Below are 288,358 nucleotides of genomic sequence, written 5' to 3'. Positions count from 1 at the left end.
GCAGTACCTTCTTTAAAAGATCTTATAGTTAAAATTTTATCCAGACATTGCTGATGTCAACGACAATTCTATGGAATGCGAGAGAGCAATTCAAACACCAAAAAATGATACGGCTGCCGAGATCGATGCCATTTTATTGAATTATTTCAAAAGAGAATGAATGGAGTACGCATCCGTGCAATTGGATAATGCGGTGCAATATTCAGTAGAATATCTCAACGCACTCAAAAGTCGGGATACCGATTATACGGCCGCAAACGTTTTGTTCTCCTATGTTGTACAATGGTACACGATTACGTGTAAAAGCTCTGAAGAAAAATGTAGACGAAAAAACATAATGACTGGCTGTGCCCGAATAAAGTAGGTTGTCGTTCCTCGCACACCACATATTCCTTCTGACAACCAGTTTGAGTTCAAACGGATGTAATTTCCAATTAAAGTCTGCTTTGCGATGACCATTAATAAGTCCCAAGGGCAGTCACTGAAAGTTACAGAAATCGATTAAGGACATCACTGTTTTTGTGACGGCAGATTATATGCGGCTTGCTAAGTAAGGTCTCCATCGAGTTTACTGATTTTAGTACCGAATGGAAGGATTACTAAAGCTATCGATAGAAAGGTTCTGACATAATTTACTGTGACAATTATGTAAAAAATGATGTACAAAATTATGTAAAAATTCACAGAAAATATGTATCATACGTATTTTTTTTATAAAAAGCTTTTTTCATAATTTAAATGTACTTCGAGTGAATAATAATAGATTTGTGCGATATGTGAATACCGAATTTCTTTCTTTTAAGGAAACCCACCCGTAAAACTTAGTGCTATGAAATTGGTTGTTTAATCCAGTTAATCTATGTAATTTCTCATTTAAATTTTCTTAGCCGAAGCCGCGATGGGTAAATACTAAATACTAGGGTGTGTGTGTGTGTGTGTGTGTGTGTGTGTGTGTGTGTGTATACAGAGTGTCCCATCAATCACTCATCCATGAAATTTTACTCCCCTACTCGTTACTGAAATGGACTCGTCCAACATCTGAACATCGCGGCGACGCAGTAGAACACTACCGATAGTAACAACAATGCAATCATAACGTTCAGTGTTTACTAGAGAAAAGATGGTGTTTTCCCTAGATGAACGTGTTTTCATTGTTGAGTCGTACTTCAGTACGAAATCAGCGGTTGCAGTGCAAGATTTGTTTCGCCATAAGTACCCAGATAAACCGGCTCCTAACAAAACATCAGCATTAAGGTTAGTCGCAAAATTTAGAGAGACCGGTTCTGTTAATAACAAGGAACACAAAAGTTCTGCGTTAGTGTTGAATACAGATACAGTCACTGAAATCAAAGACCGATTACTCGCCTCACCAAATAAATCGATCAGACGTTTGTCTGCTGAAATTAATTTGTCTAAATTAACCGTTCATCGGGCGACCAAACAATTATAATTACGACCAAACGGTTCATCGACTTCTTGAGCCCGACAAAGAAAAACGGCTACAATATTGTCAACGGTTCCGTCGATTTCTGCGTGAGGGAATTAATGTTACGGATTCCTTATTTTTCACAGATGAAGCGCGGTTTCATTTGGATGGCTACGTAAACAGCCAAAACAGTAGAATTTGGAATGCTGAAAATCCCCACGTTTATCACGAAAAACAATTACACCCGCAGAGTTCGGGCGTGTGGTGCGCGATATTGTTGAATAAAATAATCGGTCCTATTTTTTTCTAGTACACCATTAATGCAGAACGATATGAGGATATTTTATTTCGGTTCATCGCACTCTTGGAAGAGGAACACAGACACTACTGGCTACAACATGACGGTGCGACATCGCACTACGCAGGTTCAAGTTCTGATTTCGTCGAGGAATTCCTTGGTAATCGTGTTATCGGTCGAGGCTTGTGGCCCCACCAAGATCTCCAGATTTGACAGCGGCGGATTTTTTTCTACGGGGTTACCTCAAATAAAAAGCCTACAGCAACAAACCACGAACACTTGAACGATTGAAAGTCAATATTGAACAAGCTGTATTAAATATCCAGCCACAAACTTTGAAAAAAGTTGCAAGAAACGCTGTAAAAAGAATTGAAGCTTGTATTCAAGAAGATGGCGGCCACTTCCAACATTTACTCTAAATGTACGGTAATGGATGGTAATAATAAAATTTACATTTACATTTACACATGCCTTTTTATTATTTCAATACCTACCAATATAAGGTTGGGTTGCGTTTTATATGGGACACTCTGTATATATATATATATATATATATATATACATATATATATGCATTAATTTTATATATATAAGACTGGAATTTTGTACTTTGTAATCAATATAAAGAAGTAGTGCTGATTTATGGGAAAAAAAATTAAATTAAATAAACACACAACTGAAAATAGCTTAACAGTTAAATAAAAACTATTTATAATTTTGTTGTAAAAAAAAAATTTTAATATAATACAAAAATATAACCGTCACAAAGAATAGCTAGTCTAGTAAAAAAAGTAACAAAAAACTGTATATAAATTGGAATAAATTAATGTTAAAAGTATAAGTTTATTAAAGTACATTATAGTGTATAATTATCATTAACAAAAAAGAAATCTACTGGTAGATCAATTAAAAAGCAATATCATAATCATTACGTCATCAGAATCGTTAAAAAGACATGATATGAATACATAATATATAAAATACTAGCCTAACATAGTATATTGTAGCAGTAATAGTAATAATACGTAAAGAATATACCGTAATTAAATGGAAACGAAACTTCTTAACTGTTAAGGCCTACATTTTACCGATCGAGCTAATTTTCTAAATAAGTTTTGTTTTTATTTTTATTATTTTTAAACCGGATCTTATGAAAAAAAAGTTATTTTCAAAACTACAAAATAAAAAAAGTACATCGGACTCTCTTATAAACGTACTGTTTTTGTCTTCGTAGATTAAAAATGTACTCGCCAAAGTTATTACGATACGATGATTATACACAAATCAAATAAGAAGTATCGGTTAACGGTAACTTTTCACATCGGTAGTTACACTCGACGGAGAAATAACAAATGAAGTACGAACTAGCGATTTATATTTCACAGAAAAAAGTATACGACGGGATAATGCGGGCGACAAATACGTGCATATATACGACGCAAATTATTTTTTTTTTTAATTTTTGCTTACCGAAGATGACTATTCGTTACATCCGAGTAGGCTGAGGATTTATCAATTAAGTTAAAAATTATAACCGGTTTAAACCGGATTCTAAAACCGGCAAACATCGGATTAGAAACTAGTTACCTTCTATCTTTATCCTGAACCCCCTCCCTTATTAATAACTAAAGAGACAGCAAAATTACAAAAATTCCTTTATTAATTTCTTTTTTTTACTTTTCCCCAAAGAGATTTATTAATGCGACGTAAAATAAAGGGTTAAGAAGCACGAGGTTAAACCGCGCTACAATTCTAGGTCGGGTTTTAAGGAAATAAAAATTCCAGTATTGAACCCGCTTCATTAAAGTATACAAATACGGATATCTGTAACTAAAACAGAATTTTATACGTTAAGAAACGGTACTGATTGGCATCTACGCGGAACAATTGAACGGAAAAGAGCGGATGGTAAAACCGACGATCCACCGACAGAGCGACAGAAGAAATATATTAAGACTATTCCAGTTAACAAGAGCGAGCAACTCTGTGAGGCTAAATCACGTCGAGGTACGCCCATCGCGTCGACATATTCTGAACGTTGGTTTCGTCGATCGGGTCAAGTAAAGTATACTATAAGCTTTAAGAAACTGATCTTTCTCCCGATATAAACAACCTTCCCGCGCTGAGTGTGGATAACGATACAAAGCGAAACGTTAAATTAATCTCCTGTTTGATTTATGCGATTTCTTTTAGTATATTTTAAGAGTTAAAACGTTTTTTACGAAAATGATTTTTCTAAAAATAACGTCAAGTCCAAAATAAAGTCGTTCTCTGAGATGTACTGAATAAAGGTTTTTCTTTTAGCGCTGAATATTTTTATTACCTGCATTTAGACGAGTTTGACATACGGATACGCGATAAGTGTATTACAACACAGTTTACAGTTATTAATAAGAATTTTTTTTTATCGTTAACACGATTAATAAATATCGAGGAAACCTTCAAAGTATCGTACTTCTGCCCTTACGCTTTGATGGCGACGTTTAGACACCGAATTACAATTTTTTTCTAATACTTTTGACCGATTTATACGATCGGTCGATAGCTTGAAGCGATGCGTGACGAATGGATCTCAAGTAAATACCACGTCTTTGATTATTTTATATAACAAAAAAAAACCAACGCATCAAACTCGTGAACCGATCAGAAAAAGTTTGATGGAAGCAGTCTACAGCATAAAGAGCATAATGAGGGAGTACTACCTCGTCTTGCTGATTAACACAAGGGGACAGCCGATGTGAAACAAAGGATTGTTTAAAAGCTCCGGAATAACAGCATCTCAAGATACGAATCGCCCGTTACATTTCCGTTGAAAAAATAAATCCCCCGCCAAAGATTTTTTGTAACTCCAGGAATATTAAGTACCTTCTCCGGAATTAGACGACCGTATTTCATAGACTCGATAAACACAATTACGACGATCAGTAGGCCATTCTATTTGATAAGCTCGCTTCATTAGACCGTACCGCTGAACTGAGGATCTGCTGAGCCGTCTTTCTGATGTATAAATCTGAAATTTAACGATCTGGGTGTTTCTTAACAAAGAAATTTTTTTTAAATTTAGAAAAATTTAAAAACAAAAAAAAATTATAGAGATACAAATAAAGTACATAAAATCGAATATCATTCGTTCATTTTTCGAAAAATGAAAGAATTATACAATTTTAAAAATTATCGGTTTGTGAAAAATTTAAATTTCTTCGTTTCGCTAGTAATACTGTATCGTATTCGATAAATCTTTTTTATTTTCTTATAGAAAACACTTCTTTTTTATAGGCTAAATTGTCACAAGTAGGCGTGTGTACCCGCGAACTTTCAGTCAAAACCGTTTTCACGGAGTGTACGAAGTAACCTTGACCGATGGCATTTTAACTTTAATTTCTTCGGAATATTTTGTAAAACTCCTCGAGTATTTCCAGGCTAACGGAAACGTTTCCGGTTGACATCGACGAGGAAGGGAAATCAAACTAATAACGTATTTTAAAAACGTTGAACCGATTCTAGGTCTAATTCGTAGCGGAGTATTTCCAACGCCATCGGTATTTTCAAATTTTACGTTCGATTTGTTCGAACTGTTGAAGGAAATCTCGCCTAGAATTGTTTACGGATCATCATTATTTTTCAACCGATACCGAGGCGTAAATGTCGTTCTTAAAGACGAACCGAAGAAAAATCGGATAATAGACTACCGACTCCAAAATCAAAATTTCCCGCCTCTTGGAGGATATAAATCTTCGAGGAAGGAAACTAGAAAAATAAAGATCTAAAAAAATAAAAATTATTCCATTCAAACTTTTCCCGGACGAATAAGAAGCTAAAGAATGAGCAAACGACTCCGTGTGATTTTCACTCGACTCGCTATTTTTCGTTCGGTGAAATCGTCAAAAATAAGTTACGTTCTTCTAATCCAAATTATCTTAACCGCCTTAAGCTCTTCATCGAAAACTTAGTCGATTTTATGAACAAGAAAAACCACTAAAAAATGTTTAATTCAGCGCTTAAACGTTGCTGCGAATGAATAAGTGCAAAAGTAAGTTAATTCCTCTGATGCGAATGATATATGCAGTAATAACAGTTAAAGTTTTTTTAGTAACCGGGGAGACTGAATTTTGTTACACTCTATACGTTAAAAAATATATTTATTTAGACTGAAAGCGTAATAATTCCTACGTTCTAATATACACCTAGTGATATTAAAGTACGGAAACGGTTTAATATTTCAAAACCCACGGAGGTAAAAACAGGTTTATTATAGCGCGATACCCGTAAAAATTAAGATACGTCCGATAAACCTTTTTAATTTTTTAACTATCCGAATTTATGATTATCCAGATTCTGCCTCGCTAAGGTCAATCCAGACAATCGAGTTCGATTGTACTTTTTCCGCCTATACAGGAATAAAAGAATCGAGAAGCGGATTACGATAAACAAGTTCATACACTAAATAACTTATGAAAGCAAAAATTACACTTCGATAATTTTATTAATAATACAATTTGAAACGGATCAAAACGAACAAAGCGGCAGAATAAAAAGAAGGTGTAGTCGATAGACAATAAAAGATATACGTTAAGAAACAGAACAGTCCAGGGCTATAACGAAGCTATTACATGAATTTACAAGTTAGAACCGTTTTCTTAGTCGGTGTTTTGTACGCCTACAATACGCTAAGCTTTTCAAATCGGTACGCTACTAAACACCGATATATTACGGGATATCATAGTAATATTAATCGAATGGAAATGGATGTTTTCATTTGAAAGCCGCCATTCTTTTTCTAAAATCCTAGACGATTGAAATTTTCACAGAATATTTCTGGATCCTTGATTAAAAGGTACGTAAAGTTTGAATAGATTCGGTCGGGGAATGGGCGAGTGATACTTCGCAGCACACACTGAAACCTAGTTACTGGACGAGTAGTTAAAAGTTTATTATTTATAGCGAGAAAATGGGAGAAACAATACTGAGATCTGAATTTAAGAGAGCATTAAAAGATTTAAATGGCAGAAAGGCTCCTGGAATAGACGGAATACCTGTAGAATTACTGCGTAGTGCAGGTGAGGAAGCGATTGATAGATTATACAAACTGGTGTGTAATATTTATGAAAATGGGGAATTTCCATCAGACTTCAAAAAAAGTGTTATAGTTATGATACCAAAGAAAGCAGGGGCAGATAAATGTGAAGAATACAGAACAATTAGTTTAACTAGTCATGCATCAAAAATCTTAACTAGAATTTTATACAGAAGAATTGAGAGGAGAGTGGAAGAAGTGTTAGGAGAAGACCGATTTGGTTTCAGGAAAAGTATAGGGACAAGGGAAGCAATTTTAGGCCTCAGATTAATAGTAGAAGGAAGATTAAAGAAAAACAAACCGACATACTTGGCGTTTATAGACCTAGAAAAGGCTTTCGATAACGTAGACTGGAATAAAATGTTCAGCATTTTAAAAAAATTAGGGTTCAAATACAGAGATAGAAGAACAATTGCTAACATGTACAGGAACCAAAAAGCAACAATAACAATTGAAGAACATAAGAAAGAAGCCCTAATAAGAAAGGGAGTCCGACAAGGATGTTCCCTATCTCCGTTACTTTTTAATCTTTACATGGAACTAGCAGTTAATGATGTTAAAGAACAATTTAGATTCGGAGTAACAGTACAAGGTGAAAAGATAAAGATGCTACGATTTGCCGATGATATAGTGATTCTAGCCGAGAGTAAAAAGGATTTAGAAGAAACAATGAACGGCACAGATGAAGTCCTACGCAAGAACTATCGCGTGAAAATAAGCAAGAACAAAACAAAAGTAACGAAATGTAGTAGAAATAACAAAGATGGACCGCTGAATGTGAAAATAGGAGGAGAAAAGATTATGGAGGTAGAAGAATTTTGTTATTTGGGAAGTAAAATTACTAAAGATGGACGAAGCAGGAGCGATATAAAATGCCGAATAGCACAAGCTAAACGAGCCTTCAGTAAGAAATATAATTTGTTTACATCAAAAATGAATTTAAATGTCAGGAAAAGATTTTTGAAAGTGTATGTTTGGAGTGTCGCTTTATATGGAAGTGAAACTTGGACGATCGGAGTATCTGAGAAGAAAAGATTAGAAGCTTTTGAAATGCGGTGCTATAGGAGAATGTTAAAAATCAGACGGGTGGTTAAAGGGACAAATGAAGAGGTATCGCGGCAAATAGATGAAGAAAGAAGCGTTTGGAAAAATATAGTTAAAAGAAGAGACAGACTTATAGGCCACATACTAAGGCATCCTGGAATAGTCGCTTTAATATTGGAAGGACAGGTAGAAGGGAAAAATTGTGTAGGCAGGCCACGTTTGGAGTATGTAAAGCAAATTGTTGGGGATGTAGGATGTAGAGGGTATACTGAAATGAAACGACTAGCACTAGATAGGGAATCTTGGAGAGCTGCATCAAACCAGTCAAATGACTGAAGACAAAAAAAAAAGCGAGAAAAAAAAATCAAAACGTACACTACATTAACAAGTGAAATAATAAATATCTGTCTCACAGCGATACAAATATCGATAAAAGTATTATGTATATTAAAATATTATATCTGTAAAATATTAACGATTAAAAACGTACGTAACCTTCTTTTGTAATGTACGTAACGCAGCAACTCGCGTTAGGATTGCAGATTAATCTATCCGTAAGTAACAGTTATGTACGTAATAAAGAAATTAAACCTATACAGCTATGAAAAAATGTTACCTTCGTGTCCTTCCAGTTTTCATCGTAAACAACAAAACGTAACCGGCGATTAAACGCTACGAAATATTATGAAAACAAACCGCATTAAGAGACAGCGCATCGACACAACGCAGCCGTGTTACAGTGCGTGTGATGAAAATAAAAGCTTGCTCGCACGAGGCAAACGGTCGCTGTGCAAGGCATTACAATTACTCTTGTAATGTCATTTTGTTTAATTTCAGACAATAATTTCTTTAGACGATATTTCTTACCGTTTACGGAACAAAAACGAATATTTTATACTTGTATTAGTAGATTATTATTACAATCCCTCTATCGAGTGAGTCTATAATAAATGACCGCTTTATACAAATTAAGGTTATCGAAATATTTCATTTCAGTTAAATTTACTCGTATATACAATAGATTTTAGTATCGTCGATGATGTTCAAGCGTACAAACGATTGAATTGTTCCTTCTGTTGTGTAAGGCGTGTTAATAAATTCGTATGTTTTTTTGCATTTTTTGTCGGTGAATTTTTTTTGATGTTAGAATTTAAATCTACCTAAATATTATTTTAAAATATTTGGATATTTTTAAAATTCGTTTACAAAACGTAAAATGATTTAGGAATTCTTTTAGGAAACGATACAAAAAATTATATTTATTTCACGACATCGCGTATTAAATTGATACGCGATAAAAAATATTAACAAATGTTAACGTTTTTTATTTTCCAACCTTGAATTTTTACTCTGCTACCAAAAACATTATTCAATTCCAATATTTCTTCAATAAACAAGACAATGGGAAGTGTTGGGAAGAGTCAAAATACTTGCAGATAGATCTTACTCGTTTCTGAATCGCAGATTTGCGCTCTACTCTCGTTAGAATTATCGCATTGATAAGATGAAAACAAATTTTCATTCTCTGTATAACAACTGATGTTCCGTAAAACTTGTATATTACAATAATAATTATAAATATAAAAACATATGTAATTTCTTGAACTATAATATCGGTGGTATTTTTTTTTAATTCGATTCGATTTGATTGTTTATTAAAATATTTTCCTGTAACAACTTTGTTGAGCGCACCTACTTTTATTATTATTATGTTTTTTTGTAACTTCAACTGAGAACCAGATTTCAATAAGAATACTCGTACAGGTATCAATTCAACATCAAGGTTTAGTATATGTTGTAAAGACGTTCAACGGTTTATTAATCGGTCACGTATCATATCAGCTTCGTATAGAAAATACGTTAAAACGTGTTCAAAGTTAATATAATGTAGTTTTGAACAAGTATTAAAAAAAATAAAATATAATAAAAATTTTAAACGAAAACGCTAAACCTCAATTAAATATTTTAAAATTTCATAAATATATTGCCTTTAAAAAGTAATAAAAATACGTTTAAGGTTTAAAGAAAAAAAACTATCGTATACGTTCTCCCGATACAAGATATATCTACAAAAGAAATCGTAGTTGCAATTATCAGTTCGAGTTCAGTTTAATTAGAATATAAAAAATCTAAAAAAAAAATAAAAATAAATTATAAGGACAAAGTACACTGTAACTATATTTCGTAAATTTATTTGAACGAATAAACAACTTTTCTTCTTCAGTTCTATAGTTATTTAATAAAATACTTTTAAAATTTTATTTACTCTTTTTTATTGATTTCAACGGGATCACTCGGTACTCTGTATTTATAAATTCAAATAAAATTTGAATAACAGCGAATAAAATTTATTAACAGCAAACATTTCTTCCTACTGCGTAAAAGAAAAAAGAGATTTAACCGTTTATATCACTTTTTTACACGCTTTTCTTTTACAGCGGTTCAATCAGTGTCCTCAAATCTTACGACTTTAAACTCATTTCCCGACGTCATCGACGGTGATATCTTACACGGCGAAGTAAGTCATGCGACAATACAATCTTCCTTCGTTTATTTCATATATTTCTATATTTTATAACAAATAACAAAAAGGGAACGTATCGAAGAAGGGAGCTGAACCGATACGATGTAGCTATCGATCCGATTGATTTTGACTGTCGATTCGATTTCGAGTAGATGAAGAGGCGACTGTTGAATCGCGTTTTTAATGTAACTGCAGTATAAATTTACCTTCTAATCGTCCGATTTAGTTTTAAATAACTTGTATCGTTTATAATAATGAAAACTAATCATCTAGGTTATAAAATAGAATAAAATTGCAGGTAGATATTTATTTTTGTTTTCTAGAGAATTAAAACGACTAAAAGTAACGGCTTAGTTGTCGGTTTAAATAACGCATATACAATTAAAAAATAAAAATTTTGGAAAAATTAACACTAAACGAGGAGATTTTACGAGTTAACAGAATTTAATTTGTATCGACCGAGTAAATAAATATAGCATTACACGTATAATACGAATATATGTATGTATATGTATACGAATATAAAGCACATCATTCATTAGAAATAAATATATGTATTTTACTGAAATTAATCTTTTTAAGATTTATATTAACCCCACGACTCAGGAGTAGTCTACCTGAGTTTGTTCAAGACTACAAATTTATCAGTACAGTTACATTACACTGATAAGTCGCTAACGATTTTAATCGTTGATGCGACTACAAATAAAATTATTTTAAAAAAATTATATTATTCCTCTGTACTGTTAAATTAAATTTTAATTCTTTTAAATAAACCTCATAATTCTCGTAACTTTAACGAAAAATTAACGAATAATACGTTTTATCTTAATATTTTGTCCTAGGTGGTTAATTTAATAGAATTTAGATATAATTTAACAGTACAAAGGAATAATCTATATACATATATATATATTTATATATTAAAAAAAATTATAAAACGAAAATTTATAAAATAAAAATTTTATAATTTTATAACGAAAAATAAGTAAAAATTTATATTTTTGTAACGAATCCATTCCATTTACTTAATACTACATATGTAGAAAATAAAAAAAAACATTTTTAATTTTTAAAAATATGCTTTTCTTCAAAAAATAAAAATAAATAAATAACAAAACAAAATAATTCGTACTAAAGAGTAAAAAACCATTTTATTTTCAATAAAATTACTTTAAAAGAAAATTTCTTACGTATGACTAAAAACAAGCGAGAGGCGCGCTCTAATTTTAAAGTGGTTTTATATGAGAGCTTGGTCATCGCTTTCTTTTTAGTCGTGCATAAATAAAACATTTTTTAAAAGTATTTTTTTTAAAGTAACTCTCTTGAAAACAAAATTATATTTTACTTTTTAGTACTGATTGTTTTGCTTTATTTTATATCTATACGGTGTAACGAGCGTAAAGCGTTTGATGCACAAAGGTTAAGTTACAATTACTTTTTAAAAAAGTAATGATGCTCTCTAATTTGCAATTCCTAATGGGGATCGGGAAGAAGAAGGTTTCAATCGAAGAGCTGAATGTAACGCAAAATGAAGTTGGTGTTCTGACCTAAAAACGTTTCACTTTTTTATAGTAAGAGATGTTTGCTTTTTTTGGCGATGGCTTTGCAGTTTCCTTAACTAACAAGCAACACGTCAGGTCGCTACGAAGGTTTTAAAAATAGCACCGAGTAAATAAAGACTTAATCGAAAAAATAAGTACGTATACTTGTTTGTATTTGGATTTATTTAAACTACGACCTTTTTACAAACTTTTAATATCATTATTTTTTTTAATCTCATAAATTACTGCGATCATCAGAAACTACATCGGAGTCGGCATGTTAATAAGTTTCTAGATCCTACTGTTAATAGTACTTGAGAACTGCACTACAACCGGCAATCACGTCGGTTAACGCCTGTGCCACCGAAAATAACCTTCATTTTTTTTTAAACATAAAAACCCGCTCGATTCTAAAAATCAATTTTTTTATAATTTAAAAAAATATACCCGTAGATATTAAAAAAATAAAAATGTTTCCTTATTAAATAAAGCTGTTTACCACAAAAATAAACGTATAGGCATCGGTATCTACGTTAAAAGTAAGAAAGGAGGTGCAGGAAACAACGTAACAAAATTACTACCGACAAATATAATATTAGAAAATTTATATTGCATTTTCATAATAATCAAAAATATTTTAACCCGCGGCCCGGTCTATCGGTAAACTCGTCGTCGTAAATCGGCTGATTTCGAAGTCGAGAATTCTACGGTTCAACTCTTAATAAAGGTAGTCGCTTTTATTTGGATTTGAATACTAAATCGTGGATACCGGTGTTCTTTGGCGGTCGGGTTTCAGTTAATCAGTAACGGTCGATCTGAGTCCGTTCAAGACTCCTCGTTTACCGTACGTTCACGCAGATCTTCATGAATCGCTGATGAGTTTACCGGTCGATGCGACTAAAAATAAAAATATTTTACCTAAAAAAGGTTTAATTGATTTTTGCTAATTTTCGTGCGAAATTACTATACGGGTGAATTACTATACGGTAAATTATTATACGGGTGAATTCAGGCTATAATATCCTTAACTCGCAACATTCTAATAAGCGATAATAAGGAAAACGTATACGATTACATTCAAATCGCCTATAACGTAATTTTATTTAAATATTTTCCGCTAGATTACGTACGACACGTAATTAATTATAGCGAGAAAATCAGAAGGATTTTTAATTTTAAAAAAACGATTCGCCGAAAAAATATGCATTTGAAGAAAATTAAGGCAAGAACATAAAATACTGGCTGAAAGGATTACTTTTAATCGCTTTATATGTTTTCTAGCGCACATATTTTCATTTAGAATTTTGCGACACTGCTTGTACGAAAATATACGAACGGTCTTCACAATTCAAGAGGAATTTCTGACCTCTTAATCTGACATTGGGCTTGTTTTCACCGCCTTATTTATAATACGAATAGCACGTACTTATGTACTTCCGGGGTTTGACTTCAGGTAATTGGAATTATAGTACGTAGTTAACTCTAAATGTATCTGATATAATTAATTTTTCTTCTACATCTATTTTTTTTAACGTTTTTTTTTCTCCGAGCACCAAACTGAAACAGAACCTGAGAAAACACATATAAAGTTAATCACCAAATACTTCAACATCCGCGGCTTGGTAATCGCTACGTCTTCGGCGCGTTAGGATAAATGAACATTAGAGTTTTACGACGACTGAGAATAATAAATATGTGAGGATTTTTAATTTATAATATATTATATAATAAATATATGTAAGCTATTTATTTCACCTCGGTTATTCGTACATTCTATTTTATACATATATATAAATATATGTGTAATTAATAACTTCTTATCTAAATTACATAATTTAAAAGTAATTTTCATTTAACAAAGAAACTAAAAATACGATTAATTACTATCGAATTAATGAAGTTTACAAAAATATTTTTTCCTTTATAGGTTATATGTACATATTATTTCCAAGATAAACTATAATGAAAAACAAGGTTAAAAGAACAAAGAATAGATTAATAACGTAATTTTTTTTTCTCACCCGATTAAAATAAATACGTATAATTCCCTATAGACAGACATCTTATGATGATATGTTTATGGATGTATACGATATATATATATATATATATATATATATACATGCACACATATAAAATTGAAAGTAAAGCGCACGGTTGAGTATATATTCTCACAATTGTTGTTTTTTCATTAATTTTACAGCGTTTACATCCGGTCACATATGGTTATTAATCCGGCATGTGAATTAATTTAGAAATTCATTTCACGCGTTAAAATTATTAAAATATGGATTATTATATTTACATTAAGTAAATAGAAAAGATGGTATGTCATTTAACGTTTAAAAAGGCATAACATAACGATTTCGGGGGGGGGGGTTAAAAATGTATAATATAAAATTAAAAATAAAATGTACGACGTATAGTTGTTTTTTAAATTTCTCATTTCTTTATTAATAATTTACAATAAGAGTACAAACTCTTATTTTAGAAGGAAATTAAACACGGAAGGGTACTCATTTTTGAATGAATATTACACGATTAATTTAACGTCAAAGGTTATTTATTTTGTTGTAAAATATGTGTGAACTAATGTCATTTATTTCAACCCGTGTGACAGTACGGTGTGCGATATGTAAGTGTAATTTTAACGGACTTTATTTATTTTTTTTCAAGAGGAGTAAAAGCGATAACAGTGAACGATAAACACCGTTTTTTTCAGCCAGAACTACAGATAAGATGCGCGGCTCCAACAAGATCGGGTCGCAACTCACACCGCCAGACGACCCGTGAACACTCTATGAGGATTGTTTCCTGGACGTTTGATTTTCAGGTTCGGAATTGAGCCTTCACCTCCTTGATCTCCCGACCTCAGTATGTGCGACTTCTTAGTTCGGGTGTATTTAAAGGAGCAAGTTTAGATCGATAAATCCCGTTCGTAAGATAAACTGAAGACAGCTATTCGCAGTGAACCCACCGGGTCGGTCTAGCGGTGAACGCGTCTTCCCAAATCAGCTGATTTGGAAGTCTAGAGTTCCAGCGTTCACGTCCTAGTAAAAGGCCAGTTTTTTTTACACGGATTTGAATACTAGATCGTGGATACCGGTGTTCTTTGGCGGTCGGGTTTCAATTAACCGCACATCTCAGGAACGGTCGAACTGAGACTGTACAAGACTACATTTCATTTAGACTCATACATATAATCCTCTGAAGAATTATCTAAACGGTAGTTACCGGAGGAAAAACAGGAAAAAGAAAGAAAAAGCTATTCGCAGTGGCGGAGCAGATCGCTCATGAGACAATGGAACGCGTGTAGGGCAGCTTCAGCTCTCGACTTAAAAGCGCATTAACATGGACATCACCTTCCAGATGTGATATTTTCTAGCTAACACAAATGGCATTCCTTTCCGCACCTATTAAAACCAACGTAATAAAGTTTGGCGTGTAATATTCATTAAAAAATGAATGTACTCCCCTATGTTACTATACGTAAAACAGAATATTCCATTCTTGAAGGATCTTTGATTTTATACAAAGCGTATTACTAATTTATAATAAATATATGTAACGTTAAAAAATAAATAGAAATTTAATTTTTTCTAGTTTCGTGTCCTGAGATGTAATGAATAATTTTTTTTCACAAAATAAAAATATATTAAGGAAAGGAAATGCAATTAAGAATATACTTACATTTGCTTTTTAGTTAGCGTTTACTTAAATGAGATTAAAAATCAGCGTAATTAAAGGACGGAAAGTAAAAACAAAATACCTTGAAGCTCTTTAAAAAATTTACGTGTAAAAGAAACAATGGTGTTAATACAAAAATATTAACCGCTATTTGTTCATCGGAATTAATTTTACAGAATAACGTTTATAAATTAAAAAAGAGCAATTAAAATACTTTTTCTTTTTCATTTAATTTTACAAATTTTAACTTATCACAAATACGTATAAAAGATAGGAAAATTTGCTTGCGACCTGTAAATTGTTCGAACGAAATCCATCGTATCAACAAATAAACCAATTTCTATCGGCTACAAAAGTATCTGATCCTAGATTTTTATTTTAAATCTAACGTCTAACTATTTAAATTCAACCGTTCATTAAACAGAGAATTTTTATTTAAGCAGGAAATAACTTTACACGATCAAAAAATGATCCGGTTAAAACGAACAAAAAATTTTAGGATTTTTTCTTCTTCTACCTTCACGAGTTTGTCGGTACTGCTTGTTCCGGCACCGATCTCTTCTTTGATCTTCCAATATGTCTCCTTCCCCTCGTATGTACTGTCTGCTAGAACAGATGAATGTCTTCTACCGTCTTATTAAGATGTTCAATCCGCTCAAGCCTACATTCCTTAATCGTTTCATTTGGAGGAAATATCTACAACTGTATCTGAATATGCAAGTTTTTTAATCGATCAAATCGAATGCGCACCTTCTTCCGATCGGAGGAATTTCATTTCCGCTCGTCTTTATAGCTCGTTCATTTTTTCTATCTGTTCACCCGAGCCTCGCTACCCCGCATCAAAGCAGAAACAGCCGCTATTTTACAGAACTTCAGTGCGGTGTCTTGTTTCACGCTACGAATCGTTCGAAAAATTAAATTAAAAATTTCTTATTATCCAGATCATCTTCGTAGGAAACATGTCATCCCGAGTAATTAGAGAAACTAAATTGTTCGATTAAAAAATTATTTATCATAATTTTTTTCCTTATTTCCATTAAAAGCCGTGATTTTAGTTTAGCACCAGACATCGGCAAATTATAGTCGTTCATCTTCGTCGCAAGTCTAAATATTGATCTCTGTAAATTATCTTTACTATCTTGAAATAAAACAATATCGTGCACAAATAGTATTACGCTTATGCGTTCCCCTTTTCCTCTTCGATCGGCGTAATTTCTAAATTATAATTTTCTTCCCGTTTTCGAAACCTTTCATCTTACAAATGTTAAATAATGTAAGTAACAAGGAACATCCCGGTCGCACAAGCTTATCGGTCTTAATACGGATAAGCAATTTACCTTAATCCATAATTCTTACAGCGGTGTAAGCAATGTAAAAGCATATAAAAATTTATTTTCATAACTTACAGATTCGTTTGCGGCCTCGTTTCATAACAAAATACATCAGGTTTTCACTTTCTTAGTTCATTAATACCAAATTCGGCCACCAGCGCTGTCGCTAGCGTTGTTAAAAACGGATACATTTACTAGCGCGGAACGTGTTCGCTGTGTGGGTTTCACGACATGCAGTCGGCGTCTGCAGTTCGACGTAATTTTCGTAGAGAGTACGGTAGTGAGTCTCCAAGTAGGCGTACCGTTTATTCTCGGCACCAAACCTTTGTCGAGACAGGTCGTTCTGTTAAACATAAAAAAACCAACAGGACGCCCACGCTGCTGTGGAACGACTCGCAGAAAGCTTTGCACGTGCTCCGAAGAAATCAGCTCGGCGTGCGTCACGTGAGACTGGCGTTCCACAAACAAACGTTTGGCGCGTATTACGCGCAACGATTGCACTTGAAGCTGTACAAACTAACCGCAGTTCGACGCATTACAGATAAACATAGTCGCTCGGTTGCAGTTTTGTGTGGAAATGATGTATTGAATTGCAGACGACGTTACGTTTTTAGACGATGTAATTTTTAGTGACGAGTCAACATTTTACGTCAGCGGCAAAGTGAACAGCCACAATCGCCAAATACGGGGTAGCGAAAACCCTCATCAAACTTTACAGAGCGTTCGTGATAGCCCTGACATCGATCTTTTCGGGCTCTAAGCGAACAAAAACTGTACGGCCCGTTCTTCTTCCAGGAGGCGACGTAAACGGTACCGTTTATTTGGACACCCTTCAAAATTTTCTAATTCCTCAGTTAAACGACGATGACCAATACTATCTGCAAGACGGGGCATCATCTCACTGCCGCCTAAAAGTCCGAGATTTCCTTGATACTCGATTACCAGGTCGGCGGATCGGTCGTGAAGGTCCAATCGCAACTCGCTCTCCGGATTTGATCCGATAGATTTTTTCTTGTGCGGATTTCATTAAAGATCGGATTTATGTACCTCCTTTGCCTGCCGATCTCGTCGAGCTAAGACTTTCTTCGAATAACCGCCGCAGCTGCAGAGGTAACGCCCGAATTTCCGGTCGCAGTATGTAAACAAATAGACTTCAGGCGGGATGTACGTCGAATTTCAAACGTAAGCAATATATAAGCCAAGTGAATATCGGGTGACGAAATCGATTTGTTTTTCTACGAAATGTGACCTCGACCGAATCTACAATTTATCTCAATAAATGTTCACACGCTTTTAAAATTACGAAGTTCTTTTTGAATAGCTCTTTTAATCCTTATATTAATCAAATGAAATAGATAACCTTAAACCTTAAAATCTCCCGTGAACTTTAATTTTTTTTCTGAAGGTTAAAAAAAGAACGCTAACGCATTATTTTCTTTTTGTAATATAACATTAACGTTTTTCTTAAACCGCTTCAATTTTTTTTTTCTTTTACTTTCTATTCTATAGTTATACTAATTATAATTTAATCTCTTTTCATTGAAAACAAAAGATATTCTTAATTACATATTTTTTTCTTAATATATTTTTATTCTGTAAAAAAGATAATTCATAATAAGATTTAAGGACACGAAACTGGACGGAAGAATATATATTAAACATTTTTATTTTATATATACGTATATGTAATATATACGTACAAGCTGTTTAAAAATCTCTTCTACATAATACAGTTGAGCGATTCATTAAAATAATGTAGAAATTAACACGTAGTCGATGAATATATATATTTGTGTAATATACATATATCTGTCGGTATTTTTAACGAAATAGCATCGACAGACAAATACGAGTATTTTAGGTTTAGGCCACGCTTTAGGATTTCACGAGTCCTTTATTTAAAAAACTTTCCTTTATTTAAGTTATTTCTGTGACAAAACAACCTAATCCTTTCACTATAAACAACACAAACGGAACAATCGGTGATAACAATGATCGTGTACTAAATAAAATTCAGAAAGTAAAAAATAAAAAAAATAGAAATCAAATGATAAACATATATATGTGCGTGTGTGTTTTTATTTAATCTCTTTTACACGGTTGAGAGTATGATAGTTTCTAAATAGATGTAAAATACCTTCGTCTTTAGCCAGTGTCAACCACCTAAAAGAAATTTTAAAGACGTAATTAACAACTATATTAGTAGGATTGTATCTTTTCTAATGAGTTTTAAGCTTAACGATTCGTTTCCTTAGAGCGATAGATACAAAAGATTACACGAGTAAAATTTCTCTTAACGAAAGAATTCTACGGAACTTACTAGAATATTGTACTGAATAATACAATAATAAAAATTAAGATTTTTACAATTTATTTTTTTAATTATATAACCTTTTTATACATAAAACAGATCTATTGTAACTTAAATAATAATTATTTTTAACGTTATTTCTGATAATATACCGCGTAAATAAAGTATCAAGATATGAGTCTGCTCTTCTAATCTAAATTGACAGATAGGCTTTCGATTGTAATCTGAACTATTCTTTCGTGAAATTACAAAAATTGAATCTAAATTTTTTTCTTCTAATTTATATCGAAATAAAAACTGCCGCTTAAAATTATCAAAATATCTTACGATACAACCGCTTTCTTACAACTTTTAAAGTTTCTACAATCTTCCTTGTATAAGTCATCAAAATCTAAATAAAAAAAGTCTTATTTATTTACGAGGTTCAGTCAGTCGCCTTCGATTGTTTTTATAGTATCATTACCGACCCACCTGGTCGGTCTAGCGGTTAATTCGTCATCGCAATTCAACTGATTTCGAAGTCGAGAGTTCTAAGAGATTGAAATCCTAGTAAAGGCTACTTTTATACGAATTTCACCGTGGATACTTCTTTGGCAGTCGGATTTCAATTAACCAAATATCTTAGGAAGGTCGATCTGAGACTGCTGTACTAGACATCAATTTATTTACATTCATACACATATAATCCTCTGAAGTAATTCCTTACGGTGGCTCCGGCTAAACAGAAAAAGAGAACTTTATATTATCGTTATACGGTAGCTGATTTTTTTTTTCTTTCAGTAGCTGATTTGTAATCAGAGGTATCGTAAAGAGAATTTTTTTAAATGTTTAATAATAAAAAAAAGAAAGTATCATCGTACCGACAACCAACGGTTTTATTAACGAAATTCGAATCCAAATTAAACATAAGTGTCAAATATACATGAGCAAAGGAAAAAATATTAAATATTGAAAAATAGCCAGTTATTTTTACATGGATTTGAATGCTAGATCGTGGATACCGGTGTTCTTTGGTGGTTGGGTTTCAATTAACCACACATCTCAGAATTGGTCGAACTGAGAATGTACAAGACTACACTTCATTTACACTCATACATATCATCCTCTGAAGTATTATCTAAAAGGTAATTACCGGAGGCTAAACAGGAAAAAAAAAGAAAGAAAGGAAAAAATATAAAACTCAACCGATATTTAGCGTTGTATTACACGGTCTAGTCAGATTTTTTTTTAATAGCACTTAAAAATCACTTATAAAAAAGTACATAACAGCTAATAACAAATACACGAAATTTTTTATTCGTCTATTATCATTTTTGAAATTTTTTTTCGAAAAGAATGCATTATTAACACGAGCGTTTTTCCATTTGAAACTCAAATTCTGCATGCGACGGCGAAATGACATTTACTTCCACTAAACTTAGGTCTATAACGACCTAATTGTAAACAGAATTTTCAGTAGGTTTTGTCTTTTCGGTTACGTGACGGTTATTAATAATCTGTCTAACGGCATTTGGATCAAATCACCGACTTGTTTATCTTCTTCGGTGTGGAAAGTGACGACCGACATATTGTTTCAGATTCACGATAAATCCTCTAAACGGTGCTTGTATTAACCCCGGTTGCAGTCGCTGTTTCTTCGACGACATTATTCAGAGAAATACCTGCTCGTTATCCTTAAAATAATTAAATACGAGTACATCGAATATTACACCTCTAGTTTGGTTCTTAATGATTTTACTTCCGCCTGACTTGCTTTAAATTGCGAAATATTAAAATCGTATAAGACAACGTTCGACAATATTCCGAAGCGGTAGGAAAAAATAAAAAAGTAACGAAAAGGGAAATTTTATTTCTCCTTCACAGACTTTAAATGAAAAATTCCGTATGCGCTTAGTACATTTACTATCAAGCTAATCGAAAACAACTGTAAAACTTTCTACCTGCTAGGAGTTCTATAACATACAGTTGTACAACAGCGTGGAAATTAATTTTTTTTTTTTTTTTTTTTTGTCTTCAGTCATTTGACTGGTTTGATGCAGCTCTCCAAGATTCCCTATCTAGTGCTAGTCGTTTCATATCAGTATACCCTCTACATCCTACATCCCTAACAATTTGTTTTACATACTCCAAACGTGGCCTGCCTACACAATTTTTCCCTTCTACCTGTCCTTCCAATATTAAAGCGACTATTCCAGGATGCCTTAGTATGTGGCCAATAAGTCTGTCTCTTCTTTTAACTATATTTTTCCAAATGCTTCTTTCTTCATCTATTTGCCGCAATACCTCTTCATTTGTCACTTTATCCACCCGTCTGATTTTTAACATTCTCCTATAGCACCACATTTCAAAAGCTTCTAATCTTTTCTTCTCAGATACTCCGATTGTCCAAGTTATTAATTAATACGGAAATTAATACGAGTAAAGAATCTATATAGTAAAGAATCTATAGTAAAATGGATATTATCTCTAGGAAAAGAAGTAAATTAGTAGTTCTTGCTGAACATTTTCCACGACAGAAAGAGATATTCCCGAGGTTTAAAATGTTTAGTCGCTGCCAATAATATCTTTAAGCGTTATAAAGAAATCGGCAGGGTTTTCCCCTCGACGGAATCGGGATTGTAAAAGGAAAAAGAAAGTCGGTAACAGAGATGATTATATTTTAATAAGAAAATCTAAATAAAATTTTAGGCTCGCTAGTTTTAATCTTCAAAATATCGTGGCCCAGTCTGGAGTAAATATTCGTAACTCGACTGTTGGCCGAGCCCTGTTGAGGCCGGCCTGTAAAGCAAACATCTGCAAAAGAGGCGGTTACTAACAGAAATTATCAAGAAAATGAGGAAATAAACGAGTAAAAAAATATTAAAACCGGACGGAAAGCGATCGACCAGAAGTCCTTTTTTCAGATGAAACTCCACCGTAATAAATTGCGACAGCTTTTTCGGTACGCAGTATCTTCCTCAAGTGTTACGAACAGAAAAACCGCGGAAAGTATCGCGTATTTTTTTGAAAAGTTATTACCGATCATTAATGCGCTGTTTTGACGCTCGTTAATCGGTTAACGCAAGCGGAAATCAATCGCGGTCGATTCCAACAAGGTGGCGCCACAGCACGATCGCCCCTGACTCCCACAGATTGCTTTCTATAGATCGCATCGAAACAAGCGGTGCGCGGCAAAAGACCACGCACGATTGACGAACTAAACACCGCAATAAAGGCACACGTACGAGACGTTGAAGCGTTTGAAAACACTATTGAAACGTGTTCGCTGTCGAATAAATGTTAGAGCAGGTAATTTTCAACTTCATTTATAAACTATTCCGGTTATCGTAATATCAGTTTCTACAAAATATCGAAATGAAAGCTTCGTCGTTACGCTTCCATTATTCCAGTGCACAGCAACTTTCCGAACGTACTGTATAATTCACGGTCGCATATAATTATACATACGATAATTTAAAAAGCGGCTAATAATAATTTTAACGTTCAAAAAACGCCTAACAAATATTTTATTTTATTTTCACAAAATTATTTAAAAACTCACAACAGCTATTTCACTACAGAAAGTGAATACACAGAATAATGTGGGTTAACAGAATAAGAATGTATAATTCTCAAACGTAATTTTTAAATAATTTTGGGAAAATCAAATAAGAAATTTGTTTATTTATTTATTTTTTTGTTTTGTTATGACAGATTTTCATCAAGTAACAACTTCATTTATCGATTATTAAAAACACCTAAAAACGTAACGAAAAGAGTAATTTTTCTTCAATCTGTTTAAGAAAGAGATTATAAATAAAATAAACTTTCTCCAATTTTTTTTCGGTTTATTGTTACGAAAATTATTTGCAAACCTCTAAACTCTTCGCCAAAAATAGAAGCACACTATGTCGACTAGTATAATGCACGCACTAATTTTTTGTACATTTTTGACCACGGAGACCTTGGTTCGCAAAAAAAAAAAACAGAAAAATACACAACTATTTAGGTTTATGACACATCCGAAAGAATTTACAACGTTTCAGTTCAAAGTACGAACTGCGACTAAACAACCGTATGAATCGTATACAATCGCTTATGAATTTATTTGAATCGCGTGTTAATCGCTAGACAACGGAGATGTCCCTAGAAGATTAAAACTGCTACACGTTCTGCACCTTAAGTCTTAAGTGTAATTTCAATCGCGAATGCTGCCCATTATCTTTTCAAGTTTTATTTTCAAATTTATCGCGTATTCTTTTCTTTTTCTTCTCATCGTTACATCGTGTATTACTGCGGTTAAGAAAAAGTTCAAAATCCAATTTTTTTGGATTTTGAACTTTTTTTGAACATTTTTGGACCACCGACTGCAATCGAATGGAGAGGTGCAAAACTAGATGTAACAACAATTCTAAATCAAAATTTCAACATTCTACGGTTAATCGTTTTTTAGTAATGCGTAATATCTGTAATACGTGCGTATCTATAATATCTGTAATACGTACGTACGTACATACGTAGGTACAGATATCATGCTGAAAATAGTAAAAATGGATTCAGGGATGGTCAAAATGGATATTTCCAATGAAATCGAAAAACCGAAATATTTCGCGATCACAATACTTCGTACAAAGTAGCAAAAATGAGGTAACCTTGTTTACATTATTTATTTTTTTTTTACTTATTGGAAAATCATAAAGGATCAACTAAACAGTCTTTTTTCGGTAGTCGTGCAATCGGCAAGGAAATATTTTCATTAAGCGTTTCAAAAAAGCAGAAATTAAGCGATTTTTATTATTTTTCTTCAAAGCGCTCTTCATTTATCAACTTTGGGTGCTGCTAAATTTATACATCGCATACGAGTACATCTATAGTACGTGTTTATTAAATTACGAAACACATTTTCTAGACGAAGTATAGAATCTAACGGATGTTTTACACAGCAAACTATTAAAAATAAACAACGGCATCTTGAACGGATTACAACAGAACTTATTTTAGAGACACTGTAAATTTCAAAATATTGAATTATTTAAATATAATGTATTCCATAAAGATATTTATTTCTTTGAAAGGTTACAGTTATTCACTAACCAATAAAAAAAAAAAAAAAAAAAAAAAAAAAAAAAATGCTAAGAATACGTCAAAATAAAATTTTAACATTTTTACTTTTTAGTTCATTTATAATTAAATTTTTACTTAATTACAAAAATAAAACGTATACTCTGACTTATCATCTAAGAATAAGTATATATTTGACCAGCCTGTACCTAACACCTGTACAATGAAAATAAAAAAACCGATAATTTCGTTATGCCGAATGAAATTATTTTTACGACATATTTATCTACTAGTGGTTGGCTACCCGCGGCTTCGCACGTGTATTTCTAATAATGCAACCGATAAAAAATATTTTTTTCTATAAAAGAAAAGATTTATCGAGATCGGTGTAGTAGTACTTGCTGGATGAAGAAATTTATACGTTTCATAAACTCATAATTTTTATCAAAATTGTATAATTTCTTCATTTTTTTTTTTAATTTATCTATAATATCGAATTTTATTTCTACCCTATATCTTTCTACATAAAAAAAGAAAAAGATTCATGGAAATCGGTGCAGTAGTTTTTGGGCGATTAAAAAACAAACTTTCAGATTTATATATTAGGATGATTATTTTTTTTAAACGTTAAGTACCGAATTTGATAGTAGAATTTGAGAATTTATCAAAAAAATAAGAAATTTTATAACTGTTTGACCGATTGATCTTCATCGGAAAAAATATACCGAAAATATAACGAAATAGCTGAATTTTCTACTGGAAATACTAAAGAATAAATTTTGTTTAATAACAGCCGGGCTTTATATTAGGAAAAAGAATTTCCTAATCGGCCTTTACTCGGTCTGTAGGTAAATAAATTCATTAAGGAAAGTGACCTTTTAAAATCATTTTATCTAAAAGAAATAACAATTTATTTCTTTACCGATCACAAAGCCGTAGTCTCGTTAAATAAAGATACGACCCGAATAGTCGATATTTTACACAATTTATCCGGAGGTTGAGGAAAGTAACCCTAATCGGGATATCCGCATTTTTGGACGAATCTATTTTTTACCGTAACGGAAGTTTTAAGAAGTTTTAGTTTTAAGAAAAAAAGCCGGATTACAGTTTGGGATGTTCTTAACTGCTGACGATGTTTTATCTTATAAAATAACCTACAAATAATATAACCTACAAAAAATATTTAAACGAGTTAAAGCATCACATCGTTCCGCTTTTTAAAATTCTAAAAATGAATTGTATTATTTTTCACGGATATATTATTCCGTATGCAAATATTTTAAAACTATTTTTAAACGGTGAATTGCCTGGTCGTTGAACCAACCGGATAAGGATTTTTTTATATGCCCGGCCGCTGATAACGATACTTCGTTGTGCGCCCAGGGAAAAAGAATTCATATGGAGCAATTTTACCAAAATTCAAGTTCCCGTAATTTCTTTGAAACTCTTATTGAAGAAAGGCTTACTCCAAACGTTAAACAGAACTCTATTACAACTCGTATAGTAGGATTTTATACCATATTGAAGAGTTATACGGAGGAAATGAATTAGAAAATGGTGTTATAGAGGAAGAAGAGGAAGTTGAGGAGGATGAAATGGGAGAAACAATACTGAGATCTGAATTTAAGAGAGCATTAAAAGATTTAAATGGCAGAAAGGCTCCTGGAATAGACGGAATACCTGTAGAATTACTGCGCAGTGCAGGGGAGGAGGCGATTGATAGATTATACAAACTGGTGTGTAATACTTATGAAAAAGGGGAATTTCCGTCAGACTTCAAAAAAAGTGTTATAGTAATGATACCAAAGAAATCAGGGGCAGATAAATGTGAAGAATACAGAACAATTAGTTTAACTAGTCATGCATCAAAAATCTTAACTAGAATTCTATACAGAAGAATTGAGAGGAGAGTGGAGGAAGTGTTAGGAGAAGACCAATTTGGTTTCAGGAAAAGTATAGGGACAAGGGGAGCAGTTTTAGGCCTCAGAATAATAGTAGAAGGAAGATTTAAGAAAAACAAACCGACATACTTGGCGTTTATAGACCTAGAAAAGGCATTCGATAACGTAGACTGGAATAAAATGTTCAGCATTTAAAAAAAATTAGGGTTCAAATACAGAGATAGAAGAACAATTGCTAACATGTACAGGAACCAAACAGCAACAGTAGCAATTGAAGAACATAAGAAAGAAGCCCTAATAAGAAAGGAAGTCCGACAAGGATGTTCTCTATCTCCGTTACTTTTTAATCTTTACATGGAACTAGCGGTTAATGATGTTAAAGAACAATTTAGATTCGGAGTAACAGTACAAGGTGAAAAGATAAAGATGCTACGATTTGCTGATGATATAGTAATTCTAGCCGAGAATAAAAAGGATTTAGAAGAAACAATGAACGGCATAGATGAAGTCCTACGCAAGAACTATCGCGTGAAAATAAACAAGAACAAAACAAAAGTAATGAAATGTAGTAGAAATAACAAAGATGGACCGCTGAATGTGAAAATAGGAGGAGAAAAGATTATGGAGGTAGAAGAATTTTGTTATTTGGGAAGTAGAATTACTAAAGATGGACGAAGCAGGAGCGATATAAAATGCCGAATAGCACAAGCTAAACGAGCCTTCAGTAAGAAATATAAGTTGTTTACATCAAAAATTAATTTAAATGTCAGGAAAAGATTTTTGAAAGTGCATGTTTGGAGTGTCGCTTTATATGGAAGTGAAACTTGGACGATCGGAGTATCTGAGAAGAAAAGGTTAGAAGCTTTTGAAATGCGGTGCTATAGGAGAATGTTAAAAATCAGATGGGTGGATAAAGTGACAAATGAGGAGGTATTGCGGCAAATAGATGAAGAAAGAAGCGTTTGGAAAAATATAGTTAAAAGAAGAGACAGACTTATAGGCCACATACTAAGGCATCCTGGAATAGTCGCTTTAATTTTGGAAGGACAGGTAGAAGGGAAAAATTGTGTAGGCAGGCCACGTTTGGAATATGTAAAACAAATTGTTAGGGATGTAGGATGTAGAGGGTATACTGAAATGAAACGACTAGCACTAGATAGGGAATCTTGGAGAGCTGCATCAAACCAGTCAAATGACTGAAGACAAAAAAAAAAAAAAGAAAAGGATTTTATTAGCGGATTATTTGTGAAAACAATTTTTAAATCTGAAGAAGTTTTTTCTGGCGTGTTTAGCCGTAATTTATTAATAATTTTTACCTACGTGTTGCCGTGAATGAAATGCAATCGTCAGACAGTACGATTTATTTTCGATTCGCAATCGTACTACAAGAATGTAAAATTATTAACGATTTAGTTCCGCCGTAAAATAATTTGATTTTACTAAAAATTGGAATTTTATTTTGAAAGATCTTAACATCTGTTCGTATACAAATAAATTACAAGTATTTTTTCTTGTATACTTTTTACGATATACTAGCTGACCCGCTGACCCGGCAACGCTTCGCTATCGCTAGATTTGAGTATATATATAGATTAAACGAACGCAAATGAAAGTTTGATAAAACATTAAAAAACTCGCGTTACAAAATTTAACCTTTTCTTTTTTCACTCTTTCCCCTCTTTCCTTTTTCGCAAAAATATTTCTTTTCGCGTAAGTAATATATATTCTGAATACGAGCCAAATCGGACTATAAATACAATTTTCCGAAATATCTCGATCCCTTTGCCACCTTCCGAGTCCAAACTAATTCAAAAACCTTCACGGGCGTGCAGACAACTCACGAAAGTTTCATCGCAATCGGATGAATGATAATATAGGAACGCATACGGAACAAACAAACATTCAATTATATGTATATCTATAAGATATACTAGCGGACCCTGCAATGCTTTGCTATTGCCAGAATGTTTACCGCAGTTCAAACCTCACTGCTATATAAATCATAAAAAACACTTTTAAATAAATAACCTAAAATTTATTTTCTAAATTTAACGTCGCATGTATGGAGAGATATCGTCTATATCGATTGTCATTATCTATATCGTTTTTTATGTCGATATCGACTTCGTCAGACAGTTATTATGCGATTAAATATTATGAAACAAATAAAAAGTAAACACTCCCGGGATAAATAATAATACGATTTGAAATTTTCACCGAAATCGGTTAAGTACAAAACGAAAATTGTCTTTTATTTATATAGATTTTTTTTTCGCGACCGTACAAAATTTCATCTATATCAGCTGGAAAATAAATGAATTCGGTAATACCCGGAGGCTAACCACCAAAAAGAAGGAAAAGGCAGTCTCTTTAAGCGACACTTAGTATTAATTTAAATTGGAATTTTTATGAACAAAATGATTTTTATCGTTGTTTATTAAAGAATTTATTATTAAATTATATTATTTAATTAATTTATTTACAAACTATATTTTTACCGATACAAACAAGGAACTACATCTAAAACAAATATGTTAAAGGGATAAACAGCTAAAAAACATATTTATTTAAAAAGACAAACAAAAATGTATTTTTCGGTTACTTTTTTCTTTATCTGTAATTAGTAATTTTATATTCACAAAATCGCACAGAATTACACGTTAAAAATAAAGTTGATTTTATAATAAAAATAAATCGGTTTTAATACGAGTGTTATTACCGTTCCTTTGTATTTTACATTTTAGTTACGTTTTTATTAATTATATTTTTGTTTATTTGTTTATTTATTTATATTCTTTAACATCTTTTTTTCAACAGGTTACGTTAAGAAAGAGGCACGAACGTTATCAAATATTTTCCAAAATTCAGAGATATTCATATTAAAAAATTCCAAATCATTTCCACTAATAGAATATTAATCGACACGGTCGAACAAACGTGTTGATTTTTTGTCGTTGGTTTTTTTTTTCTTTAGCAAAACATTTCAACATCTTCACTCCATTTTACACTTTTTTTCTTAACTTATAACTACATATCATTCTACACACGCTCTTAAAAATTCCATCTCTTTTCATTTGTTCGCCCGTTCATGAGGAGGTGCGTGATCGCGATTGTGCGTACGTACGCTAGTTAAACTATGTTTTTTTTTTTTCAAAGTTTGTATGTGCGTCCTTGTTTTAAAATATTTTTTTAGATAGTATACGTGTTAACTAGAAAGACACAATTTCAAATATATATATATTTTCCCTGCGTTTATAAATTCCTCTTTCAGATAACAAAACTCTATACTTAAATATAGGCTAGCCTTGAGTAATATTAGTAAATTAGAATTTCGATTCTAATAAATTGCGAAGACTTAGATTAATAGAGACCAAATCGGTCGGTATTCCTGGATAGAATTATTATTAAATTAAATATTTCGTAAACCGAAATAAATAACGGATTTTATTTACAAAAGAACAACAAAAGTATTAGTATAAATTTTAACGCGATTTAAAAGCAGCTTGCAAAACTTTTTTTCCTGCTCTCGCACAATGTTTTCAAACGAGGTTCATTATTTTGTTAATAAAATTAAACTAAATTTGATAATTTATAAAACAAAATAAGTTTACTATATAAACATAACAAAATTTTTTACCGGCAAATATTACACAACCGTGGTGGAGCGGTAGCGTCTCAGCCTTTCATCCCGAGGTCCCGGGTACGAATCCCGGTAAGGCTTGGCATTTTTCATACGCTATAAAATTCCCACGCACAAGCTTCAAGCTTATACGATTATAATCATCCGGAAAAAATGGATATTACAATAATCGTCCTAAATTATTAATATCCATTTACTTAACGATTTCGCAACGAGGAGAAGTGACTGTCCACCCGCGTCTCCATCTTGATCGTTGTCTAACGCGTAAGGTTCAAGTGAAAACAAGCGAATGTTAAGTTTAAGGAAAGATCAGAACCTTCACGACGTAACAAGCAGTCGTACACGAATATTTAGAAACCGATTTGGAAGTACGAGATCCACGTACAGGGTAGTACAAGAGGCAACACCGTAGAGATAATACAGCGATTCTAAAACAAATTACCGAGAAGCATAACAGAGGCGCTTTGATTTGTAACAAACAATAAAATTTACGAATATCTGAGTTTACCGTACGTCCGAGAAGAGATACATCGATTAGGTACAAAATATAAAATGCGGCTAAACAACCGCGTGAATTATTTAGCTATTAACTTTCTAGACAATAGTGAAAACCACTCCACGTGTTGGACGTCGATGACTTTATGCGATTTGAGTTTGAGTGTTACCCATCGATTCTTCGTATAATTTTACTTTTCTCTCTCTCTCTCTCTCTCTCTCTCTCTCTCTCAGGGTTTAATCGTTTCTTTTGTTTATTAATCCTTACGATCGATTTTGTTTTGCTTTTAGCCACCGACGGTACTGTTATCCGACCTAATGTTACGTGTAGACTTACAATGAATATTCTATAAAGGAATATTAGTAAGTAATTTTTGAGTAGCTTCGATGGAATCCCCTCTGCATGCGATTTTATATGTTTATATACCGTTTCTTTAATATTTTAACCGATTGTAAATTTTATTTTGAAACGAAAAAAAAGATTTACTTAACACGATAGTTCATTATTCTTTCAACGATCGGTAAGAAAAATTACCGTTAACCGAATTTTAAATGGAATTCTGTCTCGTCTCAAGAAGATAATGCAAAAATTTTAAAACTAAATAACTAATTTCCCAGCGCGGATCATAACTATTTCAGAGTCGATGACCTTCAAAAAGTTATTTTAAAACGCCTTCTTTAAATCTAACGACAAAAAATAAGTGCGGGTTAGGTTTTACGATGTATGTATTATCAGGCGTTTTGTATAGGATGACTATAAATAGAAATATAATTTAATCCTTAAGTTAGACTCGAAAGTAAAGTTACAATTAGTTATTTTTATACCTTTGCCGACGAGATGAGGATAACAGCTCGTTGTTTAATAACAATATTTTATTAAAAACAAAGACAGCCTGTTTTATTCTCCGATCGTAATTTTGTCAAATTAAACAATTCTATTTCTTAAGTGAAATTTATTTAAAAAAACATTTGTAATCGCTTTACTTGAATCCTATATGAAATACGTATTCCTTATTTTTTTCCTGTTTAGTCTCCGAAAATTACTTTCAGATAATACTTCAGAGGACGAACGAAGATGCGAAGTGTACTCTTGTAAAGTCTCAATTCGACCGTTCCTGAGACGTGTGGTTAATTGAAACCCGACCGCCAAAGAACACCGGTATCCACGACCTAGTATTCAAATCCGTGTAAAAATAACCTTTCTTTCTTTCCTGTTTAGCCTCCGGTAACTACCGTTTAGATAATTCTTCAGAGGATGAATGAGGATGGTATGTATGAGTGTAAGTGATGTGTAAGTCTTGTACATTCTCAGTTCGACCTTTCCTAAGATGTGTGGTTAATTGAAACCCAACCACCAAAGAACACCGGTATCCACGATCTAGTATTCAAATCCGTGTAAAAATAACTGGCTTTACTAGGATTTGAACGCTGGAACTCTCGACTTCCAAATCAGCTGATTTGAGAAGACGCGTTCACCACTAGACCAACCCGGTGGGTTGTGTAAAAAATAACCGACTACTAGAACTTGAACGCTGGAACTCTCGACTTCCAAATCAGCTGATTTGGAAAGACGCGTTAACCGCTAGACCGTCCCGGCGGGTTACGTATCCCTTATTAGCTAACTAAAAACTTAACTTCTCTCGTCGTTCTAAATTCTAAATAGTAATTTCAAAAAACGATCGTTTGACCGTCGAGTTAACGACGATTACGATTAAAATAGGTTTGACGACTTTATAAAAAAACCTAAAGCTTACTTTTATTTTTAATCGTCATTCATTCGAGCGGTTTAAGGCAAAACAGCCTTACGTATACGTTATTTCGGCCGTGGCCGATCGATCGCTTTCGTAATCTATTCGCTTTCTGTTCTGTCTTTCATCAGGACAAGTAGAAAGAGATCCAAATCAGACCGTACAAGAAAGTTGAACTTTTATACGATAATGAAGACTTCCGATTAATTAACCTGTCAAATGTAAAAATTAGAAAGAGATTCTTATATATTTGTACGGGCTGAAGCTTTTATTTTAGTCGTGAAAGATAAAGCGAACGAAAATTTGGTGTTTATCGAAAGATGTTAAACGTTAGCTAGTCGATAAAATTTGAAATAATGACATCTTAAGAGAAACGGAAGAGGAGAGAAATTTACAATAGTCTTGTCGAAATCGAAATATATATGAACCCGTGTAAATGTATTTATTAATAAACATTAAGTTTAGTTAATTTAATAACAGAGATATTTAAAAAGTAAAACTAGAAAAAGCTGGAATAAATAAAAAAAAAAAAAACAAGCGACTGAGAAAGTAGGCCGTAATAATCGCGTAAATAAATTATATAACATATAACATAAAGCATAGGAGAACGGCATCAAAACAGTCAAATTATAACTAAAGAATAAAATTAATTATAATTTATTGTTAGGTCGTCAAATTTAATTTAATCGTAATCGTCGATATTAACGTTATAAACAAAATATCTTCAGAACGCGTTCTACAATTGAAAATAAATAAGTTCTAGAAACTTTTCTAATTCTGAAACGGTTCTTGTTTTTGTTGAAAATTACAACACAATATTTCCCCGGCACGTTTTGACCCCCTTTTATTTTTAATAGTCGGTCTGTTTAGAACAGGTTATATTAGTTAAAATTCTTTTCCACGTTCAACTGACATTACGTACAGAGATTTTTACAGAATTAAATCCTCCATAAATTTTGTTGAAATTCGATAAAGTTATGTACGTTAAATCTAAAAACTTGTGTTTTGCGATACCGATTTTTATGTTTGCTAAACAATTATTACATACGGTTTTGGAACCTGTTTTATTTCATTTTTCAGATAAAAATTATCAAATTTTTTCAGTTAATTTAAGTTGTAAGAAATTCAGTATAGTTCCATTTTACTCCGGGCCCGTAAATCAGGCCGAAATTGTTCGTAATCTACAACTCGACAACTAAATGTTTCCGGAAAAATGTTTATAGAAAACCTTTTTCTTTATTTTCACTTTTAGAACGCCTTCGAAAAGTGAAATTCTTTCGTTTCTGCGTGGATACTCTTAATGAATAATTTAAAATAAAAATTAATTTGCATCCCGCCGGTTATCCCAGAAAAGATAACTTTTTAATTCTAAACAACACGATAAAAAATTGAAATCGATAAATTATATTAATAAAGAAGTAATGTTAATCGATTAGATAGGATTTTTATCGCCGGTACTTGTGATATTTATAACGAACTAAAGTTTTAATTATAACATTCTTACATTACATTACTTTATATGAGAAGTGACGTCCGTATGCTGTTTTTCAGATTTTAAAAATAAATACTCCGCCGCAGTGTATTTCATAATTTGAAATTTCTCAGCATTTTAATTTAAAAAGCGCATACCCAAATAAAAAATTACATATATATTTACAGAACCGAAAGTTTGCTTGTCTGTCTCTTTGTTCTCGAAGCACCCGAGAACCAAAAGACCGATCGCTTTCAAATTTGCAGGTTACATTAGATAATCCCAGGAAAGGTTTTCGACCGAGGCTCTAGACCCCTTGCGGGTGATGTTACGATTACAGGAATTCATTAAAAAAGAAAAAAATGAATAATTAATTATGTCACCGTAGCGACAGAAATAAGCTGTGAATCTTTCGTCGTGAAAGGTTCGTGTGCTTGTACTTTAGTTAATCTACTCGCTAATATTCTGTCTTGTGTAATCTACTTTCTTTTCGGGTATTTAGAAAGCCCGAATACTTAAATCGTTATTTATCAGTATCATTCTCACAACCGTGAGGGTACAAACGTTGCGAGAGAGCTGGCTAGACGGAAATAGCGAGCAAAGCGTGTTCTGAGGCCCTGCAGCCGCAGGATCGACGTTCTGTCGGCCCTGTGGCCTCGGGTGGCAAAAAATATTTTGCTATAGGAATCGCAAAAAACTAATCGTAAAACTAAATATAAATAGTAAAATTAATATTTAAAAAATATATATGTTATAACTAAAAAAAAAACCTCGATTAAGCGACCTCACTTTATCTTGTATCTCGCTACATAATTTTCGAACGATTGTAGTTTTTCCGACTCAAGATCTGTTTGATAAATATTATATTAAAATCGTTTCAGTCGTTCTATTATTTCAAGCGTACAAACAAATAATCTTCCTCCAGGGGTAGTTGAGTTCAAACTCAGAAAATTATATTTGAAAATCTCTTATTTATGAAAAAACAAATTTCAAGCACCCGATAATAACGATGAAGAATGAGGATCAAGTTAATCAGGTGTGCCAGTAACGATCAGGTTAGTTCGAAAATTCATTTTTATAACGCTCTTAAAATACGTTAATATATTTGAAATTAATAAAAATTAAATATCCGTAACCTGATTACCGCTAATTTACGGTAAAACAAATGACGACGATTTTTATTTTGAGTAATAAAGTTATTTTTGTTACGTTAAACAAAGCGTCAAAAACATATTACTAAGAAATTTAAGTTTTATATTTTTTACGTTAAAGGGTATTTTAAAATAGAGGAAGAAAAAAATTTACTTCTCTTCTTTATGTGCATTTTATAAACGTACTCGTATAATATAGAAAGAAAGAAGTCTGCCGCTAAAATCAAATGGAAACGACAAATTATACGACACCGGTTAAAAGGAATTAAAAAACATTACAAGTTTTAAAGCGATTTTATTAAGTAAAAATGAAGCCTTTATGCTAAGCCTGCCTGTTGGATCGTAGCTAACATTTCTCCAGAAATCTACAATTTTTTTTTGTAGTATTTTTAGGGTTCGATAAGGGAACCAGCGTTCTCGCAGCTAATGGCCAGGCCTGATAAGCGTCCTGTCAAATATATTTCCTTTCTTATGTTCCTGCCTAACTTGATTGCTTCTTTCTAAATTCTCTATTTCTCTCACACCATAGCACACACACACACACACACACACACACACACACACACACCTTCCCCCGCCAACACCTTCTTTTGTCTTTTTTTTACTACGAGGCTCGAATTCCCTTCGTCAATCTATCCATCTCTCTTTAATTTCACCTCCCCTACCGATACAATTCTCATTGCTTCATCAGTCTATTACCCGGCTTTAATTCTCTTTCCTTCTCAGGCTCAAAACAGCCTCTTCCCACTTAAGATCGAATTTCAATCACCGGTAACTACAAAAAAAAACCAAACCAAGAACCAAAACCATTTCGTTCGTGGGATTAATATATCTATATATTTTTTAAAAAAAAACCGAAAAAAAACATTCACAATATAATAATAAGTGTACTGAAATAATTTATAATGAATTATTATTACAAAATTAATATCTTTTATGTAGTTAGAACGATTTAAAATATAACGACCAAAAAATCATCACCGTAAAATAAAAACATTTTATGTTTTTTTAAGTTTTCCAAAGCAATAAGATTTTATTAATTTTTTTTTTATTACCGATCGAAGAAGAAATTATTTTTAAACTTTTCTTCTATAAGGGAGGGTTCCAATCGACCACCCCTTCACTTATAATTTAGTTAATTTTATTTAATTACATTTTCTCATAATCTAAACTTTTCTATCAAACATATTTTACTGGCAGTATTGAAATAAAATAAAAACGCATGTATTTTTACCGGGTATTATGTTAAATTTTAATCACAGGTTTTATAACGACCAAAATTTTTGTATTTCTTATATTTTTATTTTTTAAGCGTTATTAACAAATAAGATCGATCGGATAACGGTTGGACTGGAACTCATCTCAAGCAAAAATAGCAATAACAATATAAAATAAATAATCGAAGAGAAATATCAAGAAGCGACCGTAAACGCCGTTGTTGCACGTTTAGTGGAGAAGAACCCACGAAAAAGACTAAGCACGTCGGCAAAATACTTCAGTATTGTTATTCATATAAGCGTGTAAGCAAGAAGCGGGCAGACTGTTCTACGTTTAGTTCGTGCAATTATTATAATACAAAGAAATCGAAGAAGTCGCTTAAAAAAGTACTTTGAAATTAATTTCGGTAATTAATCTTAAACGCATTTACGATTTACTTCTAAGCGGAAAGATTTTATTTTCCGAATTAACAAAACAGTCGTAAAAAGGAACATATTAATTTTTTCGTACGGGCTCTAGGAACTCCCTTCGGTATACTAGGGTCGTTCGATGATCAAAGAGGTAAACGACAACGGAAAGACTATTTATTTAATAGAATAAACTGAAGAGTCTGCACCGCCGAAATAGAAAGAGTAGCTGTTCGAAAAGAATTTCCACTGTTATAACAGTTATCGTTTCTTTCAAATGTCGGCTCCGTTTGAAACCTGTATCGCGGAAGAACAACAGCGTGCTACGACAAAATTTTAACTTTCTCCTTTGATCCGGAGATTCCGGGTACGAATTCCGGTCGTGGGATTTATCGTACGTTCAAATTTCCATTTTAACCTCCCTTACGCAAGTCTCCAGCTTATGCGGTGAATTTATCGTTAAAAAACAAAAACGCAAAAAAAAAAAACAGTACGGAAAAAATGTATAAACCGTGTAAATCTTTATACGTGAATCGAACAGTTTTAATCCGGAAGAACAATCGACGCCGATTTTCATCGCAGAAGACCGGTGGAAGTTTCGATTGCCGTTTTACAGAATCGTATTAATGATTTTATTTTCCGGGAAGGAAGCGTATAAATTTGAGAAATTGCTAAAATTTGTATCGCGATACTGTAGCGCTGCTAGTTTCCCTATCCGTGATAAGCTAAATTACCGCAAAACGTGTTTGAGGTGGCAGCCGACTAATAATTACAAAGACACTCGAATTTAAATTTTTACGGATCTTAAACGACGGTTGTAAACGGAACGCTTTTTTTGGTACGCATATTTACTGATGATGAAATAAATTTTTTTTGCTTCGAGCCGGAATCCAAACGTCAGATACGGGATGGAAACGTCCGAGTTCACTCGTCAGGAAAAACGAAAAATCTACTCTTCAGCCGATAAAGTGGTACCGGTGTTCTGGGACTATACAGGGTCTATTGCGTTTATTTGAAAGAACTACGTGCGGTGCTGCATCAAGAACTATCGCAACACGCTAAAAAATAAAGTAAAATATGCAATAATGAGGTTTCGCCCTGGTTCTCTCTCAAAAGATACAGGAAGCTACCAGGTCGGGAGGCGTTGCCGTAACCGCCTTACAGTCCAAATTACTCGCTATCAGATTTTTTGTTTGACTGGTCCTTTCAAAGAATTTAATGAAATTCAATCGATTTATTTAAATAAATAAATTGCGAATTTTTCAAGGAATCTCATTTTTATTTAAAATGGATTTAAGAAAAAAAACAATTATATTTCCATATCGCGCTTGATTCCTTTAAAAAGTTTTTTTCGTTTTATTATACTTTGATTTTATTAAAACAGAATAAAAACAAAAAAAAAAATCGACGGCAAGATGGTTAAATTTTTCCGGAAAAATGAAATTTTTAATTTATTCAGAAATGCTACAACCTCTATTTCATACGATTTAACAATATTGTTTGTTTTTTTTACCGGCTTTCCATTTACTGCCAGAAATGTGCGTGTTGTAAATGCAATTACGGTACCGCCATGCCAGGCCTGACGTAACTGCAGTGTATTGTAAGTAAATTTACCTGTAAACATGTAGTCTGGAATAGACTCAGGTCGACCGCTCCTGAGACGTGTGGTTAATTGAAAACCGACCGCCAAAGATCACCGGTATCCGTAATGAAGCATTCAAATCTATACAGAAGCAACTGCCTGCCTTTACAAGGACTCGAAACTAGAATAATAATTTAACGATTATCATTCTTAAATTTTTATGATTTTGGGTTCGTTACGGTAAAACCCTAAATCGTTTTACCGTAATGGCCTCGAATACGAAAAAACAGAAAATTTTTATCTTAAAACATATACACGTGCGTATATGCGTAAGTTTAAACGAAAAAATTCAACCTTTTAATTTTCCTATTCAGAAGTCGTTTTAGGAAAAATGTAAGATATCTTCTTTTTTAAATAAATAGCTTAATACTTTCGTACTAGTAAAATTTATTAAGTTCAACGCCGACCGAGATATTATCTACGTCTCCACTTTCCCCACCCTTTTGAGATCTTAACGTAAAACTTGAATTCCATCAGCGCTTCATATACCGAGTCATCATAAAAAATTATAGATTTTAAATCCTCAATTAAATAATAACATAAATACTTACAATTTTTTTTTTTATATGTCAAATTTTCCACCGCAAATAGTTTTGTTGCGTAATCGATGTCACTCTGCATCGCATCTTATACAGAAGAACATTTCCGGCTCGCGGTCAAAATGAATAAAAAGAATAATCCGATTTGAAAATCATACGCTTGTGCGACCTGAAATTTGCATCGTTTGAAAGCGCGCGTCCTATAGTTTCAAATACCGGACGCCAAATCGCAATACTAGCGTTCCAACGTACGCTAACCTAAATAACATACATGCAACGGAAGGCGTTTCGTGTTCTAAAATTTACACGGACGGAATCCGTAATAACATGTGTGCGTTTCGAAGGCGTTTCAGGATCGACTCATCAGGGACTCAGAATATTCATCGCCGGTATAAAAAATTTGAATAATTAGGGCGATGAAGTACGGGAAAGAGTCCAGGCTGACCTTCCGCTTCAGAGGAAAATTACACCGAATTTGAGAGGCTTTTCAGCGAAGCCCCAAAAAATCCACATGCCATCTCTCATACGGCTGTTTGGCGTGCGTTAAGAGACGCTTGCGTTTCAGGCCGTACCAATTACAACCGGTACAAGCACTTCGTGTAAGCGACGAAAGAAAACGTAAAAATTTCTACGATATGGTCGTAGTCGGTACGAAATACGATACGTTCTTACCGCGATTATTTTTTAGTGCTGAACCAACGTTTCATTTAACCGGTAAAGTTTCACGTCACGATGTTCGCAATCGGCGACTTCAAGAATCCGCACAATATCGTACAGCAGAGTGAAATTCACAAATAGTTAATGGTTTTTTGTGCGGCTTCGTTTACAAAAATTTAAATCCCTTTCTTTTTTTTAAGAAACACAGAAACAGGGCATTTTTATCTCGAGATGCTGCAGGACTGGCTTTTTCCAAACCGAAGAAAGACGCTGAAGAATTCCTTTTTCAGCAAGATACAGCCGCGTCGACACGACCGAGTTCGTCGGTTTCTATATGAAATATCACCTCGACGCTGAATAGAGCAAAGGAGAGCCCAAGACTAGGCGCTATACTCTCGGCCCCCAAAATCCATAGACGTTAAAAGCTAGTGATTTTTTCTCGCGGGGGTAAGTGAAACTAAGCGGTTATGTGCTTACTGTTCGTTATTCGTCGGTTTGGATGAGCAGACTGCAACGCGTTGCGGAAGGATTCAGCTATCGTCTTGATGTCATTATGCACCGAATGGAGAGCGTACAGAACATTTATCGCTCGGTAAGTGACATTTAAAACGTTTTTGAATAGTATATATTTTGTCTTGCAATCGTAACGCATTTTTATTGTGAAATATATCTGTTTGAAATCTGTTCGTCCTTTTGATACGTACTGTACCGACAAAACTTCACGGTGAAGAACTAAACAACAGTATTAATAATTGTGAGTGCAATCTTAGAAAAAAAATTAGAATTTAAAAATATTTAAGCGTATAGTTTTCGGGTAATCGTTTCCGCTGAAAACGACAGATAAATCAAATTGAAGTTAGCGTAATATCGGTCTGCGGAATATTTTAATATGTAAAGAAATTATCTTCGCGTTATATCTTGATATTTTTATTGTCGATGTCTTTTTTTAAGTGAATTTTTTTTAACCTGAAACACATCGATAAATTTGAAAGAAATTTAAAACGACAATTTTATTAAATTAACTGAAGAAAGACGATTATACTCGTCCTTCAAAAGGATGAAACATTTGCCGTTAAATGTGAACATTTATAACGTTCTGAAGATTTTCTATAATAAAAGTTATGAACTAACCCGCAAGACGGATAGAATAACTAGAAAAACAGTAAGAGTCCCGTTCGCAAAAAAAAAAAATAAACAATAAATCTAACAAACAACGTCTATCGACTGTAAATATAAGGAAGTAATAAAAACAAAACAAAAAATTCTTTCGCTATAAATAAGTAACTTTAGAAATAATTAAATTTTATACTATTATTGAACAAGAAATTGCTAAATAAATAATTAAAAACGATCGATAATATTGTAAAATAGTAATCGGAAATAATAATTATTATCATCAGGGTGGACCGGTTTTCAAAGGAATAAACCCCAAATGTTAAAGATAAGAGCTCTCGACTTTGTTTTTATATACATACTTAGATGGAAATATTTTAATCTTAATTTCATAAGTAGACGGTCAGTTATATATTTTTCTTATTAAATTAAAAAAAAACACAATTGAACCCATAGCATAGGGAACTGCATCGGCTTCTACGCAGGTACTCACCCGAATAAAGTTCTGATTTACAAAGTTATCCTACGACCGATCTGGATTTACGGCTTGGAGTTGTGGAAGACGGCAAGTAATAGTAACGTACATATTACACGACGCTTTCAAAACAAGGTAACGAGAACAATTACAGAGACGCCACGGTTCACATGGAACGATGCGATTCACGAATTTCTGGAGCTTTCGACGGTTAACAGTGTTAATACAAACAACTTTTAGAAAATCACTTCAATCACTTAGCGATCAATCTGCTTGATAGCAACAGGGACGACCGAATGTTGAAACGTTTCCGCGCTCTTGACTTACGGACTACTGAATGACAGTTTGCAGTTACCGTCGCTAAATCTAGTGATAATCGTTTACTTTATTTATTTTTTTTTTGTTTACATCTACAAATTGTTTTGTTCTTCGTTCGACCAGCTATCCTTTGATTATTTGTTTCTTTCTTTTATCAGCTATTTATTTGTTTATCGTTTGTTTTTATGGACTACGAAGTGTCGGCAGAAATATTCTTTTACTATTGAAGTTACTATTATTACGGATCGACTTATTACGGTAGAATTCCTTATCGTGCGCTTAGTTACGGGTTCACTTAAGGAGCCGATTGTTAATAAACTCGTTGCGGAACAAAAATATGAACAAAATATTAGAAAAATATTTTGTTCATATTTTTGGAGGTCTTCTCCTAACACTTGGAGGAAGTGTTAGGAGAAGACCAATTTGGTTTCAGGAAAAGTATAGGGACAAGGGAAGCAATCTTATGCCTCAGATTAATAGTAGAAGGAAGATTAAAGAAAAACAAACCAACATACTTGGCGTTTATAGACCTAGAAAAGGCATTCGATAACGTAGACTGGAATAAAATGTTCAGCATTTTAAAAAAATTAGGGTTCAAATACAGAGATAGAAGAACAATTGCTAACATGTACAGGAACCAAACAGCAACAGTAGCAATTGAAGAACATAAGAAAGAAGCCCTAATAAGAAAGGAAGTCCGACAAGGATGTTCTCTATCTCCGTTACTTTTTAATCTTTACATGGAAGTAGCAGTTAATGATGTTAAAGAACAATTTAGATTCGGAGTAACAGTACAAGGTGAAAAGATAAAGATGCTACGATTTGCTGATGATATAGTAATTCTAGCCGAGAATAAAAAGGATTTAGAAGAAACAATGAACGGCATAGATGAAGTCCTACGCAAGAACTATCGCGTGAAAATAAACAAGAACAAAACAAAAGTAATGAAATGTAGTAGAAATAACAAAGATGGACCGCCGAATGTGAAAATAGGAGGAGAAAAGATTATGGAGGTAGAAGAATTTTGTTATTTGGGAAGTAGAATTACTAAAGATGGACGAAGCAGGAGCGATATAAAATGCCGAATAGCACAAGCTAAACGAGCCTTCAGTAAGAAATATAAGTTGTTTACATCAAAAATTAATTTAAATGTCAGGAAAAGATTTTTGAAAGTGTATGTTTGGAGCGTCGCTTTATATGGAAGTGAAACTTGGACAATCGGAGTATCTGAGAAGAAAAGGTTAGAAGCTTTTGAAATGTGGTGCTATAGGAGAATGTTAAAAATCAGATGGGTGGATAAAGTGACAAATGAGGAGGTATTGCGGCAAATAGATGAAGAAAGAAGCATTTGGAAAAATATAGTTAAAAGAAGAGACAGACTTATAGGCCACATACTAAGGCATCCTGGAATAGTCGCTTTAATTTTGGAAGGACAGGTAGAAGGGAAAAATTGTGTAGGCAGGCCACGTTTGGAATATGTAAAACAAATTGTTAGGGATGTAGGATGTAGAGGGTATACTGAAATGAAACGACTAGCACTAGATAGGGAATCTTGGAGAGCTGCATCAAACCAGTCAAATGACTGAAGACAAAAAAAAAAAAATTAGAAAAATTTAATTTGAAGGGTTTCAAACTACGTTTTATGATACCTTACAAAAAAGTATTTGAGTTTAGAGGAAATTTTTTACGACGGTTTTCTAGATTAAAAAGAAAGTTATAGATTTTTCTTTTAATGTTTAATTTAATTAAAAAATAATGAAATAAAAAAAAAATAATAAAATTTGAAACAAAGAAAAAAAAAAGTAATTTTAACCTTGGAAAAAGGATTAAACGACAATCTGTATACAAACGTTGCGATAATTCTGTAACGACGTTTTCGTTGTTATTTACTTACATAAGGCTTAATCATCGCAATTATTTTACTTTGAATTCCTTTACTATCGTTTTGAGTATATTCGATTTATCTTAATTTCATTCGGAATTTATATTTACGTAATTAATTTTTGTTATATATCAGAGTCGATTTTCCGATATCGGGAAGTAGTAAAAAATAATTTCATTTTATATAAACGCATGACCGCTATTACGAATATAATATATTCTTTCGAACGTATAAAACAACGAATGTCTAGTACATATACTGTTAGTTATACGTACACCGCAGCGACTTACCGCAGCGTCTGTCTTCTTCTCTCGACCGTAACGGATAATGTCTCCGGTACAACTCCATTTGTAACAAATAAAAACCTTTTTTTTCCTTCTGAAACACCATTTTTCATAACAGTCATCGCTATTCTTGAATACAACAATTTTAAATTTGATACGAGATTAACTCCTCTTATATTCAACATGATGATTAACGATGAGCAAAACTATTTCCATATTTTCTTCTTTTTTTTTACAGAGATATTTTATGTAACGGTAGCAGTCGAATTCTAGCTACGCGTTAACAATTTCGTATCGATATTTGCTTCACGATGTAGTCCCGCTAAAAAAAATTATTTGCGCTTTCTCCGGGCACGACGATAGTTAATATCGAATGAGAACCGGATTTTAGAAACGAATAAAAGGTTAAACGAAAAAAACACGTTAAATAAATTATCAAAAACCTTATCCGTCGATTAAATGAACGTTTAGGCTTTGCGTTTTTTTTAATTTTTATTAAATCGATCTATAAATTTGAAGTTAATTTGTACTTTGTTTAAAAATAAAAAAAGTTATGAAAGGTCAACGAAAACTTGTGATTCCTTACCGAAAAAATAAGAAAAATTAACCGGTGAAAAACAAGAACGAATATAATAAAATGTATTACCAAATTGACCGATCGAAAGAAAGAGCTGACAAAATAGGCTTGTAGGTCTCCCTTTTCGAGAGAGAGATGTTGACAAGCGCTAGTAAACATCCAAAAAAGATAATAGAAACAAAGAACGGAAAAATTAAGATTACGGGCCGTTTTAAATATCTTGAAGAAATAGTTTATAGAAACGGAACGGTTAAACTAGCGACCGAGACCGAAAAATACAAATTAGAACGACTAAAACTATACGCAAAAAATATTTACAATAAAAAGAAGCTTCTGTTCGTGCAAAGTTAAGCCGTTATAAAGCAGCGGTAAGACCGGAAATCTTGTACGGCATGGAAACTACAAATGTAACCGGAATAGAAAATCTACTAGAGGTAGATAGAAGAATTTTAAAAAGAAACCGAGAAAACACAAGGACACAGACTGAGATCAAATAAAGAGATAAACAATAAAATTGAACGCGAAAGTAACGATAAGAAAACGACGACTAAAACGGACGCATCGGCGCGAATGAACCGATCGAGGCTAAACAAACAGATTTTCAATAAACTCTGGAATTATAAAGGTCAATGCGGCTACGTTAAAGCAGATTAAATATGAGCTCAGAAAGTTCAACGTTACAGAAAACGATTGTCTAGATAAAAAAGAATCAGAAATAACTTGTTTTTTAATAAAAACTTTCCTGTAGATGGAACAGAAGAGCTAAACGGTCCGAAAGAACGAAACGTTTTTGGAAGTAAAAGCGATAAACTATAAATGAAGTTTGAATGGTCCTTGAAGGCCTATCCGCGGGAAAAAATATTATAATTTGTTTGAAATATGTCCAGAACACACAAGCGCGCAGTAAGGAAGTATAATTATAAAATAAACTCGGTGTAGGCTATACGATCAACAGGATATAAACTTACAAGATCTGTTGGAGATATCCAAACCGTAAACGATGTCGATTGGTGGACGTTGTTCCTCCCCTCCATATTTCGCCGAAAATTGTAATGGCTACTAAAATATATCGATTACAGCAGAATTAAAATGTTACCGTTACGTTAACAAATTTCTTTTTCATCATCCTGTCATGTAAACCGCAAATGAAATATCGGAGAAGAGAAATATATCATAAAATTAACCGTAGTTCGAATACGACAGACAATACGATATTTTTCTACATATATTTATATATTTTACATAATTCGAAGATTATAAAACTTAACCGCGGGTAGATAGCGTCTCGGCATTTCGTGCGGAGGTTCCGAGTTCGAATTCCGATCAGGCACGGCATCTTTTCAAACGCTATCAATTTCCACCGGGTTAATAATCGTCGATTTGATGCCGGCTCTTTAACGACAAATAAAAAAATTATAGTTAAAAGTTAAAAATAAATCTATTATTCCGATATGCTAAACTCGATTAAACTACAGACTAGAATTATTAATAAAAAGCTTCAGTAATTTTAGAACCGACAAAACAATAGCGGTAAATTTTCTAAACCGATTAAATTCCGAAAAAGTATAACGTTTAAAAATCGTCCAAATATATTACGAATGTACAGTTCACTGATATAGTCAGATTACCGACTGACCGTATCCGACGTGCTCGTTACCTTTAATTTTATAACGTCATCTATAACAGTCGACTGCCAAGCCGATTTTTCGAGCCCTTTTTAAGATCGAATATCGACATGAAGCCGTGAGATTCCACTCGTAATCTCACGTACAGTTAATTTGTAGGACGAGGAGACTCCGTACGGCATCTTGAGATTTTTCTATATAAACTCGTTCGTCATATTCTAACTAGAAATCTATATACTTAGGGTCCTGTTACGTTAACTTTTGATAGAGTTAACAATTTCGTAATTTTTAAGAACTAAATATCAGATTTTAACGTTTAAAATTGAGTTTAGCCCGCAGGACCGGTCTAGTAGTAAACTCGTCGTCGCAAATCGTTTGTTTAACGGCTGATTTTCCAAGGTTTGAGGTCGAAATCCTAGTAAACGTTAATCGCTTTTATACGGATTTGAATACTATATAGCGGTCCCGGTGTACTTGGTGGTTGATATTCGATTAACCGCACGTCTCAGGAACGGTCGGCTTGAGTACGCATAACAGTACAGCCGTTTACTTGCCGTACGCATCTCGTCGGACTCAAGGGAGGGGGATCGCTTATTGTTCACCGACTGAACAGATCTCAAATGTACACATTAGGAAATAGAGTTTTTTTTTATTTATTAGTAAAAACTAAAAGACCGATGAGCTATAAAGAGTCGTTGTTTCGCATATTATAAACAATGTTACACCTAATTTAGTAAAAGTCTGCTCGATGACGTTCCGAGAGTTCATACTAACTGGTCGGTACGCTCGGCTTCTGTTGTCGAATTCTTTTATTTTACGGAACGTAAATTAAAAAATATACATTTTTCTTTCGGTTTTATCTATTAGTTCGTAGTAATTATTATTTAACAGCCTATCTTAAATATATTTATACTTTTCACGCGTCATAATTTTCTTTTTATTTTTAATGTACAGTAGTTTTTAATTTTATAAAAAATTATATTTTTTTTAACATATTTTTTTCTAATAACTATTAATCGAAAAAGCTTACTGACTTTTTACGCGAGTACTTTATTTATAAAAATCGAACGGTTACATGTTAGAATCGGAGCAAACATAAAGCGCAATACCGTAGAAACCAGCCGCTAAAAATCTCATGCGACGAGTAAATTGTAACAGACTTTAAGTAACAAACCGTACGATTAAGTTTAATTAATCAAAAACGATATTAACATTTGAATCTTATATCTTATTTTGTACGATATATTATACTCCTATCGTATGAAAATAAATACGCTAAGAAAAATTATGCGCCGCTGGGAGGCCGTGAGATCTCACATCCTAGGGCCATCAAAATCTTAAAGTAGTAAAATATTCACTTAGTATTTGCCGAAAACGTATAGCGGCCTGTTATAAATATTAGGCGAGTCTCTGTACGGGAACTCTGGGCAGTCAAATTGTTAAGAAAAATATCATTAATCGTCTCCACGATTAATTAATTACATTTTTACTACTTTTAATTGAACAAGTCTCATCTTCACCGATCGACAAAAATAATAATAATAAAATTCCATAATATACATTTACCTCGATAGATCTAACTTAAGATACGATTAATTAAATAATTTTTTTAAAAATCACGTAAATCTCCGTTATAGTTGTTATTTAAATAATTTTTATTAATCCTCACTTACAGCCTGATTTCGTCTAACCTATCCTGTAAATATTGACCAAAAAAAATCTCGCATAGCGGTCGGTCTTCAAAACAAATTCACTGGGAAAATACCCGATAAGGTTTATAAATATATAAAAAAGAACGTAATTATCAAAACAAAACAAATAAATATATCCATCCGAACGGGCGTAGGCAAAATCTAGATCAAGGCCTAATAATTTTAAGTTTTATTTTCATTTTAATCGCCGTTTATAAAAATTTATGTGCAAAACTATAAAATTCATAATTAATCAACAGTCCCTGACGATGGAGGAATAATCCGAAAGCGCTTGGACAGTCAATACTCACAATTGTTGGTAAATGGATACTCTATTTTTTAATATAAATTGTATAATACCAACGGTGCCAGATGATAAGAAAATTGAACCTAAAATATCAGTATTTTGATTAAAAACAAGCGGCCCCGTCCGGCCGACTCGTGTATCGCCGGTTCCTACTTAAGATTTATCTTCAAAGTTAATCGTAAAAAAGTCAACTTATAAGCGTATAGAAAAAAAAGAATGGCAATTTAATACACTATTTTTACTAAATTTAAATACGGAAAAAACAAATGTTAATTAAATCTATTTTTTAAGTTTTCGATAAAAAACGAAAATTAAATCTTTTAAATAGCCGACTCAAGGTTTTACATTAACTTACCAAAACCGATTTTCTAAATAAACTTAAACTTACTTTTAGTTTTCGTGACCTATTCAAAAAAAAAATGTACTGATTATAACATAAGCGATCTGCGTTTCTGATAAATAAATCGGAGAAAAAAATCGTTAATTACTTTCTGAGATCGCAGATTTACCTACTCAAAAATGATCAGAATATATGTAATTAAGAAAATACCTATGAAATAGCCCGATGTGTTATTAAACTGAACGTAAAAACTAATCGCCGTCGATAAATATTTTTGCGTACAGAGGAACATGAAAAATTGATCTCATTAAGTATCTTAATAAATGAACGGCTGAGCTTAGTTTTAAACGATTTTACAAACGATAACTTTTATTAAACGGACGTTTCGATATAAAATTGAATTAGAATCGGTGAATTCAGCGTACACTATTATTATTATTATAGATTTAATTTTTATTTTTACCGTCACAAAGTTTGAAAAACAAAACGGATCTACGGGCGAATAAATGACCTAAGTTCCTATGATCATATTTCCGAGCTATACGAATACCTTGAAAAATTTAATTTCACTTAATCAAACTACAAAACCAAGATTAATTGAAAAAAAATTCTTCGAGAAGGAAGTGAATAATAGATAAAAAGTTTTTGTAATTTGCGATCTTGATAAAAAAAAAAATTAATTGTTGTAACGAAAAAAGCATCCCGGTAAAGATTTGAAATTTTATTTCGGTCAAAACAGTTTCCAACTTTTGCAAACATTTAATACATTCTTTTCCCCAGAACATAGTATCCGTCTACCGAATTTGAAGAAAATCGGTCGACGGGATCCACAGTATAGGTCAAAATATATACATACGTTACACACGTCCTTGTCACAAAAATAAATTTTTTGAAGTCGGGAGCTTCGGAATAAAAAATAATGTTTTGCGGATTATTTGCGATTACATTCAACTCCCGATTGTCTGCTAGCGGTTTAACCGCTAGCAGACCGTTAAATGTCTCTTGGGAAAAATCGTTTTCATTATGCTGCGCTAACTACGAAGTTCAAATAAAAGAACGTATTTTCAATCGTTAAAACAACGATCGACTGCGTCTTATTTTAAAAAAAATCTGAAAGAGTAAAATACACAATTTATTAATTTTTTTTTTAATGTCTGCAATTTTCCTCTCGTTAGCTACTGTAGTTTTACTGCCGCATGTAGTTTAGTTACTATTGCGCGTACAGTCTATTTACGTACAGTATTAGCGATAGTGAAAATTTTTTATATATTAATGACCTAGGGTTAGGATGACCTAACCCTAGCACTTTAACACGTATTCCTTTTGGATCGACAACAATTTTTCTATGATTTTGAGGTTCTGCGACCTCTTCCCGGGTATTATCCCGGATATTTGTTTTTTTAAGCGTCTCCTTAAGGAACATAACTTTGGAAAATAACAATTATTTAAACTGATTTTACCTATCTATATATTGATACTTTCCCGTTACAGCTATAGCAGCAGCATATATCGCTGTAGCCAGGAAAATTTTCCCGGTTAGCACCAATAATACTTTATATATTTTTTAGTGAATCTACAGAATTACAAAAATTAGCAGTTAACATAGTTAAAAATGGTTTTCGAGAAAAAAAATAGTGATCAGTAGTTAATTTCCAACATTTCAATTCAACTTAACAAATTAAAATCGTTTTGAGGACCGATATTAAAATAAATAAACTATACTAAACAAATCTGACTCTGAAAATAAAAATAAAAAAATTAAAAAGAAATACAAAACTACAAATACCTTCCAATAATTATTGTTTTCTCCAACCGGTTTTCCATCTACTGCCGAGTCTGGGTGTGTATGTATGCAGGCAAATGCGATTACCAAGGTCTATGTAGCTGCAGACGTAGAGCAACGCAAGTCTAAATTACCGGTAAACATGTTGTCTGGAATAGACTCGGGTTGACCGTTCCTGAGACGTTTAGATAAACCGAAAGCCAACAACCAAAATACGCCGGTATCCACAGTTAAGGCAACTGCCTGTAGATACTCAAACCTTAGAACACTCGACTTCGAAAACCATCTGATTTTACGATGACGAGTTTAACCGCTAGACTAACCCGGCGGGTTACCTTCCAACGATTTACTAACTCTCTTAATTTGCGCCGACTTCAAACGGTTGAAATTAAAAGAAAATTAATTAATAAACGAAACATGTTTAATTTTATTCTTTTTAAAATACGAATACGCCTTAAAAAAGCACTGCCCGGATGCAAAAAAAAATGACAGAAAGTCGTAAAGGCTGGAATTTTTAATAAAATCAAAAATGCCGATCTTCGTGTGGCGGAGTATTAATTACTCGGTCTTTCGTCCTTGATACCGAGTTCAAATCCTAGTCGCGCATGGCATTTTTCATTCGCTATAAAATTTCCATTTTCAGATTCCCGCGTACAAGCTTTTGGGGTGAATTAATTCATCAAGCGAAAAAAAGGGGAAGGGAAAGAAACGAAGGAAAGATATGGTTTTCGAGCACGCGTTCTCGTGCTCGAAAGTAGTCTCCGATTTTGTTATCAATTTTCGCGCGGAAACGGTTCAAATATAAATATATATCTGGTTGTACACCATTATTACGTTATAAAAATCCAATACTGAACAGAAACAAAAATAGTAGTGTTTCCAAATCGTTTATACGTAATGTATTTTTTTGTTTAAAATTTCTTACGGTTGTTACTTAGAAAAAAAAATTACTACGAAATTACTACAGAAACTTTCTTAACAAAATATAAAAAGAATCGTGAAAATCGTTCGTTTGAAAAAAGTAATCCTTGAACATAAATAAAAAAAAAAATGCGGATCTAATCGACAATTTTTTTTTGTAAAATATTAAAAAACGATTACGTTTGAGTTGTTCCAAAAATTAAAGATGTCGAGGTTTATTTTTTGTTTAAATTAATTAAAAAAATCTATGTTACAAATGAAGTTCGAAAGAAAAATCTTTTATCGAATACCGCCTTCACCGGTTGTTCCCTTTAAATCGGAGGCTTTTTTGAACTAATAACTTTACTCATCGGTAATTTATTTGCCCCACCCGCGTCGTCGCTAATCGGTTGTTGAACAGCTGAGTTTTAAAATCTGAGGTTAAAATCCTAGTAAAGGTTAATCGTTTTATACGGATTTGAATAGCGACAGCGGTTACCGGCGTACTTTAACGGTCGAGATTCAATAAAGGACGGTCGGCCTGAGCTGCACAAGACTACTACATCTCATTTACACGTCATTTATATCATCCAAATCACATCGGGCCGCGGGCGGACATCGCTTATTGTTCACTAGTCGAAGAGATCGCAACGCAAACATTATGAAATGAAAAAATAAAAATTTACCCGCTACTGTTATCATTTCGGCTTAAAAATCACGGAAAATTTACTTAACGGCTGCTCCACGGTGACTTCCGGCGGCCGGGTATATCTTATTTTCTCGAGTATTTCCTGGAACCGGTTCTCGTCCCTTACCGTGGAACGCCACATGAATTCAAAAAAGTAGAATTCCACGTACCGCCTGGCAGTTACCGTACGCTTTTTATTTCGCCATTTCAACGACCTCCACGAGTGTTGAGCTGTTTAAGTACGAGCACCGCTGTGAGGATCGACGAAATGATACCGATGATTCGCTTTATAACGACGGATCTTACGTTTCCGATGCATTTTTTGTACGCGTTCAAGGTATCCTAGTACAATATGCACCCGTCATTAACGAAGTCTACGTTAGCTTTCGATCCCGACAACTTTCACAAGGAAATACTTTCCGTTTTAACGGAAACGTCGGCGAAACGTCATCGTTTTCGGTATCTGCGACCTACGTGATTTTTGCGCCTCGAGAATAGCGTCTCATCGATCTCGACGATCGCATCGTTTCCCCTAATTTTTTACCTCGCCTGTACTGTTTGATGTAATCGAGACGCACTTCTTTAACGACATTATTCCGTTCGTCTACCGTATTCGAACCCGTACCCGATCGAGGTGACACAGTGCAATACTTGATAGTTGAACGCCCGATTATATAGAAAACGTATGACGGTCACGAAATGACGTTTGAATTAATTTTTCAGCCGCTTACCGACACGCGTATTGAATTTCGACCGGCAAGGACATTTACTGTTATCTTATCCTTTCGATCGGAGGCGTTTAACCAAACGGCACTCCTTTATCGTTAAAACAAATAAATCTCGAACTTAAACAAATAATCAGCGGCGCCGGTATTCGATAATAGTATACGAGTAATGTTTTTCTTTATCCGCACAGATACAGAAACGTCAAATAATTTAGTCGGGTAGTGGATCTAATAAATTATACCTAATAGAATAAAGTTTGAAAATTCATTTAGCCTCGATGAGAACAGCTCCAAACGTTATTCGTTCAGATAGAATTTGATACTTTCGACGTTTACTTTTCCCACGATCAGAAGAAAATTATAAAAACTAAAATAATGACGTCGATATAAGATCAAAACAGGAATTTCAACGGTTTCAATACTTTTTCGATTATACAATTCGCTATAAACAGAACTAATGTATACTTATTACTCTGTTACGTCGTCCGATCATTGTTTCGTACGCTTCCGTCCGATTTTTCAACATAAGAAAAATCGTTGTCGATGGTTTAACGATAAATATATTTAAATTCACATATCAAATTCTTAAAAGTATTTTTTATTCGATTTTCAAATAACTAATCGTCAGCCGTATTCGTGTTACCCTTCAGTACAGGTCGGGCTCAAGAACGAATCGGCCACCTTAACGCGTCACACAATTCTCGGTTTCGGCGAGGATTTTTCTCAGGAAATCTGATACAGTAATCGGGTGTCACGGCCGTATTTTTACGCCTTAATTTGTCGATTACGGTAAATCATCGAATCGTTGCGACGATCTCCTTTCGCGTCGGGCAAAGATGCCTCAAAGATCATCCGAAGGATTACGGAGATACCCGTTGTCAGAAGAAGACTATGAATACTTCTTCGACCGAAATACTTTATCTCTTTTTGCGATTCCTCAGCGAGTAAATCGTCTTTCGACCCTTAGTCATTTCCTTCCGGTGAAATTCCGTGTAGTTTTCACTAAACGCAGATAGAATCGTCCTAAAGACATGAAGATATCGACCAGGCTTCGATCTTCATTCTGGTAAATCGTATTTAAAGGTCGAATCAAGTTTTAAACGGTACGGTAAACCTGTTGTATTTGCGGTTGCGATTCGTTCGAATCAACACCCTTGTTTACGCTTTAAAATAATCAAATCGTAATGAATTTTTTTTCGAATATGTATATTACGAGGAAAAAAGACAAATAACTTGTGCTAATTTGTTCCTCCCTGCTACTCTAGAGACGGCTACTAAATTATAAAAACGAACAGGAAACGGTAACAAAAGTAGAGTATAATTAATATTTTAAGGAATCCAAGATTATAAACAAACATAAGTGTACGTAAAACTACCCGGTCGTGAAAATTTTATTTTATTATAAATATACGATAAAAAGTTTCATTTGAAGATAATATTAGTATAAGCTGCGTTAAGCGCTATCTATTGATCGACTAATGGAACTAATTTCTCACGAAACCTGACATCAAGTCCGCCTTAAACGAACGAACGATCTTCGAACGTATTTAGAAAAAATCTCTCGAACTAAAAAATGTTACCGAAGAATACTTCAAGGTTTTTTCTATTCGAATTATTTTATCTCCACTGGAGCGATCGTAATAAAAACCTCATCTAATTTAGGCGAGTACATTCGACAAATTTGAAAGATAGTGAACTAGCCGATTTACGCATAGCCGATAAACTATTAACGCATTAACATCATGTCGAAGACAAAATTAGCCGTTTTTAATGGTAATTACAGAAAAAAATATCATTAAAAACATCAGTTTCTAATTGAAAATCAAACCCAAGATTTCATAATTAAGAAGCTAATCGACAGGCCGTGATCGCTAAATCAAATTATCGATAAATTATTACTTAATATTTTTACATCGCATAAATGCACCTTGAATGTTTCTAAACCTTAAACTATTTCATATTTTATAGATTTAATATAATATTTTAATATATATATATATATAATTTTAACTTTATTTACATCGAGAAGAATACGATAGTATAAAAATAAATAGAAAGTCTATTAGAGTTGAAGATAATTAATATAACATGTGTGGCATAAAACCCGAGAAAATTTAATAATAATTTACAGTGAAATTATAGTTCGACTTAAAATTAATCGATTCATTAAGGAAATGTTCGGGAATTCGATTAGCCGACACCAACAACCCGAATAAAAAAATAACGTTGACTATTGATTAATTGTTTATCGTATGTGCTTTAGACCGCACCACAAATTTTTCTAACTAGAAAATACTCTATTAGGAGATAATAATTTGTATATTTATATCTTAATAATACTGTACGTGTAATAATTATTACTCGCGTAATTTATGAAAAGATTTTAAAATAAATTTATGAACCTTTAAAAACAAAAATCTATATTAAACGCTTAAGAACCGTTTACAAAAATTAAAAATCAAGAGCGATTACGCATTTCGATTACTAACAAACTATCTTCAGAAATTAAAGAAATAGTAAAAAATACCAAATATGAAAAAGAAAAAACTTAAATTACTTATAAACAACACGCTAATAAATCTGTAAAATAAATTATATATTAATAAAAGTAAAAGAAAAGCCGATAACATACGCAGCTATAAATATACATCGATCTTAAATATAAGAGATAAGCGACCGTCGGTTAAGTTTGTTACATTATATTTATCATTTTTACCTATAACACAAGCCTGTCTCTCTTTTTCTGTTTAGCCTCCGTAAGGTATTAATTCAGAGGTTGATACGTACGAATATAAATGAAGTGTAGCCCTGTGCAGTGTCAGGTCGACCGTTCCTGAGGTGTGTGGTTAACTGAACCCGACCGCCAAAGAATACCGGCGGTATACACGACCTAGTATTTAAATCCGTATAAAAGCAACCGCCTTTACTAGGATTTGAACCTTTGAACTCTCGATTTCGAAATCGGCTGATTTGCGATGACGAGTTAACCGCTAGATCAGGTGGGCTATAACACAAATTTGCGACGAGTAGATTTTGATAATTGAATTTTATCTATTTTTAACGCTGAATCCGAAATAACCTTAATTTTTTTTGGAAATTTAATAAAGTTATTTTACGTCTAACCTAAAAAATTGTGCTTCGTGGACACCAACTTGGATCTGATTATATCAGATTTTCGCAAGCTATATCTCGAAAAAAGCATTTCCGGACCCGCGTTTATATGATTTTTTGTTTAATCTTTATTTGTAAAACTTGCCCTGAAAGTCTTTCCCTTTCTTTGTTAATCCTCACGTAATTTTCGTCGTTAATTATTTATTATTAATTCGGTTTATAACTATTGACGATGATCGTTTAACAATGAAAACCCGCAGTTAATTTTAGACTGTGACTTTTTGTAAATGATTTTCGTGCGTTTTCTTTGTTATTTTATTGTAGCCAAACCGTTTTAGCTTAAGCTCTTTCTTTCAAGTACTGCATGCACTATATTTTAATGCGATTAATCACGCTGTGGATTTTGATCTAACTTGCATTTAATATTTAATATCCTCCACAATCTGCCGACACACACTGTCGCACGAAGAAACGGAAAAATATTGCTCTACAAGTGAATGAATAAAGAAAGAAAAAGAAGATTCATATAAACACGGTCCGGTAACTCTTTGGTTTTGAATACTTAGACGTTACTTTACGTTTGTATTCTAAATAATCAATACGGACGTTAACCATATTTATTTATTTCATTCTGTAATTAACTGCATATTTTCTGTCTGTTTTGATTAAGGTTTTAAGGCTTTCCCTCTATGTATCCAAGAAAATACACGGTTGGAGTTCCTTTTTTATTTTTCTGGCGTGATCTGTATAATTTATTATTTTGTACGGAACAATAAAATATTTATTAATTTATTTACCACATAAGAATCGTTATAATATTATCTTATAATTAAGCGGCTTATCGTTATGTCGGTCACATCATTACTCCTTCGGATAACAGAATCAAAGAATCGCTCACGATTGAAACGCATATTACAGTTGCATCACGTAAATATGAATATATAAGTAAAATTATTTAAAGTTAGTTATTTATTGAAAAAAAATTTCGAACAACTTGAAATGAATTAATTCCATTAATTGACTTTTTTCTCTAAAAATTAAAAAAAAAAGAAAAATTTGGTAAATATTTAAACTTTTATTTAAATTAAACTTTTTAATCATAAAAGGATACTCTACATATATTTTTTTTTTTTTTTAAATTATAAACTAACAATAGTTTATACTTACATATTATATTAATTAGTTTTTAAATTCAACAATTTATTTACGTCATATTTTATTCCAACAATGAAAAGAGAATTAACCGAGGAACATGATTATTATTATTTATTATTAATACATTGAAATAATTTTCTTCTTCCTAAAAAAAAAAAAAAAAAAAAAAAATATTAAAAAATTTACGGCTATCAAAGCCAGTTTGTTTCTTTGTTGGTCGGCCTTCTACAGTTTTTTTTTTCTAAATAGGCCTTTAAAAACTTGTAGTTAAATTAACGAAGATTATTTGATAATGTTACGGAAAAATCCATTAAGATTTAATCGAAAGGCAATCTACGAGTCGAAAAAGAAATTTGTAATTACTGGAAGGAGATATTCTTACGTATTATTTGACAGATAAAATCAATGAGAGTATATTTTAAGTGCTTGACTTATTATTAGGCCTATGATCATCTACAGCGTATTTTAGGGGATGCCCGCATTCATTCATTTATGTTATTCTTTCACCGATGTGGAAGAATGTATTATTACTATTATTTATTTTCTTTATTATTATTATTATTATTGTAATATCTGCTAACCTACACTCTTACACTATAACCAGACGATCGTTTGAGAAATACGAATAAAAGAAAGTAAATACGTAATATATTAATACGATTTATTTATTTAAGAATACTTCCTGACACGTAGAATAAAATAAAAAAAACGATGTGCGTTGTGTGACGTGTTTTATCAGATTTTTTTGGAAACTTTAAAACTTCAAATAGTTTTTACAAATAGATCGATGATAACCGTACCTAACAGTAACTTTAGTAAATACTTCGATAACCTAAATCTTTTTTTTCACCTTCGGGACCGCCATTACGTATTACTTCATAGGATAAAATGAATGTCAATTTTTGTAAACCTAAATCTTTAAACGCGATAAATCTTACCGAATTAATTTCAAGTATATTATACACCAGAACTGTTTGCAGGACATCCGACTGGAGACAAAGTCACTACCGAAAAATGACATAACCGTTCTTCGAAATATTAAGATAATGATTTTCCCGTTCCCTTTTTAACAGAGCCAAATATACTTCCGCATACAAGTACATGAGATTAATCCTTTCGAAGGCACCTTCAGTCTGTTGAACCCAACAGACCGAAAACCTAATCCGATTAGTAAAATCTCAGATGCTTTACAAGCATCATAATTTACAAGAAAAACTGCGAAATACGATGAAAAATAATAAATTAACCCGTAACCCGTTCTGTGAATTATTTTATCGGTTACAGCCACCGTTTAATTTTGATTTAAAAAGAAAAAAATAATTTAAAAAACCAGCGATTAAATATCGTCGTAAATCAGCCGATTTCGAAGTCGAGAATTCTCAGATTCTAATCCTGAAAAAGTCAGTCGCTTTTATTCGGATTTGAATACTAGATCGTGATATCGATGTTCTTTGGTCGTCGGGTTTCGATTAAGAGACGTCGGTACGAACAAGAGACGCAGCCGCTTACGAACCCCGAATCCAGAAACCTGTAGGATATATCTATAAGAAAACAACCGTTACATAGCTCAGTAATGTTTTTATTTCGACGACTCCACACTGTCCAAATCAAACATTTCTTTCGGTTAGGTTAATTTAAACGCGATTATGCAAATGTCAAGAGACGAATCTTAACGCGAAGTCCAAAACAGATAATATCAGAAATATTTTTTAAAACGTTATATCGCTCAGAAACATCGTCGAATAAAGGTGCACGAGACTGCTGACATGTAGAAGTGTAGACATCTTACATATACATTTGTATACGAAAGAGAGGGCTGCGTTTGTCACAATCTTTGAATAATCACCGACAAAATAAGCATTTAACATAACACAACAGAAACGAAAGATCAATCTAAGCAGTCGGTAAAGCCTGGAAGGCTCTTTCCAAAGAAGTTTAGGACAAAATAAAAAAAAGGGAAGGAAAGTTTTCAGAATTTTAGAGAAAACTGAGCTTTACTGTGATGAAAGTACTTATTAAGTTATTTAAAATGCCAAGGTCGATCGGATTTATGGTTGTGGGATATTCAACATTATTTTAAACACTTTTTGCCTCGTATCTCGAAAACCTATTGAACAAAAGCGTTTTAATTTTGTAATATTGTTTAGCTATATATATATATATATATATATATCCTATTCCATTTTTGGTTCGATATTCGACCTCATCGAACTAAGCAGTGCATATCCATTTTTTTTTCAATATACTATATTTTGTTAACTTTTTGAATAATATTGCACCAAATCAGGCTGACTTATTTAAGCGTATAACTTTAATAAATAAAATTTTAAGCCCGAACAAAATAAGGGATAAAATGACCCGTTCTTAAAATATCTATTTCTTTTAAACTTTAATCTTCACGATCGAAGATCAAACTGTATCTGGTTAGGATTAATGTAGACGACAAGGGAACTTTTGAAAAACGTGCGTCCCATGGGACCTAACTTAAAAATTTAAACAATTTTTATAATTTCTGATGTTTTATTCTCAAGTTGTATTTTTTTATTAAAAATCCTGTTTGAGGTAGCAAGGTGGTCAAATGAAACCCAAATTTTTTTAGTAATTATACAGTAAATATATTAAAATTTTGATGATAACAGTTCATTTGATCAAGACAGTCAACAGGTCCAAAACTTTTTTACTACGAATTTTTATCTCTTTCTCAACAATTATATTTTTACCCTTTGTAATATCGAATAATTTTTAAGGTAAAAACGAAATTTGATCAAGGGGGTCATCGAACTAAGATTTTTCCTCTGAAAATTTTGATGTTTTCACAATTGTATTCTACATATTATATAATTAATCTATTGATATTTCAAAACGTTAGGGCGTATTTGAATTAAGAATTTGTCAGTAGAAAAACCGGGTTTAAGTAATGCAATCCTTTGCTGGAATTTTTACGAGGCCATAACGTTTAATTACAACGGATTATTTTCAGATTGATGGTTACGGCAGATTTATTTTATTTCGCCAAATTACTTACGCAGTGGAAAGTCAAAATAATTCGTACAAATGTAAAAATTACTGAGACTACAATTCGAATGTCATTTTTTAAAAATTTATTCGATTTATGACACGCCTGAAACTGACCTGGACCTATGAAATCCAGCTTTGAGATTCAGCAAGCAGCGGCAACGTTGAGATTATACAACGATTACAAAACAAATTACTGAGGAGTATCATACAGGTGCATCGATTTGTAAGAAAGAGTGAAATTCACGACTATCTGGGTTTACCGTTTGTTGAAGATATACAGCGATTCGTTACAAAATATAAATTGCGGCTAAACAACCGTAGACAGTTTTAATTATTCTTTCATTAATAATTATAGTTTTATTTTCATTTTTCCCGTTTATTAATCCTTTGATCACTTCTGTTTTACGTTGAGCCGCCGACGGTACTATTCTCTGACTTAACTTCATGCGTGTAAGACAGCGCTTCCGCTCAACAGCGTGGATGGATCCTCTCGAAATCTATATCGACAAACGATGAAGAATATGAAATTTTTTATACTGATGTCATTCACCGCGTGTGGATTGAAGTAATTTGCGACAAAAAGGCGACGGTGGGCGCCTAGCTATACATAAATTGCTTCCAAATTCATTGCATTACCTTCATTTAGCGCCGAGTTAATTAAACTTCCTTGTACGAAGTAAAGGAATTATTGTGATCGCGAAAAATTTCGGTTTTCAGATTTCAACTGAAATATCTATTTTGATCATACCTGAATCCATTTTGACTAGTTTCGGCGTGACGTCTGTATCTCGCATAACTCAAAAACGAATAGCCGTAAAATGTTGAAATTTTGGATTTAGGGCTTTTGTAACATCTAGTTGTGCATCTCCCCTTTTGACTGCAATCGACCGAACCGAAAGTTTCCAAAAACACCCGAAATCCAAAAACATTTGGATTTTGGACTTTTTTTAAACTGCAGTAATAAGCTCTCATCGAGAGTTTTTCAACCATATATCATAAGTGGTACTTATTTTCATCGGTTCCAGAGTTATAGCCAAATAGAATTGGCTTTTAATTTAATATATTGGGTTATCAATTATTAACCTCTGGTTGTAAAAAACTTTTACGATAATTAATTCAATAATAACAATAAAAAAAAATTAAAAAATATCTGGAGTTATTAAAGAAATAAAATTTGATGTACTTTTAAAAATGCGTATACGTAATTTAATTGGCGTACAAGGAAGTCATGTGGTGTCCATATCAGACTTTTTTTTCCTAACGCGAAAAAATCAAATAATAACCGATCGATAAAGAAAAGTTTATCTCGAAAAATCGTGTCTTTCTAATAGTATTTACAGCTGAAATATTTCGGTAATAAGCTTAACCAAAAAAATTAAGAAATTTCAAAAAAATATTATGTTTTCATTGTTATTCAGAAAAATTACCAAACGCCCGTCGTATAATAAACGTATAGAATATTATACTAAGTATATTTGATTGTTCAGAATTTTTCATTTCATCAATAAATTGAATTTTATATAAAATTTAATTATTAATAACCGTTAAATAAAAGTATACCTTTGGTCAGCGCAGAATGAGCACTCGGTTATGACTAATGAATAAGCCAGGCGTTATGATCACAGCAAAAGGCTATCATTAGTTTAAAATTTTAATTTAAAAATAATAATAATAATGCGTATAAAAACCATTACTTCAAGGTTATACCTACGTTATATAAACAATTTGAAGGCTAAAAATTGCTAAATCCCTATAAAAAATTAACTCTTTAAATTTAATTACAATTTAATAAAGTAACACATCGCTAGAAAAATTAATAACACACGTTAAACAAAATCGAATGACACAATTAATTACACCTATCAGAAAATAGATATTCAATTATCGATGTCTGAAGGTAAACAACTTACGAATCGGGGATAGAATTCTATAAAAAATGATAATTAATAAAATGAACTACTATAAAAGTTAATAAAATATTTTCTGTGCCGAGCCGATATCGTGTTATATAGGGGCTGTAATACCGGGTTAAATATTCAAGAATCGCGTTATTTCAGATTTATTATTATCTTATTATCATCGTAACAGTAATACGAACTACCCGGCCGGCTAATTAATAATGTAGGGTCTTCCAGTTCGCATAATGAATGGTCGGTATTATCGATTTGTATTACTTAAAAAAATTATATAATGAAGGAAAGAGAATGCCGGATTGTAAACTATTCACGGCTAGTAAATAAGAAGAACTTCACACTATGTACATCGCACGGAGATGATTGAAATAAAATTACTTTTTTAAACGCTTACAAAATGAAAATATCAATCTAGTGTATAATGCGGTTAGACTGGATAAGAACAAAAACAAATAGTATCGCAAAACAATTTTCTTTTGCCGCAGCGTTTATTTAAAATCGGTACCAAATTATATATTTTATTTAACAAAAAATGACGTGCACGAATGAAATTCGATTAAACTGTAGCCGTTCCAAAGAACTGTTTATCTTAAACGGTATACGTAAATATATAATACGCGTAAATAAATACATACAAAGATGAATCTAAGGAACGCTGTTAAATTTCTGATCGTAAAAACAAAGAAGTCATATCGATCGCATAAAGAATAACTAATCCGAACATAGAGAAAGTAAAACAAATCAAAGAACCGACAAAAGTCAGTGACAAAACGAGATGAAGAATTTTCACGTTGCACAACACCCTAGAGTAGTCGATTCACCTCAAATCTCGGAGAATTTACAGATCTAATACGTGCAGTTATAGGCGCCTAACGTCCTCGCTGATATACGCGTTAACCGCTAACTAGCTCGCGTGCTTGTTCGGTCTAATTTTGTATCTTGTACCGAATCGCCGTATCTCCTCTCGAACGGTTGGCGATCCAGATAATAGTGTACCTCTGTTTTTTTCGCAAACCACAATGCTTCTTCTGTTATATTTCTCGACTGTTTGTTCTGGAATCGCTGTACGACTTCGATGTTACTTTCGCTTGTCGTACCCCGTAGAAGGATTCCAGTTTGAGGACCGCTGAGTACAGCGATTACTTGTTAGATAATGATTGTCGTGATCCCTTACCGACCAACCGGTTCATCTCCCAGAATGTAACGTTAAGCCGCGTCCTTTTCTCCCCGACATGAATTCTCTACGTCAAACGGCGATCCGGATGCAGTCCAAGGTATCGCACGCTCTTAGCATGCGGGATAAAAATGCCGTTATCCTTACTTCAACTTCCTCGACTGTACGATTAAGGAAGGCTCCTTTTCAATTTATAGAGCAGGCAAGGAAGCCAAAACAAGTGACGAGAAAAAAACAAACTCTTTCGGAAACATAAATGTTTGTTGAATTGCCCTCAAATAATATTCACCCTTTATTTCACAGTTTTAAAACAGCGGACGTTAGCTCCTTTACACGTATACCGATCGCGACATATTACAAATTCATTCTCGAATGTGAATTATACGATTTCAATGTAAATCAAATGGAAACTCCATTTTGGAATCTTTAGGTCGACGATTAGGGTCTCCGTGTAATATTTTTAATTTCAATTAATTTTACGCGTTCAAACATGTAAATTAGTAAAGAAAGAAGATTGGAAAAAATAATATCACGAAAGTATCCGCTACCTACTTTGTTAACATTAAATTACAACAACGGTCTAGAAAGATTTTATAAAAACTAGTATACGAAATATTCTATCGGTAAAATTTTTACGCAGATTGGTTTTCGAGAATTCTCTTTCAAACCGATCGATGAAATATGTACTAAATTAAAAAGTACCTTTCGGCACGTCGGAAGACGGTGCTAAATAGGGGATAAAAAGATTTCCACCTTCAAATTTACTCGATACAACAACGGTTGCATGTGAACAAAAGTTTCACATGTTTAGCATACGACCAGCCCCCATCTAACAATTCCAGCAATATTTTGGACATCCCTTGCCTAAGGGTTGTTCATATCAAAAATTGTTTCAGACAAAAGTTTTAGGTTATGTTTACAGGACCAACAATCAGTTTAAACCGATTCGATACCGAGCCTATTACGGGAGATATCATTTTTTTGCCTTTGAAACCCCATTTTTTCCACCTCCTGGGCCAACGGTTGGTGATATCAGAAAACTATACTTAGATAATCTTTAGGCCGTTATCCAAAGAACGGTAGGAACTATAAACGAATTCGATATTTTACTTAATAAGAAAGTTATAGCGATATTCTGGGTTTTTTTTTCGAAAAAGCCGCTCCATTTCCACCCCCACGGTCCGATTTTAACCATTAAGAAAATCGAACGAGAGTTTGGGTCATTATATTTTATGTATCAATTTGAAAGTGATTGGCGCAAAATTACGGCAGTTATCGTGTCCAGAAGAAAGTGAAATATATATATGTATATAAGCGTATATATGAACTCTTGAGCTGACGTTGGTTTTTGGGTCTGGGGGATGTGAAACGCGAAGATATATCGAAATAAGTCAAATTATGGTACCTATTAAAATAGGTAGCTTTCTTATGAAATCTACCTAAAAATACGTTATTTTAAAAACACGTCGGTATTATAAATCGACAGCAACAAATTAAAATTTCTAACGTATGAAAAAAACATATACACAGTAAAAAATTAAGAAAAATAGCAACAAATTTTTTGGATTTTTTGTTAAAGCGCACAACGAAGATGCGTTATTAGCGCTCGGAAGCAATGCTTTCACAATAAACGCTAAATATCACGGATATGCAATATAAAAATTAAATTAAAAATCAAAAAACACAATATCACAGTCAAAATAGTAAAAATTTAAAACACATTATATAAATTAAGTATTTGAATACAGACGCACGGCCTTAAGAAACAGGATGTTTGATAACATCGTCATTTTGTTTCCTAAACTATTTCTCATGTTAGTCACCAATTTAAATTTCCAACGCAGTGCTGCATAACAGACACAGTCCACAAATTTGTGACATAAACAGGTGCATAGGGGTGAGTCATGAGATGTCCATGAACGAGTCTAGTGCGCCCTATTCGCAAACGGCAAATAATAACCTCCTCTCGACGGTTAATTCTACTTGAAGAGCTCCATGGATACAAAGTGCTTTTAATTTGACGATGTTGATCGTAGCGTTCCATTCGCTTTGAGAATCACGTTTACGAGATTCCCAAAGAGAATCGCATCTCTAACCACCGTCATAAGAAAACAGACAAGATCGTCAGAACCAGGCGATTAGTGAAATGAGGTTGCACACAAAGTCTCTTTTACCGTACTATCAGCGCGCTCATTGTCTGAAATTTCAGTCATTTCAGAAAAAATAGACTGTATCTCACGGTCAACAGGCTGTCTGAAGCAAATGTCACTGCCAAATCGCCTGCTAGGCGCGTATAAACTCCGAACAGGCGAGTACGTGTCGATATGTTAACTATTTTTAAGACCTTATAATAGCGTTCAGCTCCGCGAAGAAAACACTGACGATGCTGAGAAGGCCAAACATGTATGTTCTGTTGTCGACCGCAAAAGCGCAACCGACAGAATTATAGTAGTTAGAGCCGTCTGTATAAACTACAGCATCAATATTCATAATATTTACAATGTTATAAAATTCCTCTTGAAATATAACAGATTTCGTGTACGTTTTATGATATCGACAAACACAAAGCGATAATTTACTACAAACGACGAAAATATAATTAATGAAGTTTTTGTCTACGATGACTAGTTCGGGGAAATAATATTACTTTTCCGTCGAAAAGGAGAAAATGTGGTGGTCGTTACAAAAATGGCGGGTAATTTTTCGGAATCCGACAACCGGTTTTTAAAATTTTATTTCTCGGACTTAATTTGTTTACCGCTTCTTAAAACTAATTATAAATATAATCTAACCAAAGTTTACCTACGCTCGCCGGTCAAGGTTAGCGAGCGTAGGTTAAGTTTGGTTCGATTATATTTATAATTTAACTGAACTAAATGCAATAATTAATTAACGCAATAATGCTTATATTGGACCTCTTGGAAGACCCTTGTTTGAATAAAATCGATGAGTAAAAACAAAAAAAAAATATAAACATAAATACTTTCTATGAATTTATCATTTTACGTGTATTTATCCAATATATTTCTAATTAAGCGTTCAAAACAAGCTATTTTATAAGAATTAAGTTAAATTTTTGTTTTAAATTGGCCATCGGATACCGAAAAAGTACCAAACGACGCATCAAGTTTTTTTGCGAATCTTTACGTTTTAGGGTAATGGTTGGTCATGTAGACCAAAATAACATGATACGTGTGTCGCACTGCTTTTGGCCTTATATCTCAGGTATGACTAAACCGAATATTGCGAAAATACAATTTCGATTTTTTTTTTTTTTTTAAATTATTAAGCAAATTTGTTACCTACAACGAAAGTACTGTATAAACAAAAAAACTTTGTTAAAAAAAATCAGCTCCCTTCAGAGATATGTTTTTTTGTTCTTTTGCTCAAACCTCCCAACTGTTTATATATTTTTCAAATTTTTTTAGAAATTTTATACTTCATTTATAGATCTCTTAAGAAATGTCTACGGGTTTTATAAATTAGAAACCCCGGACCTAATATGCAGAAACCTTTTTTTTGAAAATTTTATTTTCCTTATTTTAGCCATTATCAAAGGAAGCGTTAAGATTTAGAGAAAACTATAGTTAGACAAATTTGCAAAGTTTAACCTATAAACGAACATTTCTTAAATCGTTTTCCCCGCCTCTAAAATACGAGTGTATGTATTCTCTTTTACGCAAATTGCTTTTTGTATTTTTCTTCATTAATTAAAGGGCTATTAAAATTGAAGCAGCTTTGACACCTATTTACTTTCCCGGCAAATTCGGTTAGAATAGATAAATTTACGGGGAAAGTAAGGCGATCGTGTCAGAAATGAGGTATCGGATTTTTATTATACTCCGGACCCAAACCGAGAAGCAATTTTTTTCATTACCTTCATAAAATATAGTGTATTTTATAAAAGTTATACACGACCAGTGTAACAGGTTTAGGACGTTTCATTTCATTTCACCGACTGAAACTGTAAAAAAAAAAATACTTTTTTCCTAACGTTTTTAAATTACGTACTTAATTACTTCATATAAAATAACGTTTAAAAAAATCGGTTATCTCTTCAAAAGTTCTTAACGGACGTAATAAATGAAACAGAAAAGTGTAAATATTAATCTTTAACCGACAAAGTTATCCGTTATGAAATATTATTTTGAATTCTGCGGGATTTTTCTATTGCAAACAGAACAGGTGCTCGACGGCTTGGAGCGCTAGCTTGCTTTGTCAGCAAAGGCAAGGAGCAATAAATAAGGCGGAGGGTGTTAACGTTAATGTAAAAAAGAAAAAAATACTGATGCCTGGGGTCGGAAGGTGGCTTTGTGTAGGTTCTTTCGGTTTAGAAAGAAAAACGTTAACTTGTTTTTTTAACATAAATCCGTGTAATTATTTTCCGAACGCATAAATAATGCGTGTTCATTAATGCAATAATGTGCGTTTGATTTCTACCGATCATATGTACATAGTCTTTCACATCCTGCATTTTATTTCATTAACACGTCATCAGTCATAAATAGACTCGTAATAAGTTGGTTTTACCTTTATTAATTAAATCTGTTTTTATCTTTTTTATATTTAGCTAGATTTTTTTTTTGCATCAAACGTTAACTTTCTCGGGCGGGGTACTGTGCATGACCCTCTAACATCCATTTGGGATTATCATTGCTCCGGTATCGGCAGTTATGCCAATTCACACGGCCGGTTACCGTGAATGTTGTCATACACACCGACGAGTGCTTTTGTACCAATTTCTACTATATTGGAAGAATAGAAAACCTAATTTTTTTTTAACGTTAAGAAATTATTAGTTTTCTTTAATTTTTTTTTATAAAATTGATTAGTATTTTAAGGTAGTAAATTTATCTATTTCATTTGTTTTTTTTTTTAACAGTAAAATATTCTTTACCTAACTCTTCATATTTAATTAAATGAAGCCGTGAATTTAATTACATAGCTGAACATTAGATTACGACTATTTTGTAACATTGATATTTAAAAAGTCGATAGAATTATTTTTTCTTTCAGTTTGCTTTGTATATTGCGATTATATATTTTAGCATTCGGTTTAAAAATTTTTCATTAATATTTATAAAATTAAAAACGTTAACTTAACCGTGCGTTTTTGCCGGCCCCCGTGGCGCGAGTGGTAGCATCACGGCCTTTCATCCGGAGGTCCCGGGTTCGAATCCCGGTCAAGTATGGCATTTTCACACGTGCTACAGATCATTCATCTCATCCTCTGAAGCATGCCTAACGGTGGACCCGGAGGTTACAAAAAAAAAAACGTGCGTTTTTATTTATGAATGTGCAAAAACAGTCGCTTATTCTTAAATAATTCAATCGTAATAATATCCACCTCTATTAAATTATAATACAAAATTTTTGTGTATTTAATAAGATACTTCAGTCTAAGAAAAAAAAATCTTTTTTGTAATTATACTGAATTTTTAATAAATTACCAAATCGTGCCATCAATTTATTTAAAACAAAAATTCAAGATTCTTCTTTACAGATTATTTATTTATTGAATCCATGAATTTTAAACGATATAATTAATTTTAAAAAAATAAGAATTTTCTACACCTCATTCAATGTAAAAAACTTCACTCGATTTTAATAAATGTTTTTAATTATATTTTTTTTTAATATTAGTATATTTAAGTACTTACTACATTATTTTATAAGATTTATATTTTAAATAATTAATATAGACATTAACTACATCTACAGTTAGTTTTATAATTAACTGTATATATTGTGTGACTGCTTTAACCAAGGTTTTACCATAATTAAAATCTTATCTTACATATATATATATATATATATGAATGTTTGTCCCGTATGCGTTCCTATACCATTCATCCGATTTTTATGAAACTTTGGTGAGTTGTGCGGACGCCAGCAAAAGTTTCTGAATTAGTTTCGACCCGCTAGGTGGCGCTGGGGTCGAGATATATCAAATAATTGTATTTATGGTCCGATTTGGCTCATGTTCAAAATATATATTAGTTACATGAAAGGAAAACTTTATGCAAAAACTATACCCTGTAGATGTCAAGATATTTACGAAACAAAAACAAACAGAATTTCTTCTTTTATATATATATATATATAAGGCAACGTTCGTATGTGTATCCGCTATAGACTACAAAACTACTGGAACAATTTACGCTGAATGATTTAAAAAGAGAAATGGGGAAAAAGAGAAGAAGGGAAAAGGGGATAAAGTGAAAGGTTAAATTTTGTGAAGTTCTGTAATGTTAATTTTTTAATGTTTTATCAAACTTTCAGTTGTGATCATTTAAATATATATATATTTATTTATATATATACTCAAATTTAGCGACAGCAAAGCATTGCCGGGTCTGCTAGTATTGAAAATAAAATATTTTACATTTAAGCAAAGGTTTATTAATGATATTACTAGATTTTTGACAGATTCATTTATTCTGTTATTACAAAGTAATTGCTGTTCTACATTTAATGAAAAATCTAGTATTAGGATTTTTTCTTAAATTTATGTTCTCTTTAGTTCAGCGACATGCCGGTCGAGTGAATAATTACATAAAATCAAGTATCGACTCGTTATTCTAAATTACAATAAACCAAAATCTATCTAATTCCAATACTTTGGACTCCAAAGCGCTCTAATACGGTAATACATTCTGATAACTTGAGCAAATATTACCGATAAAAATATTTCATTTTTTAAGAAAGAAAAAACAACCGTGATTAGCAACATAAGTTTCTAGATGGAAAAAGAATTCAGATCGACAACACGCTTAAGATTTTAAAATGCAAATAAACACAATGCTCTACAAAAATTATTTTAAGAAAATTTCTTTTAATTAAATGTTCTTTCTTTATAAGGAATTAAACTGACGATTCTAAAAATATAAAATAAACAGGAATATTTCATCTGCATATTTCCTACTTGCTCTTTTATAATCTCGAAAGAGTACATGTAGTATCCATCCTAGCGTAAAAGAACAACTCCAGTGTGACACGTTTCAACGGTCACATTCATGCACTCATTAATTCCTCATTAGTTCATTTCAGCAAATACAACAAGACACTCAGAAGTGTGCGTCCTTATTGTGCTGATAACTCGCTCGATCTGAAAAGACAGTTAACAGATTCTTTTCACGACGTCATAGCTATCAAATAATCATCGGCCAATAAGATCATAATTTAATAGTTTTACCGACTCGAGAACCTTTAATGTTAAGATTTACAATTAAACATTTTTTTTTTCAAACGCTACATATCAATATTAAAAGAAATGTTAAAAACCATTAAAAATTGAAAACAAAAAACCGAGCGTGTTTTTTTTTCTATTTTATTATTGTTAAATATAATAACACATTTACGTTTTTATAAAACCGTTTTAAATAACCTTTTCTTGTTTTGATTCAAAATATCTATTGGCGTAACATTTTATCCTAAAATGACAATACAAGATGACTGAGGAAATTTCTTCGTTTTAGGTACTAACTTTACAGAAAGTAATCTTCTATCAGATATGACAAATAATAATATATTTAATTTTACCCGCTCTTTCACCGCTTCATTTTCTTAATATTACATTTTCAAAGTACACTATTGCTGCTAATGAATCACAAAATATATGCAACAGTAATAAAGTATTACATTTTTTTTAAATAATAAACAAAAATACACGTCCAGTTGTAGAGAAGCGGCTTACAACCGGTTAAGTTACACTTCACAAAACAAAAGTTTTTCACAACAAAATACCATTTTTGGAATTCTTGTTAAATCAGTTTAATTTGCAACATCAATTTATACCGTTTTACTTTGAAGACTCTTAATCGGTCACTAAGGTTGGCGTCATTATTAAATACTTATTATCCCTAACAGTAATCCTCACTAAAATATATTACTTAGGTCTATTTTGGAAATAACAGAATGAGCTTTTATGATATAACAACGAAAAACTGTATGTTAGATTTGATTCATATGGACAGGTCTTTCGTAAATTAAAAATCAACATTTTCATGGATTTAAAATTATGAATATGCTATACTTGCTAAAAAAAAAAAAATGATATACATATACAAGTGTAATTAGTGAATGGGAACACTTAAATAACCTTCCGACTATTAAACATAGAAAAATGAAATTTAGCTATCTATTTTTAAGTATCAGACCAGCAAACTCCCCACGGGGACAACTCATAAGTAATACATTACGGTGGTTCCAGAAACTAAACAGAAAAAAAAATTCCGTCTTCCATATCGTCCATGCTTTGCTTCCATACAATCCATTTGGCTAACCTCTTCCTCAACTAAATCCAGACTCTTATTACATAGAAATTTTCTCTTCTTACTGAAGGCTTCCTTCACCATCTTTCCTTTAACTTCCATTGCGGTCTTCCAATCTTTTATCACCAATTGTCCCCGATGTATGAACAAAGTCGTGAGTTGATGTTATTATCAATTATTTATTATATTTGATGATACTTTTGTATGTATAAATTGAATGTTTAATACGCTTGAAATATTAACTGAATTATTTATACGTTATTAAATGTTTATTATAACTGAATTATGAACTGGAACTGTTATTGAATGCGATTGCCATTTGTAGGTGACTGGCTATGATTGCGACTGGCTGGAACTAAACAAGAGTGACGAATGAAGAATGAGTAATGAATGACCACAAGAATGATGATGGACTTGCTAAAATAATGTTGCTCGAGCCGCTGCTTTGTCAGGAGCTGAATGATGTTGTCAGGAGTCGAGTGCACCTGAAAGGAGCCAAATGACGTGTAAGGAGCCGCTGAATCGTCAGCGGCTGAATGCATACAAAAGAAGCTGAGTGTACTGTCAATAGCCGAATGAATCCGACCAAAGCCAAAGATATTTAAATTAAAGATATTTAAATGACAATAACAAAACATAAATATGTGGAATATTTAAAAACTAAAGAAACCAAAGTCCCAACACCCAAATGGCTGTAATTTCTTACTTTTTCTATTTTTCCTTTACTTGTCCTTAATAGTAAATCAACCTTGCTGTTAACTTCTATTACTTTACTTTTTCCTATATTTATTTTCATTCTACCCTTTTTCATTTCTTCCTCCAGGATTGTTAATAAATTTGCTTATCCGCTAGAATTACCATAACATCAACAAACCTTATGCATCTTTTTTTTTCATCCTTTACTTATTCCTTCCCTTTCATGTAATGTATTTCTTATCGTATCTCCGATATAAATGTCAAAGTGTCAAATGTCGAACTGTCAATGAGAAGCGGCATGCTTGCCTAATAAGCAGCACGCTTGCTTCTGGGGCAATAAACTCTAAGGTTTCAAAATATTCTTAATTTTATATCCTTGCAAAGAATAAGAAGATAATGGAAATAGGTCTTAACATTCCTTCCAGTATTCTAGGTTTTTACATCCCTGATAGATTTTCAATTATTCAATCTACGCTTTCATCAACCTTAGTGCTTTGCTCAGAGGAAGGCAGCACTATTTGTACCTTTGAAATATATTACTTGAATATTCCAAGTCTGTATTAAGTGGAGAAATAGAATTGGGTTGTGAAAGATATAGGTTCTGATGAAGATACCGATAAAGATAATCAATCAATAAAGATATTGATATGGATTCCTGCCTTTCTGTATGGAATCAGAAATGGAATTATTAATCGGGATTAAAACAGACGTAATAATTTTAAAGTAATGTATTTGTTTTAAGCGTATAGAATATGAAATAGCATATTATTTAAAATCAACTAATGGAAATGGTTTTTGAATTTATTTTGTTTTATTTAGCAACGGATTACATTTTTTTAACATAAAAGCTAACTACTGCACAAAATAGCATTAAAAATATATCTTTAAAATACATAGCAGTTCCAATGATTTGTTTGTATAATTGATATTTGTAAAATTTATATATATTAAATTTTATTAATATAAATCACCTAGTACAGAATATTGAAAAACACATATGTTACCTAAATTTTATCACGAAAGTATTTTTACAGGATCCCATATCCTCAGTCATGATTGAATTAAACTGCATATTAAATGTTAAAAATATTAAAATAAACCATGCACATGTTTAACAAAGAATATTTTTTTTTTTTCCATACAGCCATGGGAACAGCCATCTGCCAGAGTTAACAATACATTTTAAAGGCTGTTTTTGCAATCAACACGCTTGCCTCAATCGGTAAATATGGTTACTTAAAATTTTCTCAAGTCTACACTCGTTGAAATTTTAGAAATAATTTACGCGACAAAATAATACAGGATGATTCAAAGAAACGGGAAATTTTGAAAGTTGTGTTGGTAGCCGTGGGCGATTGGTACCACTTGATAAGTGGCGCCAGCCTCTCTAACCTAACCTGTCATTTAGTTGTCATGGATCCTTGGAGTGGTGCGCAACGCGCATTTACTATCAAAGCGTTTTACAAAAACAATGACAGTGTGGAGGGAGCGCGTGGAGAATTTTGCCGTCATTTTAATCTGGGACGGCACGATCGTGTTCCATCAGCACATGCAATTAAAACATGGATATCTAATTTTGAGGAAAACTGGTTTGGCAATGAAAAAGAAACCTCCAGGCCATGAGCGAACCGTCCGTACACCACAGAATGTTCAAGCTTTACAAGATGCTTTCACACAAAGTTCACATCGGTCAATCCGTCGTCTCTCAGCATCTTTACAATCGCATAGTTCAAGTGTTCGAAGAATTTTGGTGATGGACTTGCAATTCCATCCGTACAAGTTGCAGATCGTCCAGGAACTGAAACCGAACGATGCAGTTGTGCGAGTACAATTCTGTAATGTAATGCTTCAGAAGATAAATGATAACGAAGAGTTTGTTCACGAACTGTGGATGTCAGACGAAGCACATTTCCACCTCAATGGATTTGTTAACAAGCAAAATTTCAGATACCGGGCACATGAAAATCCTACGCAGCTACACCAGCGTCCGTTGCACAGCCAGAAAGTGACTGTGTGGTGTGCTATGTCATCTTACGGGGTTATAGGCCCTTATTTTTTTGAGGATGACAACGGTCTTGCGATTACAGTGACGTCGGCTCGTTACGTAGCCGTGCTTGAAACCTTTTTTGTGGAACAACAAAAGAGATTTCCACAGATTCTTAACACAGCCTGGTTTCAACAAGACAGAGCAACGTCACATACTGCACGAATATCGATGGCAGCTGTATGCCGATTGTTTGGACAACGTGTCATTTCACGAAATGGTGACATTAGATGGCCTCCCAGATCGCCTGATCTCTCAGCTTGCGATTACTTTTTGTGGGGTCACCTTAAAAGCAAAGTGTTCCACAGTAGACCCGCTACAACGCAAGAACTGAAGGCAAAGATCCGAAAGCAATCTGAGAAGCAATTGCCAAAATTCCAGTTGAGATGTTACGTCAAACCATGAACAATATAACAAAGAGACTTTGTGAGTGTTTACATATAAGAGGTCACCTGGAAGATGTCATCTTTAAAAAATAAACTAAAATGTATGTATCCTAAAATGGCAACATTTATAAAATTACATGAAATAAAAATCATTTTCTAAAAAAATTTTTCATTAACGTTATTTAATTTTTTTAATTTCCCATTTCTTTGAATCACCCTGGACTTTACTAAATTACAAATAGACATTTCTTTATCTGTGAAATAACTTTTCTTTAATTTAATCCATGTAGATGACATAAATTAACATTTTATAAGAGGAACATTTTTGGACAGTACAATTAAATTAAGAAAAATATAATTGATTTGACAAGAAATAAGTAAAATCACTAAGGTAATTTCAAATTGCTCTTAATAGAGATTACAAAAAGAAAAAAAGAATAATAATTTAATTTAAATTCACAACAAATGAAGTAAAAATAAAACAATCAAAAATATAATAAATAAAACAATAATAAATATAAAAATACTAAATAACAAAGAAAAAAAAATGAAATTATATTGATTAAACAGGAACAAAATAAAATATCAAAACTAAATAATTAATACTTTGAAACCAAGCCATATTAATGCTCATAAGTATACTATTGAGACCAACAATGTAACAACATTTTAGAGGAAAAAGAAAGGCAAATAAATTTTACAAATAAAAGATCTTTTAATACATTCTCCCCAATTTCATACAAAAAAAATTATACAATTGAAATATTACGCAGTGTGGTTTATTAAACCCCTGTTTAATAAATGTCTCGTGTTAACTTTTGTTCAGTCTGATATTTCTGACAAAGAATTAAAAGTAATAATAACTTCTTAAAGAAATCCATTTATATTAGTAACTCATTAAATACCACCATTTATATTAGTAACTCATTAAATACCATAACACTGTTGATGCAAAGGAAAAAATTACTTTCAACAAGCTATGAACTCATATTTGCATCACTGTAAAAATAACATATCTTATTGTTAAGAATAAAACACAAATTTTTCTCCTTGTTTTAAAGATAAGTTATGAATGCATTATTTCATTTGAAATACAGTAAAATGAAAGCAGTGTACTCAATTTACTGTACCGTAGAAATGATATGTTCTTCCAATAGTAGCGATTCTTTAGTATCTCAGTCATTTTGTGGAAAAATTCATTTCTGTAAATTCACTTATGTTGTTACCGATGAACTGGACTACTTTAATGTGAATTTCAATGAAAATTGTGTTGAAACATCAACTGTTTTATGAGGCAACATCAGCAAACACGACTAATCAGATGACAGTAACTTACCACAGAAACTAAAAATTAGTTTAAACATAATTAATCATAAACATCGTAATCATTAAATAAGAGATCGGATAAGAAATCATTAAATAAGTAGCACATCAATTACTAACAATAAAAACAAATTACAGCATATTTCATTTATCTTACGTTATCTAGACAAATTCCTGTTGAACAGGTCGGTTTGCATCCAAATTGGAACTGCACGGAGCCGGTCATGTCCTTAATATTATATATATACATATTTTTAGTAAAAAAGGCTACTAGAAAAAACTCAAAACTTCTGTGGCTTTCATCAACTTTTCTGCAGCATATGACACAGTCTGGTGCCAAGGTGTCATTTACAAATTAAACAAGGTTATACCATGCTGGAATATCCTAAGACCGATAAACAACATCATTGGAAACTGAAGCTTCTGAGCACAATCGGGAGAGAGCATAAGCGACCTACGAGTACTCAACGATGCACTGCTGCAGATATCAGCGTTAGTTTAAACTTTATATATTACCTACATCGGTATAGGTACTTATAAAAGTATAATTCTCCAGCATATCGGCTACATTATACTTACATTAACATACGTACACCGTATCTGTATACGTTAAAAACAGATACAAAGTAAGAAAATTGGGTATGCTGATGACCGGGGCATACCTACGGGACACAAGTCTTTTAAGACCACAGAGAGAATTCTCACCTCTAACCTGTCGATATTAAGACTTTCTTAAACAATAACTTAAGCCTAGATCACTATGGTGACAGCTATGATTGTAGCGACCCACTTCCACACTAACAATAGGCCAGCTTGAGACATAATTTGATAGGAGGAGGAGGCTTGCTCGTGAAAGACAAGCTGAAATACAGTATTGAAAGTATTTTAACCTTTAAAGCCATCTTACAAAAACCGCTGAAAAAAATAGAACAAAAAACAACTCAATTTAAAAGCTATACGGTACTACTTTTTAGGATCAAATGTTACAAATCTTGAGAACCTCACCGATAAGTATGCATTATTGCACGACAGATATTCCAGTTCTGTTTGGCTAAATAGTATCGATATTTGAGAGGCTAATGTAAAACTACCGTGCGCCTTATTTCTGATGTAATTAACACAGCACCCGTGTTTTAGTTGTCGATGAAGAGCGACATATCTCCTCCACCGCATCTGCAGAGGAAGGAATTCCAGACCTGAACACAAACAAGCTTTGATCAATAAAATTCCCTATCTCCCCTCTCTCTATATCCTCTCTCCTCGCCCTATAGGATATGGATGGCATTGAACAGACCAAGGAGCAGATAACACAGATGCCCGTGCACTAAACGACTAGGATAGACAAATATGTAAAAGTACTCAATGTTAAATATAAAACTGTTTTTTAATACACGTTCATCTTTTAAACCTTTCATATTTGAATATAGACTGAGTACATCATTAGTACGTAAATACACATAAATATATGTAAATACATAAATGTATGTAAATAAATTATAAATATATTATAATAAATAAATAACAATAAATAAATAAATGAATAATAATTAACAAATTAATAATAAATAAATACACATAAATATATTATACATAAATGTACATAAATGCATTAGTACACGTTTATTTTATTAAAGTACTACTTAGCCAAACTCGGTTAGGTGTATGTACTGAAAAAGCCATATACTAAATAAACTATATAGAGACAAATGGTGTCAAAATAAAATTTCAGAATAATTTTGAATTTTTCACTTTACCAGCACAGGTTAATTACATAAATTTTATAAAGAAATTATTTCAAGCAACATAAGTGGTCAGGCATAAATATTCTAACTAATCAGTCTGCATTGTGAAGCACATGCTTACATTGAAAATAATTTATACAATGTAAGCAAGCCAGACTTGGATTCAATATTTGTGATTTGGGAACTCATTAATTCATTAATTATACTACTGATACAGTACACGAATTGGTAATGTTAAAATGAAGTTTTTGGCAATAAGGTGAAGTTTTATGGAGTTGCTAAGTGATTTATTCAAATAATAAATAAACTTTTATGTAGACAATTTTTAATCATCTCTTATCAATATTTCATAGTTTGTACCAGTAAAAATAAAATAAGCTAAAATTTGATAAAGCATCAGGAAAATGCATATCTTAACACCCAAGTCTAAGAGAGGGGTTTCAAAGATTCACTTAAAATGAATCAAGTTATAAAAGGAAAGTAACTTTTTATCCAAATTCTCAGGATTTTTCATTGTTGCATGGGTAAATATGTCTGAAAAGTATGTGTACATTTTTAGCCATATTGGATGTTTAGTCTGTTGCCAGCTGTCAAAAGGATAACACGTGTTTTGGTATGATCAGTGATTTTTTATTTATATAAATAATGGAAAAAATAGTTTGTATTAAATTTTGCTATAAGAATGGAATAGTGTAGCAATGTTTTAAAATGTTAAATATTGCTATTGGTGAGTTTGCTATGAGTAAAAAGCAGGGATTTCCAAGAAAGTCATGAAGACGTTGAAAGATGACGAGCACCCCGGACGCTCCAGCACATCAACAACCGATGAAAACTTGGAAAAAGTGAAAGAAATAATCATGCATGATCGCCGAATCACAATCAGAGTAGTTGCTGATGATTTTGGGATATCAATTGCCTCGTGCCGTGAAATATTTTTGGATGTTTTGGGGAAACATGCGACAGCAAAATTTGTTCCAAAATTGTTGAATTTCAAACAAAAACAGCGGCAAATGGAAATTGCTCAGGAGTCACTAAATGAAGTTAACAACGATGCAGAACTACTGAAACGTGTCATAACAGGTGATAAAACATGGGTTTACGAATATGATGTCAAAATTACGGCTCGATCGTCCCAGTAGAAGCATTCTGGATCACCAAGACCAAAAAAAGCTCAAGTACAGTCGAATGTGAAGGTTATGCTCACCATGTTCTTCGATTTTAACGGCATAGTGTATCACGAGTTCTTGCCACAAGGTCAAATGATCAATAAGGAGTATTACCTACAAGTTCAACGTCATTTGTGTGAAGCAATCCAAAAAAAACGCCCGGATTTGTGGGGAAACAATTCGTGGCTTTTGCACCACAATAATGCACCTGCTCACACTTCATTGCTTGTTCGTCAATTTTTAGCCAAAAACAACAATGAAATGATACCCCAGCTGCCATATTCGCTAGAAATGGCCATGTGTGACTTTTTTCTATTCCCAAAAAAAAAGAAAAGAGAACCTTAAAGAGTCGATTTTTTACAAGCATAGATGAGATTAAAAGCGAATCCCTGAAAGAGCTAAACACTATTCCAAAGATCGAGTTCCAGAAGTGTTTCAGGGATTAGAAAAAGCGCTGGCATAAGCGTATAATATCTAATAGGGATTATTTTGAAGGGGATAACATTAATGAAGATGAATAAATAAAGTTCTTTCCAAAAAAACAAAAATTCTTGTTACTTTTAGAGCACATCTCATGTAACAAACTAATAGACTGAATTTTAAAATTCAGTTGTTGATTATAAATTAAAATTATTTAATACATGTGTATTAAAATTAAATAAAATAAATGTACTCGATCACTTACTTGCATCTCACTACTAAGTCATTAATATTAAAATTAGCATAAAATTCAGTCATTTTATAAATACCAGATACCAGTCTTAGTAATAATAAATAACATATACAATTTAAATAATCACTTCTTTTTGTTTGTAGATGGCATTTTTACAAACCGAAGAACAGTTCCACTGGTTGTATCGACACTGAAATAAATAAATATTAATATTAAGTTGTAATATAGAATTACTAATTCAATATTACTTTTAATTACCCTGTATTATGAAAAGAAAAAATACAGTAACTAATAGTTTCACAGAATAGCTAACAAAAGAAAAGGTTGAGTTGGAGCTACTATAAATTTATATCAAGTACTTTAAAAAAATAATAGGTTAATATTTTCAAAATCACTTGGTAAAAATAACATTTTAAATTTTCTTCTAAATGAACACAACTTTATTACTTTGGTGCAGGCTTTGGATGGATTTAGTTTAATTTATATAATACACATGTAGCCCATTAATCTTATAAAAGGCTTTGACTAGATCGGCAGAAGAATACAAGCTAGCTTTATAACTTTGACAAAATAATTCTGTAAAAGATGTAATTAACATTTTTTATATCTGAAAATTTATTTTTACCTCTATCAAATTTCAGTGATTATAATACTGACACTTTAAAAAAATTACATCTCCATTTCTTGTTACTAATAATAAAAACAATTCTTTAACAAAATACAAAAATATTAATAGAAATTAAAAAAATGTTATAAATTTGGACACCTAGCTGAAAATAAACAGTAAAATTGATAATAACAGAAATACATTAAAGAATATTCAGTCAATAACTTACTATATACACTACAACAGCATAGTCTACATGTGCGAAAATCACAGTCACTGTCCAATGATATTACGTTTTTATATGCCTACCAGCCACATTTCTTTAAAATGTCTTTATGGTGTTATTGTATAAAATAATTTAAATCTCTTTTGCAATTACTTATACATAGTATTAATATATATTTGGTAAAAAATAAACTTTTGTGAGGAAATCTACATGTGAATACACGTACGAAATTATATGTGTATATTATATATACAGGTTATCATAAAAGAATGGTGCAGTTTCAGTAATTCATAGGAAGACTGTAGGGAAACTTTTAGATGTTATATTGGTATCCCTGAAAGCCTCCAACCCAAAAGTTTGTTTATCAGCAGTTGTAACCACAAAGTCAGTTCTTGTATTGTTGTTGCGGTGAGTTTAGTGAGTTACTATGTTCTTGGATAAAGACAAAGCAATGTGTGTTTTATTGATGGCCAATTAAAATCCGTAATATTAGTTCAACGTGCGTTTCGACGTGAATTTGGAAGAGATCCACCACACAAAAATAACATAATAAGTTGGTTCAAACAATTCAAAGAAACTGGATCGGTTAAGAAACAGAAATCAACCGGCAGACCAAGTGTACCGGACGAAACGGTTGAACTAATTACACAATCGGCAATTAGAAGTCCTGGGAAGTTCATCCCCCGTCGAAGCGTCGAATTAGGTATTCCAAAATCAACAGTTCACAAATTTTTACATAAAAAACTGAAATTACACGATTATAAAATCCAGATATTGCAGGAATTGAAACCCGATGATGGAGTAAAACGTTACAATTTCGCTGTTGAAATGTTGGACAGAATAAGTGAAAACGAATCATTTTTAGACGATATAATTTTTACAGACGAAGCTACATTCCATGTGAATAGGTGCGTTAACAGACACAATTCACGAATATGAGGCTCTGAAAACCCACATGCAATTATTGAGAAACAACGCGATTCGCCTAAAGTTAATGTTTGGTGTGGTGTGATGAAAAATCGTGTAATAGGGCCTTCTTCTTTGCTGAAAAAACAATTAATGGAGTTGTGTATCTTGACATATTAACCGATTATTGCTTTCCTCAGCCGGATGAACTCAAAAACATTCATCGACTTCATTTCCAACAAGATGCTGCTCCCCCACACTTCAATGCATCGGTCACAGACGCTTTGAACGAAAAATTTGGAGATCGATGGATAGGCCGGCAAGGATCCATACTTTGGCCTCCAAGGAGTCCAGACCTGACACCTTGCGATTTTTTCTTGTGGGGGTACATCAAAAGCGTTGTTTATATACAATAAATTTGTGACCTAAACCGCTTAAAAAACAGGATTAATGAAGCAATGACAACCATTAACGAAGAAATGTTAACTAATGTTTGGAGAGAAGTTGAGTATCGTTTGGAAATTTGTCGAGCGACTAAGGGCGCACATATTGAAATCTATTAATTATGTAAAAAAATGTTTGAGACGAAAAATTTGAAAAATAAAAAACATAAACTGTAAGTAATTCTGTTTTAATTTAAACCATGTTCAAATCCGCACCATCTTTTATGATAACCCTGTATATAAATATATAATACACACATATAATTTCATTTATTTTTAATCATACTATTAAGCAAACTTCGTAACTGGTTGATTCTTATAATAATTTATTTATTATTAGCAAATTACTTAATTATTTCTGGTGGCTTTTTGGTTTTAACAATTAAAAAATGATCTTTTTTATCAGATACCGTAGGCCCTAAACAAATGTTTAACTGATATAAAGGGCGATTGAACAAGTAAAAGCTAAATTCTGTTTTAACATTATCTTTAAGCATTTCATCTGTTTGTTCATGTGTTTATGATGCCGTTACAACTTTCTTTAGAACTTAATTAAATCATCTATCTACAATATTTTTTTTTTTTATGTATTAAACACAAAACTAAAAATAGAAATCATTCAATTTAAATCAAACAGTACAAGTATAAACTGTCTGTCTCTTGCATAGTTGTATACATATGGTAATGAGCATAATCATATTCGTGTCAGTAGCTACTGTCAAACTATCAGTCACCTTCTTAATTATGAAGCTGAATACAATCAGATTAATTAGAGGCTCTAATCCTGCAGCTATTTTAATAACTAAGCCACCAGATTTCAGTTTTAGATATTTTCTGTATTTTGTATTAACATCTAATACAATGTATAGATTGTGTATAGAATACACTCATATAGCGTTATGAACTTATATAGATTATTTAAGTACTAATGAATAATAAGTTAATGTACTAATAAGCTAATTTGTTCTAGTTCTTCATAAAATTTAAGTAATGTTTTCTTGATGTCACATTCTTTGTGACTGAAGGTTGAATCTATATCTAAATACATTAATTCCCATGATACACAACTAATGATTAACTTGAAAAATGTCTATAAAGTAATAAAGAATAAGTGTAGATTGTACTTTCCAGAAATTGTATTAGAGGGATTTATATTCTTTAAAGAAATTACTATATGTGATGTTATTCTGAAAGTTTTATCGATTTCATAAGTTGACACACAGAAGTAGAGATCAATTATCTTGTTACCAAACAACATTGTAAAACAATACAATACACAAAAAAAGACAATATCAGATGTACACTGTGTCTGGACATTGAATCATCTTGAAGAGCCTTTAGGATTAGGTATTAGCAAAATTAAATGGTATTACACAATTACAACTGCATTCATTTTGCGGTCAACACAAATACTCACTTGGGTTATGATACACTTACACATACAATTTATTTTAATGTACAACTTACTAGGTAGGCTTGATATTGGGCAAATGCATTCATATGAAATGAACTAAGAAAAAATTAAGTTCATTAAATAAAACCTACAATTCAAATGTGCAATTTGTTTAAGATCATTACATGATTTCAATTATCTGTGATTTCTATTTATTCTGTAAATATTCATCAAGTTAGAAAAATCCTGCAGGCAGGATAGTCTTCGACATAACTGACAGCAAGCATGGCATCTATTTAAAGAGGCACTTGGGAGTACACAGGAAAAAGGCAGGGGATGCCCATTGTTCTGTCTTTGGATCGCAAACCTCACTCCTGAAGAGGTCACTGCACTGCAAACAGTAACAGAATGTAAAATAATTGTAGTAAAATTTGCAGTACATATCACAGTAGGCGAAGTTCTTGAGAAAAGGCGAGAAGAAGGAGGTCAAGATCAGAATTAAATGGGAGACCAAAACTGCTGTAACCTTTAAATCAATATTAAAAGATAGGGTGGAAGATACAGGGGTGTCTTAAAAGCAAGACACACAGGAAGACTATAATGGATATTACAGAAACAGATGCTAGGACAGATGTTCAGATAACTGACAGGTGGGCAGATGCTTCAGATGTTGTGAAGCCTTATAAGAGTCTGACCGATTGGCCCCAAGTTTCAACAACAGTAAGCAAAGTCATAAGACAACAATGTATGGAGACTGCGACATATGCAGTCTGTGGGAAGGAAGGACATATGACAAGTATGGTACTGGACAGGCTGTATGGTACTCTATAATGAGGATCTTGCAAATTAACTGTAAAAAAATGAATTGCTGCGGCTAGAAAGGGATTGGGTTGTTGTTGACTGGAAAACAAAACAAATGACCTGGCAACACATAGACTACTTTACCTGCTAAATAAATTCAGAAAACTGTACAAGATCTCTCAGTACGTATCAAAGAGAGCATCGATTATAGTGGCAGTCTTCATCAATGGCAGTATGGCTTCTACTAAGGTAGATCTGCAGTCAACATTCAACATGGTAAGCCATATTATGAGGAATGTCAATGAATCGGCAGCAGGCATACAGAGGAAACAACTGATTCTGACTACTGTGATGCTGATCGAGGCCAATACGGCTTCATGAAAGGGGTTGGCACCGAGGATTGCATCCTAAATGCTCTTGCCGAGGTGGAAAGCGCCGACTGCAAATATGTTTTGGCTATTTTTATTGATATAGAGGCAGCATTTCCTTCCTTGTGTTGGAGTTCTGTCCTCTATGCTTTGGAACGCCGCAATGTTCCCGAAGCCACACAGGCCGTGGTAAGAGACTATTTGTCTAACCGAACGGCTCTGTTTAAAGATGCGCACCTAGTTGTGGAAAAATCCGTCACCAGGGGAAGCCCGCAGGGTTCCGTTCTCGGTCCCCTGCTGTGGAACCTGGTGTTTGACGGATTTCTGGGATTGACTTTCCCAGAAGGAGTCACGGCCAAGGCTTTCGCCGATGACTGTCTCCTTTTAGTTCGTGGAGATTCACGACCACAGCTGGAAAGCAGACCGCAGGCGGCTTTGTCAACCGCCGAAGGCTGGATGGACATTCAAAATTTAAAAATTTCTGTGCCCAAAACGAAGTTTATGCTTCTAAAGGGCGCAGACAAATTATCATGCAGTCGAAACCCCCACATTAAATATAAAGGCTGTGTAATCAGCCGAGTAAGGGTTCATAAGTACCTAGGTGTTTTGTTTGATTATAAGTTGCTGTTTAGTAACCATATTAAGCAAGTTGCGGCGGACGCCGTCTCTGTGATGCACAAACTTAGACGGATTGCTCGGAAAGACTACGGGCTGTCGGGCCGCCAAATGTACTTGGTGTACCGAGGCGTCTTCGAGAGCATGATCGCATACGCGGCGCCGGTTTGGGCGCACAGGTTGGAAAGGAATAGAGCACTACTTCAAAATTTAAGGAGTGCCCAGCGCAGAGCCATGATTGTATGCACTGGTGTATTTAAAACAACCTCCTACGAGGCTACTACTGTATTGGGAAAGGCTCTCCCAATCGATTTAGTGGTGAAAATTCGGGCAGTCATGTGGAAGTTGCGTAGAGGTCGGGAGGCCGAGGCATTTGGGATGCGGTTTCGAGCCGGGCCAGAACCGGATCGGAACGGTGATCACAATGCACCGGAGCAAAATTTCGTCCAGTTGCCCATCTCCCGTCTGCGGAAAAGGCTTCAAAGCCTCGCGATGGAGGCATGGCAGCTTGAATGGCACACCACGACTAAGGGTAGATCCTTGTATAATTTTATACAGGATTTGGGGGGATGGTATGCCTCGAGTTCTTTTTTAAGGGCGTCGGGTGCCCAGGTGCTCACCAACCATGTGAATCTAAACCAATATCTGTTTCGGTTTCGCCTGGTGGCTGATGAGTTGTGTGTCTGCGGGGAGGTCCAGTCAAATGTACATATGATGTACGACTGCCCGGCCCTTGGGGGGGCCAGAGACCGTGCCACCCTGGAACTTAGAGGTCAGGGGGAAACCTGGCCGCTCACAAGCGGCGAGGCAGTGTGGCGAGAGCCGCACTGTCGGACCGTGTGGGAGTTCCTCGATGAGGTTGCTATGTTCAACCGTCATCGGTAAATTTAAGGGATTAAATGTAAATGCATTTAGACTCCTGAAAGCTTTGCTGCTGGAAACCAATTGCCTTGTTAAGAGGGCTGGCCACCAGCCAAATCAGCTCCAAGCGCTGTTAAATGGTGGACAGGTACTAGCTGGCATACAGCGACCGAGGCGTGGCAGCCAAAATTGCTGTCTTTAAATTAAGGACGATATAGTTTTAATTTGTACAAGGGGTGCGCCTCCCCGATTTAGTTTTATGTTTGACAAGTGAGCGATTGGGACACTTCAGCGGGTGCTGTATGGCGCCCTGCTTGATTCGCTCACGCATGTTAGGTAGCTCACTAGGAGCTTTTAGGATTTGGGTCGCTAAACCGTTCTGAGGCTCAGTAGCCGTTCTTGGCACGGAACATTTGGTCTATGCTCTAGGGCGACCGAATGGGGTGGTGGTGGGAGAAATGCCAGTTAACCAAATACTGTGATGCTGGATGTGAAGAATACATTCAACAGTGTCATTTGGCCCACAATTCTGGATGCACTTAAGATGAAAGAGAGTTCCTAATAAGAGTGGTCCAAGAATGGGTAGGAGGATTGTCGAGGAGGAGTGATAGTAGTCACATCAGTTCTGAAATAAGGAAAGACATTCTCCAGGGTTCTATCATTGGTACACTACTATGAAACGTGGTCTATGATGGTGTACTTAGTCTCAGATTATCTGGGCGAGTTGACCCCTGTCATCTTCACCAACAATCCGGTTTTGGTAGTTTTAGGGAAGAACAGAGACAGAGGTATCTACACAGGGCAACAGCAATTGAAACAGCGAGAGATTAGCAAATTCATAAAGGCCTACACCTCACATCCACGAAGTTCAAGGCAATTATCATGAGGTACACGAGGAAACTCGAACATATGTGGTTTTGAGATTGGTGAGGTGACAATCGTTCCTAGTCCGGCAGTCAAAAATTTGGGTGTCGGGTTAGATCACCTAAGATAATTATGGTATCACAACACAGAAGTAGACAAAAAGGCTGAAGCACGTTATAGACTTTTTTTTGTCAATCTGAGTTGTCTACTCGTGAATATTTGTGACCTCAAGACCTTCAGGCTGAGGCTGAGGCACGTTGTTCATTCAGTTTTGTTATATGGGGAACCACTATGGATTAGGGCACTTAAGCTCAACACAACAAAGCAATGGTCCAGAGCATATAAAGAAAGATTTCAATAAGAATATGCTTCGGATACAGAATAGTATCATCCAATGTGGCTTATGTAGTCGTAGACACATCTTCAATTGATTTTCTGGCTAGTGTGGGGGATGAATGTCATTGTGGTAAGGGAGGCCAGAAACATATAATGCCCTCCTGGGAAGAATCAACAAAGCGCAGATGGATCTTCAAACTGATTCCAGAAATTAAACCATGACTGGAACGGAGATTTTATAAGATAACTTATGAACTCACCCAGTTCCTGACTAGTCACAGCTGTTTCAGGACATACCTATTCAGTTTCAGGTGCAGCAAGATGAACAGTGTCTGTTCTGTGGCACCCTAGATGACACTGAACATGTGATTTTCATGTGTTTTAGGTGGGCTGATTCAAGGGTGCACAGTACTACAGTGATGGACCCTCTTGATGTCAACAATGTTGTTGGTGTTCCCCATATTGCTGGTGACTCTGCTGAAAACTGGGACATGGTCTCTGAGATAGTGAGTAGCATCATCTCTGGGAAAGAAGCTGAAGAGTAGGATAGGAGGACAGCCTGCTTGAATAAGGGGAGCATATCCTTGCCATCAATATGGGAGTGCATTCTCCAGTGAGACCCATGGGAACCCTCTTTATCTTTGCTGCATCCTTCTGTCAGGTGATCATGTTCTTCACGTCATGGCGATGAGCATCTTCACAAGAGGAAGACAAACAAGAGGGGAGGGAGAACCTACAGCAGGAAGGGAGTGTTCATTCACAGCCAGTCATGGATGAGTTGAACCTCATGGGACTTTGACAATCCGCTACCTCCTTTAGACTAGCGATCCTGCAAACCCGTCTGGAAACTGAGTTATGCTTTTCAGTTGGTCTAATCTTTGCAAGTTGCTGAGGAGGAGGTTTTCAGTTGGTGAAAGCCCAACACTTCCATCTGTTCAGGCAGATGGCAGCTAGCACAATTTTCCCCTCTTCTGATGAAAAAAAGAAGACAGAAAATCAAGTGCATAGTGAGTTCTTAAATGTACAGTATATTTTTGTACAAACTTACCATTTAGCTAATTCAGCACCAATTACATCATGTATATGATATTGCATTGATTGTGTGATAGATTTTTCCAGAGACCTTTTTTCAAGTTCCTAAATAAAAATTATTTTTTATTAATTATATATAAATACAAATGAATTTTACTGTATCCAATGTTTATTCACAAATTTATATATATCTATTTCATATATATATATATATATATATATATATATGAAATATATGAAATATATATATATATATATTATATATGTATTAAAACATACTGACAGCTTAATACTTTATTTAATTTATATTAGTGACTAAATTTATAATGAACAAATCAGTCATTTTGGTTGAAAATTTCAAATTTTCATACCACAAATTTTTAGAATTAAGTTTATCAAATTTTTATGAAATTTATATATATTGTATATTGTTTTTTTTCTTTTTTAATCCCCAATTCCTACCACTCTTACTTGTAATATCTTGTACATTCTGGTTTTTCAGAAAAGATCCAGTTTTTAGTTTTTCTCTGGTAATGTCCCAGTGTTCTGAAAAGTTATTGTTAGAAGCGGTAGTAAAACCTCCCAGTTTTTCAAAATTAAAAAATAATTTTTGCTAATAAAGAAATCCTTTACTAGATCTGTTAGCCAAAAACTAGCGTTTTTCAATTTAACATCTTACGTGGACCAACCCAAGAACATAACCTGTGTTGTAGCTGTACAATAAGCCTAATGACTGAAAAACCGATTGTTACTGGGTTAAATTGGGCCACATAATCCCAATTCCTTCTGAAATAGAGAAGTATAAATATACTAATGGGTAATAACAACTACATTAAATTAAATAAACAATTTCTTACCGTTATAAGAATTTCGCTGTATTTACATTTACGAATTGTTCTCATAACAGCTTTCCTTCCTTTAATAAAAGTTTTAACAAATTCTCCAACAGATGGTATAGAAAACCAGTAACTTAACTCTGATTTTACAGTTAACAGGCCAGCATTTATAAACTCACTGCAACATTTATGACAACACTTCATAAATTCTGTAGAATTATTTAGCTTAAAAAGAGAAGAAATAAACTGAAATGAACATTATTTGATGATAAAAAATGTGAATATTCTGACTACACAGGCAAAAGGCACGGAGTCACTAGTCTCTCTCTTAACGTAGACATCACAATTATAAGATAAATATTAATTTTCTGAAAGGGATGTAGTGTCTCAGAAGACTATGGCATTCGTTGATGGCATAATCAGTTTGAATCGACTGGATGTCTGTTGAAGGGAAGAGTACAAGATGATCAAGGGTGCCTGAAGAAAATGTTGTATTTGCCAAGTCTTTACTGTGCAGTTCTAAAAATTATCTCAGCCACAAACTAGCATTCTATTGACTGGCTTTTACAGCTGTTACAAGCTTTGAAGCCTTCCAACTACCACGTGTATGCCAAATTCACCATCAAAATGTTGCAGCATTACAACTTTCTTGATTGTAATGTATTTAGTGATGAGTCAACATTTCATCTTGGTGGAAAAGTTAACAGGCATAATGTTCACGTCTGGGGGTCAGAAAATCCCCATCAACTCTTATAATGCGACTTGAACCCCCAAAATTAAATGTTTTCTGCCAATGACCTGACGGCAAGTATATGGGCAGTTCTTTTTTAATGAAGCAAGTGTAGCAGGAATTACTTATATGAATATGATATATACAAGGTTCTTTCCTCAACTCCAAGATGGATCAGAGCTTTGGCAACAAGATGGTGTACCTCCTCACAATCATAATATGGGAATCGGATCGATTCCCATATTCAACACTGCTGGATCGTAGGTATGGGCCTGATGACAGAGCTAGTTTGCAGTGGCCTCCAATTTCCCCCAATCTAACCCATGTGATTTTTTCCTTTGGGGTTTTATAAAGGATCTTGAATATGCAATTCAAATAAGTATAACTAATATATCAAATCATGCACTGAAATGAATCCTAAAAAGTAAAAAGCTAATAAAAATATCTAATAATGAAACATTAAATTACGTAATATACGACTTTAAGAAACACTTAAATGCAAAGATTTTTACATTGGACATTTATAACATTCTTATTTTTGCATTCATTTGAAGAATAATTAATAGAATTCATTAAGATAACAACATTTTACTGCATTTTCACAATAAATGCTTACCTTATATCACGATCAGTTAATTTAAATTTTTCTTTAAGTAATGCTTTTTCAACACAGACATCTCTAACTTCAGGAATAATTACTTTTATGAATTTTTTAATCGAATGATTTGATGAATAACTTTTATTCAAAAATTCTATAAGGTCATCTGTAACAACAAGTGCTAGAGAACACTCGTCTATTCCCAACTTAAAAAGGCGAACTTTTCCACATGCTTGTAGAGCATTCTGAAAAAATAAAATTCTCCGAGTTATTAATAAAATTAAGTAAATAAGCAAAAAATTCATATATCACAGAATAACTAAATGATATTTGAGAATATAGAGTAATACTCAAATTACAAACGCTCACCATTACAAACAGTGGAATCTGTCAAAACCAGTATGAGTTTCACTTAAAGAGTTCTGAAAGATTTTCAAAGCCCTAAATTATTTTTATGCATATTACATTACTAGAATGACCTTCCTATGAAAAAGACATGTGCAATTAGAAATGTTCTAAAATGAAAAAAGGTTTATTCTTTAATCGTTATCATTTTTATAGATTTTTCCACAAGAAAGTGGAATGTGTTTCACAAAACTTGACCAGTAATTGTCAAACAAATAGAGACTAGTTAAAAGGACTTCAAGAAAATTCTTTAATATTCCTTTTATGTTTATAATTTACATAACATACAATTTTATCCATTTTTTTGTTTAATCTTAATATTAAAAAATTATTAGAAATTGGATAAATAGATATTATAATGTTAGTATAATATTAGTATAATGTAATTATACTTCTCAAATCGGTTTGTTTGTAACACAATATATAAGATTGTAGAAAATATATCGTAACTAATTAAGTCAAAGTATGATTTTGCTTATCAGTTTGTTAAACCAACAAGAAAGAAGTGCTTCTGATATTTTGGCATATTTTTCTGTTTACAATTAAAAATATGTTATTTAAAAAAAAAAACAGATTTAATTTTAATCATTTATTTATAAGCAATATTTTATATAATATATTATGTGAAAGTTAACATGAATCAAGCTGGTGTAAAGTTAACGTTGTAATTACATATTTTTATATAGTTGTTCTATTCATTATTACTACAGGATATGGAATTACGTTAAAAATTACATGAAATATATTTTTATAAATTTAAAAACAGATTATATATCATTTCATACAATCTTTTAAATTAGAATGTTCATGTTTTTTATTTATTTGTTTAAAGTTGGAACTACTTGACCAATCTGAATCGTTTCTTCGACATTCAACTTACTAAAATTTAAACAAATTTTAGAGGTAAATTCATCCTGAAAACTCCATAATTTGGTCAGGCTTAAACCTAGTGTACATTACATTTCACAGCATAATTTTCTCAGTAATAATTTCGGGTGGGGAAAATAGTTTCTTCACATTTTAATACAAAAATAAAAAAGGCTTTTTATATTTCAAAACAGATCATTTAACCAGATACGTACCGTTTGATTTCAACCACCTTTCACCATTTTTCAGGTAAAAACACAACCGAGTCGCTGTAGAACTTCTGTTTTCTGGATGAAAAACTGTGAAAAGTGATTTTCACAATATTTTGAAGCTAACGTTATACTGTTAAGAGAGTTCTGTAGAAACCGAAACAAATGGTAGTCTGACAATGAAAGGTCAGAGCTATGTAGTAAATGCACCAAAACTGGCAAGCTCTCTAAATTTTCGACATGTCATTGCTACGAGCCTACATAGGGAAGGTGTGGAGACACCTCACATACTGAACAACTCTGGTCTCTTGATCTTAATTGCTTGCAGAAGTATCAAAATTAAGTAATTTTAAAGTTGGTGAAGTAGAGGTCGGAATCAATCTTTTGACTGGTTGGTAGCAACTCATACTGAACAATTCCCTTCCAATCCCACCATACACATAGTATTACTTTTCTTGGAGTCAATTCTGTTTTTTTTTTACTTGTTTACAAAGCTTCAATCACAATTTTTTCCATAATTATTGTCATACATAATCCATTTTTTATCATCATAATGAGCCATTTCAAAATGATTCCATTTCATTCTGCTATAATGATTTACAAACTGAAATTTGATCCATTAAATTTTTCATTATTAAATCATGTAGCACTTACACACCGTTTCTTTTGAAACAGACAGACTTCTTCTTCAAACAGTTAAAACTATTTTGTGGTTGATGTTTTATTTGTTTATGATATCATGACTGCTAACGTGTCAGTCTGCTCAATTTTTCCCATTAATTCAACTTTTTCAGCCAAAGTGAGGTGGTACACATTTGCAGATTAAAAACATATCACATTAAAAACACGTATCTCCAGATTAAAAATGCTGTAATCACCTTTGTGCCAGATTTACTGATACTGCATCCTGTGCTGGTAACCTGAGTCGAATTTCTTCCCTTTTTGCAATACATTCAAAATGTATCGAATTTCTACTTTATGTTCACAATTTTCAATACGCAATAACTTTTAAATAAATAAACTAATATAATCACAACCTTTCTAAAAAAATAATTAGTCGTAAGTCACCTTTCAAAAGCAAGCGTAGACAGATTTGATAAATATTACCTCGGTTATGCTGTCCTAAAGCCATCTACCAGGGGAAGATGAAAACTTTTCCCCAACCCCAATATTTGAGTTGCTGGATACATCATACTCATCTGTACGAGGCAGCTATATCCTATGACTTAGATTTAGGAAATATACTGAATTATATTGCGATAATCAAACTTCTATAGAATCTACTTAAGGTATCAGAAATTAGTACGAAAATGTTACTGTCTAACAATTTACATAAATGTGGTACTTTTAAGGGAAGGTAAATTATTTTTGCTTATGCCAAAAGGCATTTTTAAAATATTCTGCTTGTATTTGGCTTCAAAATTATTCAATGAATTACCTAAAAAAAAAGAATTATTATGTGTGATGAAAGTAATTTAAAAAAAAAATTGTTTGAACTCCAAACATAAAATAATAATAGTACATAATACAACAATCCTATAATGCTAGCCATTAATGCACAAATGAGAAGCAAGTTACAACACTTGCCAAGGTTCGTGTCACAGACTTTGCAAGAGTGCATTAATGGCATTATACAGAGAGTTGCACACCATATTTTTTCTACGACTGAGAAAATATTGCAATTATTGATTTAAATCAATGATAAAACATGTTGTTTATGGAATACTTTTTTTATTTTTCAAAAAATACATTTAATAATACACTTCTGTGGCAATAGGTTATTAGTCAAAGTTCTGACTTTTCTTTAAAATCAATCGGGGTTAAAGACATTTCTTCCTCAGAATCCAACAAAATTAACATCAAAAATGTTAAGCACGAATAAAGTAAAAGAATAATAAATTACATAAAAAAGTAAAAATAGCACTTACAATTTGTTTATCGACAGTAGTTCTGCACTTAATAAAACTGTAAAATTGATGAACAAAAATTATAGGAGGATTCTTATCATTCTGCTTAAAAGTTTTTTTTAATTCTTGCAACGTTGATCCTATATCACAATTGTTGGTTTCACTTTCCAGATAATTATGTGTTATGCCATACGGTCTCTTTTTAAAACCATAATAATCTGATATTTTCCTTTTGTTCATAATGTAAAACAATCATTCTGAAAACATAAAGACACAAACAAATTAATAAAAAGGAATTAAAAAGAGAGTGGCAACATAAAATACTTCTCATATTAATAAAATAGCAATTTTGTGAACCATGTTTCATAGTGTTCTATAGAATATAAAAACAAACAGTTACTCTAGAAGAAATAATCTTAATTACTTACACAGATACAAAAACTACACAAAAAACAGCATAAACTTTACAAAATTTAGAAAATAGTTTGCAACATATTAAATACAACATGCAAGTTTTATACATAGTACATAAAAGTCAAGAACTCAACACACTTAAGCAGTATACAGTTTATAAATACAAGGAAAAAACGTATTAAATAACAACTTCAACAAAGATCAATCACATTATGAGATTTGCAAATTCTTTTGGTGGGCGGCACAATCAACAATGGCATCAGTAACTTGATAGATGATTAAGAAAAAAATTAGTGGAACAACAACTTCCACGCAATTTGAAAATAAATCGCTGAAAATTTGTTAATTTTTTTTATTTATTTAAAGAATCTCTAAATATTACAATGAACAATACTGTACAATAGTTAATTATATTTTATTCATCTTTAACATTTTGGAAAGATGTTGGGGGGAAAAAAGAAACACAAAAAGTAAACTTATAATAACAGAATAAGACAACATTTTAACAAAACAAGAGTTAACTTTATTTTTCATAATGTTATAACATCAAAGTTTTGAGGAAGAATTTTGTAAACCTCTTTTGTAGTATATTCAGGCACTTAGTATAAATATGAAACATAATATATATATATATATATATATTTAATATTATATAACCACCAAAACACAGTAATTAGATAACTTAAACTTACCACATTAATTACCCATAACTAGATTTTGCAGTATCCTACATCTTCAGTTGGTATTTAATTCTACACCTATTACATTGAAATACTTCTTTTGTTTGTCATTTTATTCGAAATAATGTTTTATATTTTGAAATTTTGAATAATACTATGAGTGTACATGTAAATTCTACTGTCCAGTACTGTAATGATTTACATATATATAAATATATGCAGCTCAACATATGTATGTGTGACACACATATATGCAATACTAAGACCTCAAAATTGTTATAAAAACCTAATTTCTGTATAAAAGATAATATAAACTATTCAAGATTTAATTTCTTGTTTTTCATACAGAGAATGAAATAGTCCTAGATTTATCCAGGAAACAAGACTAACTTCCTGATGCTTCTGTTCCAAGAAAAATAACAAAACATCCGTGATAATATGCAATGTATTTCAGTTATTAACCCTCCATCAGGTGCATTGTATCTGACATATGATGTTGCACCATTTTGCCTTGTAGCCTCTGCAAACAGCTCCCTTCCCTTAAATGTTAGTCCAGTCTTAAACCTTGATTTGAGTGCAAGTGTCTTTCAGTGAAGGTTTTGTATCTATCAGATACATTGCACCTGTTTGTGTTAGTTTTTATCGCTTTTTAAATATCATGGTTTTTAAATATATAGTAAACTAGCGGACCCAACAGACGTCCTGACGTGGCATTGTTCTGTAATAAATGCACAACACATAAATATAAGTAACTTATTTAAAATTAGCAGGAATGTGGACAAAATTTCATTAATATGACTATTAGTATGACTGTTATCAGTTTGTGATTGTTGTATTATTGTAATGGGTTTATTGATTAAATATGTATAGTATGGTTAATATTTATTTTCACTAAATATTGAGATATCTGACGAAAATCGAAACGACGTAAAATTAATAATTAGTGTAATTAATAAATTTTGGTACTTGCGTATTAACGCCACCGCAGCTACAGCTTTATTTAAAAACAAAGTAATCAATCGAATTTCGGTGGAAAATGGGCCGATATAGAGGGTAACATAGATTCAAAACAGTCTCTTTATTAATTTGAATAATGGTTATTTATATTTATTTATTTTATAAATATAATTTAACCAAACTTAACCTACGTCCGCTTCGCTCGCTAACCTTGACTAATTAACAGGTGTTTTGATTATTTAAGTAAAATTAATTGCAATAATTACTGAATTTATTAAATAAATACTAAAAAAATTACGGTATTAATTAGTCAAGGTTAGCGAGCGTAGGTTAAGTTTGGTTAAATTATATTTATAAAATAAATAAATATAAATAACCATTTATTAAAATTAATAAAGAGACTGTTCATTTTCCACCGAAATCCGATTGACTACTTTGTTTTCAAATAAAGCTGTAGCTGCGATGGCATTAATACGTAAGTGCCTAAATTTTCATCCACGTTACTTCTAATTTTCACTTAAGATCATTTTAAAAAAGTACCTCCTGCATTTTTTTTTAATTTAATAATTTTGAAGTTTCATAACCATGTGATAGCTTAATTAATCAATTAATAAAAAATTAAAGCACTGTAAAAAAAGCAACGTTGTTAAAATTTTAGTAGAAATTTTTATCATTTTTCTCATTCTTTATTTTAACATCTATTTTACCAAATTTTAGATAATTGTAAATTAAAAAAAATTTTAGAAATTTTTTTTATAAAATTAATCAGCTACAAAAATTATAACTTCAATTTTTTAAATATACTTTAAACTATAATTATTATACGTAAATTATATTTTAATTTTATAAATGTTATAATTTATTTTACAAAATGACATTTTTATTTTCAAAAAGCAGTTCAATACTTCTTAAGTTGCATAGAATCAAATGAGAACTGACAATTTAAATTTGTAGGTTAAGTTGATTGTTATTGAATGCAGGTGTATACATCATTAAAATTCATGAAATATCATGTAAAATACTTACGTCAATACTGCATCTTACAAATTTGCACAATGTATATTTTTTAATTAGACTTTAAAACGTTATTTAAATAAATAATATTCTCAATAAGCGGACAATTCTAGCAGACTCGGCAATGCTTCGCTATTGCTAGATTTGAGTACACATACAAATTAAATGAACACAATTGAAAGTTTCATAAAACCTTAAAAACAATGAACATTAGGAACTTCACAAAATTTAACCTTTCACTTTATAAAAGTCAGAAGGTAAATAAATCCAAATGGCAAAACAACAGCACTCCCTATCGGATTTAATTCACACCACTCTCTAATCACAGTATTCGGTGGAAAATAATTTTTTTAACAAAAAGTGTTGTGGCTGCAAAATCATTACAATTAATACTCAACATTAAGAAATGTACAAAGCATTACGGAACTTCATAAAATTTAACCTTTCACTTTATAAAAGTCAGAATGTAAATAAATCCAATTGTCAGAACAGCACTACCTATCAAACTAATTCAAACTACTCTCTAAACACAGTAGACTGTTAAAAATATGGATTTTAATGTAATAACAACATTAAGCTACGACGCAAGTAACTGATATGTGAAAAAGCAACAAAATAAAGAAAAGTATAAGTGACTTATATACTAAGCCACTAATTAGCTGATTAGTATCGTCGTTCTGCATTACAGTTTTGGCTGAAGTTACTACAAACAGGGGTTTTTTAATAACAAAGTAAATAAGAAGGTTGTATTCTGAAAGTTTACTAAATGATTAAGGTTTAATTTATTTCATATACTTCATCTATGTTAGATGATTTTACAAGGGGCAGCAATAATGTAATACACACTGGAATTTAATGCAATTACAAAAGTAGCACAGAACAACAGACTTGACCATCTTGTAGTTTCATTCCCCTACTACTAACATTTCAAAAACTCACTGACCCATGACCCTCTTGATTTTCTTTTAGTTACCATTATTAGAGAGTAGAATACACCTGCTACATCAATACATCTAATCATGCAGCAATTGAATTTTTAACAGCAACAAAAGAACACTGGTGACATTCATTGTTGTTTAAAAACTTTTTATGTTGATGAAACTGTTGATCGAAACACTACGAATATGTTGGCAATAAAATTCTGTGCATAAGAAGCAGGTAAAACAGATATGTGAGGACGAGAACACTGCAGTGAACAAGTGGATGAATCAATAAAAATGACCATCACATCACACACTGAGTCGCAATCCTGATAGGCATATTGAGAGAACAAGTACGGCAAATACTGCACAACTGAGCTACCATATAATTGGTTTGCGATGGATGCAACACAAACTTGCAGAAAGGAATAAACAATGAAAGGAATGTTGTGAAAGCTTCTGAATATTGTTGTGAAAAGAAGGATTATGATAGTCAAAACTTAGGTGTGCATCATTACAACTCAAAAGAAAATGGCAGAGCATGAAATATCAGCATTATGGATCATTAAAATCAATTCAAAACCCTCCGAAAAAAATTTTTTTTGACAGTATCAGGGATTCCAAACAATACATGTACATACCTGACTACCTTGAAACTGGATTGAATGTAAATACTGAGCAATATAGATATTAAAACACCTTATGTGTGTCATGTTAACCCATGGAGCCAATAATTCTGCAAAAACATGATAATCCTTGGCCTCACACATCGCATCCTCAACTGTCAAGGCTCTCTGAGGTCAAAATTTGAACCTATTCCAAATACTCCATCATACACACCAGATTTGATACCCTGAAATTTTCACTTTTTCCATAATTAAGAAAGGGATATTAAAGGTATTCATTTTACCAAAAATGATGAACAAAAGGACGCAGAGGTCATGGATCAAATCAGAATTGCCAGTATTGTTCTTCATTAACAAATCTCTTTTAATTTGCAAAATATGAATAACTATAAATTTACATTTTAGCCACCTCACAAATATGGATGATTAATGGACACGACATTGTATTGTTTTTAAAAAAAAAAAATACAATTTATCATTCAATATTAAATACAACAATATACAAACAAAATTTATTGTTGTTTTGTTTGTTATACCCAAAACCACAATAAAAATAAATTTCAAGATTTACGAAAAGCAACAATGACAAATGTTTATCCACAATACTACAAACAAAGACTCACCCTTCAAAATGGCTCAACACATCTATTTACTTAGCATCATATATAAATTTTTCTATTTTCCTTTTGGTAGGTTAGATGTTCTGTCATAAATTATTATTATTAAAATACATTTATTAAAAGTAAAACAAAAATTCAATAAACAAAGCACACCTATAAAAAAAAATACAAGAAAATATAAAAGCAACATTATCATAAAAATTCAGACAATTGTTTAAAAACAACAGTCATTAACTAAATTCACTGTCACAGTTGATTTGTTGCTGCCAGGTAATCGCTAACATAATTTTTTAAAAACATATACACTGTAGAATGATGCAAGTATGTTTAAAACTTGTTAAGTCTTTAATGCTTTTAATGTAATTTAAGATGTCATTATATAATCTGACATATCATTTGTATAGCAAAGTCCTTTTTGAATGGGGTATTATAAAACAACTTTCTTGTTATAATTTGGATATGAATGCAATTGTTGTTCATTAAATAATCAACAGTTTCAATCTTGGTATACAAAAACTTGAAAAATATATAAAGTAAATCAAAACAAAAACAGTACAAGATAAGAGTGTTTAATGGTTCCAGTTTGCTGGTGAAGTATAATAAAAATATAGGCACAGGCAAAATTTCAACAAGCAGCTCAGAACTGCTTACAGTTTTACATCTTCCACAATTGAAAAATAAGGCTGAAAACATGCTATGTACGATAAAACTTTACTATATTTTGAACCATAATGGAGAAAGGATCCAACAGAGAAAACTAATGTACAAACAAGATTAAAAGTCTTTATCTTAATGATAATGAATACTTTTTAAAATGAATAAAAATTCTTTTGTTTAATGAAATAATTTCTCAAATTGTACATAAACATAAAGAAATTCAGCGATAATAAAGTCAACTTTTTTATCACAAATTACTCTTAACGGACAAACTTCTACGAAACTTTAACAAGCATGCAAATAGTTAAATTTTATTTTAGGAGCCTAAATAAATCATAAGAACCATTGCTTTTAAGAATGTCTTCTTTGTGAGTTAGTTTTTCATTAAGCTCTGTGTCAATTCATTTGAAATAGTAGTTGCTGACCGATTCAAAAAAACTTACTTGATTCCTGTATGTCTCAGGACCTTAAAACTATTATTTTTTTATTTAAGCAGTTTACCTGTAACTGCCATTTTTGTTATAGTGCACACACCTATTTTTGTGATTGTAAGGGTATACAGAAAAAATCATTACTAAAAAACTATTGATCCTGAAAAGAAGAAACAAAAAGCAATAAAATATTCATATTTTCTCAAGGTAAAAGATTGGTCAAGTGGTTTATTTACCTATTTCTCTTTTTTCTATGAGAAAATTAACAATAAAATTGAACATGAAAAACTGTTAATTTCACTTTTGGTAATTTTTTCCAAGAGGCAGGGACATCTAAAAAAACACTGTAAGTTGTGCAAATTTGAGATTTTTATCACTAGCCCCATCAGTTAGTTGAAGCCAAAATTTGATTTTTTTTTTAATTTATTTTCAAAAATTCATAAAGTTTAAGGGAGGTATACCACCATTAATATTACTTATGGTAAAACTAATAACACATGCCAACATATTAAAAAATAATTCAAACTGTGTATGCCATCCCTGCCTCTTGAAAAAATTACGAAAAGTAAAATTTCACAGTTTTTCATGTTCAACTTTATTGGTAATTCTCTCAAAAACAAGAGAGATAGGTAAATAAACCACTGGAACTATCTTTTACCTTAAGAAAATATGATTAAATTGCTTTTTGTATCATTCTTCCACGAGCAATAGTTTTTTACTTCTGATTTTTTCCGTAAACCCTTCAATCACAAAAATAGGTGTGCACACCGAAACAAAAATGGCCGCCGCAAGTAAACTGCTTAAATAAAAAATTTAAAAAAATAGTTTTAAGGTCCTGAAACATGTAGGAAACAAATGGGTAAGTTTCAATTTTTTTTGAATTTGTAAAACCAGCTTATGTTTTTTTGGGGACACTTCAAATAGACCTATAAATCCAACAAAAAAAATCATTACGAGCATTTTTATTGAAATAACTTTTCATATTAATGATGATTGTGAATCTCTTTTAATATTAGTAATAATAAATCACACTAAAAGATACTGATAATAAAATTTAAAATACACTAAATTCAATAACACTTTTAAAACTTCACATCACAAGTACATTTTTAAAAACATTATTCACAAACACAAAAATGTCAAAAGAATCAATCATGAACTGAAGAAAAACCACACACTTTACAAATATTATTTATCTAAAGTTCATCCTTGGTTTTATAATCAGTATGTTCACAAACTTTATCACATACTTTATTTTTGGCACTGTCTAAACCATTTCGTATTTGGCCTATAATAATTTCATCATAATCCTCAACTATTTCATCACAGTACAATCTCAAACTTTTATTTAGATTTTCATCCTGAATAATATCAACTTCAGACATAACTGTATTCATTTGACCACCATTTAAAAGTGGGATTACCATTATTTCTCCTGTTTGTCTATGTTTTGCCTTTACATAATCATCCATTTTGTCACAAACATTTTCCATTACTTCAGTTAAGAATCTTTCTGACGTTCGGTATCTAACAGACTGTTGTTTATCATTACTATCAAGCAAGTACCCACCAACATTTACAGTTATATGTGGACTAACTTTTGAAACAGCTTCAACAATATCTCCCATGACCTGTTTACAAACTAGACATTTGACTTTCTTAAAATTTACTTCTTCATGAATTACTTGAGACAAAGAATAGGAGAAGCAAAGCACAAAAATTAAATATGACCGTACTGTCTCATTCATTCTGATTTAAAAACAAAGATATTCCACTATAAATACTAAATGTTGTTCTATTAAGCAATCCTTTTTACAAGTTATTACAATAACTTTTTTTAATAAACTCACTTGGCCAACAGTTTGTCAGTATACAAATAACTATTAGCGATTAAATTTTTCAACGCTAAACACAATTCTGAAATCGCTTATCATGCATTTATATTAGACAATTAATTTTACAGTACATTCAGACTCAAAGTACCGTTATAATCTAGACAATTATGTAATTCTACATGCACATGCATAACCAAAAGTATACATTTAATAGAAAACTTAAATAAACGAAACTAGAAATTGCCGTACCGAATGTGTTACTCTCAAGTTGGTAAAATAAATGTCTTGCTACTGATTTTGATGTACAAAGTCGTTGCTGCTGATAAAAACGTTTAGTGAAACAAATAACAAACTTAAGATAACGTACGAGATTTAACAATGACAAATCCACAGAAGTTCACAAACGAATCGATTAATGAACATATGTTAATATAACCATAAGTCGCTATTTAAGATTCGTTCTATAACTAAAAACCCTGTCAAATCGTTCAAAGGCTCAGCAGTAATACATATAAATCCTGTTTAATGAAATTTTAAAATTGAAAATGAATGCTTTCTTTAAGATATTGCTTTTTTATCCATTACTAACGAGTTTTTCGCATTACTTAAAGGGAAAATCTGTAAACTTTACTCCAATCTTAACTAGCTTTCGCCCTAAATCAATCTTCACAGTCTGCAGCTGGAATCGCTGGTTATTTGAAATAAAATTTGAAGAATTTTTGTCGTTTGTGATGTGTACGAAGAGTATGTATGATGTTATTTCAGTGTTTATTATTACGATCTCCTACATGCTTTACATAAATGTTAATGAGAAGAGATAGATGTAATGATTGGGGAAAAAGAATCCAAGATCCTTACCGGGAAACGAACAGCTGATTTAGAGGCGAACTAATTACTTACAAACTACCTTATCCTTTATTCATCTAAAGTATAAGTTTTTAATATATGTATATTTCGCGTTGCTCAAGTGTACCTGCATTTTTTCCGTTATTGTTTGTGCGTAAGATTTTAAGATGTTGATATTTAAAAACTATGTGACTTGTCTGAACAAGGTAGATTGCGAAATTTGATTCAGTACTTTTAAGTAATGACAAGCCGTTAAAGAGCACTTTTTGTAGAATTTATATTTGGTGCTTGCCTAGTGACTTGTTTATATTAGTTCAATTCACGAACGTGAAGGTGCTCGACAATTGTTTTATTTCTTTTCACTTATTCAGACTCACAGTGATATTGCGTACATTAGGTTCCTACTGTTACCGTATTCGTGATTTTTTCTCTTCGTGATGCATGTTTCCGATAATATATATCATTTCTATTAAACAGGTCGTAAAACAAAAAACTGATATTTTTCAGAATGGTATTTTGTCAGAAAATAAATTATATTATCTGAGACACCACACAGTTTTGAAGATTTCGGATAACAGAGAATAATGTTACGACAAAAGGGAATGCCGAGTTGACATTCAGCTTCGTCTAGCCTCCTTTCAATCACCAACGACAACAGGCAGGGAATAACGCAGGTCTATTCTATAAGTGCCCGAACTTAACCAGTGTAAGCAGCCCTTTCAGACCCCTCCGATGACAGGCGGCAGGCCTATTCTACAAGTGTCCGAACCTACTCGGTGTCAACCTCCCTTTCAGTCACCTCCGATGATAGGTGGCAGGGAAGGCGGGATTACCGCATGAATTTTCTACAAGTTCCCGGACCTACCCGATGTGAGGCCACCACATACGACAGGCGGGGTTCTTGCGGACATCTCCTCTCTTTTGTTTTTGTTACTTTCGTAATTAGCTAACCACGTACCTAGTCCAAATATTTTGATTAAATCAAAAACAAGCTGAAAATGACTGTGAATGTCATACCATTCATAAAATGAGTCTAATTCAATACAGATCTAATAGCAAGTAAAATTGTTAATTCGCAACAACGGTAATTTTGCCCTATTTCTGCCCTTAGTACTGTGTATTTCTCTTGGTACCCCAAAATGGCAGACGAATTCATTCACCAGAGCATCTGCTACCAATCATGCTTCTTTGTTTGGTAAAATGTAGGTTCTGGTCATTTAGTGATAATCTATGGCTACTAGCAAATACTTATTTCCTTGATTGTTGACTAAGAAAGCAATATTGATAGCAATGCCATAACCAGTAAATATTTATTTCTTTGACTCCCAAAGGATGCAGGGAGTGGAACTTCAAGGAACTACTGAGTAGGCAAACCTTTTGTTCTCCTCTGGGCAAAGTTGTTTTTTACAGTTCCTATGAAAATAAATTGATTTTTCTCACTGTTCGATTGATTTTTTCTTCCCATTCTGGGTTTTGTTGTGTAGATCAGGCTCTATTAGGCCGTGCTGAGGTTGCAAAGTCCATTAAATTGAAGAATATTGGTATGATCTGTAAAGAATGTTTCCGAACTTGTAAGCTACTTACTTTACAGTAAGTAGCTGCACAGTAAGACCAAACAAGTAAAGTCTTGCTTATCAAATAAAGTTATATTCTAAAACATAAAATGCAATTTAATAAATCACAGATATTCTGTGAAATTAGATGACCGACTCTGTCGACAATGGAGTGAAATGAGGCTCACTCAATCGAATGGGCATTCATTCTGACTGCAATACTTTGGGAAGTTAGGTTATTATTATAACTCAGGGCAGCAAATTACTTTACCCACCCGGTTGGTCTAGTGGTGAATGCGTCTTCCCAAATCAGCTGATTTGGAAGTCGAGAATTCCAGCGTTCAAGTCCTAGTAAAGGCAGTTACTTTGAATACTAACTAGATTGTGGATGCCAGTGTTCTTTGGTGGTTGGGTTTCAATTTACCACACATCTCAGGAATGGTCAAACTGAGACTGTATAAGACTACACTTCATTTTCACTCATACATATCATCTTTGAAGTAATACCTGAATGGTAATTCCTGGAGGATAAAGAGTAAAAAAAGGGCAACAAAATTACTGATTAATTATTTCGCATCAATCAGCTGAAATAAATGCTGCAAAAAAGTTTTTTGCCCTTCCAATAAAAAATGTCATCTTATAACAAGCTTAGATATTTACAGAAACCCTTGCCTATCCCTGGAAATTGTACTGGTGTACTAGAAATCATATCAACTATAAATTGCTCAGCAAGGTATTCACTGTAGATATTTATGAGAATAACTGAAAGCCTTGAAGTGGGAGACAATGAGGATTTTCTTGAGCAACTCTTTATTTTGCTAATGTTGGTATCAAGATTATAAAAAAATAATCAGATTATAAATTATGAAATTTACAAAACTAGCATTTAACAGTACATCTAAATGTACATGCAATTTTTTTCACACTTTGTCAAACTTATGATAAATATATTATAAGTTAATTTATTTTTCATAAATTTATTTGATTTTTTATATTTTTTCATTTTTTTTTTTTTTTTAGTACTGATACTAAAGAGTATCAGTTATTTATTTATGTAATAATGGTATCAGATTTTAAACTTTTATCATACTTTTGCTTTTGGTTTGTTTACAATTAATGAATATGTTAAGCAATGGAGACTTCAATAATTTGTTTATGCGTTGAATAAGTCACCAATCTGATTTTAATACAAATTTCAAGTGGCTGATGAAACATCACAGACTGTAACAACTGGTAGGAAATTTAAGGGCAGTTAATTTAATCAATTCAAAAGGCTATAATTTAGAGTGGTATTTCAAATTATTATTATAATTAATAGAATTTAAATATACAGCATTTCTAAAATGGTGAGCTGGCTATACTTTTTCGAATTCTACTTATAAAACTAAACAAAAAATATCCTTAAGAAAAATGGCAATTTCTCCTTTGTTCTCCCCCTGTCTGTCAGTTTGTTATTTTTATATAAAAATCTATATCTCAAGTTCAATTAGAGGAATCAAATTAATATTTGGTAAGGGTCTTTGTAACAAAGTTTTTTTTTGTCTTCAGTCATCTGTCTGGTTTGATGCAGCTCTCCAAGATTCCCTATATAGTGCTAGTCATAATAAAATTTTAAAATTAGCAAAAAATCAGGACTTAAATACCTTTGCAAATTACAAAATGACGGCCATATTTATTTTTCTATTCGTTGTGTGTCTCCATAAAATACTAATTTACGATACTGGAATTAACAATAAATAAAAACAATTAATATTTAATCGAATTAGGCGTAAAGTGGAGGACATGAAAACCGACACAAAATTAGATCAATTTGCTGCCATAACCCAGCTACTTGTTAACCGATTTAAAAAAATAAAATGTCATTTTGTTAAAAATAAAAGGCTTAACATTTTAGCAAAAATACATTTTGATAAAACTTTTCTATTAACCCTATTTAGTAAACAAAGTGCAGTCAGTATATTATAAAAAGTTTTGAATTAAAGAAAAAAATAAAATAAAATATGGGTAGCAACATTAGAACAAACAGTGAATTTTATTTGTTCAGAGATCATTTGACAAAAATGATTCTGATAGACCTAGTACATTGTCTGCTTTTAAAAACGTCTTTCAAAATTTTTTTTTTATATTCTTCAGGAACAGTATAGTTGTGATATTTTATTGGAATGAATATAATCAAATGCCTAAGCATTCGTTATACGTAAACCTGACGAAATTCTCTTAACCTGACGAAATAATTTGTCAAAACAAGTTCATTCTAAAACCTGACAGATTGATTTGTTTTATTTACATAAACAAATGAATTTAATAAAATATGTTAAATTAAATTTTATGTTCCTATTATTTATGTTGATGTTAAATTGTGTGTTTTCAAAGGATACATTTGTTTATCATGATTCCACCAATTTCTTTTCTGCTACTTCACATTTGCTTTTGTTTGTTAAAACTTGTTATTTTTGTTAGTATAAAGTAACATTAATATTAAATTTTATTAGTATAAGCTGTATTTTTTTAATATAATTGAGCAAATCGAATTGTAGGACAAAATTGTCATTGTTGCAATCAGTACTTGTTTGGTTGGTATGAGAATAGTAATTTTGGTGTTTAAAAGACTCAATCTAATAATTTGAGCGCATAGTCTAATTGAAGTTAGATTTATAAAGAGTTTTTGTGTGAAACCTTAGATGTTAGAGGAAGGCGCAGAGATCACGCTTCCATGACTCAGTTAATTTGATAGTTAATGGTTGTAAGTTGGAAGAAGCCCTACAAAGATGATAGTAAGTTGTGTAAATACACTGATGGAAATATTTTATAATTGAAAAACCTTTCTCTTTTCTGCTTATGTTAACAAGATGAAATATGTTCAACTGTTATAGGAAATTTTCTAATTTAAAAACTAAAATAATGTCATCAAAATCTGCGTACTTGGTAAAAGTAAGGCTTTTAAAATACATATATCAAATTGAAAACTTTTTGAAGCCCGATCTTCGAATTTATCAAAATGACAAAATTTATTTGAAAAACGCACAGAAGTATTCAAAATATTTCCACTAAATGCTATATTAGACAGATACACTTATCCACAGATACAATAGACAGTTCACATGACAGAAAGATCAAATTTTTTATTAATCTTCTCATAGATACATGAATTACATATAAAAACAATTTTACTCATAGTACATAAAAACAGTGATTTTTAACTCTGTTGAGCCATGTAAACTCATAAAATTTGATAAATACTGTATATTATGAGATAGTACATTATTTTACCAGATACTAAAGGCAATTTTTAACTTTTGTAAGAGAGGGTGTATGACATCAGTTACACGTCATTCATAAAGATTTCAAGTAATTGAAACGGTACTTTTAATTTTTTAGTACATGTTTTCAATTGGTTTTTAAACGCTTTATTTTTTATTTGAAATATGGATGGTCTGTAAAAACTGCTCCATTTGGAAAAAACTGTTCACTAGGATTACAAAGATGAAGACATCTAGGATAAACATAAGAAAACAGTTCAGAGAAATGTATATAATAAATATCAACAATGTAAATGTACTGCAAACAATTAATTGATTTTGAGCTAAGGTTAAATGGTATGCAGAAATTTAACTCTTTTTCTAATTAATAATAACTAAGTCTTCTACTAATCTTGATTTTCTTTAAATTATATGTGAAAGTACTTTAAATATCAGGAAACATCAAACAGAATGTCATTATGCTACAGTAATTTAATATCAAGAAATAGTAAAAGAAAAATGAGAAAACTTTAAATCCTATTAGCAAATTAAACTGTTTATTTAAAAATTTAACCACTTAGGTATAAGGAAAAAAGTTTCAACAGGAACATCAAAAGAACTTCTACAAATTGTAAAAAGCATCATTAAAAATTGTCTATGGTGAAAAGTAAGACTAGAATATATAGAAGAAAAAAAATTTCATAAGGATCAAATTTTGACCTTTTCCTTCAATTGAAATCAGTTGAAAAGCATTTTTTAGTTAAAAAAAAATGTTTTTTTAATGTTTATTATTTTGTTCTGTATAATTAATAGCATTGTCTGTACACAGTACAAATTTTGATCGACTGAATTCAGGGAAACAGATACTTGGAGAGAGAAGCGTAATATACATTTGCTTTACACATTTTGGAATTGATATCTGAAAAAGTCCCAGATAATCAACACTAGCGCGCTCAAGGATTTTTTCAAACTTGTTTATTAATTTTTACGTATGGCTTCATTAAGTGAATGATAGAACCATTTAGGGAGTCGCTGAGGTGCATTGATGGTCAATAAAGATCAGAAAATAAACTTTTCCAAATATTGCACCGACTACTTATTATTCCCGATTGCCAACCCCCAATCCCATGTGTTTAGTCAATTTTACTTTAAATTGACTATCTTTTACTTTAATATTTAATAAATAAAGTAAATTCTCTTTCCTTCTATCTAACATCATTCAAACAGTCGAAGGAAAACTTTTTCTTTATTTAATTGCTTATGTGTAAAACCCGCGTTAAAACAAAGCCTTTAAAACCAGACCGATTAATATATAAAGTCACTTTGAAGCCTAATTAAAAAAAAAAAGTTGTTATAACTTTTCTATCCGGCTGCTTGATGGGTCCAGTAATTAGTCCAATTTGACGTAACCCTTTGTCCCTGATCTGTGGAACTTCATTATTGTAACCGTTTATTGCAAAAATTACCAATTGTATCTAAATTAATCGGTAAACTTCATTTAAATTTTCATTTCTCTTGCTCTTTTATTATCTGTTTGGTGTAGAAACATTACTGCCGTAGAAGCTTTCTGAAGCTTTTGTTTATATCTTTCTATTTGTTTGCTATTTTACCCAGTAGCTTGTCCAATTGGGGAAAATAATACTGATTTTTCTGTTTTAATTTTTGATATCAAACTTATCAAAGGTGATATTAGAAAAGAGGATACTGCATTTGAAATCAGATCATCCTGTATAGGTTTTTGGTTTTTGTTTAAACAATATTAATAAAAAAATGTCAGTAATGAACACTGTGAATAATATAGGTAATTTGTTATTCTTAAAATCAGACAAAATCTTTCTGAAGTATTTCAGCATGTTTTTCTAAGTATTATTTTTTGACATAAGTTGACAGGATAAATTTCACAATAATTACTTTTGATAACGATATTAATAACTGTTTGTTGATAATGTTTATATTACAAGGAGTTATCATTAATACTGTTGAAGATTGCTATAAATAAATGAATTTTTATTAAGTACAGTTTTTTACTGTATATTGACGCCATCCTATTTCTATTCAACAATATACACTTTCACTGTTATTAACTCTCTACATAAGTGACTACTACAACTTTTAAACTTCTCTTTTAATTCAGGTGTATATGCGCTTATGTATAAAATTTTAATTTCTTTCTATACAGTAAATACATTTTTGGAAGCTACAAAGGTTTTCTTCTACAATCTTACTCAATGTAGGATTAATTCAATTATTTTTAGAATTTTTATCTCTGTCCATTTGTGGGTTCTATATCATAAGAATACTAATCCAATTTGAAATAAAAATTCACTAATAAAAAGCATTAAATTAAAATATACAGCATTTATAAAGTATGCCTGGGGGTGGACCTCTCTAGCTATATTCATAGTTGTCTATTTAAATAGTTTTCAGTTTCATGTCTTTTTTTCTGACAAAAACTGTAATGAAAATTGTTTTTTGGCATTTTCTTCTTTTTTTTTAATCTCTCAATAATTTTATCAAAAATATATTAAAATCTACACAGTTTGTATCGACTGTTGTCTAAAACACGTTTTTAAATTCTTGCATTACAGACCTGCTCCCTGTTTTGTATAAAACAGTTTTCTGCCATTTTTTCTTCTTTGTATGAAGTAAAAGAAGTATTGTGATCACAAAAAATTTTGGTTTTTAGATTTCAATGGAAATATCCATTTTGACCATCCCTGAACCCATTTTGACTAGTTTCAGTGTGACGTCTGTACGTACGTACATACATATATAGTATCTCGCATAACTCAAAAACAATTAGTTGTAGGATGTTGAAATTTTATATTTAGGACTGTTGTAACATCTAGTTGTGCACCACCCCTTTTGATTGTAATCAACTGAACCAAAAGTATCCAAAAAAGCCCAAAAGAAAAAAAATGGATTTTGAACTTTTCTTAACTGCAGCTAATAAGCCCTCGCCGAGAGCTTTTCAATGATATGTCATAAAGGTACTTATTTTTATCGGTTCCAGAGTTATAGCGAAATTAAATTTTAATTAATGAAATATTTCGATCTTACAAGGGGAAGGCACATGGCTTTGAATCAGACTTTAACTCCTTCCTTTTTTTATTGAAATATACTGATTTATTAATAATTATTAACCTCTGATTATAAAAAAAAATGTACAATAAATAATAATTCAATAATAACAATAAAAATTAAAAAAATTAAAAAATATCAGAAGTTATTAATGAAATAAAATTTTATGTACTTTTAATTTTAATAAAGTGAGTATATGTAATTTAATAGGCGTACAAGGAAGTCATGTACTCCACATCAGATTTTTTTAATTATTTAGATTGTATCAAACTGTAAACTAGAACAAATATTTAAGCCAAAAAAAAAAATGTATAATGCTTTGAAATCTCAACCTCGAGCTCAATTGCTCTGAAAAAAATGGTTTCTGTGATTTGATTAAAAATTCACAGGAACAAAGATAAAAACATCATCTATTTTTCAGCTACATTTCTTATGCATAATTAATACAATTTTAAGTGGGATTCCATCTTTTCTAGGTAAACTTATTTTTTGTTGTCATCCATAAGCTGCAATGTATGAAAAAACGTTTGACAAACTAATTAATTACCATATAATCTAATTTTCAAAAGAATGATTGATTTAAATATATATATATATATATATATATATTACACTGTTATTCTGAGTTTGATTGAATTGAAAATAATTGTGATTGAAAAATATCTTATTCACTTTATATGTCGTGTTATAAGTAGTATACATATGCCGGTTGAGAGACAGGTCAAAAGGTCACACCGATTCTGGGACAAGGTCAAAGCTCAACAGAAAATGGCGGAAAAAACTTTTGGTAACATCATAAAAAAAAATTGGCGGGAAAACATTTTTGCTTACATCATTGTTTTTGTTTGTTTTATCTAACAGAAATAATACTTGTCTTTAAAATGATATGACTTAAGTTCTTAAAAACATTTCTCTTAAAATAGTTTAAATGAAAGGAAAATGATTTAACAATTCTCATCAGTAAATACTAGCTTGACTCTATCTTAAAGAAAGAATTTAAAAAATATATATCAAGTACATTTGTTTTTTATAAACAAGCCGGCATTTCAGCATTGCCACTGGCTTAGGGTTGCAATCTTACCAGAAAATTTCTGTACAAGATAACATCAGGTCCTACATGGATTAATAGCTGAATAAAATGAGACCAGATTATTTAAATTTCTATTTATTTTTTAAATTCCTATCTTATGATTAAATGAAAATTTGAGATTACTAAGCAAAATAGTTAGGAATGGTATGACTATTTATTACATATAAACTATGTTTTAATAAAGTGTCAAAGTTTATATAGATATCACAATATGGGACAAAAGCAGGAAGTGTTAATATATATAAATAAGTTTGTCTATATCCACACAATATCAATAAAAATCATCCAGTTTTGTTCATCTTGTCATGAATCAGTAAATCTTGTTTTGCATACTGTTATGAAAACTTATGCAGGAATTATTTATATATTCTATATCTGTTGAGTCATCAGTCAGTCAGTCAGTCAGTTGATGCTTCTCTCCATTATTTTCCGTTCTGTCATTGTTTTACTTTAACATACCATATACTACAATCTTGTTTTTTCTACACTCATCCTAAATTTATTACTACATTTATTAAAGATGGAAATTTAAACACAAGGCCAACTAATCTAGTTCATTCTTTTAAAAGATTATGCTATAAACTTCTCTCTTTTCCTATTCTCGTTAAGACAGTTTCATTTTGTTTTTAATAGACCCACACAATCTTCAACAACTTCCTACTTTAATAACCTCATTTAAAGGTGTTTTATTATTTACTTTCTGTTTTTCCTATTGTCTATGTTTTGCTGCTAGTCTTTTGTACCATAACAATATAATATATCCACCTGCTAAATAATTTTTACAAAGGAAAAAAATTTAATGCAAATAGCATTCTCAACAAAGTATCATATCTTACAATTTCACAAACATCGTTAGAATAATAATTAATAACTAACCGTGCTCATGACAAAGTCAAAGATCCTTTTTAAATGTTACCTGAACATTTTAAATGTTGTCAAACACAAATTTTTACTCCAAAAAACACGAAAATGGCATGCTCTTTGAAGTTTACTGATAATATAACAGTAGTATACATATTGCGGTTGAGAGGCAGATCAAAAGGTCACACCGATTCTGGGACAAGGTCAAAGGTAAAAAAAAAATGGTGGGGAAAAAAATGTTGGTGACATCATTGTTTTTGTTTGTTTGTAAGTTATCTCTCTCAATGACAAGGCTAACGGTTTTATGTAAAAGCCCGCCAAATACCGGGTTTTATTAAGTTCTTACTGTTCTCTACTAGTGTATACTGTGTTGTGTTATTCTTCTTCTTCTGTTTAATTTTCCTCGTCGTTATTATTTTTTTTTATCATTTAAGGTAAGTTAAACGTTATTTTAATAACTTAATATGAAATAATATTTTGTCTTTATATATATGTAATTGTAAAATTTCCAAAAAATATAATTAATGCTAATATATATATATAGTACTAACACATTTTAAAATAACAGTGTGGTTTGTGTATAATTCCAGCAATAATAATTATGGTTCTTAAATACAATTTGTCTGTTTAATTCCGGCAATAATTATATATGTAGTTGTACAATATTTATACATATATATATATATATATATATATATACATATATTATTGTTTGATTTAAAACAATATGTATCCAAAAGTAATAATAGTTATATACATTTGTAGAATTAATACGTTGATACAGTTATTGTTAAAGCGGTTTAATTTATTAGTAAACAAAATTATTATCGATTAATATCGATAGAGTCGTAAATGGATTCGTTTAAATATATACTTATGAATTGTACAGTAATGTTATATAAAACTGTTTTTTATTCTGTATTTTCAGTTAATTGTTGATTTTAAAAAACAAACAATACTATTTTATTTGATCGTTTAGGGTACAAAGTTCTACCAGAAATGATATCATTATACCACCGATTATCATTTAGAATAGTGGATAACAATGTCTTCTTGTCTTCGCCTTTAACATATATTGTAAAATAAAGCGCTAAACTTTTAAGGATGAACAGTAATCTCGAATACGAAATGAATCCTGAATTCCAACTATGGCCTATTTCTTTTTGTAAATTCTGTACTTTAGATTTTGCAGTTTGCGACGATATATCATAGTAATCGAAAGGCGGTTTAAACAAATGATGCTCGATTTTTTGCTCTTCCAGAGAAACGATAGCCAATTCTCTGACGTACGCGGCCGTATCAGATATGCGAAAACAACTGAAGTCTGCCACGAAGGAACACATATTGTCGCTCATAGACGACGACGAACTGGACTGGTTAAAAAACGCCTCTGACTGTGCACCATTAGCATCACCGTACTTTCCAGTAATATACAGGTAACTATCGCATGGCAATGTATATATGTCCTGTTGTTGAATAGGGGTTCTTATCTCGTCGCTATTATTGAACGTGGTTGCAGCATAAGGGTAATGAGTATGGTATTCTTTGCCCGTAATGCTTTCATCAAACACCGCGTTCGCAGAGTCTACATTTATTATCTGCCCGTTCATTATTGTAAGACCGTGAAACCTAAAGATTCCAAAAAGCGCACGTTCTCTCGAGTTAACCGTTTAAGTTTCTTAGGTTGACTGTCAGATAATGTAGCCGTACCAGAGAATTTATATTCTATATCATCGATGAAAATCAGACCCATCGTCTCTTCGTCTCAAATGCAATCTTACGGTCACTTCTTCTTCGTCGAAATTTATCAGTTCAGAGTTTTAGTCACAGACGCGTACAGTTATATTCTGTATAGACTTGATTTTGACTGGCAGATAAATGACGCTAGTCGTCACTTCAATTATCTTATATCCTCGTCCGACTTTTGGAAAGAATTCCTGAATTACATCACCTTCTCAGCCTACGTACGAACCCCGAACGATGTTGCAGGTTATGCGTATAACGTTTAAAGATGAAATACTTACTGGTAATTGAGAAAAATCCCACGTATTTGCCGGAAGGACCGTCTCATCAAATCCTAAAAGAGTACGGATAGAATAGGGTTTCGTAAAATCTACCGTTTCAGAACACAAGAGCTGCGAATGCATGGTCGTAGGTTCGACCATAATCTTTAATACGCATTTTGGTGGAATATTTTTACTTCGATTTCGCAGCTTTCGTTTATCATCATCCGCCCCGTTCGAATCGATTTCTTCGCAATCGCCCATCGCAACCTCAGATCTTCGATCTCATACATTCCCGAAGTTAACTTTATAATTTTACCATCGCCATAATAAAACACGTTATTTTTCCCTTTTTTCACGTTCAGAACGTTGTTGTAAGAGATAAAATCGACTAGACCGATTTCCCGAGTGACGTCGCCGAGTTCTATCGGCGGAAAAAATCTGCAGACAGAACGGATGATTTTCCATTTAGGCAGAACATATTAAAAACCTCAAACACAGATGTCCGCAAACAACTGAATCAAAATCTTGTTTGCGGTCTAAATTATACTTAATATCGACTTTCTCTCCGCCAGATTTGAAATAATTGACTAACTCTTTAGGCGGACGTAAATTTTCATAACTGTCGAAATAATCCACGTTCGCGTCTCGTTTTTTGTAAGAAACCCAATTCGTGCCCGGATTGAGGACGCTGTCTAGATTTACTATTCCTGATTCGGATTTTTTTTTCTAGCCGGTAAGGTATCGCGCATGAAAACACCCTGAATTGTGGTATTTTCACTTTCGCACAAATCGTTTCAGCTCCATAGCCGTTAAAGGTTGAATGGAAAGCTCGCGTAACATTTCTATTGTTTTCTTTTTCCACGTTGCTGACGTCTGCGCCTGCGGCGTGCGGGTTGTCGCTTTCTTAAGTCGCATCCTTTCTTGGAAATGTAAGGGTTCGAGGTAAACACCTTTCCCTTTTTTTCTTATGGTTTTTCTCCGCGTACCTCTGCCTGAAGAAGGTCTCCTCAGTTTACCGCCGAATTTGCTTTTTAGTTTCATAGCGTTTGTCACAGCCCATGCGGCGGCTTTCTCAGCAATGCTAGAATCTGACGCCGACACCCTTTGCCAGGCTCTTTCTGCTAGTTCTTTATCTGCCTGCGCTCTCCGGCGAGAATCGCTGTATGTACTGTATGCGATATCGTGTGCTTTGCAAGCTTTATTGAGCGCGTTAATCCCCGGATCTCCTCTTTTCAATCGTTCTTCTAGTTTGGTTCCAGGACCGCAATACTGGTAACCTGGTATGTGAGCTTCAAAAGGAAGCAGGTCTACTGGACGATTCAGTACTGTTCCTGCAACACCACTTGCGATGTCAAGTGTTTTACCTGGTAGACTTGTAATAGAACTTAACAAGCCGCGTCCCGCCTTCTTACTAACTATTTGCTTATTCGCGTTGCTATTTTATACACGACTAAAATTCCTCGGTTGAATCATCCGTTTTTATATCGTAGGTTTGGGAGGTTTCTGCATCTTTCCCAATCTCGCTTTTCAGTCGCGACTCCGTTTCACGTAACCGCTGTTCGACAGCGGGAGCGTTCTTGTTTGCGCTTGTTAACGGATTAACCGCTTCTTTCTTGATCATATCTTCGATTCGGGTGATGACCGTCGAATTTCTGAAGGAACCTTGCGTATCTCATGGTTATGAGGTCGTTTTCATTGTCTGGATGGGCAGCGTTTTTAGCACGAGCGCCTTTAAAATCGATAAAATTAAAATTTGTTTGTTCTTCGCGCGTTAATGCACCTCGATCTTCGAAGTATTGCTCGATAAAGTACAAACAATCATCCATGTTAACAGCATCATCTGGACTTTCAGCACAGGCTAAATTACAAATTTATTTTTCGCAAACGTCGATGTCGCCTTCGTCGGTATCCCAAACGGAATCCTAGCGCTGAATTCTGACTGACCTAACCTGTTGATTGGCATTTTTTTTTAATAAATCGGCTACGGCGTAACCTCTCCTTTTATTAGTCCGCGTTCTTTCAATTCCTCAATTATCGATACTATATCATTATCGTGAGCCGTATTTCCAGCCTTTTTAGATGCTATCAGCAGTTTCAACCTCTCACATATTTCGTTGGGGTCGTCGAAATAAACGTAATCGGTCTTCTTTCGGTCTTCGTATAAAGTCATTTTGTTAGGTATTAACAGTCCTTCCCCTCGTTTTTTAATTACTCCTGGCGGAAAAAGTTTGCTTATTATCTCGACATATTTGAAACTGGGATTGGTCTTTAATCGTTCCAAAGCGGAGTTGTTTCTTCTGTGTGCGTTTGTCGCGACTAAAATTTTCTTGTAATCTTCCAAGTCCTCTTCTGTGTACAACTGCGGTTTTCTCTTAAAAAGCAACTCAAACAACCCTCGAGTCGCAGGATATGGATCCTCCCTAATAAGAATATTACTATCCCTGTTGAAGTCTACTTTTTCATCACCAATTTTCAGGTCGTTTCCATCATACGCCGTACACGTACGTTATCCATGTTATTTTCTACGTCTCTTATAGCGTCTAACATATACTCCTGCGCTAACCCTTCTCGAATGCTGGTCCTTACGGCCATACTCGCCTTCATCTTCCCATCGGGCGTATGCAACAACTGTTCAATCGTGGGATAGGTTTCAAAAGACTCCTCCAGTTCATGTTGTAATTGCGGTTCGGCATGTTTTTCAGCCTCTTTTTCAGCACGTCGTTGAACCATGTAAGGGATTAATCTTTTTGCAGTGTATCGTTTTCTTGCTCCTTTCATCTCGTCATCAGTCATATCAGACGGTTGAGCCATCTCGAAAGGCAACATGCTAGACGTATCCATTTTCTAGTGTAACTCGCTAACGGACCGTTTACTTCCTCCAGCTAGATCTTCGTCTATTACGGAACGCTTAGCAAGCTTCATTCTATCTTCTTTGGTCAGTATATCATACATAGAGCCCTTATCGAGTCTCTTTTCAAAATTTCGATATTCCTCTTCTTCTTTTTCCCTAAGCTCTTCAGCCGATACTGGCGGCGTCGGTCTCGTCTTTGGATTTATTTCTTTTTTATTCTCTTTACTTCTCCTTCTTCCAAACTAATTTTATCAGCAAGCCTAATCAAGGGTTCGGTAAGGGGTTTAAATTCTCTCTGCAGCCTCAGATTGCACTTGAATCTTCCTTTTACCAAGTCGTTATGTTTCTTTTTAATACTTTTCCGGATCTCTGCTATCTCTGCAGAGATCCGCTCATGATCCTCCAAGGTAGCCATTCGTCTTTTGTATGATCCATTCATTGATTCGTTGCGGCTTAAATACGGTCTAGAAATCTTACGCGATAGACCCTGCATGCTTTTTCAGGCTTTTAGAAAGCCTTCACGCTAGCGTGCAAGGTAACGTGCGCGCCTGAAAATTGTGCGAGCCTGAAAAAGCGTGCACGCTAGCCTGCATGCTTTTTCAGGCGTTCCAATGAAGGTGTCAAAATTAAATCCATACCGTCCTTTATCGATATCTCTTTCTTTATCAATTACTAAAAATCCATTTTTTACCGGTTCCAACCCTCGTTACATATTTCTTTAAACTTTTCAAATGACATATCAGGTGTTACATGATCGTGATATATATGTCTTAGGTTTCTTTCATCCTGTCGAAAAACCATAAGAAAATTTGCGAACAAGTTGTTTAGGGATTTTACTATACGACTGGCTCATATAAAACACATCGATGTTATTGTGCCGACCCATAGTAAAGTATTTTGTTATGTTATTTTGTTTTTCGCATATTACATCGTCAAATATCATTATCGAATTAGACTCTGTTTCTTCAGGCGCTACAATAACATCATTATCGCTGTAAGGGTGGTAACCTATTCCTTCGACATCGGCTAATAAACTATTTAAAAATAAATATTTAGGCTGGTACAAGGATTTTGAAAACACATACATTACTGAACCTCAATCCGCTAGGGTCAAACAAAAGGTTAAAAACTGCATTGGTCTTACCGGAATTTCAGGGACCTACAACCAAACATCTTATATCGTTTGGAAGAAGAGGACTATGTCTCCTTTTTTAATTAAAATCGACTACATCGCCAATTAACTGGTCAAATTAATTACCGTCAACTTCCGATCTTGTTCTTCAGCATTCATCTCCGCTACTGAATGTAATTTAACAGCGAAATTTATTTTATAAGATCTTGCTTTTTTATCCACGAATCCTCTTTCTTATCGAAACCCAGCCAACGAACTAACAGTTTATTACCCCTTTTCTTTAACACTTTTTCTACCAAGTACACATTACGTACTTGGTTTTACTAAGTTCTTCCGTATAAAAACTTCCCTTTACTATTTCCCCCTTCCCGTCTTTAAGAACGAATGTTATAGGCTGTATCATTTTTACCTTACAGATTGTAAACATTTCATTCGTCCAATTCGGAAGATATCCTTTCGTAAATGTCTTTTTATACTTACTTATCCTTACCTGATAACCTACATTAAATTTACTTGCAACCGTACATCGACGACGCTTTTTTGCAGTTTTTGATAAATTTATCAACACTTCGCATTCGTTTTTATAAGAAACATCTTGAGGTTTAAAATCTGTAGACCTGTGCACCCTATTATTATAATTATTAACCAATTCATCTAATATTCGCGTCCAACGGTAATTTCCCTGCTCGGTAAATTTACGCCACATGTTAGATTTGAGGGTTCTGTTGAACCGCTCAACTGTTGACGCCTTTTTATCGGAATATGTCGAATAATGATTTCAATTTAGAATTAAACCATTCCCTACCGTCATCGGTTTTAAAATGTTTCATTTTATATTTTTGAAATATCATCTCAAGCGCCTTTACAACATCGTCAGCTTTTTTACTCTTCAAAGGAAAAGCAAAAGCATATTTCGAAAAACAATTTATAAGTGTAAGAATATATTTATATCCGCTGTTAACTTTAGAGTATTCAATCATTTCAACTAAATCAGCTTGGTACAAATCGTCTATCCCTTAAGTTCGACAGGTCTTGTCAAAAAATTTCTGCGAGCTTGCTTGTGAAGCTCTTTCGCAATATCTGCTTCATGCTCATGGTTCGGCGTCAAATTATTTTTTAGAATGCCGACCATTAATTGTATAGATTTGCAATTCGTATTCCAGCTCCTTTAATTTATTTTTAAATGCTGATAATCGCTCATCATATTCCGCGAGTATATCCTTCTTGGTTTGCGGCATCGGTTCAAAAATGTTCAAAAATTACCGTATTAAAATAAATATATACCATACCTATTATTTCGATATCGTATTAGTATATGAATATAATTTCTATACATCATCCGAGTAACCATTAGTTAACTGAAACGGAAAATGAAATAAAACTATAATTTATTCGTTTTAAAACAAATAACATTTATTAATAAAAAAAAAATTAACATTTTACAAACTTTTTATCCTCGTATTTTTAATGTAAACAAACAATTTATTTTAAATACGCGAACTAGAACAGAATTATTTTAAGTGAATAATTTTACATTTAAATACCGGCTGGAAAAATAATTTAATTGAAACTGCAAAGAAAACAATTGCATTACTATTTATTTTAATTTTATGAACTAGAATATAAAATAACAATTTATTTTAAATACGCGAACTAAAACAGAATTATTTTAAGTGAATAATTTTACATTTAAATGAACTTTTTCGGCGGCGAATTGTTAAATAAAACTTTAATTTATTAAAGTTATTAAATTATTAAAACAGATTTTTATGCTCGAATAAATAATCCCTGGAAAAAGAAAAAAAATATGTTTCTAATACTAATTAATTTTTAAATAAACTTACAAATAAAATTATATATTTAAATTTAAAAAAAAATGTTATTATTTAAAATAGTCAATTAACTGAAAATAATCAGTTTCATTTAAAATTACTGTACAATTCATTGGTGTATAAATATTACGGTTATAATATATATTTACTCTATCAATATTAATTTTATTCGCTAATAAATTAAACCAGACATAAACAATATTATTATTATTATTATTATTTTAAAATGAATAATTATTTTATATATATATAATATTAACAAAAATATTTTGTTAATATTATATAATATTAACAATATGCTTTATATATATATATATGTCGGAGAATAAAGTACAGTGGAGTATCTTCCGACAAAACGATGAGAATATTCTTTAGAATATCTGTATTTTTAGTAGTTTTAAGAAATGTACTATTACTTGTAATATTATGTAAAATAAGGTTTAAATTGTTTTATTGCGGTAGGCTTAGGCCTAGGTAGGCACATGGTTGTCAACGTAGTCGGGATCCCAGGACGATAGGGGTATCATAAAATTAATAAGGAAAAGGAAATATGCAGTAGGTATATTATTTGAGAATATTGAGAAAAGGCAGTCTTGCTTTGGAACCCAGATCGAACAGACTATTATAGGTGATCGCGAATTCGTTATTTCCCTGAGCCTCGGTCTATCGCAAGTTGTTTTAATATTATTTGAATTCTAAATTAAATTAATCTTATATTATAATTCGTGTACTACTGAGTTATTGATAAGTGATAATTATCATTTGTAATTATTTCATTGTACGAGTTATCTACTCATTTTTATTAATTGAACTTTATTATAATCTTATATATTCTCCACTTGTAATAATGAAAATGAGTGAAACACAAAACGTTGAATCCCTGACAAATCTCCTCGCCTCTCCGACATATATATATATAATATTAACAAAAAGATAAAAATATTATTTTATATTAAGTTATTTGTGGATGATATGTATGAGTGTAAATGAAGTGTAGTCTTGTGCATTCTCAGTTTGACCATTTCTGAGATGCGTGGTTAATTGAAACCCAGCCACCAAAGAATACCGGTATCCACGATCTAGTATTCAAATCCTTGTAAAAACAACTGGCTTTACTAGGACTTGAACGCTGGAACTCTCGACTTCTAAATCAGATGATTTACGAAGACGCGTATATATATATATATATATATATATATAAATATTGTACAACTAGATATATAATTATTGCCGGAATTAAAAAAACACAATATCATTTAAAATGCATAGCTACTCTAAATATTAATATTTAATACATTTTTGAAAATTTTAGAATTACGTATAAAATTATTATTTATTGCCGGAATTAAACAAACAAATTTTATTTAAGAACCATAATTATCAGCTGGATTTATACACAAACCACACTATTATTTTAAAATGTGTTAGTACTATATATATATATATATTAGCATTAATTATATTTTTGGAAATATTACAATTACATATATATAAAGACAAAATATTATTTCATATTAAGTTATTAAAATAACGTTTAACTTATCTTAAATAATAAAAAAAAATAACGACGAGGAAAATTAAACAGAAGAAGAAGAATATTCGTTATTATTTATAGACAGTTCAAAACAGAGCGAATCTTTGAAAAATAGTGCTGTAGATACAAAAATCGAGATTCAAACTAATAACCCTATCGCCGCCAATACGACAGCTTACTGCTTGATGATAAGCGATTGTATGAAGCAATATTTGCCTTTAACAGGCACAGTCAGAGGCGTTTTTTAACCAGTCCAGTTCGTCGTCGTCTATGAGCGACAATATGTGTTCCTTCGTGGCAGACTTCAGTTGTTTTCGCATATCTGATACGGCCGCGTACGTCAAAGAATTGGCTATCGTTTCTCTGGAAGAGCAAAAAATCGAGCATCATTTGTTTAAACCGCCTTTCGATTACTATGATATATCGTCGCAAACTGCAAAATCTAAAGTACAGAATTTACAAAAAGAAATAGACCATAGTTGGAATTCAGGATTCATTTCGTATTCGAGATTACTGTTCATCCTTAAAAGTTTAGCGCTTTATTTTACAATATATGTTAAAGGCGAAGACAAGAAGACATTGTTATCCACTATTCTAAATGATAATCGGTGGTATAATGATATCATTTCTGGTAGAACTTTGTACCCTAAACGATCAAATAAAATAGTATTGTTTCCGTAATAGACGAAGATCTAGCTGGAGGAAGTAAACGGTCCGTTAGCGAGTTACACTAGAAAATGGATACGTCTAGCATGTTGCCTTTCGAGATGGCTCAACCGTCTGATATGACTGATGACGAGATGAAAGGAGCAAGAAAACGATACACTGCAAAAAGATTAATCCCTTACATGGTTCAACGACGTGCTGAAAAAGAGGCTGAAAAACATGCCGAACCGCAATTACAACATGAACTGGAGGAGTCTTTTGAAACCTATCCCACGATTGAACAGTTGTTGCATACGCCCGATGGGAAGATGAAGGCGAGTATGGCCGTAAGGACCAGCATTCGAGAAGGGTTAGCGCAGGAGTATATGTTAGACGCTATAAGAGACGTAGAAAATAACATGGATAACGTACGTGTACGGCGTATGATGGAAACGACCTGAAAATTGGTGATGAAAAAGTAGACTTCAACAGGGATAGTAATATTCTTATTAGCGAGGATCCATATCCTGCGACTCGAGGGTTGTTTGAGTTGCTTTTTAAGAGAAAACCGCAGTTGTACACAGAAGAGGACTTGGAAGATTACAAGAAAATTTTAGTCGCGACAAACGCACACAGAAGAAACAACTCCGCTTTGGAACGATTAAAGACCAATCCCAGTTTCAAATATGTCGAGATAATAAGCAAACTTTTTCCGCCAGGAGTAATTAAAAAACGAGGGGAAGGACTGTTAATACCTAACAAAATGACTTTATACGAAGACCGAAAGAAGACCGATTACGTTTATTTCGACGACCCCAACGAAATATGTGAGAGGTTGAAACTGCTGATAGCATCTAAAAAGGCTGGAAATACGGCTCACGATAATGATATAGTATCGATAATTGAGGAATTGAAAGAACGCGGACTAATAAAAGGAGAGGTTACGCCGTAGCCGATTTATTAAAAAAAAATGCCAATCAACAGGTTAGGTCAGTCAGAATTCAGCGCTAGGATTCCGTTTGGGATACCGACGAAGGCGACATCGACGTTTGCGAAAAATAAATTTGTAATTTAGCCTGTGCTGAAAGTCCAGATGATGCTGTTAACATGGATGATTGTTTGTACTTTATCGAGCAATACTTCGAAGATCGAGGTGCATTAACGCGCGAAGAACAAACAAATTTTAATTTTATCGATTTTAAAGGCGCTCGTGCTAAAAACGCTGCCCATCCAGACAATGAAAACGACCTCATAACCATGAGATACGCAAGGTTCCTTCAGAAATTCGACGGTCATCACCCGAATCGAAGATATGATCAAGAAAGAAGCGGTTAATCCGTTAACAAGCGCAAACAAGAACGCTCCCGCTGTCGAACAGCGGTTACGTGAAACGGAGTCGCGACTGAAAAGCGAGATTGGGAAAGATGCAGAAACCTCCCAAACCTACGATATACAAACGGATGATTCAACCGAGGAATTTTAGTCGTGTATAAAAATAGCAACGCGAATAAGCAAATAGTTAGTAAGAAGGCGGGACGCGGCTTGTTAAGTTCTATTACAAGTCTACCAGGTAAAACACTTGACATCGCAAGTGGTGTTGCAGGAACAGTACTGAATCGTCCAGTAGACCTGCTTCCTTTTGAAGCTCACATACCAGGTTACCAGTATTGCGGTCCTGGAACCAAACTAGAAGAACGATTGAAAAGAGGAGATCCGGGGATTAACGCGCTCAATAAAGCTTGCAAAGCACACGATATCGCATACAGTACATACAGCGATTCTCGCCGGAGAGCGCAGGCAGATAAAGAACTAGCAGAAAGAGCCTGGCAAAGGGTGTCGGCGTCAGATTCTAGCATTGCTGAGAAAGCCGCCGCATGGGCTGTGACAAACGCTATGAAACTAAAAAGCAAATTCGGCGGTAAACTGAGGAGACCTTCTTCAGGCAGAGGTACGCGGAGAAAAACCATAAGAAAAAAAGGGAAAGGTGTTTACCTCGAACCCTTACATTTCCAAGAAAGGATGCGACTTAAGAAAGCGACAACCCGCACGCCGCAGGCGCAGACGTCAGCAACGTGGAAAAAGAAAACAATAGAAATGTTACGCGAGCTTTCCATTCAACCTTTAACGGCTATGGAGCTGAAACGATTTGTGCGAAAGTGAAAATACCACAATTCAGGGTGTTTTCATGCGCGATACCTTACCGGCTAGAAAAAAAAATCCGAATCAGGAATAGTAAATCTAGACAGCGTCCTCAATCCGGGCACGAATTGGGTTTCTTACAAAAAACGAGACGCGAACGTGGATTATTTCGACAGTTATGAAAATTTACGTCCGCCTAAAGAGTTAGTCAATTATTTCAAATCTGGCGGAGAGAAAGTCGATATTAAGTATAATTTAGACCGCAAACAAGATTTTGATTCAGTTGTTTGCGGACATCTGTGTTTGAGGTTTTTAATATGTTCTGCCTAAATGGAAAATCATCCGTTCTGTCTGCAGATTTTTTCCGCCGATAGAACTCGGCGACGTCACTCGGGAAATCGGTCTAGTCGATTTTATCTCTTACAACAACGTTCTGAACGTGAAAAAAGGGAAAAATAACGTGTTTTATTATGGCGATGGTAAAATTATAAAGTTAACTTCGGGAATGTATGAGATCGAAGATCTGAGGTTGCGATGGGCGATTGCGAAGAAATCGATTCGAACGGGGCGGATGATGATAAACGAAAGCTGCGAAATCGAAGTAAAAATATTCCACCAAAATGCGTATTAAAGATTATGGTCGAACCTACGACCATGCATTCGCAGCTCTTGTGTTCTGAAACGGTAGATTTTACGAAACCCTATTCTATCCGTACTCTTTTAGGATTTGATGAGACGGTCCTTCCGGCAAATACGTGGGATTTTTCTCAATTACCAGTAAGTATTTCATCTTTAAACGTTATACGCATAACCTGCAACATCGTTCGGGGTTCGTACGTAGGCTGAGAAGGTGATGTAATTCAGGAATTCTTTCCAAAAGTCGGACGAGGATATAAGATAATTGAAGTGACGACTAGCGTCATTTATCTGCCAGTCAAAATCAAGTCTATACAGAATATAACTGTACGCGTCTGTGACTAAAACTCTGAACTGATAAATTTCGACGAAGAAGAAGTGACCGTAAGATTGCATTTGAGACGAAGAGACGATGGGTCTGATTTTCATCGATGATATAGAATATAAATTCTCTGGTACGGCTACATTATCTGACAGTCAACCTAAGAAACTTAAACGGTTAACTCGAGAGAACGTGCGCTTTTTGGAATCTTTAGGTTTCACGGTCTTACAATAATGAACGGGCAGATAATAAATGTAGACTCTGCGAACGCGGTGTTTGATGAAAGCATTACGGGCAAAGAATACCATACTCATTACCCTTATGCTGCAACCACGTTCAATAATAGCGACGAGATAAGAACCCCTATTCAACAACAGGACATATATACATTGCCATGCGATAGTTACCTGTATATTACTGGAAAGTACGGTGATGCTAATGGTGCACAGTCAGAGGCGTTTTTTAACCAGTCCAGTTCGTCGTCGTCTATGAGCGACAATATGTGTTCCTTCGTGGCAGACTTCAGTTGTTTTCGCATATCTGATACGGCCGCGTACGTCAGAGAATTGGCTATCGTTTCTCTGGAAGAGCAAAAAATCGAGCATCATTTGTTTAAACCGCCTTTCGATTACTATGATATATCGTCGCAAACTGCAAAATCTAAAGTACAGAATTTACAAAAAGAAATAGGCCATAGTTGGAATTCAGGATTCATTTCGTATTCGAGATTACTGTTCATCCTTAAAAGTTTAGCGCTTTATTTTACAATATATGTTAAAGGCGAAGACAAGAAGACATTGTTATCCACTATTCTAAATGATAATCGGTGGTATAATGATATCATTTCTGGTAGAACTTTGTACCCTAAACGATCAAATAAAATAGTATTGTTTGTTTTTTAAAATCAACAATTAACTGAAAATACAGAATAAAAAACAGTTTTATATAACATTACTGTACAATTCATAAGTATATATTTAAACGAATCCATTTACGACTCTATCGATATTAATCGATAATAATTTTGTTTACTAATAAATTAAACCGCTTTAACAATAACTGTATCAACGTATTAATTCTACAAATGTATATAACTATTATTACTTTTGGATACATATTGTTTTAAATCAAACAATAATATATGTATATATATATATATATATATATATATATGTATAAATATTGTACAACTACATATATAATTATTGCCGGAATTAAACAGACAAATTGTATTTAAGAACCATAATTATTATTGCTGGAATTATACACAAACCACACTGTTATTTTAAAATGTGTTAGTACTATATATATATATTAGCATTAATTATATTTTTTGGAAATTTTACAATTACATATATATAAAGACAAAATATTATTTCATATTAAGTTATTAAAATAACGTTTAACTTACCTTAAATGATAAAAAAAAATAATAACGACGAGGAAAATTAAACAGAAGAAGAAGAATAACACAACACAGTATACACTAGTAGAGAACAGTAAGAACTTAATAAAACCCGGTATTTGGCGGGCTTTTACATAAAACCGTTAGCCTTGTCATTGAGAGAGATAACTTACAAACAAACAAAAACAATGATGTCACCAACATTTTTTTCCCCACCATTTTTTTTTTACCTTTGACCTTGTCCCAGAATCGGTGTGACCTTTTGATCTGCCTCTCAACCGCAATATGTATACTACTGTTATATTATCAGTAAACTTCAAAGAGCATGCCATTTTCGTGTTTTTTGGAGTAAAAATTTGTGTTTGACAACATTTAAAATGTTCAGGTAACATTTAAAAAGGATCTTTGACTTTGTCATGAGCACGGTTAGTTATTAATTATTATTCTAACGATGTTTGTGAAATTGTAAGATATGATACTTTGTTGAGAATGCTATTTGCATTAAATTTTTTTCCTTTGTAAAAATTATTTAGCAGGTGGATATATTATATTGTTATGGTACAAAAGACTAGCAGCAAAACATAGACAATAGGAAAAACAGAAAGTAAATAATAAAACACCTTTAAATGAGGTTATTAAAGTAGGAAGTTGTTGAAGATTGTGTGGGTCTATTAAAAACAAAATGAAACTGTCTTAACGAGAATAGGAAAAGAGAGAAGTTTATAGCATAATCTTTTAAAAGAATGAACTAGATTAGTTGGCCTTGTGTTTAAATTTCCATCTTTAATAAATGTAGTAATAAATTTAGGATGAGTGTAGAAAAAACAAGATTGTAGTATATGGTATGTTAAAGTAAAACAATGACAGAACGGAAAATAATGGAGAGAAGCATCAACTGACTGACTGACTGACTGATGACTCAACAGATATAGAATATATAAATAATTCCTGCATAAGTTTTCATAACAGTATGCAAAACAAGATTTACTGATTCATGACAAGATGAACAAAACTGGATGATTTTTATTGATATTGTGTGGATATAGACAAACTTATTTATATATATTAACACTTCCTGCTTTTGTCCCATATTGTGATATCTATATAAACTTTGACACTTTATTAAAACATAGTTTATATGTAATAAATAGTCATACCATTCCTAACTATTTTGCTTAGTAATCTCAAATTTTCATTTAATCATAAGATAGGAATTTAAAAAATAAATAGAAATTTAAATAATCTGGTCTCATTTTATTCAGCTATTAATCCATGTAGGACCTGATGTTATCTTGTACAGAAATTTTCTGGTAAGATTGCAACCCTAAGCCAGTGGCAATGCTGAAATGCCGGCTTGTTTATAAAAAACAAATGTACTTGATATATATTTTTTAAATTCTTTCTTTAAGATAGAGTCAAGCTAGTATTTACTGATGAGAATTGTTAAATCATTTTCCTTTCATTTAAACTATTTTAAGAGAAATGTTTTTAAGAACTTAAGTCATATCATTTTAAAGACAAGTATTATTTCTGTTAGATAAAACAAACAAAAACAATGATGTAAGCAAAAATGTTTTCCCGCCAATTTTTTTTTATGATGTTACCAAAAGTTTTTTCCGCCATTTTCTGTTGAGCTTTGACCTTGTCCCAGAATCGGTGTGACCTTTTGACCTGTCTCTCAACCGGCATATGTATACTACTTATAACACGACATATAAAGTGAATAAGATATTTTTCAATCACAATTATTTTCAATTCAATCAAACTCAGAATAACAGTGTAATATATATATATATATATATATATATATATTTAAATCAATCATTCTTTTGAAAATTAGATTATATGGTAATTAATTAGTTTGTCAAACGTTTTTTCATACATTGCAGCTTATGGATGACAACAAAAAATAAGTTTACCTAGAAAAGATGGAATCCCACTTAAAATTGTATTAATTATGCATAAGAAATGTAGCTGAAAAATAGATGATGTTTTTATCTTTGTTCCTGTGAATTTTTAATCAAATCACAGAAACCATTTTTTTCAGAGCAATTGAGCTCGAGGTTGAGATTTCAAAGCATTATACATTTTTTTTTTTGGCTTAAATATTTGTTCTAGTTTACAGTTTGATACAATCTAAATAATTAAAAAAATCTGATGTGGAGTACATGACTTCCTTGTACGCCTATTAAATTACATATACTCACTTTATTAAAATTAAAAGTACATAAAATTTTATTTCATTAATAACTTCTGATATTTTTTAATTTTTTTAATTTTTATTGTTATTATTGAATTATTATTTATTGTACATTTTTTTTTATAATCAGAGGTTAATAATTATTAATAAATCAGTATATTTCAATAAAAAAAGGAAGGAGTTAAAGTCTGATTCAAAGCCATGTGCCTTCCCCTTGTAAGATCGAAATATTTCATTAATTAAAATTTAATTTCGCTATAACTCTGGAACCGATAAAAATAAGTACCTTTATGACATATCATTGAAAAGCTCTCGGCGAGGGCTTATTAGCTGCAGTTAAGAAAAGTTCAAAATCCATTTTTTTTCTTTTGGGCTTTTTTGGATACTTTTGGTTCAGTTGATTACAATCAAAAGGGGTGGTGCACAACTAGATGTTACAACAGTCCTAAATATAAAATTTCAACATCCTACAACTAATTGTTTTTGAGTTATGCGAGATACTATATATGTATGTACGTACGTACAGACGTCACACTGAAACTAGTCAAAATGGGTTCAGGGATGGTCAAAATGGATATTTCCATTGAAATCTAAAAACCAAAATTTTTTGTGATCACAATACTTCTTTTACTTCATACAAAGAAGAAAAAATGGCAGAAAACTGTTTTATACAAAACAGGGAGCAGGTCTGTAATGCAAGAATTTAAAAACGTGTTTTAGACAACAGTCGATACAAACTGTGTAGATTTTAATATATTTTTGATAAAATTATTGAGAGATTAAAAAAAAAGAAGAAAATGCCAAAAAACAATTTTCATTACAGTTTTTGTCAGAAAAAAAGACATGAAACTGAAAACTATTTAAATAGACAACTATGAATATAGCTAGAGAGGTCCACCCCCAGGCATACTTTATAAATGCTGTATATTTTAATTTAATGCTTTTTATTAGTGAATTTTTATTTCAAATTGGATTAGTATTCTTATGATATAGAACCCACAAATGGACAGAGATAAAAATTCTAAAAATAATTGAATTAATCCTACATTGAGTAAGATTGTAGAAGAAAACCTTTGTAGCTTCCAAAAATGTATTTACTGTATAGAAAGAAATTAAAATTTTATACATAAGCGCATATACACCTGAATTAAAAGAGAAGTTTAAAAGTTGTAGTAGTCACTTATGTAGAGAGTTAATAACAGTGAAAGTGTATATTGTTGAATAGAAATAGGATGGCGTCAATATACAGTAAAAAACTGTACTTAATAAAAATTCATTTATTTATAGCAATCTTCAACAGTATTAATGATAACTCCTTGTAATATAAACATTATCAACAAACAGTTATTAATATCGTTATCAAAAGTAATTATTGTGAAATTTATCCTGTCAACTTATGTCAAAAAATAATACTTAGAAAAACATGCTGAAATACTTCAGAAAGATTTTGTCTGATTTTAAGAATAACAAATTACCTATATTATTCACAGTGTTCATTACTGACATTTTTTTATTAATATTGTTTAAACAAAAACCAAAAACCTATACAGGATGATCTGATTTCAAATGCAGTATCCTCTTTTCTAATATCACCTTTGATAAGTTTGATATCAAAAATTAAAACAGAAAAATCAGTATTATTTTCCCCAATTGGACAAGCTACTGGGTAAAATAGCAAACAAATAGAAAGATATAAACAAAAGCTTCAGAAAGCTTCTACGGCAGTAATGTTTCTACACCAAACAGATAATAAAAGAGCAAGAGAAATGAAAATTTAAATGAAGTTTACCGATTAATTTAGATACAATTGGTAATTTTTGCAATAAACGGTTACAATAATGAAGTTCCACAGATCAGGGACAAAGGGTTACGTCAAATTGGACTAATTACTGGACCCATCAAGCAGCCGGATAGAAAAGTTATAACAACTTTTTTTTTTTAATTAGGCTTCAAAGTGACTTTATATATTAATCGGTCTGGTTTTAAAGGCTTTGTTTTAACGCGGGTTTTACACATAAGCAATTAAATAAAGAAAAAGTTTTCCTTCGACTGTTTGAATGATGTTAGATAGAAGGAAAGAAAATTTACTTTATTTATTAAATATTAAAGTAAAAGATAGTCAATTTAAAGTAAAATTGACTAAACACATGGGATTGGGGGTTGGCAATCGGGAATAATAAGTAGTCGGTGCAATATTTGGAAAAGTTTATTTTCTGATCTTTATTGACCATCAATGCACCTCAGCGACTCCCTAAATGGTTCTATCATTCACTTAATGAAGCCATACGTAAAAATTAATAAACAAGTTTGAAAAAATCCTTGAGCGCGCTAGTGTTGATTATCTGGGACTTTTTCAGATATCAATTCCAAAATGTGTAAAGCAAATGTATATTACGCTTCTCTCTCCAAGTATCTGTTTCCCTGAATTCAGCCGATCAAAATTTGCTATAAATTTACATATCATTATTTAAATATACATAAGATAAATTAGCATTCATGTTATGTATTGTAATAACAATTGAACCTAGGACTAAGCAATAAAATCAAATATGCTATTGCAGTTTCACCAAATTTTAAAAGTTATATTTTTATAGACTATATAACAAATTTATGCACTCTTAACATTAAACAGACTTTTTTAGAAAAGACAACAAATTAATTCCAATCACAATAATTATAGCATCTTACTCATATTAACAAAAACAGCTTGTACTGTGTACAGACAATGCTATTAATTATACTATAAAGAACAAAATAATAAACATTAAAAAAACATTTTTTTTTTAACTAAAAAATGCTTTTCAACTGATTTCAATAGAAGGAAAAGGTCAAAATTTGATCCTTATGAAATTTTTTTTCTTCTTCTGTATATTCTAGTCTTACTTTTCACCATAGACAATTTTTAATGATGCTTTTTACATTTTGTAGAAGTTCTTTTGATGTTCCTGTTGAAACTTTTTTCCTTATACCTAAGTGGTTAAATTTTTAAATAAACAGTTTAATTTGCTAATAGGATTTAAAGTTTTCTCATTTTTCTTTTACTATTTCTTGATATTAAATTACTGTAGCATAATGACATTCTGTTTGATGTTTCCTGATATTTAAAGTACTTTCACATATAATTTAAAGAAAATCAAGATTAGTAGAAGACTTGGTTATTATTAATTAGAAAAAGAGTTAAATTTCTGCATACCATTTAACCTTAGCTCAAAATCAATTAATTGTTTGCAGTACATTTACATTGTTGATATTTATTATATACATTTCTCTGAACTGTTTTCTTATGTTTATCCTAGATGTCTTCATCTTTGTAATCCTAGTGAACAGTTTTTTCCAAATGGAGCAGTTTTTACAGACCATCCATATTTCAAATAAAAAATAAAGCGTTTAAAAACCAATTGAAAACATGTACTAAAAAATTAAAAGTACCGTTTCAATTACTTGAAATCTTTATTAATGACGTGTAACTGATGTCATACACCCTCTCTTACAAAAGTTAAAAATTGCCTTTAGTATCTGGTAAAATAATGTACTATCTCATAATATACAGTATTTATCAAATTTTATGAGTTTACATGGCTCAACAGAGTTAAAAATCACTGTTTTTATGTACTATGAGTAAAATTGTTTTTATATGTAATTCATGTATCTATGAGAAGATTAATAAAAAAATTTGATCTTTCTGTCATGTGAACTGTCTATTGTATCTGTGGATAAGTGTATCTGTCTAATATAGCATTTAGTGGAAATATTTTGAATACTTCTGTGCGTTTTTCAAATAAATTTTGTCATTTTGATAAATTCGAAGATCGGGCTTCAAAATGTTTGCAATTTGATATATGTATTTTAAAAGCCTTACTTTTACCAAGTACACAGATTTTGATGACATTATTTTAGTTTTTAAATTAGAAAATTTCCTATAACAGTTGAACATATTTCATCTTGTTAACATAAGCAGAAAAGAGAAAGGTTTTTCAATTATAAAATATTTCCATCAGTGTATTTACACAACTTACTATCATCTTTGTAGGGCTTCTTCCAACTTACAACCATTAACTATCAAATTAACTGAGTCATGGAAGCGTGATCTCTGCGCCTTCCTCTAACATCTAAGGTTTCACACAAAAACTCTTTATAAATCTAACTTCAATTAGACTATGCGCTCAAATTATTAGATTGAGTCTTTTAAACACCAAAATTACTATTCTCATACCAACCAAACAAGTACTGATTGCAACAATGACAATTTTGTCCTACAATTCGATTTGCTCAATTATATTAAAAAAATACAGCTTATACTAATAAAATTTAATATTAATGTTACTTTATACTAACAAAAATAACAAGTTTTAACAAACAAAAGCAAATGTGAAGTAGCAGAAAAGAAATTGGTGGAATCATGATAAACAAATGTATCCTTTGAAAACACACAATTTAACATCAACATAAATAAAAGGAACATAAAATTTAATTTAACATATTTTATTAAACTCATTTGTTTATGAAAATAAAACGAATCAATCTGTCAGGTTTTAGAATGAACTTGTTTTGACAAATTATTTTGTCAGGTTAAGAGAATTTGTCAGGTTTACGTATAACGAATGCTTAGGCATTTGATTATATTCATTCCAATAAAATATCACAACTATACTGTTCCTGAAGAATATAAAAAAAATTTTTGAAAGACGTTTTTAAAAGCAGACAATGTACTAGGTCTATCAGAATCATTTTTGTCAAATGATCTCTGAACAAATAAAATTCACTGTTTGTTCTGATGTTGCTACTCATATTTTATTTTATTTTTTTCTTTAATTCAAAACTTTTTATAATATACTGACTGCACTTTGTTTACTAAATAGGGTTAATAGAAAAGTTTTATCAAAATGTATTTTTGCTAAAATATTAAGCCTTTTATTTTTAACAAAATGACATTTTATTTTTTTAAATCGGTTAACAAGTAGCTGGGTTATGGCAGCAAATTGATCTAATTTTGTGTCGGTTTTCATGTCCTCCACTTTACGCCTAATTCGATTAAATATTAATTGTTTTTATTTATTGTTAATTCCAGTATCGTAAATTAGTATTTTATGGAGACGCACAACGAATAGAAAAATAAATATGGCCGCCATTTTGTAATTTGCAAAGGTATTTAAGTCCTGATTTTTTGCTAATTTTAAAATTTTATTATGACTAGCACTATATAGGGAATATTGGAGAGCTGCATCAAACCAGTCAGATGACTGAAGACAAAAAAAACTTTGTTACAAAGACCCTTACCAAATATTAATTTGATTCCTCTAATTGAACTTGAGATATAGATTTTTATATAAAAATAACAAACTGACAGACAGGGTGAGAACAAAGGAGAAATTGCCATTTTTCTTAAGGATATTTTTTGTTTAGTTTTATAAGTAGAATTCGAAAAAGTATAGCCAGCTCACCATTTTGGAAATGCTGTATATTTAAATTCTATTAATTATAATAATAATTTGAAATACCACTCTAAATTATAGCCTTTTGAACCGATTACCCTTAAATTAACTGGATTACCAAAAATTCATAAATTAAATATCCCAATATGATCTTAAATCAATTTTAAATCTGCACCCCCGTTATATTATATCTAAAATAATATAGTGGTACCTCAGTATATGACCTGATCCATTCCTGATGTTTGCAATAATATCAAGTAGGATGTACACCAAACCAACCTTTTCCATAAAGAGTAATGTAAAAATGATTAATTGTTCTCATGTAAAAAAAAAAAAACACCTATTGATATTAATTATAACTACATTAATGAGGTTGTAAAATAATTTAAACACTGTTTAAACACATAAATAAAAAATGAGATTTTATTACAGATTTTTAAATTTAAACTCTGCTTAATACTAAAATGCAAAATGAAACAAATAATGTTCTATTCTGTGAAAGAGTTCCTTTGCAATAAAACCTGACATTCTGGTATTTTTTTTTCTGTCTTCTGTTGTCTGTAGGCTCAGTAGCTGGTTTGACTTTTATTAAAAATCTGTCCCAAAAACTTTGTTTCAGTTTTCTTGTCAGGATGTATGTAAGGTGTGACATTGTCTAGTATTCCCAAATGATGCTATTGCGATTTGTTTGAACTTTGTTGGGGTGGTATTTTTCTGAAAAATTTTTCAGATCCATCCATTTTGAAAGGATTTCTTTGATTAATTAAGAAGGAACTTCCTCTATCTCATCTTCCTGTGGGTCTGAAGAGGATGTATCCATTCTAGTCTGATGCTCATCCTTCTCCAGTTCCTGTAACTACTCAGCGGTCAATTGTTCATTGTGTCCTTCCACTAACCCTTCCACATACATTCAATTCCACAGATCTGGTCTGAGAAACAATATCCTCCACTATAGAGGGCACAGATTTGATGTTCCTTTCAGTTACTGCTTGTGGCCACAAATTTCTCCAAACAAAGTTCAATGTTCTGTGAGAAACTTCCTGCTAAGTTTTGTCAATGAGCGATAAGGAATGTATTATATTAAAATGATCTTTCCCGAACTCTCTCAGGGTTAATTCTGTGTTGAAGATTACTCGAAAGTACCTCTGGAATAATGCTTTAGTGTAAAGTTTCTTGAAATTACTTATGTGACCTTCTCATCCATGGGCTGAATGAGAGGAGTCGAATTAGGAGGAAGGAACTTTCTAGTAATGAAGTCGCACTCACGCAAGACAAAATCCTTCAAGCTTGGTGGATGACTGGGAGCATTACACATTAAGAGGAGAGCCTTCAAAAGCAGATTATTCTTCTCTACATAACTTTTTACACTTGGTTCAAACACAACATTAAACCATTCACTGAAACACTGCTTCGTTACTCAAACCTTGCTATTTGATCTGCACATCACAAGCAGCTGACACTTCTGGACATTATGTTTTCAAAGTGGTAGATCAATAAAGGCTTCATTTTGCAATCCCCACTAGTATTTCCACAGAACAATAGAGTTAGTCTGTCCTTCATTTTGGTTTGTGCCCTGGAAATGACTTCTTGTGTGATGTAGGTCCAGCTTGACATTTTCTCATTTTCTTCCACAACAGGCCAGTTTTATCATAATCAAAAACTTCTTGATAAATAAAATGCTCACTTTCCACAAACTCCCCAAACTGTTTAACAAATTCATTGGTTTCAACTTTATCGGCACTAGCTCCTTCTCCATGCTTCACAACAATGTGAATACCGGTCTTTTATTAAAATTCACAAATCAGCCATGGCTAGTTTTAAACACCTCGCTTTCCTGGCTAGTTCCTGCTTGATTTTTCATGAGATCAGCATGTATCACTTTAGCTTTCTCACAAATAATTTCTTCTGATGCGCTATCAACAACACATTGTTTTTCAGTTATCCAAAGCAAAAGCAATTTCTCAACATGCTCTAATGTCTCCAATCTTTGTTTATAAATTGATTTAACACCCTTGACAAAGTTAGCATATTTAATAATGTCTTTATTTTTCACTATTATCGATATCGTCATTAGTGGTAAACGGTATGCAGCAGTTAAGTTGCTTATACCCATGCCACCTTCATATTTTTCAACAATCAATTTTTTCAATTTCATAGTGATCCTAGTAATTTTTTTAGTTTTGTGTTTCTTTTCATTTGCCTTTTTACATTCCATAATTAAAATTTACTTAAAAATCAAAATCAGGAGAAAATTAACAAAAACTTATAGGACGAATACTGTTTACTTCTATAGCAGCAGCTGTACTGACATTCAACCGATTACAGTATTGTATCTTATTCACATCTATATCCCCACCCTAGTCATCCTTGCTGCACATGCATTGAAATACAGTGCTTGCGCATGCAAGCACGCTGTTCAGTACAATGAATCATATTTATGATTTAAATTCAGCTATTATTATGCAAAGTACATAACAAATTATCAGTAATGAACAACCTAGAAGTTTGTTAAAAATATTCACTAGTTTATTTAACATAATTTTTAAAATATAAATGTAGCCTAATGATTCCAAATTAACAAACCAAATGGAATAAACTTTATTGCCTCCTGTTTAGCAGTTATATTTTGTTATATGATATCCTTACTTGTATGATCACTCATATAATAATATCAACTCCAAATATAAATGGTTATTAATTTAATTTTTCCTTTGAGATAATTATTTAAAAATGAAGCAAATTTCACACAAAAGATTTATGTCGTATACCAAGCAAAATTTGTCACATCCAAACAGGATGTACGAGGTGTGTGAGAAAAGTAATGAGATTGGAAACACTGCGAGCGATCTGGCAACACTGTGTCTACTGGTGTGAGCTAGACCAGTTTGTTCATCCCTTCCAAATGCTCAGTACGAGTTTCAACTCTATTCAGCCAACACATTATTTTTGACAGCGCTATCAGTGAAGTTGTGTTTTTGTTGTGTTACGAAAATGTAGCATCGGAATTTAGAACAACATTGTGCATGGGGAATCCACGAGTATTTTAACTTTGAAAAGTTGAAACAGGCCTACGAGGAACATTGCTTATCAAAAGCACAAGTTTTCTGCTGGCACAAATCATTTTTGGAAGGCCAAGAACATGTTGAAGATCAACCTCGCTCAGGGAGACCTTCAACTTCAAAATCTGATGAAAACTTGAGCGTGTGAGGGTTCTTGTGAGATCAGACCGTCATTTAACAATAAGGATAATGAGTGAACAGTTAAATTTAAACACTTTCACCGTACATCAAATTTTGACAGATGGTTTGGACATGCGATGGTTTGTGCGAAATTGGTGCTGAAAAACCTCACAACGGAACAGAAGGACAATCGAAGAAATGTGTGCGTTGATTTTCTTGAGAGGATTGACAATGACCAAGAATTCTTCAATCATGTGATCACAGGTGTTGAATCCTGGATATTTGAGTACGATCCTGACACAAAGCAGCAAAGCGAAGAGTGGCACTCTTCATCATCTCCTCGAGTGAAAAAATGTCGAATGAGCAAATCAAAGATCAAAACCATGCTGATTTGCTTTTTTGACAGTAGGGGTATCGTGCATAAAGAATTTGTTCCTCCAGGACAAACTGTCAACAAAGTGTATTACAAAGGTGTCCTTGAAAGGCTCAGGAAAAGAGTGATTCGTGTGAGACCAGACATTACAGACAAATGGATGCTTCACCATGACAATGCCCCGTGTCACACGCCATTTCCATCATGGAATTTTTGACCTCAAAACGCATTCCTATGGTTCCTTAACCCCCCCTATTCGCCTGATTTGATTACTTGTAACTTTTTCTTTTTCCTGAAATTGAGACATGTCTTAAAAGGATGTCATTTTGGAACTCTGGAGAACATTCAAAAGACTGTGACCGACCAGTTAAAAGCCCTACCAGTTGAAGACTTCCAGCGCTGCTACCACGAGTGGGAACAACAACTCTGCCGGTGTATAGCTGCCCAAGGGAACTACTTTGAAGGGGATAATATTCTTGTTTGAAAAAAATAAAAATTTTGGTAAGTAAAAAGTCAGTCTTCTTACTTTTCTCACACACCTCGTATTCCAAAGCAGAAGTATGCTGAGGTACCACTGTACGTAAAATTCTTAGGAATAAAATGAGTTTACCTAATTCATTTAATATAAAAAATGGTTTTGAATTTTTAGTAAATAAATTAAGTAGTTTAGATGTAAATAAAGATATTAGAATGGTTAGTTATTATGTAACTAACATGTATCCTAGCATATCTGTAGACTGTACTGTAAAAATAATAAAAAAAAACTAAAAAGTAACCAAGAAGAGCCAAAATTTATTAAAGATATCATCACCATTAATAAGAAACATATGCCAACATATTTATTTTGAATTTAATAACAAATATTATACACAAAAAGAACCTACCTATGGAATTTCCACTATCATCAATATATCAAAAATATATTTACAGGATTTTGAGAGTAAATTAGTGCATGGTATCACTCAAACACAAAGTTTTCATATGGACATGGATAAGTTGATGATATTCTCATTATATATAACGCAGTAATACATAATAAACGTAATAATATTAAACAAATTAAACTCTTACAATGAAAATTTAAAATTCATATTTGAAATAGATAATAATAGAATGTTAAATTATTTAGTGGTCGATACAACAAGGACAACCGAACTGAAACATTATAGAAAATAATCGTTATCTAATAATAATGATGTTTCAAAAAGAATGCAACCCTAAAATTAAGAAGGTAGAAGTCACGCATAGGTAAATTTTATTTCTCCCTATATATCACTTAGCAATACTGTACTTAAAGTAGCAGCATGTAATAGTTAAAATGTCCTTATGCGCTAGTGCTATATTGGTATAAATTCTCTTTGTTTTGTTAACTATATTGTTTTCCAAGGATAAACATCTGTTTATTATCGAGACTTATTGCATGTATAAATCTTACTGAGTGAAGACTAGTTTCAGACAAAATTTCCCAATTCTTCAGTTCCTAATAAGACAATATTGCTTTTGAGTAATTAATTTTGTGATACTGGGAATGCGCACGATCAGAAAAGTACAGGTCAACCATCACAATTAACAATAAAAGTTCTGGAGGATGTGAAAGAATGTTTGACTTGCTCACCGAGAAAATCACTCAGAAAGTTATCTTAACAGGCTGAGCTTTCACTATCTATAGCTTTCAGCACTACTAAAAAATTACAATCCCATGCTTATCTCATTGGTATTGTTCAAGAACTGAAAGAAGTAGACCATGAAAAACATTTACAGTATTATGTCAGTTTTGTTCTCTTATTTTGGATCGTGTTTATTTCAGTGACAAGGCACGGTTTCATTTGGATGGCTACATTAACAGCCAAAACTGCCGAATATGGAGCACTGAAAATCCTCAAGCGTTTCATGAATGACCATTACAAGCACGTAAAATTTGTGTTTGGTGTGTGATCTCCCAACGTCGTGTAATTGGGCCTTTATTTTTTGACATATCTGTAGACGATGTGGTTTATCACAATTTAATCGAACAATTTATTGCCATGTTAGATTTACACAAACAAGAATGTCGATTCCAGCAGGATAACGCAATGTGATATACTGCTAATGAAACGCTGGATATGTTAACGGGAATTTTTTTGGTCATCGTCTGATATTAAAGGGGTTGTGGCCTCCAAGATCCTCAGATCTTACACCAGCAAATGTTTTCCTTTGGGAGTATTTAAAGTGTAGTTTTTAAAAACAATCCTCATACGCCTTATTAATTGAAGGCTAACACTGAAAGTGAGATTTCAAACATTACCGAACAAACATTATGAAAAATGGCTGCTAATGTTATGAAACGTGTATGAACCTGCATTGGCATCACAGGAAATCATTTTGAACATCTATTTTAAAGCTATTAAAGGTAATTTGAATATTGTTGTATAAATATTTTATTAACATTAATATTTTTATAATAAATTCATGTCATCAAAGAAACGGGTTGCGTTGTTTTTGAAACACCTGTTAAAACAATTTATAAAATTTCAATTTACCCTTGGTTTCATAAAATTAATACTTATCTTATATAATAATACTATATACTAGTATATATATATATATATAATATAATACTTATATAATAAAGCAATCAAACACATAATAACAAAGAAAAGTTTAATGGAATAAACATCATAAAACATATAGCAGTTGAAAATGGATATGATATTAGTTTTAATTAATCATTTATAAAACTAACAACTATCAAAATACAATAACAAATATCTTATAACCAATACATAAGCACACACAAAGAGTGAAAAAATACATAAAGTATATATACAAGAGATGATACCAATAAAAAAATATTTAAACCACCATACAAACCTAATAACCATGTAATAAGAAAAAAATAAAAAATCTCTATGGAATTTATAAAATTAAATGTAATGATTGTGATGGTATTTTTACATGAGAAAAATAAATAGATCCTTTAAAACTAGATTTCTTGAACATTACAGAAATTACAAAAATAATAAATTAGGTTTATCTAATATGGCAGACCATTTAATAAACAATAAATACACTATTTTTGATACAGACACAAATTTATAAATATTAGAAATTAATAAAGATAACAAAAAATTAAATATATTAACAAAATATTACATATATAGATACAAACAGAATTTCAGTTTGATAGACATCAGACAGTATTTGAGGGAGGCATTCTAATAAAGATAGCAATAGATAGCAGTACTCATAATACATTTTTGTGTAGTTTTCATTATACTATTATAATAGAATAATGAAAATTACACCATGTGCATGGTTTATTTTAGTAACATAGTATTTTGTTAATTTTTCAATATTTTTTAATATATTTATTTAATGTGCAATTAGTAAAATGATTTTAACCATGAATGAGGGTGCAGGATCCTGCGAAAGTACTAATGATAAAACTAAGGTAAGATGTATCTTATCTCAATGATGGTCTGGACTGGGTGGTTTATGTTAGTAGAATTTTAAATATAATTTTACAGAACAGAGGAATAATATGAATCTTAAAAAGATTAATTTCAATAAAATAGTTTAATAACTATTGTGTTAACTCATTACCTTCACCTATACATATCACAGCTTATCTCATTTCTCCTACTCTAATTCAATATCCATGAACCACATCAAAGTCTAAGAGAATACTTCAAGTTTTTCAATTCACATTAAAAATCATAGCCAAAAACATTTACCTTGTCAAGCAAAGATTCACAAAATATATATTCTGCAACTAAACAAATGTTTTTAGAATTATATTTTGAAAGCTAAACCTACCACCTTAATCATTTCTTCTTCACCTTCTTCGAACAAGATATGCTACATACACCCACACCGAAAGTATATCACATGGATAAGGATGTATGTAAACAGCCAAAGCGAATTCAGCATCTGGATTCTCATAACAGTGTACACCTGTACCTTTAACAGCTTCTTCAATTTCCTTGATATGAGTATAAGCAAAATTTAAAGGAAAACCACACATCTGAAAAATTTTGAAGTAAATGTAAATGAAAAATAAACATCACAACTACATAATGTTTAAAAAAATATGTATGTACAAATATTAAGCCGAAGGTTGATACTGTTGATGCCAATAGCTGCTATACAGAGCCTATGCTGTAGTATATTTTATGCTATAAAATATTTTATGAAAGATATAGATCTGCTACAGCATATTTTACGGTCCAGATAACATAGTAATATATTACTGCCTTTAAGAAAAAATAATGATATTAACAGCCTTAAGCTGTTAAATTTTTATTTATCTGTAATTATAAACTCAAGTCTAATCAAGGGACAAAATAAACAAATATTGTTTTAATAAATCCTGGCTCACATATAAATTACTGATACACAAGAAGCAATAACGAGAATTAAATGTAAAAAGGAAGAAAGGACACAGTGATCTTATAAACTGAAAATCACTGATATCAAAACAAAACAACCCATTTAAGTACCAGCAGCCAATAGCTATTAAGTTTCACACTTTATTAAATAAAATTTGTGCAATTTTTTTGTACCATCATTTTTTGACTTATCTAATGAATTTCTCCTTTTCTTTGATTATGTGTCCATCAATAAACTTCTTACAACCTGAAATTCTATTACCAGTTTCATATTTTAATCATCATTATCACCTTTATCATCTTTACTCTCTGTACTTCTTTTTAGAATTCATTAATCCAAGGTGGCTTTGCATATGCCCAATCAACCTAGGTCTTGCTTTTATAAGATTCTGCATAAAGTTTTCTTCTCTAATTCATCTTAATTACATTTTAAATTCTATTAACTCACCTTTCATTTTTTTGTTTTCATATTACATTACATTTAAAAAATGTATATTCTTTGTTTAAAATAAACTAAGAAACTATACTCTACTTCTTATACCAGGAATTATGTAAAATTCATTGCCACAAGTCGTATTCATTAGTTACTTGTTTATAGTCTACATTTGTTGTCAAACAGCACTACATTTCAAATAAATATTTTAAGAAATTTTTTTCTAATTTGTAACTCTATTGGTAACAACAGATTTCTTTTATATGTTAATACTTACTGATTTCTAATAGTTTGCTTTATATATTTTTTTTACTTTATTCATCTTTAGTAATTTTATTGCATAAAAAACAAAATCCTGCCGCTTTTCCTAAATTCTGTATTCTGTGTGCTGCTATCTTAATATTTAACTGCTCATATTTATCTAATGATAATCAATATTTCTGTCATTGTTCAATTGCCTTTGTTTAATTATTATTTACTTTCAAACTGAATATCTCCCTTACCAATAAATCCAACCCATTCATTATTTCTTCTAACTCATTCTTTGCTTTAGTCAACAAAAATAATATTAATCGGTCTTAAACAACTCTACTTTTTTTGTCACCTGATTGTTATTCTGGTCTCTTTTTTTATTTCTTTTATTGGCTCTGTCAAATTAAAAATAAAGGGAACAGGCTTTGTCCTTGTTTTACTATGTTCTGTATTACAGATGCGTTTCCTCATTTTCTACTTTTACTATAACTATCTGATTCTTCTAATAATTATAATTTTGTCTACCTATAACCTCAAGGACAGAGATACCCATTCTCTTAACAGCTTTATTTGCACTTAGCCTAATAGGCTTTTTCCCATGTACATTGGTAATAGACAGACCCATGGCCCATAACCAGATACGTATCTGTAATTCATTGCCGCAAGACAGAGAGTACAGAAATGAACCCAGTAAGTTCATCAATGGGATTTTCAGTTGACCCCTGCAATAATAGAGATGAAATCCAAAACCATAACTTCCTGAGAATTACAATTACAATTTTATTACATCCAGTGTTTCTTTATAAAGAGGTATATAACCATAAACCTGTTCTTTCTTCATAGTTCCCTGAAACTAAATTATATTTAGTAGTTTTGGGTCTACGTCTATTATTCTATAACTTAGTATATATACTAATTTGATTACAATATAACAGGCGATTCAAAAAGGACTTCACAATTTTAAAGTATATAAAAATTTATTTACATAAATTACAGATTTGATTGAGGTTTCATTTCATAGCAAAACACATCAAGTTTTGACTCGCATAGTTCATTGGAACCGAATTTGGTCACCAGCGCTGTCACCAGTGTTGTTAAAAACAAAGTTTTAAATGTACCCCACTTACTGGTGTGGAATGTGCTCACTGTGTGTTTTGGTTTCATGATTTGAAGTCTACAATTGCAGTTCAACATAATTTTCATAGAGAGTATGGTAGGGAGCCCCCTAGTAGGCATACAATTTATTCTTAGAACCAAACCTTCGATGAAGTAGGTTTGCTCTGTTAAACATACAAAATCACCAGACGCACACATGTCCCTGAAGCTGCTGTAGAACAACTCTGAGAAAACTTTGTAGATAGTCCGAAGAAATCAACTCAACGTGCATCATGTGAGACTGACATTCCACAAATAACTGTTTGGCGCATATTATGTAAACAATTGCACTTGAAACTATACAAACTAACCATGGTTCAACACACTACTGATGACGAAAAAGTTGCTCGACTGCAGTTTTGTGTGGAAATGATGTATAGAATTGCAGACAATGATACATTTTTAAACAATGTAATTTTCAGTGATGAGTCACTTTCACATCAACGGCAAGGTGAACACCCATAACTAACAAATATGGAGTAGCAAAAACCTTCATGAAACTTTGCAGCACATTTGTGATAGCTCTAGGGTCAATGTTTTTAGTGCCCTAAGCAAAAAAAGACTGTGTATGGCCCGTTTTCCAGGAGGCAACCGTAAATTGTATAGTTTATCTGGACATGCTTCAAGGTTTTCTAATTCCTCAGTTAGACGATGATGATCAAGATGGACACCATTACTATCAGCAAGATGGGGCACCACTTCACTACTGCCTAGAAGTACAAGATTTTCTTGATACTTGATTCCCAGGTCAGTGGATTGTTCGTGAAAATCCAGTTGCATGGCCACCTCACTAACCAGAACTGACCCCACTAGATTTTTTCTAGTGGGGTTTCATTAAAGATCAGGTTACATACTTTCTTTGCCTGTTGATCTTGTTAACACTTTGGATTAACACCACATCCTAACCCTGTAGGGAAAGACAGCCTCTGCCACCCTCTCCGTTGAGAGACTTTATGGGCTTTACCGGAGGTCATCTTCAAAACCTCGGCTTTTGATATATTCCAGTCTGTCTCAGCCAGGATGTCACCGTTGCGAATGCCACAAGTGACATTCCCATTGGTGTAATACTAGTTAATAAACTCAAAACAAAACACATCTCACAGAGTCTTAAGCAAGACTGAAAATACCTAACCAACAAAGGAACTGAACTACCTACCCGTAGAAGGTAAAACTGAGTTCAACACACAACACGAAATTTAAAAATATTACACAGAACAATAACGACACTGTAACATTGAAACAAAACAAAACAAAGGAAAAGAAAAACAACAAAAATTTATAAAACAAAACATCAACAAAACAGAATACAAGAGAAATCCAAGCAAAAGTCTAGATCCCCTCAGCAATCCTTTCCTTTGATAATTGCATATAAAACTCTCCACTATTGCCCATTTGGTCTGGCTTATCCAGTTCACACAAAGATCCAACGCCGACCCGATAAGATCAAGTTCGACAGATGGTCTCCGTACATATTAACTTGTACATCAAGCACTCATAAAGAATGTGGTAGGTGTTGGTAGTCCAACTGTCCACACTGAGGACACATCCCAAAATCTATCATAAAAAAATCTGTTCCTAAAAGCACCATGGCTGGAAAGAAATTGCATCACATAATTTATTAGGGTGCACCCAAGAGGCATCCCACAAACCAATAACATTTGGAGAGAGATCATGCATATAATGCCCACTATCTTGCCTGCCACAAAGCATTGCCATGTTGTTCAATTTCTCGAACTTTATCCAAAGTCAACTCACTGAGCTTCTTAGCAACACGCCATTGCTGCTTTTCAGACACAATTAAGTCTATTGGTTTCACACCTGCAATCACTGCCTCCCGTGAAATAGTACGGTAACCACCCGTTACCGTAAACAATATTAGGTGTTGAGCCCTTAATAATACGTCCCGATACTTTTATATTTTAGCCTATCCACCCTAACAGGCACCGTGTATAGCAAAATAGCCTCGCACACACCTTTATACAGGATGCTCATGGTCTTAAAGTTAAGACCACAATCAGGATTGACCACATATCGAATACCAAAGAAGGCATTGCAGGCCCTCTCCATTGAAGGTGCTTCTTAAATTGCAGTTTCTCATCAAGAAACACCCTGAGGTATTTTTGAACCTGAACATACTTTATATGCTGACCTGCCATCAAAACATGGATATGCTGACTCACTGCCAAACGGCATTTGAGGAGCATCATCGTGAAAATAACAGATAACTTAATAATAAATAAATAAACTGAAGTAACACTAAAAAACAAAAACAAACAAATATACAAGAAAACACAGTAGAAATGTTTGTTTGTTTCACCCCCAGGCGTGCAGTTCATAGAGAATTTAAACTACACACCAAACTAGCCTAGATAGCTTATCAGGCTATCTATGCAAATTAATATCAAATAAGACTAATAAAACACTCCAGAAGCCTTGAAACAAGTACAAAACCATAAACCAAATCACAATGAACACAATCAACTAACAGACTATAATATAACTATAAAGTTACATCAAATAAATATCCAAATAGCAGAGCCTACCCACAAACTCAACCTTTCCTACTAGTGTCTCATGTTGAACTTGATTAACATACCGCATCACAACTCCATAGGGGGAAGACACCCACCTTGTGATGTTACCAGTTGCCACACCACCCACTCCGTTCCAAACCCTGAGGGGCTTTACTGGAGGTCGTCTTTAGATCCTCTAACTGATTACATCTATCAATCATCAGTCAGGCCTCAGTCGCAATACCACCGATGTAAATGCCTCAACAACATTTGCATCAGTAAATACATAATCAAATTTCACCATCATATAGGCCTCAAAGGACATCTTCACATCGAACCTAACACGATCCCCAAACTAACTAACCGAAACCGCGGAAGCGCGATCCCCGTGCATAGTACAGATTTGACAACAACATTCGTGACTGTGAATGCCTCAGAAAACGAACGAGTTTAAAGTTATATCAGTGCTACACTTATACCAATCAAAATTGTGTATTACGCAACATAGAAATTCAGACCTACACCCAAATAAGTCGACCACTTTAAGTCACCTGAAAAGCAACCTAATTCCGGTTTGAACAGGAGCCGGGAATAAAAACCCCTCACCACCATCCGATCCCATCATAGTGTCTCGCGTGGCATTACCAAGTCGATCAGGACCACCACCGGCGGAGGGAAGCCACCCCCACCAGTGGGAGCCCCAAATCGAATCACAAACAATACCAATATAACCGTGGCACGATGCCAATGCGACTACCTCCAACCAATCCAATCCAATGCCTAAGCCGGAACACCCTAGTCACCCGGGATCCTACTACGATCGAGTACCTCGATTAAACTCCCTCTGCAGACCTACACACCGCAAGGGCGCGAAGAAAACCAGCCATTATAGACCACTCCTCGTGGGCATCCAGTTGATACGGAGATCCAGAAAGTAATATATTCTATGAAGTTCCCTAACAACTCGTGAACGTTCGACCTATTATTGGGAACTGACGTAGAGGACGTGGTCCACTGTATCATCAATTCCGCAATTCGGGCACTGACTCGAATCTACCAAACAAAACCTAAACAAACTCGGAGAGAAACTGTGTGATATACCGATTGGGGAGACCCATCTAATCGGATCTAAATTAGACACTATAGGAAAGATACCATCCGTGTATATATCTGTGGGGGATTCGTCCCACCTGACCTGCCAAGACGCAAGGCCCCGGTCTTCAAACTCCTGCTTTCGTTCTGACGTCAATAGGTTATTTACCTTGGAAATGTAGCGTTCCTTACGCTAATTGGCCAAGATATCTATTGGTTTGACCCCGGCTATAACACAGACTGCCTCCGCCTACAACAGCCAGCAAGAGGAGTCGCTGGGTCCGTAGAAAAATGTCCGCGCAATACCTAAAATCCGTGCGGTGAGCCCAGACAGGCGCAGCACACAGCATAATAGTTTCGCTGACACCTTTGTAACCTCCGTTAAAGCCACTTCTGGCAAGGAACGGAGCGGGGGGTATAGCGACCGGACACGCTACGATGGCGGGATCTTCTCCCCTCGGAAGGGGATGATGACACCTTGATGAATGATTCTACGGATTCCGTAAAAAGCATCAGCAGCATTTTTTGCTACATACTGTAGATGTTCCTTGAACCGAAAATTTTCATCAAGGATAACAACCAGGTATTTTTGAGTCGGAACGTACCGAATGGGGAGACCAGCCATCCGAACCCGATTCGTCAGGAAGCAGCCAACCGCCCTTAAGCAACATCATTGTGTTTTTCTCTGGGATGAAAATCATCTTATGTTGGAGACTCCAAGTCGGAGTGTCTCACAAGAACGAGCATCTCGGAAGTCTACCTCGTTACGCGAATCCCCTTCAATCAGTAGCAGCGCGTCGTCAGCATAAGCGATGACACGACAACCACATGGCAACTTTAAACGCAACATCTAATCGAATTCTATGATCCAAAGAAGCGGACTCAAAACACTGCCCTGAGGGCATCCTTTAGTTAAGGTCTTACAAACTTCTGAGCCACCATCAAGCAAGAAAATGGTCCGATGGCTGAAATAACTTGAAAGCACTTCTAGTTCATTTCGTGTACACTTATGCTTCTGCATCTGAAGCAGCGCAGAGGGCCACCCTAAGTTGTTAAATGCCTCGGATATGTCCAGAAAAATCCCTAATACATATTTACATGGACTAGAGGAAGCTACATCCATCACCTTTAGTATGGCATCTCAGTGCTCTTGCCTAGTTGGAAACTGGTTGTCCATTAGCAAATGATCAGTGGCCAATCTAACATTAATATGCAAATATAGGACCTCCTCAAAACCTTGCCAATCAAAGGCAACAGCGTTAGTGGGCAGTAAGAAGAACTAACAGTAGGATCTTTGTCGCCAACCCACTGGGTTGCTCTAGTGGTGAATGCGTCTTCCCAAATCAGCTGATTTGGAAGGCGAGAGTTCCAGAGTTCAAGTCCTAGTAAAGCCAGTTATTTTTACACGGATTTGAATACTAGATCATGGATACCAGTGTTCTTTGGTGGTTGGGTTTCAATTAACCACACATCTCAGGAATGGTCGAACTGAGAATGTACAAGACTACACTTCATTTACACTCATTCATCCTCTTAAGTATTATCTTAACGGTAGTTACCGGAGGCTAAACAGGAAAAAAAAGAAAGAAAGGATCTTTGTCGCCACCTTTGAACAACATCACCAATGACATCTCTATCAAATCTGTAAGTTATCTCAATAAATTTTTAAATGTTTTTTAAGTTGTGAAGTCCTTTTTGAATCACCTGGTATATTATAATTATTACAGAATAATAGTTCTCATTCATCAAACTCAATCAAAAACAATTTCATTCTCATTCATTTAAAAACTTGAAACTATTATAAAAATTAATCGTTTCAAATTTTTACCATAAAAATTTCATGTTAAACTAGAAAACTTGCATACAATTTACATTAATTTTTTTAATGCAAAAATATTTATCACACTAGGGAGAACCTGTTGGATTTGATAATGTTGAGTATTTGCAACTGGACAAGAATATTGAAGGAAGCACAGATAAAAATTCCTTGCAAACACAATCAATTACTCTTAAATAACTTATAATGTACAAAATATTAATTGAAATTAAATACAAATTAATTTAATACCAATTAAATTATTTACTAAAAACTAATAGAAACTAATACTGAGTTAACAGTAGGATAACAAATTGAAAAATCAACACTTCACTTAATACAACAATTATTCACTTTTAATGTTTACAAAAAGAACTACCTTACACTTTATTACTGAATAATTCACTTTTCCTGTTCACAAAGAATTTATCAAACATCTTCCTGTTTTTAACCACTTTCCAATATGGAATACTCGTGACACACTCTTCATTTATCTATTACCCCACTCACTCCAACAGCTCCCTCACCCTGTAATCACTTTTTTGCAAACCGTACTAGTGTTATCACACACTGTACTAAAAAAACTTGAAAACTGTCACTCTCCTGGTCCCTGGCAGTATTTATATCTCTGATTCTAGAGCCTGACCTGCAGTAGCCGTACTTGACTGGAATAATTTCCACTGTTCACATGTTCTATGCTTTTCTATAAATACTTTTCTAGAAAGAGTCCCTTTGTTGTTTCTTCTAGATTCTGATTTCTTCTTTCTAGAATCTTCTCTACCATTACAATATGTTAAAATGTACACATGTCTCACATAAACACGAATTAAATTACAGATTTCTTTGTGAAAAGTGTACATCTACCATTGTGTATTTGCCATTCAAAACCACCTTTTTTTGTTGTCAGCTTTATTGATAAAATAATCATCATATGGATAAAACCATGTTACTCCAGCATTAAAAAAAAAATCTGATGTGAACACCACATGACTTCCTTATATGTCTATTACATTACATTACATTACATACATACATTTTTTCCTGCATTTCATTTAAACTTATTTCATTTGAACACGAGATACGATCCTCTAATTCTTTAAAAAAGTGGACAGTTACACAATTTAATTGTGATGGCACGACATTGTATCACATTTTTTTTGTGGTGTCTGTATCAACGTTTTAATTAGTTTATATAATAATTTTGTTTCAAATAGTTATGTGGTATAAGTGAGAATGTGTCGAATCCGTAACCATGCACATATCAGTTCGAATCCGACTTATATATATATATATATATATATATTTTTATTATTATTATTTTTTTTTTAATTAAAATGAAAAGTACATAAAATTTTACTAATTTTTCTTAGTAAATTTTACTAATAACTTCTAATTTTTTCATATTTTTTTGTTCTTGTTGTCACAATAAATTCAAATTAAAAAAAGAAAAAGTTAAAAAAAATATGTATATGAAGTCGGATTAGAACCGATGTGCCTTCCCCTTGTAAGATCCAAAATTTCATTAATTAAAATTTTTTTTTTTGTCTTCAGTCATTTGACTGGTTTGATGCAGCTCTCCAAGCTTAAAATTTTATTTGGCTATAACTCTGGAACCAATGAAAATAAGTACCACTTATGATATATCATTGAAAAGCTCGCAATGGGCTTATTGGGCTTATTACTGCAGTTACGAAAAAGTCCAAAATCCAAAACATTTGGATTTTGGGCTTTTTGGACCACTTGATTGCAATCAAAAGGGGAGGTGCACAACTAGATGTTACAACAGTCCTAAATCCAAAATTTCAACATTCTACAGCTAACCGTTTTTGAGTTATGCAAGATACATATGTATAGACGTCACACCAAAACTAGTCAAAGTGGATTCAAGGATGGTTAAAATGGATATTTACGTTGAAATCTGAAAATCAAAATTTTTCACTGTCACAATACTTCTTTTACTTCATACAAGTAAGTAAAAACGATAATGTATGCTTATTCCTCCAACAAGCCATTTAAATAAAGAGAAACAGCTGTGCTAAGTGATTATTGAAATTAATTTGAACTAAAACACACAAAATACATCTAATAAATTTAAAACTAAAGAATTAATTCCAATTTTGAGGTTATTAATCTTCCTTTGTAAATAGATAATTTGAATAATGTTATATTTAAAGGAATATTAAACCTACTCTAGAAATTACATAGTATTGTTACATAATTTTTGTATATTTTCACTTATTTTAAAACAATATAATTTAAACAGAAAAAATAAAATAAAAATGCACACATTATATAGTATTAAAAAACACCTACCTTATGTGATGATAAAATATGAGATAATTCTTGTAAATGTTCATGTAAAATAACAGATGTTTGTTCACATTGCCAAGATAATTTTTCAAGAGTGGGAAGTAACTTTCTTAAAGTCACTATACAGTAACGGTTCCAAACAGTCCTACTAGTAGGACGAAGCTTCTTAATTGAATCTCTTAAAACTTTTTCAATTCTTTCTTGTAAGAGTTGGGTATCAGTAGGAGAAGTTGTAAACAAATCTAACTGTGATGGTTGCAAACTTCCTGTTGCCATTTGTGCCATTCCACGTCCAAACATTCCCCACCAATCAAAGCGTTTAGTTAAGTCAAATTTTACTCTACGTATAGCATCATCTTTTTGTATATTCACCCATACCTGTGAAAATAAATTAATAAAAATTTAAAAATATAAGATCTGTGCACTACTGCAAACATCTACAAGCACTGAGAATTTAGAAAGAGATAAAACAAGCTGCAAAAACCCACTAAACTGACATTCACAGATACATACTCAATAACCAATATCAACTGAGCTCACAATTATTAGTAACATATTCCCCTCCTGCAGGTTTTATTAAAAAAATGAATGGAAAAATTTATAGTTATGGTTATAAAGAGTTGTTAATAATAACTGTAAAAATCTGGTTGTACAAGTTATATTTTATGGTTGAAGCAGATCAAATTTATCAAACATGTTTTTTCCAAATAATATAATTTCCGATTTTCGGATTTATTAGAATTACAGGGAAATTGTGATTTTAAAAATCACCATTTATTTTAAGCCTATATTTATATTTTATATACATTTACTTATATTTACAGTTTTTATACCTACATCATGCACATGTATAAAGAAAATAATTCAGTGAATAGTCTGATATGTTTGATTTGATTGAAGTAATTCTGATGAATATTAACAGAATTATAAAAAATTTACTTTGCTGGGCATCTGGTTGCAGATTTTCCTTCCTCCAATGCAAGAAAAAAAAAAAGATAAGATGACCAACTTAAAATATCCCCTACAGGCTAAACATAGTTGTTACAAGTAATATTTTATGAGTGAAATGAAGGTGTAAATTAAATTAAATTCTGTATTTACGTTAATGAAAAAGTTTATACAGTTACCATATTTTTACAAAATATGTTCATGCATAGCGATGCACTTCTGTGCTCATGTGATCATACTGAGAGTCACCTGGCACAAAATCTTGTTGTCAATGTCATTGATTTCTTATTGAATTTTTGTCTTCAGTTAATCAATAGTGTAGGGATTTGATTCGTAAACTCTATTCTTCAAATAGCTTCGACAGAAAAATTACAACTGGTCAAATCTGGAAAATGTAGAGGCCACTGCCCACTACTAACAGTTCATTCTTTAGTAAGAGCAGCATTAACTGAAGCCAGTGAATCATTTGTGTGACAAATTGCTCCATCTTGTTGAAAGAAGACATAATTTTTTCATGATCTGTTAAGCGAGGTAAATTCTTTGAAAATTGTACGCTACACTTGTTTATTGACAGTCCTGTCAAAAAATATTGGTCCTGCGACATGATTACCAGAAACAGCACACCATATGCCAATTTGCTCAAGGACACTTAAACAGCTGGTGAGGATTTTAAGTAATCTGATAACAATTGTTGTGCGTATTAACATGTTCAGAAAATAGAACTATTTCTCGATCGGGGTTGGGTCTATCTTTTTTCTTTTTCTGTTTAGCCTCCGGAACCACCATAAGGTATTACTTCAGAGGATGAATGAGGATAATATGCATGAAGGTAAATGAAGTGTAGCCTTGTACAGTCTCAGGTTGACCAATCCTGAGATGTGTGGTTAATTAAAACCCAACCGCCAAAGAATACCAGTATCCACGATCTAGTATTCAAATTCATATAAAAGTAACTGCCTTTACTAGGGTTGGGTCTATCTGTCCATCAAAAATGTTTTTGAGAAGCCAGTCACAATAATTAAGTCAATTTTCGTTTGTCTGTTTTCTTAGGCAACCCCTACTTCCCAGAACTGATAACAGAGAAGAATAGATTAAAAATAAGAAAAAGTAGTAGGTGATGAAAAAGGATGATCTATTATGTTAGATTAGAATAGTTCAACATTTTGGCTTGACCCTGTATAACACTTACTCGTACCAACCCGATGTTCATCATTTGAATATTACATTGTTTAAGTGTGTGTAATATTTATGAAAAAGGGGAATTTCCGTCAGACTTCAAAAAAAGTGTTATAGTTATGATACCAAAGAAAGCAGGGGCAGATAAATGTGAAGAATACAGAACAATTAGTTTAACTAGTCATGCATCAAAAATCTTAACTAGAATTTTATACAGAAGAATTGAGAGGAGAGTGGAAGAAGTGTTAGGAGAAGACCAATTTGGTTTCAGGAAAAGTATAGGGACAAGGGAAGCAATTTTAGGCCTCAGATTAATAGTAGAAGGAACATTAAAGAAAAACAAACCAACATACTTGGCGTTTATAGACCTAGAAAAGGCTTTCGATAACGTAGATTGGAATAAAATGTTCAGCATTTTAAAAAAATTAGGGTTCAAATACAGAGATAGAAGAACAATTGCTAACATGTACAGGAACCAAACAGCAACAATAACAATTGAAGAACATAAGAAAGAAGCCCTAATAAGAAAGGGAGTCCGACAAGGATGTTCCCTATTTCCGTTACTTTTTAATCTTTACATGGAACTAGCAGTTAATGATGTTAAAGAACAATTTAGATTCGGAGTAACAGTACAAGGTGAAAAGATAAAGATGCTACGATTTGCTGATGATATAGTAATTCTAGCCGAGAGTAAAAAGGATTTAGAAGAAACAATGAACGGCATAGATGAAGTCCTACGCAAGAACTATCGCATGAAAATAAACAAGAACAAAACAAAAGTAATGAAATGTAGTAGAAATAACAAAGATGGGCCACTGAATGTGAAAATAGGAGGAGAAAAGATTATGGAGGTAGAAGAATTTTGTTATTTGGGAAGTAAAATTACTAAAGATGGACGAAGCAGGAGCGATATAAAATGCCGAATAGCACAAGCTAAACGAGCCTTCAGTAAGAAATATAATTTGTTTACATCAAAAATTAATTTAAATGTCAGGAAAAGATTTTTGAAAGTGTATGTTTGGAGTGTCGCTTTATATGGAAGTGAAACTTGGACAATCGGAGTATCTGAGAAGAAAAGATTAGAAGCTTTTGAAATGTGGTGCTATAGGAGAATGTTAAAAATCAGATGGGTGGATAAAGTGACAAATGAAGAGGTATTGCGGCAAATAGATGAAGAAAGAAGCATTTGGAAGAATATAGTTAAAAGAAGAGACAGACTTATAGGCCACATACTAAGGCATCCTGGAATAGTCGCTTTAATATTGGAAGGACAGGTAGAAGGGAAAAATTGTGTAGGCAGGCCACGTTTGGAGTATGTAAAACAAATTGTTGGGGATGTAGGATGTAGAGGGTATACTGAAATGAAACGACTAGCACTAGATAGGGAATCTTGGAGAGCTGCATCAAACCAGTCAAATGACTGAAGACAAAAAAAAAATTGTTTAAGTAATACAAAAATATAATAATATTCAGAACTAAATAAAATTTTAACAACTTCATATGTATACAAATAATACTAAATATTTATTATTACATTTTACTGCTTCCCGCCAAAGTATGAAGTAGTAAAACAAACAATTAACTTGCTCACACAAAAATACGTTTAGTAAAATTATCTGACCGCTAACTAGCATAATAATGAAATTATTTCGTTTTCTATTTCCTTCTCTCCAGCTCTATAGTCCTGGGTGTGCCTTGGTTTTCTCTACAATTCCAATATGCTTTGATTCCTTGCTGTCTTCTACTGGTTTATGTCTCGCAAGTTTTCCTAAACATCCTGCAACCATTTCATTCAGGGTCTTCTGCTCCTCTTTCCTAAACTGCATTCCTCAACATTACCTTTGTCAGCCTTCTAGCAACCATTATCTGCACATTACCCCTAAAATATTCTTTAGGATATATAAGTGCACCATTTCTATTCACTCAACAAAAAGCTTTTGTTTTTTATCACAATCAAGAAAGCCCATATATCTCGGTTTATTACTAATTTTATAAAAATACAACTTTATAAAGATTTTATGGTCATCTTAATGATATAAGTATATGCTAGTACATGATCATTATTTATAAAAAAAAAAATCAGACATTCTGTTAAACAAATATGAATTCATTATTTACAACATTAATTTGATTTAAATTCTAAGAAAAATTCACGTTTGTTTTTGTTCTTATATTAAGGATACATAATTTTTTTTCAACTACTATAAAGACAACTAAAAATATGAATTAATACTTAATATTTATTATCGGTAATAACAAATTGGTAATTTGTTAATATTACCAATATTAAATTGGTAAATATACCAACATTTTCATCATTTATAAGGCAGTGAACTTTGTGAAGGGGGCAAAAGCTGTCAGTAAGAGAATATTTTTGTCCAGATGCTGGATCCCACACATGCATTTCCTCTTCCTGTTGTGTCAAAACAAAAGAAGATCTGCCATGTGGTATACCGATACCAAGTACAAGCCATGCTTTCAAACCTAAACGTAAGAAGAAACAGCAGAGAAGTACACCATGATCGTCACAGTCACCTTGAAGCACTTTCAAAACTTGCTAAAAAAAAAAACAAAAAACATATATATAATAATAATACAACTGTAATGTACATCTATCATAATATAAAACATGCACATAAAAACAAGATTAAAAGAGATATATTTAACTGTGTTAAATTTTAGGTTTTTCAATGTTCAAATTATTTGTCTTTTGGAACCATTCATGATCAGGTAGATTTGATCTTGATAGTTTCAAATTAGTCGAAGAAATCACATCAAATGTTAAATGAATTTACAAATTATGAAAATAAAAATGACTCTTTTGTTTTAAAATATTTATTAATACTTTTTAGTGTTTACCAAAAAAGAAAAGTTCTATTAATGTTTACGTGCATTTTATTTTCAAATTGAACTTATCTGAAGAAAGCCTTTAGATTAAGCCTTTAGAATTATGCTTTAATAAATATTCAATTTTTCACCTGTTTCTTCGTAGAACAAATTTAATAACCATAACAAAACATACACATGCATAATAAACCCACCCATCCATAACTTCATTAAAATAATATATAAAGAATAAGTTCTTAAGTATAACTCTCAGAACAGACTTTTATTTGTCTTTAAAGTATACAAAAAATAAAAATATAGATAGTTTTAACTATGGTGGCCAATTTTAAGAAACACTAATATTTTGAATCTCAGTAAACTTACTTCATCATGGCGGCAGATTTTTTAGTGAGGAGTCGCCAACACGATGCCTAGTATTAATGATATTAACAATAGTTAAATTTTGGGTTTACCCAAATAAATGAAGAAGAAAGGCACCTGTGTGTCACTTGCTCAAAAATTTTGGCAGCAGACAGCATGATATTTAATAAACTTAAACGACATTTGGAAACATTTTAATTCTTCAAATTAAAATTAAAATCATACGAAAAGCAAACATCATTTTTAAAAAAAGCTTTGTCTATGAATGAAAAAGCTTTATTTGCCTCTTACAGTTTCATATAAAACAGGCAGATGTAAAAAGGCTCACCATTGATGAAGGGCTTATTTTGCCAGCTGCAATTGAGATTGTAGAAATTATGTTTGGAGATAATTTTCCAAGCAATTGCAATTCATACTTCTATCAAATGATACTGTTGCCCATCGAATTGGTGATATAGCTGAAGATATACAGCATCAGCTTTTTGGAAGTTGCATAACAAATTGTTTTCAGTTCAGCTTGATGAGGCAACAGATAGACATTAAAGATAGGCTATAAAGGCTATATAGGCCATAAAGGTTGAGAAACATTGGATTAACTGATTATTTTAATGGATGAGGAAGGATTGGGAGGTACAAAGGTTTCTAATAAATCTAAGTGCTGATCTTGAAATAGTAAGAGTCAACGGCTATTCACACCGTGTTTCGAGTCTAGTAACTAAGGATAAGTATAATAGTGTCAAAATTAAAAAAGGAAAGCCATTCAAGTATATGTACCAACTTTGCAACAGAGGATGAGGAAGTGTTCTGGTATAACTTGCAGTAATCAATTGAAAAATGCCCACATCATGTAATGTTGAATATAGGAAGATTTCAGTTCAAAAATTGGGATCAGTAAGGGATAAAGAAGAATGAGATAGTTTGGTTTGAGGTGTGTAATAACAGGATGCACAAGCTTTTGAATGAATTATTACTAATTCCTTCTTTCAAAAGTTTTTGTTGCTCAAAGAATAAATTTTAACACTTGGATCCTAGACATTTGCGATATGCACAGTCCTGTATCCTAGGGTGTTTGATTGTTTTAAAAAAAAATTTCTGTTTGACTTTTGTACTTGTGATAGGTGAATGATATTAACATGTTCAGAAAGAGTACAAAATATTTTATTTTAATATATAAAACACACTTTCTTTTCAGTTGGGGGCATTTCCTCAGCAAAGTGATGACCAGTTATTCTGTTTGTTTTTATTGCTGTTGGTGTTGCTTAATGTCCACGAACTACTGCCATTTTTCCTAAAGCCATTCCGATCAATAAAATACATTTTTCTAAACGACATTTATGCCTCAAATGCAATGGTTGTGATTCCCAGTATAAGATAAAGTCATAAGCAATTGAAATTATAAATAAATGGGAAAATACTTTTTTCCACCATTTTATTTACTTACGTTTGAATGGATAATATGAAATAATCTGGTTATTTCTATCCACCCGTCTTATTTTTATTACAATTGATAATTATATCCAGTTTAGTTTTTGAAACCAAGCCCCCTTTAGAGCGCAGATGTATTTAACTTTAAATCAATGCATTTACAGTGTCTTTCCATTTGACACATATGAGATGACTTCTTCTCATGTAAACAGACTTGTTTCTTTTTCTTTTTTTTTTTAACTATATTTATTTTTGGCAGCTCTTTCTGATTGAACATACAACTACCAAGAGTTGTAGTCTGTAGCTGCCATAAAAACTCAAGAACAGCTGGTGAGCTGTAAAAACGGTCCATGAATATTGTATATCCCTTAAGATAATCAGAAAGAAGTCTTTGGAAAAGAGAAATTATGGAATTATTGTCAAATTAACCTGTGTAAATTTCAAACCAAAATACTTATGCGGTTGACGAATCACAAACAATATATAATCTTATGCCATATTTATCTTGCTTGCTTTTATTATTAACACGAAATCGTATCCTGCCTCTCTATATCCGTATATCCCTTCATCAATTGTAAAATGTTACCTTGGAGAAAAGCATGCTGGATACTTGTTCAAAAAAAGCCTCAATTTGTGCATAGGATCATGGCCTACTGTGTTATAAGGTACATAATGGGTACTATCATTTACATGAAAATTAGCAAAAATAATAAAAAATGATCTCTAAGCATCACTGATGCTGGGTGTGGAATATTTATAAATTCATTAGTTGACCAAATAACACTTCAATTTTGGTTTCTTGACTATACGCAAGCAAAGAGTTTGAAAAAAATTTAAAAACTTCATGCAATCTGATAGTTGTCCAATTACCCCACAATATATTAGTTTTCAATTTATTAGCTCTCTAGCTCTCTTCAGTTCATCAGAATAAGCTTTTGAATATTTGTCTGTTTCAGATATATATATATATATAATTTCATAATGGCGTAGGAGAAAAACTGATAAAACATCAAATGGTGTAGATTGTTCATTTACTGGACCAGTAATTCCAGTCTTTTTTGTAAATTGGAAGTGTGGGTTGAATGTCTGTGAATGACCAGTCCAAATCTATATCAGATTATGTACTTGGTCTTTTTCTTTTATTGTTATAATCAGAATCATAAATCGGATCATCTAAATTTTCATGGGAAATTTCTACATGTGAATTATTTTCTTGTCCACAAACAAAATTATTACTTGGTTCAGAGTCTGAATCTTCACAAGAATCAGATTCAGATAACATTTCACAAATTAGATCCAATGTTTTGGGATCGTGAATCCATATTTGAACAGAAACTATAAAAATAAAAAAAACAATAGCACAAAAAAAAACATAAGTAACTAGTTTGTTTACAACCAATTCAATATGAAAATCAACACTTCTAACTCCTAACAGCAAAAACAGATCATCAGTTTTAGTAAGGGGAAAAATTGTGAATGAGTTGTTCCTTCGATTCGATTCTTTATAATGAATGAAAGAATCGAGAATCAGTTTGCAGGAGAAACCGATCTGTTTATGATTCTCAACAATGAATTGGATAAGTGATAGGAAACCAAATCTTTCTCAGTTACAATTCGGTTTGATTCATAGCAATCTTTGTTAAGGAGTCTAATAAGAGTTGAAATGAGAAGAATCAAAGACATTTAGTAGGTATGCATCAATTGAGTCAAACAGGAGTATGAAGAAAGACAAACCGTTAAACATGGGTGAAGAAGAGAAAGAGAGAATGCGCATTAGAGTTTATAGTATTGGTAGTGGGGGCAAGGAAAAGAATCGTTGTATCAGACAAACGATTCTTTTTTGCGTACGTTTCTGAGAATCAAAGCAAAAGAATCGATTCCTGAGAAAGGAACGTTTATCCCACCACTAATTGGTTTAGTTTATATTCAATATTTTCAAAAATATTAAGCAGAATAAAACAAACAAATCATTCCAAATGAATTAAAGAATGATCAATTCTTATGATTTTTATCGCTTATATAATTTTTCAAGTAATTTGAGCACCCCACATGTTGCTTCTAATTCTGATTTGTACATATTTCAGTTTAGTTACTCAACAAGACCTTTTTGTAAATAATGTATGTATTATAATAATCTTTCTAATCTTTGATGTGGCACTCCTGTGTCACTTATTAGAACAAAAACTAGATTACATAAAAATAATGTTTTTCTAAAGCCGTACTATCATTAACAGTTTGACCTAGAAGTGTAAGTTTCTAACCACAACGTATTATAATCACAAAAATAAGATATTATGCTAGATGAACAAAGGTGTAACTACAATCTCCCTGAAGTACAATCAGCTTTCTCGTTTTTGGTGTTTACAATGCCCAGAACTCATAATATACAATATTACAATGTACATAATATACAATGTATATAATATTATGTTTAGCATGCTTAGAAACTTATCTTCAAGAAAAAATTTATTACTGGCTTCAATTTCATTCACTTCATTTTAAAAATATAACCAAAATTAACCATTAAAATAATCAACTGAAATAAAATAGACATGAAATTAATTATATAGGCATATGCAATATTAACAATTATTACATCAGCTGTGAGCCAAACGTCAAAAAGGCCTGGAAACAGTACACTTCCTGGAGTCAATGGGATTTTGGAAACAAACCAAGCAGCCATCTCAGGTGTGGTTACTACACCTTCATCGATTACTAAAAAAAATTAAAATAATAATACATATATTTAAAAAATTATAAAACTGCCTAAGTTTATTACAAACTTTTCTGTGAAAAATTGTATAAAAAAATGTAATTATTATATATTCTTATATAAAAAGTATTATATATATATATATATATATTGTCGCCGAATGGCTTCGACGGAATGTGGCATCTTAAAACCTCCGAGGTACCGATTGTCTGGTGGAGGGTTTGGCCCTCGTTTGTAGCGAGTGCATGAGCGGCACTGCTAGATGTAGTGCCGAAAGTCGTAAGGCCCTGCCAATTGTTCTTCTGGACTGTGGTGATCGGCTCCTGCAGCGTTGTGGTAGTGTCGTATGACAGCTGAGCATATGCCGGTTTATGGTCCGGTCACGGTTGTGCTACGTCCTGTTGTCCATGCGATGCCGTCTTCGTTCACTCTGAGGTGAGTGCCCGAGGTCAAATTTTGATCATGGCGTAATCGTTGGCTCTCTGGATTCTTCTTATGGCAATAGCTCTTGTAGCTCAGTGGCAGTGGTGAATTCACATCTTCAGTGATGTCGTTCAGGCGCCGGAAGTCTACACAATAACGTTGTGAAGAGTTCTTCTTAACAATGACCACCGGAGAGTTATAGGTCGATTTCGACGGCTCTATCACTCCTACCTCAGTTCTTCCACATATCCTCTTAACTAGAGGTTTCTTTCCTTCGCTGTACCGGTACATTGGTAAGCAAAACGGCCGGCTTCCTTCAGTCGTACCTATGTACTGCGAACCACGTCGATTGCATGGGAGTGGTGGAAAATACTCCCTGATGTTGCTTCAGCACTGTCTCCAGTCTTGGTCTTCACTTTAGGGGTGCTGTACCTTTTACTCCCAACCAGTTCAATTTTGATCCTGCAGGTTCGGGTTCCACAAAATCCATCTTTCCTGTCAAGGTGGAGGCAGCCAGACTGCAATCCAGCTGCACGAGGCTGGACTGAAATCCAGCACAATTTGTTGTTTCTTCAGCCAGTCATGTCCTGCGATGATTTCTTTCCGAAGATCAGGGACTAGCAGAAGCGTGGTGGGAATTTTCGTACAGACGCAGAGCTGATTTTTGCAACCACTACCGTGGTATGGCAGGAAGGAGAATTCAATGTAAGATGCATCTGGATGTTTGAGTTGGAATTGGCTTGCTACGGTATCAGCTCAGCTCTTCCAAAACTAAAATTACAGCAAAATGTATGGCTGCTTTCGTGAGACGTCTTGCTACTTCAACGGTGATTCTAGGGATGTCCGAGTCTGCGTGACTGAGGGCCCCGATCGACTCCAATGCCGAGACCCAGCTATTATGCTGTATGCTGCGCCTGTCTGGGCTCATCGCATTTTTTGTAGGTATTGCGCGGACAATTTGCTGCGGGCCCAGCGACTGCTCTTGCTGGCTGTCATAGGCGGTTACAGAACAGTCTCGCGGGAGGGACTCTGTGTTATAGCCGGAGTCAAACCGATAAATAACTTGGCTAATGAGCGTAAGGAACGCTATATTTCCAAGGTAAATAACGTATTGACGTCAGAACGAAAGCAGGAGATTGAAGACCGGGATCTTGAGTCTTGGCAGGTCAGGTGGGACGAATCCCCCGAAGGTAGCTACACGCATCGTACATTTCCTATAATGTCTAATTTAGGTGCGATTAGATGGGCCTCCTCCAATCGGTATATCACACAGTTTCTCTCCGGGTATGGTGCCTTTCGGGCGAGTTTGGCTAAGTTCCGTTTGGTGGATTCGAGTCGATGCCCGGATTGGGGGATTGATGATACAGTGGACTACGTCTTCTACGTCTGTCCTCGATACGAGGTAGAACGTTCACGAGCTGTTAGGGAACTTGAGAGAATACATTCCTTTCTGGATCCGTACCAATTGGATGATCCGCGAGGAATGGTCTATAGTGGCTGGTTTTCTTCGCGCCCTTGCGATGTGTCTTCACATCGCAACTTCAGAGGGAGTTTGATCGAGCTACTCGATCGTGGTAGGATTCCGGGTGGCTAGGGTTCCAACTTGGGCATTGGATTGGTTGGAGGTAGTCGCATTGGCATCGTGCAACGGTTATATTGGTATGGTTTGTGATTCGATTTGCCACCCCCACCAGCTCCGATGGTGGGGGTGGCTGCGCTGCTGGGGTTGGTAGCCCATGCGACCGGGGGCGTGGCTTCCGTCCACCGGTGGCAGTCCTGATCGTGATTTGGAAATGCCACGCGAGACACCATGATTCGACCGGGCGGTGGTGCGGAGTTTGTCCCCGGCTCCTGCGCGGACCGGAATGAGGTTGCTTTCCCCTTGTTAGGTGACCTAAACTGGTCGACTTATTTGGATGTAGGTCTGAATTTCTCTGTTGCGTAAAACACAATTTTGATTGTTATGAGTGTAGCACTGATTTAACTTTAAATTCGTTCGTTTTCTGAGGCATTCACAGTCACGAACGGTGTTGTCAAATGTAGACTAGGCGCGGGGTTTGCACTTCCGTGGTTTCGGTTAGTTAGTTTGGGGAATCATGTTAGGTTGGATGTGAAGACGTCCGTTTGAGGCCTATGTGAAGGCGAATTTTGATATGTATTTACTGATACAAATGTCTGCCGAGGCATTTACATCAGTGGCATCCCGACCGAGGCCTGGCTGATGATTGAAAGTTGTAATCAGTTCGAGGGTCTAAAGACCCTCTAACTAATGTATATATTATTGATGGTATATATTATGATATATATTTAATTATTGATGGTCATATATGCTTTACTAGTTGACAGGTTGCGCCTACCCATTTTAATGATACACGACAAGTGGGCGGTGGGACATGCAAGAGAGTGGTGTGTGGTACCATGCTTATTCTGCTCATGCTTTTAGGTTAGCTCTAGGAGCTTGTTAGGATACTGGTCGCTAAACTGTTTCGAGGCTCAATAGCCTTTTGTGGCACAGACATTTGGTCTTAAGCTTTAGGATGACCGAATGGGATTGTGGCGGGAGAAATGTCCGGCAAACCAATTTCAAGTATAATTAGCATTTTCAGCTCCTATATTGTATTTTGTTAGCTCAATTTTTATTGTTTAACTGTGTTAACAATTTGTAAACTATAAATAAGCAACACTAGACTAAGAATTAAATTATATTAGCCACACATTATGACATCATATCTAATACTGAAGAATGGGCCTTTATGGACAAGCTTAATCATGTCTGTACAGGTCAAAACATGTAGCTGAAAACACAGCTGTGTTGTTTTTATTAAGCACTGGATTTAGGAATGAATTAATTTTGTTCAGTCTTATTGCTGTCTTAAATTTTATAGCAGTGCAGTGTCATAATGCCTCGAAACTGTGTAAATTATGTGGATGCCTTTTGTTATGTATATGTTGAGTTTACCGTAAAATCAAATAGAAAAAACATTACACCTTTAATTAAAAAAGCATGTCATTTATATTTTCAGTGTAAAATTGGTAATCAGGATAAGATGTGGGCTCCTCATATAGTACGCACTAATTGTTCTGTATATTTAAGAGGATGGCTGAAAGGTACACCGATGACTTTGCCATTTGGTGTACCTATGGTTTGGCATGAACCAAAGCATCATGTAACTGATTGTTACTTTTGTTTAACAAGTGTGTCCGGAATTTCTAAAACATCTAAACACACTGTAAAATATGTTTCATTGCAACCTGCAATCATACCTATACCTCACAGTGAAATTATTCCCTTCCTGAGCCACCTGTGAATGTATGTTTAGAAAGCAGCGATGAAGAATGAGGCAGTACTGAAGAAGACAACAATGATTTTGATTTTGAATTATCTTCCAATAAGGCACATTAAAATGTGCCTCATTTAATTCACCTAGTGATACTTATATCACTAGGTGAATTAAATGACTTGGTTAAGGATTTAAATTTATCAAAAAATCAAGATGAACTGTTAGGATCAAGACTGCAAGGTTGGAATTTACTTTAAAAAATACAAAAATTTTGCGCTTCCAAAGCTGACCAAAAGAACTTTCTCAGTACTTTATCGATGAAAATAACTTGGTTTATTACACAAACATTGATGAGCTTATGATGTACTTAGGGAAAGTTCATAAACCTGAGGATTGGCGTCTTTTCATAGATTCATCCAAGTATTGTTTAAAAGTGGTTCTAATACATAATGATAACAAATATCCTTCGATATCAATAGCTTACGGTATTAATTTGAAAGAGACATACAATGTCTCTTTCTATTTTCTGTTTCTTTCTATTCAGACATACAATGTCTGAAAGACGTTCTTGAAAAAATAAATTATAAAAAAAATAGCTGGAACATATGTGGTGATTTGAATGTTATAACTATTTTCTTAGGCATTCAGTTAGACTATACTAAGTATATCTGTTTTCTTTGCGAATGAGACAGCCGAGCTAGGGATAAACATTATGTTATCAAAGAGTTGAAGAAACGGGATAACTTAACTCCAAATGGGAAAAATATTATTCATGAGCCATTAGTTGAACCAAAAAAAAATACTTTTACCCCTCCTCCATATCAAGCTAGGACTATGTCCTAGCTTGATAAGGAGGGTCCTAGCCTTTTAAAAGCTAGGACTAGCGTGTAACCTGCTGCCGACCAGACCAGGAAAATTTGTTCTTTGTAAGTTATAAAATTACATTAGTTTAGTTAGTGCCCATTGTCACCGCTAGAACTGCCACACTCACATGAATTAAATATGGTATGCGCGCGCACTTTAGTTAGAATCATTAAATTAAATAGACAGAAAAACATTATAATTATATAAAGTGATAAATATTTTAAATTAAGGTGTGTGTAAGTCTCGTATCAGAAACAACCCACAGTTGCACGACTTTCCTGAATGTGGCTTCAACCACATGATGGAAAAGTCCTACAATTGTGTTGTCAGGTTTTTTTTTTTAGTATGTGTTCAAGAAGTATAAATGATCTGTATTTTATTGAACGTGTACTGAAAGGGTTTTCTAAACAGTTAAATAAATGTACAGTAATAAATTCCAACTAAAAATCTAGTGACAAAAAACTAAAATATATAAAAGTTCAAAAATTTACACTTCTATTTATTTAGAAAGCAAGCCTTTTTTATCGATAACTATTAGTTAGTCTAGCTAAAGTTATTTATCTAGCAGACTCTTAAATTATCTTATAAAAATATAAATGATACTAAATTTACATATGATGAATACAAAAAACTTATTACGCAATTTTTTTTAAACTTACCTGGAGGATCTAAAGGTCGAAAAAATCGTGTAACACATACAGATTTTCCATTTACATCCATGACAGTTGTCTTCACAGATCGACCAGGGAATTCTTTGGTGACCTGAGCTTCCCATTCTTCCATATGTTGTTCAAGCTGAGGAGATTCACTGCATTCTAACCTTTCCTAAAACAATTAGCATTTTTATACCTGGAAGTATAAGCTTTTAAAAATATTCCTGTCAGTCATTGATGACATGGTATTTGAAATATGAAAAAAGAATCTAGAATAAAAACAGAGAAAAATAAAAAAATAAATAATAGAAATTTAATATACCTCTCTATTATTTTAATGAATATTATAATTAGGGAAAACAGCTTGAGTGTCTTGAGCACAATGTTTTATATTTGTCAGTAGAGTTTTTATTTGTCATTCATGGCAACCCAAGAATGCATTGTTAGTGGCTACCTAATGGCACTTGTAAGAGAATAATTGTTTAAAATTTGTTACTAATGTTATAAATTAAAAAAAACTAAATTTGTTATGAGTTTAGTTATGTCTTTAGTTTGAGTTTTATTTAGAGTATATATAAGCCTACAAGAAATTCTGCGATTATGAAAAAGGCTGTTCAAAAGATATAAAAAAGCAAGAGAACATTAAAGCAAACTGCAAAAATATTGAGTGAGTTACAGCTCTTCAGAATAAGGAGATATTCCTTTATCTATTAATTTTCTTGAATTTTTGCATAAGAGTTCTTTGAATATTATAATATACTATTACTTTGTAACAATCCAATACTAAGCCATAATAATAACAAAATAAAGAAAACTATTTTTATAAATGCCTATTTTATATTGCCTATAAATGCCTTTATAGGCAATACAACTTTTTATTTTAAAAATCTTTCATTTAAGTTATATGTAGAAATTTGGAATTGTGAAAACCGGAGTAATGTTTTCTACAAATTCAAAAATTAATCATCAAAATCTGTCAATTTTTTGAAGTATAACACCTGCATGTATGTTTGTATAAGATAAGATAATACATATATAATATATTAACATACAAGGCAGGGCTCAAAAGTAAGAGCAGATTGTTAACAAAATGAGAACAATTGAAAAAATGAAAATTTATCAGTGGTTTCAAATGCTTACATTTATTTTATTTTTCTACATAATCACCATTTCATTCCAAATAATTTTAATGTTGTGAAACAAACCCACTGCACAAACTTCCACTGCCTAGGACTGTAGCCACATTTGCACTGAGATTTCAACTCTTCACTTTCCTTGAATTGTTAAGACACAAGCCAGTTTTTGAGGTGTAGGAAGAGATGGTGTTTTACTGGGAGTAAAATCAGGACTGTAAGAGGCTCATCAAAAAATTCCTATATGAATTCTTTGAATTGTTTCTGTCAGGCATACAGCCACGTATAGAGTGCGTTATTGTGAAAAAGAAATCCTGATCTCAGCATTCCATTTTAGAAATTGTTGCACAATAGACCTGTGATGTGATGAATGTTCCAGGTTTTATGAAATCAATCAAAAGCCCACCCTTTTGATCCCAGAATAAAGTCGCTGTGATTTTCTTTTGAGGCTGGGCTGTTTGAATTTCTTCGGTTTAGTGAATCAGAATGACGCCACTGTATGGATTGTTGTTTCATCTCAGCACTGACATATGAAATCCACATTACGGGAAAAAATTTGCCTCCCTCATGGTTTAAGCATCATCAAGTAAAGCACATGCAGATGTTCTGTGATCTTTGTGAGCATTTTCAGCACCCATCGTGCAAACAGTTTACGATAGCCAAGAGTGTCAGTCATGATTCTCAATAATGTTGTCTTTGAAACTTCTGGAAATTCTAAAGAAATATTGTTAATCATGAAACAACAATTTTTTCCTCACTTTTGCATTCACATGTTCTACAAAATTATCAATCTGGACACTAGACCTGCTACTTCTCTGTTCTTTGTGAACATTTGAACGGCCTTCCTTAAACTCATGACACAATTGCCTCACCTTTCTTTCATTCATTGCGGTAGGCCCAAATGTTTCACACAATTGATGGTGAATTTCAATAGCATTTTCTTGAATTTAGAAATCTAATCACTGATCGAACTTCACAATTGGCGAGATTTGTTATTACTGCAATCATTTTAAAACACTGTATCGCAAAGTCAAAAAACAATGAATGTTGTTTGATGACAATGTTTACATGCCCAACAGACTAAAAATGTTTATTTATTTGTTTATACCTGAGTATAATATACATGACACTAATAAAGTTAATTTTTTTTTTCTTTCAAAAACCATATTTCAGATATTAATCCACAGACTCAAAGATGCACACATAGAACTACTTTTGTTTGAAATGTAAATTTTTGTTGATAATATATATGATTTTTTTAAATTGTTCATGGTATAATAGTAATTCTACTACCTATGAAGTAATACTTAAATCTACATAAAATAACATCACTCAAAGAAAAATAAATGTTAAAATCTATATAGTATTGTAGTATACATGCGCTTTGGTAAAAAAATGTCAAAAAAATTTATGACAAATGAATTTTCTTGCTTACCTTAAATGGTTCAGGTAAGTGTAGGGGAGGATGTACAGTAATAAAAAGAGTTAAAAATGTATTATTTCTCAGATGAGAAGAACTTGAAGATGTAGCAGCTGCACCTGAACTAGCTGTTTTATGTTGACCATCCCTTTCATAACCAAGTAATACAGGTGGTGAGTATAATTTAAATGTTCCTTCAACCTAGGTAAACATTTTTATTACTTATATAATATAATATTGGTAATAATAAAATTATAAATTAAATGATATAATGAAACCTCTGAATACATTAATCAATGGGATCAAGCATTATGTTATACTTCACAGGTGTGCATGTTCAAGATTATAAATAACAGGCTTATATTATAATTTATATATTACTAGCTCCCCATCACAGCTTCGCTTGCGCTATGTGGTTAATTGTATTTTTCGTAGCAGTTGATCTTTCTATTTTTTTTTTTTTTGTCAAATAGTGCAACTAGTCACACATACAGTAATGGAGGCAGTTGCTGTGATGGTTGAGCCACAGTGCTGTATACCTTTGCATCCATTAAAAAAATAAAAATTTTAAAAACCCAAAAATGGGTTTTAAATACTTATCTGAAGAGTATTTGCAAGCCAAATCTACTGAATATCTTGTTTGCTATAGTTGGGATTGGGAAAATTTACAATCATTGTTCAACATTTTTTTTACTTTTCTTCATCCCCTTTCAAGGTCGAATTTCAAAAATCTAAAAATTTGTTTCTTGACATGAAGATTACACTCACCAAAAATCAGGTTGATTTCTTCATTTGTTACTGAGAAATTACAAAAATAACAAGGTTTAAAAAAAATCAAATTAATTTTAACCCTTGAAACTCACAATAAAACTCAAATAAATCTAGAAATTGGTTTTTAGATGTTCATAATCAATCAGTTCAAACCCAGCTAATGCAGTAACAGACATTAACAGTTCACAGTTCATTAAAGTTTGTGCTTCAACCAGCAAATCTTCACAACTACAAATATTTTTTTTTGTTGAAATTTTTTGAGATGAAATATATGTAAAAATCTTCTCAGTTATGCCAAGAAACATGGGTAAAAATTTGGTTACAATTGATGGGTAGTATTTTGTTTAACCTGAACAAAGAAACACCCTCTTCCTCTTTACATTATAGTGCAGGTACAGACAGATTACTTTAATGTAAATCTAATTTTATTAGGTAATATTATTCAATCGATTGATTCAAATTATTCAATTCAAATTCTGCGCACAGCCCATTAATTCATTTCATAAAGGTTTGTGCTTCAACCAAGTAATCTTCACCACTACATACATATATATATTCTTGTTTTAAATTTTTCGAGGTGATATATATCTATAAACATTCTCAGTTATGCCAAGAAACATGAGTAAAAATTTGGTTTGACTGATTGGGTAGTTTTATTGTTTATCTTGAACAAAGAAAAACCCTCTTTCACTTTATATAACAGTATAGATTAATAGAAAACAATTTTCTCTGAATTAAAATGAATTCATAATATATAGACATTCCCCGCTCAAAATATTTACTTTTTCTGTCTGGCTTTTTCTGGGTAAAAAACACTTCGGCATTACCATCACCTGAACAAGATGAATATGTTTTAAAAAATGTTAACAAGTGTTAATGTTCACAATTAAAAACAAAAATTCCTTTCAGCATGCCAGAAGGCAAAGGTAGATTTCACCGGTGCTAACTAGGGGATAAAAAAGATTTCCACCTTAAAATTAAGAAAAACTTCAAATTTACACAATACGACAATGGTTGCATGTGAAAAAAGTTTCACATGTTTAGCATATGATAAGCCTCATCTTACAATTACAGCAACATTTTGGTCATCCCTTCCTATAAGGGTTGATCATATCAAAAATTGATCGACATCAGTCTTAGGTAATGTTTACAGTTCTAACAACTACTTTAAACAGATTCGATATTGCCTATTAGGGAGGTATATATTTTTTCTCTTCAAAACCGAATTTTTTCCATCCCCTGGGCCAGATCACAGCTCCACCCTGATTGGTGATATAAAAAAACTTTACTTAGGTAAGTTTTAGGTCCTTATCCAAAGAATATTAGGAACTTTAAAAATATTTGATATTTTATTTAATAAGAATGTTATAACAATATTTTCTTTTTTCAAAAAAGCTTCCCCATTTCCACCCCCATGGACCGATTTGGCCCATTAACGAACTCAACCGAGATTTTGGGTCAGTATATTTTATATATCAATTTGAAAGTGATTGGCATAAAATTACAGCAGTTATCGTGTTCAGAAGAAAATGAAATATATAGATATATATAAATGTTTTTTAAAATCGATTCTTTCAGGAATCATATTCCTCTGCACTATATAAATAATTATATACAGTATATATATATATATATATATGCAATTTTTAATTTTAATTATAATTTGCATTTAACATTTTTGAATTTATAAAAAAAAATTAGTTTTATTTCTGTTTTGATTTAATTGAAAAAGAATCTTTTAAAAATTTTAAATCTCAATTTTAATTTTAATGTGTAATTTGCAACAAAAGATTTGAAAAATTAAAGAGCAACTGATGATGCAAAGTACTCGCAAAAGCGTGAGTGCTTGGATTATGGAATAATCCAAGTCTCCCAAGGATTATTCCACTTGGATTATTCTTCCAAGTGGTGTCTTCCCACTTTATTTCATTTTATTAATTCTGTACTTGGGTTGATTGGATTAATATAATATATAAATAAATATATATATAAACTTTTGAACTGTTTTGAGGTCTGGGGGATGTGAAATGCGAAGGTATGTTGAAATATTACATTCTGCTTAATGGAAAATGCCAAAATAGCTGAAAAATAGTAATTCAAATATTTGAATATAAATGGACGTCCCCAAGAACTCGTAAAACATAAGATAATTTTGTTTCATTATCCTCTAGAATAGTTTGCATGTTAGTCGCTAGTTTAAATCTGTAACGCAGTGCCACACAACAGATACAATTCACAAGGATGAGGTGCACTGTTAGTTGGCAGTCTCAGTGTGCACAAACTGGTGCATCTGTTTGAGTTATCAGATACCCATGAGTGAGCCTAGTGTGCCCCATTTGTAAATAGCAGATTATAACTTCCTCTCGACAGTTATTTCTGCATGAGAAGCTCCACAGTGAAACACTGCCCTTAATTGAGTAAAGTTTATTGTTCATTGCAGCATCTAACTCAGTTTGCTATTCATCATGAACTACACTGTTCAGGAAACAGACAAGATCATCAGAAGCAATATAACTGGTAAAAATAGGCTGAAACACAAACAACATGGTGTCTGGAGTACACATCACTAATTAATTGCTTGTAAGGCCTTCATGGAATCTGAGAAAACAAGAACATGTTGAAATTTTGGGCTAACCGTATGAAAGGCCTTATTAATGGCATACAGTTCTGCAATGAAAATACTGGTTATGGTGGGAAGGATTCCCACCATATCCACCGTATCAGGATTCATGTTATTTATAATACATAAAATTAGTTTATAAGATTCAGATTTGTGTTCTTTTAATTGTACTAATAAAGATCAAAGCTGTAATTAACAAGAGGAGGCTGCCAAGGAGGTTAATAACAGTAAGTATTGGAGGTAATTGTATATTTAGAGCTGAGAAAAGGTGTTGAGCTCTGATGCCTAGTGGAGCAGTAGATCTCTGCTGTCCCTGGTATCGATTAGCATGCTGATTCGAAAAAAACCACATCAAAGGTTGAGCGACTTTTTTGCGCTTTAATGCGAGCCACATAGTAGTATATCATTTGCTTCTGTCTGCTACAAAGAGATGACTCACCACTGTCCACCAGCAGACTTACCACATGGCTAGAGCGAAAAGCAACTGTGGAAAGACGGAAGAATGAATGATGGACTGCATCGAGCAGTTTTAATGTGATGGCCAACAAATAAGCCATGCAATGCCACAGTGCCACATTATTAGTCTAATCGGGAACAGACTAGAGCTCAGTAGAAGTGCAACATGCTTATACGATCAGCTTTCTAATGGGTATTAGATAGAACCCTCAGTATGTACAACATTTTTAGACATTTTACCTTCAGCTCCTTCAAATGTGTTGCCCGTGTTAGCCGTTGGTCTAACCACATTTCTAGAAATCTAACCCGTAAGCACGCCTCAACCGGTTCACCATGTAAATACAGTTGAAGGTCAACATGTCCCATCAACCGGGAAAAACAAATGCACTTTGTTTTTTCCTGAAAAAACATGTGGTTTACACCACAATTCTAAGCAGGTTATTATGTTTTGAAGTAGCCTCTCACCAGTAGCTAATGTTTTATATGCTACGTAAACAGAAAAATCATCTATAAATAAAGAACACATTACCAGTTTTCCACGCAGCTTGTTATATTATTTATGGCTATGCCAAACAAAATAACACTTAGGAAACTTCCCTGAGACACTTCGTTTTCCAGTATCAAACCTTCAGATACTGTTGTTCCAACTCAAACTTAAAAAATAGTTAAAAGGAAACAAAAAAGACAATATTAAGTAATATAAAAAATCCGACATGGACACTTCATGACTTCCTTGTACACCTATTAAAATACATAAAATATATAAAATTTTATTTCATTAATAACTTCTGATATTTTTTTCATATTGTTTTCTTTATTGTTATTATTGAATTATTATTTATTGTAATTTTTTTTACAATCAGAGGTTAATAATTATTAATAAAACAATATTTTTAAACTAAAAAAAAATTAAAAAAAAAGAAGTCTGATTCGAACCAATGTGCCTGTCCCTTGTAAGATCCAAATATTTCATTAATTAAAAGTTTATTTGGCTATAACTCTGGAACCAATGAAAATAAGTATCACTTATGATACATCGTTGAAAAGCTCTCAATGAGGGCTTCTTACTGCAGTTAAGAAAAAGTCTAAAATCCAAATTTTTTGGATTTTGAACTTTTTGGTCTAGTCAATTGCAATCAAAAGGAGAGGTGCACAACTAGATGTTACAGCAGTCTTAAATTCAAAATTCTAACATTCTTTGCTAATTGTTTTTGAGTTACGTTGGATGGTCAAAACGGATATTTCCATCAAAATCTGAAAACCGAAATTTTCGAGATCACAATACTTCCTGTACTTGTACAAGGAAGTAAAAATGCAGATTACACATATTAAAATTTATAATATATTATTATTATTAGTTTACCCTTGAGTTTGCATATAGTGATGCAAATGGTATAGCGAGAGAACCTAACCAATGACGTTCAAGTCGCTGGTGTATATTTGTTGCACGTTGTCTATCATCCTCCAACAAATCAATTATTGTTTCATCATACAAATGACAATATAAATTATCTTTAATAGCCTGCAATCCTCCGGGAGTCATATCTCCATGTGGGGCACTAAAATAAAGAATATGTACAAAACTTATTATTACTCAAAAAAAAAAAATGACATTAATTTAAAACATTCAGTCAGTATTATATATGTTAAATTCAACGGAATTCTTCGTTATTTGAATCAATTTCTTGGATGTTTCAATTTAAAATTTTTAGTAGGACAAACTGGCTTTACCAGACAAAGAACTCAGCCAATAGTTTCAATTTTATGCAATTGCTGAATAGAAACTGAAATCCATGTACACTTCCTTAGGCAGAGCCATCACACCACTGAGCACTAATAAAAAAATGAGTACCAACCAGTGATAGCATGAAGTCATATGGCAGCTGTTGCAATTCCCAATAGTATATCCAAGGTGACATAGAAAGAAAAATAAGAAAATCCACAAAACTAATTTTAGTTTTATTTAGAATCTTATTCTGAAGTGTTCACTTAGAATAATATAATTTTCAAATAGACTCACTGCCTTTTAATGCAATTGTTCCATCATCATACATGCTTCTTTATGCCTTAGATAAAGAGTGTTTGGTTAAACAGTAAACTATACATCAACTGATCCTTCAATACTTCAGTATGAAGTGATTTATGACGTCTCAATGTCTTTGAGAAACAATTAAGTAATAATTTGAAACTACAACATTAGGACAATATGGATGATGAGGAAACACCTTAAATTTAATTTTCAGAAATGTTCCAACAGTGAAAACTACAGCATGGGAATAGGCAGTTTCATGCCATTACACAATATTCAATGTTTGCCTTGAATAGCAGGCTTTAACCAGTCAATAAACATTTCAATGTAATACACACAATTTATTTTTGAGGCCCTTATGATTAAAACTCCAGCATTGGGCCTTTTTAGCTCCAAAATTGTTAATATCCATTTCTATTCTGATGGCTGTCTGAATATTTCCTTGCAGGTAACTGCATACTCTTCTAAATATTTTTTGTGTTATTTTTTTGGTTTCCTGTTTAGCTTCCGGGAATCACCATCAGGTATTACTTCAGAGGATTGAGAATGATATATATGAGTGTAAGTGAAGTGCAGTCTTGTAAGTCTCAGGTTAATAATTTCTGAGATATGTGGTTAATTGAAACCCAACCACCAAAGAACACCGGTATCCCCGATCTATTACTCAAATCCATATTAAAGTAACTGCTACCTTTACTAGGATTTGAACACTGGAACTCTTAACTTTGAAATCAGCTGATTTGCGGATGCATTCACCACTAGACCAACCCAGTGGGCACCATACTCTTCTATTGTTTTTACTGTCATACACTCGCTGGCTTCCAATAGTATCATGTTTTGTTGCCAATGATGTTTTTGTCTAAGAAACCACCTTCATCATAATCCAATGGCTTTATCCACATTTAATTTAACATAATTACAATCTATCCAGTGAATAATTTTTTTAATATCCAACTTAGAATTTTATAGTCCTTCAAAATAATCATCTACAATATAGACAACAATTTTATCCCAATAATGGCCTGAGACACTGTGGCAGATCATTAATGAAAAATAAAGAGACACATCTACCTCTTCGACTGAAGATCTACATTTTACATGATCATTCTTATCAAAAGATGAAATTTCAACTGCATATTTATGGTTTGTAATGTAATGACTTAAACCAGAAGCTTTTCTGTTACTTTATGATGAACTTTTAAATTAGTAAGAAATGCAGAATTCAAATATTTTATGGAAGAAAAATGAAGGTTTTGTCTTAACGCTTTTAAAATGAATGTTAGTAAGAACAATCTTTCTGGTAGCCCTACTGAGAAGATAATTAGCTCTAAAAAGATTCTCTGGAAGAAAAATTTATATATATTAAAGTGAAAAGTTAATAATGTTTTTAGAAGTGTTATTATGTTTTCTCATACTGATAAATAAACTTATGGGAACGTTTTGAAATATTTTTGTTTTGCAATGTTTAAGCTGCTTAATTACAGCCCAAGTTATAAGCGGAAGTATGAATCGATGACTAATACTTTTGTCATGTGTCTGTTATTAAATGTCAAAACAATACGTTTTTATTGTTAGCAAACTCTTACTTCACATCCATTTATTTTAAAATTGCCACTTCTTGAATTGTCACAGGAGTTGTCCAAGAATCACTTGCAAGGTTTTTTTACTAGTATTCTAACAACCGATATTAAAATGAATCTACACTGAATGAAAAGAAAGATTGTGTTTTGAAATAAATTTATACAATAATAATAGTACCGTAAAGGAATATGTAAATCCTGATTCCATGTAGGATTAGCACCTTCTGCAGTAGTAGTACGGCATCGATAATCTTGAAAACTGATCTCTACAAATGGTCGAACAGGAACCATGGCTATACCATTTTCTAGTGACATTGTATCAACATCAGCTCGAATCGGCACCTCAAATGCTCTAACAACATTGATTATTATCTGAAAAATTATCATAGAATACAATAAACACAACAAATTTATTTTTAAAAATAAGAAAAAAATAATGGTTACAAAAGCAGTAAGAAATAATCTGACTTGCTATTTAAGAATAATTACAATTGAAAATGGAGAAATGGTGGGAGTAAATGTGACATTAAAATTTTAATCAGGATAAACATTTTAAAATATGATAAAACACAGGCAATATTAAAATGTTTTAATAATGTTATCCTACCTAAATGTTATTCACCATAAAAGTTAAAATTAAGAACATAAATTAAATTATATAATAAAGTAAAAACAGTATAACAGCCATAAAGCAGCAGTTTTACCTTAACTTCCTGACCTGCTAGACTTTTTACAGGCACTTTTGTTCGTTCCTTTCTTGTAGGTCTTAAAGGACGTTTTGGTTGAAACCATTTCATAAATGTGAGTCCTAGTGTTCTAAAGAAAACAAAAAATTAAACATTAAAGGATAATTACATATAATAAAATATCAGATCATTAACTCAAAAATAAGATTTATTTTGGGAATTGATTGTTATGAATACTCCAGGTCCTATTGCTCATCACTCTGAAGCCCACCTCTCCTGTAAGCAATTTTACAAAAGAGTTGAAATAAATTTTAAAAAATGATCAAATTAATATTTTTAATCAGTAATTTCAATGCTTGTTTATCAGTTATAGGTGCTTCTTAAGCCATGCTATATGCTCTTCTTTTGCAAGAGATACAACATTTCTGGTGTAAAATACTTTTTATTCAAAGTTTTACTTCTACTTACTTTTTCTACATTCAAAAAATTCTCTTACCAGATACATAATGATTACGTCAAAAAATTTTCCCATATTAATTTTAAATATACACAGTGTTCATTTTAAGTATGCCACCATTGGGATCTCATAAACAAGAAAAACTAAGAATTTCAAATGGAAAACTTTCCCTTGATTTTTGAGTGTATTAAACATACCCTATCGGTATGTTTGAAATTTCTGTTGACTAATTTTTCCAATATGACAGCAAACTTCATTTTTTTAAATAGAAATCCTCAATTTGCAACAAAGCATAATGCTAGGACATTTCCCCCTGAACTCGGTCATCAGGTACTACACCTCATTACTGGTTGTACCTACCAACACAAGTACCTTATAATTTGAACTCCACAGTGTTGTAATTTAATTTTTTTTTTTGTTTTGTAAAGATGAATTAATTCATTAAATCACCACAGAAGCTCTTAAAGTTTGTAGGTGAATATATGAAAATAGAATTTTGCAGCACATGAAAAAAGCCATACTTAACTTAATTAATGAGTTTTTGTCAAAGAAAAACATTTCTGTAGTTACTCAACCACCGTAAAACAAATTGTTAGGGATGTAGGATGTATACTGAAATGAAACGACTAGCACTAGATAGGGAATCTTGGAGTGCTGCATCAAACCAGTCAAATGACTGAAGACAAAAAAAAGTAATGTATGCCGACAATATTACTATAAATAAATGAATTTGTTGCTTTTTAGATTATTTAATCGAAATCTTTTATGGAAAATGTTGAAAAATCAAACGACAAATGTCGGGGGATTGAGGTAGATTAAGTTGGACTAAAAATTGATTGTATTCATTTGAATATATACTGAATGGCTAAATAAACCTCCTTAACGTTTAAGACTGTACGTAGGCCTTCCGTCATATTATATTAAAACATAGAATATACTAATATATACTATAGATAATGATTCCATTTATAATCCGGGAATAAATTATGGAATCAAATGAAAAATTACATTAAGTTTTACAGGCGTGCTAACAGACTATTTTTTTTTTTTTTTTTTTTTTTTTTGTTAATTGTATAAATTAAGGAGGAGATTATTACGTAATTTTTATATTGATTTTGTTTTTTCCATAAATCGAAAACAAAATGCTACTAGTCAAAGGAAGTGGCTTCTAAGAGAGATTAAATTATTTAAGGTTCTGAAATCTAACACAAAATTTTAATTTTTCAATATATGAATACAGCATTCTACAAATTAACATAACGTAAATAATAGTAATAACGATATAAAATCATCTAAGTGAATACAATGTGTGTGTGTGCGCGCGTGCGTGTTTTTATGTATTTTCGTGCCAGTGTGCGTGTACGAGAGATCATATATGTATTATGTCTTGTTAACCATCTTAAACGAAAGCGCCATTGCGGCCACTTTTATTGTAGCAGAAAATGTCGAAAGTTAATTACTGATCTTGTATACAACTACCTTATCATCATCTGTAGTAGCTCTGTATAATTTTGATTCTACAACATAACCGTTTTCATCTATTATAACATAACAATAGCCAGAAGGTTTATGAATATGTGTTTTTGTTGTATTGCTAGTGCTTGGTTCGGATTTTGGAATGATAAACGATTCAAAATCTGCATATATTACAAAAGGTAGACGTAATGTTGAGGAATAATCTCTAAATGATACTATATTACCACGTCTACGTTTCTCTCCAACACCGATCCATTCGTTTGGCATTCTGATTCTTTGAACCATTCCTTGTTTACAGTCTTCAATATGTATTGCAAGTCTTTTATTAGCTTCAGTTTCACTAGTCCGAGATTTAAAACAATACAAACAATACAGGCAATATTCACATTTTTTATACTTTTATTATTACCGCTCAACAACCTTGATAAACCGTTATGTTCGTTTGTCATATTTATTAAAGTATAATGAGAGATATTTAATTTAACATCAGTTAATAACAACAACCAAACCATGATTTTTCGATTATTATTCACACGTTTTACATATACATTATTAGAATTAAATGACTCTCTATCATCATCGTGTTCGATATCATAACACAAGACGTTAACACCAATATCTGGGTTTTGAGCTTCAAATTTATAAATGTCTTTAACGCAAACAGGATAGTCTATTCCTTTCATGTTTAAATGGTTTTCAAATTTTCTATAGAACGAAACACGATAATGACGTTTACTGTTAGGAAATAGATGTGCTAGAATAACCCATAAGAAACATTTTTGATCATCATTCTGTACATTTATTACAGCGTGTTTCTTAAATAAAGCTTTCGGTACTGGAAAATATGTACTGTTACCACCGTAAAGCGGATCGAATTCTGATACTGAAAGATCCAATCTTAATATTTTATTCATAACCCAACTGCTTCCCATCTGAATAAAACCTTCAAAAGATTCGTTAATTTTTTCATAAGCTTCTAAATACTGTTCATTTAAATCACTTGGATTTTCGCATACGTTTAAGGCGAATCGAGTGCTGCTGTGAAAATTAACTTCACTCAAATTAGATTTATTATCTACGCATCTCTTCATCTCAACAACTATGATGTAATATTTGATATTACTTTTATCTTTTTCAGCTTGTAAACTTATAGCGTTAAATACCCTATCTTTCATATCCATTAAAAATTCATAAATATCTACAAGATTTTTATCGCTAACATTCCACGATTGTTTTATTAGAGATCCACCTAATGCTTGTTTTATATCTGGAATTTCAATATAAATCATCAATTCAGAAACAGCTATTTCATTATTCAATTTATCTCGCTTATTAAAATATTGTTTAAATATACTTTCAAAGGCCGTATCAATAGACGATTCATTTTTCGCGAAAAGTTTTATTTTTTCCAATTTGAATGATTTATAAAGAGTTTTTCCATAAGAAGTGAATAAACGTTTATTAAATTCACAAATTAATTGTATAGTAAATGTATTAGGAGTGTATTTCTTATGTAAACGTTCAATATCATCTTTAATATTATCTATAAATGTAATTAAATCGTACTTGTCAGACAGATTTTTATAACAAAATACTATTTTATTGGGGTCAGATAGGTTAGAATCGTTTGATAAATTAACTCGTTCGAATTTCATGTTCTCTTATTGCAATATAAATAATTTTAATAATCATATCTTATTGATGTTAGCATTCACTGTATGTATATATAGCCATACAAAAGATTGGCGATTCCCCTGGATCTAAAGTTCACATTGAAAATTGCGTTGATAGATAATTTTATTTAAATACTAAACAAAATAAATTTATCAAAATTAATTAATGGTGATATGAATTAAAATTGCAAACTCTACCCACGGTCTAGATGACGGCTCTCTCCGGGCTGTGGCTAGCCTAAAAAAAAATATAAATATATTTGTAGCTTAGGCTAACGAGGACGGCCGAACCTTTCGACGATCACCCTTGGTCAACAGCTGCCATGGGGACGCTCTTTGTCTGTCTACCGGATTCGGCCAAAATTAGGGTCGGGAAAAAGCCACTCTATATGTGCAGCTATACGAACTAAGCGGTATATGTTATTGATGTTAGCATTCACTCTATGTATATATAGCCATACAAAAGATTGGGGATTCCCCTGGATCTAAAGTTCACATTAAAAATTGCTTTGATAGATAGAATTGTTTTTATTAACATTAAATCACCACTTAAATATGAAAATTGTATAAGTCAATCACAGTTGGTATAAATCGTTCTTTAATTCTTCAATGTATAGCGAAAACGACGTTGAGGTTCTGCTTGAAGACCGTGTGGGGGGATTTCGAGCAGAACCTCAGGTTTATATACTAGATACAATTGTATTTATTAACATTAAATCACCAGTTTAACATGAAAATTGCATATGTCAAACACAGTTGGTATAAATCGTTCTTTAATGTATAGCAAAAACGACGTTGAGGTTCTGCGCCACTTGTCTGGCCGACCAGTCCTGAGAATTGGAGCAGAACCTCAACATTATATACTACTGTCTATGTATGTGTGTGTATGTATATGTGTTTGTGTGTGGGGTGTTAGTGTACAGACTGATATGATGTAATGATTCACAGCTTATGTAGAACATTTTTCACTCTTTACATCAGGGAGTCACTGCAGCCGATTGATTTAAGGCGTCAGTCAGTCGCGTCCCGTCATGACCGGGTTCGAGTTCTTGTACCCAACCAATTGTTTTTTCACTTCGAATATTATTTATTTATTTATTTAATTCAAACCGACCGGTACACAACAGCTGATCAACAGCGGTAACAACCTTTGTATTAGTTACTATAAATAATATTCAAAGCGAATATATTACTCAAGTTAGTTTCCCTGCAGAATTTCAAATATCCCGCTAAGGGAAAAGGGAAATTCCCACAGGGAAAAAGAGATATTTCAATATGGCAGTGACAGGCTACGGCATCAATGACGTCACAATCCAAGATGGCCGACCACCGCCATCTTGCATCAGTGACGTCATTCCAAGATGGTGGGCGGAAGCCATATTGGAATCCAAGATGGCGGGCGTATGCCGCGATTCCAAGATGGCGATTTTGACGCCGTATGCCCACTTTCCCTTACTTATATCTATGTAAAAATTAACAAAATTTGACAATAAAAATTCATAATACTGATACTGTGTTATAGATGATTTGTTTTGGTAAAAAAACTGCCACATTCAAAGAAAAAAATAATCGGTGAGGCAAAAAACAAAAAAAGTTTTTATTAAAATTTTAAAGAAGGAAAAGAAAATTTAAATTTCCATTTCATTAATGTCAATGATACACAAGAAATTAAAAGTATAAAAAATTGTGTATAAAAAAATCATTTAAATTGCAAATTCCTCTAAACAGATTTAAAAACCGCTGAAACCACTGTCATCAATAAAATTATCTACTTGTAATTGTTTCTGCAACAGAAAATTCAAAGATAATTGCAAAATACTGACACATATAATTTTTATTGTAAGAAAATTTTACATTAATAAAAATTAAGAAACAGTAATCAAAACATTCATTTTATAAAGAATATTCTTTTTTATTTATCATGAAATAACATAACATTTAACTGTGTAGGCATATATTTAGCTATTTAAAAAGAGAATCACAGAATAATGTAAAAATATCCTAAATTCAATATCTTCATATTTTTCCCTTTTATATAGTCAAATCTTCTTTTTTTGTTAACCAGCAGTAGTCACCCATCAATGCTAGGTCCTACGACTTTAGTATCTTATTTGTTCATTGTTAACTGCACCAAGATTTTCCAGAAAGAAAATATGTAAATATAGAAAATGTATTTTTAGCATCATTAAATAACCCCTGGCTTGATAGGATTTAAAAATTATTTTATAAAGGTTTTATAGGTTTCTTTTTTTATTGCCTAAGTATCCTTTTACTATCTTTACAAACAATTTCCATACTGCTAACTTCTTTTGGTTGAGTTTTTCTTCAAAAGTTATTTAATGATATTAAACCAATATCATGCAAATTTATTGCAGGTCTATGAGACTTGTAAATATACCTGCTTTATACCCGCTTTAAGTTTGATGTTATTAATTATGGAAAAGGTTCTCTTGAATTTTTCAGGCCTTCACCTTCTTTATCCAAAGTCTTTACAAAATTCGCCATCGACTGTTAACTTGATGTGAACCGGTTAGAGAAAAGGGGCATATGAGACATCTTGAGCGATCGGTTTAAAAGAAGTTCTCTTTGGATGATCTTTTTTACAAAATGCTTCCTGCGTTGTTGTTCAGCTATTTCATAAGCATAAAAGATCGTAAAATTTTATGACCTTCAAGATGGGGTTACAAATAATATAATCTTTTATTAGACCGATTAATTTAATAGCTACAATCTTAAAATTCTCATAAACTTGCAAATTAAACCGTTAGTATTTAATCGCATTCAATACAACAACCATATTGTCACATATTTATTTCATCAAAACTGAATAAGCGATTAGTACGGGTGATATTTTGTTTCCATTGTGAAATAAAACAACTTTTAGGTGTATTTAGATGTGTCAATACAAAAACACCATTTTATATGTTTATGACCTACTCCTAGTTCAGTCACATAACATGAAATTTAACAAATTCTGCAGCAAAAATTTGACATTTTAAAAGTAAATTACACTTAAAAAAACACATGACCATTTTTTTCCATATGCGGTTATCTTTTTACTGGACTAAACACAGACAAAGACAACGTGCAACCTGCAAAGTTGCCGATGATAATATAGTGAAAATACTAAATTACAGTAGAGAGTGGCACTTAATAATACTGTAACATAAAAATATGACATTTTTTGTAATGGTTTCAATAGTTGAAACTTAAGAAATGAATATTAAAAATTGTAATTTGATCTGTGTTACTGATACTCACTTGATGAGCAAATGTCAAAGAATTCTAATTTTTTAACTAATTTATTACGTAAATTAAACAGGAAGTTTCAGTAATAGAAAATATAAATAATTTACCCCATATCAGGCACCTGATCTTCAATAACAATATCACGAAGTGCTCTTTGATGCTGTGCTTGGCGGCATCTCCTCACTAAGTTGTCTCTCACACGAGATAAAAAATGTTGACCCCAGTTGCGATGAGCTTCTAAACTACTCTCTCCTACACTATGCGGAACAGTCAAAGTACTGCTAGCAGAAATTCTTTCTTCATATATCTGTAGAAGGTAAATGTTAAATGTACATCAATATATTTTCTTGTAGTATAGTAAAACAAAAAAAAAAGTTTTAGTATTACTGAACATCTATTAAAATTTGCATCGTAAAACTAATCACTAAAACAGAGCAATAAAGTAAATCTGTATTATTTACCTCATTTAAAAGAGTAATTCTTTCAAAAGTATTCTACAGTAAGCTATTGATACATAAAATATAAATAAAAATTATATACACTATAAATATTGAACGCTATTATGAATTTTTACTATCGTACAATATTTTTATTTTAATAAATAGGTTATTAAACTGCATTCTAACTGAAGAATATAATTATTTCTCTGTTAAGTGTGCTATCATTGCACAGGTTTTTATTAAATAAAAATAATTAAAGACGATAAAAACTGCATAAATATATGTTTGCTATCTCATTCACTAAATTAGTAACATTTTTAAATCCATTATACTAAAAATATACACGATGAAAAATAGCAATAAAAATAGTTAATGAACAAGTAAAATTCTAACATAATGAATGGCTTATGGAAATAATATATTTTTTAATTAAAAAACCTACAATTTGTATTTAAAGATATTTCATTTCACTTAAATATAGAACAAAAATGTTAATTTCATCATTTACAAACAAACTGTAATAGGAACAGAGTAGTTTCAGTAATTAAAGTAAACATGGTCGTGTATTTTTATCGCTTTTAATGTTAATTTTTTTTTTATTCATAATCTATTTCAAAATTTCTTCAAGGTGAAAATCACTTAACAGTGACAATGAAAAAAGCAGTAAGTGGTAGGTAGTAGTTAATTTTAACAGAATAATAATGAAAAGGAGACCCTTATTCTCACTAATATGTTAACTGTAATAAAAATTTACATTCTGTTTTGGCGATTAGAATTATTATTTCTACAGTTACTAACATAACATAATATAAAATTAACCCAAAGGTCAATTATTAAAAATCAATTGGCAATCATATTGTTGCGTACCCTACAGCTACATTACATCATCTGAAACAAACATCTTCAGATGCATGTACTACAATAAATGATAATTAATTATAAACTAAAAATCATAAAAATTTACCTTAAATATGTCTGGAGGAATTTCTCGTTCTCGAAGAGGAATATTTCTTAATCCTCTAAATTCTGGAGCGGCTTGATCTCTCAATCGGAGCAATTTTAAACGAGGATTATTTTTTAGATCTTCATCAGAACAAAATTCAAATTCAGCTTGCAGTGGGTTTAGATGAAATTCTTCAGTCTTAGTCTCTTCTTTGTTTACAGCTTCCTGTATAAAGAAAATATTTTACTCGTCTCATTTTATTTTTATTTACTGTAGTTTAAAAAAGTGGAACAAAAAACATTTTTTTGTATATATTTTAATTTCTGCAAATTCAAGTATTAATTGTCAAAGTTTAAAAAAATCATACAAAATCGTAAATGCGCAATTTTACCTTGGAAGTCTGAAGTAGTGTTGACACTACTTCAACTGCTTTAATAGTAACCGGCTAATTTTAACCATTGTACTAATAGCATTGCTAATGCTGCAGCAAAGGATATATAAATAAATAATTATATTATACAGAGTTATCATAAAAGAATGGTGCGATTTTGAACATGGTTTAAATTAAAACAGAATTACTTACAGTTTATGTTTTTTATTTTTCAAATTTGTCGTCTCAAAAATTTTTTTACATAATTAATAAATTTCAATATGTGCGCCCTTAGTCGCTCGACAAATTTCCAAACGATACTCAACTTTTCTCCAAACATTAGTTAACATTTCTTCGTTAATGGTTGTCATTGCTTCCTTAATCCTGTTTTAAGCCGTTTAGGTCGCAAATTTTTTGTGTATAAACAACGCTTTTGATGTACCCCCACAAGAAAAAATCGCAAGGTGTCAGGTCTGGACTCCTTGGAGGCCAAAGTATGGGTGCTTGCCGGCCTATCCATCGATCTCCAAATTTTTTGTTCAAAGTGTTCGTGACCAATGCACTGAAGTGCAGGGGAGCACCATCTTATTGGAAATGAAGTCGATGAATGTTTTCGAGTTCATCCAGCTGAAGAAAGCAATAATCGGTTAACATGTCAAGATACACAACTCCATTAATTGCTTTTTCAGCAAAGAAGAAAGGCCCTATTACACATTTTTCATCACACCACACCAAACATTAACTTTAGGCGAATCGTGTTGTTTCTCAATAATTGCGTGTGGGTGTTCAGAGCCCCATATTCGTGAATTGTGTCTGTTAACACCTCCATTCACATGGAATGTAGCTTCGTCTGTAAAAATTATATCGTCTAAAAATGATTCGTTTTCACTTATTCTGTCCAACATTTCAACAGCGAAATTGTAACCTTTTATACAATCATCGGGTTTCAATTCCTGCAGTATCTGGATTTTATAAACGTGTAATTTCAGTTTTTTATGTAAAACTTTGTGAACTGTTGATTTTGGAATACCTAATTCGACGCTTCGACGGGAGATGGACTTCCCAGGACTTCTAGTTGCCGATTGTCTAATTAGTTCAACCGTTTCGTCTGGTACACTTTGTCTGCCGGTTGATTTCTGTTTCTTAACCGATCCAGTTTCTTTGAATTGTTTGAGTCAACTTATTATGTTATTTTTATGTGGTGGATCTCTTCTGAATTCACGTCAAAACACACGTTGAACTAAAATTACAGATTTTAATTCAGCCATCAATAAAACACACTTTGCTTTGTCTTTATCCGAGCACATAGTAGCTTACTAAACTCACCGCAACAACAATACAAGAACTGACATTGTGGTTACAACTGCTGATAAACAAACCTTTGGGTTGGAGGCTTTCAGGGATACCAATATAACATCTAGAAATTTCCCTACAATCTTCCTATGAATTACTGAAACCGCACCATTCTTTTATGATAACCCTATATAATGTCTTGTCATATATCTTGACAGAACGTTATGGGGAAGAAACCAGTCACTGTCTATCAATTCATCCCCACCGTGCACATCAACTGAACTTTCTAAACTTTGATGAGCAATATAAATTTGGAGCACGACAATTTAAATTAAACTTATGATTAATGTTTCATTGACATAATACAGTATGACTGGGAAGTCACCATACCTCTAAAATTAACAAAAAATATGAGTTAGGATATGTGTTTAGAACATACGGTATTTTCATTGGGGTCGGTTGATAACTTTTTTTTTACAATGTTAGACATTCTGAGCAAAAGCCAGTTGTGCTAAAATGGCTGACACAAGTAGTGACCGCATCGAGGAGCAATTAGTGACAAGAGTATAGGTTCATGAACAACAACATACAAATCAAACAATGAAGTTAATTAGTGATATATTTTGGCAATGGTTTAATAAGCCGCCACCACCACGAAAAGCAACAATGTTGGCTTGGGAAAAAATACGCATTTAAATTATAAAGTGTTACAGGTAGACCGCAGAGTGGACAAAAGTTAACATGGTTAGATACATGTGCCGCTGATGCAGTTTCCATTGAACAATCCCCAATGAAATCAACTCGTAAACCATCAGCTGAACTTCATATACCACAGACGGCAATGCAAGACAATATGAAAATGGGCTAGAAAGTTAGCTTATTTTGTCTGATGTTCATCGATGAAGTGTCAGATGCAGACATGGAATGTCGTGCTGCATCCTGCCGGGCTTTATTAGAAAAATTTCTCGCTGCAGTGCACCACGGAAAAGTGCTTTTTACTGATGAATGTGCAGTCTATTGCAGTTCGCATACCTTAGATGTGTAATTTTGGGTGAAAGAAAATCCTTATTAATTGACAAAGTTGGAAAGAAATTCACCGCAAGTCATGATACAAGCTGGAATGACAGCTTGTCATTTGTTTGGTCCTTATTTTTTTGACGGGCCAGTGAATGTATAAACTTATTTAGAGATGTTGGAGGCATATCACAGCTTCAAGAGATGGATCTCATGGAATGAGTGTGGTTTCAACAGGATGGGGCCCCTGCACATTTTGCTCTATCAATCTGGACTTTCTGAATGAAAAATTTCCAGGACATTGGATCGGCCATGACACTCTAGCATCACCAGCTCTGTTATTACGGCCACTACAAAGTCCTGATCTCACCACACCAAGCAAAATGGGTAATTATCAAGGCACACATACCTACATGTCGCTATCACAAATGAAGAATTGTGACACAGTGAGGGCACTTTCCATAACATAACACCAGACATGCTCCATCACACATCACAGAGGACATGACGACGTATAGAATTGTGCACGCAACATGAGAGTGATCACACAGACCCACTGGATCATTAAAATAATTAATACGTATCAAAAGAGTAAATAAAATAATTCATTATATTGCATTTTTCATTTATAACACATTACAAATTTTTAGTTCTAACTTTAGGGGTATGGTGACTTTCCAGCCATCCTGTATATACATGAGTAAGAAATGACTAAATTAATATTAAAAAGACAATATTATATTTAAGTTACGCTATACTTAGAAAAGAATCCATCCTTAAAGAATCTATTTTTTCATGGATTAACTTAAGTGATGAAAAAAGCTTTGGAACCTTGATGGAAATCAAACTGAAAACCAAGAAAGCAACTGATGAGAAGACAAAATACTAATCACATGAACTGGACACAGAAGGCAAGAATATAAATAGAATTTTTTCATAAACATGGAATTGAAATTTTCGTCTAAACTTGACCTATCTAATTTTCATAACTTGTCCCTAATTCGAGTATTTTTAATTCTGTATCGCAAAGTATATAAAATTTTATCAGATTTGTATAACTGTATTTACCCAAGAATTCCAGAATCAATAGCTTCAATCTTATTAGATTTCCAAAAGAGTACATAAACTAGAATTATCATATTAACCAAATAAAAATGTTAAAATGTCAATATTGTCTGCACCTATTACAGAAAATTGTTATTTAGTGAAGAAACATAAAAATTCAGCTGAGTTAAAGGACAATCATCTGATATTACAACCAGTAAATAACACCACTTAAAGCTTACTACAAGAAACAATAAAATATTACAATTATATTCAAAGAGAAATGATTAATGTGAATTAAGCTGCAAAGTGATTTATTTTAGAAAAACTCATTATTATAATAGCAACATTATAGCTATTGGGGATTTTAAAAATCCCATTTATCTGAAATGACTGGATTAAACAAAATCAACTGTTGAACTCATTGTTGCTAGACTTCTGTGCCTGAAATAGGAAGCACAATCTTAAAATAACTGAAATAAGTCAAAAAAGTATAAGAGTAACATGTACATACCTGTAAAGATTCAAAGAAAGGTGCATTAGACGGATCATTTGGATCAAGATATGTCTTTTCTGCCCATTCCTGTAATCTGCCAGCTTCTTTTAATGCAGAGAATATTGATGGAAAGTTATTCCTAAAACAAAATGCAAAACTGTCTTTAATAGTTATATATCTTTTGGAAAAGTAATCAAAATTAAAAATATATCAAATACTTATATTTTTATGGATAACAATTGTAAAAAATAAAAATAATTCTGCAATTTCTAAAAGAAAAGAAAAATTACAAAAAAATATGTTTTCTTATGATTTTCTGCGAATGTAAATGACTCATTTATTGCTATTTAAATAAGTTTTTAATAAAATAATGTAAAACATTCCATTTTCATTTTTCATTTGATAGACAATATATTTTTTTAAGATACAGGGGTTTAACACAAACTTAGGTGTATTTTTATGTTATCAACACTGTATTTTCATGAAACAAAAAAAAATTATTTACTTTTATTGATTCAAACCAATTTGTGATATTCAAATGCAAAGATAATGACTCCCAATAATCCAAGTTTTTTGCTTGGCCATATCAGCATAGATTTTAATCAGTTTCAATTACCAGAAGTGAACTATATTTAGTATGCGTGGACTTAATATGTATGTATATATGTATACATTGGAAACACATTAATAATTATTGAATGTTTTTAACTTTACCTCTTTTTTACTGAAGGAATATTTTCTTCTGGTGGTGACAAAATATGATCATCCTCTTGAGCCCAACCAGTTTTATAAGTAATGATTCCTCCTGTATGAAAGCAAATCTGAGAACCACCAGGAAATATTGAAAAGGGAACACCGGCACCTACTGCACCGATACCGATCGGTCTTGCAACTCGAGCACTACTGAACTCTAATTGTTCAAATTGTGATGTATCAATAGTCGTGGTGCTGAAACAATTTTAGACTTAGGTTAACAACAGTATATTAAATACATCAAATAGCACTTAAATAAAAAATCTTACTTATTCTCCAAAAATAAATAAATCTGTTTTGCCACTATAACACATCTTAAAGAACAGAAGTAGATTTATCTTATTCAATTCTTAGATCTGAGATGAAAATATATTATTTTACCTGATATCACTCAACATCATCGGTCCTAAATAAAAGATAAGGATATAAAACTTTAAAGAAAATTCTACATATTAAAAAACTGAAATACTGTATTGTAATACCTTGATGGAATCGGAATGAAAACTCGAGCGAGTGACCTTTTGCCATCAGACAATACTTCAACTGTAAGTGATTTAGGCCAATGTAAAATGCGTATAGCAAAATGTTGATTAAAACGAGCGATAAAATGTTCATCGATATGCTTCAACATAGTCTGACAAACCTCTTGTTCATTATAAAGAACACGTAATGATACCTGACAACGTTTCACAGCTGTTCTTCTTTGAACTTCCCTAGAAAGAAGAAAAAATAATATCGGATCATAAAAATCAAATTAATCTTCAATTTTATCACAAACAAATAATTCTATTTATTACTACATTTCTCTTGCTTAACTTCTGTAGTCTATTTTTTCTGTTTTAAAGGGAAAACAACTGGACTAATTAATATCACCCGAAAAACACATATATGTATACAACCAATAAAATGTTTTACTATTGTGAATTACGGTGCATTAACAAAATTTTGTGGAAAGGTTTTAAAAACAAGTAAGAAGGCAAGAAAAATACTTACCGTAAGGCAAAAAATGGAGACAAAAATTATTGTGAAAATAAAAATAATATAATTTTTTAAACAAAAAAGCAATAAACAGAAACATATGCAGGAACACTGTAAATATAGGCATCTTTGGCTTTTTTATCAAATATAAAAATAATGAAAAAAATAAACACAACTTAATAATGAGAAAACCAAGCCCTAATAGCAATAATTTTTTCTGAGGTAGAATTATCAGCAAAAATTACAACTCCAAAATATTTTCTTCAAGAATATCAAAGTTTTAGATTTATGAGAAAGAGTATAGGTAACTGTATGCAACCGATTATTGTCTAACATAGAGAATATTTTCAATTTCATTTTATATTTTAGGAAGAATTAAGAGACCCAAAAATTACTGATAGGTACTTTAGCCATTGGACTGAAACAGAATCCCTCAGATTGTTCCTCAAGTATTTGCTTCCCATTGTCAAGCACGCATACGTTCTTCAGGTCCCAGCATTCTCAGTATTGATTTAACAAAATCTAATCTACAGCCACAGAACTCAAAATAGTTAAAGAAGAGAAAAAGATAAAATGTATACTTAAGGAGAGGTAGCGATCTTTTAATTGTTTTGAAGATGCCAGTTTGTCTTCTAATAGTTTTTTAAATATAATATCAATCTACTTGTTTAATTCCAGGGAAATTATACAAAAAACGCATTAAGTGTAAAATAGACATACTGGATGACTTGTGAGCTCTGTGTGGTAATTTATGGTAAGCGATAGATTTATATAAAAAGTAGCACATAAATAAAGTTGATATTAAATATATTAGATGTAAAATTACTTTTATATCTATAGTAGATATAAATTTAAATGTAAGACTGTAAAAGGAAAGATATTTATTTTCGTAAGTAAGAAGAAAATTGAATATAGTAAACAGAGAAAAGTTATTAGTCAAATAACTGGACAATCATCTATTAGGCAATCTGGCATTAGTTATACATTTTAAAATGGATTAACTGCACGCAAAATTGTGATGACATGAATTTTTAATAAATATTTTTTTAGCATTCCTATTGAATTGGAACTTTAAATAAACAGGTTGGACCTAAAAAGGAGCAAGTATATAACCCATTTTTTCTACTTGGCATCAACCCCCAAATCATTATATTTTACACCAGTTCAACAGTGAAGAGTTGTGTACTGCAATTAATTCTATTACACTGGAAAATTACACAGGAAGTATAGGATTTCAGCAGCTATGTTAAATAGTGTAGTTAATCCCAGTTCTGGTTGACTTATTTATCAGTAGAAAAACTAGTGAGTGTTTTACACAAGTTCAGAAAGTTTCTAAGGTAATGCTTATTTATTATATGGAAAACTACAGACCTCAAAACTATTAAAAAAATTACGAGAAATCAACGTGTTCTGTCTATTGTTAATAAACTAAAATTTTTAAAAAATTAAAAATTTGGCTTTCAGATGATTTTGAATACTGAGATAGCTCTACAACGCTTTCTAAGACAAATAATTACAAATTTAAATAATTCCAGTTTGTTCTTGCTTTCATAACAAAAGCCTTTGACATGGTTGATCTATGAAGTTTAATTGTGAAACTTGAATGTGCTAGAATTTGAGGCATAGCACTGGGCAGGTTCAAGACTTTCTTGAAATCAGCAGGTGGAAAATCTCAAGTCTGTAACATAGTAGATGAAGAAAGTGTAAAGCTTCCTGACACACTTCTGATATCTCATAGATCTCTTTTACAACCGATTCTTTTTTAAAATTTTACTAATGCTCAGTATTGGGGAAAATTGAAGGCTTTAATCACACCATTTGGAGACATGATCTGAAATAATTTTTATCATTTATATTTTTATTTAATTTGTACGGTTATTTGTAGTCAACCCCTGTCATTTAAGGCTAAGTTTTCAATTTTAGGTTTAAGATTTAATTCATAACTTTCCATTGACTGATTCACCTCTTGATCCTCTATATTACCATGATGTGCCAATTGAAAAATAATGTGATAGCAGTGATGTAGAGAATTCTTAAGATTGTTTATTGGAGCCAATATTAAGAGTATTAAAAGATACTTCTATTGCTTTTTTGATAAATATGTATTGTTTTTTTTTTGGGGGGGGGTGAAAAATCCCTGTGCATTATCATCGCCCAGAATTTTCTTTAATAAAAAGGTAAAATAATAAAACTAAATAAGGTTTAAAACTAATATAAATTATATAATAAAAAATTTTAAACAAAAGTTAAAAAGTAAAATAAAACTCAAAACTAATATCGCAGACAGAGTCTTTAAAATATAAAAGCTAAAATAATAGAAAATGTTAACTATATAAAACTTAACTAATTCCGATAGGGAGTGCAAAAGGCTCCCTACTCAGATAATGAAATTAAAGACAGAACCAAAAAAATCAAAATTGAAAGTAAGGGAAAAAAATTATCAAAATCTCTACTAGCGTAAAAAATATTTATGACAATATTAAATTTTTTGTAGTAACCTAGTATTACGCAAAAACAGAAACATCCGGTTCAAAATTTCATTATCATTGAACAAGATACCACGGATGTTTCTGGGTAGATTAAATTTACGACGCAACGCCACATAACACATGCAGTCTATGAGAATGTGGTGCAGTCATGCAGCACTTGCATCGTGTGCATATGGGTGCTTGTCCGCCTACATTAGGTACTCGTGTGTGATCCTCGTATGTCCTATCCGCAATCGACAGAGGACTACTTCTTCACGTCGAGTTTTTCTGCAAGAGGAGTCCCATGATAACACAGAATCTTTAATCTGTCTGAGTTTATTCTCGACGTTAGTCATCCAGTCACTTTGCCACCTTGCCCTCAGTGATTGTTTTACACGATTAATAAAATCAGAGGTAATAACTCGGGTGGTGAAAGGAGGTTGAATACATGCTTCTTTGGCAGCATAATCTGCTTGTTCATTACCTGGAATCCCTATGTGGCTAGGGACCCAGCAAAAACTTACTTCTGTGTTGTGATTATTCAACTCAGCAATCGCATTGTAAATTTCAATGATGGCAGGATGTTTGGAATAAAAGTTTTCTAACGCCTGGAGAGCACTACACAAGTCATTGCAAATAAGAATGTTTCTATATTTAGGGTTAATGATATTTAGAGCCTTTTTTATAGCGATTAGTTCAGCGGTGAACACACTTGTAATACCGGGTAAGCCAAACATGTAAGTTCTTTCATTGACAACAAAAGCACAACCAACGGTATCGTCTTGTTTTGATCCATCAGTGTATATCATCGCATCTGGGTTTGTCTTGGTGAGGACACACTGAAACATTTGCTGAAAAACAGTAGGTAGTGTTGATTGTTAATCGTATGTCGTAAGGTCAAAAGTAAAATTTACAAGGTTTATTCTCCACGGAAGATATGAGCACGGATATGATGGAAAGAAAGACGGAGTGTCAATACTTATATGCTGCAGCAGACGTCGGGTATGGACACCTACAGGTGCAGTACAGCTTGGACAGTCCTCATACTTTCTTAAATTAGGATTTCTAAGAACTGAGTCAAAAGCCAGGTGATTCGGCTGTCCTTTGAGATGGGCAAAATAAGATAACAAAAGCTGGTCTCGTCTATCCCAAAGTGATGGCTCACCACAGTCTACAAGTAAGCTTGCGACAGGGCTTGATCTAAACGCACCTGTGGCAACCCAAAGAAAAGCAGATGTACACCATCCAGCATTTTAAGCATGGTTTGACAAGCTGAAGAGTAGGCAATACAACCATAATCTAAAACGGGAACGAACAAGGAAATAATAAAATGTAACATACATGACTGATCGGCTCCCCAATTGGTGTTACTAAGGACCCGCATCATATCTAAAAGTTTGGAACATTTTGTCCTTAATTCCTTTATATGTTTGATCCAAGTAAAATGGCTATAAAAAATCAAACCTAGAAACTTGACGTAAGCAGAGATAGCAATAAGTTTTCTGTTCAGAAAAACTTGCAGAATAGAAGGGTTTCGTAGCCGAGAAAAGACTACACATTTCATTTTGTCGGATGAAAATGTGAAACCAGTAGTCCTGGACCAAGCCTCAAGGCAAAATATAGTGTTCTGTAGTAGTCGCTCTGCTGTGGGCATTGAACGGCTCGCAATGTAAATAACAAAATCGTCAACAAATAGAGAACATGAGACAGGAGCCTGTACACAATTGGTAATACTGTTTATGGCCACAGAAAATAAGGTGGCACTTAATACACTACCTTGAGATACTCCATTCTCCAAGACGACACGATCTGAAAGTGAATCGTTTACACGAACACGAAACGTTCGGTGATTTAAGAATCCCCGGATTAACAATATGTATTGTTAGCCAAAGTGCTTGTAGTATTTATTCTACAGAAAATCTACTTTGGACTAATTAATTTAAAACTTGATTATAATCTACTATGTTAGATAAGTACATATTATATTATTATTTTGTATAACACATTTATATAAAAATATAATAGATGTGGAAAATAGATTTCCACATTTCCACTTTTGTTACACAATAAATCTATTACATTGCTTTCTGTTCTCTAAATTCAGTAAAACGTTTGGGGTAATGTTAGATTAGAACTAGTAATTATAGCATAAAAGGTGTTTTTAAATTTAGAAATAGTCAAAAACTGTGAAAGTCAAATACCACTGTTTTTGAAAAACCTCTTGTATTTCATGCACCAACATTTTTTAACATATTACAAATTAAAATTAAATCAACTATTTATATAATCATTTTAAAAAGATACTGAAAGAATGGCTTTTAACTATCAACAAATTATGTTGAGAATTTTTATAAAACTATACAGTAGAAAGTAAAATGAAAAAAATTAATGATTATATGAGCATATAAATGTAAGAAGTATGATTAAAAAGTACACAACCTTGGCTCATAAAAAGAAAAATATGTACCTACTTTAGCTCAATGACTTGTTCCCTTAAAAGTAAGTCTCATCTTATAAACACGTTTACCCCAGTGATTTTCCATTATTGGAAGCACTTTTCAAAGTTACTTTTAGTGAGCTCAAAATCCTCTTATTGCATTTATTTTGATTTCTTCTCTATCTTCAAATCTCTTTCTTTTATGTGGAATTTTATGTTTAGGAAAAAGCAAAAAATTGCAGGGACCATGTCACACTAGACATGGCTTCCTGCTGTGTACACTAAGTATGTTACTATACAGTAAGAAGCCTGCTGGAGTCATTTTAACCCATGATTTACCAAAAATCTCTGGATAAGTTGTTATGCATAGGCTGGAGTGTTGATCATAATGAATTTTCACAACAGTATGAAGCTCATGCTGACAGTCTTTTATTATTACCAAGGCATGGTTCATCACAAGTATGTTTATATGAAAAGTGAGCAGTTGGGACATTTAAGCTGATGGTGAATGGCACCACGCTTAGTCCGCTCATGCTGTTGGGTAAGCTCTAGGAGCTATGTTAGGATACTGGTCGCTAAACTGTTCGAGGCTCAGTAGCCATTTGTGGCACAGACATTTGGTCTTATGCTTTAGGGCGACTGAATGGGGTGGTGGCAGGAGAAATGCCGAGCACACCAATCACAAGTATGTTCCTCGAGGACAAACTATCATTAAAGAGCATTACATAACTGTTTTTTGTCAGCTCAGAGATGCTGTTTGATGCAAGAGACCACAGCTTTGTGGCGACTGGAAAGTTCATAACTACAATGCTCCAGCCCATGCATCACAACTTATCCAGAGATTCTTGGCAAAATACAGGATCAAATGACTTCAGGAGGCTTCTTACTCACCAGACATGATTACCTGTGAATTTTGGCTTCTAAGCTTAAAATTCCACTTAAAGGAAAGAGATTTGAAGACAGAGAAGAGATCAAAAGAAATGCGACAAAAGGAGTTATGGTGACACTAAAAATGACTTTGAAATACTTCCAACAATGGAAACATCACTGCGATAAGAGTGTTAAATAAGATGGGGCTTACTTTGAATGAGACAAGTCATTGAACTAAATAGGTTAAGTATTTTTGTTTTTATCAGCCAAGGTTTGATACTTTTTGATCATGCCTAGTATGTGTGATTTGATATGACTGTGCATTTTTTCCTTTTCTCTCTTTTCTCCCTCTTTTTTCATCTAAATATTCCTTACTTTCTTTTCCTCATCACAACCATACATTTTGAATACTTGCCCATACTCTTTAAAATTACAGATACAGTTTAGTCCTTTGTGCTGACATGAATGAATTAGTCTTGCTCATGATCAAGCTTGAATAGTGAATAACAAATAGTTTTTGTTTCAACTATTTTTTTTTTAATGTGGATATAATTTTGGTTTTGTTACTGATCATTAAAATATTTACTTTTTTAAAATCTTTATTTCAATTCATTTTTCAAACTAGTATCTGGCTTACAGATAGAACATTTTGTACTCCTGTGAATCAGTAAACTTGACAAATTAAAACAATTACAAGTGATATGTGTTCGGGAGATGATAACACAAAAGCATTTTTCGCCCAGAAAAAAAGTGAAATGTGATAAAATTTAATTAAAATTTTTTGTTCTGTATGTTAAATTAGAAAAAAATTAATGTTAATTACGTTGTTTTTAAATCATCAGTTGGTTGGTGGTGGTCATCAGTGGTTAGAAAAATACATAAAACCAAATTGAGAAAATTGCAATATAATACAAATAAATTCTCACTCAGGGTAGCTCTAAGAGTTCCTTCAAAAAGCACAGAGAAACCAAGTAACACAATCCCTCGGGGATTCAGAACATTTTTATCAAGAAGGCATTTTTAAAAATTTAATGCAATAAAAATTGCTTTTTCTCCAGAAATTATAGAACTACATGAAAATATATTGTAACGATTATAAATTTTGACTAAATTAGGCTCATAGGGCTTAATTAAGTTGGTTACTTTATTTGTATTTTATACTTTTTATTTTATAAATTTTTTATTACTTCAATGGACGATTTTAAAACGCAAGGTTAAATGGTTTTATTCAGAGAAGACTGATTGTGGATAATCATGGCATGACTCATTTCTTATCGTACATTCTTTTTAAAAATAAAATTTTATCATAGTATGACAACATGCTTGCAATGTGAATGAACTTTTTCCACAGATGGCGTTACATTAATGTGCATGGGTGCACTCACAGACTGAGTAATTCTCAGAAATAGTGGTGGGGGTTAGACTGGGAGACCATCGAAAAGAGTCAGTTTGTGTTGGGATTCGTTGGTGTTAGATTTGAGTGTAGTGACTGTTCAAAAAACTGTTCAGGAGGTTTGAAATTTATGTTTTATTCTGTATACAGGAATAAGACACTATTATTAAAGGCCTCTTCATAAAAATACTACATGGACCCATTACAAAATTACTAATCTGTTGACTATTCTATAAAGAACTATTAAAAATGTTACTTGTTATAATGATAAATTAAATCCAAAATTACAACTAAAATAATTTCAAACTGGTCAATTCCGTATTAATATAAGTATTAATAAGATGATTTGTTAAATTCTGATATTTTCATGTAGATAAATAATAAGGGTTCTACAAATTTCAAATATACAAATAATGGGTGTTCTAAGTCAAATGTGTTTATTATTTGTTATTTTCTATTTTATATATATAAATAGTTTGTTTCATAACAAATAAATAATGCATAATTATTTATTGCTGTTAGTAACATTTTTTGATATGTTGAGTTATTGTAACTGGTTTTTTGTAAAACTCAAGAGAGCAATCTTAGGATGTAAACTTATCAAGCAGCATAGTCTTAGCCCATTGTTTCGCAAATCCCAACATTAGTAAGTTCATTTTATTTATTTTTTATTCTTTAAAAATTAAATTTTTATTTTTGTAAAAAATTTTAATTTGGTGTAGTATAGAAGCTAACAAATTGGCATTCGAACAGGGACCAGAAGCTTACAATATTAGGCTTTCTTTAACAACTAAAACTACATCAAACTCCAGACCTTTCTGGCATGTAACAGTACCCAAATAATCTATAATCATTTATCAAGCCTTACAGTACAAAGCTAGAATTGTTTTTATATTATAAGCTCTACACATGATAAGAATGTGTGTGGCATTCCCTTCTAAAAGATTCACAGCCAACAAATAGGCTCTTTCATTTTTACTTCTACTTAGTTCAGTTATTAATGAAATTTTCAGAGAACAGCTTAATAGTGAAGTGAAATAACTCTCAGTTTCCACCCACAGAAACATGAATCAAAGCACTAGTCATTTAAAAGTCACTTAAATGACTTTACTTAAGCTACAAAGACCAGAATAAGTTTCTTTTGATGTACTTTTGCTACTCAAAATTGTTGTTAAAAAAAAACTGAAGTTAAAGATTATATGAAAAATCATTTCAATCTTGAATCTATAAAGATGAAACATTAATGTATTTTAAAATTATGATTAATGAAAGAAAATTATAATATAATGTAAAACATTCATAAAAAAGTTATCGAAGGAAAATGCTTTACTGACGTTGAATCTTTAACTTCACCATCACAGCCAGTCTCTGTTAATTGGAGAATTACTGGAGGTTCATCAGGTGGGCGAATACTTCTAGATATCAATTCCATTAACTGAAGTTTTAGCTTTTCTGCATCCCCGCGTCCACTCTCCTACAATATTTTCATAAAAATCAAAATTCAATTTTTTAATATAATTCCATTTATTAACATATTTTGTCATGTAAAAATATTAACTTCCTTAACCATCCTACTATAGCAATATTTTTACGTATATTTATTAATGCAAGTTAAATTAAAATAGGTAAGTAATCATAAATATGTACACTTCTGAAATACATTTTGATTCCATTACAATATCTCATTAATTTTACTAAAACAAAATCTGATGTGGACACCACATGACTTCCTTGTATGCCTATTAAATTACATAAACACATTTTTTTTATTATTATTATTGAATAGTTATTTATTGTAATTTTTTTTTACAATTGGAGTTTAATAATTATTAATAAATCAATATATTTAAATTAAAAAAGTTAAAAAAAGGAGATGTAAGATCCAAATATTATATTAATTAAAATTTTATTTGGCTATAACTCTGGAACCAATTAAAATAAATATCACTATGATATTTTGTTAAAAAGCTCTCAATGAGGGCTTATTACTGCAGTTAAGAAAAAGTTCAAAATTCAAATTTTCTGAATTTTGAGCTTTTTTCAACACTTTTGGTATAGTCGATTGCAATCAAATGTGGAGGTGCAAAACTAGATGTTATAACAGTCCTAAATCCTTCAACATACTACAGCTAATTGTTTTCGAGTTATGTAAGATACATACGTCTGTACGTACGTACAGACGTCATGCTGAAACAAGTCAAAATGGATTCAGGGATAGTCAAAATGGATATTTCCATTGAAATTTGAAAATTTTCACAATCACAGTACTTCCTTTACTTCGTACAAGGAAGTAAAAATGTACATGATTTTTTTTTTCTCTTTTCTTCTAATCTGTGATGGCAGAGTGGTCATCAATGATTCTCTGAATTTTAATGTTGTTTTTAACTGCATACATATGTACTACAGAAAGGTTGTAAAAAAACAAAGTTAAACACATGATGAAGAAAGAGAAAGTAGTGGATAAGACAATTGGCAAGAATTACTTAATTGCATTCATTCTTTTATCTGGTTAATTTTGATAATTTGTATTTTTTCAATCCAAGCACTCCTATTTTTGTTTTATATATAAAACAAATGTCGTTGAATATAACCATGTTTAAATCAATAACAATAACTAGACTGAATAGAATTTATATGATGGAATTAAATTACCTTTTATTACTTTTATACAGTATATATTTTACTTTTTGAGTTTACCAATACCAAGAATATTGTGAAAGTGTATGTATGATATATTAGGTGAGTAATTCATTAATTCCTCTTTTACTGTCTGCATTGTCATTGATTAAAAATTAAAATACTGAAATTGTGACTGTGCTAAATCAATAAATTTTTTATTCTAATTGGTATGTAAAAATATATTTCACAGAACACATCAGGAATATATAGGTATGTTACTGCACAAACAAAAATAGGTACTGCCCCAGGATTTGCCTGGAAGACTGTAATAAAATCTTGACCGGAGAAGCATCACAGAGAACACAAATTTTAACATAAAAAATAGATCTAAATCAAGTTCATATTAATTAATTAATACCAAAACAAAAGAAATAAGATTATGACAAATACATTAAGGTATTAAATATAAAAAACAACTACAAAATACATCACTCAATGAAAATTATTTGACTACATATGTATTAACTGTTACACGGTGATGCACAAAATAGTGTTTTTTCAATTTTTTTTCATGTTTGTTCTCAAATCTTGCATCCTTAATTTAACATACTTCCTGACATTGCTTATTGATGAAATTTTGCACCGTTACTAAGGTCGGGTGACAATACAATATTCCACCATTACTTTTACAAGCATTCCCCCTCGTACGTGGGTAAATTTGTAAACTATATATAAGTGACAAAAAAAGCTTTGTTAATTTACAATTGTAATTTAATAATCAAAAACTTCACTATTTTGTTACTTTTTACAGTAAATTTTTGATTGAAAATTTCTTTGATACTTTATACATATATCAGAAATTTCAATGTAAGTTGTCATTTTTTGAAATCCAAATTAACCTATAATTAAACTCATGCAATGCATGATAATAATTTGATTAAAGTATGACTAAAGAGTATAAAGCAAGATTTAAATTTTTTTTAAAAATCTTTGTAACATTATTTTTAGCATTATTTAAATATCCATCAATGAGCAATATTATTTCTCTAAAAGAGAATCTTTTAAATAAATTGGTAGGAAATTTAAAGAAAAAAATTCATAATTTATTAAAGATGGCAATGTTAGCATAAAAAGCCTTTCCTTTTAAACTGAACTATTATGTTAAAAATCAGGTCTGCTATCTAACCTGTCATAGTCTAGTGGTGAACTCATCATCACAAATCAGCTATTTTTGAAGTCGAGAGTTCTAAGATTTAAATCCTAGTGAAGGCAATTACTTTTATATAGAACTGAATACTAGATCATGGATATCGGTGTTCTCTGGTGGTTGGGTTTCAATTAACCACACATCTCAGTTATGGTCGACATGAGACTGTTCAAGACTACAAATTTATTTACACTCATACATACCATCCTCATTCATCCTCTGAAGTAATATCTTACGGTAGATCTGGAAGCTAAAACAGAAAAAAGGAGGAAGGTCTGCTATCTGGTTAGATAGAGGTGGATTTCATTATTTTCTAAGTATCTTAGAATATTAATATTCTACTTATCTTCTTTTAGCAAAGACTGCACATTAATAAATATGAATGTGTGAGTAAATTTGGTATCTTTAATTTTCTAAATATTGGTCAACATGATATATATATATACTTATAGACACCAAATTGATGATTTGACAGCACTTTTTTATATCTTAAAAATTCATTCTGACTTTTGAGGGAACCCCCTCACCATTGGCAAGGTCTCATGATTCATAAAGGAAGGCAGATTATTTATAAACAATAAAAAAAAAACAAGGGATCAAGGGCACTTCCTGTGCAACACACTCTGCATGCTAGATCTGCTATATATATTAAGCAATTAATGCTGTAAGAAATATTATTTCTTTAATACAAAATCTCCCAGAAAATTTTAAAGGTAACAAAAGATAATTTTGTTTACCATTTTCGAAAACTTTTGATACTCAAGCTAACTACTAGGATGATCATATGAAAAAATGGTGAAGCCTTTTTGTAAAAATCAGTTTGTCTTAATTTTTATGTAACATTATTTTAGTTTAAAAAAAATGAAGCAACTTTTTTAACTGATAAATAGATATCATAATGTCTACATTCCCTATTCAATAGAACTGTTTCTGAATAAGAAACACGTATTAGTTTGTTGCTTTATACTATCTGTCCCAATCTTTCTAATGGCTGTGATATACGTGAGGCACCATAGGTACAAGAGATATTAGCCAGAGTTGTTTTTTTTAAGAGTAATTATGTTTCCTATACAAGTTCCTTAGATAAAAACCGGCAATATTATTTACTTATAGGGTTGAACTTCTGCTGCATTAAATTGGGCTTGACATGCAGATGTTCTAAACTTGTATGATTCAGTAAAGAAGATAATTGGAAACCAGTTTACTCCTTATTTTCTTTAATATATCTGGTACGGTGATGCTTGGTATTAGAATGCCTATCCTGATTTCAGAAATGACTTATATCCCTTATCAGATACCCGACAAACCTTTTAGTTACGGCACATAACATATATCAACTCTTATATCATTGTCTTAACATGTAAAAAAAATAGTTTTTTATACAACAAAAAACAAAATCCAATTTCAATGGATCAAAAATCCATTCATTCTCCTAAATTTCATTCATGGAAGGCAACATACAGCTTATTTCTTAGAATAAGTGATTTTACATTTGCATACTTGTGTGTTTGATCACGCTCAAAACTTTCCAGTGTAAACAATTTTTATTTGAAAAATAAAAATTTTAATCTAAACGAGTTAAATAAATGTCTAAATTTCCATTACTGACACAAGAAATAAAGTTAAAAAAACAACAATGCGATTTTTATATTAACAGCTGAAAAATGACAAATTAAATTTTCACAATGTCAATTTATGAATTAGTATTATGGCATAATTTCAGGTCATCACAGGGTAGAATTTTTTTGAGGAAACAGCTTTGACTTGGGCTTTAGGAGATTAAAATGTAATTCAAAGGTAACTTGTCCACCACCATGTCAGTAGCCCCAAACTTATTAAATTAACTGTTTTCAGTTACTAAAACCTTATCCTGATCAACCAATAAATAGTTTTAATTTTAATACTAAAATACCTACAGAGTTATACGTAAAGTAAATAATGAAACGATAATTTAATGAATATTAAAAATGTAACATTACTGATCTTCATTCCAGAATTTTTATTAAAATATACAATAAGACGCATGTCAGATAAATTGTAATCATAAATTTCAGTTTCTAAATTAAAATTAGACACGGTGAATTCTAATAATGACAGCAGCAGTCAAATTAAAAAGGGAAAGAATTTATAAAAAAAATTCTGATCTATAATGAAGCAGATTTACAATTCTTACTGTTTTATTTTTATAACAATTTTTAAAAATTCCTTACCATAGATTTCACAAGTTTCTCTTTTATATTTGATATATTCTTATTAAATTTTGATTTTTTGAGTTCTTCATCATTTTCCAATTGATATTCTTTTAACTGACTGAAAATAATAAATAAACAAAAGAATAAGTGAATAATAAGTCATGGAGAAAATAAAAAGAATTAATACAATATATAGATGAGTACTAATCCTAATTATTTAACCTAGAAAGAGAAAAGGATAGGATATCCTGCCTGTCCCCAAACTTATGGAATATGTTTGTTGAAGATATGATCAAAAATGTCTTAGAACGGATCAGCATAGAAGGAAGGGAAATTATATAAGATTTATTGATAAATAATAAATAAAAGTGATGAGAAGAAGTGAAAATTAAGTAATAGATTTATGTACAAAAAACAAGTAAGAACACTGAGCAAATAAAACAATACAGGTTCTTAGGTTTAATCCACCGGGTTGATCTAGTAGTGAACGCGTCTTCGCAAATCAGCTGATTTCGAAGTCAAGAGTTCCAAAGTTCAAATCCTAGTAAAGGCAGTTACTTTTATAAGGATATGAATACTAGATCACAGATACCGGTGTACTTAAGTGGTTGGGTTTCAATTAACCACACATCTCAGAAATGGTCAACCTGAGACTGTACAAGACTACACTTATATATATCATCCTCATTCATTCTTTGGAGTAATACCTGATGGTGATTCGCAGAGGATAAACAGAGAAATAGGTTCTTAGGTACCATGTCAACAGAAAACTGCAAAAATGATGAAAACAAAATTAAAACAATACCTATTTATAGACACAATTTTATGTATTGTTAACTGGAAGAGAAGTTTTCGGTAATAGAAAGTACAAAATAAGAAAGAAGAAGAAAATGAAAAACAGAAACCAACAAACAGATTGAAAAAGAAATATCCAGAAAAAACAACAAAGAAATTCATTCTAGAAAGAATTTCTGGAATAGTAAGATGGTTTAGATGGTTTGGACAATAGAAATAATTACGTTTAAATGAACAAAACGGCAGGTCGGCTGCTGTTAAGAAGATCAAACCCTCGGCCCAAAGGTATAAATACTATCAAGTACCACTGAACTTCAGTGCAGTGTGCAATAAATGCGAGGACAATGTACAAAAGCATTAGAAGTGAGTGTGCAGTAACAGTCGAGAGTTTGAATGAAGAATGTATCATTAGAGTATATCATTTTCAGATAGTGTCCTTGTCTGCGGTTAAGTACAGAAGCTGTTCAACGAGTGTGTACTGAGAACACAAGATAAGGTGACATAATTCATTAATAGAAGTGAGAGCTTGGTTTTTTTTTTAAATATTAGAAGTTAGATAACAATTATGAAATCAATAGAATAACTTCTAACTTATTATTTTAATATAATCACTTTTTATATTAATTTTTATTAGTTTATGTAAAGTTTACAGTAAAATCCAAATTATATTTTCAACTTACAATTTATTTTACACATACATGGTAATTTAGCTAATAGTAAATAGATTGTACTTGTAAGAATTTTTACATATGCTATCTCTCAATATCTTTGTTGAACTGCAAATACGTGACAGTATTATGGAATTAACCTTGACAAAATGTCTTGTAAAGCGGTAGGTTTGTTGTTTATTCTAAATGTAAATAAAATAAGGTCACTAAAGAAAAAAGAAAAAGAACTTTTCTCAAAGAACAAACACCTTTTTAAAAAGAACTTTTTAGGAATTCATAGTGCAAGCATGGAGATAGGAGGAGATTTAATGAACTGAAAAATGATACAGTAATGAGAAGAGTGAACAAAAGTAGGAACTTAATCAGAAAAAATCAGAAGAGGAAAGGTAAGTGGCTCAAAGGCATCATCATCATCATCATCAGAAAAGGGCTAATTAAAACAGGGCTAAAAATATCAATTATAGTCTGTGCAAAAACCGGACCGCAGAAGAGTAAAACTTACAGATGGTCTAAATGGAAATGGAAGTTATAATGAACTCAAAGGTGTTTTAGATGGGAAGAGAGGAGAATAGAAGCAGGAAGGTGAAAGGGAGCTATTTCAAGACAAATAGAGATCCACTCGAACCCATTTAGGTTGTGAATGTGACATTAAAATCAAACTCTAAACCAGGGATTGATAACACTGATAGGAAAAAAGAAATTGTTTAATGTTTCTCTAAGTATGATACAATTTCTTGAATTGCTTTTTTGTGTACATTACAGATCTGTAAATACAATTTTTCTATCACCCTTAGTTTTAAATAAATTCAAAAAAATTAAAGGAAAATATAGTTTTAACTATAATGTCCAACAGTAATCAGCTAACATGTTGGTGTTCCATTTCCCTTTATAGCAGCTTTCCATCACTGAAATGTCTAGGTGGAAATGTTCACCATGTTTGCCACTTATGTCTCAAAGGTTGTCTGGGAAAAAATCCAAATGTGAGTGAAGGAAATGCATTTTCAAAGACATTACATTCCACAGCTCTGTATGAAGTAAGAAGTTGATAACAATATTGTGCTAATTGTTGGATTTTTGTTGCTGAGAAAATTTTTCAAACTTCTTTAAATGAAGCCGAAGCTGCACTTTCTACATTATTTAACACTGAGTTAAATACATCATCTATGACCAACTCTCTTATCTGAGGACCAACAAATATTCCTTCTTTAATTTTTCCTTCACTTACATTCGGAAATTTCTGCCTGATTTACAAAAATCTGGAACTACCCTTCATCACTGCATTTACAACATTTTTCATTAGTCCTAACCTGACATGGAGAGGGAGTAAAAATACTTTTTTGGGTTCAACTAAAGGCTCGGCTGTCCCATTCACAAAGAAAACACATGTACTTAGTATAGCCTAACTGCATGCCTAACAAAATAGCTGTAACTTTCAAATCATTACATATGTTCCAGCTATATTTTTCATAATTTATTTTTTCAAGAACATCTTTCATCACATTGTATGTCTCTTTCAAATTAATGTCATAAGTGATTGGTATCGAAGGATATTTGTTACCGTTGTGTAGTAGAACTACTTTTTAAACTATACTTGGACGAATCTATGAAAAGGCGCCAGTCCTCAGGTTTATGAACCTGTCCTAAGTGCAACATAAACTCATCAATATTTGTGCAATAAACCAAATTATTTTCATCAAAAAAGTACTGAAAAAGTTCTTTTTGTTGGCTTCAAAAGCCTGAAATTTTTGTATTTTTTTGAAGTAAATTCCAACCTTGCAATCTTGATCCTAACAGTTCAGCTTGATTTTTTGATAAATTTAAATCCTTAACAAAGTCATTTAATTCACCTTATGATATAAGATGTGGCTTATTGGAAGATAATTTAAAATCAAAGTCATTGTTGTCTTCTTCAGTACTGCCTGATTCTTCAACGCTGCTTTTGAAACATACATTCACAGGTGGCTCAGGAACTGAAATAATTTCATTGTGAGGTACAGGCCTGATTGCAGATTGCAATGAAGGATATTTTAGAGTATGATTAGATTTTTTAAAAATTCCAGAGCCAGTTGTTAATAAAAGTAACAATTGGTTACATGATCCTTTGTTCACACCAAACCATAGGTACATATGCCATAATATGTGACTATGATATGATTTAATTCTTTGTCTAGTATTGTTTATTTATAGCTTCAAATTATGTTAACAATGTTAAACAATAAAAAATACTATAACAAGCTAACAAAATACTAATAAGAGCTTAAAATGCTAACTGCATGTTGAAAAATTTTAAAAATCCTTTAATTAAAATTAAAATTTTTTTCAAAAGTGGTGGATGATAAATAGATTCTGAGTTCATATTCATTTTTAGCATCAAAAACCAGACTAAAATCATGTATTGCATGTTAGGAAACAAAAATTATGTTTGTCAGTGTAATATTAACTGCAGGCTATTAAATCAGAGAGCTTTATTGATTACTGAACAACTTGCTTTTAGTATTAACAAATGTATTGAAATGGGATTCCCAAATCATTTTAAAATTGCCAAAGATTAAACTTATTTTTAAATCTGGAGAGCTCATGACACTAGTAATTTTAGACTTATTAGTTTACTTAGCAATCTCACAAAAATCACAGAAAAAAATATTAAAGAACAATTATTACAAAGCAATTCACATTTAAATTGTAAAAAAGACTAAAGTTGTCTTAATAGCTGTATTTTTTGACCATCAAAGACTTTTGATACAACCTCACATCAGAAACTATTTTATAAACTAGAGGAATATGGAATCAGAGGAATAGCTTTGTCTTTGGATTAAAGGTTATTTATATGACAATCATAAATTTTAACCAATAACCTAAAATGTGTTCAAAAACTTACAACCTTCAGTTTATGACAAGGTTCTCTAATCCTAGTCCTTCTGTATGAAAAAGTTCTATTAAACTAAAAATTTAAAAAAATTGAATATTTCTTTTTTGTGGACAATACTGCAATTATATTTTTAGGAGGTAACTGGAATGATGTCTTTGTTGTTGCTGAGAAAGTTTATCGGTTAAAAAACAGCTGGATACATTAAGCTTGAATATAAAAAAAAAAAATGACATAAATGGACTTTCTCACCAAGTGCATTTATAGGCCTGATACATATTTAGAATTAGAATTACACTTTAAATGTAATATGATAAATAGTATAAATTACTATTACCTTGTGCCTATTAGAGAAAGTTGTGTCGATTATGTTAGGGAAGTTGTAGATGAATATCTTAAATCCCCGCAGCAGTACCTCAACTTTTGAGGCCTTAGAGAGTGACGTCCCGAAAGACCGAGCCCCTGCAGCCTTTTCCACTCTACACACAGCGGCTGCAGGTCACGACGCTCACCACACAACTACATGTCACAACACACACTTGGTTTCACACTCTACACACTTCTTCACATACCTCGCCAGCAACACATCACCACATCATCCCCGACAAGAATACTATGAATTTCAACACTTCTTCCTACACGACCACATTACACATGGTAATGCCATGACACCTTTCGATTCCTAGCCAGAACTTAAGGTGTGACCAACTGTGCAAAGAAGTGAATGGATCTACGAAGTGAGTCAAGAAGGGTGGCCTCCGGGAAAAAGGGTGCACCCAGTTGTATTAGCCCTAGCCCCAGTAATCCGTGCACTGCCGGGGTGGTCGTTTTTATTCGCTGGTTCTCGTGGGACGAAAAATGGATCCCAACAAAATCAATTCACAAACCACGGTGGTTGGCGGACCATTAAAAAAAACCGCCGCTCATTCATAAGAGGAACAAGAACATGATGAACCTTCAAAAATCGAAGACAGAAAGGAAAGGAAGGAAGAGCACAAAGAGGAACGGAGAAACCTCCCCTATGAACAGGGGAAATCGAACGAAAGGCAAAGGGATAAAGTTATTAAGACGTACGAAGATCGGTCAGGGGAAAAGACAAATATGGACGTCCAGGAACAGTCTAACAAGAGGTCGGCTACGTCCTCCCCGGAACCGGACGGGAGAGCTTTTGAGGAAACGGAAGGGCTCCCATTAGCAGAGAGAATAGGAATGCCCCCACGCCCGATGGCGAAGAAGCGAAAAGGCACGAGTAGTAATGCTCCGATCAGCCAACCACAGCTGCTTAAATATACGGAACGACTGGTGGAACTGACTGACGAATTCATACAATCGTGTAGGACAGGCCAACTGTCATCGGACGCAGTTGGTACGATGGCAATACGGTTGAAATGCCGGGCTAGGGACGTGGCAACAGCGGCCATGAAGACAAACATCGGGGCGAATGACGCAATAATCAAAGCCAAAAAACGGTAGACATGTCAACACAAACGGAAGACGACAGATAGAAAAAAGGAAAGACTTGGACGATGAAAAAGCATATAGCAAACAAATATCCGGTACCCTAGACAACAGTAACACGGAAGACCTTCAACGGATCGTCCACAAGCCATGGAAAAGAGAACTATATAAGTGCATCAAGAATTATATAGGTGCATCAACTATATAGGTGCTTCAGACGACATCAGGAACAACAATATTCCTCACGCAGAAAGGACGTTGGGAAAGATCGGCGTTCACTGTCCTGATTCAAGAGACGACACCTGAGATAGGAGCAAGGCTGGCAGCTGGCCTAGAAGCCTTGGGAGGTACGATGTTTAAGGATTCCCGATTGGTGGAAGTATCGCAACAAGGTTCACCTAGCTGCGATAGACGTAGACCAAGAATTATTAGTGGACCAGATGGGACAAGTCCTACACAGACTACAGGTGATAGAAAAGGAAACCCCGCAGTTCTGTGCTCCCAGCGGGAGATTTGAAGATATGATTGGTAAAGCAACGGAATACTGGGCTCGACGTAGCGAACAATCGGAAGAAGTCCACAATCTCTTCATGGTGGGCAAGCGACGGAAGAAAGAACTTCCTCGTGAACCACCCTCATCTGTGGTCGCAGTGAAAAGGGAGGGCACCACGTACGCAGACTTACTCAGGGAAGTAAAAACGAGTCTGGGAACAGACCTCGCGGAAGAAAAGGCCGCGCGGATAGCCTGGAGACCAGGGTACGTGATAGGGGCAACAAACGGGAAGATGTCGTGAAACGTCTAGGTTCAGGCCTCGGAGAAGTGAAAGTAAGTGAACGGCCACATGGAGGAAGACTACTGACATGCATTATTAAGGACATAGACACGGACGCAACTCCAGTGGAGGTAGAAGATGCAGTTCGACAAACCCTGGATGGCAATTCCCCTGTTCGTGTGGTGTCGTTGAGACCTTCATATGGAGAGATACAACGTGCGACTGTCCTCCTACCGCCGGGAGATGCCAAAAGTTTGCTTGGAATGGGAAGATTAAAATTCGGTTGGCACTTGCCGGATAGAGGGACGAGGCAAGAACACAAGACGCTTCCGGTGCTGGGAGACGGGACATGTCGCCGACAAATGCAAAGGCCCGGACCGCATAGGACTCTACTTTAATTACGGTGGAGAGGGACACGGAGCAGAACGATGCACAAAGGCAGAATGCCTCTCCTGTAAGGCGGTTGGACACTGGACCGGAGGCCGGAACTGCACACATCATCCGATATGAGGCACACATCATCCGTTACTACACACATCATCCAGCTAAACTGTGGGAGAAGACCCACGACCTAATATGGCGGGAAGCGATAGCGGCAGATGTAGATTTTCTTCTACTGTTACAACCAAACAAGAGATTGGTGGAAGCGGACGGCTGGTTGACGGACACCGATGGAGATGTGGCGATCGGGAATCGAACCGCTTCGCGGTGACCTCCATAACACGGAATAAAGGCCTCGTCTCAGTTGTTCTAACAGACTGCGTTCTAATAGTCGGATACATTTCCCCGAAATACGATAGGGCCGACTTCGACAGATACTTAGAGACGCTGGAAGGATCGATTCGTAGAACTGATAAACCAGTCATAATGGCAGAAGACTTCAACGCTAAGTGCTGCAAACTAGGAGGCAACCGATCAACAGGCAAAGGATACCGTCTTGCGGCTCTACTGAACTCAAACGGGCTAATAATACTGAGCACCTCAGGTGCCCGGGCGCGGCCTAGGCTCCGTCCTGGACGTAACAGTTATGACAGGTACACTGATACGAGATGGTCCTACATGGAAGATCTTAGAACACGAATTTCTCAGTGATCTAGCTATACTCTTTATAATAAACCTTTGGGACGTCGACAACCACCTACCCCCATAAACGATGGATACCAATCGTAAACGGTGGATATGAGAGGCAAAAAACCAACTTTGCAGACTTAGTGGGGGAAAGTATAAGAATAAACAATAGATCTCAAGAAGACTTACTGTCGGTAATGACGAAGGAGAGTGAAAAATTACACCCATGCCATACAAAATCGAGAAGGGTTTACTGGTGGACATCAGAAATTAAGCACCTATGTAAGGCAGCCAGAAGCGCCAAAAGGAGGTTAGAACGAGTCAAACAAAACCGACCCGAAGAGGTAGAGAGAACAGAAATAGAATACAACATCGTCTCGAGTTCACAACAGCTGAACTGCGACCCGGCCTGATGCAGATGACTCCACTTCTCGGTAGACGTCTCGATGGTAGCCTACGCAGACGACCTGGCAATGATGGTGGCAGCCTACACGGAAGACGAGATGGAAACCACAGCCACCAATGCGATACAGCGAGTAAGTGAATGGCTGAGGCAGAAGGGACTACATTTAGCCCCGAAAAAAATTTCGATCTTAACCATCGCTGGTCGGAGAAGACTACGCCGACTCACGGTTACGGTAGATGGAATGCGAGTGACAGAGTCCCCACATGTCAAATACTTAGGCGTGTGGTTTCAACGCTCTGGTAAATTTACTAAACATCTAACAGAAGTCTGTAACAAAGCTGGCCAAATCACATCCACCTTAACCAAAAAAAAGGAAACTACTAAAGGACCCCGCGCATCAAAGAGGAGACTGTTAATGACGGTGGCCATGGCCATAGTGTTATATGAAGTACCGGCACTAAATGTAAAGAGAAATGTACAGAAGCTGTCAGCACTGCAGAGAAGAATGACTTTATAACGTCCAGGTATCCCACGATTGCGAAAGACGCAGCGAACGTGATACCCTCGAAAAAGGGTTTACGAGGGAATGGATAGGGAAACGACTAAGATACTACTCCGACAAGAATGGAAGGAAGAATGGTGAACCAAGGGATCATGGATGCGAACCCTAATTCCTCGACTAGAGGAATGGTTGGACAGGAAACACGGTAAGGTGTCCTACCATATGACACAATTTTTAATAAGCCATGGAGAATTTGGAGACTATCTCCACCGAATCACACAACGACCGTTCCCCAACTGCGTGGTGACATTGACACCCCGGAACATATGTTTTTTCATTGCCCAAGGTGGATGGAACCCCGGTATGCCACAAGTATCCATTGACTGACACCACAATCTGTGATGGCATACATGATAAGAAACCAGGAAAACTGGCTGACTGTACAAAGGTATGTTACCTTATTCCTACGAACAAAAGAGGAGGAAAGCCAGGACTGGATTGCCTAACAGACATGGAAACAAGGAGAACAAACATACAATGACGCTCACTAACGAGTGAATAGAGAACATAGAGCAAAACAGAATTTACTCAGACAGACGGAAGGGGACATTATGACTGGTTTTTTTCGTAGCTGGGCCGGACTCCCCCTTCCAACTGTCAAACAGCAAAAAGAACGCTCCAGACAATACATGCTGACCTGCCATGCTGGACATACAGCCAGTAGGTAGGGAGGCCCATTAGTCAGAAAGACACCTCTCCAGACGCTATTTGCTTCACTGCAGACCCGTCATGGAGGGGCAGAAAAAAAAAAGATGAATGTCTTAAATGGGGTAATAATCATGAATTTTAAATGAAAAGCTTAAATTTATATCATATAAATTTAAAAAGTAAAATAAAATAACTTACAATAATAATATTTCAACGGTTTATTAGCATTTATACAACATAGCTGTTTGGGCAAGCTCTTGATTCCCAAGTCAATAATATATTTATTGTGAATATAAATATAATATATTTATATTCAATAAACCTAGGACCTATGCTAATGTATTATTTATTTACTATTGCTTAATGATTTCAGCATGTTGAAAGTGGGAAAAATCATATGTAAAAGACTACTGGACTTGCATTTAAAAATGCTTGATAATTTTGACCTATAGAGGAGCAAATTTATATATTTAGACCAAACTCTGAAAATAAATTAAAAACACTTTTGTTTCTAATCTTACTTTTGTAAGGAGACAAATAATTTATATTAATACTAAACTAATTAATTCATTCCTCCGGAAATCAGTGACAATGAACATCATAAGTAATCAGTAAAAAATGAGGAAATTAAATGGTTATTGGACAGAGTATTCATTGCCTTGGATGCAATTCAAGGGAATGATTTTATTTATTTGTAAATGTAAATATGTATGATTATTAATATTTTTGAAGTGATATTTCAGTTTCTGTATTATTTTGGTATTCCATTTTGTTTACTGATGAACAGCAGAGTAATTCATAGCAGAGATGATGCCATAAGTATAATAATTTTTACACTGATTGCACTTCTTAATTATAATTTATAATTGATAGTTACCAATCGATTAATACTGATTAATATTTAATAATAGCGATTGATGGTATTATTGTTAATTAATATGTTTATCATGTTTTTTGTTTTTATTTTAATTGGTCTTATAAAAGATTACTTATAATTAACTGTTTGTAAACGATCATAAAGATTTTAATTATACAGATATATAAGAAGGAAATAAATATTCTGAAAAATTTTCTACCTCCAAGGGATTATGATCTTAATTTTTTATTATACTGTAGACTGCCATTAGTGTACAAGTTTTTTTTTTAATTTTCATTTTGCATATATCTTGTATGCTCATCTTGTACAGTACGCAACTATGAATTGTAATTAAACGCCCAATAAATAAATAAGCATTTAATGATAATAATCAGATATGTTAAGGATAACAAGTAAATTGGGAAGCTACATTTTTAGTCAAATAGGAGTGAATTCAAATTCTCATAAACCCTTGAGATGTTACTATTTGTTAAACTGTTGAAAATTTGTCTTTAACAAATGAACTAAAATTTATAAGCGTGAAGCTCATTTCAAAATTTAACAAATAATATACTAATACCCTTAACTGAATTTACAAGTCTTAAAACAATAGCTTAAAATCCAGTGAAATGGTAGACTTCAAACTAATCTAAAATAATCACAAGTTATTCAAGTTATAGAGAGCTAAAACATTTCGTTAAGCAAATATAAAGGTCATTAAATATACCAAATAAATTCACTATACGAGAATTATTTTTTTGCATAAAAAATTTATTAAATTTCTAAATGATCAAATTAACATTAATATGGACTTGATCGGCACAGCTGAAATCATCATTGCGCAATCAAATTACAGTGCAACCAACTTAACTTCACATACAGGAAAAATATGAACTAACAACAACTAGCGATTGAAGTAGGATGAAGTAAATCTACCTGTTTCTTCTTCCGTATAAAGTATTTAATAACACCGTTAACAATATTTTTATCTTCAGCATGAATATACGGTTCTCATAATTCCAGATTTATCCTTGTGCAGTCTTAATTGTTGAAAAATAAATACTAAAAAGGTAATGAGGTAGAAGATAAAAAACAAAAGAACTAGTAGACAAAATTTAACGATAACTAAAATTCTGCTTTTCAATTAAATTGTAAAATGAATTATTAATATCAAAACTGAATGTAAACAGTAATAATAATAATAATAATAAAACCCAATTAAATTTATTTATAATAAAATAAAATAACAATGCTTAATATACAATACAGAAAAGCTGTAAGAGACGCTTTCAACCTATCTGTACTTGTAACCTTATGGCTTATGGTTTAGAAGTCTTTAGAGCTTTAGTATAACCAACAAAAATTTTTATACAGGTAAACTATAATAAAAATCAAATGATTTTTATCCAATGTTTTTATCCAGTTGACAGTCTCTGGAGTTTGAGTTAATTTTCCAGTACTTTATTATTTGAGATCTGTTCAATTTCTAAACAACTCTTCCAGAGTTGTATATTATTTTCAAGCCTTGCTTTACTTAATTTTTTTGTAGACACTTTTTTCAATGCCATTTATAGTTCATGAATACATTTTTTAGTTAGTTTCATTTAAATGAGTTTTCTTTATCTTCTCTATAATTACAGTTTTTTTTTTCAGTAAATAAGGATTTCAGTTTTGGAAATATGAAGGAGTAAGGTCGAGAGGATATGAATACAATAATTTTGGTGCTCTTTTTTTGTGCCTAATTATGAATAACAGAAAACTGTACACTGATGTATTATTATAGAAGAACAACAGATAATCTTTACACTGTTCATGTTTTTTTCTTCTCCTTTTCTTGGAGATCCCAATCAAAAAGTCAAAATTTTTTGTGATTTGTTAGACAATCATCGATTGGGTAACTCGTTAGCTTTTTTCATATTTGAATCATTAATTGACATTGATCATGTCCTAAATGACAAATCACCATCAACTGATTTCCAACCAATTTAAGACTAAACATCAGATAAGGCTAAAATATTAACACCATAAGCTTGTTTTATCATTTGATGAGAATCTTGGAAAAAATTTTAAACAGTTTTATAAAAAATAAAATAGTAGACATACATTAAAATGTCAGCCATTTAAAAAAAAAAACAGAAAGCAATCACGAACAATACTGCCTTACTGCAAATCCAGAACAATGACTAATATTAAAACCTGCAGCAACAAAAAGAAATTTGCTTACATTGTTACATCTATGCAGTCTGCAAACTTTTGTCTTTTTACTACAATCCACTTTCAAGACTTATAAGAAAATTCCCCTGAAAACTCTCAATTTAAGAAGCAAATTCTTCAATCTAAAATGCTAAACATTTTATATAACTGCAGTAAATTAATTGTATAATAGATAAAAAAATTAATGATGTATATTGCGCTGAAATAACAGGGAAACCTAGAAACACAAATATGATGGCTGAATTATTTATTAATATGTAACAGTAATATACATTTATAAAGCATAAGAAAATATAAAAATGATAAATTTATATTGCAAAATAAAGCTATCTTTTTTATATCAATTCATACACACATTAATAAAAATTACATTCAATTTTATTAAATATTTATAAAATTTTAATGCTGCTAAATATGTTGTTTATTAATTAATTATTTATTTGACTTTATGAAATACAAAATGCAGTGTAACTTACTTCTGAATTTCATTTTCCCATTCATCTGGAAGATTAAAAGGAGACTCTTCATTTTCTGGAGTGAATATTAATAGTTGTGTAGTTGTCGAAGAGAAACCTTGTTGCTGACGAATTTTTTTCAAATCATGCCATGTTTTAAGAACACTTGTAGTTAATTCTCTATCTTTTATACCCTCGCTCAATCTCAATTCTTTTGTTTCACTAATCTCTGCTATATATCTGAAAAAATACAACTTGTCAAATAGAATAGACATGAAGTAAACATACTTCAAAACGTTTACAACATGGATAGAATTTAATTTATTTAAAAGTAAAATGGTGAAAACAAACTTACCTCTGCAATTTTTCTACATGACTAGGATCACTATCAATTATACATAGTAGATTATCTCGAGCATGTCTTAATGCTTGGAGGTGTTGGGCCAGTCTAACACCAATTTCAGATTCCATCCTGTCTCTATAACACAAACGGGTAGTATAACTATGTATTAATGAATGAATGATCAACAAAATTATTACACATAAAATTACAATTACTCATTTAAAGAAAAAATCACTTATACTATTTAGTCATAATAAAGGATGTCTGACACAAAAGAATGGAGCCAGTGATTCTAATTCGTTTGCTATTTATGTATTCAATTTGAATTGAAATCATCATCAAATTTTAAAATAAGGTAATTTATTACTGATAAACTTACAAAAAAGTTTTAAAAAAATATATATATATATGAATGTATTTACATATATCACAAACATGTAGTGATTTTCAAATTAGCTTTCACATGTAAATTTTTTTTATAGGTTATGAAAATATCCAAATTTCATTAGCAACAGTCAATAGTCAACTCATTTTGATGTTAACTATTACTGAACTTTTATTATTTTCAATGACCTTTCTAAATTGAATGATGATTTCAATCACAGCTTTTCATATATCTTAACACTACAAAGGGCAACATAAGTAAGGCCACCTGAACTGTTATATTTGATATTCACAATTGCCTTGTCCAGAGTTATTCCTTGAGATATACGAATACTACCTTTATATGCCAGTATTAATGGAAATTGTCTTCAAGAACAAGAAAGCTCTTTTTTTTTTATAAGAAGCCATTACTAGTTCAATAGACCCAGAGTTATCAAAGAGAGTTCATCCTGTGCATTTTTCAAAAGAAACAAATATGCAACGTGGTGTGATCACTTTCAATAGCAGGATTGTAAATTATATAAATTATTGTTTCAACTGATCCGTTATTAAATACTTTGTGATCGTAAGATTTCATTTGTTTATTTACATCATTCACATAACTTACACATTTTGTAATGTTTGACAGTTTATAAAAAATGAAATTTTTGCAAAGAAAAAATCCTCCCAAAATTTATATGTACATATATTCAAAAAACAACAACTTAACCACCAAAACATAGTAACAGAAAAACCAAAAAGCTTTTTAGGTTTTAATTAGCATAGCAGTTAAATGTTGATGAATTATTTGAATTTTCAAAAAATTTATATAATTGTAATAACAATAAAAAAAAAATCAATTTGAACAATAATTGATTAAAATCAATTTCTTTATGTCAATATAACTGTAATAAATATATCTTGAAATGACAAAACTGAACTGTTCACACTGAATAATGTAGAAAGAACATGTAGGCAAAATTTCAAAATTTTATTCAAATACTTTCTGGAGTTTGTGAACAAAGTTTTGCAAAAAGTTGGCTCAAGAAGGCTATGCTTGATCTAATCAGACTCTTTCCAAATACCTTAATCATATTTGTTAGAATATGATGTATGATCATAGTAAAAACTACAACTATATATTCATTTTAAGTTGAATCAAAAGACAGAAAGTTGTGTAAGATGCACTTTATTTCATTAGGAAAAAAGATAGCAGTCAATCACAAATAAAAATTTTTCTTTCAGAATTCTTAGAATTCAGGTTCTAACTCCTTTTCAAGTAATTTAAAAAATATGTACTGTAATATAAAGTAAAAAAAATCTCCTGAAATCTGATCATATTTTCAATTAAGAAAGTTCGTGATAACAAAACCAGTTTACAAAATTAATTAAATTCAACAAAACTGTAAGAGAATTGACTTTAACACAAACACTAATTTTATTCATTACACCTCAATGTTACACATTATACTGGCTAAGTAATCACAGTTATTTGGTGAAGATGATAATAAACTATCCCAAAAATCCACAATAAAAATTATTTCACTTTGGATTGATTATCTCATTTCTCTTCCCACCTCTTATTCCTTTTTCCTTGGAGAAATGTCATGTGAATTAGGTCAGTCACCCTGGTTCCATCTATGGCACCGTGTTTTTTTAATTTCATTAGAAATTATACCAAATATTCAGGTACCCAAAAAATTGTAATATTCTGCAGAATTTGTAAACATTACATTTTTTTTGCCTCTAGGATGACTGTTGCAAAAAAAATCACACAATTAGGAATCCAGGAGATTTCTACATATATCAGATTCTTTCTTTTTGGTGGCTGCCTATAGCAACTCAACTTAGTATTATTTTAGAACAGATAAAAATTTATTAAACTATTACTGAAACAAACAATCTAAAAAAGAGTGAAGTATAACTAATAAGACTCATAAATTGTCTGAAGTAACATAATCGCATCATATAAAATAGAATAATTTTCAATAACTAATGCAGAAAATTAATTTGCTCATGCAATAAGTAACAACATTGTTAGAGTGCAACATTTATTTACAGAAAACATGCTTACCTGTAAGCATCATAAAGTGATATTAATTGTTGACTAAGAACATGCTCTCTGCTAAACAAAGGATGATGAGTAAATCTTAGTTCATCAATTTCAAGTTCTAATAAGCATGTCTTATCATCAGGAATCTCTTCAACTGAACGCTTTTTTTTAGACATATCCATAAGTTCTGCCTACAAAAAAAGGAATTAATTTTTTAATTCTTAAATTACAAACATAAAAATTATATGTTGAGATTCCATAGAAAATCAAGATTATCTATCAGCTTAGGACAGTATATTCTACACTAGCAGTACATTTTATTATGTTCAGTTTTTTTTTATACCTTAAAATAATTCTTTTTTTTTTTGATGTTCAGTTTATTTTAATCATTAAAAAAATAAATTAAATCAGTTTACTAAAATAAAATTAAACAAACTATAAACTATTAAGAATAAAAAAGTAATTAAAATAAATTTAACAATAATTTGAGTCCGCAACAAACAATCCTTATTTCTTAACAGGCAGTACTTTAAACAACATATGTTTAATTACATGAAAATGGTGATCTAAAAGAAAATGGTGAGACATTGTACAGTGGAAGGTGAAAAGTCTCTGTAAATTAAAAATGGATTAAGTTATTACATGATAGAAAACTTTTAATATTTTATACAAGCTGATATTCGTGTTACAATACTGTAGTTAAAAAGTTATAAACCCATTAAAATAATTTAATATAAACAAATTTTTTAAGTTCACAAATACGTTTAATTAAATATATGCTACAATTTTGTTATTCCTGAAATAAAACTATGATAGGGGAAAAAATCACCAGAAAATACATAACATCACAAAAAAGTATAATTTTAGTGCAACTACCATCACACAAGAGAGATAAATATGTTGTTTGGATATTCTCATGAAATAGCAATCCTGAAACATTATACGAGGGTTATTTTTTTTTAAGGTCCGATCAGTCGCGAAATAAAAACCCGCGCAAAAATCGGATGAACCTTTGCGCATATGTGTTGCGCAGCGTCTCTAGTATGGCCTTCAATCACGCCGCATTACTTCATTTAGTTCTGAACACGCAGCTAGCACGTAAACATGTCCACAACAATAGTATCTCCCGCCAAGTGTGAAATGTGTGCGGTAATTCGATTTCTTTAGGCTGAGGGGTGTAATGCAGCTGAAATTCATAGACAAATAAGTAATGTGTACAGTGAAACTTCAATGAGTAACAGTAAAGTGCGACAATGGTGCAGGAACTTTAAAGCAGGACATACAGATATTCATGATACATGCGGTCAGGGAAGGAAGCGAGTGTCAACCGATGATCTCGTTGAGCGAGTGGATGAGGCAATTCGAGAAAATCGTCGGTTCACAATTTCTGTATTCAATGATTCATTTCCTGAAATTTCAAGGTCAGCTCTCTACACCATTGTGAGTGAGAGATTTCGGTACCACAAACTGTGCGAGATGGGTTCCCAAGATGCTGTCCCACCATCACAAAACAATGAGAATGGACACTTCCCTAACGTTTCTCCAGCGCTACCGCAATAAAGGAGAAGATTTTTTGAACAAAATTGTCACAGGGGACGAGACACAGGTCCATTTCGAAACTGAAGAAACAAAAGAACAATCCAAAAAGTGGATGCATTCTCATTCTCCCAGTAAACCAAACAAGTTCAAGCGAACCTTCTCCAACTGAAAGCATATGGCTACTGTGTTCTGGGACTGGTGTACTCTTCGTGGAATTCAAGGAACGTGGCATGACCATCATTGCAGCCTCATACTGCGTGACTCTTCAACATCTGCGAAGGGCAATTCAGAATATGTGGAGAGGAATGTTGTCATTAGGCATTGTCTTTCTCCATGACAATGCTCGGCCGCACACTGCAGCTGTAACAAAGAAGCTCCTGCAGCATTTTCGTTGGGAAGTGTTTGATCACCCAAGTAGGGAAAAGTGGGCATACTGGATTGTGACGTCATTGATGCAGTAGCCTGTCACCACCATATTGGAATGTCCCTTTTTTCCTTTGGGAATTAGCCTTTTCCCTTAGCGGGAGATTTAAAATTCTGCAGGGATACCAACTTGGGTAATATATTCGCTTTGAATATTACTTATAATAATTAATTCAAAGGTTAGTACCGCTGTTGATCAGCTGTTGTGTACCGGTCGGTTTGAATTAAATAAATAAATAAACAATATTCGAAGTGAAAAAACAATTGGTTGGGTACAAGAACTCGAACCCGGTCATGATGGGACACGACTGACTGCCTTGAACCAATCGGCTGTAGTGACTCCCTGACGTAAAGAGTGAAAAATGTTCTATATAAGCTGTGAATCTTAACGTCATATCAGTCTGTACATTAACACACACACATATATATATACATACACACACATATACGAAAACATACACACACACACACACACACACACACACACACACACAACCACATATACATATACATACACAAACATACATGCCCTACCTACCTACCTACCTATACACACCTACACCACCCCTTCCCGTCACCATCACATCCACCAACCACCAACACCCCCACCCCACCATTCACCTACTCCACCATGATATGTGTAGTAAGCGTTCAACACAAGCGACAGCGATGGAATGAAGAAACTAACTAAGACGTACCCCCTCCAACCATACAAAACCATCGTATCCCCTCCTACAATGCCTACGTATACAGTCGACCTCGAACATGTTTGAACAGGAAAACTTCCATACACAAACTAACATTAACATAACGACAAGATAACGATAACATGGGGTTAACATAACGATAACATAATGTTAATAACGATAAAGTTATGTTAACGTTGCATATACATGATGATGACTGATGTTACTACGTTAACATAACGTACAATTTACATAATGATGATGGATTTGTAGAATAAAACGTGGAGAGGGTTACCCCCACCATGTCTACGCTGATATAATAAAGGGGACTAAGATCATTGACCTAGCATTCGCAGTTGAGCAACGGTCATGGAAGGAGTTATCGAGTATCATAGCTTCCTCGGCATTCGAGGTGAGTTTATAGTTAAAGAACTCGCTGTTGTCAGTGACAGCGGATGTTACATGATCATACATTTTCGTTCACCGTACCCGCGTGCTAAATTGAAATCTAAATACAGGCGGATGGCCGCTTGGTTAGAAAGAAATTTTCACAAAATAGATTGGGAGTACGGTGACGTTGTATACAGCGATGATGTTATGAAGAAAATTTGTTCACAGTTCTCTATAATATACACAAAGGGGTTTGAGAAATCTGAATTTTTGCGTCTATATCATAACGATGTTCGAATGATACAAGAGGACGCACCAAAGCCGAATTCGAATTACATCGTAACCTGTCCGTACCATAAACTACATCCAAGCGGAAAATGTGCGTTACAAACCGGATGTTTCTACATGGACTGGTTGAAATTGTGTAAAAAGCCATTGGATCTAGTCAGAGAAGCGGATCGTTTGATATCGGGGACAGACGTAGAGGACGTGGTCCACTGTATCATCAGTTTCACAATCCGGGCTTTGACTCGAATCCACCAAACGAAACCTAGCCAAACTCACCCAAAAGGCACCAGGGCCAGAGAGAAACTGTGTGATATACCGATTAGAGGAAACCCATCTAATCACACCTAAATCAAACACTGTAGGAAATATACCACGTGTCTAGCGACCTGTGGGGGATTCATTCCACCTGACCTGCCAAGATGCAAGGCCCCAGTCTTCAATCTCCTGCTTTCATTCTGACACCAGTATTTCTTCAGCACTAATTCACTACCAATGTTACACAAATACATCTAAAATTCTTATACTTACTGGCTTGTACTGAGGTTTTAATGAAGAATTTAACTTAGCATTAAACAGTGGAGGATGAAATGCTTTTTCCAATAACGGATCACTTAAGCACTTTAATCGCCCATCTTCTGCAAACCACTGCCTATAGCAACATAAAATAAACAAATATAATAATAATACTTATCTATACATAAATAAAAATAATTCAAACACACTTATTACAAAACAATAGTTTTTCATTTTTAAATATTTCTTTCAGACACAAAATGTTCAATTTCAGAGACCTATGAAATCTATATTTTTTATGCTTGAAGAGAAAAAAAATATCATCATATAGAACTCTATACACACACACTTATATATATATATATATATATATATATATATATATATGTTACTGTGAAAGACCAAAATTAGAGAATGTCATTCACCAATATTCTGGTGAATACCAAATACATCACATACATACGCCAAAATACACATACCAAATACGTCGGTAAAAGACCAAAATATTTGCTTATATTATATATATGGACCTTCACTGGTATATGTCGACTAACACAGATAAGCCATGGTGGGGTCGAAACGATAACTAGAAATTTCATAAAAATCATCCAATACCAATCTCTAAGGTAAATAGATTACAAGAGATCCTGTAAAAAAAAGGAAGTTTAAATTTAATCCAAAATTAACCTACACTCACTTTGCGTTCTAATCTGATCTAATTAACATTAAATATATAAATTATATATGTTATTCTCCAACATTGGAGGTGATTAATCAAATTCACCGCATTCAGCATACACTAATGGTGAAAGTTAAAAAACTGAACAAAGGACAAACCATCTGATCATTTATTTGTATCATTATCATTCATCCATACAGCTAACACATACTGTATATCCTGACTGGTCCTTTCAATTAATAAAATGCTGAAAATTTGATTAAACTTTTTCATAAATGTGGTGAATTTGATTAATCGCCTCCAATGTTGAAGAATAATAAAAAATCATATATGTTTACAAAATAATTTTCAGTATGAAGTATTCATGTATAAATAACTATTATCAATGAACACTTTAACATAGCTAATAAGAAACAAAACTTAAAAATTAACATTCCAAAGAAAATTTTATTTTACGTGTAAAACAAAATAACAAAATTAGGAGCCTGATCAGGAATTACACCAAGAGCTATGATACGCTCAAAATACTTTAATAACACTAGCGCTAAAGGAATGCACCCCTTTAACATGAACCAAGGCATTCTTGTAGAATTTTTTGTAGTACTTTTAGCATTGTCAAACAAGGCATGCAAACAAAAACCCTAAATGATCAGAACAAATCCATGAAGTTAAGACCAGGCAATAAGCATTGCACTAATAGCCTCACAAGCAGTAACAATAATTTAGAATTCAACAATTCTGTAGCTACAATGGCAGTGGTAACACTGCCATTGCAGTTCCTGGGCACTACCTGATAGTAGCCAACAATCTCTGGGGTCGATTTTTCAATTGCTACAATTAAAGCACACAGGCTTCCTGTAGTCTGCTTGTTGGTCTTACTAGTCACACAAGCTGAGTGCAGCAGAGTTTTTCCAGTTAAAACACCCCATGGGAAAAGCTTAACAGCTGAAACTGTTGTTATTTAATATCCACAACTTATCACTCTTTGTAAATTGTTGCCTAACTACCACACTACATTTTTAGTGTTGTAGTTAACCTCACCGCATATGCTTACGTCCATCATTTACCTATTTACCCCAAAAGATTTCCTGAGAGCAGAGCCTGACCTTACTAGTCCAATAGGACTGTATCTGTCCAAGCTGCTTACTTTTGTCTTCCTCTATTTTTGTATTTTTCTAAGCAGACTGCTCATGTGATTACTCAGTACCATGCAGTGCTATCTAATCCATTTAAAAAATTATATCTACCAGTTAATCATTTAGGTTATGCAGAGATTTTATTTACTACAAAATTTTGTAACATAATGACTCATTATTACAATGCGCTTTTCCCCTTATAGAAAATTATTTGAATGCATGTACTAAACAAAAATAACAACAGGAAAAACTATTACAAGCGATCAATCTTAAAAAAAAGGTTGTTATAACAAAATTAACCTTCATAAACCATACAATCATAATACAAAATACACAAAGAAGAATGTAATCATAGTTCATTACAAAATGTACAACACCAATTTTTTCCAGAAATTGTTAATTTTGATTTATTTTACTTTAGATTATTTTCAGTTTACATGATAGATTACAAAAAACTAATACAGTGATAGGTTTTAACTATTCGGGTGAAAATTGAAGAGACTTGGATAAGAATAAAAAATGCTATATTAAAAACAGCAGAGAAAGAAGTAGGCTGTTATGAGGGAAACAGACCTAAGAAAACATGGGTAACAACAGAAATGGTAAAGAAAATGTACGAAAAAAGACTGTATAAGAATAAGAGGAGAAAATAAAAACCCGATGTATCACTAATTAATGAATTAAGGAATGAATCACAAAAAGCTAGAGAAAGGTGGCTGAAGGAAGAATGCAATGATATTGAGGATCTAGAAAAGAAAGTGCAGTACAATATAATATATATAGGAAGGTAAAGAACAATACATCTGATAAATGGAAAGGGAATAGTAAACAGAGAGAAACTGAGGATAAGGATGGTAAAATGCTTCATGAGAAGAAATAAGAAAAAGACGGAAAGAATACACGGAAGACTAGTATATGACAAGAGGGAAACCTTAGGAACTAAACATAGAAAAGAAGCGGGAGGTAGTAGAAAGATAAATGATCACTGATTTTAATATGTGAAGTAAAGAAAGTAATTAAAGAAATGAAGAATAAAAATCAACTTGAGTCGAAAAAAAATCAACTTCCTATAGTATTTTATAAATTCTTAAAGAAAGAAATGGAACAGTTGAACTGACTATGAGTATATGCAGTAAGAGAAAATGATCTGAATACTTCATGAAAACAAAAATGATAGCAATTCCAATGAAAACTGGTAGCAAGAAATGTACAGAACACAGAACAATAAGTGTAACAGCCATGCGGCTAAAATTATGTTAGGAGTTCTTAACCGGAGGTTGGTTAAGAATAATGTAAAAGAATAAAAGGGAGGAATAGTTTGGATTCAGGAAAAGGAAAGAATCAGCGATGCCATTGGGCTACTAAGGATGACTGAATTGATATCTAAGTAGAGAAATAGGAATGAGTGTGTGTTTCATGGCATTTGACAGTCAAATGTGAGAAAATTATGGGGAAATTAAAAAAAAAAAGTAAAATGGAAAGATAGAAAGTTAATTAAAGAATTATACATGAGACAAACAGCAGAAATGAAAGTAAATAAGAATATGACTGGATGGGTCTGTATCGAGGTGTTAGACAAGAATCCTGGCTTTTACAGAGACTGTTCGATATCTACATTGAAGATATGATAATGAATATATTAGAAGAAACAGAAGGAATAAATATAGGAGGACAAAAATAAATACATAAGTTTTGCTGATGATATGGTAATACTAGCTGATTACACACACACACACACATGCACACACTTCAAAGATTGTTAACAGCCTTGGAGAGAGGAATGAAAGAGCATGGAATGAAAATAAATATAGGAAAAACCAAAGTAATGAAAATAAACAACAAAGAAGATTTAGCAGTAAGGACAAGTGAAGGAAGAATAGAAAAAATTACTTTTAATTAGTAAGTAAAATAAAATATTAGTAATTAAAAATTTTAATTAGTAAATAAAATATTAGGGTATTTTGTTGATAAGAGAACTAAAAGCGCAATGAAAATAAAAGGAAGGATGTAAAAAAAAAACACAGTTCCTTTCTGAATATGAATTTTTCAGACACAAAAAGTAGAACCACAGGAGAATAAAATAAATAAACAGCAGATTTTTTTTTGTTTTCCCCTTTACTATCATCTCATTTGGAGTTAAATTTGAGCTACTGATAAGACCTATCTTTTTAAATTAAAATAAGCAATATTAAAAAGTATAATTATTATTAGTTTAAATACTACATATTGGTAATCAGGAAGAGTTAAAAACGGTATTTCATTAACATTAAATAAGTCTAAATTTGCATATTTGTAAAAAACAACAATTTGCTTTAACAATAATCTGCTGTTAGCATCACCAACTCAAGATATAAACGACTTTCACTGTAATAAAATAAGGAAAAATTAATAAATAAATTAATACTTATTTCAATGAAAGTATTATCAATAAATATTCTTCTTTTTCTCATACTAACTTCTCTCCGGCAAATACAATTCGCTGTTCCAAACGATTCTTCCATTGATCGGGTATTTTAGGAGGATTACCCACAAATAGACCTTCTTCTTCTAATCGTCTAGCAGTTTTGCCTCCCAACTTATCCTCTACAGGAACTGAAAAATTGGTAAAATTTATAAATGTTATTATTGTTTTTTTAAAGACAATCATCACTTGTCAATATGATTTTCTTTCACACCAGAAAAATGAACATATAAATATTGTTTGGTTATTACCGCTGTCAGCAGACACGCTCTGGCACGAGCGGATGTTGTGGTAACTAGTAATTATTTACTAGACCAGTAGTGTATGTGGTAGGGACAGGAAAGTCGGCTTAGTGCCTTTCCCTTTACGGGTCATATGAAAATTGTCTCGTAATGCATACTTATAATTAGTTTTCTGTTTAATGCATATTAATAGCGTACTGTTGTTTGTAATAACTGTAGTTTACACATTCAGTGATTTTTTTATATCAGTACTTATACAATCCACTTAATTAGATCTTACTTTGACCATTCAAATATGCATAATTAAATTCGGTACTAACGAATTAGCCCGTCAACCAATAAATTCGGTACTTACGTATTAGCCCGTCGACTAATAAATTGCAAACTTCTGGATTATTATTAATATCACCTGATATAACCTTTTATATTAATTTATTTCATATATATAATTTAACCTATGCTCGCTAACCTTGATTGATTAACACTAATGTTTCGAGTATTTAAATAATAAATTCAGTAATTATTGCAATTATTTACTATTTAAATAAATAATATTTATTAAAAACTTTATTAATAACTATTTATTAAAAATATAAGCATTATTGCATATAATTATAGATATAAATTAACCAAACTTAACCTTAGGTTGCTTCGCTCGCTATCCTCAACTAATTAACAGTAATGTTTTATTTATTTAAATAGTAAATAATTGCAATAATTACTGAATTTATTATTTAAATACTCGAAACATTAGTGTTAATCAATCAAGGTTAGCGAGCGAAGCAACCGAAGGTTAAGTTTGGTTAATTTATATCTATAATTATATGCAATAATGCTTATATTTTTAATATTTAATTGGTCTTCTCTTCCAATTCAATAGATATTAATAAGAATTTTGTCATAGACTGTAACTGGATTCTACACGTATAAACCAAGTTGAATAGGTCATTCTTTCTCACCACCAAACCTTTTGCTAATCCTTGATGCTACCCATATTATCAGTTTTATAAGAAAAAGTCTGACTGTGTGCTACATTCTCCATGCTGAAATCCACATACCTAAAGACCCTGGGGTATCCTATATATCTGTACCGTGTTCCTGACTCTGATGTATTCTCATATCCTATTAATGATGGCTATTCAGTAAGCCTAATAACTTAAATGCTTACCAAAAAATGCTGAGCCTCCAACCCCTTTCAAAAAATGATAGTATACATTACTACTAACAACATGATGATTACGCGACACCTGGAATTTCTCAGGGAAACATGCCATTTTTAGAGCTGAACGATAAGAAATAAGGATAAAATTCCAATAGTTAAAACATTTAAAAATAAACTGGTGAATTTAAAAATTGGGTTAAAGACCCCACTAAAAGAGGAGATAGTAGAATGAGTTGTTAAAGAACAGTAGTGGAAGATAAGTAGTCTGGATTAATGTTGATCTGTTGCGAAAAGCAACAGATCAATTTTTTGCAAAACTTATCTTGAGATTCCCAGAATTTTTTTTCTCTATTTCCAAAAATAAACTTTCCTATCCATAAACTAATATTGAAAATTTTTTTAACTATTTTATTTACAAACCATAATCATATGTAGGATAAAATAGAAGCTGTTCTTCAAGTTCACGTCGTTTGTTTTGATCTTCAATCAATGGAGGAACATAATTATCAACTAGAGGTGGCCCTTCATCTGGTAATCCGAGAAACTGACTAGCAAGCAATTTAGTTTGTTCTTCGCTTTCCATTTCAGCTGAAACATCAACATCATTTATTACCATACTAAATAATAAGCAGAACAAAATTTATAAATTCTATAAACTAGAAAAATCATAAATCATGCGGTTACAAACAAACGGATCAAGGCAATGTATAGAAACAGCCTTCAATGACCATAACATTGTACAAGTAGTGTAACTAATACGGGTAACTACTGTAATGTTGCAGAAATTGGGTTTGATTTCCCATTTATGTTTGGCATTTTTTCATTTCTAATTTTAAGTTGAGGACTAAGGCATTAAGACACTAGGAGACTAAGATTGTCTTTATAACTGGTCTTGAGACATAATCTTGTGACTATACTGAGACAATGATTAGAAAATGCTGAAAAGAAAATTTCATTTCTTTTTATACAAACACCAGATACTTTACATTATATATTATAAACTGGCTTATGCAGAAAATAAAAAAACATAAAACTAATGTTACAAGGGTTGTTCAGAAACTTCTCAGCATGAAAAAGAAAAGATGTTTCAGAAATATTTCATTTTTTTATTTTTCAGTGTAGCCACCTTGCAATTCAACTCATTTAGGCTGATGACTTTCCAATGATTTAATGCTGTCAGAATATAATTTATCCAAATCTGCAGAAATTGGTTGTCTCAGCTTAGACTTCATCATTTAAAATGAATCTTTATTTAGCAAACCATTTTTTTAGGTTTGAGAAGAGGAAATAATCACTGGGAGCCCAATACAGAAAATATGTTGGAGTGGAAGCACTTCAAAGTAGAGGTCATGTAGTTCTGCAGCAACAAGCCAAGATGTGTGTACACGCACATTACTGTGGTGAAAGAGCACTTTCTTTTTGCCCAGATGTGGACATTTAGCCTGAATAACACCCTTTAATTGGTACACTAGTGAAACATAATATGCCCGGTGATGATCCTGCCTTTTTTCAGGTAGTCAATACGTCACAAAAATCCTAAAAAAACCATAGCCGTGACTTTTCCTGCTAATGGAATTGTTTTCACTTTCTTTGGCACACTTTTCCCTGCTCAAATCCAGTTTGGTCCCTGGTGTGCATTGGTAAATCAATGTTTCAGCTACTGTTATAAGATGTCAAAGACACAGTGGAATCACATTCAAATAAGTCTAATATCCTTGAGAAGTGTTCAGTTAATTGCTTTTTATCGAATGTCAAGAAACATGGCACCTGTTGAATGGAAAGCTTTTTCATACCCAAAAAAATCAAGTAAAATATAGTGAACAAGGTCTATCAAGATATTGGCAATGTTGGCAAGCTCAGCATCACAAGCTCAACATGAATGTAAGTATTCATAATCTTGAATGGACCATGTTTAGATTAAGCAGCTACTTATTTACCATAAAAAATGAAGGGGAAAATGCTTTAAAGTAATCTAACTCTTTTTTTATGCCTGCCAGGGCATAAAAAAAGAAAGCACTTTTACGCAGTTCGAACTTCAATTTTATCCATTTTTCTGAAAATGTCAAAACTTGTTTGCTTTACTTGATGGCCACAAACAAGCAACTAAACACACACCATCTAAAGGATCGTACTCTACAAATATCATAGTGACTAACACTTGCACCACCTTTGTGTCAGGCCAAGAACTTTCCTAACATCCCTGGTGAATTATAATAACAAATATTTAATCTGAGCAAGTAAATGACAAGGATCAGAATATAAATATTTAAAATATTATTACAATAAATCAAACGCTAGAAAATAAAATGAATATTTTAGAAAGTAGATTATAACAAAGATTACTTATTTATTACAAGCAGAAAAATATCTGCTTGTAATATTAATATTTGTTATTTGCACAACTGCAAACATCATAGTAACTTTGAACATATCACTAAAAAGAGTACAACAAGGTTATTATCGTATAATATAAAAGCATTATTAAAGATAAACTGGTTGAAATATGTGTGGATGATCAGTTAGAGAAGCTTTGTAGATGAAAGATGATTAGAAGAAACAATTTCCAACAAATTTAAAAAAAAAGATTACAAATTTTATATAGAACATTAACTCTTTTAATATCCTACAAAACATAACTTTTAACCACTAATAACCATACCACACAGACTACAAAACATTATTCTTTCTTAAAAAGACTATCAAGATGAATTATTCAGTAAAATATTTAGTGTATTCTAAAGTTGTATTCTGCTGTTAGATACAAACAACAGAATATAACTTGCAAACTGCAGAAATAAACAACAAACAAATAATTTCATTTATAGGCTACATCACAAACAGATCATTCAAAAAAATAAACTCACATTATCAGACAAAAAACTCACAAACACAATTAATTAACCAGAATTACCAGAACCCTACAAACTTGACTGACTGCTTTGAATGCAATAAGTTCTACATGGAACAGGGTGCAGCATTGTAAAATAATACAAAAAACCACATAAAACCATTTCACTTCATTACTGAGTCTACAATGAAAAATCATTACACTGGAAAAAGTCAAATTAGATAACATGAAATTCTTAGGCAAAAATAATGAAAGGACCTTGACACACCTGAGCAACTAAAAATAAACTGATCCGCAAAAGAACATTTTAAATGAACAAATACAATTTAAATACACACTTTTTTCAACATACATCACAAACAACAAAGACCATTCAAAACCTAATCCAAACATCAGTAAAATTTATTCCAATCATGATTACTCAACACCTCCAGCAACACTCGCTTAAGAAACCAGATAAGAGTGCAAACTAGCTCAGACTCAAATAAAATTTTGTTACTTTCATTTTAAAATCAATTTACTGTATTCAATTTTAAAAATGCTGTGGCACATTATGCCACAGATACCAAAATTTAAAAAAACAAGATTTTTAAAAAAATCTTTTTTTTTATTGAAGTTTTTGTATAGCACGAGATTGCTGTTAAAGTAAATCCATTCTTATTTAACACAGTTGGAGGTGCAAAATATTTCTTTAAATATCTATTCTATCAGTTGGTTATTAATAAACATGTATGATAAAATCATTATCTATAAACTAAATGGTTTTAAAAAAAAGATTATTTTTACCTGGAGGCGATGACATATGTTGTTCTGATGGTAATTCTTCAGCATCATCTTTCCAAACTTTAGTAAAAAAGTCATAAGCAGCTTCAGCCTAAAATTGTAAAAAATAAACAACCTCATTCAAGTTCATTAATTCAAAATGTTTTATCGGTTGTAGGTATTTTATTTGTCAGAAATGCCACTTGGACATTAAAAAACAGGTCATAAAAAATATACTACAAATGATCAGGCCATTTTTAGTTAGTGCAAACAAAATAACCTTTCCAAATAAAATATCAGTTTTCAATACTTTAGGAGTTTCCTTTTTTTAACATCTAACATTCTTTAACATACATTAACTATTGTGATAAAATACATTTAAATAGTGTTTATTTATAAGTTGACTTTTTCATAATTGAAACAAAACCAGGATAATAGTTACAGCGACTGAATTTCACCATACCTGCAGGTTGATACGGCAACATTTCATAAATGAGCATAGGTAGAAAAGTCCTCAGGTTTTCAAGTTTTTTTTGATGATCTTTTATGTTCTTGTCGTATTAATTTTCCTTCAAACAGCCCCATAAAAAATACTTGTATCAGGTAAATTTACAAAAAGATTACTAATTTGTATAATCCAATAACCACAAATTCATCACTATAGTTTTGGTGTTTGTATAATAAACCGAAGCATCATATTCTTGAAAATTATCTATTTGTAAAAAGTAGCTGCCAGTCCAATTAAATTTATTAAAGTCTTCTTCATCTTTCCTTACATCAGAGAAAATTTATACAAATCATATTTCTCTAATATATCCTAAATTTTCTTTGGTGTAACCTCAGATTCATCAATGTTTTGTTTTTTCCAAAGATAATATAATGATAGCAGAAGGATTTTCACTTCAACAATGTCACATGCTCTTATAGCTTTTCCCAAGCTTCAACATCTCCTTTGTTTCTACAATCAGACTGACATTTTAACATGAAGGTTAAAATTAATTTTAAACAATGTTTGCTTGCATCACTGATATTAAAAATCCCTCCATAAATGATTCAGTCAAAATAACTGTGCGCATTACAACACTTAAAGTGCAAGATGTCTCATTACCATTTGGGTAATATTAATGCTACTGAATTAAAATTTCTTGTTTTTTCCATTAAAATGTTTTTAAACATTTTCTATTTTCACTTATAAGTGTCAACATTATTCGAGGACAACTATCATGGTGTTAAGTGTGGTATATATATTTACAATTGGCTGACAAGAGAAAACAACATTTCTACGTGCAGTTAATGTCATAAATTTCATCTAAACAGAATAAAGTTATTAAGAATACACACCTCAGATGTTACACTATCTGCCTGCTGCCAAGTTACTCTTAACTGCTGATGTTTTTCCAGAGCTGCACTAATTTCCTCTTCCTCTTTACGGAACTGGAAAACATTAAATGAAAAATATTATTCGCAGTAGCATATCTGTTTAACAAAGAAAATACGAGTAGATTTCAACATGCAAAAGCTACTAAGAAAATCATAGATAATAAAGAATTTAATTCTGACATTATACTGCTGCAAATAAAGCATTAGATATAGTTCATATACAAAAAACCGCTTACCAATCAACCATCAGTTGTTATCTTATTTGTTAAGTCATATTTTATCTTCCCATTAATTTTTTTTTTAAAAGATTTTACAGTTTTTTAATAACTTTAATGAAATGGATATTTTACTTGCATTGCCAATGAAATGGTGTAGATGCAATTAATTACTACTTTTGAAGAAATTTTTTTCAGCAAACACTATACCAGTATCCTTAATTACCTTTTCATTCAAAAGCAGAATTATTCAAATGTCTTCTGATAATAGCTTATTATAAATCCTAAGCGTCTACAGATAAGATGTTTTAAAAGTATTTTTTGACTGCAATGATCTGTTTTGTCATTGATGACAAATTTTATTTACTGAAGATCGCAGTTAAATATTTAAATAATATTTTTTACTGATATCTTCTATATTACTTTGGTCGTAATAAAGTTCTAATCTTTATTAGTATAAGTAAGTGATTATTAAACAAGATTAAAATAAAAAATTATCGATAACTTCAAGAAACAAATTAAAGCGTTAAATGAAAATATGTAAAAAATTTAAAAAAGTAGGCTTAAAGTTTATCTGAATATAAATGATAAAAACAATTTGATGTAGACACCACATGACTTCCTGGTACGCCAATTATACACATATACACATTTTTTGCTGCACTTTATTTAAACTTATTTCATTTGAAAGTGAGATTCGATCCTCCAATTTTTTAAAGATTTGACAGTTACACAATTGCATTGTAGTGAACATCACATTATTTTGTGGTGTCTGTATCAGCATTTTATATTGGTTTATATATTAATTTTGTTTCAGTCATTCAAGTAGTTACGTGGTGTAAGTGAAAACGTATCAGATCTGTAACCATGGACACATCGGTTCAAATCCGACCTCATATACATTTAATTTTTTCAATTTTTTTTTTTTAATTTAAATATATTGATTTATTACTAATTATTAACCTCTGAAAAAATTATGGAATTAAAATTAAAAGTATATAAAATGTTATTTAACTAATAACTTCTGATTTTTTCATATTTTTTTCCAATCATAGATTAATAACTATTAATAAATCAATATATTTAACTTAAAAAAAAAAGGAAATGAAGTCTGATTCAAACCAATGTGCCTTCCTTCTAAGATCCAAGTATTTCATTAATTAAAATTTTATTTGACTATAACTCTGGAATTAATGAAAATAATTACCACTTATGATAAGTCATTGAAAAGCTCTCAATGAGGGCTTATTACTACAGTTAAAAAAAGAATCCAAATTTTTATAATTTGGGCTTTTTTGGACACTTTTGGTCCAGTCGATTGCAATCAAAAGGGGAGAAGCAACCAGATGTTACAACAGTCCTAAATCCAAAATTACAACATCTGTGGCTAATAGTTTTTGAGTTATGTGAGATACATACATACAGATGTCACGCCATAAAAAGTCAAAATGGATATTTCTGTTGAAATCTGAAAACCGGAGTTTTTCACGATTACAAAACTTCCTTTACTTCATACAAGGAAGTAAAAAGGAACAAACTATAAAATAAATATATCAATAATTCTAAAAAACAATCTTTAGTGATATTAAATACTACCATAATTAAATGCATTACAAATACTCTTACATAATCATCAAATTTTGATATAGCTGGAGATTTTTGCTTTATGCGCTGCCGAACCTTTGACTGTGAGGATGTAACAGAAGTTCCAGTTCTCTCCTGAAAATGAACAAAATTGATTTTAAAAATTTAATATTAAAATAGTGTTAACAAAAAAAAAACCACAATCTGATCACAAAATAAACCAAAGATACACATAAATGTATCAAGAAGCTATGCGGCAGATAAAGGTACTGTTAAATCATTTATTTAAAATCATTAACTGTAAAAATCATTTTTTCATCAGTTCAATCAAATCAAATTGAAAGTAAATATTTATTATATTAAATTATACTGACAATTTCATCAAATTCAATAATAATAAATAAACACAATTTTAACAAAATTCATAAAAACAATACCTTGACATTTTGAAGTCGTTCTCTAAGTCGTTCCCTGTAAGAACGAGTATCTGATTGTGATTGTGATGTCAGACTACGACCGCTATCAACTGACCAGTTACCAACTGATTGCCTGCGACTACTCAGACTCAAATGATCTTTTAAATCTTTCTTTATTTCATGTCTAATATCCTGCAAAAAAAATATTAAATCTTATTTTAAAACCTTATACAAAGCAAATTTCATGATAATTAATATAAAATTTTCAAAAACTAACAAAAAAATTTGCATGCTATGGATAATCAATGACTAGCATAAAAATGTCTTAATATATTACAATTTATTTCCAACACATTCACTTAAAAACATTTATCAATGAAAAATTATAATTCACGAACACTTATATCCTTTTCCAAAGACGCTATCTTTTACTGTTGCTTAGAAGTCGATTAATATTTTACAATTTAATAATAATTATAAATTTTAAGGATAAACAACATTCAAGATAGGTACAGTACATAAAAATTCATATATCATGTATATTCCACTGGTAGATCATAAAAATAATTTTAAAACTTTACCAGTAAATTTTTTCAATCAATAATAATTACTAAATGAAGACGGATGTAAATTGGGGGTAATGGTATTTTATTCAGTTTATTTTTACTTTTTAGCTAACTTATATATTAGAATAACTTTTAGCTATTTTCAGTAAACTTCTTTTTTAAGTAGTCAACTCATTGCTAGCTTGTGGAAGTAAAGCAAAAGATCTGATGTGGACACCCCATGACTTCCTTGTAAGCCTATTAAATTACATATATTTATAATATATCTTTTATTACAAATATATTTTTCATATTTTTTTTTACTATTATTGAATTATTATTTATTGTAATTTTTTTTACAATAGAAGGTTAATAATAATTAATAAATCAATATATTTAAATTAAAAAAAAAGGAAATGAAGTCAGATTCGAACTGATGTACCTTCCCTTTGTAAGATCCAAATATTTCATTAATTAAAATTTGATTGGGCTATAACTCTGGAACCAATGAAAATAAGTACCACTTATATCATTGAAAAGCTCACAATGAGGGCTTATTACTGTAGTTAAGAAGTCTTAAATCCAATTTTTTTGGATCAAAAGGGGAGGTGCACAACTAGATGTTACAGCAGTCCTAAATCCAAAATTTCAACATTCTAAGGCTAATTTATTCTGTGTTATATGAGATACATATGTACATACAGACGTCACACCAAAGCTAATCAAAATGGATTCAGGGATGGTCAAAATAGATATTTCCATTAAAATCTGAAAACCAAAAGTTTTCATGATTACAATACTTCCTTGTACTTAAAAATTCTCTTACCTACTTCTACTTCAGTAGCATAAAAATCTAAAGTTGGATAAATAAAAATGCTGCATTCCAGTGATTCATTTAAGTAAAAACCATTTTGAAATAGTACCCATATAACAAATAAGTACTAAAATTTCTTTTTGAATAAATTTAATTACATGAAATTCACAAGTAATTTTGAAATAAACTATTTTCAGAATTTTCGACTGGCGATTGTTCATAGTAATAGATAACATAAGTTAATTGAAGTGGCATGATCCATTGTATTAATTTATTCTTTCAAGTAACATGGTAATAAAACCATTTACGATTAAGATAATGAGAAACAAGTTTTGTAATATGTGAAAAATACCAAACCTGACTGGGAATTGAACTCATAACCTAACATATGAAAAGCTGAGAAAGTAACTACCACTTTCATGGAAGTTGGCAAAGGGACTATCCTCAAAAAAGGTTATCCATAGAATTTCATATCCAGTTATTTGAGGTAAAGCCTAATCAGATTTCTTGTTCAAAAAAGTTTTTATTTTATATAAAAAGCATAAACTGCATTAAAAGGTTTCTGAATAAAACACTGCAATCATAAAATAGCAAAGAAAAGTTTACATAAAAATGAAAAACCTAAAATTTTATGTAGTTCTTAAATGTTTTTTTCTCTGAGATTTTATTTCTACAAGTGTTTATTAAAGTTTTTCTGCATTAAATTTTGCAGTTCAGACTTTCATTATCTATACTATTCTATAAAAAGGAAGAGGGTTTTTTGTTTGGGATAAATAAAAACTACCTGATTTATAGCTTCTGAATTTTTACCCTTGTTTGTTGATACATCTGAGAAGGTTTTTTGAATATTTCATCTCAAAAAAAAAAAAAAATATATATATATATATATATATATGTAGCAGTGGAGGATTGCCGATTTAAGCAAAAACTTTAATGAACTGTGAACAGGGTTTGAACTGAACGATTTGTTACAATCAAATGCATAATATTACATAATAATAGAAATTTACATTAAATAAAGTAATCTATACTATTATATAAAGAGGCTTTTTGTTCGAGATAAACAAAATTCTACCCGATCGATCTACCATTACTAAATTTTTACCCATGTTTCTTGGCAAAACTGAGAAAGTTTTTGGATATATTTTATTTCAAAAAAAAAGAAAAAAAAATTTATATATATATATATATATATATATATAGAGAGAGAGAGAGAGAGAGAGAGAGCGAGATAGTAGTGGAGTTATGCCAGTTGAAGCAAAAACTTTAATGAATTGTGAACTGTGAGTATCTATCACTGTGTGAGCAGGGTTTGAACCGATTGATTAACTGTTCAACAATATATTCCACCCACCTATCAACCTTTTCTGTCATATTATAAATCGGTGTACCATCATTATTTAACACATTATTAAATTTTAATCTATATACCAAAAAATTCTCCTTATCTTTCCTGTATCTCAGTCTATTTCACCAATGATCACTCTTTCCACTTCTGAACACTTTTCTTTAATCCATTCTTCTTTTGCTAATTTTCACTCCTACTTTATAGTATTTCTTAATTGTTGATAGTTCCTTTTACCTTCTTCATGAGTAGCATTCTTATACTTTCTACGTTCATCTACCAGCTGCAATATATCCTTTGATATCCAAGGTTTTCTACCAATTCTCTTTGTTCTGCCTAAGTTTACTCCTGCTGATTTAAGAATTTCCTTTTTAACATTTTCCCATTCTTCTTCTACATTTTCTACCTTATCTTTTATACTCAGACCTCTTTTAATATCCTCCTCAAAATCCCAATTATAGTAATCCTGACTATAGTAAATGAGATAGATAGTCAGTAGATTTGGGCCTGCAAATACTCTTCAGATAAATATTTACAAACCATTTTTGGGTTTTTTATAATGCTGATTTTTTAAGGGGTACGAAGGTATATGGAGCTGTGGCTCAACCACCACAGCCACTGCTACCATTACTGCATGTGTGACTGGTTGCGCTTGACTAATAAACATAAAATAAAAAGAATTGACTAATAAAATAAAATAAAAGACATAAAATAAAAAAACTATGAGAAACACAAGTGTTTCGGCACTTGTGGGCAAAGCTGCGATGGGGAGGTATTAATAAATATTTTAATAAGCTTTATAAATTAAAAGAATTTTTTTTTTTTATTTCAGGCTGATAATCATTTTTAGTATATAAGGAAAAGATTTTAATCAAGTTTAAGCTGATTATAAAAAAATAATAATCAAATAATGTTTCTAAATAACAAATATAAATGGTTGAATTTGGAGATAGGATCATTTCTCATAAAGAAATCTATGATAGAGAAGAGTTTGATGAAAGTTCACAGACGGTAGCCCAGTGCCACAACAAATAACAATGTAGCATAAAAATCTATTTTGTATGTAACATGAACCAAAGAGATTCTTCTGTCATTTGTATTTTAAGTAATGAAGGGGTAAAACCCATCAAAATTCATCATGAATGAAAGTTGGTGAAAGCATTTCTGTCAGTATAGCAAATGTAAAAGTAAATTAGGATGATCCTATATGGAAATAATTCTGTAGCAAACTTTCCTTATTCAGGTCAAGCATATTGAATACTTACACTAGAGGCCATTGCAGCAGTTGAAGCTATAATAAAGTAAAATTCATACATAATTGTGAACAGAATAGCTGCCCATCAGAATATGAGTCATGGATCATCACATCACATTGTAGATAACTTTCTGCAGTCCAATAAAATGTGTCCAATGCTAGCTGACTACAGAATTGAAAGTACAATGTGTTAATTCTTGTAAAGAACTTTTACAACTTACTGAAGTAGAAAGTTTTGAACTCTTAGGAAGACTGTCCCTGAATGTGATAACAGGATCTACTACAACCAACCTAGAAACTATGAAAGTAACTAAAGAATGGCCATTAACTCCTCCTTAAAAAATTTCAGCACACAACCACTGGCAGAAAAGGTGCACAACTTTTTTTGGAATGATTCTGAAATACTATATGACTACAGGAACTAATCTTCAACATGAACTAATCTTTGATCTGTAGGGTACAGATCTTCCCAATAATAATCTGCATCCTGCATCGACTCCAGATGACATGGACTTTTGAATACAGGTGTTTTACTACACAACATGACACAATTCATATGCTTATTTAACAGTTAAAACCATCCAGAACCTCGCTTCTTCCATACCCATCATCATCATTAGATCTTACCTCCAATTATTTCACATTTTTGAACAAAGAGGTTATGGGAAGCAAGTCTTTCAAATCTGGCAAAAAGATAAAGTGAGCAATAACAAGTAGCTATGCTCTCAGCCAAAACATTTTTTTCTGAATATCCACAGCCTTCAAATTTGTTGGAACACTTGTATTCTATGAAAACTACAAAAAAAATGGTAATGAGGTACCCTGTATTCAGAAAATTAAGAGAAAGAAAATATCTGCACATTATGAGGAAAGTAAAATAGCATTAAATGAATAAACTTATACATTGGCCAATAAAAATCATTACTGTTTAGTAGTAACATATCAGTACATTATTTCAATAAAAGCCTAAGCTACATCAGAAAATTTACTTATACATTACCACTGGTTTGATTTCTTCAGTTTCAATCTGTAGTACTTCACCTCCAGCACTTTGAGGTGAGGCCTGTCCCGATTTCTTATTTGAAAGTGAAGCTGAAGATAATTTAGCTGGAGACTCAACGTTATAAGTTCCCTGAGATAATTTTGTGGGCGAATCTATATTGTACGTTTCATGTGATAATTTAGATGGTGAATCTAGTACATATGTTTCCCGTGATACTTTACCAGGTGATTCAATAATGAATGTTGTCTCTTGAGTGATTTCTTTATTTGGTGATTCCACAACATTCTCTGACTTATCAGCATTACCATTTTCTGGCTGTAATGCAATTACTTCAACTTCATCTTTCTGAAATTAATCACAAAAATAATGAAGTACATTCAGCTTTAACAGTGTACTTTGTGTTTATTTAAAGTAAAGCAGTAATATTAGAACTGGCTACTGTGACACACTATATTTTGCAAACCACACTAATAAATTAAAAGGGTAATCAACAGAAAACTTTTTTAACTTAATAAATTAAAACTTATTTAGTAATTAACTATTGTTTTTAAAAATTCATGCAATATTATTGTGATCACAAGAATTATTGGTGTAACATAGGTCTAACGTAGAACAACATTCATTTAAGGTAAATTTGATTTGGTTAGCACAAAAAGAAACGAAATATCTTCATGAAAGTCTATCTATGACTCATCATAAAATCAATACACTTTCATTTAACAGATTAAGTTTAGAATTAAGTTACTCAACAAATTTTTCACTCTATTTAAAACACTCTTACTAACCATTATTATTATTATTATTATTGTTATTAGGGGACGTGCCCTTTTTCAACCATTATCCCTAATCATATTGATTTCATGATTCATACTGTAATTACAATTCAGTAATATAAATATTCCATACAATGTGCAAGAAAAACTATCAATAAACACATTTTAATTTAACATGTATTAGTTAATAACACACATTTTCTGAATTAAAAATATTAGTAATGCATAATAGTACTATGCAAAATTTATTTTTTGAACATACAATTTTCTTAAAAATATATGGGGTACGATAAAAAAATACAGAAAATTTTAATTTTTATTCGAAAGAAATAATTTATTCTTCTATATTAATATTGTCTCCCTTCAAAGTAGTCTCCCAGAGATGTGACACATTTTACCAGCATTTCTTCCAACCCTCAAAATATTTGTTGAAAGCATTTTTTGGTACAGTCTAATATTCACTTAACAATTTTTTCATTATTTCATCTATCGTTGTAAACTTTTTTCTCTTTTTTAATACTCTCTTAATCAGTAGGAACAAGCAAAGGTTACAGAGTGTTATTTGTAGAGTACACAGAAGCTGTTATTTTTGCTAAATAATCATGAATTAATAGTATAAGTTGGAGCATTATCGCAGTACAAAATCCAAAATTGTTAGCCCACATTTGTGGTCATTTTCTTCAGATTGTCTCAAGTAAACACTGTAAAACTGCTAAGTAATACTGTTAGTTGACTAAAAGAATTCATAATGAACATAATGGAAAAAGAAAAAGAAGAGAACTTTACCATTCAAACTTAGAGTGCTTTTTTCCGAATTTGTTCTTCAGCAAACTTCCAATAGGATGATTGGGCCTTTTTTTAATTCTATAATCATACACCCACACTTTATCACTTATTATTACACATTTGAGTAGTTCTGAGTAATCAGCAATGTCAGCTAACAATATTCCACTGTAATATTACTTTCTTTGATGTAACAAATTTTGTTGATACTTATTTCATACTCAAAATATCAGTCAAAATAGTTTCATATAAGCCATAAGAAATTCCCACTTTTTCAGCAGCTTCTCTTATAGTGATCTGACAATTATTGATTACAATCTTTTATTTTACTGATATTTTCATCAGTTCTTGATGTGCTACGACATCCAACCCTTTTGTCTTCAACATCTTCACAGCCTTCCTGAATCAGTTTGAACCTCTTATAATTCCTTAGTTCAACATCTTTGCCTAAAGCATTTTCTAACATTTTTACCACTACACTGTACTTATTCAACTTTTAATTCAAATCCTTTGTTCCCTCATTTTCAAAGAAAATAAATCCCTGCTTGTAATGAAATCTGTTTTAATTACTTAGTAAATTTGAACTACACATCTAAAATACTGAAAATATTGATATAAATTATAGATAGTGCTGCCATTGCATAGAAAAAGACAAATTATTTTCCTTTTTCGGTTGAAAAGACAGCAAACAGAATTAAAAAAATTCTTGTTATTTTTTTATCACACATTTCCTGTTTAGCCTCAGCGAATTACCATTCAAGTATTACTTTGGAGGATGATATGTATTTGTTTATTCTTTTGGATTTAATTAATTACATTCTATTCTTATTTGAGATTTTATTACAAATAAACACAATCAATAACCCACAATTAATAGTCTACTTGTATTTTGACTTGTCTTTTGGTTTGCTTTTTAACCAAAAAATAATAATATTTTTACAAAAGTATCATACCTCAGTCATTAGTTAAAAAAAAATCACCTTATTAGAAATACGAGATCTAAAAATTTTTGCTAGACTATAATGAGGCAACTACATTAATATACAAAAACACAGTGAATTGTAATAAATCCTCCAACAGTGAGAAAATAATAAATTTATTACTGTATTAAATTTTAACTTAAAATATGAACTTCATATTAGCTTCAAACTAGGTTAAGACTTCCTCATGACCAATGATGAGTGAATGATGATTGATCAATTGAAATAACTTTTGGATCTATCCAATTTATGAATAGCCCCTTCTAAAGGAAACTTTATGATCCACCCCAATTAGAAATCATAAATTTTTCTACTTCAGTCTGACTGTAGAAAATAATTTTTGAGTAAACATATGTACCTTGTGTACTCCAGATAGCTTCTTTCTTTTTGCTGTTTAGCCTCTGAAAATTACCATTCAGGTATACTTGAGAAGTTAAATGAGGATGATATGTATGAGTGTAAATGAAGTGTGGTCTTGTACAGTCTCGGTTTGACCATACCTGAGACGTGTGGTTAATTGAAACCCAACCACTAAAGAATACCGATATCCATGATATAGTATTTAAAATCAGTATAAAAGTGACTGCCTTTACTAGGACTTGAACACTGGAACTCTCAACTTCCAAATCAGCTGATTTGATACTCCAGATAGCTATTGCAATTTATCTCTTTCTAGTCAATGGTTTCAATAATATAAAGAATTTTATGAAATCCAAGCCTTGCTTTAATTATAAAAAAAATACAAAACTGAAGAGTGTATAGGAGTAATTTAAAATAAATTATCTATTCCATTGGTAATTAATAATATAAATCATCAGGAATTGATAGATGCTATTTCATAACTAAAAAAGGAAATGTTCCAGCATTTATTTGTTTAAATTAAGAAAAAATTGTAAAACCTTGATCAGAACATCACAGAATACACAACTAATTACAAAATAAATATATGAAATTGTAATTCTATTGCATCAATTTTTTTATTTTGTAATTAGTTGTGTATTCTGTGATATTCTGATCAAGGTTTTACAATTTTTTCTTCATTTAAACAAATAAATGCTGGAGCATTTCCTTTTTTAGTTATGAAGTAGCATATCTATCCATTCCTGATGATTTATAATATATATATATATATATATATATATATATATATATATATATATATATATATATATATATATATATCCTACATATATATATATATCTATATATATATCTATCTTATATATCGATATATATATATATCCGAAAAATGATGTACTGCAATTATATATATATATATATATATTTTTTTTTTAATGAAAATTTTTATATTTTCGCCCTTCAAGCGACGATATATTACTGGTTTGTTATGAATAATATGAGGTGGTCTGATATAAATTAAAAAAATAAAGAAAAATCTGTTTACCCAAGCTCTTTGAGTTGAGTTATGGTCACACATTTCTTCTTCCTCTTACACCTATTATTTGCTATAATGATTATTATCTTAATATTAATACTACTTCTTATTCACAGATCGCGCACTACAAGAGTAAACAATATTATCAACAACAAACATCTATTGCACACGAACGCATGTAACAAAAGTACATCACCTTGGAAACCGCCGTAAACACTCCGAAAACGTAACAAAGTAGCCAACTTAGAAGCGTAAAATTAAAACAAAGGAGTAGGATGTCAAAATTTACTAAAAATCTAAGAGCAAATTACAGTTGATCTTCACTAAATTACGTCATCACATCTATGAAAGAAGTATAATGAAAGATAAATATAAAAAAAATTGTATGTTTTCAGATTCTTTTCAAACTTTCTTCCTGTATACCCTACTAGAAATTATTTTACTTACATACTCGAAAGAATAATCCAGTTTCTTTCGTCTCGTATTAATTAATAAAAACTTCCTCATTTTTGCTAAAATGTAATATTTCATTAGTGAATTCGTAACGAAGCCCATTTTATATATATATATATATATATATATATATATAATTGGCTTTTTGTCGGCGTATATCCCACATCTCTCTCTCTGGAAGGGTTTCTCCAAACCCTCCCTAGATATACACGGGTGTATATCTATAAAATATATAGATATACACGGGTGTATATCTATAAAAGATATAGAAGATAATGAATGATTGTTGTTTTTTGCTTCCCGTCGTATGTGGCACACACAAGCTGATTGTTGCACTCTCTCGTTCGCAAATGTACTACTTATGTGAATTGTAAGTCATTCCAAAATTCTTTATGCTATTGCGAAGACGATGAAGACCGCCGACTATGATAGCGGGATGATGAAAGAAGAAGCCCAGCAGTCAGCCGACGGAAGTGGGAAAGGTCTGCACTTTCCTCATAGGTTTTTCTAAGGTTACGGTTTGTAATTACTTACAACTGAAAATAGGGAAAAGCAGGCCAAAGAAGAAAAAGAAAGAACTACATCCCACGATATCAAAACCACCCCAGCCCTGACCCGGTCGAAGCAAGACAAAGAAGATGGTGTGAATGAAGAAAAGTCTACAAAAGCTAAATTCTCCAACTTACAATACTGACCTATCGTTAGCACATGCGACTTGTGAGTACTTTGCATCCTCCAATAACTACGATCCCAACAGGCGCATTCCTGGTAGATCGAAAAACATTTGCACCAGTAGGCCTTCAGTGAACGGATTGAAAGGGAATCGCGCCAGGAAAGATGCAAATACCTTGCTAGTCTCCCAAGGATACCTCAAGTAATGATATTTAAAATTAATCTGTAAAGATCAAAACACAATTCTGCCAATAAACAAAACAAATAAGTAATCGACACTAAATAAACAAATACCCGCCCGATTATATGAAAGACCCATAAGGGTCTGTTGTCCAGGTTCTGCGATGAGTAGGGGATATGTATCCTCCGTTATCCTTGCGTTCCTTTCCGTGACTTTTCCACTTTTCAGTTGGATTGTTGCTTATAGCTATTATAATGTTATAGCTTTTTTTTTATTTAACAATATTATAACAGTTGGAATGTTCCAACAGCACTCGGAATTAAAGTAATCGAATAAAGAGATTAATAATATTCAAAGAACCGCAAAAATGTCTACATATGTTTTTACTGTAATAATTATAAGTTATGAAATTGTAATAATTATGACATGTACCACTAGGGCATTTCGTCATAGTTTCATAATGTTTTCAAGTGTTTATTTCTGATTGCCATACAGTTGAAATCAATAAGTTGAACTGCACAAAATTATTATAACCGTACGTAATTCTAATATAACAAATGTATTTGCAAATAATCATTATAAACATTTTGAAAACAGAAAGATAAAATAATTGTTTTGGCACAGGCAATTCATAATTAGTATTAAATTATTATTAAAAGCAGTTTTAGAAATGGAAAGCACATAAACAATTTGATGTATGAATACAACCAAATCTTTCGTACAAAGTAGAACATATTTTAACCAAAAACATGAGATCATAGAAATTATAGGCGTAAACATTCATATCTTTCTTAAGAATTGATAGGAAATCAAATGAACTAAACTTATAGAGCATTACATCAGTACGCTTGTTGATTTTGACACCTCCACAATTGTTTACTTCAGTAATGCATATAATACTAAGTACCGCGTAGTAGGATGTAGTTCGTCATGGTAAATCGTCAAAACGGTTATTCGAATAAAATTTGTTATCACATAAGCTGAATATTTTAATATAATCATATTTAAGTCTTGTTACTTTATAGTTATTAATATTTATAAAAGTTATTTTGCAGCCATAAATAAATAATTACAACCTTAAAAAACCAATCCTACTTTTTAACAACCCTCAGAGGTATCCCTGGAACTGACATCAAGAATTCTGACTGTAAGTTGTATTCTTTAACAGCATTTCTAGTTTATTTTCCTGTTTAAATATTGGTACGACGTGCTCACATCATTCATTGAATCTAAGCAGATTTCGAAATTCTCATAAGAGCATTAATTTTTCTGTTATTAAATAACTTTTAATTGAGAATGCTATCAAAATAAACAAAAGAATAAGTTGATAAAAGCTCAATTATTATTAGTTCTAATCTTGGAGCTATTGTAATATTCCTCTCACGAGACAAGATTATGATTCAGAGGTAGTGTGATTCGTTCTTTATTGTGGTAAGTTGCCGTTTCCTCTCAGCAGGTTTCGCAACTTTTTTGTTGTGAAGTACACGCCTTACTATGGTTATGAATGGTTATTAATTAATTTTAACTCAACATTATTATAAATATGATTGAAAAGCATAGTTTCGGTGTGAACCCTATTACTTGCCATGCTTGGAATAAAGATAGAAGTCGTAAGTAATCAAATTATTTTGTCTTGTACTTTTAGGTTAGTAAACACCAAGTTGTAACTGTTAAAATATGTACCAAATAAAGTAACTCACTGAATTCCTTATTAAATTGAAATCTTTATTCATATTAACCCTAATTATGTTATCAGTGATTTAAGTTTTATATATTTTTTTAGAAGTGTTTGGTTATCTATTTTTTTAAATCCCTTTTAAAACTAATTTAATTTCACTTGCAAATTTCATCGTAGACTGTACAGTTTTAGGATTTGTATTAAATATTTTGATTTATCTATATACAATATGTATTAGCTTCATGTTCTGGTATTTTTCTGTTACTGGAATAGATACTAACCTACATGCAGACATTTAACTAAAGTAATCCATGAAATGTCTTGAATTAATTTGTGCTAGTACTCCATTTTTAATACATTTGAGAGTGATGACTCAAAAATGTTAATAGATAAATTGAAATGTGATTCATTTTTTGATTGCCTTTGCTTTGTCCCAAAAAACAAATTGCGACGCATAAGGTATCTATTATTATTCTTTTGTTTTGTTTCAGAGATAGCTCTAACACCAAACAATCATGAAGTACATGTTTATCAGAGAACTGGACAAGATTGGCAACTTGTCGCTATTTTAGATAAACATGATTTACGTGTGACTGGCATTGATTGGGCACCAAATACAAATAGAATTGTTACTTGCTCTGCCGTGAGTACCATTTTTTTTAAATTTAATTTTATTTTATTATTGGGTTTCATTAATAAAACAATTGGATGAGGCTTCTACATTTCTTTTCATAATGTAGTTATTTTTATAACTTATTCGTAAATCTGATTTGTACCTATCCACTAATCTATCATTTAAAGCACCAAAAGCACTTGCAGGGCTATATAAGCCCTGCAACACTTTATGTACACTTTAATTACCTTAAGGTAATTAATGTACTTTTAACTTCTTCTTGAGCCTTGATCTGTGCAAATTCATAATTTAAGGTTAGGTCTGTAATAATAAATTTTTCATTTGCATTTGTTTTTAGTTAGTGTAATGGTAATTTAAAGAATTATTTTATCCTAGTTTTTGTTCATGGCTTATTTGCATAATTTTGATAAAGATATGTGTGTTGTTTCAGGATCGAAATGCTTATGTTTGGAAAGAAGGAGAAGATGGAAAGTGGACACCAACTCTGGTATTATTAAGAATTAATAGAGCTGCAACATGTGTTAAATGGTCACCAAAAGGTATTTATTTGCTTAAAAAGTGAAAAAATATTTTATTATAAAAAAACTGAATTGTTTGTTTTAATAAAATATTTTATTGTTTTTGTTTTGTTTAGAGAACAAGTTTGCTGTTGGTTCTGGTGCTAGATTGATATCTATTTGTTACTTTGAAGGTGAGAATGATTGGTGGGTTTCTAAACATATTAAAAAGCCAATACGTTCAACAGTTACTACAATTGACTGGCATCCAAATAATATACTGCTTGTGGCAGGTTCAACTGATTTCAAAGTTAGAGTGTTTTCCGCATATGTAAAAGATATAGAAGACCCACCACCAGCCACTTCTTGGGGTTCTAAAGTAGTTTTGGGACAAATGCTTGCAGAGTTTCATAATTCACCTTGTGGAGGTAATTTTATGTTCTTACATTTATGTTTGCTGATTAGTTTCTTTCTGTTTTAGTCATTTATCTTATTAATTTCTGTCTGCAATTAATGAATTTGAATTAATGACATTGGATGATTGGGGCCTGAAGTGTTAACAACTGTTTGCAATTGTATTCAATGGATATGTTGCTTCATTAATGACCAGTTGTGTCTGTTGCCTTGAATTGAATAAAATTGAACTTCGTGGGAGATTATTCATGCTGTTTATTTAATAGGGGGTTAGTGCACGGGTAAACATTTCAAATGTAGACATAGCAGATATTACTAAAATTTCAATTTTGTAAATTGCACTTCCAATTTAAATTAAAATTAGTCAATCGGTCAAGTTTTAGTAAAACATGTTATGTCATTCATGTGGAATCTTGCACACATGGTAAAAAAAAGGATAAATTTAGAAAATGGGAAAAAGCTGAAATAATTAGCCATTCAAGAAGTCCTTTTGCTTTGTTCTTAGTCTTATGTCAGACATAAAAGATAACCTGAAAATTGGATCTTTGCAGATAGAGGTTTAATTATATAGTGTATATAGTACATTACAGTCTTGCTTTGAAAAACTATGTCGTTCGCTACTTAAAAAAAAGAAACTAATGTAATAAAATTTACTGTATATTTTTCTTCATTTATTTTATTTTTTTAATTCATGGTAACAAATAGCTATTTCTTATGAAATGATTTAGAACATTAATAGGGGCTGCAGAATAAATGACATAATAAATTCAAATATTTTCTCTGTTTAATTACTACTGCTTCCTAATGATGGAGTTTTATTTGTGTAAATTTACGGATAAAATCTTCATTGAAGTTCACTTAATATATTGGTAAAAGAAACATTCAGATTTGCTCAGTACGTAAGGGGAGTTTCTATTTTGTAGACAACAAAAATGGCTATTTTCAAAAAAAATATAAAAATGTAATAAACATAAATAAATCAGTTTTTGTATATGTAATTATATATTTATTGATTACAAAGTTTTTTAATCAATAAATTGATCTGACAGTGGAGAGGTTTTTTAATTAGTGGATAGCAAAAACAAAGGTTTTATGTAAGGAGCTGTGGCTAAAGTTGGGTTGTCACTGAATATGGTAGGCAATGGTAGGAGTGATTATTGAAGGAGTTGTCTGAAATAAAAAAAAATGAGCAATTTTATAATTGGTAAACAAACATCAGTGTGTAAAAAGGACTAGAATGAAATTAAAAAATTAATTGTTGGTTGATTTATGGCTACTTTCAAATATTGTTTTTTTTTTCAAATTTGTAGGTCTTTTTTTATTGTATAAAATTATCGTGTAAAGTTTACAAGTGTCGTAATCATGAATAACATTGATATTGAATCCAAAGCCTTGTTCTGCTTTTATATAAAAATTCATCTTGCTATCTTGCTTTCTTACACTTAAACAATGTTTTTAATAAATTAACAAACGCAAAGTTTATAATCCAATGCTGATGCATCTGATAACGTGTTTCAATGTCAATACACATTGACCTCAAAATCTTTATTAGTTTTTTTACCATAAACCAATAGTATAATATATTATTGGATAAATTATTTCTCTTATTTTTATAGATTTTCCATAAAATTGTGTTATTTTATTTTTTTGTCCATACTTCCTCGTTTTCTTTCCACATTAACAATTGTGATTTTAAATGCTCCATTTCCTTGAAAATGAACAAAGTCTCAAACCATTGTAATACCTCCCCTACTACGTTCTCATATATATTCTGTCCAATAGAAAAAGGTTTTGGAAAGGATAGGACAGCTGCTAACCTGTGCAATAGGGGACATAGACTTACTCCAGAATTTTACCTTCATCTACTACTTTGTTTCATTATAACTTTGCAGATATTACAGATTTTGACTTGAAAATTTACCAGGATATTTAAGTTATAAATGAACATTGGTACAGAAAGACATACACATTTGTAAACGTACTGATTTATAAATAAAAATAAAAAATAAAATTTTAGGAGACATGAAAAAATTGATTGATATTGTGTTAAATCATCTACTAGGAAAAAAATAAATATATATATATTTTCTTTTGAAAATTCAAATTATTCATTAACATATTGACCGGTGTGGTAATAAAATTTAATATTAAATGAAATTTAAACTAAAACACAGTAAATAGATAAGTTAAACTTACCATACTAATTCCAAGAATCAATTTTCGCACGATCCCACATCTTCAGTTGATGTTTACTTTTATAATTACGTTAAAATAAATTGTTTTTATAATTTGTGATTTTGAATTTGTTGAAAATGTTGTTGTTTTATAAATTTTAAATTATTGTTGATTAATACGCAAATTCTGCTGTCTAGTACTAGAATTATATATGAGGTTTGTCCCAAAAGTAAGTGTGCTGATTTTTTTGGATAAAGTAATAACAGGCAATGAATCATGGGTGTTCGAATACGATCCTGAGACTAAATGGCAAAGTTCGGAATGGCGCACAAAATTGTGCGCTTTCTTCTCATCCGAAGAAAGCGCACCTGAGCAGATCCAAGGTGAAAACATTGATTAGTTTTTTATAGACAGCTGTGGCATTGTGTACAAAGAATTTGTACCTCCAGAACAGACAGTTAATAGGGCCATTTACAAAGATGTCTGGGAAAGACTTCAAAAACAGTTCCAGTGAGTCTGAACCGGACATTGCACGTGATTGGGTGCTGCACCCAATCATGTGGAAGAAAACATTCCCATACTTCCACAGCCTCTGTGCAATTTCTTTTCTCTAAGTTGATATTGAAGTTGAAGGGTCATCATTTCAGGATGATGGAAAACATAAAAAAAACTGTAATCAATGAGCTTAAGGAAAATGACTTTGTGGATTCAGTACGTTGAAGATAATTTTATAGTCTATGAGCCTGTTATAAATAATGAACATCATTAATAATAATTTAAAAAAAAACTTAATCCATTTCATAATAATTTAAAATTAACCTCTGAAATGGATAAATACAGAAAAATAATTTTGTTAGATGTTAACATAGAAGTTAATAAAAGTAATAAACTTATAACGTCCATATATAGGGAACCAACAACAAGTAAAACAACTATTAACAAAAGATCGAATCATCCTTGGGCACACAAAATTAATATATTTACAAACATGTTAAATAGAGCGATACATTACACACAGAATAATAAAGAAAAATTAGATGCAGAAAATAGATATTATAAAAAGCATTCCAGTAAAAAATGGATATAAACCTCATTAATTGATAATATTTATAAAAAACAAAAATTTTAATTTGTAATGCAACAACATTGATACCTATAAATAATATACACGGTGATTACTATTTATATAAAGTATTTCTATACTAATAATATTGAAAATTTGATTAATGTTTATAATGATGAAAAATATAAATTGCCATACAGACCATACAACCGTATAATAAAACATTTGAAATTCTATATGGATGATAGTGTGATACTAATGATTTGGGTGGCGTTTATAAACTAACATACAATAATTATAACAAAATTTTTATTGGGAAAAATAATAGATCATTTAGGGCAAGGTTTACTGAACACTTTAGATCTTATAAAAACAGTAAATTAGGTTTCTCTAATCTTGTAAACCATTTAACAGTTAATAAACATTCAGTCACCGACTTGGATAAATATTTAAAAATAATTGAAATTATGAAAGAATGTGATAATAGCAATAAAAAATTAGACATTTTAGAAAAGTATTATATATACAGATATAAATAAGAGTTTAACTTGATTAATATATAGACAGAGTTTGATGATGATTTTCTTACCAAAACTGCCATAGATAGCAGCTCATGTGTATAAATTATTAAGTAAAATTTAAATAATGTTAGTATAGTACTGTATGTCTGGCTGGCCATAAGCAATATTTCAGTTTTAATTTTGTTTATTTTATAAAAATTTTAACTACATATAAATAATGTGACAATTTTTTTAATTTTTAAAATAAGAAAGTTTTTATTAACTGACAATGAGAGAAACCCTCGAAAGCGCTCTTAATATGAAAAAGAAGTTAGATAAGGTAAGAGACTTGGAAATTCTGTACTGAATTTGAATTGAACTCTGTACTGTTGGTGGAATGCTAGGTTATATATACTTTTTCTGTGGTATAGTTAGTATGGAGGAGAATATGGACAAACACCATATATTCGAGGTATGTTCAATAAGTAACAAGAATATTGAAGTTTCTCGGGTTATATTAGTTCGATTCTTGCAATTTTTTTGTTGTTTTATTCATAAACATGTCTGAAAAGTATCTGTACATGATTAGTCTGTTGTCAGCTGCCAAAAGGATAGCACGTGTTTTGGTATGATCAGTGTTTTTTTATTTCTATAAATAATGGATCAGAGAATTTGTATTAAATTTTGCTTTAAGAATGGAATAAAGTGTAATGTTAAATATTGCTTTTGTTGAGTCTGTTATGAGTAAGCAAGGGTTTACGAGTGATATAAGCATTTTCAAGAAGGTCGTGAAGACATTGAAGATGACGCGTGCTCCGAATGACCCAGCACATCAACTGATTAAAACATGAAAAAAGTGAAAGAAATGATTATGAATGATTGCCAGATCATAATCAAAGATGTTGTTGATGATGTTGGGATATCAATTGGCTCATGCTATGAAACTTTTTCAGATGTTTTGGGTATGAAATGTGTGACAGCAAAATTTGCTCCAAAATTGTTGAATTTCGAACAAAAACAGCAGTGAATGGAAGTTGCTCAGGAGTCGCTAAATGAAGTTAACGATGTAGAACTACTGAAACATGTCATAATGGGTGATGAAGCATGGGTTTACAGATATTATGTCGAAACTAAGGCTCAATTGTCTCAGGGGAGGCATTCTGGATCACTAAGACCAGAAAAAGCTTGACTGGTTGAATGTGAAGGTTATGCTTATTGTGTTCTTCAATTTTAATGGCATAGTGCATCATGAGTTCTTGTCACAAGGTTAAAAATCAATAAGGAGTATTACCTACAAGTTCAATACTGTTTGTGTGAAGCAATCTGAAAAAAAAATGCCTGGATTTGTGACAGAACAATTCATGGCTTTTGTACCACGATAATGTGCCTGCTTACACTTAATTGTTTGTTCGTCAATTTTTAGCCAAAAACAACACTAGCTGCCATATTCACCAGACATAGTCTCATGTGACTTTTTTCTATTGCCAAAAATAAAGAGAACCGTAAAGGGCTGTCATTTTACAAGCATAGATGAGATTAAAAGCAAATAGCTGAAAGAGCTAAACACTATTCCAAAGATTGAGATCCAGAAGTGTTTCGGGGATTGGAAAAATTGCTGGCATAAGTGTGTAATATCTAATGGGGACTATTTTGAAGGGGAAAACATTAATGTAGATGAATAAATAAAATTCTTTCCAAAAAACACAAATTCTCGTTGTTTTTGAATACACCTCTTATATACATGCCCATACAAACAGTAGTATCTGGATTCACTGTATTTACAATATTAAAAAAACGTTTTTGTATGAAAACTGAATTCTTCTCCTCTTTTGATATTGACCTAGCCTAAAGTAATAATTCACAAGAAAAGGCCGCCAAGGGGGCGGTAATAATATTGAGTATTAGTAGGTAATGTATGTATATATATATATGCCCATATAAACAATAGCATCTGGATTCACCTTATTTACAATATTAAAAAAATGTTTGTATGAAAATCAAATTCTTGTTCTTTTTTTGATATTGACCTAGATTAAAGCAATAATTCACAAGAGAAGGCCACCATTAATAATGTTGAGTATTAGAAGGTAATGGAGGTAATTGCTAATTTAGAGTTAAGAAAATGTGCTGAGCTCTGATGCCTAGCAGAGCAATAGATCTCAGATGTTCCTGATGTTGATTAAGATACAGGTTATAGAACACGGCATCAAAGATAATATAATTTGGTCGCGCTATAATGCAAGCTACATAGGAGAATATCATTTGGTTTTGTCCCAAAGAAATGGCTCACCACTGTCCACTGATAGAATTACTGGGGGCTTGAGCAAAACACACCTGTAGCAAGAGGGATAAATGAATGCTGAACTGCATTGAGCATCCTTAGTGCAGTAGCCCGTGCGGATGAATAAGCCACGCATCCATAGTCTAAGCTGGAACAAATCAGAGGACCGATTATTGGGAAACCCCTGATGATTGCAAGGAGATTCCTGTCCTCTCCTCCATGCCATGTTGTACGCCTTTTGAAAATCAAAAAAATACAGCAGCCAGGTATTGACAAAGTAAAAAAGGGTTCTGAATAACAGCTTCCAGGGCAACCACATGATCAATAGATGATCTACCTTGGTGGAAACCACTTTGTTCAGAAGCAATTAGAGCATTTCTTTCAAGGTACTACACTGGACAACAGTTTACTATTTGTTCCATACCTTGCACAGGGTAGTTCAAGGAGATGCGACTAACTTGACTTTAACTCTTTACCAGGTTTTGGTGTAGAAATTACCAGTGCTACTGATCAAGAGTCAGGAAATACCTGGTCAGGGAATATTCTATTATAGTTACACAAAAGATGTAATGTTGGGAGCTGCGATAACATGTCAAGCCTGTTATCATTTTCAGGGGAAGTGTCACAATAATTATTCAAGACATACTTTAGTTCATTAAAACAAAAGAGTATATTTAATTTGTTTTGTGAGTCTCCAATCACAAACAGGATATTTTCTACCTGCAATTTATATTTCATAAACTCAAGACAGTACGATGATATAAGTGAAACTGATTTAAATGACCTTCCAAACATGTTCGTGACATTAATTGGCATGGTAACGAGGATTCCGCTCCTTTCCAGTCCAATCAGCTGTGGTGATTGTACCAATCCACATATGTCCTGAACCTTTCTCCAAACAACCGATGATAGAGTTGTCTGAGAAATGGTATGGACATAAGTCGTCTATGATTTCCATTTAGCACACCAAAACATTCGATGGCAAACAGCCCTCATGTTGCAGAAGACGCAGAGCAATTTGATCATAGGTCTTCGATTGAAATTACATAGTCCTGCATCAGTCCCTTAGTGCGTTCCTATAGTCCTCATCTCACCAACGAACAGAGCCACTTTGACTTACCGGATATTAAAGGGATAATTCATTTGCACTATTGAGTGTCAGTTGTGTAAACGTGGTGCATATCTGTAGCACTCAGAGTGTCATTCCATCTTCTGCAGTCAAAAATATAAATTACACATTAATTAAATTAAAATAAATTTCATCAGTATGTATATATTCATTCATTCATTGTGTTCTGCCAATGGGACAGATCTTGCCATCTTGCAATGGTTGCTTTCCACTTGTTCCTGTCTTGTGCAAATGTTTTTGTTGCTGTATATTTTCCTCTTTCCACAACCTTCAATCAACTGAAATCTTCTTCCCTTTCCTCTCTTTCCATTTACCAATCCTTCAACTGCATCTATTAGTAAGCACTTTCTTCTCATACAGTGTCCTAGCCAGTTCCTTTTCCTGCTTAAAATGGTATTTAACATATTCCTTTCCTCTTTTACTCTTCTCAGCACCTTCTCATTTGTTACTCTATCCTGCTAATAGATCTGTACCATTTTATGCCACACCCACATCTCGCTCAATTCGTATTTGGCCGGCCTTTCTTATAGTCCACGTTTCTGCACCATAAAGCGTAACACTCCAAATAAAACATCTTGCCAATCTCTTAAATCTAAATTCAATTTCCCATATTGCAAACTCCTTTTCCTACTAAATGCTGTCTTACCCATTGCTATTCTCCTTTTGATTTCTGTGGAACTGTTAAGATCTTCCATTATGAGACTCTACACTTTGTGAAGGTGTGGTTGACATTTACATGGGAAAGGCTTTTTGAAACGCATCCCATATCTTACATCCACCCCATACTATATCAATAAAATAAAACTCCTCCTTTCTACCATGGCATGATAATGAGTGGTATTTTATATTAAATTATTTGGTTATTATATCAGGTCTGCCAATTTAGACATTGTACTATCGCATTCAATTTGCTTATTTATAAGTCTGTATTTATTTCTATGTTTACTAGTATAATATTTTTTCAGCAAAATGTTACGATGGTGATCATATATACTCAAGTAAAACCAACAGATCCTTCATAAAAAGATTTCCAGAGCTTTTTAACAATTATAAAAATGGAATATCCAATTTTAAAATGTTACTGTACATCTTTACTCCTTCCTGGTTTTTGTCATAATATTACGATGGTCACAATGTTCATAAGAAGGGTTGTTGTAATATTATGATGCTCGTTTTTGTCATAATATTATGACATATGCTTTTAGTACTTTATTTAACCATTATTAGCGCTAGTATTCATTTTTAAACTAGTCTATGCTTCATAGGAATGAGGATACAAATACTTCTGTTTGTGTTTGTGTGATGTAACACGTGAAGATTTTTACTGTGGCGTTCATATTCAGTGTATGATTATTTTTGAATTTTATTGTTTGAATATTTTTATTAGTGTATGTGAGTTATTTTATTATTGGTATATGATGGCTTTCAGTTATATTTTACGTGTCTGATTTTAGTAAAATCTTTATTTAAAATTTTTTATTAGGGAACCTAAAATTTGTTCATAAAAAAATAACACTATAATTATGAATTACTAGTAGTGAATAATGAATTTCTAAATACTTATCCAATGGTTGTATTAACAATTTTCTAGTGACATTATTTACTCTGATTTTGATTATACTTGTATGAAAGATTTTATTGGCCAGATTCTTCACTAACATAATGCAGACCGGTAGTGTACCCAGAGAGTTCAAGGAATCAAAGGTAGTAGCCATTTTAAAACCAGGGAAACCGGCAAGCTTACCTAAGAGCTACAGGCATATAGCATTGCTATCAGTGACATATAAATTACTAGAAAGGCTTATCTGCGACAGAATCTGTCAGAGGATATTTGATGTTATATCAATTGAACAAGCAGGCTTTAGGCCTAAACAAAGTTGCACCGACCAAGTTCTCTCGCTCACAATGTACATTGAAGCAGGGTTCCAAAGAAATCTTAAAATCTCTTCTGCATTTGTTGATTTATCAGCCACGTATGACACTGTCTGAAGAGAAGGCATGATTTATAAGGTCCTCTGTGTAATCCCATGCAAACTAACAGCTCACCTCCTTAATAACATGTTGGATGACAGAATGTTCCAAGTTATCATGGGATTCGGTATAAGCTCACCTAGGAAACTCAAGAACGGTCTGCCACAAGGGTTGGTACTTGCAGCTCTCCTTTTCAGTTTCTACGTTCCAGACATGCCAGAGAGAAGATGTAAAAAGCATGGCTTATGCTGATGACTGGGTGCTAACAGCAAAATGTAGATCATTTGAAGAGTCAGAGGAGGTCCTGATGGTTGACCTGGAGAAACTGGGAAGGTACTTCTGGAGATGGTGCCTCCAACCAAATGCTAGTAAAACACAGAGGTGCCACACTTTCATCTGAGTAACAAGTTTGCTAATAGGGGATTAAAATTCTATTCCAGAATACTTGGCTCTTTCACAATAAGACGCCAAAATACTTAGGCATGATACTTGATAGAACGCTTTCATTTAAGGAGCACCTAATGAAAACTGCAGAGAAATTGAAAGCGAGAAATAACATTATACATAAGCTTTGTGGAACAACGTGCATCAGCTCTGAACCTCATCTTCTCGGCTGCTGAATATTGTGCGCCAGTGTGGCTTAACAGCCCTTATGTTCATAGAATTGATGCTCAGCTTAATAACACTATGAGAATGATTGCCGGGGTTATCAGGTCTACTCCTGTGGAATGGCTCCTGGTATTGAGCCACATACCATCCCTAAACCTGCATCATATGAACGCTCTTGTAAGAGAGTACAAGACGATTATGGACAATTGAAACCTACCAATACATGAGGACATTGAGGATGCCAATTGTGGTCGCCTTTCGATCTAGAAAGCCACCTATCAAAACAGCAATTGCTGCCACAGAGGAAGGATTTAACCTAACTGACGCTTGGCGTCAAGAATGGACGACAAAGCACAATAACCAAATCCCATGTATTACTCAAAAGCCGCTGGGTTTTGACTTGCCATGTAAGACATGGTCAATGCTAAATAGAATACGAACTCAGCATGGTAGGTGCGCCTATTTCCTGTATAAACGGGGTAAAACACCAACGCCTTTTAGTGAATGTGCTTAAAAACGAACTGTTAAACACATCACAGAAGTTTCCCCTAGGACAGCATATGAAGGGAATCCTGAAGATTTCCTGATGGCGACTCCAGAATCAGTTGCTTATATTAATTTGTTAAATGTTTATAATTTTTTACTGTAATTGGTATTGTGTTTTGGTGCCATAAGCTAAATAAATAAATAAATAATTGGTGGAAGATTGGATTAGTGTATGTGAGATTGGGTATTTCATGTATAAAAATTCTTACAATGACGTCTGCAGCAGCTGAGAATGATATTTATAGAGTGTTTGAGAATTTAGTCTGATAGTGAAGACAGTGATGATGATTTTCATTTACTTTAATCTAAGGAGGAGGTTGAAGACCCCAGTGTAATTGATGGTGATGTATGTGTACCTAATGCTAGCAATATTGAGCGGGTAAGTTACCCGGAGTCCAACTTCAGCTGTAAACCCATTAATTTCGCTGGACATACAGGTGTGAATGTTACAATTGAAGATCCAAATGATATGTATTCAGTATTTTGAAATTATTTATAACTGATGAACTGGTTGATGAAATTGTTCATCAAACTGATATGTATGCTGAAAATTTTCTGTCCAATGAACATCTAAAGCAGTTTTCAAGGTTTCATAGTAGGAAACCTATTAACAAAATGAAATGTTTCTTTTGATTGCTGTTTACATTATGCACAGGTTGATTTGGAAACCTGAAATTGAGAGGTATTTTACAAGTAGACCTGTTTTCTCTACACCTGGTTTTCCCAGTATCAAGTCCCATAATTGCCAAAAGTTGTTATCAAGGTTTTTACATTTTACTAATAATGAAAATATACCCACAAATAACAAAAAAACTGCATAAAATAAGACCTATTTTAGATTATGTGAACAGTAGATTTTGGACTCTTTATATTCCAGATAGAGAAGTTGCTATTGTTAAAAGCCTGTTAGTATGGAGAGGTAGATTGAATTTTGTACAGTTTATATAATAGGGCTTGATTTGGAATTAAAACTTAACATTTTATCTGAATTCAAGACAGAATGAATATATTATAAAATTATTGTTTTTGTTGGGAAGGAAACAGAAATAATTCAAAATTCAAATTATGGATACACAATTAATGTTGTACTTACTCTAATGAATAATCTCGTAGGTAACGGTTACTGTGTCTTTTCAGATAATTATTACTGTAGTCATGAATTAGCTTCTGTTTTGAAAAATCAGAATACTGATCTAGTAGGAACAACAAGAAAGAATAGAAGGGTGTCCCTAGAGTTCCTAAAGCAGAAACTACAAAAAATGTAATGATTGATCTACATGAAAAAAATGGAGAAAATGTTGTTGAAATGGTGTGACAAATGAGATGTTTTGTGTTTATCTGCTGAACATAAACTTGAACCTGTAGAAGTAATAAGAAAGGGGAAAATGTAATGATTCCTTCAGTTATAAATAATTATAATATACACGGGTGGGGTTGACAGAGTAGATCAAATGCTAAGCTCATACCCCCTAGAATGCAAATGTCAGAAGGTTTGGTATAAAAAAGAATTTAGGTATATACTAAGCATGTGCATATTTAATGCTCATGTTTTGGATAGGAAAAGTAGAGGCCGATATATTTCATTGCAATTTAGGGGGAGGCATTAGTTGAAGCGATTCTAAAAAATCATTACTTAGAAAAAAAAAGTAGGCATCACATGATGGTGATTCTCTTCGATTGAAAGTATACCACTCTCCCAAATGTATTCCAACAACTGGAAAAAAGGATAACGCGATACACGAAGGTGTATTGTTTGTTCCCAAAAAAAAAAAAAAAAAAAAAAAAAAATACGCTGTTGTTCAAGATTTCAGTGCACAGAGTGTGATGTAAGGCTTTGTGGAGCAACTTCTTTCAACATTTTTCACACTGTAAAAAACTCTTCATTTTGAATAAATAAAGATAAAAATTTAAGTTAGTGTAAGTAAGTGTAAGATTAAAATATTTGTTACTTTAAATAAAGAATGGTGATCTAAAAAGTGAAAATGACTAATTTTGTTGTAATATTGTGATAAAAAGATAGTTGGTTTATATTTTTAAAATAATTACAGTGTGTTTTTCATGCATTATGTTTATGTTTTTTTCCAATTATTTTGTCATAATAATTCAAAATATTAATATTTAAGTTAAAAAAAAATAGATTCAAAATGACATCAAAACATGTAAAAAAATAAAACCAGCAAGAGGTTAAAGAATAAACATAAAATTACTGATACTTATAATAATTTGGAAATATTAGAAAATAATAACAAAGAAATTGATATGTGGGAGAAATATTAGTAAATATAAAGATAAATGTAGTCTTATTAATAAGTTAATTGACTATAATAGTACAATGTTTAAATTGGAAGACCTGATATAATTAAATGATTCAATATAAAATACCATTCACAAACATGCCATGGTACATAATGTAGGTGTTTATTTATTAACATAATATATACATAAGATGAATTCATTTTAATTTAATTTTATTTAAATTATTTTGTAATTTATATTTTTGACTGTTGAAGTTGGAGTGACATTCCAGAAATGCTACAGTTAGGTAAGTGATGTTACCTTTTTATTCTGAGTGTAACTGGTAGTTGTAATATTATTTCTGTTTAAATTATACAGGTGTATTTATGTATATAATTTAAACAATTATAATAATATTTTATTATAATTGTTTAAATATATTTAATATTTTATTACATATATATATATATATTTTTTGTGTTACAAAGCAAAAACAAAAAAAAATTCTAGTGGTAGAATATTAAATTAATATGGATAGACTATTATAGCCTCAAATTTTATTGTCTTTAATGCAATTCATTAAGGTCAATAAAATTTGAGGCTTGCTAAATCTGATCCACTTGCCTCTTTCCAGCTATATCCTTGTTAAATAAAACCACTTCCTTCCTTCCTTCACTCTTTTCTCTATGAACAAGTTATACTTTTAATTTCCTTCTTGATTACTTCATTTTTAAGACTGTTCTCTCTAGCATTTTGTAATGTAGGTCTTTGAAATATAATTTTATTTGTCTTGATTGCACTTCCCGTTATCTTTCACGTATTTCTATGTCATAAAGGCTATTTGTTTCTCTTTTATCATATATATTTATAAAACATTAATTACTTATATTATGAATTTAGACATCACATTTATTTATTATCCACAAATCTATATCAACAATATTTAATTTAGTTATTATTTTTTGACAGGTGGTTGGATTCATAGTGTATCTTTTTCTGGTGATGGTAATAGAGTTTGTTGGGTGAGTCATGATGCTTCTATATGTGTTGCTGATGCAGAAAATAATAATGCAGTTTGTAAACTACGTACTGAATCTTTACCGTTTCTTAACTGTTTTTGGATCGGAAAGAATTCAATTGTTGTTGCTGTGAGTACGTTTGTTTCTATTTAAAAAAATATTTTTAGTTTTTCCTTATTATTCTAAATTTATGATAAAATATATTTATATTATTACAGGGTCATGGATGTTGTCCGATGTTATATTCTGTTGATGAAAATGGACAGTTGCAATTTGTTTGCAAACTAGATATTTCTCAGAAGAAAGAAGCTGGTGGCTTAAGGTAGTTAATTGATTTTTTATTATTTTAGTGTCTTTATGTGAATTAAATGCCAGGTAATGTATAATTAAATTGAATTATAACCGTTTTTGTTTTTTCTTAATTATTTTTCTTGTCTTGTCATTTGACTGTTTTGAAGCAGCTTTCCAAGATTCCCTTTCAAGTGCCAATCGTTTCATTTCGGTATACCCCCTACATCCTACATCCCTAACAATTTGTTATACATATTCCAAATGTGTGCCTGCCTGCACAATTTTTCTCATCTACCTGTCCCTCCAATATCAAAGCGACTATTGTAGGATGCCTTAATATGTGACTTATAAGTCTGTCTCTTTTTTAACTATATTTTTTCAAATGCTTCTTTCTTCATCAATTTGTCGCAACACCTGTTCATTTGTCACCTTATCCACCCATCTGATTTTTAACATTCTACTATAGCACTGCATTTCAAAAGCTTCTGATCTTTTCGTCTCAGGTACTCTGATCATCCAAGTTTCACTTTCACATAAAGCGATGCTCCAAACATATACTTTCAAAAATGTTTCCCTGATGTTTAAAATAATTTTTGATGCAAACAAATTATTTTTCTCATTGTAAGCTCGTTTTGCCTGTGCTATTTGGCATTTTATAATATTCCTGCTTCGTCCATCTTTAGTAATTCTACTTCCCAAATAGCAAAATTCTTCTACCTCTATAATCTTTTCTCTTCCGATTTTTATATTCAGTGATCCATCTACATTATTTCTACAACATTTCATTACTTTTATTTTTTTCTTGTTTATTTTCATGTGGTAGTTCTTGCGTAGGACTTCATCCATGCCATTCATGATTTCTTCTAAATCTTTTTTACTCTCAGTTAGAATTACTATATCATCAGCAAATTATAGCATTTTTATCTTTTTACGTTACGCTGTTACTCTGGATCTAAATCGTTCTTTAACATTATTAACTACTAGTTCTGTCTAAAGATTAAAACGCAAAGTGATAGGGAAAATCCTTGTTGGACTCCCTTTTTTATTACGGCCTCTTTGTTATGTTCTTCGATTATTACTGTTACAGTTTGGTTCCTGTACATATTAGCAATTGTTCTTCTATCTCTATATTTGAACTCTAAATTTTTTAAAATGTTAAACATTTTATTGCAATCTACGTTATCAAATGTCACCTATATAGAAAATTTCAAAAGTCAGTTGTCAGCAGGAAAATTGATGTTAACAATTTTTTTTTTGACCGCAGGCTTAATGCTGGAACATTATCATGAAAGGGGCCCAGTAAAAAATTCTCAGAAAAGATGCTCAGAAATGCTTTTTGAGAAGCTGAAGTCTGATATTCATAGTAAACATCAAGGAAAACCTGCTGAAAGGCATTGTTTGTTTGCTTGACAATGCCCATCTGTATACTGTCAGAATTGAAACTCTTCGAAAATATAGTTTTTTTTACACTGTCATCTTTTTGAGTCTCTCAAAGAGATATTGACTGACTGTCAATTCACTTCTGACCAAGAAATGAAGAAAGTGGTCATATGTAGCTAGTTGCTCATTAAAAAACATTATTTTCTGAGGGCTTAAAGAAGCTTTAGGAATGATGGAAGAATTGCACTGAAATGCAAGGGAACTATGTTGAAAAATGATTTTATAAGTTTCAGTTTAATAAATGTTATTGCTGCATTGCAAGTAATTTATTGACTTATAAATTTGTCCTAGTTTTTTTTTTGGGGGGGGGGGATCCCGGAGATCTGAAAGTGTTCCCTGAAATGCAAGTAACCAGTTATTCAAAATTTGGCCTTGCATGATATTGCTCTTTATTGTAATTATTTTTTTCTGTAATCAACTTGGAAAGCAAAAATATTAGAGAAAACTAAAAAAAATTAAAAACGAACAAATAAAAAAATTCTTGCATTAACATTTAACATTGCATGTTTGTGATTCTAACAATGTCTTGATGACCTCCTCGTAATTAGTCACTGTTTGAAGGACTATTTTACCTCCAAATTATTTTATTCGAGGATGCCATGATATTATATATGAGACATTTTTTTTTTTTACATTCCTGTTAAGAAAGGGAACTGAGAATATCTCTCTAACTATTGGTATTACATTCATTAGTACTACCCAGCCATTTTATAACTGATGATCATTAGTATTGGTGGAGGTTCAAACCAGCTATTTGACTGTTAAGTTACTTTAGATGAATATAAATTTAAGTTGGTAATGATGAATTGTTTTAAACCATGTCTTCTTTATTACAGGTATTCATTCCTTTTATGTACTTAATTTCATTAATTATAAATTTGTCATTTATTTATTGATACATAATTTACTTTTTTACATGTTATTTTACAGTGCAATGAAAAAGTTTCAGAGTTTAGATAGACAGGCTCGGATTGAAAATAATGATACAGAATTGGAAACTATTCATCAAAATGCAATAACATGTCTTTGTTTGTATGAAGGTACTAAAGGCAATACAAAAAAGTTTTCATCTAGTGGAGCTGATGGACAATTAGTTCTGTGGGACTTACAGGTAATTTGAAATATTTAAATAAAAAATTACTCAAGAATTTTGGAAATCTGTTTTTTTTTTATCAAATTAAAGGAAGTAATGAAAGGATCCTGTTTTGTTTGTTAATGAATTCTATGTAGCATCCAGTCCTGATTTTTTTTTTTCTTTATTTGGTTTGACTTAATTGGTTAAAACTGGCTAGGAGTATGAAAAAATGATTGTAATATGATAAATTGTTTAAACTCGTGCGTAGAATGAAGAGTAATTCCTATTAATTATTTATGTTTTAATTTAAATTAAGATTTACCTATAATGTGCTGTAAGTTTTTGTTAGCAGCATTTTTAGATAATATTAAGCTACAAACCAAAGTAGCAATATGATGCAAAATATTTATAGACGCTTAAGCCTAGAGTATTTAAAATATTGTAGTTTCTAAAATATTTTATTGTTTTGAGATTTACCGGTTTTATATTTTTCCTGTTGAAATATTACAGCAAGCTGTGCGTACATAGTTCTTTTGTTAATCAACTTTTATTTTGGAAGCAATATATTAATTTGGCTAATGGTAGCATTGATATCTAAATGAATTTACTAATCATTTGGAAAGTTCTCAGCCTGACACAGAAATTGCACAAGTATGATTAAATGATGTTTGTCAAGTATGATCCTTTAAATGGCATGCTGTGAAATTTCAAATAAGTGCGTTAGTTACTTTTTGGTGACAGTTGAGTAAAGCAAACAGGTTTTGATAATTTTCTAAAAAACAATAAAATACATATTTAAACTTAAAAAAGTTGACATCAGAAATGCCTTCAACAGTCTGTTATTGTTATCGATCTTTGAGTCACTTGCAGATAAGATGGTCAACGTCTATTTGAGGTGGGTCCTTCAGTTCTATCTCTGCCATAGGGCAATCATTGCATCAAGTGTTAATGGCAGAGCTATCAGGATTATTACGATCGATCAGGATCTGCTGCAGGCATCTGTGCTGTCACCCCTATTGTGGAATGTTGTCTACGATTGGTTCCTGAGGGTGTTGCCCTGGTCGCCTTTGTTGATGACTTTGTTCTGGTTGTAGTGGGTAGGACTGAGCATATGATGGACAGGGGCAATGAAGCCATAGATGTATTGAAACACTGGCTGCTCGAAAGGACTAGAAGTTAATAAATAATACTTTTATTTATAGTCGCATCAACAATTAAAGTCATAGCGACTTGTCATTGTAACATAACTGTACCTGTAAATTTATAGCCTTGAACAAACTTAGGTCAACTTCTCCAAGACATGTGGTTAGTTGAAACCCAACCACCAAAGAACACCACCAGTATGCACGATCTAGTATTCAAAGGACTGGAACTGGCTTCCAGAGAAGACTAAATGTTGGTCATGGCCAGAAGGCGGTGATCGGGGCACATTGCCTTTCAAGTACGTCTCTAAAGTTCCTTTTACTTCAGTGAAGTACCTTGGAGTATGGTTGGAAAGGAGGCGTTCCTTTAAGAGACATATGATCGAAACCATGGTTAAAGGAGGGAAGACAGTAGCTGCACTGAGCAGGCTTCTCAGCAACGTGAGTGGGCCAAAATCCTCAAAACAGCACGTGAACTTGATCCTGGTGTATGGAGCACCTGCCTAGTTAAGAGCTTAGAACACACAGCGTAAAAGACTGACCCTCAAGCAATCTGTTCAGGGTACAGAACTATCTCCTTTTAAGTTATGTTTGTTATCGCAAGTATTCTGCCAATACACGCTTGCTTGCATGGTTCAGAAACAACTGTTACCAGGGAGGAAGGATATAGCTTCATCTTATGATGTTCTTCTAGGTAGGTGTCAATCCAGATGGGATGAATCTGATAAAGGAAGATTGACATACAGGTTAATTAAAGTGCTGGTAACAGTGGTGCTGCGGAGTAGTTGGGGATTTGGAGAGTTAGACTGTTTCCTTAATCAATTGCTGTTTGGTCATGGCTGCTCAGGTCATATCTATTCACCAGGAAATGCTGGGAAGATGACTTGTGCCCCAATTATGGAATGATGTCGAACATCAATCTTCATGTGGAATTGGTGGACGAATTCAAGGGTGTGGTTTGTGGCGGTAATGGGCTCACTAGACATGAGCAGAATAATCAGTGTCATGCTTGCTAGTGTCGAGAAGAAGAATGTGGTCTCTGAGATGGTGAAAAGCATCATTTTGGGGAAGGGGGCTCGAAAATAGGATGGGGTGCCAGTCTGAGGTGGTGTGGGGGGCATCCATATGTGTCAGTTGGATTAAATTAGGCCAGAATAGGCTAGTTTCAAGACCTCCAACTTTTCATCCAGAGGTCCTGGGTTCATATTCATGTCAGGCATGGCATTTTGACACACCCTACAGAACATTCATCTCATCCTCTGAAGCAATACCTGACTGTGGTCCTGTAGGTTAAAAAAGATTAGGTTAGGTTAGACAGGCTGAGTTATGCTTGGATGTGGATGTACATGTTCTGTCAATTCCAGTGGGACTTTGCTGAGTTCCACACTCTTTTTCTGACAGGTGATCTTGCGATTCCCACTGGAGACTGTGTTATGTTAGTGGCGGATCCAGTCTTCATGTGTTGTAGAGGGGAAGGGGTTTTAGTCAGTGAGAGTTCGACACTACCGTCTTTTCAAGCAGATGGTGTCTGTTAAAGATTTCCCCTCCTTTGGCATAAAAAAAACTTGATAAAGTACTTTGTTTTAAAAGGTTTTATCCCGACAATCATACAAAAAGTGTTAGATTCCTCCCCTTTGTTTTCAATATTAAAAAAGTGGGTTGCTGAATTTAAACGTAACGTGGTCATACATCCATTCAAGATGATGAATGCTAGGGATGGCCAAAAACTGATACAACTTATGAAAACAGCTATGCCACAAAATTTCACAATGTCATATTATAGAGTGTGAAAGGAAAAAGAGCAAGTAATTAATGTCCAGGACATAAAAAAATAATTTTGCAGAAATAGACTTATAAAAGAAGCAACAGTTTTGTAGAAATAGACTTATGAAAGAAGTAGAGTTATGTTTATGAGTACTTTCGCAAAAAGTAATTAAAAACTAATAAAGATTTCCAGGTCACTATATGGGTATCATATTGTACACTTCATGTTTGTTTTTAATGTATTGAAAACATTACTGAAGTATAAGAGAAATGTGACATGCCAGAAGTGAATTTTTATACAAAATCAGAACAAGGCTTTGGATTCAGGATTAGAATTATTTGTAATAGTGACATTTATGAATTTTATACATGTTTTTCTCAAAACCACTTTTTCTGAACTGGTGAAAGTTCTCAGCGCCTACCAAGTTATCTGATTGGCAAGCTTCTGGGCTTAAAATGTTCAGGAATATTGTTGACATATCATAAACCATAATAATAGAAAAATGGTAAAAATCCTTTTTTTTACACAATAAAAAAAGACAAAACATTTGTTTAAAAATAATATGTCTAAGTAACTGTAACACTTACAAAGTATTTTTTTTAATTTCACTCTAGCCTACCTTATGTGTTGATGTTTACTGATTATAAAACTGCTCGATTATTTAATTTCAGATAATTCCTTCAATAATTATCACCTTTACCATTCAATGATACCCTGACTTTGACTGGATATCTTTGCATAAAAAACTTCATTAGTTTTTTAACTCAATGAATATGTATACTTTTGATTCCAGATAATTGGCCCGCTAGTTAATTGGTGCAGCCGGTTTTTTGGGACAGTTCTTTAAAGAACAAAAACAAAATAAGATTTTACACTAAGTACTTTAATTTATTTAGTCCACAATGCTGCTTATTCAAACCAACCTCCAATGTATATTTTTATTAAAAACGAATACAGGCCAGCGGTGAACAACAAACTGTGGTTTGAGAACTGTGGTTCTGAGAATTATGTGGCTAGATAATGGTGCAGGATAGAATTAGTAAACATTCCAACAAATAAACTGCAGTAATGATGCTTCAATCTATTAATCATAACAAATAACAAACATAATCAATCAAATGTTAATCATAACAACAAACATTATTATCATAACAAACACATAATAAAGAAGGAGTTTGTTGTTGCACATGACATCACCTGTGATGTGATAGATGTTTAACAAATCCATTGAAAATTATGGTTTCTACACATTTCAGTGAGTCATACCCACTGAATAGCTTTGTAATTTGTGGTTTGTTGTCTTTTGTATCTGTACATTGAATGTTTGTATTTCCAGTTCCTCTAGTTTTTTTATTTCACGAGTGTGAAAAACTTAATTTCACCAATAAAGGGTGTAACACACTATTTTTTACTGTCTGGTTGTTTTGTTATCTGCTGTCATAGCTTTTGATTTTTCTATTTCCATTTGTTTTACATATTTTTTTAACATTTTTATGCATAGGCCTGTATCAATGTCTTTAAACTATCAAATTTTCTTGTTAATCTACTTGTTTTAAAATTATGAGTTAAAATGGGACGTAACGATATGACATTGGGTAATAAATAAAGCTTCTTGACAAAATAAAAATGTATCCGCCTAACTTAAGACAGCATGATCTATTGGAACTAGCCAGTATATCGAAAAGTACAATAACTCATATCGTGCTCTAAGAAAATAAAATGCTCCAAGAATGGGCTTTCAAGGATCATGGAACATCTCTTAAAAGAAAACATGATGGAAAGGACCCACTTATTGAGGAAGTTCTGAATGAATGATTTGCCACTGTAACTTTGCAAGATGTTAGTGTCAGTGGTCCAATGCTTACAGACAAGACAAAAGATTTTACCAAAAGGTTTTATAATAATGAATTTAAAGCAACGGATGGCTAGTTATCTTCTTGCAAAACGAGAAATCAGATAAAATATGAGGAGGCTTATGATGAAGAATTGAATGCTGATACAGAAAATGCTGCTTTATGGAAATCTATCAAACTACCTAAAATTCTCCAGAATTTTTCTGCCAGTGAAATTTATAATGGTGACGAAACAGGACTGTATTATCGTGCTACACCTTGTGCTACAAACATCAAATGTTGTCTGGATCCAAAAAATCGATGGATTGTGTTAACGTGCTTTGTTATGCTAATGTATTGGGAAATGACAAATGAAAACTCATTGTAATCAGGAAGGCTGCCAAGCCTCGTTTTAAATGGTCTAGAATGGACAGTTTACCGGTACATTACGTATGTAATAAAAATGCTTGGATGACGAGCACAATTTTTTCAAGATGGCTTAGTAATTGGGATGTCGAGTAGCAGAAAAAAATTAAGAAAATCATACTACTGATTGACAATTGTGTTGCTCATCCGCTTCCAAATTGTTTAAAAAACATTTCTATTGATTTTCTATCGCCCAATATAATCAGTCTCATCCAACCATTTGACATGGGAATTATAAAAAATATGAAGTCTATTTACCAATGTAAGTCAGTGAACCACATTCTTCTAGAAATAGAAGAAAATTTACTGAATTTAGGCCTTGCAGCTAGAGAAGTAAGTACAAGAATCAACATGTTGCAAACAATTCATTTCGTAGCTGACAGCTGGAGAGAAGTAAGTAAAATCACAATAAAAAATTGTTTTGCCTATTGCGGTTTTTCTAACCCAGAAGAAAAGGGAGAAAATATGCAGGAACACGATGATAACATGTTACTGCAGTTAACTGGAAGTTAACAATTATCAAGAATTTGTGCAGATTGACAAAAATATTGAATGTGTACAAAATGAAGAATGTGACATCGCTGTTGTAGAAAACTCCAGCCCACATGGAGTACACAACGAATGAAACCAGTGACAATGAAGATGAAGAAGAAATACAATACGTTACGATTCAAGTACAAAAAAATCTATTGTTGAACATCAATGGTTTTTTATGCTGAAACAAAGTGAAGGCAACTTTTCAACGCAGTTGGAGTTGAAAATCTGTGCAAATTTCATTGACTGTTTGTCATAAAAAACTAAAACGGCAGTGCAATTTGAATGGATTTTTTCAAAGAAAATAATCAGGTTAAGACTTTTATGTTGTGTATGCATGGCTGTCTATTCTATTTAAACATTTAACAGAAAAAATGTTTAATTTTCTTTTGAGATCTGAAGGGACTATCATCTGTCTGAAGGGAGTCATTTTCTTTCAGTTAGTTTCTTTACTACATGCAGTTTTTTTTTTTTGTACTGTACAGTAGGCTACATGAACAGGTATTTTGAACTATATTAACCGATTTAGAATTTGGTTTTCACATTAAATCTTTGCAACTGCAGTATATCATACCTTTTATTTATATCATTAGAACTTGCACGTAGAATGTGTAATGCAATACAGTTTCTATGTGCTGCAATTTACAAATTTGTTTATTAGGGCAGCCAGCCGTTTAATTGGTCCAAAATGCTCCAGTCCTGTTTGGTCCCAATAAACTGGAATTGACTGTAGTTATGTACAAAGTTTTATTTATCTATATTTATTAGTTTTTAATTATGTTTTTGAAAATTCCTGCTTTTGAAGCTTACAAGATTGAAACATTAAGGATAATTTGGTTACATTATTATAGAAACATTTTTTTATACAAAAGAATGCAAGTACATTAGGATAAAAATATGTACTCAATTTTAAATTGGGATGGACAATCTTTTAAATTAATTACTCTTTCCTTCGGCTATTTTATTCGTCAGTAGCTTATCTGAATAATTTTGAATGATTTCTGTATAGTTGTTAGAAAGTAATCCTAATTGCAGAAAAACATGAATGTAAAATGTTAACGATTCAATTTTTTCACAGAATTATTACTGCCTGATGAATAAATTCAAAATCAGTATTATTTGTAAAATTTAAGGTAAACTTGTAGTTTATAATAAGTTATACTTATTGTCACTGTTAAATTTTTTTTTGTTGCAGTCGTTAGAAGGTGCAATTCAAGGATTAAAGATTGTTTAACGAAAAAGATGATTATTAATAATTATACTGTCTTGTATTTTTTTTATACATAAAAAAACAATTATAACCATTATTTAAATTATATTATTTATTGAGAAACTACTTAAAAATATTACTATAATAATTGAAGATATAAATGGATGAAATTGTTATGAAACAACAAATTTTTATTTTTTTTCTGTATGACAATTAAATCGGTCTTCTTATTTGAAGAGTCAAATGAAGGTTTAAGTGTTTATTATTTTATTTAATCACTTAACAGAATAGTTGTATAACGTAGTTTATGTACCTCTTTTCTATGTTTTGATGTTAAATTGTGGTTCTGAATAGAGTAGTTTACGCACAACTCTCCAGAATAACTTGCTTTCCAGTATTTAAAAATTAAAATTTCAGAAGGAATAAAGGCCTAACAGGCCTTAACCTATTAACCTAGTCATTAGTTTGGGTTTTTGTGCATTATTAGGTTGTGTTTTGTATATTGCATCAGTGTCTGGGGGGTCCGGAATATTTTAATTTTCATTTAAGATATAATTGAAAGTAACATTATTTTCAGATTTCATAAAGTAAATCTGAAAGATAACTTTTAAAAGGCAACGAACAGTTATATGGTTATAGATCTTATTATTCCATTTTGTAAGTCTACACATCCTTTTGATTAGTCGCTTAGTGGCATCAGTTTTAGGCTACCTATTTATTTTGCAGTTATACCTAGTTTTAGATACAGTTGTATCTTGTGTGAATAAAAACAATAATTAAAGATTTCTGCGCATTATTCTTATTTTTCAAGATTTTTTCTTGTGTTAAAAGTATATTTCTTCAATAGACGATGACTAACTTTTAGTGTAGTCTATTTACAAGTAATATTTTTAAATTCAGAGAAATTAAAAATCTGATATATTTTTTGTGAATTGAATTAGATAAAAAAATTTAAATTATATAAATGAATACAACAAAATAACTTTTTTAGTCTCATCTTTATTCAATTTTAGTATCAACAAAGAAACATAACCTCAGTTTCTTCTGTATTGCAAATTGTTGCCATAAAAACAGTAATAAAAATGAGCAATATTTACTTGGAATCAAAGATTACAGGTCAGGTTGTAAATTATCAGGATGTACAGTGAACTTTATTTCTAAGATCATTTGATCACTGAGAAGTACTATGGTGTTTTTTAAATGTATTAATTTTTTTTTAAATTAAGTACTTATCTAGATTTTTTTACCCAAAATTGTCAAATGAGCTAATATATTAAAAAATTAGCTATCCTTTTTTCTTTTTTAAGTACATCATAACATCTTTATCCATACTCACTATCCCTTCAATTATAATAATGATATTAGGTCATACAATATTGTGTTTATTGTTACTTTTATATTATAATTATTTTAATTTTAATGTTATTGGTTTTGCTTTAAAAAAGATTATTATTTCTTTTTTTATTGTATGTTTTCTAATTATTTGATCATTTTATTTGTAACATTCAATAATTAATTAATAGGTTTTATTTATATCGAGAGGTAAGTGTGGATTGTCACTCACAAAATAATAATCTAATGTAAAAATAATTAATTTTTTTTTCTAATAAGTAATAATAAATTATAAAGGAGTATCTATTTTAAAAGTATGTAAATATAATTTTATAGTTTATTCATATTTTTGTTGTATTTGTGAGTTTAATTTACTTTTTTCTTCATAAAATAGTTAACAAAGATTTACGTGCTTGTTGTTTTGCTTTAAGATTTTATGTCTTCCTGTATTATTGTATTGTTATATATTTTTTTTTATTATTGTATGCTTTGAAAATAGTAGGAATATAATAATTTTAATAATATTGTATTTTAATATTCCAGTTAATTCTATTTCATATAAATATATTTTAATGATAATTTATTCCTTCTGTTTTTGTTAAGTATAACCAGTAATATTTTGACATATTTTTGTTCTATTAGATGATTCGTGAAAATTTTCTCTAGTTCTTCTATAAAATTTACCAGTAAATTCATAAAATTTAATTCTATTTAAATAAAGTATGAAATTTTAAAACTAGTGAAGCTTTATTTCTGTTATTCCTATGAACTTAAAATAATACTAAAATAATAAATATAAATATTAAAATAATACTAAGAAAGGTTGATGTTAAGTAAACCAACTTAAGTAATACTTAAGTAATACCAACAATTTACTAATGACAAAAGTCATTCAATAACTAAAGAGACAGATGACTATTGAGAAATTATTATTTAATCCCCGGCTACATTTAGATCCTTGTCTCATCTTTCTCTGTGTGAGCTTTCTTATTCCACTAGTAAATTATTGTTCACTTTGGTGTTCAAGCCATTCTTTCACCTCATTCTTGACTTGCTCATTGTTGCCAAACTTAGTACTTTTAAGAACTTTGATAGGACCAAACGAATTTGTTGATCCAAGACTGGGACTTTAAGGTGGACTAGGCAACACAACCCAACCCAACCCAATTTCTGAATAGCTTGCTGTGTCTCTTTTGATTGTCGTGGAGGTGGGCGTTGTTGTGCAGAAGAATTTAAAAAAAAAAAGTGCAGAAGAATTACACCTTTTGAAAGAGAACCATGATGACTTCTCCTTAAGCAGGTTTCACTTCATTTTCTATTATGTCACAACAGTACTCACTGTTGATGGTATGTTCCAAATAATTACAATTAATTGTGTCTTTATAAACCCAATATAATTGAATACAGGTTTTGAATTCTTTTTTGTGGTCAAACTGGGGTATTTACATTTTATACTCTGATGTTTCAAAATGATGAATCCAGGTTTTGTCACAAAATATTATGCAATTTATAAAAAACCCACCTTGGAGACATTATTGTGCCAGTTCAGCTTTTCATGGATAACACAAGCCTGTGAAGATTGTGTGTTTCAGTTTTTGATAATTGATTCTTATGTATTTTTTAATGCAGAGTCTGAAAGTAAACTTCATTTTTTCCATCATGTCAGGATTTTTTGCAAATCGCAAATTTTAAAATTTGTAAAAAGTTGAAAAATTGCAAAAATGTGATACAATAAAATAGATATAAAATGTTTTTTTTTTTTTATAATGAATTAATATAATATATTTATTTTTTTGGCTTTTACTATGCATTCTTATAGCCAAACAGTTGAATGGTCTTAAGAATACGATGGGTGAGGGGTCATTGACCCCTTAACTTCTTATGAAAAGTGACACAAAATAAGCCTAATTTCTTTTATAGTGCATTTTTAAATTAATTTATTTTTATTTATTTAATTAATTTTTTGAGGTACGTCATGCCTTTAGAAACCACTTCACCTCTTCACCAATTCTTAATGAAAAAGTATGTAAAAATACTTACAATTTTATTCTATGTGTCAGAGTTTCTTTGGACGGCTTATACTCTGTTTCACGCTTTTACTTCTGTGTTCTCTATAGGGTTTATCTTGGTGTAAAATCCAGCATGATGATCATCATAGTAATTCATTTTCCTTGATATTTCCTTTCCATTTCTTTCATGTCCTAATGAATCTTACCCATTTCTTTGCTAATGCCACCCAGATTTTCAGGAAAATAGTCCACATGTGAATTAAAGAAGCGAACGCTCAAGCTCATGGAACAGTCTACATTTTTGTAATTCTGCAGCATTTTCTCAACAATAGATTTGAAGTTTGGATCCTTTTTATTGCCCAGAAACTTGGGTGCTACATCTTTAAAGGCTCCCCAGGCTTCTTTTTCTGGAACTTCATTTGTTTCTCAAGATTACTATCTTTGAGAAGTTTTCTAATGTCAGGACCAGTAATGACACACTCTTTTAGTTTGGCTGTTGATAAGACTGGAAATTTGTCACAGACGTATTTAAAACCTTCTTTTGGTAAGGGTTTTACGAATTGCTTCATCAAGCCTAATTTGAAATGCAGAGGTGGAAGGAGAACTTTATTCGGATCTATGAGTGCTTTTCAGAGCACATTTTTGATTCCAGGTTCTAATGAAGCTCTTTTTAGGAAATCTTTCCTTTTCCAATGATTTTCTCTGTCTCTGCTATCCCATTCATACAAAAAACAAGGAAACTTTGTGTATCTTCCTTGTTGTCCTAGGAATATATATATTATTTTGAGATCGCCACATGTAATCCACTTTTGATTGTCATATTTAATTTTATAAAGAACAAATTCAAAATTATTGTAACCCTCTTTTAAATGGACAGAATGTTCAGTAGGTATTGACAAATATGTATCCCATTGTGAAGGACAACTTTGAGGCTTCTTTTGAATGAATTAATGAACAGTCTCCAATCAGTAATTTTGTACAGAATGTTAAATCGAGTCAGAAGCCCACGTATATTAGTGCAGAAAAGTAATCTTCTGAAAAATATGGAAAAAATCCTTTTCTCAGTACAGGGACCAGGAAAATGAGATGCCAGCTTTGTAGCAGGTTCTTTCTTCTCTTTAAGCCTCGATCCAAGCAATTCTAAATTTTCTTTCGTCAGATGTAAATCTTGAACCAAATTGTTTAGTTCTGACTGTGAATAAAGTTCTGGTGCACAGCTATCTCCAGGTTCGTACTCCTTGATTTTATCTTCATTAAATCACTTGTGGAACTGTCTATTTCAGGCTGATTTTCTGGTGGAATTGGCACTAGTGTGTCTCGACCATGAGGAAGTGGTCATAAAGCAAATGGCATATTTGGATGTACGATTCCCTTTTTTTATTCTTCAAATTTAAACCGTGAACACCAGCTGAACAAAAATAACAATTATTGGTGTAATTTTATGGCTCTCACCACACCATTGGAACTCCAAATCTGAACACTTCTTGTTCACCATTTGACCACCATCTAAATCCTTCCAACACATATGTAAGGTGCCCAAGTTTTGTCTTGATTTTCACTCTGAAATGTATGAGGTACTCTTGTTGAATAAAACTTGTTAAATTTCTTTTTTGCTTTCTGCCATTAACTCACCACAAATGTAACAAAAAGAATCTGCATAATTTTTGCAGCCTCTTGAAGCCATTTTGAAAATTGAAAGTTTGCTTTTTGATTTGAAAATATATTTTCCACTGACAAAAACGCATTTGATCATGTACGGAAAGAAGTCGATTTACACACTCTGGTGGTTGAAACAGCACTGAGAGTAATTGTATGGTGCATGAGTGGCACATATAGTTGCCAATAAACATGTTATGTCTTGTCAAAACCTGCCAAGCTCTCCCACCATCTCATCATCTTCACCCAAACTCTCACCCCGCCCACCTCTTCAGACCACTAATAATAATAATAATAATAGTGTATAATATTGTTACTTATAATATTAATCTATTATAAAAAAAATGTTTTATATCTATTTTATTGTAACACATTTTTGCAATTTCTCAACTTTTTACAAATTTTGAAATTTACGATTTGCGAAAAATCCTGACATGATGATATTTTTATGTTTTTGTCCTTGCAAATAAGGTCATTAGTGTGATTTTACAAAGTACCAGTCAAAACTTAAGTTGGTCTTCTGCTATGATGAAAATCTTTGACACTTGTTCTATCAGATTTAAAATAAATGATCCTTTTATAACAATTTACGCAGATAGTACAATTTTTACCTACTGTTTTAAAATCCGCAGGTAAACTTCAGATGGTTCAGAAAATAAAATTTTATCACGGAATGCTGTTTTTCCTTGGTACAACTTTCAAGCATAGCCAACATTTTGAAAGAAATGAAAGAGGTTATAATAATGGAAATTCTTTTCAAATATCTATATTTTCTATGCCAGGTGTGTCAGCTTGAACGTCAAATGGTTTCAGTTTTTTCTGTTAAGTAGTTCTTTGCTATTGCCATTTGTCTCTTTAATTACTGAATGATCTTATTATTATTATTTTGGTCAAATTTCAAAAAGTTAAGATTGAAAGTAGAGTTAAAAATTGTTATTTAAAAAAATATGTTTTTTAAATAAGTTTCTTTTTTAAAAGTTTGTTTTATATATATATTTTTTAATTTAATTTTTCATAAAATATGGCATTGAGCTTTACAAAAAAATACTGTTGTTTGGAAAAATGTAATGTGAGAAAGGATTGAAGAGAAATTTTATAAATAGATGCTTACTCAGCATGAGCTAAAATTCTCTTTAGTGTGGAAATTTCCTTTATTTGTTTACTTTATATTTTCATTTTCCAACTGAAACATGCGTTGCTCTTGATCCAAACAGTTGACAAACTTCCTGGGATTTTACTGAACACTGAATTTTCAGTTGCTTTAATGTCGATTTTCTTCCTTATGGCAGATTTCATATTATTTAACATTTTTAACTGCATGGTCATTACCAGTTCACTGAATGCATTTAAGTACAAATCTGTGATTATTTACCAGGCTTGTTTCCTTGACGATTCACTTCCAGCAACTTACACTCTTCAAATACTATTTTGTTTTCTAATAATAATTTTACAAAACAAACCCCTATCCGCCTTTTTTCTGATGAAGATTTCATTTTCAGATAATTGTAAAATATTAACTTGCGATGTTTCTTTATCAAAAGATGGGCAGTGCATGAAATTAAAATTACTTCATGTCAAGTAGCAGCCAGATAACTTGTTAGTGTGATCACTTGTGTATGACTTATCAAAAATGTTGTAACTAGATATAAAGCAAACTTAGTAGTTACTAAGTGCATTTGCTAATTAAGTTTTTCCCGGTGGATAATAAATTGGTCTTGTTATTAGTATGTAGTTTTAGCATCTTTTTATTTACCTCATCTTGATTTTTTATCCAAAGAAAAAACCTTTTTATTTAACCTCATTATTTGATCAAATGCTAAAACTATGAGGCTCAGCTGATAAATTTTGCACACTAGCGTGCTACATAGAGACAAAAGGTACTATCAAATTAGCCTTGTCGGCACATGATCCACTTTGATCCAAGAAAGACTGCTAGAATTTTTCAGTGATGAAATGCAAAAGCTTGTCACATGTTGGGAAAAGTGTATCAGTATAAACAGAGAGAATATTGAAAAATAAATACTGCATTTTGTAGCTAAGGTATTGTACTTTTATTTCATTCCAATATCTCTTTTCATTCCCATGCTATGCATATATGTGTAAAATTTATCAGCCGAACCTTGTACTTAGTAGAAATTAACACTAGCTACTAACCTTTTATTCACTTTACTGAATCATCATCATCTGCGGTTCCTTTTAATCCAAGTTTCCTTGGGTTGGATCATCTATAAAATTTTTCCATCTGTCGATCCATGAACCATCTCGTTTCAATTACTCTCACCACATCCCCTCTCTTTTGCAATTGTTCCATCACTGTATTCATCCATTTCATTTTTGGTTTACTCCTTGGTCCTCTTCCTGTTTCCTTTGCATGCGGCATATCCTTTCAATATACCCAAACCACCTGAGCTTAGATCTTCCAATTAACTTAACAAGGCTTCCCATTTTCAGTTCCTTTCTAATTATACTGCTCCTTGCCCTCTCCCTTTTGGCTTCCCTAGCATGCTTCTCTTGAATTTTATTTCTACTGTTCTATTCGACCCTCCATCTCTCTACCACTTGTCAAGGTTTCTGTCACGTAGGTAGGAATTGACACAAAATAGGCTTTGTACATAACTCTCTTACATTACAAAGGTATCTCCTTGTTCCAGACCAGACTTCTTATACTTTGATAAAATCCATTTGCCTTCTGTATTCGTATTCTTATTTCTGTAACCATTCTCCCATCCTCAGAATTTTCTGTTTAGCCTCCGGAACCACCATAAATAGTCTCACTTGTAGTGTCATTTACAAGTCTTGTCGATTATTCCCAACATGTATGGTTAATTGAAACCCAACCACCAAAGAACACTGGTAGCCACGATCTAGTATTTAAATCCGTATAAAAGTAACTGCCTGCCTTTACTGCGATTTGAACTTTAGAGTTCTTTACTTCATAATCAGCTGATTTTTGATGGTAAATTCACACTAGACCAACCTGGTGGGATCTCAGAAAAAAGTTTATTTTAACCTCCAAGACCATCATTAGGTATTGCTTCAGAGGATGAGATGAATGATTTGTAGCGTATGAAAATGCCATGCCTGACTGGGATTCAAATCTAGGACCTCCAGATGAAAGACCAACACACTACCACTTGCACCACGGAGAGTGGCTTCTCAGAAAAAAAACCTGTTCCCAGATAAGTAAACTCTTATTTTAACATTAAATAGATGACATTTGGGGTGCAGGCTGCAGGATACGGGCAAACGTAGTTTAAACGCAGGACATACTGCAAATGGTTGTTACTGCTGAAGAGTAAACAAAATTATTTGAAGAATGATTAATTAACAATCTAACTGCCTTCATTTGGAGGTCCCTCTATTTTGGAGGCTTATTTGGGTTTTGAAGACCTTTATATTTAAAAACATTTATTAAAACCAGTAACCATTGTATCAACCAATATTTTTCTGCCTATTTGACTTCTCTTTATTTCATGAACAAAGGCATTTTTCTTAACTTGTTCATCAACCAACAGATTTTTCTTTTAGTAAATCTAATTTTTTTTTTTTTTTTTTTTTTTTTTTTTAGTTTCAAGACCATAATGGATCACTTTAGTTCATTTTTTTTGGCAAGTTCTTTCTTTTCTTGCTGATTTGTTGTTTTTCAGCTTTTCTTTTTTGCCAGTAATTTCTAAGGGTTTCAGATCTTGCCCTTTCTTGTTCAGAATACACCCGGCTTATTGTTTTTTTTAAAAATAAGCTATGTTCTGTTAAATATTTATTTTTTTAGTAACATGCAACTCTTCTTAACAGGAATATCTGTTTTATTTTTTTATATTTATTTAATAAGATAAATAAATTAATAAAACTTCTTTCTGATTGTTACACATTCATTATATAAATCATTTCAGGAGTGGATAGGTATGATACTCCGTGGATTAAAAAAAGAACTGCTCCAGTAACGGTCTGAATAAATCAAGGGAACTGTGGTAAAGTCTGATCAGAGCACAATTACAAAACACAGTTAATTATAATATAAAAAATACTAGATGTACTAATATTTAAACTCCATACAAATTATTTGAAATAAGAACATAAACATATGAAATAATATTCAGGTAACTACATGAAGAACAAACTATAACAAATAACTACCAGACAATCTACAATTCGGAAGGCATTAATGAAAGTTATTTGAGCACACATTTACATACATGTGGAATGGGATGCAGAAAATCCAGGATTTAAAAAAAAACTTTGATTAGTATTATTTAAAAATTCAACACCAGAGTAATATTTCTGTGAAAGAAAATCTTTTAATTACATTTTAAATTAGTTTGTAGGAAATTTTTTTTAATGATTTGGTAATTTATTAAAAATTGGTACAGAAACAGTAAAAATGTTTCTCATAAGTCGAAGTATTTTGTTAAGTTACACAAAAACAATTCTGCCGTCTAGTTAATAGAGGTAGGTATTGTTGTTTTTTAAGAATGTGTGACTGCTTTATTAAAAAAAGTTTGCACATTCATAAATATAAACACAAGGATTAGTTAACATTTTTAATTTTTAAATATTGGAATACATGAATCATACTTATGGATGTCAAATAATAATCTGACAACCATTTTTGTATTTTGGAAACTTGCTTTGACTTTTTGAGAGACCCCAAAATATGATATTTCAGACAGGAATGTACATAATCATAATAACTTTGATAATGTTGACAAACTTAACAAAGCAAAACATTACGATTTGATTTTTTTAGACAAAATCAATTTGTTTGTCACTGGTTCCATCCAGTGAATAATTTTTTTTTTACTATTGTAGAATTTTCAAGTCCTTTTAAAAATTATGTTCAGATATAGATACAATTGTGTTCTGTGAAGAGATAACCGTGAATTAAAATTTCAGGTAGCTAATTTAATAAACAATTAGAAAACAGTGGACTGAGGTCCTTCCTTGTGGTACTAATGTTATTACATCTTGTTTAGGATGTACATTTTACATGTGTATCCTTATCGAAAGATGAAATTTAACCTACCTGTTTACAGTATGTAAACATATTTAGAGTAAATAAAATGGTACAAAAATATATTGGAACTATTTGGTTAAAGATATGCCATTGTAAATTTGTTGGTACAAAAAAATACAGGGATTCAAATTAAAAACAATATATTATATATAAATGTATAAAAAATTAGTACATACAGGTAAAAGTATATATGTATTTTAACAATTTTAAATCCTTAATATTTGCCGCATGTAAGAGATTAAAATAAAATTATGCTGAAAATAAATGTGTACAGTACAATAATTGTAATTGCCACAATATATGACTAGGTGTAATTATATTACTGAAGAATGTTATGAATTTGTTTAATTAAAAAAATATATGATTTTATCTAGCCATTAATTTAATCATTCATTGGATTTAATAATTCCAAGATTTGATAATGTGTTTACTTTGCATACAAATGAAACAGAGTAATCTCGTTTGAGGCTGAGTGTGTGCAAACATGTAATTTTTGTATGCTAAACGACATCTCTTTAAAAAAGTGCATAGAATATTTATTCTATTAACTGAAAGAAAGTATGGTTTTATCATAATTTCATCCCTCCTCCTTATATTTTTAAAAGGCCTTAAAAATATGGAGATAGGTTAATACATCTCCAAGAGGGATTTTTTTTTTCATAAAAAAAATGCTCTCCTAACAATTAAAGAGAGCGTCTTTAAAGTGCATGAATGAAAGGGTATAAAAATTTTAATTTTTAAATTAAAAAGTACTAAATTTCATTTAAAAAAATAGCCTTTCTTCTTTGCTACTGAACATTAATAATTATAATTAAATACTTAATAAATAACATGGTACAATTAAATAAAATGTTTTTAACAAAAAATTTCATTTTCAGATACTTTTTAATAAAAAAAAAAAAAAAAACTTTTAAGTATGAATAAAAATCCAGTTGAGTAATATGTCCATGAAAAAATTAAAAAAAAACTGCATTAAAACACATTAAAATGCTAATGTATGAAATCTTTTTACACCTACACTCATTCAAAAGCAGGGATTGCTTGCATTATAAAAGGTTAACTGGACCTGGTCTCAAGTTATGTAGGTGACAGCTGGAATTGAGTTTACTGACGTCATATATAAATAAAGCTGAAATAAAAATTTATATTAAAACTTTTCATGTGTATTATTATGTTGAGCAGAATTATTACTCTTAAAAAATTCTCTAAATTATGTTGAAAAACATTTTAATAAAAAAAACACAGAAACTTACTTCCACATATGCTCAAAACATTTATAAATTATTTATATTTCTGGAAATAATTTGCCTCTATGAAGAGAAAAAACTTGCTTAACCAATCAGGTAGGGGATAGTTTGTCATTGCTGATCACCTTCTTTTGTAATTGCTTTCTTTATGAAATGTTGCTATAATAATATTTTCATAATTTCTGTTTGTTGTAACAAAAACATTTGTTACAAAATTAACACTAAATAAGGAAACTGGAAGAAAAGAAGTGGATTAGAAAAGTGGATAAACTGGATTTATCCACCTTACACACCTTAAATTGAATCTATAACCTTTAGAATTACTTTTAACTGGAATGACCTATGTTATTATTTATAACAGTTTAGTTTCATTTTGGTCTGTCTCATTGGAAAGTTTTAGAACAGGTTGTCTAGTTCCAAAACTTGACAAAACAAACTGCTGAATTAAAGTAATTTTAATTCTTTTTGTAAAATCTTATTACAGTAATATAACAAAAATTAATTTATTCTGAGATAAAATTTTAAATCACAGTTGAATTATTACATATAATATTACCTAAGTTAATTAAGTAGCTCTACTAAATCTTTGGAAAATATGACAGCCTTTCATTTCCTTTCTATGTTAACAGTAATCATTTATTTTAACTCTTTTTGGTACTGCTTTCAACTATGTGTTGCGCTTTAGTAATTAGTCAACTATGCTTGTTGCCAAACAATACACGTTTTTACTGTTGTACAATTTAACTGCACTTCTTCAAATATTATCTACACGTATTTACTTTGAAGACAGTCAACTGAATTTTAAATTGGTCTGTTTTTTAAAAATATAAAATACTTTTCTTCTTTTTAAATGTAAATTAATTACTAAAGTGAGAATTGAAATAAATATTTGACTGTTATTCTACAGCTTAGTAAATGATTATCTGGTATGAATTCTATTGCTTTGTTAAAAAGATGTTTATGTTGAATGTTATCTTTAATCATTTTATAAATATCATTTAATTTCTTATTGTCAGACAAGAGGCCTGTTCGGAAAGTTTTCTGCCTGAAAAAGAAAATATAAGAATTATATCCCTCTTTATAATTAAGTCTAACTTTGCAAAATAAGAAGTCTTCTCAACTTTGACCTCATTATTTGAAGTGAATCTTTACCCAGCAAGCTTTTTCTTCAGGTTTAGGAAGAGGAAGGAAATCGCTGGGAGCCAAATGGCGCATTTCATGCGCCATGAAATGCATGTGCGCATTTCATGAGCTAGCTTTGAAATGCGCACATGAAAGCATTTCAAAGCTAGCTCATGGGATTTTGCAGTAACAACTCGAGTCGTGTGTGGGCACAATATTGAAGTGGAAGACCATTTCCTTTGGCCAGATGTGGATGTTTAGCCTGAATAGCACTCTTCAGATAGGTCCAGTAGGGAAGCATAAAACTCCCTGGCGATGGTCCTGCCTTTTACCAGATATTAAGAGTATACACCATGAGAATCCCAACAAACCATACCTGTGACTTTTCATGTAGAAGAAACTATTTTCGCTATTTTCTTTAGCGCAATTTCACCTGCTCCCACAAACTGTGGACTGCTGTCTGGTCTCTGGCATGTAATGGTGAACCCATGTTTATCTGCTGTTATCAAATATTAAAGAAACTTGGCAGAATCGCGTTTAATTTAATCTATATGTCTAAATAATCTAAATATCTTTGAGAAGTATTCAGATGGATGCGTTTTTGATCTGTTGTTAACAAACATGGCAACTGTTGAGTGGAAAGCTTACTTATACCCAAAATATTGTGAATTATGTGGTGGACATGATCTAGGAATATGTTTACAATGTCAGGAAGTTCACGTACCTTCAGTCGGCAATCGTTTAATATGACCTTTTTTATCCTTTTTTAAACATCCCCGGCCTCTGCCGTTAGGCTATGCGCAGGAATGTCAGGTGTCGTGGCAGTCGACTGCCCCCCTGTCTTGCCTTTTGTGGCCTTCCATCGGGGTCCTCTCAGTTTCCTCGAGATGCAGTAGCCCTCCCTTCTGGACGACCACTACATCCCTCCGCTAAGAGGCTACCCTTCCCGTTCCTATACTAGGTTATACTAGGTAGGTTCCTATACTACGCCTTGCGCACAGCCGGCAAACCGCCGCATCCCTCCCTCACATACCTGAGGGTCCCAGATGTGTCATCGGAGCACCCTAACTAACCCTCACTCTTGCATGTAAGGGAGCCAGAGCGTCCTCTGCATCCAGGCTGCCTCCCTGTCCCTACACGGTGACCACGATTCGCCCCCTCTTTTTTATTTATTTATTTATTTTTTTTTTTAATTATATCATTCTGGCGATCCCGTAGGCTGCTTGTTCATACCAACCGTGGCCAGTTTGCCATCATGTAGGCCGTATTCAACACAGAATATGAGCAAAGACAGAACCCTTTTGGGACATGGTAAGAATCCAGAATAACACCACATTTTATAGGATAATAACCAGAACCCGTACGCCAGGCACACCCTCCTGATGATACCCAACTGGTTGCTCCACATTGTCATAAGAACTACCAACAAAGACAAGGAGAACAAGTGTCTTCATGTGAAAACTACTAGCTAATACAGTAAAAAATTAAACAGAAAAGAATTAGGAAGCCAAGCCCTAATCAATATGACATGTCGGGTACAGGTCAATGATGAACATTACAGAACAAGGTACAAAGTAATTGGTACAGATACAATACTATAAGAATGATAAAGAACACTACATACTACTCACTAAATGGTGACCATTTCCGCTGTGTGCCAGATGCACCCTGCTAACTAGTTAACTCTAACCAGTCACTGTCGCTTAGCCCACACCCTCATAAGTAACAATAACCAGTGACAATGAGGAATCAATGTCACCATAACGAAACTACTATCTAATGCAATGAAATATTAGTAAAATAACAGTAAAAAAAAACCAACATATTCAATAAGGCACGTTAGATACCGGTCAGTAAAGGACAGTATAGGACGAAATACAGAACCGTTGGTACAGGTATAAGAATAATATAAGAAAAATACAATAAGAATAATACAAACAAATCATAAAATAGCAACCGTATCCACTGAGTGCCAAGCATACCCTGTTGACTGCATACTGCTGATTGGCTCACTCACACAGAAGGTACAATTAACAAATACATCGAGTGATAGGCCCTGTTGCCTACAATTACCCAATATGATAAAATATGGGACCCCGTCAAAAGAGCGAAACATATACAATTTGGCACATTAAAAACAGGTCAATAAACAATACAAAACAAAGAACAATTTGGTGCACCTACTTCGGTATGATGCACAGTAGACTTATAGAACTTATGGAATAGGAACGATGAGCCCTGTGTACCGAGCATGCCCTTCTGGCTATGCACCACCGGTTTGTCCGTACAATCATATGTAGCAACTGACATGATTCGTTTAATATGACCTGGATTTCCATTGGTTGTGGTGGTTTTCAGGTGTCCAAAGTGATCATCATTTTTTTTCTTCTAAGAAGTGGAGGTACCTCATTTACAGGCACATAGGCAGGGTCAGACTCGCCAACAGATTCTGCAAGATGAAATTAAATGTGTATGTGTTCCTGCACACTACCGACTCAATCTCCACTCCTGGCTACCCCCCACCACTCCTGGTACAGCTGGTGAGTATTACTTCTGGAAGGGGGAATACGCCCTCACACTTATTCAGACACCACAGTCAACAGACTCTGACCTCACACACCTACAAGATACCTTACATCAGACTAAAATCACATCACACACTCCACGACATCCAATCATCACTCCAGAATACATACCTCATGCCACACACTCCACACATCACATCACATCAGTCAGTCACATCCAATCACATACACAAACACCTCACTGGCAATTGAACACTACAGCATATTTACCTCACAGGTCATCATTGGATGCAGGAGCAGAGTGCCCATGACCTCATTGCACCCAGGTGACCTCCACACGTACAGGGAACCTAGGTTCATAGCCGTGCATCTGTCCGCCCCTGCACTTTCCAATGACTCCTTCTTGGCTTATGATTTTCCTTGATAATGTGTAATTTTGTCATTACAGTAATTTTGTAATTTTGCAAATCCGGAAACCAATGGCATCCATCATTTCTTCTCCTTCTGTGTTAAAATGACACCAGCAAAATAACACATGGAATGCCTACTCCTCAACCTCACAATCAATGATCATCACAGAACAATCATCATCTTGGATGAAATTATGACCATGTTTAAATTCAGAGGCTCAGATTTCTATCTTTGAAAACAAAGGCAAGGGAAGAATCCTTTAAAGTGGAATCTTAACTATTTTTTTTATGTCAATCAGGGTTAAACCTTTTAAAACCAAATATAAGTATTTTATTTTTCATTTAATGCTGAACTTCAATTTTTCATTTTTCACTAAATGTTGAAACTT

The 288,358-nt window shown here is 32.1% G+C and overlaps 5 protein-coding genes across 14 annotated transcripts; 1 reads left to right on the top strand and 4 right to left on the bottom strand.

Moving 5' to 3' along the window:
- Window positions 1-72,020: 72,020 nt before the first annotated feature.
- On the bottom strand, window positions 72,021-101,081 carry LOC142326010 (winged helix repair factor 1-like). 10 transcript variants are annotated; one of them, XR_012756643.1, is made up of 7 exons: window positions 100,938-101,081; window positions 92,556-92,791; window positions 89,165-89,391; window positions 87,840-87,996; window positions 86,999-87,087; window positions 74,551-78,720; window positions 72,021-74,519 (listed from the first exon to the last, which is right to left on the bottom strand). XR_012756643.1 is itself a non-coding variant. In XM_075368061.1 (7 exons), the coding sequence occupies exons 3-7, from the start codon at window positions 92,772-92,774 to the stop codon at window positions 78,654-78,656; spliced, it is 759 nt and encodes a 252-aa protein (XP_075224176.1). In that variant the 5' UTR covers window positions 92,775-92,791; window positions 97,769-97,918; window positions 100,938-101,081; the 3' UTR covers window positions 72,021-78,653. The 10 variants fall into 10 exon arrangements, 3 of the variants coding, with proteins under 3 accessions (XP_075224176.1, XP_075224175.1, XP_075224177.1); XR_012756644.1 differs by having other exon boundaries at window positions 72,021-74,970; window positions 75,955-78,720; XR_012756645.1 differs by having other exon boundaries at window positions 72,021-74,970; window positions 78,543-78,720.
- On the bottom strand, window positions 99,841-100,942 carry LOC142326012 (protein seele-like). The gene has a single exon (XM_075368063.1). It carries the CDS (start codon window positions 100,599-100,601, stop codon window positions 100,050-100,052), a length of 552 nt encoding a protein of 183 aa, XP_075224178.1. The 5' UTR covers window positions 100,602-100,942; the 3' UTR covers window positions 99,841-100,049.
- Window positions 101,082-135,293: 34,212 nt separating the features above from the next.
- Window positions 135,294-135,647, bottom strand: LOC142326539 (putative CENPB DNA-binding domain-containing protein 1). The gene has a single exon (XM_075369116.1). The coding sequence runs from the start codon at window positions 135,645-135,647 to the stop codon at window positions 135,294-135,296; it is 354 nt and encodes a 117-aa protein (XP_075225231.1).
- A 4,765-nt stretch (window positions 135,648-140,412) lies between these two features.
- Cc2d2a (Coiled-coil and C2 domain containing 2A) lies at window positions 140,413-242,975 on the bottom strand. The gene is made up of 28 exons (XM_075369115.1): window positions 242,880-242,975; window positions 240,951-241,298; window positions 236,013-236,183; window positions 235,588-235,710; window positions 233,738-233,830; window positions 232,421-232,508; window positions 229,207-229,374; window positions 227,378-227,513; window positions 223,122-223,242; window positions 219,289-219,458; window positions 216,864-216,986; window positions 216,530-216,748; window positions 203,758-203,857; window positions 199,056-199,195; window positions 190,058-190,288; window positions 189,537-189,770; window positions 188,841-188,961; window positions 184,627-184,830; window positions 183,330-183,529; window positions 176,386-176,497; window positions 175,860-176,053; window positions 173,436-173,631; window positions 168,241-168,426; window positions 165,679-165,844; window positions 160,335-160,453; window positions 155,415-155,663; window positions 150,986-151,360; window positions 140,413-141,047 (listed from the first exon to the last, which is right to left on the bottom strand). The coding sequence occupies exons 1-28, from the start codon at window positions 242,973-242,975 to the stop codon at window positions 140,859-140,861; spliced, it is 4,872 nt and encodes a 1,623-aa protein (XP_075225230.1). The 3' UTR covers window positions 140,413-140,858.
- A 4,539-nt stretch (window positions 242,976-247,514) lies between these two features.
- On the top strand, window positions 247,515-274,711 carry Arpc1 (Actin-related protein 2/3 complex, subunit 1A). Its single transcript, XM_075368500.1, has 8 exons — window positions 247,515-247,801; window positions 248,361-248,512; window positions 248,934-249,042; window positions 249,138-249,428; window positions 262,893-263,071; window positions 263,161-263,264; window positions 265,604-265,784; window positions 272,643-274,711. The coding sequence occupies exons 1-8, from the start codon at window positions 247,735-247,737 to the stop codon at window positions 272,679-272,681; spliced, it is 1,122 nt and encodes a 373-aa protein (XP_075224615.1). The 5' UTR covers window positions 247,515-247,734; the 3' UTR covers window positions 272,682-274,711.
- The last annotated feature ends 13,647 nt before the right edge of the window (window positions 274,712-288,358 follow it).

The sequence above is a fragment of the Lycorma delicatula genome, chromosome 6 (assembly GCF_047948215.1).
Source record: "Lycorma delicatula isolate Av1 chromosome 6, ASM4794821v1, whole genome shotgun sequence".
Classification (NCBI taxonomy): Eukaryota; Metazoa; Arthropoda; class Insecta; order Hemiptera; family Fulgoridae; genus Lycorma; species Lycorma delicatula.
This window is presented reverse-complemented; position numbering and strand designations above follow the sequence as displayed.

Excerpts from the sequence above, each read along its gene's own strand:
- LOC142326012 (XM_075368063.1), bottom strand. The coding sequence starts at position 100,601 with ATGAATGAGACAGTACGGTCATATTTAATTTTTGTGCTTTGCTTCTCC.
- Cc2d2a (XM_075369115.1), bottom strand. The coding sequence starts at position 242,975 with ATGTTAGAAAATGCTTTAGGCAAAGATGTTGAACTAAGGAATTATAAG. Across the intron at positions 176,054-176,385 it reads TAGCAGGTCAGGAAGTTAAG|ATAATAATCAATGTTGTTAG; the intron begins GTAAAACTGCTG and ends ATAATTTTTCAG. Across the intron at positions 165,845-168,240 it reads ACTTACCTGAACCATTTAAG|GAAAGGTTAGAATGCAGTGA; the intron begins GTAAGCAAGAAA and ends TAATTGTTTTAG.
- LOC142326010 (XM_075368061.1), bottom strand. The coding sequence starts at position 92,774 with ATGAACAAAAGGAAAATATCAGATTATTATGGTTTTAAAAAGAGACCG. Across the intron at positions 89,392-92,555 it reads CTACTGTCGATAAACAAATT|AATGCTCTACAAGCATGTGG; the intron begins GTAAGTGCTATT and ends TTATTTTTTCAG. Across the intron at positions 87,088-87,839 it reads ACAGCGAAATTCTTATAACG|GAACTTGAAAAAAGGTCTCT; the intron begins GTAAGAAATTGT and ends ATTTTTATTTAG.
- Arpc1 (XM_075368500.1), top strand. The coding sequence starts at position 247,735 with ATGATTGAAAAGCATAGTTTCGGTGTGAACCCTATTACTTGCCATGCT. Across the intron at positions 263,072-263,160 it reads AGAATTCAATTGTTGTTGCT|GGTCATGGATGTTGTCCGAT; the intron begins GTGAGTACGTTT and ends ATATTATTACAG. Across the intron at positions 265,785-272,642 it reads TAGTTCTGTGGGACTTACAG|TCGTTAGAAGGTGCAATTCA; the intron begins GTAATTTGAAAT and ends TTTTTGTTGCAG.
- LOC142326539 (XM_075369116.1), bottom strand. The coding sequence starts at position 135,647 with ATGAAATTGAAAAAATTGATTGTTGAAAAATATGAAGGTGGCATGGGT.